This window comes from Thalassophryne amazonica, chromosome 2 (assembly GCF_902500255.1).
Source record: "Thalassophryne amazonica chromosome 2, fThaAma1.1, whole genome shotgun sequence".
In the NCBI taxonomy this organism is placed as follows: Eukaryota; Metazoa; Chordata; class Actinopteri; order Batrachoidiformes; family Batrachoididae; genus Thalassophryne; species Thalassophryne amazonica.
Genome location: NC_047104.1, coordinates 88,150,078 through 88,404,031, shown reverse-complemented (window position 1 = coordinate 88,404,031; position 253,954 = coordinate 88,150,078). Strand labels below are relative to the sequence as shown.

At 42.7% G+C, this 253,954-nt stretch overlaps 1 protein-coding gene across 1 annotated transcript; it reads right to left on the bottom strand.

Annotated features, from left to right (window-relative positions):
• Positions 1 to 71,927: 71,927 nt before the first annotated feature.
• On the bottom strand, positions 71,928 to 216,772 carry syt9a (synaptotagmin IXa). Its single transcript, XM_034188863.1, has 7 exons — positions 216,494 to 216,772; positions 143,874 to 144,366; positions 142,512 to 143,067; positions 109,371 to 109,491; positions 108,215 to 108,386; positions 107,888 to 108,017; positions 71,928 to 72,530 (listed from the first exon to the last, which is right to left on the bottom strand). The coding sequence occupies exons 1-7, from the start codon at positions 216,639 to 216,641 to the stop codon at positions 72,465 to 72,467; spliced, it is 1,686 nt and encodes a 561-aa protein (XP_034044754.1). The 5' UTR covers positions 216,642 to 216,772; the 3' UTR covers positions 71,928 to 72,464.
• Between the last annotated feature and the right edge of the window lie 37,182 nt (positions 216,773 to 253,954).

The window sequence follows — 253,954 nt, the reverse complement described above, 5'->3', positions numbered from 1 at the left end:
GGTGTGTTCAAGTTGCTGTATCATGATGTGGATAGGAAGAGAAAGGGTGTTGGATAAAGGTTTAAAGGAAGAGTATGTTGAGTGTGGTAAGATAAGATAAAATAAACTTTATTTATCCCAAGGAAACTATTTTGAAAGAGTACCGAAACAGTAAACGGTGAACAATGTTTTATTTTTTTATTTTATTTGCATTAAGTACAACAAATTTCTGCAAAATGACTGGAAGGCACTTGCATAAAATGTTTGACAATATTGCACATAACTCTGAGTAACTCAAGCACTGACACCTCCACCACAGATGCCAGCTGTGACTTGTGACAACACAGGTCTCAACAACGACTGCTTGCAGCCGACACACCTACCTCAGCGAACAAACTCATAGTTCACAGAAAAAATGTCTCACTCTCTGTTCCTTTGTTCTGTGATTATATATTTAATGTATTTCTTATGAAAATTTGAATGTAGTTATTGCTGTCTTTATTGCTGGCTGGCGATCAGCTGAGAGGTGATGTGTGTCCACAGCGCTACGAGCAAACCGATCACACATGAATGAGTTCACGCGTTTCCCCATGTTTTATTTATGTTCCACTCTTTCTGTCTGTCATGTGGACAACAATATAAGTGGTGGAACAATCATTTGGCTGGCCAGCTGGCTGACAACAAAGTGCACACCATGCTGTGCGCACTCAGACACTGCTGGCCAGTCCCCATGTGATCTTATAGGGGAGGTGATGGTCTAGTGTTTAAACGCTGGGCTTCAGACCAGAGGATCCTTGGTTCAAAACCCAGTCAGACCGGAAAATCACTAAGGGTCCTTATGCAAAGCGCTTTGAGCTTCTGATGCTGATGGAAAAGCTCTATATAAATGCAGTCCATTTATTTATTATCTTGTCCTTACATAATTATCAACATGTCATGAGAGCCTGCCCACACATGTGCATTGCCTACAGTGTTGTTCATGTTCTTCATGGTACGACATATGTTTTCCAGCTGAGTTGTGAGTACACAGCGGTCAGCTGTTCCAACTGGACATGACAGCCATCCAGATGTACGCTGTGCTGGACAGCAATCGCACTCTGGCGACTTCAGCAGCACCTGACAATGTTGAATCATGGTGTGGGGGATGACGATGACACACTCCTCACGCCACATGTGTTATGGGGAGCACTTGCATGACATATGTGTTGCTTGGTAACAGCATACTCTTGGGGCACTTGTGGGGCCATTCGCACAACCAGCTCGAATGTGGTCGCCTGCTCTCTACTCTCGTGTCGGCTATGCAAAGAGCCCCAACTTTTCTAAACATCCCGCGAGTGGTGTTGGATGTTCGTGGGTGGCATCTGGACTTTGGCCGATTTGGGCTGAGAGTGGGTCGACTGGCCAGTTGTCCTGGATTTGCTGACATTTGGCCACGGGTATGAAAGTTGACACGATTGCACCATTCGGCCAAGGTTCGACATGGCTGATGATTTCGTTCAGGTCTTTGGCCGGAGCACGATATGTCCAACCTGTGTTTGACATGCCATGCGAATGCTGCAAACACAATCAGATGGCAGTATGACCTCATCGAGCAGACCGTTAGAATGGGTTTCTGCCATGAGCGGCATGTGCATGTTGAGAGCATGTGCCATGCACGAATGATTGTGGCGACTGCTGTATGAGGTGTTCAAGGCAGCTCCGATTTTTCACGAGTGGCATACGATTCCTCCTTCACGCGACAGTTGGTTTCAATCATGTTATGTGTGAAGGGGCCCTTAGTTTTTACTTTCAAAGTATTTGCCACAATTTCAAAAGCACTTTTTTCATGTTGTTATTATGGGGTGTTATGAGTAGAATTTTGAGGGAAAAATGAATTTACTCCATTTAGGATCAAGGCTGTAACATAAAAAAAAAAAAAAGAAAAAAAATGAAGCACTGTGAATACTTTCTCAATGCACTGTATGGTGAGTACTCAAATGAGAGAGATGACAGGCAGAATGTGACCATTACACTGTCTGTGGGAGAGTGACAAAATGGATCTACATTTGGAGCAAATGTTTCTCAGTATCACTTTGTGAAATGGCCAATGCTTTCTCAAAAATGGGAACAAATATAATAACGCGTTCTGTTGACTGAGGGTAAATAATGAATGACTGAGGTCTGATTCAGTCACACACACCTCTGCCTTACAAACATGCTGGGCTGTGATGGTTCATCAAAGACAGAATAAACTTAAAATAATTCTTTTTGGCTCATACATTGGTAAAGATCTGAATGACTGTCACTGCTACTGGCCCCTGCCTTCAGTCCATGGCAGTGTGCCACTTCCGGGCACACTCTCTGACCTCCGATACATTGAACGTGCGTGCCGAGGTCATGTCACCCACATGGAAAGCTGGAGACAGGTGGAGTGTGCTGGGCTGGTGATACCCAGCGGCACACTGTGTTGTCTGTTATTTATTATTATTATTGTAAATCACACATTGTCAGCTTTGACATTTTGACAATGTGGTGAGTTTCTCTGTGCATGAGCCTACACTCAGGTGGAACTCCAGTGGCTGGAGAAGGCCACAGGGATGCTTACGTTTCACCTGGCTGCAGCAGATATTTTAAGAGATGTGGGAATGGACTGGTTGTCTGCTTGGGGGGCTGCCATCTAGGACCCAAGGTGGTTCCATAGTGTCGTTGATGCAGCAAAGCGCAGCACCAGCGCAGTATCAGTGCATGCTGCCAGACTATAAATCATGTCAGTTCCATTTTAAATAAGCAGGACAAACATGCTTTTTCAACTGATTAGGTAAAGCTGATGTATGGATTGCGTTGTGATCACTTTCATTGTTTTTGACTAAGCATGGCACCAAACTAGAGGAGATGGACACATTTATGTATATATTCACTCTCAGCAATTTATAGGGCACATAATGAAAAAGCAAAGAATATTTTATATAGCAGATTTGCTGGATATTTAATATTTTGTTCAGTCCTTTATTTTATTGATGTAGATGGCTCTTAGTATATTTTTTAAACACTCACCTCACCTTTGTCCAACCACTTTAATATAACTTGTGCTGTGTCAATGGAGACCTGTCTTTTCAGGAAGTGTTGTTTGTCCTCACTGTCTTGGCACTCCAGAGCTGTTTTGAGGGCCTCGGCCAGCTGAACCACCTTAAGGGAGTGGCCTGGGGCTGTGGGAAGGGTAAAGTGTTTGAAAGTCTCTGGGGGCTTGTAATGGCAGTCACTCAATCCCATAAAAGCAGTGAAGATGCCTTTACTGCTTTTTGAGCCTAGAAGGAAGAAGTGGAAAAAAGACAGTCTGTAAGGCTTAAAGATGTTTAGTACACCAAGAACGCATCAGAAACTAATGTAATTCTTAGTTTAATTCATTATTAGCACTATCCCTGAGTTAAGCTAAGATTGAAAACTGTTATAGTTCAATATTAGTAATAGCATCTCATTCTAAAAACAATCTGTCGCTCTCTCTGACTACATATATATATATATATATATATATATATATATATATATACACGAGGTCTATTAGAAAAGTATCCGACCTTATTATTTTTTTCAAAAACCATATGGATTTGAATCACGTGTGATTACATCAGACATGCTTGAACCCTCGTGGGCATGCGAGAGTTTTTTTCACGCCTGTCGGTTACGTCATTCGCCTGTGGGCAGTCTTTGAGTGAGGAGTGGCCCACCCTCTCATCGATTTTTTTCATTGTTTAGGAATGGCTCAGAGACTGCTGCTTTGTTTGATCAAAATTTTTTCAAAACTGTAAGGCACAACTGAGTGGACACCATTCGATAAATTCAGCTGGTTTTCGGTAAAAATTTTAATGGCTGATGAGAGATTTTGGTCTGTAAGTGTCGCTTTAAGGACGGCCCACGGCGCCTGACGGCGATCTGTGCTCTGAGGCAGCGTCGTCTCCCTGTTTCAAGCTGAAAACTTCCACATTTCAGGCTCTGTTCACCCAGGTCGTCGTCAGAGAACAGAGAAGTTTCAGAAGAGGTCGGCATGAGGATTTTATGCAGACATTCCACTGTTAAAGGAGATTTTGTAATGAAAGAACGTGCGGGCAGATTCGCATGTCGGGCCGGACCCGACCACGGGGGATCGCGACAGGAAAAACACCTCCATTGGAAACCTTAACGGACAAGTCATTTGAGAGTTGTTTAGAGGCTCCCATGTTGCCACTCATTAGAAGAGATGCAAAGAGGGGAAAACATTTGCACATGGCCACCTTAAATACGCTTTCTCATGATTGGATTCACCTGTGTAAGGAGGTCAAGGGTCAATGAGCTTACCAAACCAATTTTGTGTCCCAATAATTAGTGCTAAATGTATACGAATCAAGAAAATGACAATGGTGCCCAAATTTATGCACCTGCCTAATTTTGTTTAAATAATTATTGCACACTTTCTGTAAATACTTCATTTCACTTCTCAAATATCAGTGTGTTTGTCTGCTGTATGATTTTTGAATTTCTGATGAATGAATGAATTTCTGATCTAAACAACCAATGCTTTTTAAAGGAAAATAATGAAAATTATCAGGGGTGCCCAAATGTTTGCATACAACTGTACATACACACACACACACACACACACACACACACACACACACACACACACACACACACACACATATATCAATAGATCAATGTGCCTCTACTGGTGGTTGGCTCTCACTGCAGTATTGTATCACTTCCTGTTCCGGAGCACAGCGGTGTTTTGCTGTATCTGTTAGCTGTCTAATCTGCGCAATTAGATTGATCTAGTTAACTAGATAACAATTTGTTTCACAGTGTAATCGTCACGTGCCTTAACTAAAGCACTCCCTCTGCTGAATCACCTCTAAATTATTTACACATTATTCACTTTGTATGTTTTTAGGAATCTGCTAGCTTAGCGCAGCTACTAGCTCTTAGCCGGTTTAGCATGGTGGCTTCTCCTGTCTCTCCCGCACTTTTCTGCTCTGGGTGTGAAATGTTTAGTTATTCCTCGGCCTCCTTTAGCAGTAATGGTACTTGTAATAAGTGTAGCTTATTTGTAGCTTTGGAGGCCAGGCTGCTGGGCGAATTGGAGACTCGGCTCCGCACCTTGGAAAATCCTACAGCTAGCCAGGCCCTTGTAGTCGGTGCGGACCAAGGTAGCTTAGCCGCCATTAGTTCACCTCCGGCAGATCCCGAGCAGCCGGGAAAGCAGGCCGACTGGGTGACTGTGAGGAACACGCGTAGCCCTAAACAGAAGCCCCGTGTACACCGCCAACCCGTTCACATTTCTAACCGTTTTTATCCACTCAGCGACACACCCGCCGAGGAACAAACTCTGGTTATTGGCGACTCTGTTTTGAGAAATGTGAAGTTAACGACACCAGCAACCATATTCAATTGTCTTCCGGGGACCAGAGCAGGCGACATTGAAGGAAATTTGAAACTGCTGGCTAAGGCTAATCGTAAATTTGGTAAGATTGTAATTCACGTCGGCAGTAATGACACCCGGTTACGCCAATCGGAGGTCACTAAAATTAACATTGAATCGGTGTGTAACTTTGAAAAAACAATGTCGGACTCTGTAGTTTTCTCTGCGCCCCTCCCCAATCGGACCGGGAGTGACATGTTTAGCCGCATGTTCTCCCTGAATTGCTGGCTGTCTGAGTGGTGTCCAAAAAATGAGGTGGGCTTCATAGATAATTGGCAAACCTTCTGGGGAAAACCTGGTCTTGTTAGGAGAGACGGCATCCATCCCACTTTGGATGGAGCAGCTCTCATTTCTAGAAATCTGGCCAATTTTCTTAAATCCTCCAAACCGTGACTATCCAGGGTTGGGACCAGGAAGCAGAGTTGTAGTCTTACACATCTCTCTGCAGCTTCTCTCCCCCTGCCATCCCCTCATTACCCCATCCCCGTAGAGACGGTGCCTGCTCCCAGACCACCAATAACCAGCAAAAATCTATTTAAGCATAAAAATTCAAAAATAAAAAATAATATAGCAACTGCACCACAGACTAAAACAGTTAAATGTGGTATATTAAACATTAGATCTCTCTCTTCTAAGTCCCTGTTAGTAAATGATATAATAATTGATCAACATATTGATTTATTCTGCCTTACAGAAACCTGGTTACAGCAGGATGAATATGTTAGTTTAAATGAGTCAACACCCCCGAGTCACAATAACTCGGGGGACTTGTCCGTTGTCCATCCAAATTGGAAGTCCCAAAAACCAGTTTTATTTGTTGTTATCTATCGTCCACCTGGTCATTACTGTGAGTTTCTCTGTGAATTTTCGGACCTTTTGTCTGACTTAGTGCTTAGCTCAGATAAGATAATTATAGTGGGCGATTTTAACATCCACACAGATGCTGAGAATGACAGCCTCAACACTGCATTTAATCTACTGTTAGACTCGATTGGCTTTGCTCAAAATGTGAATGAGTCCACCCACCACTTTAATCATACCTTAGATCTTGTTCTGACTTATGGTATGGAAATTGAAGACTTAACAGTATTCCCTGAAAACTCCCTTCTGTCTGATCATTTCTTAATAACATTTACTTTTACTCTGATGGACTACCCAGCAGTGGGGAATAAGTTTCATTACAGTAGAAGTCTTTCAGAAAGCGCTATAACTAGGTTTAAGGATATGATTCCTTCTTTATGTTCTCCAATGCCATATACCAACACAGTGCAGAGTAGCTACCTAAACTCTGTGAGTGAGATAGATTATCTCGTCAATAGTTTTATATCCTCTTTGAGGACAACTTTGGATGCTGTAGCTCCTCTGAAAAAGAGAACCTTAAATCAGAAGTGCCTGACTCCATGGTATAACTCACAAACTCGCAGCTTAAAGCAGATAACCCGTAAGTTGGAGAGGAAATGGCGTCTCACTAATTTAGAAGATCTTCACTTAGCCTGGAAAAAGAGTCTGTTGCTCTATAAAAAAGCCCTCCGTAAAGCTAGGACATCTTACTACTCATCACTAATTGAAGAAAATAAGAACAACCCCAGGTTTCTTTTCAGCACTGTAGCCAGGCTGACAAAGAGTCAGAGCTCTATTGAGCCGAGTATTCCTTTAACTTTAACTAGTAATGACTTCATGACTTTCTTTGCTAATAAAATTTTAACTATTAGAGAAAAAATTACTCATAACCATCCCAAAGACATATCGTTCTCTTTGGCTGCTTTCAGTGATGCCGGTATTTGGTTAGACTCTTTCTCTCCGATTGTTCTGTCTGAGTTATTTTCATTAGTTACTTCCTCCAAACCATCAACATGTCTATTAGACCCCATTCCTACCAGGCTGCTCAAGGAAGCCCTACCATTAATTAATGCTTAGGTCTTAAATATGATCAATCTATCTTTATTAGTTGGCTATGTACCACAGGCTTTTAAGGTGGCAGTAATTAAACCATTGCTTAAAAAGCCATCACTTGACCCAGCTATCTTAGCTAATTATAGGCCAATCTCCGACCTTCCTTTTCTCTCAAAAATTCTTGAAAGGGTAGTTGTAAAACAGCTAACTGATCATCTGCAGAGGATTGGTCTATTTGAAGAGTTTCAGTCAGGGTTTAGAATTCATCATAATACAGAAACAGCATTAGTGAAGGTTACAAATGATCTTCTTATGGTCTCAGACAGTGGACTCATCTCTGTACTTGTTCTGTTGGACCAGGGGTGGGCATCGAGGGCCGAGACACTGCAGGTTTTCCGTGCAACCAATCACCTCACCAGGTGGGTTGCTGATGAGCTTCTCCTCTGAACATAAACACCTGGTTGTCAATGAAATCACCTGCTGAGACACCTGATTATTAATGAAATCACCTGCTGAGGTGACTCATTGCACGGAAAACCTACAGTGTCTCGGCCCTATATGGCACATGATTGCCCATCCCTGTGTTAGACCTTAGTGCTGCTTTTGATACTGTTGACCATAAAATTTTATTACAGAGATTAGAGCATGCTATAGGTATTAAAGGCACTGCGCTGCAGTGGTTTGAATCATATTTATCCAATAGATTACAATTTGTTCATGTAAATGGGGAATCTTCTTCACAGACTAAGGTTAATTATGGAGTTCCACAAGGTTCTGTGCTAGGACCAATTTTATTCACTTTATACATGCTTCCCTTAGGCAGTATTATTAGACAGCATTGTGTAAATTTTCATTGTTACGCAGACGATACCCAGCTTTATCTATCCATGAAGCCAGAGGACACACACCAGTTAGCTAAACTGCAGGATTGTCTTACAGACATAAAGACATGGATGACCTCTAATTTCCTGCTTTTAAACTCAGATAAAACTGAAGTTATTGTACTTTGCACCACAAATCTTAGAAACATGGTGTCTAACCAGATCCCTACTCTGGATGGCATTACCCTGACCTCTAGTAATACTGTGAGAAATCTTGGAGTCATTTTTGATCAGGATATGTCATTCAATGCTCATATTAAACAAATATGAAGGACTGCTTTTTTGCATTTGCACAATATCTCTAAAATTAGAAAGGTCTTGTCTCAGAGTGATGCTGAAAAACTAATTCATGCATTTATTTCCTCTAGGCTGGACTACTGTAATTCATTATTATCAGGTTGTCCTAAAAGTTCCCTGAAAAGCCTTCAGTTAATTCAAAATGCTGCAGCTAGAGTACTGACAGGGACTAGAAGGAGAGAGCATATTTCACCCATATTGGCTTCTCTTCATTGGCTTCCTGTTAATTCTAGAAAAGAATTTAAAATTCTTCTTCTTACTTATAAGGTTTTGAATAATCAGGTCCCATCTTATCTTAGGGACCTCATAGTACCATATCACCCCAATAGAGCTCTTCGCTTTCAGATTGCAGGCTTACTTGTAGTTCCTAGGGTTTTTAAGAGTAGAATGGGAGGCAGAGCCTTCAGCTTTCAGGCTCCTCTCCTCTGGAACCAGCTCCCAATTCGGATCAGGGAGACAGACACCCTCTCCACTTTTAAGATTAGGCTTAAAACTTTCCTTTTTGCTAAAGCTTATAGTTAGGGCTGGATCAGGTGACCCTGAACCATCCCTTAGTTATGCTGCTATAGACTTAGACTGCCGGGGGGTTCACCATGATGCAAGGTGTGTTTCTTTCTCTTTTTGCTCTGTATGCACCACTCTGCATTTAATCATTAGTGATTGATCTCTGCTCCCCTCCACAGCATGTCTTTTTCCTGATTCTCTCCCTCAGCCCCAACCAGTCCCAGCAGAAGACTGCCCCTCCCTGAGCCTGGTTCTGCTGGAGGTTTCTTCCTGTTAAAAGGGAGTTTTTCCTTCCCACTTTTGCCAAGTGCTTGCTCACAGGGGGTCGTTTTGACCATTGGGGTTTTTCCGTAATTACTGTATGGCTTTGCCTTGCAATATAAAGCGCCTTGGGACAACTGTTTGTTGTGATTTGGCGCTATATAAATAAAATTGATTTGATATATATATATATATATATATATATAGCAGCGACAGGTTGCTATGTAATCCCTATGTAAGGACGCGTTTTGGTGCCAAGCCACACAGTGCAATGCGAAGGATGGGAATGAAGTGACACGAGTGAAGCGATTTTGAGTGATTGGCGCATTTGTGGTGCGATATTGCGGCCCTTCACGTTGCGTTGTCCTCCTCCCCAAGTTGAAAAATCGGAACTTTTCATCTTGTCGCACCGCAATGACCAATCAGGGACTGATGTGGAGATGTCTGGAGTTTGACTTAGTTGGATGTGAACATGTCCTGTCTCTGGTAGCCAGCCTGTGAGCAGGACTTATGTCCCTTTTGTCCTTTATTTCTCAATTATGACAGAGTTTTTGGAGTGAGCAGCAGCCCCACAGCAGGGGAGCGGAGTTTCTTTTTTTGTTGTTTTTTACGTGCACGCGTAAGCAAATCGTCCGTGAAGATTATTTGATTAATTAACTACACAGATGTATAATAAAACAAATGGTGACTGGTTTCTAAACACAATTATGACAGAGTTTTTGGGGGAAGAGCGAGGAGCAGCCCCACAGCAGGGGGAGCGGACTTTCTTTTTTTTTTTTTTACATGCACTCGCGAGCAAATCATCCCTGAAGATTATTTTATTAATTAACCACACAGATGTAGAATAAAACAAATGGTGACTGGTTTCTAAACACAAGAAGAGTGAGGAGCAGCCCCACAGCAAGCAGCAGAGGTTTTTTTTTTATTGTTTATATGTGTGTGTGTGAATGGAACAGGAGGTCCTCAAACTGGGTCCTGCAGAGGCGGAAGGACCACTGAAAGCAGCCGTCATCCAGGCGCAGCTCCTGCAGCAAATAATGATACTCTCTGAACTGGGAACGTCTCATGACGTTTGTCAGCTTTCCACAACAGCTCGCTCCGTGTGATCAAGGTCCGTCATGTTAACTTGACTGACAACCGGAGCTGGCGAGCGAATGGAAGCTCCTCCTATTTGATGACGCACTGGGGCGAATTTTCGCAGCGAAAGCAGAGCGACACACCACGTGATGGTGGCACGTCCATGAACCAATGTGAATTTGTGGCATCTGGTCACGCCCGGTGTGAACGTGTCATAATACTTTATTGACCCCTACCTGGCTGCCATATTGGATTTTCAAGTGGCCAGCACTTTTTCTTTTTTCTCAAACGCTGAATGCACCACTCTGCATTTAATCATTAGTGATTGATCTCTGCTCCCCTCCACAGCATGTCTTTTTCCTGGTTCTCTCCCTCAGCCCCAACCAGTCCCAGCAGAAGACTGCCCCTCACTGAGCCTGGTTCTGCTGGAGGTTTCTTCCTGTTAAAAGGGAGTTTTTCCTTCCCACTGTCGCCAAGTGCTTGCTCACAGGGGGTCGTTTTGACCGTTGGGGTTTTTACGTAATTATTGTATGGCCTTGCCTTACAATATAAAGCGCCTTGGGGCAACTGTTTGTTGTGATTTGGCGCTATATAAATAAAATTGATTGATTGATTTTCTGATGTCAATGTTGTGGATCGAGTGGCCCATGGTGGCGGTGGGGTTATGGTATGGGCAGGCATCTGTTATGGATGAAGAACACAGGTGCATTTTATTGATGGCATTTTGAATGCACAGAGATACTGTGACGAGATCCTGAGGCCCATTGTTGTGCCATACATCCAAGAACATCACCTCATGTTGCAGCAGGATAATGCACGGCCCCATGTTGCAAGGATCTGTACACAATTCTTGGAAGCTGAAAATGTCCCAGTTCTTGCATGGCCGGCATACTCACCGGACATGTCACCCATGTTTGGGATGCTCTGGACCGGCGTATACGACAGCGTGTACCAGTTCCTGCCAATATCCAGCAACTTCGCACAGCCATTGAAGAGGAGTGGACCAACATTCCACAGGCCACAATTGACAACCTGATCAACTCTATGCAAAGGAGATGTGTTGCACTGCATGAGGCAAATGGTGGTCACACCAGATACTGACTGGTATCCCCCCCAATAAAACAAAACTGCACCTTTCAGAGTGGCCTTTTATTGTGGACAGTCTAAGGCACACCTGTGCAGTAATCATGGTGTCTAATCAGCATCTTGATATGGCACACCTGTGAGGTGGGATGGATTATCTCAGCAAAGGAGAAGTGCTCACTATCACAGATTTAGACTGGTTTGTGAACAATATTTGAGGGAAATAGTGATATTGTGTACGAGGGCTGTCCATAAAGTATAGGTCCTTTTTATTTTTTTCAAAAACTATATGGATTTCATTCATATGTTTTTATGTCAGACATGCTTGAACCCTCGTGCGCATGCATATTCCACTGTTAAAGGAGATTTTTTTAATGAAAGACGTGCAGATGGATTGCAGCCTCGGCTCGCAGCCGCCGCGACGCTCCGCCACAGGAAAAACACCTCTGTTGGAAGCCTTAAGGACAAGTTGGAACATGTCCAGCTGTTAAACAATTTCTCATATACTCACTCCACTGAAAGCCATCAAAAGCCGCCTGGATTTTACAAATGGTTATCAACACGGAGGTGTTTTCCTGTGCCGCCGTACCGCATCGGCTGCGTCCCGACGCGCGGACCCGTCCGCATGTCTTTCATTAAAAAAATCTCCTTTAACAGTGGAATATCCGGATAAAATGCTGAAACCGACTTCTTCTGAAACTTCTCTGTTCTCTCACGACGTCCTGGATCAATAGAGCCTGAAATGTGGAGGTTTTGAGCTTGAAACAGGCTGACAACGGCGCCTGAGAGCGTTGCGCGACGTCTCGCACCATGGGAAGTCCTTAAAGCGACAGTATCACCTCAAAATCTGTCATCAGCTGTTAAAATTTTTACCGAAAACCAGCTTAATTTTTCGAACCGTGTCCACTTCGATGTGTCTCACAGGTTTAGAAAAAATTTTGATCAAACAAAGCGCCAGTCTCTCAGCAACTTCTCAGACAAAGGAATTCCGACGAGGGGCTGGACGACTCCTCCCACAAGGAGTGCTCACAGGCGAATGACGTCACCGACAGGCGTGGAAAAACTCACGCATATGCACGAGGGTTCAAGCATGTCTGACGTAAAAACATATGAATGAAATCCATATAGTTTTTGAAAAAAATAAAAAGGACCTATACTTTATGGACAGACCTCGTATGTGGAAAAAGTTTTAGATCTTTGAGTTCATCTCGTACAAAATGGGAGCAAAACCAAAAGTGTTGCATTTATATTTTTGTTGAGTGTATAATATCTAAGCTTAAAAAATAAATGTTCTAAGTGCATATAAACTCACCAGCTGCAATGTTCATACACTGAAGAGCAGTCACATGACTGGCATGTGTCATGTGGGAATTTCACTACTGTAGTGACTGATGTGGATTAGACAGCAGATAAAGACTGTAATTCTGACACAGAAATTAGATCTGGTCATCACTTGCTGTATACTATATAATGTGGACTTTGAATCAGATATGCTTTAAATCTAATTTGAACTGGCAGTCTGAACAAAGGCATACTTAGCTTATATTGTAGGCAAAAACCATATGAAAATCCATAAGTGTAGCCAAATACACAGTAGGCATTTTGTAGTAATCAACCAGTACCCAGATGATCTGCTACCTTCATAGCATGCAAACAGACTACACTACACTGTCCATTTATCTGTGTCTTTGCCATTTGTGGTTAAAAATGTCAATTTGCTTTTGAGGCACAGGGTGACAAATATTAGCTTCCTGAATAATTGAATATTTTGATGCACTTTCCTTGTAATTAGCAGTGCATGACATCACATTAATGGAGTCAGTCCATGAGTGAGTGGATCCACAACATTTCTGCCAGTTACTCCTATGCCACAGCTATGCCATATTCAACTCTGAATTATTTAAATTCTGATATATACAAATGACATGTATATTATTGGCAAAGGACAAAAAAGCAGGAAAATATATGGCACACCTACCGTGACTCGGTGACCCCCCCCCCCCCCCCCACACACACACACACACACACATGACATTACTTAAATACATTTAATAAAACAGTACCTCCAGCTTGAGAGTTTGACATTCCTTACTAGTGATGGGTTGATGGGGCTGTCCTTTGACAGTCTACAGTGGTGGCCAATTGTTGAGACCTGCCTGGCCTTCAAGCCGTTCTTTAGACCTTCATAGGCCTCATAGGTATCCACACCCAGGCTTGATGTTTTGGCCTGCATGATGTTGGCCAAAAGACCCTACTGCAGGAAGACTCCACTTCAGAGCCATGAAAAGGGCACGAAGCAGAGAGTGCCAGCTTGGCAAGTGCTGGATACCTCAACGTTTTATCACTGTATTCCAGCACAGGTCAACTCTGTTGTCATCCATCATAGGATGCAACATCATGTCACTTGCATATCTAAGATGAAAAACAACATGGTAATTTTTCATTTTCCACACAGAAAGTAAACATTTTATAGCACTCTGCAGTCAGTAAAATATCTTTTCAACTTAGTCTTACTGTGATATCCTATTTATTAATAACATGAGTCAATGCTAAGATGATAATTATACAGCACAATGGCTTAATATGTGCAGTGACTGTTTAAGTAAAATTTACATGTGTCCAGTAGATGGCACTCCTACACTTTGAATAGTATTTAGTTCTACAATAAGCTAATGCAGAAGTGTGAGTGATCCAGCCAGATATTCCAAGTAGGAGGTACCAACACGTGTCAGTGTGCAATGAATATGCTGTTCATCTGTGAAGTAAAGTTTATATTCAAACTGCATGGACTACAAAATCAACAAAATCTCTTAGTTTTTAACTATTCTCTAAATTATTCCTTCTGCTTTTAATTACAATGTAATATTCACAGTAGAGCAATATTATTTTTGTAAATGAATTTAAGAACATTCCAAACAAGAACTTGCATAGTGGTGACATAAATTCAGTTCCTGAAATAACTGTAAATATTGTTCTATTCCATTTAAAGCTGATTTGTTAAGAAAAATAGGGAAGGTGATGGTCTAGTCGGTTAAAGTGTGACCGGAACATGACTGGAAAATCACTAAGGGCCCTTGGGAAAGGTCAAGAAACAGTATTGTGCTATTTTCTTTAAGGTCTAATTACTAGATAGTTTAAACAAAATCAAAGAGATCAAACAGTTTACAAATATAAAGTGTTCACTCAGCTCAACTGAGTGATTCTGCAGCTAAAGGCTAAGCGAACGTTTGGTGATAAAAGTTCAGTGGTGCGCTACATCACGTTTTACTTTCAGATTATTCACTCACCTCAGACAAATTCGCAGAACCTCCATTGCTCAAACTGGGTGTGTGTTTATGTCCAAAAATGAAGAATTTCAGATTGAGTGTGTCCATTCGATCACACCACCTGCCGTGTCTCTCGCTGACAGATTCTGTGGGTGTCTAGCTGGGCCGGCCACTTCAGCTATGCACAGCTGCTTCAGCTCCGCCCGGCCACTTTAGCTCACTCCGAAAAGTCGCTGAAAAAAGCTTCTCTCAGCAGTGTGATGGCTGTCACTCATTCTTCTGCTTTTGCTCCTAATTTTGTGGTTATGACTCTCAAACTGAGCATTTCACTTTTTCCTGTCGCAAATCCATGATGGCGATTGTCGGTGTGTGTGCTTGGTGTGAAAGGCCCTCTTGGTGGAGCTCTGCTTTCATCGTGACAAATGGATGGACTAGTTGCAGAGTGACACAAAGACATGAATCGGGGTCACAAAAAACCTAGTGGTGAGCGGTCATCATGCCTACTAACACCCAACTCTTATGCACAAAACGGGTTTGCATGATTCAGGAGAGGCTCATGTTCAGGTTGAAAAACCCAGATTTCCAGATTTATCTGGAATAATCACACCCAAGATGAGAACCACTGAACCTCCAACCAGATCTCATGTAAAATTCATGATAGTTAAATTAGATTAAAGGATTATTAACCGAGTGAGAGGTCTGTACAGGGAAATATACGACCGAGGTGTAAGTACAGGCTGAACGTCAGCGAGGTCCGTGCAAAAACATTAGGTCTGATATTCCCATTCAGACCGAGCAAGCGAGGTTAATAATTTGTTTATTATATGGCTATTATCTATATATATAAACATGCAAATTTACAGTATAACCCGAATATGCTGCCGACGATGTTGGGCTTGTTCGCTTTCTTCACCCCCATGAAGAGCTTGCTAATAGATGGTCCGGTCGTTAGCTGGTAAGCTTTCAATCTGTGTGTTTTTCCAATGCTGTTTAGATATTTATGGAGTACATTCATATAGCTTGGGACTCTGGTGAGGGCGGTTGCATCATCTCCTCTCTCCTCTATCTCTGCTCCAACTTTCAAAGTACCTACTTCACCAGGCTGTGAATTCCTCAAACTATATTGGGTTAATCATGGAATTGATCAGCTGGTGTCTGAACGCTATTGACACCATTTTTTCTACAAGAAGATCAGGGCCGGGGGACCCTGCGTGCCCGGATGGAACTTAACCTGCGGGCTATGTTTTCGACGCCTGGGAGAGGTGGCGGGTCGCATGCTTTGCATCATTCTCTGTGGAGGACATCAAGGATTTATTCATATTTGGTTTCATAGTAGGAGGGCTGGTACTTATTGGCTTATGTGCTGCCCTGACCTACCGGAAGATTGGCAAGACGGCTGCTGCCAAAACCACGACCCCCTTACTTGTCCATCATGATTAATGAGTTGGGCAAGGCGATGCATTCTCAGACTGCATTAACCCTTGAACTCAGACGCAAATTGGATGGCATCTCGGAGCAAATGCGCAGCTTGTCAGGAGAAGGTGAAGATTTCAGAGGCCGAGGAATTTTCATAATTGGGATCTGGTTTGTTCATGTGAAGCTAGAAAAGTGTTTTTCACTGCTCAACCACAAACATGGCAGGCTCATCAGCCTCTCAAGGATAAAATGCCCCATTGTTTTTCCTCCAGAAGAATCTCTACGGCCTTGGGAATATTGGCTGCCTCCTTATCTCTCTAACTCCAGTACAAGGACAGTAACTGACAGACTCACACATGGACAAAGACTGAAGCATGCTCCACTTTCCCTCCTACCTCCCCTTCTGCCCCCCATCACACACCCCATCCCGGCCACCACTCACGCCACCCCTTCTCCCCTCCGAGGGCTGCGTGTTTTTAGCTGTGGCAGGTCCCCATTCCCCCCAAGCTAGCGGCGGCGCAACTCCTGTTGCAGCGGCTACCAGACACTCACATCGCCTCATTTCAGAAAACAGACTGTTTCAACTTTAGTGCACATAAACAATGTCAAATGTATATGTGTTGTCTTAATTCTGATGTGTGCCATTATTACGGTAAACAAGTAATAATTGTGGATTAATTGCTGTATCTTGTCTGTGGAAATGTGAGTGTGGACGTAATCTCATTGTTGTTGCACTTGTAATGACAATGACAATAAATCCCATCCTTCCATCTATCCATGTCCATGGAAATTGAGGTTTCAGCAGCATTATATAGCAGCACACAGGGTAAGAAGCACACAGAGTATAAAAAGTAAAAATACAAAACCATCTGCAAAATGTAAATACAAATATAAATACCAGAAATACAGCCCAATACTGGTTTACTGGCTAATACTGTTCCTCTCCTTCCCATCCTCTGTCTTTCTGTTACTCCTCCTCCCACCGAGTGAGGATTTGTACAGTCTGATGGCCCGAGGGACAAAGAAGTTTTTCATTTGGTTAGTCCTCCACTTGGGAAGGAGCAGTCTGTGGCTGAAGATGCTCCTCTGGTTCCTGATGACGGTGTGCAGATGGTTTCTGGCATCATCAAAAATTCCCAGCAGTTTGTCAGGTGTTCTCTTCTCTGCCACTGTCACCAGAGAGTCCAGCTTCATGCCAACCATGGAGCCAGCCTGCCTGATCAGTTTCTGCAGCCTGGATGTGTCCTTCTTGGAAGTGCTGCCCACTGGCACATCATGGTGTAAAAGAAGATGCTGGCTACCATGGACTGGTAGAATCCACAGGAGTTTCCTGGAGATGTTAAATGACCACAGCCTCCTTTGGAAGTACAGCCTGCTCTGTTCCTTCCTGTACACGTGGTTGGTATGGGTTGTCCAGTCCAGTTTGCTGTCCAGCCACAGCCTGAGATAGTAGCAGGAATCTACAGCCTCCACTTCAACTCCCTTGATCAGAACTGGACTTGGTCTGGACTTCCCAACGTTAATGACCAACTTCTTTGTCTTTGAGGTGATGAGCTGTTGAGTCCTTCACTAGGCTCCTGTACTCCTCCTCTCTGTCATATCTGATGCATCCAGCGATGGCTGTGTCATCTGCAAACTTCTGGATGTGCCACAGCTCAGAGTTGTAGCAGAATTCCAAGGTATATAGGGTGAAGAGAAAAGGGGCCAGCACTGTGCCCTGGAGTGCTCCGGTGCTGCTGATCACAGTGTAAGATGTGGTGTCCCTCAGCTTGACAAACTGCGGCCTATCAACGAGGCAGCTGGAGATCCAAGTGACCAGGCAGGGGTCCACTCACATCTTGTTCAGTTTGTCGTGAAGCACAAGGGGCTGGATGGTGCTGAAGGCACTCGAGAAGTCCAGAAAGAGAATCCTCACTGTGCTGTTTCCCTTATCCAGGTGCAAGTAGTCTCGGTAGAGCATGGCATCGTCCACACCAACATCTGCCTGATATGCAAACTGCAGACAGTCCTGGGCGTGTTGCAAATGTAGTTTGAGGAAGCTGAGGAAGAGCCGCTCCAAAGTCTTCATCAGGTGTGAAGTGAGTGCCACTGGTCGAAGTTATTCAGCTCACTGGGCCGGTGTCCCGACAAGATGACTTACCCGTCGAGAGGATCTCCACTGTGCAACTGCGCATGCATGCCTCTACCCCAGACTTTAACACTTTTCTTCAGTGGGTGACCTCAACTCGACGGGTGAGGTCTACATGTGTATTTGCATGGTGGAGCTCATCTCGACAGGACACGGTCACCCATTGAGACGAACGGCACTACCGAAGAAAACCCACGTAAGTTTTGACTTTACATAAAAATACAGTAATCGTTTTTTTCAATTTAAAAAAGTGACATTTTTTTTCAAGCCGTGCTCACCATAGCCTGATGCGCACCTGTTAAATCAGATACAACAAAAGGCTGTAATTTGACACCTTTCTGTTTTCATCCATCTGCCATCATATTTTAATAGTTTTTGCAGTTTAAATGATAAAAAAAAATGTTGAACACATAAAAGATTCATTCAGTAGTCCAGCACAGTTGGACCCAAAAAGTTGACGCTACTCTCTAAATTAAGGGACTCTAGCACTGACTGGTTAAACCGGTTGAAGAAGTTAAGTTTGTTCGCCCTCTCCATTGTCTGCCCCTATACCTCTGGTCTTTGTTTTATGGCATGTGACGGTTAGGGTTACATTCCCAGACCTCCCTCATGTTATTTTCTTTCAGCTTCTGCTCCACCTTTCTCCTGTAGCTGTCCTTTGGTGTTATGAAAAGTGATTTAGTTATCAGTTTTCATGATAGTGTCACAAACAAATTTCATGATAATATCACAAAATTTGGGGTGACATGGGGGTTGAGTAGTGTGGGGGGACATTAAGGTTAGGATGAAAATTAGTGAGCGAAGGGTGACTGCATCACGAAAATGTCATTCATTTCAGGTCAGGGTATGACAAAAAAAAATAAAAAATGTGAACCTGGGCTGGAAACTCCTAATCTCTGGCAAGCTGTCTTGTAACATGCTAAATGAAATAAATACAGAGTCTATCATGTTGCTTGAGAAGCCTTGTTTCTAATCGCATCACTTTTTCTTGTAACAAACAAATAACTGGATAGTAAAATAATTGGACAATAAAAGGATGGTACTTTCTGTCATTAGCATGCACATTATTTGAGACTGGAAGAAATACTGAAGTACAAAAAGACACAGTGGAATAAGTGACCTATGTTGATGAAAATTAATTCAAATAAAATATAATTAAAACATTCAAAATCTGCTGTCTTTTGGTTGTAGGTGGAGTAAATCCTCGAAGACAAAAGTAAACACAGTCCTCCAGACTTTAATAGTGCCGTTTCTAGCTCTTCTTGTTTCATCCATCCATTTTCTTCCACTTATCATAGGTCGGGTCGCAGGGGCAGCAGCTCAAGCAAAGCCGCCCAGACCTCCCGCTCCACACACACCTCCCCCGGCTCCTCCAGGGGAACCCTGAGGCATTCCAGCAGGATGAATATGTTAGTTTAAATGAGTCAACACCCCCGAGTCACACTAACTGTCAAAATGCTCGAAGTACAGGTCGGGGAGGAGGAGTAGCAGCAATCTTCCACTCCAGCTTATTAATTAATCAAAGACCCAGACAGAGCTTTAATTCATTTGAAAGCTTGACTCTTAGTCTTGTCCATCCAAATTGGAAGTCCCAAAAACCAGTTTTATTTGTTATTATCTATCGTCCACCTGGTCGTTACTGGGAGATTCCTTGTGATTTTTCAGACCTTTTGTCTGACTTAGTGCTTAGCTCAGATAAGATAATTATAGTGGGTGATTTTAACATCCACATAGATGCTGAGAATGACAGCCTCAACACTGCATTTAATCTATTATTAGACTAAGTTGGCTTGGCTCAAAATGTAAAAGAGCCCACCCACCACCTTAGCCACACTTTAGATCTTGTTCAGACATATGGCATAGAAATTGAAGACTTAACAGTATTTCCTGAAAACCCCTTTTTGTCTGATCATTTCTTAATAACATTTACATTTACTTTAATGGACTACCCAGCAGTGGGGAATAAGTTTCATTACAGCAGAAGTCTTTCTGAAAGCGCTGTAACTAGGTTTAAGGATATGATTCCTTCTTTGTTATGTTCTTCAATGCCATATACCAACACAGTGCAGAGTAGCTACCTAAACTCTGTGAGTGAGATAGATTATCTCGTCAATAGCTTTATATCCTCATTGAGCACAACTTTGGATGCTGTAGCTCCTCTGAAAAAGAGAGCCTTAAATCAGAAATGCTTGACTCTGTGGTATAACCCACAAACTCGCATCTTAAAGCAGATAACCCGTAAGCTGGAGAGGAAATGGCATCTCACTAATTTAGAAGATCTTCATTTAGCCTGGAAAAAGAGTCTGTTGCTCTATAAAAAAGCTCTCCATATAGCTGACTCTTCTGTCTGACTCTTCAAGAGCATGAATTTTAGCTGAGGAAGCTTCTGCGATTTGAAGCGAAACGTCCTCGTGTCAAGCAACCCAGTCCAGTCGAAGATTCAAGCTTCTCTACGATGGAAACCACCTGGACAACTGAGAGCCTACACAGAAACATATTCATCACTAGTTGAAGAAAATAAGAACAACCCCAGGTTTCTTTTCAGCCTTTTTCCGGTCGAGAACCATGGCCTCGGATTTGGAGGTGCTGATTTTCATCCCGGACGCTTCACACTTGGCTGCAAACTGCCCCAGTGTACGCTGAAGGTCCTGGTTTGACGATGCCAACAGGACCACATCATCCGCAAACAGCAGAGATGAGATTCTGTGGTTCTCAAACCGGACCCCCTCTACACCCTGGTAGCACCTAGAAATTCTGTCCATAAAAGTAATGAACAAAGGGCAGCCCTGGCGGAGGCCAACGTGCACTTGAAACAGGTTTGACTTACTACCAGCAATGCGAACCAAGTTCCTACTGCGGTCGTACAGGGACCGGATAGCCCTTAGCAAAGAACCCCGGACCCCGTACTCCCGGAGCACCCCCCACAGGGTACCTCGAGGGACACGGTCAAACACCTTCTCCAGATCCACAAAGCACATGTGGACTGGTTGGGCGAACTCCCATGAACCCTCGAGCACCCAATGGAGGGTGTAGAGCTGGTCCAGTGTGTTGTGACCAGGAAGAAAACCACACTGTTCCTCCTGAATCCGAGGTTCGACCATCGGTCAAATTCTCCTCTCCAGCACCCTGGAATAGACCTTACCGGGGAGGCTGAGTAGTGTGATCCCCCTGTAGTTGGAACACACCCTCCGGTCCCCCTTCTTAAACAGAGGGACCACCACCCCGTTCTGCCAATCCAGGGGTAATGTCCCCAACCGCCACACGATTTTGCAGAGACGTGTCAACCAGGACAGTCCCACAACATAGAGACTTAAGGTACTCAGGACGGATTTCGTCCACCCCAGGAGCCATGCCACCAAGGAGCTTTCTGACCACCTCAGTGATTTCGGCCTGGGTGATGGATGAGTCTGCCTCTGAGTCCCCAGTCTCTGCTTCATCTTTGGAAGACGTGACGATGGGATTGAGGAGATCCTTGAAGTATTCCTTCCACCGCCCAACAACATCCCCAGTCAGGGTCAACAGCTCCCCACCCGCACTATAGACAGTGTTGGCGGAGAGCTGCTTACGCCTCCTGAGGCGTTGGACAGTTTGCTAGAATTTCTTTGAGGCCGACTGATAATCCCCCTCCATGGCCTCTCCGAACTCCTCCCAGACCCGTGTTTTTGCCTCTGTGACCACACAGGCTGCAGCACACTTGGCCTGCCGGTACGTGTCAGCTGCCTCCGGGGTCCCACCTACCAACAAAGTCAAGTAGGACTCCTTCTTCAGCTTGACGGCATCCCTTACTTCCGGCGTCCACCACCAGGTTCGGGGATTGCCGCCGTGACAAGCACCAGAGAACTTGTGACCACAGCTGCAGGCGGCCACATCAACAATGGAGGTGGAGAACATGGTCCACTCCATGTCTCCAACCTCCCCCGGGATCTGGGAGAAGCTCTCCTGGAGGTGGGAGTTGAAGACCTCACTAACAGAGGGTTAGCAGACCCTCACGATACATTTGGGGCTGCCAGGTCTGACCGGCTTCCTCCTCTCCCAGCAGATCCAACTCGCCACCAAGTGGTGATCAGTTGACAGCTCAGCCCCTCTCTTTACCCGAGTGTCCAAGACACGTGGCCAAAGGTCAGATGATACAACTACAAAGTCGATCATCGACCTCCGGCTCAGGGTGTACTGGTGCCATGTGCACTTATGGACACCCCTGTGCTCAAACATGGTGTTCATGATGGACAAACTGTGACTAGCACAGAAGTCCAACAACTGAACACCACTCAGGTTCAGATCGGGGAGGCCGTGCTTCCCAATCACACCCCTCCAGGTCTCACTGTCGACGCCCATGTGGGTGTTGAAGTCCCACAGGAGAACAATGGAGTCCCGAGTCAGAGCACTATCTAATAGCCCTCCCAGAGACTCCAAGAAAGTTGGGTACTCTGCACTGCTGCTTGGCACATAGGCCGAGACAACAGTGAGAGACCTGACCCCAACCCGAAGGTGTAGGGACACCACCCTCTCGTTCACGGGGTGAACTCCAACACATGGCAACTGAGCTGGGGAGCAATAAGTAATGCTACCCCAGCTCGCCGCCTCTCCCCGTGAGGAACGCCAGAAAAGTGGAGCATCCAGCCCCTCTCCAGGAGTTGGGTACCAGAGCCCAAGCTGTGCGTGGAGGTGAGCCAGACTATTTCTAGTCAGTATCTCTCAACCTCCCGCACAAGCTCAGGCTCCTTCCCCCCCAGCGAGGTGACGTTCCACATCCCAACAGCCAGAGGCTGTGAGCGCGGACCAGGCCGCCGGGCCACCCGCCCTCGACTGCCACCCAGTCCTCTCTGCACCCAACCCCCATGACCCCCTCTGCAGGTGGTGAACCCACAGGAGGGCGGGCCCACATCGCTCTTTCAGGCTGAGCCCGGCCTGGCCCCATGGGCTAAGGCCCAACCGCCAGGCGCTTGCACGCAAGCCCCAACCCCAGGCCCGGCTCCAGGGTGGGGCCCCGGCCTCTGCCATACCAGGCAACGTCTCTGTCCTTGATTTTGTGTTGGTCATGGGAGCTTTTGAACTGCCCTTAGTCAGGCCTATCACCTAGGACCTGTTTGCCATGGGAGACCCTACCAGGGGCACGAAGCCCCCGACAACGTAGCTCCTAGGATCATCCGGGAACGCAAACTCCCCCACCATGATAAGGTGGCAGTTCGAGGGGGAGCTTCTTGTTTCACATAATAATTAAAATGGTAAACATCCTGTTACAAGCCAGATATCAAATGTAATCTTTTATCATTGTAATATCTCAAATGGCTAACACAGATGGCATATATTATGAATATGAACAAGGAGAATGTAGACTCAGGCATTTATGAATAGTTGATTAAAAACTTCCATGAAAGAGCTTTTTCTGTTCAAACAGTAAATATTTGACTGGCTGATGGATGTTAGATGATATGTCAAATATCTGAGAGATAATCACAGCTCCAGCAGAATGGCATCTGAGAGTGAGTCTGACACATTTCTATTCTATCCTTATAAAACTACTGCATATTCAGTGTTTAATTTTTTTGCTTTCTGACAGATGCAGGTGAGCATCAGAGATAACAGGAGGTGGTAAAATATGCTTCCATCCACTTCAGAGATTGTGCATTGTGTAATTTAGGAGATATTTCATATCGGAAGTGGGTGTCTACCATGACAAAAAACCCCACCCCATGCAAAAAAGAAAACTGGATCAAAATGGCGGCAGGAGTAGCAGTGCGTGCTGGAGGAGCTGGCAGCCCTCAAGCAAAATCTGAGATTTTTGTGTATGAAACTGCAGATGGGAGAGTGATTATAGAGGATGAACTTTTAAATTTTATTGTAATTAAAATGAGAACTTTGACGCAGGACGAAATTGTATTGCTAGTCTCAAGCAATTTTTCTTCTGAGTGGATTGAAGAGTCTAAACGTCTGCTGTTTGAAATGTGCGCGTCTTCAGTACGCTACATCAGGCATAAAGGCCCCCAAAAGGACGCAAATAACATCAAAGACTGCCTAAAGGTGCTTAACGAATGTGGAGAGGATATTCCTAGGTTCGTTTCTCATTTTTTGGATGAGTTACCCCCTGTCGGATTCGACAGTTTGGATGCTTCCGCTCTGCTCAGTCGAGTGGAGCGGTTGAGCAGGGAATTGTCGAGTTTGAGAACGGCTATGGAGACTCAAGCCAATGTTAATGAGAACCTTGGCGCGAGCACAGTGGCTTTGAATCGCCGGCTGGCGGCTGTCGAGAGTATCTGCGGTTTGCCCGAGTGGTCGGACGGAGCGTCGGCGGAGGCAGAAATACCGTCTCTTGCACCTGAGCCATCGGGAGAAAGTGAGGACGCGCTGCTGGCGTCGCAAACATGGAGCACAGTGGTGAAGAAAGCGCCCCGCAAGCGCACAAGGTCTCCAATTGCAGTGACGCTGTGTAATGGTGTGAGAGTGGACGCACGCCCTAAGAAGGAGCAGCGCAGGAATATTGGTATAATTGGTACAGGAGCCGAGGACGACATCCCAGTGATTAGAACTAAACTGGTGAGTGTGTTTGCCACTCGGTTTTCTCCTGAGCTGGAAGCTGACACCCTATCTTCTTATTTGTCTGGGAAGCTGGGGAAGTGTGTTACGTGTCGGAAGATTGTCTCCAGTCGCAATCGATTTAGCTCATTTCAGGTCACGGCAGAGTGTAATGAAGTGTCTGAACTTTACAATCCACAACTTTGGCCAGCGGGGACCTATGTACGTCGATACTTTGAGCCACGCAAACCCAGAGTGAATGCTGGGAGCATGGCACTTGGATCAGGAAGTGAGGCGGAATTGCAGCGCCCTGTATCTGTGATCGGACCTGGCGTTTCAGGAGAGCAGCCGTGTCCCGGCACGGGAAAAAAAGGAGAAGAAAAAAAAAAAACTACCCTCAAATAAATGATTGTTAATATTGTGTCATATAATGTGCGTGGACTGCGCATGGGACATACTGAGACTGACAAATCACGCCGTCTTGTGGTGGACAAATTGTTAGAAAAGTGTGATGTACTGTGCGTTCAGGAGACGTTTTTGGCAAAGCAGGACTTAGAAGGACTTAACTCTATGCATGCAGATTTTTATGGAGCAGGGGAATCTACCACTGACTGCAGCACCAAGTTGGTGCGGGGTAGAATCTCTGGAGGTGTTGCAGTGTTGTGGCATAAGAGATTGGACCGGCTGATTAAAGTGATAAGATTGGATGTTGACTGGGCCATAGGAATTGAGTTCAGTTGTGGAAATAAAAAGTTCATTATACTGAATATATATACACCCTATGAAAGCCCTTATAATGAGGATGAATACCTTAATAGGTTAGCCTGCATTGTGTCATTTATTCAAGACAATCCTTCTACTTGTGTTTATATCTTGGGAGATATGAATGCTGATGTGAGTGACTGTAAATCCTTATTTGGTAACCACTTAAGGCAGTTCTGCTCCAATAATGATTTGATTCTTTCTAGTGAAATGCTGTTGCCAGTGGACAGCTATACTTATATCAGTGAAATGTGGCACACAACATCATGGCTAGATCACTGTATCTGCTCTGAGGATGCACATGACTCTTTAGAGGCTATGAGGATAAATTATGAATTTGCTATATCAGATCATGTCCCTTTCTCCTTGTCTATAAATGTGGGCAATTTACCCACTTATTTGCCCATGAATAATGAGACGCAAGAAGGAAAAATTTATTGGGACAAGCTGAACGCGCAGGATTTAAACTTGTGTCACATCCAGTCTGATTTAGGGTTAAGTAATATTGAGTTACCAAAAAGCGCAGTGGTTTGTTCTGACATGAATTGTAAAAATGCACAACATGGTGCAGAACTGTGCATACTGTATGAGAAAATTATAGATTCTCTTCTTATTTCTAGTAGGTCCTTGTATAAAACTAAAAAGTTCCAAGCCAAGCCAGGGTGGAATGTGTATGCAGAAGAGCTTCATGCTGAAGCTAGAAGGGCTTTTAAATCATGGGTTAAATTTGGCAAACCTAAACATGGTCCTGTGTTTGAACATAAGAAACGGGCAAATGCTCATTTTAAATATGCCTTGCATTTTATTAAGAGAAATGAAAACCTCTTGAAATCTGAGTCGCTTGCAAGGAAACTTCTGCAGAATAGTCCCACTGAATTCTGGAAAGAAATAAAAACAATGAACAATTTAAAAACATCCTTGCCAACTAATATAGATTGTGCAAATGGTCCTGACGAAATTATTCAATTATGGCGGAATCATTATTATGAATTGTTTAATTGTATTAAAAGTAATTCATTTGTGATGAACAGTATAGATAAACATGAAGAAGTGGTTATTTCTACACAAGAAATTAGTGATATTGTTATGAATTTGAGTAATAATAAGTCATGCGGTGTGGATAAAATATCGGCTGAGCATTTAAAATTTGCAAGCAGGAAATTGTTTTCCTTGTTGGCTATCTGTTTCACTGGGTTTTTAATTCATGGTATTTTACCTAATTCTATACTCTCTGTATTCTTAGTGCCTATTGTTAAGGATAAGTGTGGTAAAATAAATAATAAAGATAACTATCGGCCTATTGCTTTAGCCAGTACTGTATCCAAAGTCTTGGAAAGGGCTATACTTAATAGAATGGAGAAGTATTTGGTGACATCTGATAATCAATTTGGTTTTAAGTCAAAACTTGGCACTGATATGTGCATTTTTGCTCTTAAGGAGATTTTAGACTTTTATAATCGGTGCAATACTACTATTTTTATGTGTTTTATTGATGCCTCAAAAGCGTTTGATCATGTATATCATGATAAATTGTTTTATAAATTGTATAATAGAGGAGTTCCGAAGTATTTATTGAGAATTTTAGTGTATTGGTATGCTCACCAGTCTATGTATGTGAAATGGGGAAATTATGTATCTTCCCCCTTTCATGTGAGGAATGGGGTAAGACAAGGTAGTATTCTTTCACCTTGCCTTTTTAATGTGTATATGGATGATCTATCTAATCTGCTGAATCAGTGTAGGACGGGCTGTGGGGTTGGCCATACAACCATAAACCACCTAATGTACGCTGATGATCTTGTAATTTTCTCCCAGTGTAGTGCTGGGCTGCAGCAGTTGTTGAAGGTTTGCTCACAGTATGGTTTGGATTTTGACATTAAATATAATGCAAAAAAGAGCAACATCATGATTGTCAGAAGTAAGGAGGACTCGAAATTGTGTTTTCCTGCTTTCTTTCTGTCAGGCAGCATTCTCCAAGTGTGTGATGAAGTAAAATACTTGGGACATTACATAACTGCTGACCTGTCTGATGATAGAGATATGTACAGGCAGCGATGTATTCAATATGCACAAGCAAATATGCTTGCTCGTAAGTTCTCTATGTGCTCTGTATCTGTTAAAATTTCACTCTTTAAAGCATATTGCACTTCAATGTACACTGCCCATTTGTGGCGGCATTTCAAACAAAGCAGTATGCACAAACTTCAGGTTGCATACAATGATGGCATGAGAATACTGCTTAAGGTGCCGAGATGGAGTAGTGCCAGTCAAATGTTTGTAAAAGTTAGTGTTCCAACTTGTGTCTGCTGTGCTCAGAAACTTCATGTACAGATGTATGTGCAGATTTACAGATTGTGTAAACAGTATCATTCATATCCTGACCAGTCCTGTACAGAGCTCGGTCAGGTTTTCTTCTAGGCTGTGGAAACATTGGCGTATCAGTTTATATGGCCATGGATGAAATTGGTCTTTTTTATTGTTGTTGTTTGTTTGTTTTTTGTATGTTCTTTTGTGTTATTATGGACCTTGTGTCTGAAATAAAGTTTGATGATGATACTGTAATTTTAACATCTTTCAAAATATTAGAATGTAATTCTTTTGACTTCATGATTAGTTTTGATGAACCCTGCATTGAACACAACATTAAAGTTTATGATATACGAGGTCTGTTAGAAAAGTATCCGACCTTATTATTTTTTTCAAAAACCATATGGATTTGAATCACGTGTGATTACATCAGACATGCTTGAACCCTCGTGGGCATGCGAGAGTTTTTTCACGCCTGTCGGTTACGTCATTCGCCTGTGGGCAGTCTTTGAGTCAGGAGTCGCCCACCCTCTCGTCGATTTTTTCATTGTTTAGGAAGGGCTCAGAGACTGCTGCTTTGTTTGATCAAAATTTTTTCAAAAACTGTAAGGCACAACTGAGTGGACACCATTCGATAAATTCAGCTGGTTTTTGGTAAACATTTTAACGGCTGATGAGAGATTTTGGTCTGGTAGTGTTGTCGCCTTAAGGACGGCCCACGGCGCCTGACGGCGATCTGCGCTCCAAGGCGGCAGCATCTCGCCGTTTCAAGTTGAAAACTTCCACATTTCAGGCTCTGTTGACCCAGTAAGTCGTCAGAGAACAGAGAACTTTCAGAAGAAGTCGGCATGAGGAGTTTATTCAGACATTCCATTGTTAACGGACATTTTGTAATGAAAGAATGTGCAGGCAGAGTCACATGTCGGGCCGGACCCGACCGCAGGGGGTCGCGACAGGAAAAACACCACCGTTGGAAACCTTAACGGGCAAGTTGGAACATGCCCAAGCTGTTAAACAATTTCTCAGTTACTCACTTGTTGAAAGCCATCAAAAGCCGCCTGAATTTTACAAATGGTTTTCAACACGGAGGTGTTTTTCCTGTTGCGGCGCACACAGATTGGCCGAGTCGTCACGGAAACGACTCGGCAAATTTGCGTGCACGTCTTTCATTAAAAAATGTCCTTAAACAGTTTTTATGTCCGCATAAAGTCCTCATGCCGGCCTCTTCTGAATCTTCTCTGTTCTCTCACGACATCCTGGGGGAATTAAGCCTTAAATTAGGATGTTTTCAGGTTGAAACAGGCCGACGACGGCACCTGGAAGCGCTGCGCGACGTCCCCCTCCGTGGGAAGTCCTTACAGCAACAGAAACACCCCATAATCTCTCATCAGCCATTAAACTTTTCACCAAAAACCAGCTACATTTCTCCAATAGTGTCCGCTGGGATATTCCTCACAGGTCCAGAAAAAATTTTGATAAAGCAACGCGTGCCGTCTCGAGCAGCGTGTGAAACAAAGGAATTCAGCCGAGAGGGCTGAACCACATCTCACTCAAGGCCTGCCCACAGGGAAATGACGTCACCGACACGCGTGAAAAAACTCACGCATGCACACGAGGGTTCAAGCATGATTGGTGTAATCGCACGTCATTCAAATCCATATAGTTAAAAAAAAATAAAAGTGTCGGTTTCTTATCTAATAGACCTCGTATAATGCTCCTGACTTGGTAGTACTTGTTTTAGAGAAGTCACAAAAGCTACATAAGTACTGATATTATTACAGTGATCATGCAATTACACATGTAATTTCAAGTCACAACATGGCAAGTTGTAGTAAATCTAGTGTCATGGCCAAGCCAAAAAGAAGATCTCAGGCTAAAGAATTTGATAAAACCTTTGCCAATGGTTTATGTTTTTAAAGTTTTTGAAGAGCATGGCCTCCTCCTAAGTTCTGTTATTCACACAGTGTGACTGAAATAAAACCTTTGTGAAAGAATTGTGTTTATAAAGTTTTAGAAGAGCGTGGGCAGACTTTACACATAGCGGAATAGCCAGATAATTGAAAATAGACCATACTTTGTTACATTCAAGGAGTGGGGGGTTATTTTCAAGATATAGGATTAATTTTAATGCCAAAATGCTGGTATTAATATTGTGAATCATTTCCCAAGTGGATGTATTGAAATTCTGACTTGTGGTGTTACCACCTCCTGCTATCAGAGATCTTGTTATTTTAGGCGATGTTGGTGTCTTTAAGCATAATTATTTGCATAATAAGTATTTGAATGTAGTGGAACATGTCTGGGCCTTTTCAGGTGGGTACATGAAAAGTCAGCTTTTTGTTTGCATGCAAATCATCCACGCAGCATAGAAGGTGATCGACTGCAATCTGCCATCCCTGCAGGACCTGTACACCTCCAGGGCCCTAAGGTGAGCAAGGAAGATTGTAGCCAATCCCTCTCACCCTGGACACAAACCTTTTGTCACCCCCCCCCTCTTGGCAGACAGCTGAGGTCCATCAGGACTAAAACCTCAAGACACAAAAACAGCTTCTTTCCGTCCACAGCCAGACACCATTACTTACCATGTCCAACCCCCCACATTCACAAAGTACAAACTGGAAGGTCCTGTATATCTGCATGCCTGCACAGCCCCATCCCACTGTATTTATTTGACAGTAAACATAGTTTTGCCCATTTGTCTAATAGACTCCTTTACTTCTTACAGAAGTAGTATTTTACTTTTCTTTTCTTTAGGCACCATTTCCTTCTTACAGACATATTTTTTTTGTTTTATTTTTCCTTTTCCTTTCATTTTAATGGTGTTTATGCACCAATGACACCAGATTTAATTCCTTGTATGAGAACGTATTTGGCAATCATTTAAATTCTGATCAATACTCGTTAAATGCAGGGTCTTGGTGTCCCCTAAGGCTGCTTGCTTGCATGGAGACATAAGTGAGTGACTGCCCCAAGGCCAAACAAGGGAATTTCATTGCAACAAATAAACACATTTACAAAGTATCCTGTCTAATAAGGGACTGAAAATGAGATATAAACTCTTACCAGAGATAATATCATCCATTTGCTCCAAAGCGACCTCTAACACATGGCTAGCATTTGACTCCATCACAGCACACGGCGATCTGAAGCAACACAAGTAGATCCTCACTCTCACAGAAACATAACTCATCTGTACAGAGTACAGATGACTCCACATCACTGGTGCTTTCAGATCTATTTACAGCAAAGCTACAGCAGCTGTAGTGACATCTGTGTAAATAGCGTCCATAGTGTGGCTTTTGGCTTTAAACCCTCCTCTCATTTAGTGGTCGAGTCCCATCCCGTTGTCAGATCTGTCGTCCATGTGACACCAAAGCTCACATCCAGAATAGTTAACATCTGTTTAATATCAGTGCCAACTACATTTACAAATTAATTCTTATGCATTACAGCAAGAAGAAGCAGAAAACAGTAAGTAGAGTTTGAACATACTATTTTTAAGATAAAATGCTGGGCAGTGCCAAAGGTCACAGCACCACATGTGACCATAGAAAATAAATGATTGACACTGATGACAGAGAACAGAGTACACAATGATACACAAGGATGCTGAAAACAGTAACAGCTGACTGAAGTGTCACAGAAGATGGGCCTGAGGTTTTGCCTTTTTTGTTGTTGTCTAATTAAGAAAAAAGGAACAGATGGTGAGAAACTGAAAATTGATGTTAGTGTTTTGACTGCCTGAACATAAAAGAGTTGTGAAACACAGAAGTCACTAAAGTTTACCACAAAAGAAAACACACCAAAGAGAAAATTAAGTTCTATTTCTTTTTGTGATGATGAAGTTAACAACAAGACAACTACCAAAGTCACTGTCTAGAACATTTATTTTTATTCTTTAGTCACAACATACACTTTAAAACATACTTGCAACAACAACTAATAGGAATGCAATATTTTCAATTTAAAAATGTAGGGTTTCCTCAAATAATCACAACAAATCAAACCTGAACAATCCAAATATTCCAATTTTCCAACAAAAATCAAATGTGAGACTTTACTTTATATTTCATTTTTTGCAAAGCTAAAGCTGCAAGGCCTTTCAAATTTCACAAAACTGACAAAATTTAGGGCCCGTTCACACATAATATGAATAAGTACAAATCAGGGCAAATCACGACGAAACAGCTCGTTTGAGCAAATCATGAAAACATCGAGCTGATGTCAGGAGGGACATGTGGTCGGGCAGGCATGAGCGATCCCGCTGCGATGGTTTTGTGCATGCTCATGCACGAAACCGTCACAGCGGGAACACAGTGTGAGCAGTTGGAGAATGTGTAACCCAATTGCGCAGGGGCTGTGAAAAAAAATTAAAAATACATTCCACCCACAGGATTCGAACCTGCAATTTCCAAAAGCTCTGATTGCCAGCCAGAAACTTTACCACTGCACTACCATCACTGTCCTATAAAATGTGTGAAAAAATGCCTGAAATCAACAATGAGACGTATTTTAAAAAAAATAAAACCACACACCATAAAAACAACACCTCATTTTATTGAATTCCTCTTATCGAGTGAACAATACCAGTATGTAACGTCTGTTCCTCTGTAGATGACTCATGGTCACAGACGTACAGTCATGTAATAACATGAATGAAGCAATTCACTCTTATGTCGACATCCACTGGCCTGGCCTGTCCAGCTGGCCTCGCGCGTGCCCGGGCCGCCACGTGTGTGGAAGGCATGCCACAGGACAGTCACCGCATCATGTGGAACAGAGCTCACGTGGGTGACATGACATTCAGATCGCCTGCTGCGTGTTATGATCTGACGGTCTGTTTCACCTGGGGCAGCCTGTCAATGTGCGCGCCATGCGCGCACTCTGTGTAGTCTGTTGCAACAGTCAATCAATCAATTTTTTTTTTTTATATAGCGCCAAATCACAACAAACAGTTGCCCCAAGGCGCCTTATACTGCAAGGCAAGGCCATACAATAATTATGTAAAACCCCAACGGTCAAAACGACCCCCTGTGAGCAAGCACTTGGCTACAGTGGGAAGGAAAAACTCCCTTTTAACAGGAAGAAACCTCCAGCAGAACCAGGCTCAGGGAGGGGCAGTCTTCTGCTGGGACTGGTTGGGGCTGAGGGAGAGAACCAGGAAAAAGACATGCTGTGGAGGGGAGCAGAGATCGATCACTAATGATTAAATGCAGAGTGGTGCATACAGAGCAAAAGAGAAAGAAACAGTGCATCGTGGGAACCCCCCAGCAGTCTACATCTATAGCAGCATAACTAAGGGATGGTTCAGGGTCACCTGATCCAGCCCTAACTATAAGCTTTAGCAAAAAGGAAAGTTTTAAGCCTAATCTTAAAAGTAGAGAGGGTGTCTGTCTCCCTGATCTGAATTGGGAGCTGGTTCCACAGGAGAGGAGCCTGAAAGCTGAAGGCTCTGCCTCCCATTCTACTCTTACAAACCCTAGGAACTACAAGTAAGCCTGCAGGCTGAGAGCGAAGCGCTCTATTGGGGTGATATGGTACTACGAGGTCCCTAAGATAAGATGGGACCTGATTATTCAAAACCTTATAAGTAAGAAGAAGAATTTTAAATTCTATTCTAGAGTTAACAGGAAGCCAATGAAGAGAGGCCAATATGGGTGAGATATGCTCTCTCCTAGTCCCCGTTAGTACTCTAGCTGCAGCATTTTGAATTAACTGAAGGCTTTTGTTGTATGGCTGGGGGGCCTGGCTGCCTTTTTGTTGCTGTCTTTTGTTTTTCCTTCCAGGTGGCTTGCATTTGGGACTGAATGGCTGTGTTGCTGAGGTTATCAGGACCTCACCCTGATCACCTGCGGCTCGTCAGGACTCACAGCTGTGGTGCATCTATATGGATTGGAACATGGTGGCATTTAAGACTGGAGTATACAGTGTGTATTTGCCAGAGACTCGACCTTGTGACCAGACGGGTGAGATCGTCGTCTCGGGAGCCATCTCATCATCAGTGGATGCAGAGAACGTCCAGGGTTTGATGCACGGTCTGTGAAAGAGGAGGGGGTGAGGTCTCACGCTCGTCAGCACACTTCCTGAGGTACGTTAGATTTTGTGACTAACGTTTATACAGTCAGTAAATGTGGTGTCCCTCACACCTTATTATATTGAGCTGTACGTTAGTCATGTATCGGCTTCCACTGCAGTGGAGTTTTGTGAACTGGATGTTCCATGCCTGCAGGTTGGGAAGCTGATTAGTAATTAAGCCAGGAAGTGTTTGCTGTTTATGTACACCTTTGAGTGGTCTCTCTGTGTGTAGAGTGTGGACTCAGATAATGGTTCCTTCTTTCACAGACTCGGTTTGTTGCGGCCACCTGGGGGGTGTCGGCGGGGTCCTTGTGTCCGAACGGCTTCTGGCTCCGGACCGTTAGCGCTGCTGGGAGCGCACCGTATCACCACCATGCCAGACTGCACACTCTTTTGTTGTTTTTGTATCACATCACTGTTATGTATTAAATTCAGTTAGCCTTTGTACCGTGCTCTGCTTATTTCATACTGGGTCCTTCAAACGCTGGTCGGTTCTCCGAGCTGCGTCCGACACATAACAGCTTTTTAGGGAACTTTTAGGACAACCTGATAATAATGAATTACAATAGTCCAGCCTAGAGGACATAAATGCATGAATTAGTTTTTCAGCATCACTCTGAGACAAGACCTTTCTAATTTTAGAGATATTGCGTAAATGCAAAAAAGCAGTCCTACATATTTGTTTAATATGCGCTTTGAATGACATATCCTGATCAAAAATGACTCCAAGATTTCTCACAGTATTACTAGAGGTCAGGGTAATGCCATCCAGAGTAAGGATCTGATTAGACACCATGTTTCTAAGATTTGTGGGGCCAAGTACAATAACTTCAGTTTTATCTGAGTTTAAAAGCAGGAAATTAGAGGTCATCCATGTCTTTATGTCTGTAAGACAATCCTGCAGTTTAGCTAATTGAGTATCATCTGCGTAACAATGAAAATTTAAACAATACCGTCTAATAATACTGCCTAAGGGAAGCATGTATAAAGTGAATAAAATTGGTCCTAGCACAGAACCTTGTGGAACTCCATAATTAACTTTAGTCTGTGAAGAAGATTCCCCATTTACATGAACAAATTGTAATCTATTAGACAAATATGATTCAACCACCGCAGCGCAGTGCCTTTAATACCTATGGCATGCTCTAATCTCTGTAATAAAATTTTATGGTCAACAGTATCAAAAGCAGCACTGAGGTCTAACAGAACAAGCACAGAGATGAGTCCACTGTCCGAGGCCATAAGAAGATCATTTGTAACCTTCACTAATGCTCTTTCTGTACTATGATGAATTCTAAAACCTGACTGAAACTCTTCAAATAGACCATTCCTCTGCAGATGATCAGTTAGCTGTTTTACAACTACCCTTTCAAGAATTTTTGAGAGAAAAGGAAGGTTGGAGATTGGCCTATAATTAGCTAAGATAGCTGGGTCAAGTGATGGCTTTTTAAGTAATGGTTTAATTACTGCCACCTTAAAAGCCTGTGGTACATAGCCAACTAACAAAGATAGATTGATCATATTTAAGATCGAAGCATTAAATAATGGTAGGGCTTCCTTGAGCAGCCTGGTAGGAATGGGGTCTAATAAACATGTTGATGGTTTGGATGAAGTAACTAATGAAAATAACTCAGACAGAACAATCGAAGAAAACCAAATACCGGCATCACTGAAAGCAGCCAAAGATAACGATACATCTTTGGGATGGTTATGAGTAATTTTTTCTCTAATAGTTAAAATTTTGTTAGCAAAGAAAGTCATGAAGTCATTACTAGTTAAAGTTAATGGAATACTCAGCTCAATAGAGCTCTGACTCTGTCAGCCTGGCTACAGTGCTGAAAAGAAACCTGGGGTTGTTCTTATTTTCTTCAATTAGTGATGAGTAGAAAGATGTCCTAGCTTTACGGAGGGCTTTTTTATAGAGCAACAAACTATTTTTCCAGGCTAAGTGAAGATCATCTAAATTAGTGAGACGCCATTTCCTCTCCAACTTACGGGTTATCTGCTTTAAGCTACGAGTTTGTGAGTTATACCACGGAGTCAGGCACTTCTGATTTAAAGCTCTCTTTTTCAGAGGAGCTACAGCATCCAAAGTTGTCTTCAATGAGGATGTAAAACTATTGACGAGATACTCTATCTCACTTACAGAGTTTAGGTAGCTACTCTGCACTGTGTTGTTATATGGCATTAGAGAACATAAAGAAGGAATCATATCCTTAAACCTAGTTACAGCGCTTTCTGAAAGACTTCTAGTGTAATGAAACTTATTCCCCACTGCTGGGTAGTCCATCAGAGTAAATGTAAATGTTATTAAGAAATGATCAGACAGAAGGGAGTTTTCAGGGAATACTGTTAAGTCTTCAATTTCCATACCATAAGTCAGAACAAGATCTAAGATATGATTAAAGTGGTGGGTGGACTCATTTACATTTTGAGCAAAGCCAATAGAGTCTAATAATAGATTAAATGCAGTGTTGAGGCTGTCATTCTCAGCATCTGTGTGGATGTTAAAATCGCCCACTATAATTATCTTATCTGAGCTAAGCACTAAGTCAGACAAAAGGTCTGAAAATTCACAGAGAAACTCACAGTAACGACCAGGTGGACGATAGATGATAACAAATAAAACTGGTTTTTGGGACTTCCAATTTGGATGGACAAGACTAAGAGTCAAGCTTTCAAATGAATTAAAGCTCTGTCTGGGTTTTTGATTAATTAATAAGCTGGAATGGAAGATTGCTGCTAATCCTCCGCCCCGGCCCGTGCTACGAGCATTCTGACAGTTAGTGTGACTCGGGGGTGTTGACTCATTTAAACTAACATATTCATCCTGCTGTAACCAGGTTTCTGTAAGGCAGAATAAATCAATATGTTGATCAATTATTATATCATTTACCAACAGGGACTTAGAAGAGAGAGACCTAATGTTTAATAGACCACATTTAACTGTTTTAGTCTGTGGTGCAGTTGAAGGTGCTATATTATTTTTTTCTTTTTGAATTTTTATGCTTAAATAGATTTTTGCTGGTTGTTGGTGGTCTGGGAGCAGGCACCGTCTCTACAGGGATGGGGTAATGAGGGGATGGCAGGGGGAGAGAAGCTGCAGAGAGGTGTGTAAGACTACAACTCTGTAGTCTTGACATATATTTTTATGTATGTCCACATGAGGACAGCAAGCAGACACACACGCGTCACAGTGGGCAGTTGTAAGTTCATGTCCATCCAAACACGGTACGTGTTCCGCCGCCGTGACGTCAAGAACCACAGATCTCAACAGCTGCGGCTGTCAGTGGACACACCCTCTGTCAGTTCATCGCACACACCAATGTGTCGCTCTGTGTCTGTGTTATGTGATCATTTCTTTTGAGTTATTTTTACTGCTATTTAGTTATCCTCCCCAGCACCCCAAGCTGGAACACATCCGCCACATGTGTTGCGGATTGGGGTGGGGGGTTCACACGCACAGCATATGTGTTGCGGTGGGGCCGACACTGTCACGCCACATGCGTTGCTGTTTTGCAAAGCCACACTCATGGGGGCACTTAGACAAATTTCACAGCCAGCTCAAAAGTGATACCTGTTCACTATTTTCGCACTAATAGCGCAAATAGCTACACATTTTCTAAGTGCCAAGTGAGCGGTGTTAGATGTTCGTGTGTGTCACCTGGAATTTGGCCGACACCTGCCGCAAGAGGGATGAAATGGGCTTTCACAGGCCACACTCTGTCTTTCAGCTGCTGGTGTGCACAAATAGTTGTAGCAACAGGTGTATGAGGCATTGAAGGCAGGTACGATTTTACACGTATTGCACAGGATTCCTGCTTTGTGTGCAATTCAGCCACATTTGTAAGTGTGAAGGGGCCCTTAGTTTCAACTGAAATCCAAGCATTATAATGTCAGTTCATTTTTGAAACGTTGCAAAATTACATCTGATTTTAATGAAGAGAACAAATTTACCTGGTAGGAATTCTATAATTAATATTTTATTTTCCTTTTAACACTACACAGTAAAAACACCAGTGTTAAATGAACACTGCCAGTGTTCATTTAACACTGCCAGTGTTAGTTTTAGACTGGTGATGTTACTGTGTGTCTTCACGAGGTGCGTGTGGTCATTCAAGAGGTTTTGAATTGACCAAAAATTACCCCCTCAACCCACACCCTTTTTTGAAGAAAGTTGTTTAAATGCCCACCCAAAATTACTTTTATTATTATTATTTATTAAATGGCCACCTACAATAAATTAATTTAATTAATTAACTGTGATGCAGTGTGCGCTGGTAGTGGTCGTGTGACAATGACGTCAATTTGAATGTTTGCAATCCGAGAGCTATGACACATACTCTGACAGATTGACTAAATTGAGCAGAAGGGATTTAATTAATAATTTGTTGCAAAATCAACTAATGCAACAGTTTTCAGTGGATTTCAGCCTGTGATGGAATGAGGGGACAAACACTGGCTGCTGGAGTGCAGCACTTCTGAACGTGAACATAAGATAAACAGATAACACAGATAAAACATCCTTCACACCTTCACAAATGTCCTTCACACCAAAACAGAACAAATATAGGCTTGCATCTCAAATGTACCTTCTGGGAATTTGTAGCTAAACTTTCAGGTCTTCTTTTTGAGAAAATCATCCTCGATACCACTTCATCATGAAGCTGTATAACTGGTGATACAAAATGCAAATTGCACTGTGCACAGTTTCTCCAATCACAGCCACATAAGCCTAACTTCTCTCTGTGTGTCTTGGTGGCTTTCCTCACTCTTCTCCTTCTTGCACAGTCACTCAGTTTTTGAGAACTATCTACTCCATGCAGATTTACCATAGAGTGCCATATTGTTTGTATTTTTTAATAACTGATGTAAATAAAGTCCAAGACATATTCAGTGGCAGCTTTACCATCAGAGAGCCTCATCCACAACTACCACAAAAGACTCCTAAGCTGTCACTGATGTTAAGGTACGTTTACACATAAGCAAGACGCGTTACGAATGTCATTTTTCTGTCATTCGTGACACATTCCTGACATTCTTAATGTGACTTAACGTATCTGAATAGGTTTCTTAATAGTGCGTGATGTTCTTGATATTCGTGGAGCATGTTTTTGCCTGTCAAAAAATCTGCCACGAATGTCACACACCTCCCTCATTTCGTCTCACGTCGTGGAGGTCGCAACTGAGCGTATTGATCCGTCTTGATGAGTATTGATCCTTAATAGAACGTGACAACGTAGTGGTTCCTGTGATGGTTCTGGGAGCCCAAACTGTCACGCGTTATTACGAAGTGACACGGAAACTGTCAAGTTTTGACACGACTTGTAACGCGGCGTCACATTTCACTGCAGGCCACGACGGATCAGTTTTCTGTCATGTGCGCACAATTAAACTCGGCTCCAAATGTCGGTCCACAGTTCCTGCTGAAGTGCGTCAGGACGTTCCTGCAGGAGTTCCACCTGCTGTAACCGATGAGCGGGAGAACGAGTCTGAACCAGAGGAGCAAGAGGAGACTCACGTGCAGCCAGACATCTCTGCACCTCTTCCAGTCCAGCGGAGGAAGAAGCATGCGCACAATTAAACCCTGCTGCACCGCAATCAGTTTGATTGCTGACATCAAGTCGGCTAAAAGTCAAATTTCAGTGCTCTTCAGCGCGCTCATGCAGGTGTTCCACCTGCTGCATGTGCCTGATGTTTGGGGAAATGCGCCAGACGAGAGCCGCATGAAGCCACACATCTGGCTCTGTCCTACTCCTCCTCTCCGCGCCACTCCATGGCACAGAGCCCAACTACGCATGCAGTCACAAAGTTCTTCTGAAAAACTGGAGCGATCTGAATTCGGTTGGATGAATATGGGTGTGTGTGGAGACAATTCACCACGTTCACAACGTGGAAGAACTTAACGATGCGCTGTTACGCGCAATAGCGCGCGATAGCGCGTAACACTATTCTTGACCGTGCGTAATGGTTCCTGATAATTCTCCGGCAACATGTGCCATTAATCGTAACGTGTGGTAACACGTTGCAGTAGTTCCTGGGGACACCTGACACCTCTGCCCCGAATCATCACATTCATGATCAGCGGCCAAGAATGTGGACTTCGTGGCATTCGTGACTTGTCATCCTTATGTGTAAACGTACCATTAAAGGGGGCAAAACACGATATTACAACCCCAATTCCAATGAAGTTGGGACATTGTGTGAAATGTAAATAAAAACAGAATACAATGATTTGCAAATCCTCGTCAACCTATATTCAGTTGAATACACCACAAAGACAAGATATTTAATGTTCAAACTGATAATCTTTATTGTTTTTGTGCAAATATTTGCTCATTTTGAAATGGATGCCTGCAACACATTTCAAAAAAGCTGGGACAGTGGTATGTTTACCACTGTGTTACATCACTTTTCCTTCTAACAACACTCAATAAGCATTTGAGAACTGAGGACACTAATTGTGAGTGTCATGATTTGGTATAAAAGGAGCATCTCCAAAAGGCTCAGCTGTTCACAAGCAAAGATGGGGTGAGGATCACCACTTTGTGAATAGCTGCATGATAAAATAGTCCAACAGTTTAAGAACAATGTTTCTCAATGCTCAATTGCAAGGAATTTAGGGATTCTATCATCTACAGTCCATAATATAATCAGAAGATTCAGAAAATCTGGATAACTTTCTACACGTAAGCGGCAAGGCTGAAAACCAGCACTAAATGCCCATGACCTTCGATCCCTCAGGCAGCAATGCATTAAAAACTGACATCATTGTGTAAAGGATCTTACAGCGTGGGCTCAGGAACACTTCAGAAAACCATTGTCAATTAACACAGTTCGCCGCTACAAGTGCAAGTTAAAACTCTACCATGCAAAGCGAAAGCCATACATCAACAACATCCAGAAATGCCGCCACCTTTTCTGTGCCTGAGCTTATTTGAAATGGACAGACGCAAAGTGGAAAAGTGTGCTGTCTTCTGATGAGTCCACATTTCAAATTGTTTTTGGAAATCATCGATGTTGTGACAAAAGAGGAAAAAGACCATCCAGATTGTTACCAGGGCAAAGTTCAAAATCCAGCATCTGTGATGGTATGGGGGTGTGTTAGTGGCATGGGCAACTTACACATCTGTGATGGCACCATCACTGCTGAAATGTACATCCAGGTTTTGGAGCAAGACATGCTGCCATCCAAGCAACATCTTTTTCCAGGATCATCCCTGCTTATTTCAGCAAGACAATGCCAAGCCACATTCTGCACATATTACAACAGTGTGGCTTCATCATAAAAGAGTGCAGGTAATAGACTGGCCTGCCTGCAGTCCAGACCTGTCACCCATTGAAAATGTGTGGCGCATTATGAAGCACAAAATACATATGACAATGGAGACCCTGGACTGTTGAACAACTGAAGTCGTACATCAAGCAAGAATGGGAAAGAATTCCACCTACAAAGTTTCAACAATTAATGTCCTCAGTTCCCAAACGCTTATTGAGTGTTGTTAGAAGGAAAGGTGATGTAACACAGTGGTAAACATACCACTGTCCCAGCTTTTTTGAAACGTGTTGCAGGCATCCATTTCAAAATGAGCAAATATTTGCACATAAACAATAAATGTATCAGTTTTAACATTAAATATCTTGTCTTTGTGGTGTATTCAATTGAATATAGGTTGACGAGGATTTGCAAATCATTGTATTCTGTTTTTATTTACATTTTACACAACGTCCCAACTGCATTGGAACTGGGGTTGTAAGAACAAAGGTATGTAAACTTTTGATCAGGGTCAGTTGGGTAGTTTATGCTGTCATTATGATTTAAAAAGAGTAAACACCTTTGTTTGACAATAAATGGCATCACCCAACAACTTTCCATGAGTTTTTGTGTTATCATTCATATTGTCTTAGAAATGCCCGCCCCTGAAAAAAAAAAAAAAGTTGCCATGGTATGTAAACGTTTGAGCACAACTGTACCTTTGATCTGCTGTCGTGACCCCGATTGAAAACAAGGGAGCGGCTGAAGGGACTTTTACACAAGACAGGAACATGTATGTGATACTGCCACCTGGATGTTGAAGCAGGAACCGCACAAAAATGAGTTTCAAACAAAAAGGTATCAAATTTTCTATTTTTAGATATAAGTTACAGATCTTACAGACTTGTTGAAATTAAAATAAATAAATAAATGTCCCTGCATTTAGTTGATTGCATATAAAAGTGTCACATGCAAAACTTTGAATTCCATATTTAAGTCAAAACATGCTCATTCCAATTTTTTAAAGGATTTCGATTTATTGTGTATCTTTACAATACCTCCAAACCACATGACCACAAACCATAAATTGCAACATTTTTGTTTTGTTTCACCATAGAGCCAATTTCAAAAGTAATTGGACAGGGGCTTTTGTGAAAGGGGCGGGGGAGCTCTGTACACCAGCGCAATTAATTTGGCATGAAACATTTTATTGAAACAATGTATTATAGACTGTCAGCTTTAATTCAAGGGGGTTTAAGTGAATATCACTTGCCTGTTGCACCCACATTCACAGCTGCATTGGAGTGGAGCTGAGAAGGATTATAAAACAGAAAAACAAATGAAATCTAGGCTCATGTTTCACATGTACCTTCTGGAAAACTACAGCTGAAATTTTGCATGTTCTTTTTATGAAAACCCTCTTCATATAGAAGAGGACTTCAACATAACTGTAACTGCTGATGCAGTAGACAAAAGTTGTATGATGCACAGTTTCTGTAACCACAACCATAGAAGTCAAAGTCCTTCAAAGCTGTCTGGAGCTGTCTGTCTTATAATGAATTGCCCCACCCCTTGTTTTTCTTTGAATGTGATGCAGGTATTACATGCAGACATGGATTTATATTTAAAAAATTAAATTAAGTTGACCACACAAAGCATGAAATGTCTTTGGCTCATACGGTCTGCAGTGAAATAGAAGTCAAAGTAAAGTCACAAGGATCACAGTTTTTTGTTGTTATTTGCGTATTCTATATCGTCCCAACTTTCTTTTGATTTGGGGTTGTACAAATATTGAATCACTGTCCAAATACCTATGTGCAGTGACTAAATACATGGCAGTCTCTGCATTTTATAGTCATTGAATTACCTGCACTGTATGCTTTCTTTAATCACTATCCAAAGTTAAGATAACATCACTGCCCATGAACATCACACAAAATATTAACTACAGGACAATATGGACCTCCCCAATTAAAAAGAAAGTGTTAGAAAAGTTAATGTTGTCAATGCTCTGTAAAATATATTGACCATTATAATTGTCTTAGTAATTGATTGAACAATGCCATAGAATAGAAAGTGTACAAAGGGCACAGATAAGATTGATGAGGCATTCATCAGTGCATGATGAGCAAGAAGGAAAGGACTGAGTGTATGATGAACGACCAAAGAATGGACTTTTGAGACTGACTGTCTTATACTATCAAATGATTTAATTGAATGGACTTTGTAACACAATGGGACTGTATATAAGTGGCATGAAAACTCAATGTACTCATATTTGTCTTTCAGACTTTACACTCTGTATGACATCTACCGTTAAAGGTTTAAATGAAGAAAGATCTTAGAAACTGAAACCCGTTTCCCCTGGTGTCTCATTTGTTGTCTGTGTCAGTGTTTTTAGGTAATTTTCCTAACAGAAAGAAAGTGTAACAGTAAACGGCTAAATTAAGTACTTGAGAAGTTCCTTCAGGGTGGAAAATCGATCGCCGTGAAGATCAGCTACAGACATGGTCACTTTATGGATTTCTCTGAGCAGGTTTTCCCAACAGACAAGAGCAATTATTGCACCAAGAGTGAGGCAAAGCGTCCAGCCCCTCTCCAGGAGTTGGGTACCTGGCAGGCCCAAACGTATCGTGAGGGTCTGCTGGGAATGACTGGTGGAACCTTCTGTCAGCGAGGTCTTCAACTCCCACCTCCGGGAGAGCTTCTCCCAGATCCCGGGGGAGATTGGAGACGTGGAGTCCGAGTGGACCATGTTCTCCACCTCCACTGTCGATGCGGCCGCTCGTAGCTGTGGTAACAAGGTCTCTGGTGCCTGTCGCGGCGGCAATCCCCGAACCCGGTGGTGGACGCCGGAAGTAAGGGATGCCATCGAGCTGAAGAAGGAGTCCTACTTATCTTTGTAGGTAGGTGGGACCCCGGAGGCAGCTGACAGGTACCGGCAGGCCAAGCATGCTGCAGCCCGTGCGGTCGCAGAGGCAAAAACACAGGTCTGGGAGGAGTTCGGGGAGGCCATGGAGGAAGACTATCGGTCGGCCTCGAAGAGATTCTGGCAAACCGTCCGATGCCTCAGGTGGCGGAAGCAGCTCTCCACCAGCACTGTTTACGGTGTGGGTGGGGAGCTGTTGACCCTGACTGGGGATGTTGTCAGGCGGTGGAAGGAATACTTCGAGGATCTCCTCAATCCCATCGTCACATCTTCCGAAGAGGAAGCAGAGACTGGGGACTCAGAGGCGGACTCATCCCTTACCCAGGCTGAAGTCACTGAGGTGGTTAGAAAGCTCCTCGGTGGCAAGGCTCCTGGGGTGGATGAAATCCGTCCTGAGTACCTTAAGTCTCTGGATGTTGTGGGACTGTCTTGGCTGACATGCCTCTGCAACATCGCGTGGCGATTGGGGAGAGTGCCTCTGGATTGGCAGACCGGGGTGGTGGTCCCTCTGTTTAAGAAGGGGGACCGGAGGGTGTGTTCCAACTATAGGGGGATCACACTCCTCAGCCTCCCCGGTAAGGTCTATTCCAGAGTACTGGAGAGGAGAATTTGACCGATGGTCGAACTTCGGATTCAGGAGGAGCAGTGTGGTTTTTGTCCTGGTCGCGGCACACTGGACCAGCTCTACACGCTCCATCGGGTGCTTGAGGGTTCATGGGAGTTCACCCAACCAGTCCACATGTGTTTTGTGGATCTGGAGAAGGCATTCGACCGTGTCCCTCGGGGCACCCTGTGGGGGGTGCTCCGGGAGTACGGGGTCCGAGGTCCTTTGCTAAGGGCTATCCAGTCCTTGTACGACCGCAGCAGGAGCTTGGTTCGCATTGCCGGTAGTAAGTCAAACCTGTTTTCAGTGCACGTTGGCCTCCGCCAGGGCTGCCCTTTGTCACCGGTTCTGTTCATTATTTTTATGGACAGAATTTCTAGGTGCAGCCAGGGTGTAGAGGGGGTCTGGTTTGGGAACCACAGAATCTCGTCTCTGCTGTTTGCGGACGATGTGGTTCTGTTGGCTTCGTCAAATCAGGACCTTCAGCGTGCACTGGGGCGGTTTGCAGCTGAGTGTGAAGCGTCCGGAATGAGGATCAGCACCTCCAAATCTGAGGCCATGGTTCTCGACCGGAAAAAGGTGCTTTGCCCTCTTCAGGTCGGTGGAGTGTCCTTGCCTCTAGTGGAGGAGTTTAAGTATCTCGGGGTCTTGTTCATGAGTGAGGGACGGATGGAGCGTGAAATCGATAGACGGATTGGTGCAGCATCTGCAGTGATGCGGTCGCTGTATCGGACTGTCGTGGTGAAGAGAGAGCTGAGTAGGGGGGCAAAGCTCTCGATTTACCCATCGATCTACGTTCCGATCCTCACCTATGGTCATGAGATTTGGCTCATGACCGAAAGAATGAGATCGCGAGTACAATCGGCGGAGATGAGTCTCCTCTGTAGGGTGGCTGGGCGCTCCCTTAGAGATAGGGTGAGGAGCTCGGTCACTCGGGAGGAGCTCGGAGTCGAGCCGCTGCTCCTCCACGTCGAAAGGAGTCAGTTGAGGTGGCTCGGGCATCTTTTCCAGATGCCCCCTGGATGCCTCGCTGGAGAGGTGTTCCGAGCACGTCCCATTGGGAGGAGGCCCCGGGGAAGACCCAGGACACGCTGGAGGGACTACATCTCTCAGCTGGCTTGGGAACGCCTTGGGGTTCCCCCGGAGGAGCTGGGGGAGGTGTGTGTGGATCGGGAGGTCTGGGCAGCTTTGCTTGAGGTGCTGCCCCAGCAACCCGACTCCGGATAAAGCGGAAGAAAATGGATGGATGGATGGATGGATGGATGGATGGATGGAGTGAGACAAAGCCATGACAGGTTCTCCTCGACCTTTGTTAAAAACAACCATCATCTGATGCTCACAAAACACCACCATTAATACAAGATGACAGAAAATGAAAAGGAGCCTCTGAGGATGTGATCAGGGCATTCTCTCAGTCTCCGCGCTCTCTCATGTTGAACTTTTTTTTTTCTCCACTGTTTGGTCTCTGCTTTTGCTCTCTACGCTAATTGTTTAGTGGTGATAGCATTATGAATGCTGATTTAAAAGCACTGGAAAGAAAACGGTGATGGATTGTTTTGTTTTGTTTTTTTCCCCCTCACTAGACGTTTTAAGTATCAAAAATAAACCAAAAAAAAAAAAAAAAAACAGTGGACTGGGTCAGTTTTATGAATTCAAATAATTTCCAGGCTTTATCTACTTGTGGAGTCTCATTAAAACAACAATGAGAATATCTTGTGACAGTTTAATGTTCGTATATGGGTCATAATGTGGTATAGAAATAAAAAATGGAAAACTCTATATTTTTATTAAAACTTTATTTAACTAGGTCAATCCCATTGAGACACAAAGATCTCTTTTCCAAGGGAAGCCTGGGCACGAAAGTAGCTTAAAAACATTAAATTTCAAGAGGAGAACATAGAATCAGACAACAATAAAACAGACAAATACAATCTGGTCACATCATAGAATTAATACGGGGCTTTCATAAGCAAGAACAAGAATGATATGAGGCAGATACTATGTCCCTCATAATGTTTTTAAATGTTCTAAGAGAAGCTAGTTCCCTCAAGTTCAAAGTTGTCTGTAGTGAGTTCCAGGCAGCAGGTGTGAAGTACATGAAGGATTGCTTACCTAACTCAGTGCGAATTTTGGGGACATTGAGCAAATAGCAATCATTAGAATGCAAGGAGTAAGTGCTCTGGGTTCTTGAAATGTAGCCACATAGATATTGGGGGAGTAGACCTAAGATCGCTTTGTAAATAAAAATGTGGCAGTGTGAGAGACGACGTGCAGCCATTGAGGGCCACTCAACTCTGCTATATAAAGTGCAATGGTGAGTGAAGGTTTTGCAACATGTAACAAACCTCAGGGCGCCGCAACACGAGGTCTGTTAGAAAAATATCTGACCTTTTTATTGTTTTCAAAAAACTGATGGATTTGAATCATGTGTGCTTGCATGAGCCAACCTTGAACCTTCGTGCACATGCGTGATTTTTTCACGCCTGTCGGTTACGTCATTTGCTTGTAAGCAGCCTTTGTGTGAGGATGGGTGGAGTCTCTCATCGTTTTACCTTTGCAAGGAAAAGGCGGAACGACTGGAGCAGCGCGACTGCATCAAATTTTGCCACAAACTGGGCAATAGCTAGGCGGAAACCATTCCAACTGGTTTAAAGATGTCCACACAACGGTGGAGGGCGCACCGTGCTCCGATCGGCATCAACACACTGAAACAACTGGATCATTTCCAAAGTGAACGCTGTGATGATGTGGGACCGTCGTGTGATTATCCGAGAAATTGCGTAAGAGGTGGACATCAGCACGTTTTCGGCACATTCCACTGTGAAAGAAGATTTTGCCATGAAAAGAGTGGCGGTGAAATTCATCGGCACGAAGCTGATGGCACAGCAACAGCGCCTCTAACTTTTCTAACAGACCTCGTACATGGAGTCGAGAGATTAGAGATAATTTGCAGGGGTATGCATATAAAGATGGTTGCCGTAATCCAATAAAAGAAGAAAGGTGGCAGCTACTAAATTCTTCCTAGCGGCAAAGGTAAAACAAGTCCTGTTACAATAAAAGAACCTCAGTTTTAGCTTTAGTTTTTTGATCAGGTTCTCTATATGAGTAGAGAAGCTTGAATTTTCGACTGGACTGGGTTGCTTGACGCGAGGACGTTTCGCTTCAAATCGCAGAAGCTTCCTCAGCTAAAATTGTTGCTCTGGACGTCTGACTTCTGTCTGACTCTTGTAGAGAAGAATAAAACAGAAGCCAACAAAAGCTGGAGTTTAAAACCTAACCAGACCCCTCCTTCTGAGAGGCAGACTGCTATAGGCTAGTGACTAAACAATAGCTCTAATTAGCAACTATTGTGCTCTAGTTAGCACACCTAATGACAGGACAGCTGTCCCTCTAATGATGGGATGGATGCCTTTCTGATGGCTCCCTTGATGACGTGAATGACTCATTACCATGAACAAAAGACTGAAACTCCTTTGACCTGAGTACCCCATTGTAAACAGGAGATAAAGTGTGTCTCAGACTCCCTCCCCGGTTAAGGCTGGGTTTCAAACGTTTCACAAAGAACGCCTCCTGGACCCCTGTCTCAAACCACTTCTTCTCTCTGGCTAATATTTTAACTTCCTTGTCCTAAAATGTGTGGTTAGTGTCTTTAAGGTGGAGATGAACCGCAGACTGAGGTCCACTGGCGCCCTCTCTGCAGTGCTGGTATAGCCTTTTGTGTAAAGGTTGCTTCGTTTCACCTATGTAGTGTTCATTACAGTTTTCCTGACATCTGATAGAATACACTACATTGCTCTGTTTGTAACTAGGGATCATGTCCTTAGGGTGAACTAATTTCTGTCTCAAGGTGTTAACGTAAACTGGGATTTTGTGCTGTCTGAAGATCCTCTGTAGTTTTTCCCCTACTCCTGCTAAATAAGGGAGAGACACGCCTCTTTTTCTTGTCTCCGTCGCCTGTCTATTTGGTCTCTTTGTTCCACTTTGTCTCTATATGAGACTTAAAAGAAAGCCTGTCATCAATCAGAAAACTCAGATACTTGACGTTCCATAAGGTTAAAGGCGGTATGTAAAAAGCCAGTGGCCTCGGCAAGGGTGGAGCCACAACAGTAAATAACAGTGTCATCAGCATAAAAATGGAATTTAGCATCAGGGACATTTCTGCCAAGTAAATCCACAAAAATGCTAAACAAAACTGGAACTCAAACAGAGCCCTGGGGCATACCAGAGGAGAATTACCATTGTGGAGAAACTACCACCGAAGTGTGTACAGTAGTGTTCAGAATAATAGTAGTGCTATGTGACTAAAAAGATTAATCCAGGTTTTGAGTATATTTCTTATTGTTACATGGGAAACAAGGTACCAGTAGATTCAGTAGATTCTCACAAATCCAACAAGACCAAGCATTCATGATATGCACACTGTTAAGGCTATGAAACTGGGCTATTAGTAAAAAAAAAAGGTAGAAAAGGGGGTGTTCACAATAATAGTAGTGTGGCATTCAGTCAGTGAGTTCGTCAATTTTGTGGAACAAACTGATGTGAATCAGGTGTCCCCTATTCAAGGATGAAGCCAGCACCTGTTGAACAAGCTTTACTCTTTGAAAGCCTGAGGAAAATGGGACGTTCAAGACATTGCTCAGAAGAACAGCGTAGTTTGAGTAAAAAGTTGATTGGAGAGAGGAAAACTTATACGCATGCAAAAAATTATAGGCTGTTCATCTACAATGATCTCCAATGCTATAAAATGGACCAAAAAAAAAAAAAAACAGAGACGCGTGGAAAAAAAAAAAGAAAAAAACATCAAAATGGATAGAAGAATAACCACAATGGCAAAGGCTCACCCACTGATCAGCTCCAGGATGATCAAAGACAGTCTGGAGTTACCTGTAAGTGCTGTAACAGTTAGAAGATGCCTGCATGAAGCTAATTTATTTGCAAGAATCCCCCGCAACATCCCTCTGTTAAATAAAAGACGTGCAGAAGAGGTTACAATTTGACAAAGAACACATCAACTGGCCTAAAGAGAAATGGAGGAATATTTTGTGGACAGATGAGAGTAAAATTGTTCTTTTGGGTCCAAGGGCCGCAGACAGTTTGTGAGACGACCCCCAAACTCTGAATTCAAGCCACAGTTCACAGTGAAGACAATGAAGCATGGTGGTGCAAGCATCATGATATGGGCATGTTTCTCCTACTATGGTGTTGGGACTATATATTGCATACCAGGTATCATGAATCAGTTTGGATATGTCAAAATACTTGAAGAGGTCATATGCTGAAGAGGTCTTATGCAGAAGAGGACATGCCCTTGAAATGGGTGCTTCAACAATACAATGACCCCAAGCACACTAGTAAATGAGCAAAATCTTGGTTCCAAACCAACAAAATTAATGCCTCGCAGATGTGAAGAAATCATGAAAAACTGTGGTTATACAACTAAATACTAGTTTAGTGATTCACAGGATTGCTAAAAAAGCAGTTTGAACATAATAGTTTTGAGTTTGTAGCGTCAACAGCAGATGCTACTACAACCCCTGGCAATAATTATGGAATCACCAGCCTCGGAGGATGTTCATTCAGTTGTTTAATTTTGTAGAAAAAAGCAGATCACAGACATGACACAAAACTCAAGCAATTTCAAATGGCAACTTTCTGGCTTTAAGAAACACTATAAGAAATCAGGAAAAAAAAAATTGTGGCAGTCAGTAACGGTTAGTTTTTTAGACCAAGCAGAGGCAAAAAAATATGGACTCACTCAATTCTGAGGAATAAATTATGGAATCACCCTGTAAATTTTCATCCCCAAAACTAACACCTGCATCAAATCAGATCTGCTCGTTAGTCTGCATCTAAAAAAGAGTGATCACACCTTGGAGAGCTGTTGCACCAAGTGGACTGACATGAATCATGGCTCAAACACGACAGATATCAATTGAAACAAAGGAGAGGATTATCAAACTCTTAAAAGAGGGTAAATCATCACGCAATGTTGCAAAAGATGTTGGTTGTTCACAGTCAGCTGTGTCTAAACTCTGGACCAAATACAAACAACATGGGATGGTTGTTAAAGGCAAACATACTGGTAGACCAAGGAAGACATCAAAGCGTCAAGACAGAAAACTTAAAGCAATACGTCTCGAAAATCAAAGCTAAACGAAAGCCATCATTAACACCTAAACAGAAAAAAACAAGGTTACAATGGGCTAAGGAAAAGCAATCGTGGACTGTGGATGACTGGATGAAAGTCATATTCAGTGATGAATCTTGAATCTGCATTGGGCAAGGTGATGATGCTGGAACTTTTGTTTGGTGCCGTTCCAATGAGATTTATAAAGATGACTGCTTGAAGAGAACATGTAAATTTCCACAGTCATTGATGATATGGGGCTGCATGTCAGGTAAAGGCACTGGGGAGATGGTTGTCATTACATCATCAATAAATGCACAAGTTTACGTTGATATTTTGGACACTTTTCTTATCGCATCAATTGAAAGGATGTTTGGGGATGATCTCAATGATTTCCCATGTAACAATAAGAAATATAACCAAAACCTGAATTAATATTTTTAGTCACATAGCACTTCTAATTTTCTGAACACTACTGTACATTGCATTCTGTCAGACAGATCGCAAACCAACCCACTGCATGTTGACAGACCAATATTCACCAATCGCTGTTTCAAGATGGAATAATCAACAGTGTCAAAGGCCTTAGAGAGGTCAACAAAGTGCTGTACAAAATTGTTCCTTGTCCAATGATTCTATAATGTCGTTTGTGACTTTTAGGGAGGCTGTGATGGTACTGTGTTGCTTCCTGAAACTGGATTGATATGGAGAGAGAATGTGTTTTTTGGAGAAAGTCCTTCAGCTGATCAGTTATCAACCTCTCAAGGACCTTTGACAAAAGGCACAACTTGGAAATAGGTCGACAGTTATTCAAACAGGTGGGTTCACCCCCTTTTAAAAGAGGAAGAACATGAGCAACCTTCTAAATTGCAGGGATACAATTATTGGTGATTGTGAGATTGAAAATACATTGGATAGGATTAGCAATTAAATCAGCAGCTAACTTTAAAAACCGAGGTTTAAACCATCTGGGCCAGCAGATTTTGTAATATCCAGAGAAAGAAAAGCTCTATGGACTATATATATATATATATATATATATATATATATATATATATACACACACACAAGGTCTGTCAGTAAAGTATAGGTCCTTTTTATTTTTTTCAAAAACTATATGGATTTCATTCATATGTTTTTACGTCAGACATGCTTGAACCCTCGTGCGCATGCGTGAGTTTTTCCACGCCTGTCGGTGACGTCATTCGCCTGTGAGCACTCCTTGTGGGAGGAGTCGTCCAGCCCCTCGTCGGAATTCCTTTGTCTGAGAAGTTGCTGAGAGACTGGCGCTTTGTTTGATCAAAATTTTTTCTAAACCTGTGAGACACATCGAAGTGGACATGGTTCGAAAAATTAAGCTGGTTTTCAGTGAAAATTTTAACAGCTGATGAGAGATTTTGAGGTGATTCTGTCGCTTTAAGGACTTTTCACGGTGCGAGACGTCGCGCAGCGCTGTCAGGCAGCGTCATCAGCCTGTTTCAAGCTTAAAACCTCCACATTTCAGGCTCTGTTGATCCAGGACATCGTGAGAGAACAGAGAAGTTTCAGAAGAAGTCGGTTTCAGCATTTTATCCGGATATTCCACTGTTAAAGGAGATTTTTTTAATGAAAGACGTGCGGGCGGATTGCAGCGTCGGCTCGCAGCCGCCGCGATGCTCCGTCACAGGAAAAACACCTCTGGTGGAAGCCTTAAGGACAAGTTGGAACATCTCCAGCTGATAAACAATTTCTCATATACTCACTCCACTGAAAGCCATCAAAAGCCGCCTGGATTTTACAAATGGTTATCAACACGGAGGTGTTTTTCCTGTGCCGCCGGTCCGCGCCGGCTGCGTCCCGACGCGCGGACCCGTCCGCACGTCTTCTGAAACTTCTTCTGAAACTTCTCTGTTCTCTCACGACGTCCTGGATCAATAGAGCCTGAAATGTGGAGGTTTTCAGCTTGAAACAGGCTGATGACGCTGCCTGAGAGCGCAGCGCGACGTCTCGCACCGTGGGAAGTCCTTAAAGCGACAGTGTCACCTCAAAATCTCTCATCAGCCGTTAAAATTTTCACTGAAAACCAGCTTAATTTTTCTAACCATGTCCACTTCGATGTGTCTCACAGGTTTAGAAAAAATTTTGATCAAACAAAGCGCCAGTCTCTCAGCAACTTCTCAGACAAAGGAATTCCGATGAGGGGCTGGACGACTCCTCCCACAAGGAGTGCTCACAGGCGAATGACGTCACCGACAGGCGTGGAAAACCTCACGCATGCGCACGAGGGTTCATGCATGTCTGACGTAAAAACATATGAATGAAATCCATATAGTTTTTGAAAAAATAAAAAGGACCTATACTTTATGGACAGCCCTCGTATATATATATATATATATGTGTGTGTGTGTGTGTGTGTGTGTGTGTGTGTGTGTGTGTGTGTGTGTACTGTATGTATTTGAAAATCAGTTTTTTAAGTGATATCATGAGTGCATTCTGCAAGAGCTGATTCACAATGCAAAATTATGATAAGCATCAGCACAGCATATCAAGCAATGATACGTTTAAGTTTAAGTCCAGACTGAAAACCCATCTCTTTTCCTGGCTTTCAACACTGGCTAAGTGGTATATGCTTTGCTCTGCTATTTTGCTCTGTATTTTTAGATGTGTTATTGTTTTGCTTTGTTAATATTTTACAGTTATTGTTTTGCTATTATTGTGAGCACTTTGGTCAGCTGCAGCTGTGTTTAAATGTGCTATATAAATAAACTTGAATTGAATTTAATAAATTGCTACATTTAGCAAAAATGTGCAAACTGCATCACAAGATTTGTAGAGTGGAGAAAACAAAACATTTAAGGCAACCAACTGCACAGATGTGTTGAGTTTACCAAACCTAAGGGCCCCTTCACACATAGCGTGAATTAGGTCGCACTGCGCATGAAGTGAGCATGAAACAGGAATCTTATGCAATGTGTGTAAAATCGTAGCTGCCTCTAAAGCCTCGTACACATCTTGTTACAATTATTTGCACACACAAGCCACCAGAAAGACAGAGTGTGCGCTGTGAGAGCCCATCAAACCCCCTTGCGGCAGCTGTCGGCCAAATTCCAGGTGACACGCACCAACATCTAACACCACTCACATTGCAACTTAGAAAATGTGTGGCCATTCGCACTGTTACAGTCAGTTGTCTAAGTGTTCCATGAGAGTGGCTTCGCAAACAGACACAGTGACACATTGGTGTGTGCGCTGAACTAACAAGGGGTGTGGCCACCAACAGGAGCGGCTGTGGACATCTGTGGATCTGGACATCATGGTTGGGAAACACGTACCGTGTGTGGAACATGAACTAACAACTGTCCACTGTGACGCACGTGTGTCTGCTTACTGTCATCACCTGGACATACATAAAAAACAGTGTATATCGCTGTTGCAATGGGATGCAGCGAGCACGCGCACACTGTGCACATTGACAGGCTATCCCATGTGATCCGGACCGTCAGATCATAACACAGAGCAGGCGATCTGAATGTCACGCCACCCATGTGACCTGTGTTTCACATGACGCGGTGTCTGTCCTGTGGCGCACCGTCCACAAGACACACGTATCAGGCAGGACACGCGTGGAGCCGGCTGGACACATCGCCAGCAGATGTGGACATGATTCATGCTTCTCATTCATGTCATTTCATGACTGTACATTTGTGACCATGGGTCATCTACAGCAGAACAGACAGATCATACTTGTATTGCCCGCTTGATAAGAGGGATTCAATGAAATGCAGTCTTTTTATATGGTGTGTGGTTTTATTTATTTATTTTTTTAATACGTCCATGTCCTTGTTGATATCAGGCATTTTCCTGCATCTTACACGGGACAGAAACGGTAGTTCAGTGGTAAAGTTTCTGACTGGCAATCAGAGCTTTTGGAAAGTGCGGGTTTGAATCCCATAGGTGGCCTGTATTTTTTATTTCTTTTTATTTTCACAGCAGCTGCGCACTGCGTTCACGCATGCACGAACCATCACAGCAGCATCTTGCATACCTGCCCATCAGCTTGATGTTTTCATGGTTTCCTCATATGAGATGTTCCGCCGTGAGTCGCCCTGAATTGTACTTATTCGTACTATGTGTGAAGGGGCCCCAACCCCTTGATCACACTGCCTCCGGTGTTACCATTGCGGGGTACGGATGTGGGACCCGTAGAGAATCCAAGTAATTAAAAATATACACACCTCTCTCAGTGGCCACGGAGCTCTGCAGCTGTGGTTACCAAAACCCTGCAGCACAGAAGTCTATCCTTGTGGGCTGCCGGAGTGCTGCGCATCAAAACAGCAAGCGTAGTCTCTGGACCTGTTGCCGGAGTTGGCTGCAGCTCTGCACAGTAGACAGGGGGGCGGTGTGAGTAGCTCGTTGCGGCATTTACCAAGCCCGCAGACTCAGTAAGCGCATCGGAGGCAGTTCAGCAAGGCTTAAAGGCCTTATTGGGGTCAGCTTCGATTAGCAATATTAAAATTGAATGTAATCTTTTTTTTTTAAATTCACACATTGCCTCATTTTTATCTAATGGGGAAGAGGTTCAGTGCTTCAGTGCTTTTAGGATCACACAGTACAGGGATGATCCATCAACCTCCCAGCTAACACGGAACGTCCTTGCAACGTTGCTGGGAGGTTACATTTTCGTTGCACAATTGGGAATGTTCTGTCCACCTCCTGGCAACTTCCATCAGGCACGTTTACTTGTTACAGTTTTTGGACGTTTCTTTGGAACGTTGTACTTACGTTGAGGGGACGTTCTGTTAACTACTATATATAATTCACCAGCCTTATCAATCTTATCAATCTATATATTGATTGATAAGGCTGGTGAATTGGTATTGTTGTAAATTTAAATAAAGTGATTCCTGTATTTTCTTTCTTAACACTTATATTTTATAACTTAATTTTCCGAAAGTTTTCATTCTCAGGGATACTTTAGTAGGCCTACCGTCCCGAAGATAGTCTAGTCCGGATTGACCGGTCGATCGCATTGGGGGGGGGAACTCCCGCGGTTCATTCTATCTGCGCATGCGCAGGGTCAAGAGGTCGTGAGGAGCTACAGTGGAGAGTGACGCGAGCGTATAATGGCGGAGGAAAAAGATCCCAAACTTATCATTTTCATCCAGAGTGGGAGGAAGATTATTTTTTCGTTTATTCAAATGGCAAATCCATCTGCCTTATCTGCAATGCAAACGTGGCATTACCAAAGAAAGGGAATTTGGAGCGGCATTTTAAGATGATCCACAAGAGCTATGATGCTAGCTTCCCGGCTAAAAGCTGGCTTGCAGTACAACAGGCCGTTTTCCCCCGGACAAATACCACCAGTAAGGCTGCAACCACAGCTTCTTATCGTGCCAGCCGTGTTCTGGCCAAAAGAAAGAAATCATTCAAGGATGGTGAAATTGTGAAAGAAGCTTTCATGGAAGCTGCAGATGTGCTCTTTGCCGATTTTAAAAATCAGCAGGAGATTGTGTCTGCAGGATGTGCAGCTCTCAAGAAAGTCTGTTGCACGACGATGCGAGTTAATGGCAGAGGATATTGATCGGCAACTGAGGAATGATACTGAGGTATGTGAGTGTTTTTCTCTGCAATTCGATGAATCCACTGATACTGTGGACGTGGCTCAGCTATGTGTATTTATTAGAATGTTTTTTGACAACATGAATGTAAAAGAAGAACTGCTGAGCATTTTACCTTTGAAAGGCCACACGAGAGGCACAGATATGTTTCAGGTTTTTATGGAATTTGTTAATAAGAGCCAGCTGCCCCTCTACAAACTCATTTCTATAACCGAGCTGCCAGCTCGATGCCATCTTAATAATGTATTTATACAAACAACCATGTCAACAAATTTCATTGCATGAGAGGCCTATTAACTGATCGAGTAGTTCTGTTGTGTTTATATACGTGTTCCTGCTTTCAGCAGCATTGTAGCTGTTTCATGTATACTAAACTTGAAGCAACTTTGTAATAGATGGTACGCAGCAACGACTCGACAGACTGGAGTCAAAGGTGGACCTCATACTACAACTACTGTGGAGGAATCAGGCTGCTGAAGAAGCTGACTGCATTGGAGATAATGCAGGCCAGACTTAAAACAACGGAGGAGCTGGACCAATTCAGCAAAACGCTGGAGGACCAGGAGTTTAGGAGGACAGTGGTAAATTATTGTTCCTAACACTTTTGCAGAAGTGGTTATTTTCATAAAAGTTGCATATTGCCATTGCACACATACTTCTTTTTACTCTGTCATAGGTGAATCTGCTGAAACAGCTATCTGGATCAATGCTGAACTCCTTTGCCAGGACGATGCTCAGCGAAATTGGGATGTGGCGGTTGTGGGCTGGCGTCAGCCTCAAAGGATGGAAAGGGAAGAAAGCCCTGCAGCCTCTCACTCTCTAGAGTTTTGAGTTATCAAGGTGTCTCACTGCATCATTTAATTTTAGTTAGCAATTAAAAAGAATTTTATCGTTTCTCCAGTTAAAAAAGAGGAAAATACAAGACCGTTTTTTTATTTTGTTTTTGTGACAGAAGCCTTCAGCAACAAGATGGAAATTTTACCAGATGCTATCGATGATGTGTTAACTGAAACACTGTGCCATGCAGCAAAGACGGTAAGTAGTTAAACTTTTATGGGATCAGCAACTCACAGGTGACTTGTACTAGCACCATGGCTACACCTAGTCATTCCCTTCAATCAAATCCCAGTCCATTGTTGACTGTTTCAAGAGTGAAGACCGTGACCGGCTCACATGCACCCCAGCTCTTTGGAGCAATCTCTCTCTCTCTCCATCCGTTCCTCACATTCTGTACGAGGATGTGCCACCATCCACAACAACACGCTGCTGTCTGTTCGAAAGATAGGATTGAAACCATTGAATAGTATCCTCTGAAAAATTAAAATATGAATTGTAAAAATTGAGATATTGAATTAAGGATTTTGCATATTAATACAAGGACTGGTTGAGCACCCTTGAACTTCACTGTGCTGAGGGGACTGGCACTATAGAAGTTATTGTATAGTATTTTTATGAATGGTTTTCTTTGTTTTTTAGGCAAAGAAGGAGGATGAAAGAATTGGTACTGGTGTTAATGCTGACTCAGATGCTGGGGTGGATGAAGCCATGGGCGACGATGTGGATGCCGATGCCATGGACCATTGTGTAGTGAATGATGACGCCATGGATGGCAGTGCCATGAGTGATGATGCCACAATTAGTCATGGGTCAGATGAGAAGTGTTTCATTTTATACTGAGAACTTATGTCTCCGCCTCTGTAAGGTGCGGGGGAGACATGAAATAAGTGCCCAATTTTCCTTGCACAACAACTTTTTTTCCTGGATGCCATGATCATCAACTCGACTGGACTGACGCTATGTTTGTTTTGATCCACCTTTGTGATCCACCCATCATTGTGGGAACAAATCAAAAGCTGTGTTCACCACGGGGACACTTTTGGCACTATTCAGGATTATTTGAGGTTTTTTTTTTTTGGTTTTTTTTTACCGATGACGAACAATGCGTAAAAAAAAAATCTGACCGATACAACTACATCGGTCCAAACCGGTCTGGATCCGGGACTGATGTTGCTGCTTTAAAGGGTGGGCGGTGGAGACATCTTCAGTTTTTGTTTAATGTTGACCCTTCTAGTTCATTTTATACTGAGAACTTATCCATGGCTTAATGCTATTGTAACTGTAATAATACTGGATGATGTCACCTGGCTTAGTACCTGAGAGATTGGAGTGTATTTTACCTGTTTCTATGACTGTATTATTTTATGTGTTTATTTATTTATGTAAGTTAAATTATTCTATTGAAGTTTTATTGCACTGAAGTCACTGATTGAGAAAATAAATTTCGTTTTCTAGTGTATACAATTGCACAGTGAAAATAACAAAATCTTTGAACCTTAGTCATGGGTCACACATCACGGATGAGAACTGATCCCTGGCTTAATGCTATTGTAATTGTAATAATACTGGAGGGCAGATGAGAACTAATCAAGTTACTGAGAACTTGTCCATGGCTTAATGCATTGCTATTGTAATAATACTTCTAAAATAATAAATTTGCAATTTACAGACTCATGCAATGTTCACAGTGTTCCTTCGTGTTGGGGGACATTGCAACAATGTTGCAGCAATGTTGTGTCACAACCTCCTGAGAACTTTCTAGGTTGGTTGGTTGGCAACGTTCTTGGCAACATCCCAGGAACGTTCTGGAGAGTCTACAAATGAACGTTCCTACAACGTTGTGATGCAACGTTACTGCCACTTTGATGTAACGTTCAGGCAACGTTCCATTGTTAGCTGGGCTTTTAGTTAACTTTAATAGAAATTTGTAGTTAATCAACATATAATTTTTGGTCAGTTAGATAATTTGTCCAAAGACCACTGCTGGACTGATAGTACTGCACACCGGGCATTTGCCCGCTGGCCTGATGGCCTACGGATTTTTTATTTTATTTTATTTTTTTTTACGAAATAAAGTGAGCTGTGAGCTTTTCATCCGCGTTTTTTTTTTTTTTTTTTTGTAGCAGCTACTACTCGTCGTCACCTCTTAAAGTGCGGTCATAACAGCACACCTGCACTGAGCTTTACAAAGACATTTTTATGCTTTTTTTCCTCCTTTATTTAGAGCTGAGCTGAGCCGCTCCGTATCTGCACGTTAAAACAGCTGATCCTCCGTGACGCGTCAACAACTAACTATTTTCTACTCAAATGCACCTAAACTCTCTTTCTGAGGACCACATGATGTGAAAACACAATGAAACTTTCTTACCTGTAAATCTGGTCATGTTTTCTGCATAAATAAATGTTATCCATTCTTTGTGCTCAAACGCCAAAGCAGGGGCGAATCTAGATGGAATGGGGGCGTGGGGCAAGGATGTCACCCCCTCACAACACCCCTAGATTAAAGGTCCAGTTTTGAAGCCTTTCTACAACTACTAATACTACTTAAAATAATAATAATTGCGACAAGTAAAATGTTTAGAGAAAATTTAAATGTTAGAAAAATGTTAGAAAGAATTTAATAGTTACATTTATTAACAATGTAGGTTTAAGTTTTAAGGTGTAAGTTTTACTGTTACAGTGCTGTTAATAGTTAAATATGAGGTCAAGAAAGAGGTCTTTATTTTACTTTTTATAAAACAAGTATATATTTTCATTGAAGTCAAGAAAGGGTTACTTTTTCAAGGAGTAATCAGTAATTGGATTACTTTTTCAAAGTAACTGTAGCAACACTGGATACCGGTATATAAACCCTCCTATTGGTGCATAAACTGGTAGATCGGCCCTTTAGTCATGATTGATTGTGGCCTGGACCAATGAGGTGAGGGGCAGGCCAATTACCCCGCCATCTCGGGCCTCGGTTGGGCTACACAGTGTGCCAGTGCCGGACAGAGCGATAACGAGCGATATGGATGGTGGCAAGAAGAGGAAAGGTGGCGCTGAAAGAGCCAGGGATCAGAAGAGAGTAGCCCTTCAGGCAGATGCTGCAAAATGTCTTAAAATAACAGACATGTTTGATTCACGTGGATGCGGAGCATCCACATCTGTGGCAGGCAGCCTCAGCAAGTGGCAGAGAAGAAGTTCAACAGGTGGACGAGGCGGGGACCACTACGGCCATGACGGTAAGTGAAGGTTAACTTCAGCTATTAATTGATGAACAGCAACCTAATTTGTTCATAAATCAGACATCTGCGTGTGAGAGAGACATTCTGATCTTGTCCGAAGTAAAGTGCTGTCTAACTGGGTCACTCAGATATGAATTAAGGTTGGATATTATTTCCATTTTTGCTAACTCTGCCAGTCACGTAACCTAGCCTAGCAATGTAATCTGTGCAAATGGTGTGCATGGCTAGCTACCATGCTGCCGCCGCCAGGTTGTTTCTTTATTCTTTATTCTATTTGTGTGACGGTCGTGCGTCGGTCATACGAAGTATGCTGTTTTGCACAGTCTGCGGTGCGGTGGTGTGGTATAACGGCGTCCCTGTCTAAAATGTATTTTCCCGAGTCCTGGCATAATTTCACATACCTAACATTTTACTTTAAATTGAGAGTCATTCTCTAAGTTGATTAGCAACACAAATTGGTAATAAAAGAAATCCTTGATGTTACTTGTAGCTTGTAGTGAGATAGACAACAGTCTCCATCTTGTGGCCTTTTTGTGTATTGCAGTTTCAAAAGTTCAACCTTTGTATCCAGTCATTGGTTCAGTCATCCAGTCATTTCTTGCTTTATATGATGAATTGTATCACACAAGTAATGATATATTATTTATAGTATAGCCTACAGTATTTCTATAACAAATGTTTCTATATAATTTCTATTTCTAAATTTAAGTAACAAGGCTGAATGAAATGACGGCTTATTATGTCTAAAAAGTAATGTGACCTACTGTCAATAGATCGTACTTTTGATAAGCCTATGATAACTGTATTTCGGGAGAACTTTTCATAATGCTTCTTATAGTGTTAAAATGTATGTGTCTCCTGGTGCACATTGATTGGTTAAGGGATCAAAAAAAAAAAACACACTGTCACAGCAGGCTTAATTTTTTTCCCCTTCGATACCTGGTGGTGGCCTGGTCCTGGTTAAAAATGCCCGGCCTGAAAAATTTCCCCAGTCCAGCCCTGCCAAAGACTAACATGAGTTATTTAAAAAAGGTTGTGTTGCTATTATCTTAAACGTTCAGGTTTTTTGAACTTCATCAATAAATTATTTTTTTTTAAATTGTGTTTTCTTTTTTAATCTCAGATCTGAAAGGGTGTTGCAGTATTTTTAAGTATTGGTACTTGTTTTGCAGTGTCTTCATACTTGCCTTAATTTTGGGAACTGGAACGTGCAGCACTTGCACTCACATTAATCATTTCAAGAGATGACATCTGTTAATTATGCCAAAAGAGTTTGAGTGAAAATTGCTTGTAACCTACATGTACCTGGATGGATCACAGTATCGCAGTCCACCAGCAGTGTGTCATACACAACACCCACTTACACATTATTAACAAGCAACCCACATAGCTCTTCTGCTGCAGTGACAACCCACACCCATGCTGTCTCTCTTTCAGATGTTATTTCAGTGATACACAGACAGGCACAGTGGGTATGGATGTGGTTATTCAACAAATGGTAATACTCGAGCATGACCTGTCATGAAGGTGTCTGAACATGTATAACAGTGAGTCATGAGTATTATCTGTCCAGACGTACAACGTCAAATCTTTATGATTAGACTTGCCAGATGGATGAGGTAAAGGGCATAGGTCATTTAAACTATATGTGTCAGAGTGCTCCATGATGCATATCACAAAATGGCTGATGCACATCCAAAATCTCCTTGTACCTATCTGATCTCTAACTGCTTTTCAAAATGGTTGACGTACAAAATGTCCTTGTCTTTGGCACAACTATCTGATCTTCTTATAGCTGTCTAACTGATAAAACCATCTGATATTTTTAAAGCTGTCTAACTGATAAAACTAAAGTATTCGCATCTTTTTGGACAGCATGATGGAACACTCTGATTTATTGTTTGGCATCAGCATACACATACACTATAACATTTTTACATACTGACCTTGAAGGCACTACATCCACTAATACCCGCTTACTTCACTTTGCAGCCAATCATATAGCCGCTGATTCACGACAGCCTGAGGACCGCCCACATGGGGCTGGCTGGAGGAACAAAAGTTAGTGTAGAAAGAAAATCTGGGCTCTTTGTTCCAGATGTACAACCCCTGGCAATAATTATGCAATCACCGGCCTCGGAGGATGTTCATTCAGTTGTTTAATTTTGTAGAAAAAAAGCAGATCACAGACATGACACAAAACTAATGTCATTTCAAATGGCAACTTTCTGGCTTTAAGAAACACTATAAGAAATCAAGAAAAATCAATTGAAACAAAGGAGAGGATTATCAAACTCTTAAAAGAGGGTAAATCATCACGCAATGTTGCAAAAGATGTTGGTTGTTCACAGTCAGCTGTGTCTAAACTCTGGACCAAATACAAACAACATGGGAAGGTTGTTAAAGGCAAACATACTGGTAGACCAAGGAAGACATCAAAGCGTCAAGACAGAAAACTTAAAGTAATATGTCTCAAAAATTGAAAATGCACAACAAAACAAATGAGGAACGAATGGGAGGAAACTGGAGTCAACATCTGTGACCGAACTGTAAGAAACCACCTAAAGGAAATGGGATTTACATACAGAAAAGCTAAACGAAAGCCATCATTAACACCTAAACAGAAAAAAACAAGGTTACAATGGGCTAAGGAAAAGCAATCATGGACTGTGGATGACTGGATGAAAGTCATATTCAGTGATGAATCTCGAATCTGCATTGGGCAAGGTGATGACGCTGGAACTTTTGTTTGGTGCCGTTCCAATGAGATTTATAAAGATGACTGCCTGAAGAGAACATGTCATTGATGATATGGGGCTGCATGTCAGGTAAAGGCACTGGGGAGATGGCTGTCATTATATCATCAATAAATGCACAAGTTTACGTTGATATTTTGGACACTTTTTATCCCATCAATTGAAAGGATGTTTGGGGATGATCTCAAGATGATAATGCATCTTGCCATAGAGCAAAAACTGAAAACATTCCTTGCAAAAAGACACATAGGGTCAATGTCATGGCCTGCAAATAGTCCGGATCTTAATCCAATTGAAAATATTTGGTGGAAGTTGAAGAAAATGGTCCATGACAAGGCTCCAACCTGCAAAGCTGATCTGGCAACAGCAATCAGAGAAAGTTGAAGCCAGATCGATGAAGAGTACTGTTTGTCACTCATTAAGTCCATGCCTCAGAGACTGCAAGCTGTTATAAAAGCCAGAGGTGGTGCAACAAAATACTAGTGATGTGTTGGAGCGTTTTGTTTTTCATGATTCCATAATTTTTTTCCTCAGAATTGAGTGATTCCATATTTTTTCCCTCTGCTTGGTCTAAAAAAGTAACCGTTACTGACTACCACAATTTTTTTTCTTGATTTCTTATAGTGTTTCTTAAAGCCAGAAAGTTGCCATTTGAAATGACTTTAGTTTTGTGTCATGTCTGTGATCTGCTTTTTTTCCTACAAACTCCATAAGAAACTCCACAATCTGTAGCCGAGAGCCGGAGAGTTCCACAGTGACGTGGTGCAGATAGTCCTGGAGCCAGGAGCATATGCGACATGGAAGCCACACAGGAGAGTGTCTGGAAGCACCAGAGAAATCAACAAGCTCTAATACGGGAATTAGAGTTCGCCAGGTTACCTTGATACAAGCTACGGAAAGCTCCAACGTCTGAGCACATGGAAGCGGCAGGAAAGACGAGGTCAAGGTCGTGGAATCTCATGAAGGATGTGACGCAAGAATCTGGCTTCATGGCATGGAAAACCAAGAATCTGGCAGTGAATAATCTGAAAGCCTGGGTTTAAGTAACCCGGTGTTGATGAGCTGCTCATGCACGTCAGGTGTGTGTCAGTGATGAGCAGCAGGTGTTCCTCAGCTCTGCAGCGCGCCATCTGGTGGAAAAACACAAACTACACACAAGGTTAAAAAAAGGAAAAGAGAGGGGCAGACAGAGGCAGAACATGACAAAAATAAATAAAATAAGGAAATTAACTTAATAGATAAAGTACAAATAACATAACATAAAAAGTAAAATAAATCATCAAAGACAGGAGAGGGGAGGGGACCACAGCGCTCCCTCTGACACTTGCTCATTCATGTGAGCTTGTCGGTGATATCCGTATTGACATGATCACACCCACGACAGTGTTACGGGTTTGTCAGGGGACCATGGTTGACATCTAATTATGGGTTGGGTGTCATTTGAAATCAAGCAGGGAGGGAGCTGATCATGGCCCACAGCCAGTGAATGCGTTCCTTGGCTGTTTGCGCCACTCCAGCTGACCGCCACGTCAGCACAGCACAATGCTGGGGAACACATATTGTCACGTGTTCCAACCACAGCACAGCGGCATATGAGTGTGCGCAAATGATGACCAAATGGGAAAAATAAATCCAATCTAATCCACTTTATTTATATAGCACATTTAACAACAAAAATGTTCCAAAGTGCTGCACATACAATAGAATCATGATAGATAAATTCCCAATAGTCAAGAAATAAATTAAAAATAAGAAAATTAACAATAAAAATAACTAAAAGGTGCAAGATAAATAAATAAATACATACAGCATACAAAACAGAGAATAAAAGTGGGTCTTCAGAAGAGACTTAAAACACTCCACTGTGGGGGCTGTTCGGACATGGAGGAGCAGAGCGTTCCAAAGTCTGGGGCCAGCCACAGAGAAAGCCCATTCCCCCATGGTTTTAAGTCTCGTCTTGGGTACCACGAGGTGGAAATGGCCCTCAGACCTCAGAGCATGCGCTGGAGAGTAAATTTGTAGGAGGTCAGTGATATATTGAGGGGGCCATTCCATTCAAAGCTTTAAAGACAAACAATACAATCTTAAAATCAATTCTAAAATTAATAGGAAACCAGTGCAAAGATGCAAGAATTGGGGTTATGTGCTCACGCTTCCAGGCTCCTGTTAAAAGTCGCGCTGCAGCGTTCTGGACTAACTGCAACCGGGAAAGAGCCTGTTGGCTAATGCTGAAATAAAGTGCATTACAGTAGTCCAGACAACTTGAAATAAAAGAGTGCACAACTTGTTCAAAAAGGTTGAAAGATAAAAACAGTTTTACCTTTGATAAAATACGAAGATGATAAAAGCATGATTTCAAAACACCATTGATTTGTTTATCAAATTTAAAATCGCTGTCTATCGTGACGCCAAGGCTGGTGACCTTGGGACGTACAAAATCCTTAAGAGGTCCCAAGTCAACGAGGGCACTTCCAAACAACATAACCTCTGTCTTGCCCTCTTTGTGATCAGCACCATGCGGACCCTCAGCGGCTGTGAACTTTGCTGGACTGAGCACTGGTCAATATGCACACGAGAGAGGGGGGAGGATGGGGGGTGATTATATTTCATTTTATTTCATACATGTAGTTCTGTTAAAGTCCTTGCTTACATCTATGGGCACGAATGAAGAGGAACACACAGACAATATTTCCTGTATTCTCTGCTCTTTTTATATCAGGAATTAAATATTCCTTGCTTCCCTGCTGCTTGGACGGCTCCTCACTGCTGTGACGTATGGTCTCACAACTGTCTCTGTGTGTTCATTCACATGCACACGAGCGTGCATGAAACTGTTGCCGCGGGATCGTACATGACTGTCCCACCATCTGTCCCTCCCCACAGCGGCTGAAATTTTTTTGCAGTTCGCCAATTTGTTTTTTTTTTTTTCTCATCCTATTTCAGCCGGTTTCTGCTTCTTTTGCCCAACTTTGTGCTATGTGTGAAGGGGCCATTAGAGATGCTGGTCCATAAGCATCACTCAGTTGTCCATTCAACCAGTCTGGCAATTATCCTCTGACCTCTGACATCAACAAGGCATTCTCTTCCACACAACTACCACTCACTCAATATTTTCTCTTTTTTTGGACCATTCTCTGTCAATCCTTGAGATAGTTCTGCATTAAAATCCCAGTAGATCAGGAGTTTCTGAAATACTCAGACAGGATGTGGAATATTTTGAAACAAAAATGCAATGACAATCACCTTGTACTGTTGCCAAAATATCTTTTCAGTGTTTCAGACTGTACTATCTCAGCTGGAAACTGTTTGACCAAATTAGTGCAAGATAAGAAAAAAAAAAGCTCTGTAACCTGCTGACCTTTTTTAACCTTTGGAACACAATCGTCTTTGATCCACAAAAATCACAGGATGTGCACATAAGGGGTTCCCAAATCAACCAAGTGTGATGGCACTAGACCATGATGAAATTTAGATGTTCATAACGCTACTTTAATATCAGACCTCACATGAACAGGAAGCCACTGAAGGGAGACCAGGGCTGAAATAATATGGTCAAACAATCTTATTTAGTAACAAATTAAATTAAGTTGACCAACCAAAGCATGAAATATCTTTCGTTCATGTTGTGTAATGAAAGAGTAGTCAAAATAAATGTAATGATAAATGTGTTTTTGTTTTTGTTTGTTTTTTTGGATTTTCCATATTGCCCCAATTTGAATATGTCCCAGTTTTCCTGTTTGTAAAGTTGCTATGTGAATGTGAGTTTAATATATTCCAGCGAGCACATTGGAAACTTCCCATCTTGTCTGTGGCTGATGCAGAGACTCTGATCCATGTATTTGTCTCTTCTAGACGGGCTTACCACATTCCAGCATTAGGGTCCCTTCACACATAACATGAAGTTGGGTGAAAGAAGCAGAAACTGTCTGAAAAAGATAAAAAAAACAACAACCCTGAATTGGCGAACTACGAAAAATTCCATGCAGTCGGACAGAAGATCCCACAGTGAATGGTTTCATGCACACTCGTGTGCGTGTGCACGAACACGCTGCGTGTACATACATCACACTCTCACAGCAGCAGCAGCAATTACATGCTGAACATATATGCATAAATCAATGAAAATGTGGACAAAAAGGACAAAATAACGAAAGAGCACAGAACATTATAAGAACAATGAATGATTCTTTTCTCACTGTAAAAATAAACAAAACAAAACAAAACAAAAAAAAACAGTTATATAAAAAACACATAGAAAAGCAATGTTTACTATTACTGTTTCGGCACTCTGGTGAAATAATTTCCTTTGGGATTAATAAAATTCTTGTTATTCTTCGTATGATGTGTAATTGATGCCTGATGACCTGACGGTCTGAGTTCAAAATTTTTTACATTTGATCTTCCACAAGTTTTGGAAGCCACCGGAGCATTTTTGACATCAACCACCAAAACTTTCATCCTGGGTCGGTTAATGAACCAAACTATGATGTTCAGTCCTGCTGGGAAAAGGAGAAGGATCCATGCCTGTAGTCATCTGGGAGATTCAGTCGGTTTACCTCAATGCAGGTCAATTTAAATAAGGCTAGCAAATGGTCGAACAGGACTGGCCTTGTCAATCCACATGATTCAAAGGACCCAGATAAGTAAAACTTCAAGTGTTACGATGGTTGTTGTTGTAAGCCAGGGGTCTCAAACCGGGTCCAGAAAGGGTCGAGAGGGTGCAGGCTTTCAGTGCAACCACCCACTCCAGCAGGTGATTTCACTGATTAACTGATTTCACCTGGTCTAAGTGATGTTAATCAGTAAAATCACCTGCTGGAGTGGGTGGTTGCACAGAGAACCTGCACCCTCTTGGCCCTTTCTGGAACCGGTTTGAGACTTCTGCTGTAAGCGATGCAAAGTGGCTGCCTTTGTTAATTTTTTTAATAATAATAACAATAACTTGTGAACCCAAACTTCACTGCTAAATTCCAACCAGGTTTATTCCTATAAATTTATATATTTAGTGCTATATTTCATTTTTTCATTTCTCATTTTTCACATCTCATCATCAACATATCGTCTCAGTAATAAACCTGTGAATCATTACCCATATTGTCAAAATCTCAGTTACGTTTGTTTGTACCTGTACATTTGTAAATTTGTAAATATGTCAGTTGTTTGTTTGTGTCCAGTTGAAGATGGATTTTTATTCAGTCACATCCAGAACTTACTACTTTCAGAACAAATACCAATATCAATCATAACACCTGTGTAGGTGGTGCCCCTTTTGAGATGGTTCTTTCAATTTCATATATAATTAAATATTGTTTTAACTTATATTTGCTACATTTGGTTTCTGGAGTACCTTGGATCTCAATTCCCATGGCTAAACACATATTTTCAGGACTACAGAATTCAACAGTGCAAAGTCACATTTGTGAGTGGCCATCTTAGATTTGTGTATGTGACTTTGCCCACATATATATTTTCACATAGCACCAATGGATTCCTTGCACTGAAAATATGTTTATATTTAGCCACTGGACACAAGATACTACGATATGTACAGTGGTGGGCACAGTTCTGCTAATATGATAGCAGATAATTATTGAAACTAATGTTTTTGCTAGCGGATTATCTTTTCAGATAAGTTTTAAAACCATCATCGAACCAATTATCTTCCGATAAATTTAGTTCTGATAACTTTCAGTCCAATAATATTTTTTTTTTTTTTGCTGGTAAAGTGAGCAAAGTTTAACAGTCAAAAACATTTGTAAACCCTAAAATCAAACATGTTAGTCCGTCTGTTTGTGTTTATTTATGGCAGACTGGCTCCCACCTGCTGATGACATCATCATTAAGCGCAAAACGTGATTGGCCGGTCAACGCAGGGAGCATTGTGGGTAGTGTAGTTCAGGTTCACTTTGGACGTTACAGTGTTGTCCCTTGGAAACTGCTGCAAAACCCATCACACATTGTGCAAAAAGAATTATTTAAATATCTAAAGGGCACTGGATTACTTCATCGCATTTAAACTGCCAGGATTTAAGGTTTTGTAAAATCTCAGCAATCACTCACCAGACCGGTAGGTGGCGGTAAATGTACCTTAAGCTGGTGCCGTCTGACATTGGATCCAAAAGAAGAAGAAGAAGTCCGCTTGACCCAAAAAACAAAAACGGACTAATTTTAACATCATTTTATTTTATTTCTTTATGGCTGATGGTATCGCCAGGACTCTGTGGGAGAGAGGAGCTCTCACGGCGCAGCTGTGTACAGACTGGGATGTTTCTTCACCATTTAGACCGTTTTGGATAATCTCAGGAAGATTATTTTTTCAGATGAATCCTATTGAAACTAATAGGTAAGAATTATTTGCTACGAGTATTTTACTCTGCCAGTCAATGCATTACTAGACGTATTTCGGTTGTTTAAGCCGCAGGATTGAAAGCGTGTGAAAAAAGCAGCAGCTTTGTAGTTTGTAAATGACAGTGTATGTAATACCAAGATAAACTGTGACTGCTAATACTGTGTTTTACTGCTTTTGAAAGATGATGACAGTGTTTGGGGTTTTATTTTTTTATTCATTCATTTTTCGTGTGTTCTTGTGTATTTGTGATCGTCAGTGTTGCCAGATGTACGATAATTATCGTATTTGTACGATAGTTTTGCCCTCTGTACGATGTACGATCAATAATGGTAAAAAATCCAATATGTACGATAATTTCAGTTGGTTTCCCAAACACGCATCTCTCTCTGACACCCAAGAATCATTTTGCAGGCGTTGCACTCAGGCGGCATCAAAGACGCACCACACACAGGGCTGCTGCTGGCTTTGGCGGCCCGGGACAAAGTCATTTGAAAGCCCGCCCCCTCTCCATACAAAGTAATGAGGTCCCATCCAATCTCTGCCGTGACAGGAAGATTCCCCAACCAACAACATCTTTTTATTTTCGAAACTTTATTTCAACAAATGCAATAACAAAACAAACAAAACACAAGAGCAAAGAGATGTACAAGAAAAATAAAAAAAAGTTCAAGTTCCTTATGGAGGTGTCGACATTTTTCTGTGTTCAACAAAATCTGCACAAGTGACCATGGCATCAGATGACGACAGCGACCTCGAGGTTGAATTCGACTCTTTCTAGTCTGGTAATTAACACATTTGTGTCCCTTCACAGAAAAAAAAAATCTTTCTAGTCTGGTAGTGCATTTGCTTGTGCATTTGCCTTCTTTTTGTGCCATAGCTACGTTGTATGCGTTTTGTTTGTGTACGATAATTTCTCCAAAAATATGATAATTTTGAGGTTTTGATACGACAGTTTCATATTTCATATCTGGCAACACTGGTGATCGTTGAATTTACCCAGCAGTGAAACGCGCGGAATTCTTCCGCTCCTCTTTCCATGACAAAAACTCCTGTAACAGTGGAATGTGCCGTTCATTTCTAAACTGGACACTGTGTTTTATCCGGGACGTCCTCTGACTAGCACAGGAATTGCGGAAGACGTGGACATCTGCACTTTTTCGGCACATTGAGACAGACATGCGGAGGAATTCTGTGCGTCACGGCAGAGCCGCATGGCATAAAGCAACACCATGATGAAGCCTCACAGGACATGTTGGGGCATGTCCAGCTCATGCACAATTTCTCGGATAGTCACACGACTAAAAAGCCACCGACAGCTGTCTGAAATCCATCTGAAAGCCGTCCTGTGAGACCAACACGGAGGTGGTTTTGTCCTGCGCCATGAGCGGCACGGTGGCGCATCCCTCTGCTTCTTTTTCCATGAAAAAAACTCCTGTAACAGTGGAATGTGCCGAAAAAGTGCTGATGTCCATGCCTTATGCCTTTTTTGTGGATGTCAGACGACGTCCCGGATCAACAAAGCCTTCACGTTGGAAATGATCTGGTTGTTTCAGCAGGGTGTCAGCCTGTCGATCGGTGCTCAGAGTGCGCTGCGCTCTCAGACGCTGTGGGCAGTCTTTAAACCGGCTGGAGCACTCCTTAATCTGTGTAATCCCCATAAAATGGTCCCTGAAAGCCATCTGAATTTTCCGAATGGTGTCCACCTGGAGGTCTCTCACAGTTTCTGGAAAAAACTGATGCAGCAAAGCTCCAAATTGTTCAGACATTTATTCGCAATTAAAATCCGACGAGAGGAGTGGACCACTGCTCACACAAAGCCTGCTCACAGGCGAATGATGCAACCGACAGGCGTGAAAAAACTCACGCATGCGCACGAAGGTTCAAGCTTTGCTGATGCAATCACACGTGATTCAAATCCATATGGTTTTTGCAAAAAATAAAAAGGTCCGATACTTTTCTAACAGACCTCGTAGTTATCGGTTATCTGTAATAAAGATTTTTTTTTTTTTTATCAATTTATTGGTTTATCACCATAAAAGATAGCTTTTCAGATATGTGATGAATGGTTATTAAAGCTAACTTTTTAGTTAGCTGTGCCCACCACTGGATATATATATATACACACACACTTCATTTTGAAGATGACATTTTTACAAATCCAAGATGGCTGTCATGGTGGCTTCAAAGAAAATTAATAACCTCTTTTTTTGATTGGTTATTGTATCCACTTTTCAAACTTGTATAGTTTTGCAAATCTCCACAAAATCCACATGAAAGGTCGAACCTGAACATTGTGAACCTGACAATAATCTGAAAAAAAAAAATATGAAATAAAAATAAACTTTTTATTTCACACCATTGCTGTGGCTGTTTTTTTAAATTACATATTTATTGTTAACATTTAACATATGTTTACACACAGATACCTTGTACATAACTAAACTATCACTGCACATCATCATCAGCTGACAGAACAACACTTTTTGCCCATAATAACAGAAACAAAGACAAAGAGAATATCTCACTGAACCAAGACCTCATGCACCAATTCACCACCAATTAAAAAAAAGTATGGCAGTTCATCTGGTTGTAAGAACATTGTTTAAATACAGACTCACCTCTTGAAAACAAGTAACACGACTACAGCATGTAAAAACAGTAATAAATCCAGGAATAGGACAGACTTAAAATGTCTGCATATACCTGTTGTTTCACTTATGGACATTTTAGAAAAGCAAGCACTCATTTTCACCATTTCTCAACATGCAACTGATGCAAGGCAGCACAGTTCAATATAGTGCATGTCCCTCCTTTCCATAGTAGCTTGTCTGTATTCATCTGTGAGGACTGCATATCTGCAATGCTGTCAACACATACAGCTGAGACTGATGATCCTGTGGGATGAGATGATCATAGCTACGGAGAAGGAGGTGCCTTCAGAGAATTACAGGAGCCTCCTTGGCTACCTGTTGTGCTCTGGTACTGTAAGAAACAGTTCAAGCAGAAACAGTGTTAGTGTATAATTTCCAACCATGACTATGAAAATGCTTTGATTGTTGTAAGAAAAGGTGTCATGTCAGGTGTGGGGACATGTGCTGGTGCTGTGTATCACCACATCATCACATCACATCCATCACACTATGGAACCACCTCCAGCCCTCATTGGCAAACACGAAGGTAGACGGCCAGTCGATCCCTCTGAATGCAGCCGTTGCTTTGCCAAATTCAGGGGACACATAGGCTACCCCTTGTTCTTGTTTCACTTTCTGCAATCCATATTACTGGAAAATGTTTAAGGGAAAGTGCCATGTGTCCGTATTGGCATAAATAATGTATCCTCCCAATAAAGCACAGCCCACCTGGGTGTCCCTGATGCCCCAGTTACACTAGAGTAAAGTTGTTGAAGCTGGGATGGTGGTCACTGATGATTGCAGTGAATCATGTCACTGCCAGTGAATGGTTGCAAGCCATTGCGGCAACCAGGTGGTCATGTAGAGGTTGAGTGTTGTAGCGTTTTTAATGATAATAATTTATTACTGAATCGTGCCACACGGGGCTCCAAAAGATGTAGCAATTTATAGTGAATGAGTCGTTAAACTCCCAAATTGAATTAGATTGGACTAGTTCCAATATAACGGGTCACCAAAATAATTAAAGGTTTAATACTTATTATTTAATCAGTAATTGGGGCACCACCCTTTCTTATTTTCTATAGCATAGGTACTATAATTTAAACATTAATTTATCAGTCTCAAATGAATTAACCAGTCCCGATTTAATTTAATCAATCTCTAATCTGAAGTCTGAATTCTCAGGATCCGGTTGATCAAGAGTTTCCTTCTGAGCACAAAATAAACCACAGCAGGAAATATTTACAATTTATTTACAATTTCTACAAGAAATGAACATTTTACCAGCATTTTCTCGACAGTGATTGAAAATAAGTTCATTCATAGAAACAATTTTCTTACTCGCTTATGAGACGTTGGAAGGAAGAGGGAAAGCTTAAAACTTTAAAGAGATAAATCTGATTGGAATTTAGTGATGAATTTTGAAGTCAATTATGAAGAAAAATATTAAATATGAACATGTTTAAAGAAAGGAGATCCACCTGTATCCATTGACAACAAACCTCTTTCATGGAGCTTGGACTGGGTCAATTAGCTGCTGTTGGTTCCGTCTGTCCGTCGTCGATATTTCTGCTCTGGGCAGCTTGAGCTCACCTGGGTTGGAGGGGTTAACTCAGAGGTGTCCCCGAGTGATCCCAGGGCTTGGGTCGGCTGGCTTTGCTGGCGGTTCACTGCTGGTTTGAAATCAGCTCCATTGTCAACTTGCAGGAACCCAGAGGTAGAAGGTGTTTGTTGAAAATGGTGTCTGGTAGCTTAAAAATTGTTGGAGCCAAATTAAAGTCTTTGTGAATTTAGAAAAAGTAAAACTCTAAGAGCGTTGAAAATTGTGTAAAATGTAAATAAAAACAGAGTACAATGATTTGCAAATCCTCCTCAACCTATATTCAATTGGATACACCACAAAGACAAGATATTTAAGGCACTTTTCTACTACAAAGCTCCAGCACTACTCGGCTCTACTCTACTCAGCTCTACTCGGTTTGGTTCCAAGCGCATCCTTTTCTACTGCAAATAGTACCTCTTCAACATGGGTGGGGTCAGCAGAGCAAACTGCGGTGACGTCGTTTTATACACGACACAAACATAAACAATGGTGGACTCCGTGTGTTTACTGCTATGAGTTTTTAAGAGAAAGTTGCCCGCGGTGAGACAAAACACGCTTGAGAAGTACAGAAGACTTCGGGAATTCATACAACAATATGAAGATGAAGACGAGAAGATACAAGCTGCTAAAGAGATGAAGAGACAAAGCATGACAGTAAGCTAATCGTTAGCTTCCTAAGTAGCTCGTAAATTATTAATAACTGCAGGCTGTCGCTATTAACTATTAAAATTGTGGGTGTCAAAATAAAGCGTTAATTTAGATTAATTACAATACCTATCAGGCCTTCAGTCACACTTTGCTCCATTTTGTTTTGACGTCAGTGACTTGATCTGTGAATAAAGACGCGTTTCTGAGAGCAATAAACCTGTTAATGTCAATACTTTTTTTACCAAAGTAACTTGCTTTGATAACTTATTGTTAAATCTCAAATGTCGGAGTTTGTGCGTTTACTGACGTTCACGCACAAATTGTTGATTCGGTTTTAATGACTGTTAATTAACGTCGTCACTGAAGTCGAACAGGCTTAAAACACATTAAAAACGTTTGTTTTTCATCCAGATTTTAATGTTCAATGGACACATTTAAAATATGAAATCTAATAAGATAATTATTAAAGGAGTCATATTGTGCAGAAAGAATCAGCCTCCAAACTCCCACAATTCTGTTTTTATAGACATTCTTTATAATATAGCCTTTTTACACATACAATGAAATTTGCCTGCATTTAACCTATCCAAATTACACTTAGACAATTCTCCCAATTTAAGATCAATTTACAGCTTGTTTAATACCTCCTTGATATGTAACAAAAATAACCCTGATCCTTTACCTGATTATTAAATGCCCCAAGCACACAGATCTGAGTTTTTTTTAATATACCTGCAATTAAATCAATCAATCAATCAATCAATCAATCAATCAATCAATCAATCAATCAATCAATCAATTTTTTTTATATAGCGCCAAATCACAACAAACAGTTGCCCCAAGGCGCTTTATATTGTAAGGCAAGGCCATACAATAATTATGTAAAACCCCAACGGTCAAAACGACCCCCTGTGAGCAAGCACTTGGCTACAGTGGGAAGGAAAAACTCCCTTTTAACAGGAAGAAACCTCCAGCAGAACCAGGCTCAGGGAGGGGCAGTCTTCTGCTGGGACTGGTTGGGGCTGAGGGAGAGAACCAGGAAAAAGACATGCTGTGGAGGGGAGCAGAGATCGATCACTAATGATTAAATGCAGAGTGGTGCATACAGAGCAAAAAGAGAAAGAAACAGTGCATCATGGGAACTCCCCAGCAGTCTACGTCTATAGCAGCATAACTAAGGGATGGTTCAGGGTCACCTGATCCAGCCCTAACTATAAGCTTTAGCAAAAAGGAAAGTTTTAAGCCTAATCTTAAAAGTAGAGAGGGTGTCTGTCTCCCTGATCTGAATTGGGAGCTGGTTCCACAGGAGAGGAGCCTGAAAGCTGAAGGCTCTGCCTCCCATTCTACTCTTACAAACCCTAGGAACTACAAGTAAGCCTGCAGTCTGAGAGCGAAGTGCTCTATTGGGGTGATATGGTACTACGAGGTCCCTAAGATAAGATGGGACCTGATTATTCAAAACCTTATAAGTAAGAAGAAGAATTTTAAATTCTATTCTAGAATTAACAGGAAGCCAATGAAGAGAGGCCAATATGGGTGAGATATGCTCTCTCCTTCTAGTCCCCGTCAGTACTCTAGCTGCAGCATTTTGAATTAACTGAAGGCTTTTTAGGGAACTTTTAGGACAACCTGATAATAATGAATTACAATAGTCCAGACAAGACTTTTCTGATTTTAGAGATATTGCGTAAATGCAAAAAAGCAGTCCTACATATTTGTTTAATATGCGCTTTGAATGACATATCCTGATCAAAAATGACTCCAAGATTTCTCACAGTATTACTAGAGGTCAGGGTAATGCCATCCAGAGTAAGGATCTGGTTAGACACCATGTTTCTAAGATTTGTGGGGCCAAGTACAATAACTTCAGTTTTATCTGAGTTTAAAAGCAGGAAATTAGAGGTCATCCATGTCTTTATGTCTGTAAGACAATCCTGCAGTTTAGCTAATTGGTGTGTGTCCTCTGGCTTCATGGATAGATAAAGCTGGGTATCATCTGCGTAACAATGAAAATTTAAGCAATACCGTCTAATAATACTGCCTAAGGGAAGCATGTATAAAGTGAATAAAATTGGTCCTAGCACAGAACCTTGTGGAACTCCATAATTAACTTTAGTCTGTGAAGAGGATTCCCCATTTACATGAACAAATTGTAATCTATTAGACAAATATGATTCAAACCACCGCAGCGCAGTGCCTTTAATACCTATGGCATGCTCTAATCTCTGTAATAAAATTTTATGGTCAACAGTATCAAAAGCAGCACTGAGGTCTAACAGAACAAGCACAGAGATGAGTCCACTGTCCGAGGCCATAAGAAGATCATTTGTAACCTTCACTAATGCTGTTTCTGTACTATGATGAATTCTAAAACCTGACTGAAACTCTTCAAATAGACCATTCCTCTGCAGATGATCAGTTAGCTGTTTTACAACTACCCTTTCAAGAATTTTTGAGAGAAAAGGAAGGTTGGAGATTGGCCTATAATTAGCTAAGATAGCTGGGTCAAGTGATGGCTTTTTAAGTAATGGTTTAATTACTGCCACCTTAAAAGCCTGTGGTACATAGCCAACTAACAAAGATAGATTGATCATATTTAAGATCGAAGCATTAAATAATGGTAGGGCTTCCTTGAGCAGCCTGGTAGGAATGGGGTCTAATAAACATGTTGATGGTTTGGATGAAGTAACTAATGAAAATAACTCAGACAGAACAATCGGAGAGAAAGAGTCTAACCAAATACCGGCATCACTGAAAGCAGCCAAAGATAACGATACGTCTTTGGGATGGTTATGAGTAATTTTTTCTCTAATAGTTAAAATTTTGTTAGCAAAGAAAGTCATGAAGTCATTACTAGTTAAAGTTAATGGAATACTCAGCTCAATAGAGCTCTGACTCTTTGTCAGCCTGGCTACAGTGCTGAAAAGAAACCTGGGGTTGTTCTTATTTTCTTCAATTAGTGATGAGTAGAAAGATGTCCTAGCTTTACAGAGGGCTTTTTTTATAGAGCAACAGACTCTTTTTCCAGGCTAAGTGAAGATCTTCTAAATTAGTGAGACGCCATTTCCTCTCCAACTTACGGGTTATCTGCTTTAAGCTACGAGTTTGCGAGTTATACCACAGAGTCAGACACTTCTGATTTAAAGCTCTCTTTTTCAGAGGAGCTACAGCATCCAAAGTTGTCTTCAATGAGGATGTAAAACTATTGACGAGATACTCTATCTCCCTTACAGAGTTTAGGTAGCTACTCTGCACTGTGTTGGTATATGGCATTAGAGAACATAAAGAAGGAATCATATCCTTAAACCTAGTTACAGCGCTTTCTGAAAGACTTCTAGTGTAATGAAACTTATTCCCTACTGCTGGGTAGTCCATCAGAGTAAATGTAAATGTTATTAAGAAATGATCAGACAGAAGGGAGTTTTCAGGGAATACTTTTAAGTCTTCTATTTCCATACCATAAGTCAGAACAAGATCTAAGATATGATTAAAGTGGTGGGTGGACTCATTTACTTTTTGAGCAAAGCCAATAGAGTCTAATAATAGATTAAATGCAGTGTTGAGGCTGTCATTCTCAGCATCTGTGTGGATGTTAAAATCGCCCACTATAATTATCTCATCTGAGCTAAGCACTAAGTCAGACAAAAGGTCTGAAAATTCACAGAGAAACTCACAGTAACGACCAGGTGGACGATAGATAATAACAAATAAAACTGGGTTTTGGGACTTCCAATTTGGATGGACAAGACTAAGAGTCAAGCTTTCAAATGAATTAAAGCTCTGTCTGGGTTTTTGATTAATTAATAAGCTGGAATGGAAGATTGCTGCTAATCCTCCGCCCCGGCCCGTGCTACGAGCATTCTGACAGTTAGTGTGACTCGGGGGTGTTGACTCATTTAAACTAACATATTCATCCTGCTGTAACCAGGTTGCTGTTAGGCAGAATAAATCAATATGTTGATCAATTATTATATCATTTACCAACAGGGACTTAGAAGAGAGAGACCTAATGTTTAATAGACCACATTTAACTGTTTTAGTCTGTGGTGCAGTTGAAGGTGCTATATTATTTTTTCTTTTTTAATTTTTATGCTTAAATAGATTTTTGCTGGTTATTGGTAGTCTGGGAGCAGGCACCGTCTCTACGGGGATGGGGTAATGAGGGGATGGCAGGGGGAGAGAAGCTGCAGAGAGGTGTGTAAGACTACAACTCTGCTTCCTGGTCCCAACCCTGGATAGTCACGGTTTGGAGGATTTAAGAAAATTGGCCAGATTTCTAGAAATGAGAGCTGCTCCATCCAAAGTGGGATGGATGCCGTCTCTCCTAACAAGACCAGGTTTTCCCCAGAAGCTTTGCCAATTATCTATGAAGCCCACCTCATTTTTTGGACACCACTCAGACAGCCAGCAATTCAAGGAGAACATGCGGCTAAACATGTCACTCCCGGTCCGATTGGGGAGGGGCCCAGAGAAAACTACAGAGTCCGACATTGTTTTTGCAAAGTTACACACCGATTTAATGTTAATTTTAGTGACCTCCGATTGGCGTAACCGGGTGTCATTACTGCCGACGTGAATTACAATCTTACCAAATTTACGCTTAGCCTTAGCCAGCAGTTTCAAATTTCCTTCAATGTCGCCTGCTCTGGCCCCCGGAAGACAATTGACTATGGTTGCTGGTGTCGCTAACTTCACATTTCTCAAAACAGAGTCGCCAATAACCAGAGTTTGATCCTCGGCGGGTGTGTCGTCGAGTGGGGAAAAACGGTTAGAGATGTGAACGGGTTGGCGGTGTACATGGGGCTTCTGTTTAGGGCTATGCTTCCTCCTCACAGTCACCCAGTCAGCCTGCTTTCCCGGCTGCTCGGAATCTGCCAGGGGGGAACTAACGGCGGCTAAGCTACCTTGGTCCGCACCAACTACAGGGGCCTGGCTAGCTGTAGAATTTTCCACGGTGCGGAGCCGAGTCTCCAATTCGCCCAGTCTGGCCTCCAAAGCTACGAATAAGCTACACTTATTACAAGTACCGTTACTGCTAAAGGAGGCCGAGGAATAACTAAACATTTCACACCCAGAGCAGAAAAGTGCGGGAGAGACAGGAGAAGCCGCCATGCTAAATCGGCTAAGAGCTAGTAGCTACGCTAAGCTAGCGGATTCCTAAAAACACCCAAAGTGAATAATGTGTAAATAATTTAGAGGTGATTCAGCAGAAGGAGTGCTTTAGTTAAGGCACGTAAAGATTACACTGGGAAACAAATCGTAATCTAGATAACTAGATCAATCTAACTGCGCAGATTAAACAGCTAACAGATACAGAAAAACACCGCTGTGCTCCGGAACAGGAAGTGATACAATACCGCAGTGAGAGCCAACCACCAGTAGAGGCAAGCAAGAGGGCAAGTCTTGAAGGCTCATGATTCATTTAGATTAACTAATCACAAACCCTGTAATCAATTACATTATTTTTTTAATAACCTGACAGCACTAATTAAAATATGTATGCTGTGTGTGTGTTTCAGATGGTTTTCTCAGAGTCACCGCTGCAAAGGTTCATGCCATGGAATGGGACACCTTTGTCATCATCATCATGTTATGTTTCACTATGAATTTTGAATAAATTTGTACTTTTTGCTAAAATGTCTCCATGTGTAACATCAGTTTGATTTGTAAAAGTTACCAAGGCTTACTGATTTAAAGGCTAACAGTTTGAAAAGCTGTTTAAGCATAATCCAGTAGTAAAATAAGTTTTACATTTAATGGGGTCATAAATGTAAATGTAACAGACAGTAAACCTGGTTGTTCAAAATTCCTTGATGTAATGTTGCCTTCACTGAAGTGACTAAACCTTTTTGTTTATGTTAAATACCATTTGGTAAAATCTCAGTTTAGACATGGTTATTCCAGCATCTGGGTAAAGATTCAGCCAGGTGTAGTGTGCAGTGTCTTCTGGAGCGGCAAAACCCAAATTAAAAATTCTTCGAAATGAACCATCAGTGCACCAAAACATCAATGACAAAATGTTTTTTTACTGTTGACTCAGCATGAAATGACAAATTATGATACAGTCACATGAGTCAAATTGTTTACTGCAACAAAAAAGAGCTGATACCAAAAAAAAAAGAAGCAACACAAACTATACAAAAGTTTCATGTGTCTGTAGTCTGGGTTGGGGGGTGCAGGTCACATGCCCCGGTCACGCATCGCGTGCACAAGGTCGCCCAACACGCCAAGATATGCCTGATTAAATGCAGCTTCCACCACCATTGCTTCCTGAAGGATCAGTCGGATGTGTTGATCACACTGGGCCCAGTTCAGCTTCAGCCTCAACATCACTCAAGATGTTGAGATTCACTTGCTGGAACAGGCTCCCTTTTCTCTTGCCTAGGGCAATAATGAAGGTAGAAATGGGAAAGCAAATTAAAAAAAAAACCAAAAAAAAAACACAACAACAAAACCTTCAGTCTCTGTATGATCATTCCCCAGAGTTTTAGTTATCTTGGTCACTTTGCATAAAAATTATGTTTTTTCAAAATGATCCTCCAACAAATCAGACCATTTGGAGCATAATTTTGAAAGAACATGACTTTTTTGCAAAGCAACCAAGATAACTGAATCTTTGGGAAGGTCCGGCAAAATTTGCAGGACCTTTGTGGGATTTATTACAATATTTATGGGTTCTGGGTTTTTGTTTTTTGTGAAGGGGGGGGGGGGTGTCACCCTGTATATATTGTATTTGGGAAAGTTAAGGTGATGTGAGACACGTAATTCTTACCTGTGATGGCATGTTGCTGTGTGGTGCTGGACATTGATACAGATGTTGAAGCTGGTGGTCGAACCCTCCTCGCTTATGGAACTGGATTCTTCAACAAAAACACAAAATGGCAGCTGTCAAAAAAAACCACACACACATCACAGTAATAGCACTAAATGAGTCAAATGTACGTTTGTTGTCTTGCTGACTTTAGGTGTGTTTCTGTCAGAAGTTAATACTTTAAAGCGGAGCACGGAGTTAGCTAGCTCGCTAGTTAGCAGTCAGCTAGCTCACTGTGTCCGCGTACATGAGACGATGTTACTTTAACACAAGTTTAGACTCACAATCTTAGTTTGTTAAAGTGTGGTGCTTCCCACCAATGGGATAAGTAACATTAAACAGTGCTTTCAAGCAGACTACAGTCACAAAAACACTTACCAGCCGTCGCTTCTAACAAAGCTGAGTTACGGTCATCCTGCCTCCCGTTGCTCGCCGGTCGGTGTCTGTAAACAGTGTTCCTGCGGTCGAACCGTTTCCAGCCCTTATGGTCCGATCTACTCCGGTCATTGTGGTCCTGTAATCACTTTTAAGCTTTTTCAGCTGTTCTCTGAGTTGCTGTAATGTCCGGTGAGCCGAGTGCGGCCAAAGACTGGGAGATTTTCTCATTTCGGATCGCTTCATCCACCAAACACAAACGTCCGCAACTCATCCACAGACCACAGTGTGGTTTTGTGCGAGTAAAAAAAAAAAAAAAAAAAAAAGCCGTGAAACGAAAGAAAACGATGGCCGCTGTAACGCCGCTGTGACTATTTAAAAATGGAGGGTTTTGATTTTCGTCTTGGACGGCGCACTCATGACTCGTCCAGTGACGACATTCTCTGACCAATCAGTGGCCAACAGCCTATTGACGTCACATTTTAGTATCGGCTCAGCTCGCTTGGAACCGCTCCTGAGCAGGTACTAAAAAAAGCACCTGGTACCAGGTACTAACCCTAGTGGAAAAGCAAAAAAAACAAGTAGAGTCGAGCCGAGTAGTGCCGAGTAGTGCTACTTTTGTGAAGTAGAAAAGCGCCATTAATGTTCAAACTGATATACTTTATTGTTTTTGTCTAAATATTTGCTCATTTTGAAATGGATGCCTGCAACACATTTCAAAAAAGCTGGGACAGTGGTATGATTACCATTGTGTTACACAGTGTTGCCACAGTTACTTTGAAAAAGTAATCCAATTACTGATTACTGATTACTCCTTGAAAAAGTAACTTAGTTACTTTACTGATTACTCAGTTGTAAAAGTAACTAAGTTAGATTACTAGTTACTTTTTTAGTTACTTTCCCCAGCTGTTGACAACAACCCTCTGCCACCTCAACATGACAATGATACTTGTTTAGCCAATAACTCGCTTTATAGTCACCCTTTCTTGACTTCAATGAAAATAAATACTTGTTTTACAAAAGTAAAATAAAGACCTCTTTCTTGATCTCATATTTAACTGTTGACAGCACTGTAACAGTAAAACTTGCAATTTCTAGCCTACATTGTTTATAAATGTAACTATTAAATTCTTTCTAACATTTTTCTAACATTTAAATTCTCTCTAAACATTTTACTTGTCGAAATTATTATTATTATAAGTAGTATTAGTAGTTGTAGTAAAAAAAGGCTTCAAAACTGGACCTTTAATCTAGGGGTGTTGTGGGGGGGGCACATCCTTGCCCCACACCCCCATTCCATTTGGATTCGCCCCTGTTTTGGTGGTTGAGCACAAAGAATGGATAACATTTATTTATGCAGAAAACATGACCAGATTTACAGGTAAGAAAGTTTTATTGTGTTTTCACATCATGTGGTCCTCAGAAAGAGAGTTTAGGTGCATTTGAGTGGAAAATAGTGTTAGTTGTTGACGCGTCGCGGAGGATCAGCTGTTTTTAACGACCAGATACGGAGCGTCTCAGCTCAGAATTCTAAATAAAGGAGGAAAAAACATAAAAATGTCTTTGTAAAGCTCAGTGCAGGTGTGCTGTTGTCACCATGCTTTAAGAGGTGCTCATTCATGTCTGCAACATATACATATTAAGCCATTTACTGTACTCCTCATGAAGAAAAGTGTGGTATGGGAGTGATGAAGCAAGTGCAGGGAGGGTGGAGTGGGTGGACAAGCATGGTAGGAGTGAGTTGTGATAGAAGGGTAGGTGTGATAATGAAGGGCGATGTTGTATGGCTTGGAGGTGGTGGTGCTGACACAAAGACAGGAGGCAGAGCTGGAGGAGGCAAAACTGAAGATGCTGTAATTTTACTCGAGAGTGAGATGGACAGACAGGATTCAGAATTAGTGCACCAGAGGAAGAAGTGAAGATGGTACAAAATAAGGGGTTTTATGGAGGAGAGACAGAAGAAAATGGAGAAAGATATAGAGATGTGATGTTCTCAAAAAGGAGCAGCAGAAATAAGATTGATGCTATTTTTTGGAGTAATTCTCCATCAAGTAATTGCTTTTAATTGTATCACAGTACCCACTTCAAAATATAATTTGATTCAGACTCCATGATACATTTATTACCTGCGCCAATGAAATTGTAGGAGGTTATGTTCTTGCCCATGTTTGTTTGTCTGTTTGTTTGTGAATATTCTGGAGCCCACAATTTTTCATATATCGTTATGAAATTTTTAACAAAGATTCATATCCCGATACGGTGAAGAAAATAAGTATTTGAACACCCTGCGATTCAGCATGTTCTCCCACTTAGAAATCATGGAGGGGTCTGAAATTTTCATCTTAGGTGCATGTCCACTGTGAGAGACATAATCTAAAAAAAAAAACAAAAACAAAAAAAAAAAACTGGAAATCACAATGTATGATTTTTTGAAATCATTTATTTGTATGTTACTGCTGCAAATAAGTATTTCAACACCTGTGAAAATCAATGTTAATATTTGGTACAGTAGCCTTTGTTTGCAATTACAGAGGTCAAACGTTTCCTATAGTTTTTCACCAGGTTTTCACACACTGCAGCAGGGATTTTGGTCCACTCCTCCATACAGATCTTCTCTAGATCTTTCAGGTTTGGAGATTTTCTATTGAGTTCAGGTCTGGAGACTGGCCAGGCCACTCCAGGACCTTGAAATGCTTCTTACGGAGCCCCTCCTTAGTTGCCCTGGCTGTGTGTTTGGGGTCAATGTCATGCTGTCATGCTGGAAGACCCAGCCATGACCCATCTTCAATGCTCTTATTGAGGGAAGGAGGTTGTTTGCCAAAATCTCGCAATACATGACCCCATCATCCTCCCTTCAATACGGTGCAGTCGTCCTGTCACCTTTGCAAAAGAGCACCCCCAGAGTACGATGTTTCCACCCCCATGTTTCACAGTTGGGATGGTTTTCTTGGGGTTGTTCTCATCCTGTAAACATGGTAAGTGGAGTTGATTCCAAAAAGCTCTACGCTGTTCTCATCTGAGCACATGACATTCTCCCATGCCTCCTCTGGATCATCCAGATGGCCACTGGTGAACTTCAAACAGGCCTGGACATGTGCTGGCTTGAGCAGGAGGACCTTGCTGCCCTGCAGGATTTTAAACCATGACAGCATCATGTGTTACTAATGTGATCTTTGTGACTGTGGTCCCAGCTCTCTTCAGGTCATTGGCCAGGTCCTCCTGTGTAGTTCTGAGCTTTCTCAGAGTCATCCTTACCCCACAAAGTGAGATCTTGCATGGAATCCCAGACCGAGGGAGATTGACAGTCATCTTGTGTTTCTTCCACTTTCTAATAAATAATTGTAACAGTTGTTGTCTTCTACCAAGCTGCTTGCCTGTTGTCCTGTAGTCCACCCCAGCCTTGTGCAGGTCTACAGTTTTGTCCCTGGTGTACGTAGACAGTTCTGTGGTCTTGGCTATGGTGGACAGGTTGAAGTGTGATTGACTGAGTGTGTGAACAGGTGTGTTTTATACAGGTAAAACAAGTTCAAACAGGTGCAATTAATACAGGTAAAGAGTGCAGAATAAGAGGGCTTCTTAAAGAAAAATGAACAGGTCTGTGTGAGCCAGAATTCTTGCTGGTTGGTAAGAGGTCAAATACTTATTTGCAGCAGTAACATACAAATAAATGATAAAAAAAAAAAAAAAAATCATACATTGTTTCGTTTTTTTTTTTTTAAATCATACATTGTCTCCCCCTCTAGTTGCCACCTTATCGTGGTGGGCGAGTTTGCATACCCGGATGATCCTAGGAGCTATGTTGTCGGGGGCTTTGTGCTCCCTGTAGGGTCTCCCAAGGCAAACAGGTCCTAGGTGATGGGTCAGACTAAGGGCAGCTCAGAACCTCCATGACCAGTGAAAGCTCAAGGACCGAGACGTCACCCGGTATGGCGGAGCCGGGGTCCCACCCTGGAGCCAGGCCTGGGGTTGGGGCTCGCGCGTGAGCGCCTGATGGTCGGGCCTTAGCCCATGGGGCCCAGCCGGGCTCAGCCCGAAGGAGCAACGTGGGCCCGCCCTCCTGTGGGTTCACCACCTGCAGAGGGGGCCATGGGGGTCGGGTGCAGAGAGGATTGGGTGGCGGTCAAAGGCGGGTAGCCCGGCGGCCTGGTCCATGCTCACAGCCCCCGGCTGTTGGGACTTGGAATGTCACCTCGCTGGGGGGCAAGGAGCCTGAGCTTGTGCGGGAGGTTGAGAGATACCGACTAGAGATAGTTGGGCTCACCTCCACGCACAGCATGGGCTCTGGTACCCAACTCCTGGAGGGGGGCTGGATGCTTCATTTTTCTGGCGTTGCCCACGGGGAGAGGCGGAGAGCTGGGGTTGCATTGCTTATTGCTCCCCAGCTCAGTTGCCATGTGTTGGAGTTCACTCTGGTGAATGAGAGGGTCGCGTCCCTACGCCTTCGGGTCGCGGACAGATCTCTCACCGTTGTCTCGGCCTATGGGCCGAGCGGCAGTGCAGAGTACCCGACCTTCCTGGCGTCCCTGGGAGGGGTACTAGATAGCGCGCCGACTGGGGACTCCATTGTTCTCCTGGTTCTCTTGACAGTGAGACCTGGAGGGGGGTGATCGGGAAGCATGGCCTCCCCGATCTGAACCCGAGTGGTGTTCAGTTGTTGGACTTCTGTGCTAGTCACAGTTTGTCCATCACGAACACCATGTTAAAGCACAAGGGTGTCCATAAGTGCACGTGGCATCAGGACACCCTGAGCCGGAGGTCGATGATTGACTTTGTAGTCGTATCATTTGACCTTCAGCCACGTGTCTCAGACACTCAAGTAAAGACAGGGGCAGAGCTGTCGACCGATCACCACCTGGTGGTGAGTTGGATACACTGGGAGGGGAGGAAGTCGTCAGACCTGGCAGGCCCAAACGTATTGTGAGGGTCTGCTGGGAACGACTGGCGGAACCCTCTGTCAGGGAGGTCTTCAACTCCCACCTCCGGGAGAGCTTCTCCCAGATCCCGGGGGAGGTTGGAGACATGGAGTCCGAGTGGACCATGTTCTCCACCTCCATTGTTGATGCGGCCACTCGTAACTGTGGTCGCAAGGTCTCTGGTGCCTGTCGCGGTGGCAATCCCCGAACCCGGTGGTGGACACCGGAAGTAAGGGATGCCATCAAACTGAAGAAGGAGTCCTACTTATCTTTGTTGGTAGGTGGGACCCCAGAGACAGCTGACAGGTACCGGCAGGCCAAGCGTGCCGCAGCCCAGAGCAGAGGCAAAAACTCGGGTCTGGGAGGAGTTCGGGGAGGCTATGGAGGAGGACTATCGGTCGGCCTCGAAGAGACTCTGGCAAACCGTCCGAGGCGGAAGCAGCTCTCCACCGGCACTGTTTACAGTGCGGGTGGGGAGCTGTTGACCCTGACTGGGGATGTTGTTGGGCGGTGGAAGGAGTACTTCGAGGATCTCCTCAATCCCATTGTCACGTCTTCCAAAGAGGAAACAGAGACTGGGGATCCAGAGGCGGACTCATCCATTACCCAGGCAGAAGTCACCGAGGTGGTCAGAAAGCTCCTCGGTGGCAAGGCTCCTGGGGTGGATGAAATCTGTCCTGAGTACCTTAAGTCTCTGGATGTTGTGGGACTGTCTTGGCTGACACACCTCTGCAACACTGCGTGGCAATCGGGGACAGTGCCTCTGGATTGGCAGACCGGGGTGGTGGTCCCTCTGTTTAAGAAGGGGGACTGGAGGGTGTGTTCCAACTATAGGGGGATCACACTCCTCAGCCTCCCCGGTAAGGTCTATTCCAGAGTACTGGAGAGGAGAATTCGACCGATGGTTGAATCTCGGATTCAGGAGGAGCAGTGTGGTTTTCGTCCTGGTCACAGCACACTGGACCAGCTCTACATGCTCCATCGGGTGCTTGAGGTTTCATGGGAGTACGCTCAACCAGTCCACATGAGTTTTGTGGATCTGGAGAAGGCGTTCGACTGTGTCCCTTGGGGCACCCTGTGGGGAGTGCTCCGGGAGTACGGGGTCCGGGGTCCTTTGCTAAGGGCTATCCGGTCCCTGTACGACCGCAGCAGGAGCTTGGTTTGCATTGCCGGTAGTAAGTCAAACGTGTTTCCAGTGCACGTTGGCCTCCACCAGGGCTGCCCTTTGTCACCGGTTCTGTTCATTATTTTTATGGACAGAATTTCTAGGCGCAGCCAGGGTGTAGAGGGGGTCTGGTTTGGGAACCACAGAATCTCATCTCTGCTGTTTGCGGACGATGTGGTTCTGTTGGCTTCGTCAAATCAGGACCTTCAGCATACACTGGGGCGGTTTGCAGCCGAGTGTGAGGTGTCCGGGATGAAGATCAGCACCTCCGAGGCCATGGTTCTCGACCGGAAAAAGGTGCTTTGCCCTCTTCAGGTCGGTGGAGTGTCCTTGCCTCAAGTGGAGGAGTTTAAGTATCTCTGGGTCTTGTTCACGAGTGAGGGATGGATGGAGCGTGAGATCGATAGACGGATCGGTGCAGCGTCTGCAGTGATGCGGTCGCTGTATCGGACCATCGTGGTGAAGAGAGAGCTGAGTAGGGGGGCAAAGCGCTCGATTTACCGATCGATCTACGTTCCGATCCTCACCTATGGTCAAGAGATTTGGCTCATGACCGAAAGAACAAGATCGCGGATACAAGCGGCCGAGATGAGTTTCCTCCGCAGGGTGGCTGGGCGCTCCCTTAGAGATAGGGTGAAGAGCTTGGTCACTCAGGAGGAGCTCGGAGTCGAGCCGCTGTTCCTCCATGTCGAAAGGAGTCAGTTGAGGTGGCTCGGGCATCTTTTCCGGATGCCCCCTGGACGCCTCGCTGGAGAGGTGTTCCGGGCACGTCCCATTGGGAGGAGGCCCCGGGGAAGACCCAAGACACACTGGAAGGATTACATCTCTCGGCTGGCTTCAGAATGCCTTGGGGTTCCCTCGGAGGAGCTGGGGGAGGTGTGTGTGGATCGGGAGGTCTGGGCGGCTTTGCTTGAGCTGCAGGATAAAGCGGAAGAAAATGGATGGATGGATGGATCATACATTGTGATTTTCGGGGGGGGGGGGTTAGATTATGTCTCTCACAGTGGACATGCACCTAAGATGAAAATTTCAGACCCCTCCATGATTTCTAAGTGGGAGAACTTGCAAAATCGCAGGGTGTTCAAATATTTATTTTAGTCACTGTAGGTAATAAGTGATTCAATTATCAAGGTCATAGGTCAAAGGTCAACGTCAGGAACAATCTCTGTTAAAAAAGATCAAATTCCTTTCATATTTGAAAGCATTATGTAGGATGGTATCCTTTATACACCCGTCACACACAGCCAGAATCACGCAGAGTGGCGTCGAACTTATGAATAGGCACACATCCGAAAAGTGTCGGATTTCAGTTCCAAAACGTGCTGACAGTCATCTGTGAAAGTCAACACAGTTTGTCAAAATTGGTCGGTGGCCCCAACTGTGATGCACATGTTCAAACTGTCCGGGCGCCGTCAAGATGGGACACCTATCCAACGGTGGTCCATGTGTAATCTGATGACCATCTGACTGCAATTTGCATATTATGATGGCATTAAAACAGCATCTGAAATGACCTGATCTCTCTCTGGATGGACAGCTCCTGTGCTCGCGTGCGCATGTGCGCATGCACGCACGTGGAGTGACTGGTACAGCATTTATGAACAAATACACACAGCTGAGCAAACGTTTCGGCCACACACTTGCACACTGCTATGATTAGGTTGATAAGATTTTATTGATATCAATACCATTATTGATTCCGCTTATTTTACTTTCAGTTCAATTAATTTATATAGCGCCAAATCACAACAGAGTTGCCTCAAGGTGCTTCACACAAGTAAGGTCTAACCTTACTAACCCCCAGAGAAACTTCAAGTAGACTAGACTCAAAGGGGTGACCCTCTGCTTGGGCCATGCTACAGACACAATTTACAAAACAATTCACAAAACGAACATACAAGAAATGTTGTTGGTGCACAGGACAGGAGGGCCTCCAGCACAAATACCACACCCATCTCTGGATGGAGCTGCACCTTAAATAGAGAGAAAAAACAGAATCAGGCATCAGAAAGACAAGAAATACAGTATAATTTGTCAGCATTAAACAACAAGAAAAACAGGAAATACTAAGGTAATCGCCGGCCACTAGCCCTAAGCTTCACTAATAGACCCAGAATTTAGGTAAAGTTGAGGCAGCTGCACACTCCATTTCCTAATAAAATGAATTAAAAGAGTAAAAAGCATAGAACTATACTATGCCAGTATGCTAGCCATACGAAAGGGAAAATAGTGCGTCTTAAGTCTGGACTTGAAAGTCTCCACAGAAACTGACTGTTTTATTGATGCAGGGAGATCATTCCACAGAATAGGGGCACGATAAGAGAAAGCTCTATGACCCGCAGACTTCTTATTCACCCTAGGTACACAAAGTAGTCCTGCACCCTGAGAATGCAAAGCCCGGGCCAGCACCTAAGGTTTAATTAGATCAGCTAGGTAGGGAGGTGCCAGTATCTGAACAATTTTATAGACTAGTTGCAGAACCTTAAAATCTGATTTCACTGGGACAGGAAGCCAGTGAAGGGATGCCAAAATGGGTGTAATGTGGTCGAACTTTCTGCTTCATGTCAAAAGTCTGGCTGCAGCATTTTGAACCAATTGGAGAGCCCTAATGCTGGACTGCGGCAAACCAGAAAATAGAACATTGAAGTCATCCAATCTAGAAGAGATAAATGCATGGATCATGGTCTCAGCATCAGCCATAGACAGGATGGGACGAATCTTCGCTATATTTCGTAGGTGGAAGAAAGCAGTCCTTGTAATATTTCTAATGTGGAGGTCAAAGGACAATGTAGGATCAAAAATGACCCCAAGGTTCCTCACTTTGTGTGATGTATGACACACGATGTATGACACACGAGCCTAGGCTAAGTGTTAACTGGTCAAATTGATGCCGATGTCTCACTGGACAAAGAACCATCATTTCAGTCTTATCAGAGTTTAAACGTAGGAAGTTTCTAGACATCCAACTTCTCACTGATGCAAGGCAATCTTCTAAGGATGTTATGTGGATGAGATTACCAGCAGTTATCGGTATGTATAACTGAGTATCATCAGCATAGCAGTGAAAGGTAATCCCAAAACCTTGGAATATGTGCCCAAGGTGTGCGATATAAAGGGAGAAAAGCAGGGGGCCTAAGACGGACCCCTGTGGAACCCCAAATTTCATGTCACTAAGGTTAGAGGTAGTCTTACTCTACAAAACACAGTGAGAATGACTGGTCAAGTATGACGTCAACATGCAAGGACACTCCCAGTAATCCCAAAATGATTTTCCAGCCTATCAAGTGGAACATGATGATCCACCGTATCAAATGCAGCACTGAGATCTAACAGCACAAGAACCATAGTGGTGTCCAAATCCATTGCAAGCAGAGGATCATTCACCACTTTAGTGAGAGCCGTCTCTGTGGAATGATATTTTCTAAAAGCAGATTTGAAGCATTTAGGAACAGATCCAGAAGTTAAACAAGGATTAATAATTTCCAGCACAGTCAGCCCAAGAGTGGGCCACAGGCCCTTAACAGTTTTGTTGGTATAGGATCAAATAAAGAGGTTGTGCTTTTTGTTGACGTTACGAGTTTTGTCAGCATGCCTAGAGAGATACTCTCAAATTCTGTAAATCCATACAGTCTTGGGCTGCACATCAGCCAGAAAGTCTCATTTTGGGAGGAAAAAAAAACATTTTGATCAATTGCAGTTTATTGTTTGTATTACGTCTGGAAAGAGGTGTCATTTGATTTAAATGGCGATTCACTTTAAAGTTATTAATTCTGAGCGGACTCTGTCTTTCTAACTTGACTCGGCAGCGCAGTGTTTGGAGTAACCGAATGGAGGATGATTTCGCCCCGTTTTGTTCTTACATCCACCAACAAAGTTGGAGGAGGTTATGTTTTCGCCCCGTTTGGTTCTTACATCCACCAACAAAGTTGGAGGAGGTTATGTTTTCGCCCCGTTTGGTTCTTACATCCACCAACAAAGTTGGAGGAGGTTATGTTTTCATTATGTAGAATGGTATCCTTTATCAGTTGACAAAGTTTGAGCTGGATCTGATCCAGATTACAGATTTTGTGGACATTTAAATTTAACATTGAAACCCTGATTTAATGTATATTTTGCATTATATCTTAATCCAACATGGCCCAATCACTCTAATATTTGAAAGTGAGCTGCAGACTGGCACTCACTATCACCTGACAAAGTTTGATCTGGATCTGATTCAGAGTGTGGATTTTGTGAATATTTGAATTTAATATTGAAAAGCCTATTTGGTGTACGTTTTGCATTATATCAAATCAAAAGTTCCTCAATCACTGTCATTTCTGACAATGAGGTGCAAACTGGCACTCTCAGTGAAGAGACTAAGTTTGATTCGCATCTGATCCATATTGCGGATTTAGTGGATATTTGATTCTTTTTGACATTGAAAAGCCCTTTTCATCTATATTTTTTGTATTATATTTTGGCTTATGAAAAGCCACTAAGAACAGGACATTGACAATGAATTTTTTTACCAAGGTAAAAATTTGTGGAATTGGAAACCAGTGTTCGCGGAGTTCAGTTATGGATTTACCTACACCACCAAAATTGGATGGATGTTCCAATTTTATGCCTGTTTGTCTAATTTCCAATTGTCATTTGGAAACCAAGTACCAAAAAGCAATGACAAATTGTGCATGGCAGAGATAACCAATGTTCTGTGAAAATTATCTGAAAAAGAATTCCAAAACTGAAAAATTAAAAAAAACAAAACAAAACTGACAACACCACAAAAATATAAAAAATGTTTATTCAACTGCATGAATTAAATACATAGTCCTGACATTTGATCACATCTAATTTAGCTCATGACAAGCCGCTTCTAACAGAACTTAGGTAAAATTTTGTAGAATTGGAAACTACTGATGTTTGTGCTTTAGTTACGAGTTGCAATGTATCATTTCCCACCTATTAACCAGGTATTTATAATTTTAGAAACTGATTTCAGCTGTTTGTACTTTTGCTTGATTTATTTATGCCTATGTTTTTTTTATTTGACTGACTGGTTTATTGATAGATTTTTTTTTTTTTTTTTTTTGCAATTTAGTGTCTTATGTTGAATTTATGACATGCGTACAGCATTTTTAAATGGCTACACAGTTACTGTTGTTGTTCGACACATACCAAATACTGCCAGTGCCAACCAGCTACAGAGAGCTTCACAGCAAATGTGTTGTTGGCCAACATTCATCATATAAAAGCATGCACACAAAAATATATTTTTACAAACAACTACAGAAGCAGCCAAATCTGACCCCATAATCTTTCTAAATTGGCCTTTATGGCACATGTGTGAATCTTAAAAAGCATTATAACCTTAAGTGAAAGAATATGGATCCAAGTACATAATACAGTTGCTCGAAACTCATGTTTAAAAGCAGCATATACGAGGTCTGTTAGAAAAGTATTCGACCTTATTATTTTTTTTAAAAAACCATATGGATTTGAATCATGTGTGATTGCGTCAGACAAGCTTGAACCCTCGTGCGCATGCGTAAGTTTTTTCATGGCTGTCGGTTGCATCATTCGCCTGTGAGCAGGCTTTGAGTGAGGTGTGGTCCACCCCTCTCGTCTATTTTTTATTGCAAATAAATGTCTGAACGATTTGGAGCTTTGCTGCATCAGTTTTTTTCCAGAAACTGTGAGAGACCTCCAGGTGGACACCGTTCAAACAATTAATATGGCTTTCAGGGACGGTTTTATGGGGATTAAACAGATTACGGGGTGTTACTGCCGCTTTAAGGATGTCCCACAACGGCTGAGAGCGCGGTGCGCTCCCAGCCCCCATCGACAGGCTGACACCCCACTGGAACAACCAGATAATTTCCAACGTGAAAGCTTTGTTGAACCGTGACCTCGTCTGACTTTCACAAAAAGGCAGAAGATGTGGACATCAGCACTTTTTCTGGCACATTCCACCATTACAGGAGTTTTTTTCATGGAAAGAAAAGTGGAGGGACGCGCCACGGCTCCGTTCATTACGCGGGACAAAACCACCTCAGTGTTGGTCTCTCAGGACAGCTTTCAGGTGGATTTCAGACGGATTCCGGTTGCTTTCCAGTCGTGTGAATATCCGATTGTGATTGTGCATGAGCTGAACATGCCAGAACGTGTCCTGAGAGGCTTCATCACGGCGTTGCTTTGCGCCAAGTGGCTGCACCACGACGCGCGGTGGAGCAGCTTCTCTTTCCATGACAAAAACTCCTGTAACAGTGAAATGTGCCATTCATTTTTAAACTGGACGCTGTCTTGATCCGGTATGTCATCTGACTAGCACAGGAATTGTGAAAAGACGTGGACATCAGCACTTTTTCCGGCACATTCCACCGTTACAGGAGTTTTTTCATGGAAAGAAAAGCGGGGGGACGCGCCACGGAGCCGTTCATTACGCGGGACAAAACCACCTCGGTGTTGGTCTCTCAGGACGGCTTTCAGGTGGATTTCAGACGGATTCCGGTTGCTTTCCAGTCGTGTGAATATCCGATTGTGATTGTGCATGAGCTGGACATGCCAGAACATGTCCCGTGAGGCTTCATCATGGCGTTGCTTTGCGCCGAGTGGCTGCACCGCGATGCACGGAACTCCTCCGCACGTCTGTCTTAATGTGCTGGAAAAAGTGCTGATGTCCACGTATTTTCACAATTCCTGTGCTAGTCAGATGACATACCGGATCAAGACAGCGTCCAGTTTAAAAATGAACGGCACATTTCACTGTTACAGGAGTTTTTGTCATGGAAAGTGAAGCTGCTCCACTGCGTGTCGCGGTGCAGCCGCTCAGCGCAAAGCAACGCCGTGATGAAGCCTCATGGGACATGTTCTGGCATGTCCAGCTCATGCACAATCACAATCGGATATTCACACAACTGGAAAGCAACCGGAATCCATTTGAAATCCACCTGAAAGCTGTCCTGAGAGACCAACACCGAGGTGGTTTTGTCCCACGTAATGAACGGAGCCGTGGTGCGTCCCTCCGTTTTTCTTTCCATGAAAAAAACTCCTGACATCCAGCGGGATGTCAGCCTGTCGATGGGGGCTGGGAGCGCGCCGCGCTCTCAGCAGTTGTGGGCCGTCCTTAAAGCGGCAGTAACACCCCGTAATCTGTTTAATCCCCATAAATTGTCCCTGAAAGCCATATTAATTTTTCAAACGGTGTCCACCTGGAGGTCTCTCACAGTTTCTGGAAAAAAAAATTGATGCAGCAAAGCTCCAAATCGTTCAGACATTTATTCGCAATAAAAAATAGACGAGAGGGGTGGACCACACCTCACTCAAAGCCTGCTCACAGGCGAATGATGCAACCGACAGGCATGAAAAAACTCACGCATGCGCACGAGGGTTCAAGCTTGTCTGACGCAATCACACGTGATTCAAATCCATATGTTTTTTTTTTTTTTAATAATAAGGTCGGATACTTTTCTAACAGACCTCATACTTGAATAGCCCTAAAATGAAATTCAAAAAGCACATTTTACTCATTATTTCTCTTCATTTTTTATGTGGGCTCACAAACACATAGGGAATAAGATTTTTTTTTTTTTTTTTTTCCATCTGGAAAAAAAATCCAAAATCCTGCAAAATATAGCACCTGCAGTTCCCATGTGTTTGAGCATCACATTATCAGCTCAAGACTTTCTCCATCACACAGCTTGAGTCTAACATGCTATTGCTAAGACATGTCTGGATTTGTCCTTTCTGAGGCATTAGTGCATTTTCCTTTCATTACTTTCATCAACTTAACCAGTTGTAGCTTCATGGTGGAGTAGCACAGCAACAATGTTTCTAAAACATGTCAGCTGTGATTTACATTAATGCAAACGGGAGACTCCAGCCTACATTTGATGTCTTCTTTTGTATGAAATTCCTCCTCTATTCCACTCCACATTAAAGCTGTGAATATTGGTTCAAAAGACAAACATTACATTATGTAGCGTTTCTCCAGTCACAGAGAAGCCTATGACTACTTCAGAGTTGTCTCGGATGTCTTGCGGACTTCCATCACTAGTCTCCTTATTGCATGTGAGTGAGTCATGTGAGTGACTGTGCAAGAGAGACAGATTTAGAGCCACAATGTTTGTATTTCTTCATGATTGATGTAAAATGAAGTTCAAAACATTTTCAATGACTTGGAAATATTCATGTATCCACTAACCTGTCTGAAGAGACCTGGCTGTAAAAATGCTGATTTTTGGACTCCTTGCATAAAGTGAAGGAAAGTTTAGAACTCCTCCTGGATAGGATGCCAGTCTGATGCAGGTTACTTCCTGAAGTCTATATATTTAAGGCCAACTCCTTATCACTTATACTCGCATCACACATACGCCAATTGAGGCTGAACTGCATCAGAATGACACATCCAGTCACAATTGGGAAATATTGAGGTGCGATCTGAAGACTTACGGATATTTCGTCCCATTCCCCCAGCTGTCCCGAGTGTGTTGCACATGTTAAAAACATGATCCAAGCTTAAGTTTATCAGTTTGAACATTAAATATTCTGTCTCTGTGGTGTATTCAATTGAATATAGGTTGAAGAGGATTTGCAAATCATTGTATGCTGTTTTATTTACATTTTACACGTCCCAAATTCATTGGAATCAGGGTTGTACTTGTATATACAGTAGTTTCTGGAGTATAAGTTGCACCTCTTAAAAAAATTCCTCTTGAAGAGGAAAAAAAACATCTAGAAGTCAGTAAGGTTTTCTGTAATATCAGCTCTTTAATTTGGGATTTTTGTGAATTCTTGTCATTTATTGGCATTTATTATTTTTTTATTATTGCAGTTTATTTTGTTTAGTGCATTGATTCCTGTGAAGGTCCTATATAAAGACTCATTACAATTATTATTCATAACAAATACATAATTTCTGTTATGAATAAGTGGCACTGGAGTGTAAGTCACAGGACTTTCCAAACTAGTTAAAAAACACAACTTATACTCTTGAAAAAAAGGTTGTCAGCAACAAGCAGTATTTCACAATCCATAGGGTATGCAAGCACTCAATAGGAATTTAGTTGTAGCCGAACGGCACCCAGATGATCTACTAAAACAGCAGTCTGCATAAGGACTACACTACGCTATCCCGTGAGGCAGCTGGAGCCTGGTGACTGAAGAAAAACTTTCTGGGAAATTTCAAAGCAGATATCATGTTTCCCTGGTCTTTTAACCAGTGTCATGTGTTAGTTTCTCCACCAGATGGCGCCCTCAGTTAGTTTTCACACCTGGATTAGATGAGTGATTGATTATTGACAGACTATTTAAAACCTGAGTTTCTGTTCAGTAGTTGCCAGATACTTGTGAGCATTGCATTGGCTACCTGCACAGCAACACTACTTTGGAACTCTACGGCTCTGCTACATGTCAGTTAAGTTCCTTCTCGTCTCAGTGGGATCCCATTCTCACTCATTCCTATCTGTGACTGCTAAGATAAAGAACTGTTCCAATAACTCTTCCTAAGAACTGCATGATCTCTTATATCAAACTGTTAAGTCTTGCTTAATTGGAACTGCATCACAACATGCAGCACTTGACCTGTAACCTCTGGATAGAATTTATGAACTGTCAACAATTCCTGAACAGTAAACCTTATTTCTTAAGAAGAGAACGCTATTTCCTCACCTCTGAAGCAACCTGTATTAAGCCTTTTGTGAACTGTGACTGTTTTGAGTGCATTTACTTACCCTGTGTGTCTTTATTCCCCATAGGTTTGGAGGTGAGCATTCCACTTGGTCCTGGTCCTTTAACCTTAGTAATTATTCTCCTTCAAGACTGGCTCAGGATACTGCAGCTCCGAATTTTCACCACCAGGAGGCAGGACATCTCTCCATACTGCAGGCACCCCAGCGCAGCACCTTTTATTTATTGTTTCGCCAACACAGCTTCAGTAGATTCCTCCGCACCACAAATAGTTCCTTCGTCTGCGAGTGTAGCTTCAGCTCCCGAATCATTCATTTGTCATCCGGAACCATTCGCGGGCTGTGTTGAAACCTGTGCCACCTTTATGATGCAGTATTCTCTAGTGTTTTCCCAGTGACCCTTGCAGTACACCTTCGACAGGAGCCGAATCGCTTACGTGATGAATTTGCTGCACGGTGACGCTCGTGCTTGGGCCAATATGCTCTGTGGAGCAGCAAATCTCCAGTTTTTGAAAATTTCTCTGATTTCTCTCGTGATCTCAGTCTCGCATTCGACCATCCCACCAAAGCTTACACCACAGCTCAGCGTCTGTTATCTCTTTGTCAGGAATGCCGGAGTGTGGCTGAGTTTGCAGTCGACTTCCACATCCTTGCTGTGGAGGTGGACTGGGACTCGGCTGCTCTTTGGAGTATTTTTTTTAGGGGTCTCTCGGATCCTCTCAAGGATGAATTAGCCATCTGAGATGATCAGTGAGGAGCTCAACAAATTAATTTCCTTGGTTATCCATTTAGATACCCTGTTGAGAGAGAGACGCTGAGAAAAAAAGTTGTGGGTCAGATAGGTCCGGTTCCACTCGGACTTCGGCACGTATTCGTCCAGGGCCATCTGCCCCACGCTCCGCTGAGTCTCCCCACTCTGGCTCACCAGCTCCCCCTGCCGATGAGCCTATGGAGCTTGGCAGGGCGAAACTAAACCCTGATCAGCAAGCTGGTCACACCCAACTCCCTGCGATGATCCTCTTCGGGACCTCGTCAGTCTCTTTTCCAGCACTGGTGGACACCGAGGCTGAGGGTAACTTCTTTAGTGATAAGGCCCCGCATTCCTACACTTCCACTGGCCGAACCTTTATCTGTCTCATCTCTAGATGGAACCCCGCTTCCTTCCATCCCGCATCAGACTGAAGCGGTCACATTTATCGTATCAGGTAATCATTGAGACATAATCCAGTTCTTTGTAATTCCTTCCACCTCACCTGTGGGTCTGGGACACCCCTGGATAGTTGAGCACAATCCCCAAATTGATTAGCCGTCTGGGTCAGTTACTCAGTGGAGCGAAGCGTGCTACCACGGGCATCTACACTCCTTGGTTCTGCCCAGCGTTTCAACCAGTGGGGTGGTCCTTTCTCCTCAATACCTTTCTTTGGTTCTGCCTGAGTACCACGATCTAGCTGAAGTGTTCAGCAAAGATCGTGCTCTCTGGCTTCCTTCTCACTGTCCATATGACTGTGCCATAGATCTCCTTCCAGGCACTGAAATATCTTCTGGTCGGCTGTATAATCTCTCACACCTGGAATGAGAGGCTATGGAGATGTATATCCGGGACTCACTGGTCGCTGGGTTTATCTGGACCTCATCAACACCCGCGGGCGCTGGCTTCTTTTTTGTGGGGAAAAAAGATGGCACTTTGTGCCTCTGCATTGATTTTCGGGGACTGAATGAAATCACGGTCCGTAATTGTTATCTGCTACCCCTCCTTGATTCGGCGTTCAGTTCCTTGCATGGGGCCATTAAATTCACCAAACTGGATTTACGGAATGTCTACCATCTGGTCCGAGTGTGGGAGGGGGATGAGTGGAAAACGGCATTCAATACTCCTATCACCCATTTTGAATACCTTGTTATGCCATTCGGTTTGACAAACACCCCTGCTATATTCCAGGCCCTCGTCAGTGATGTCATTCGGGATTTCTTAAACTGGTTCCTGTTCATCTACCTAGATGACATACCAATCTTCTCGCCTGATTCCAAGTCACATGTCCACCATGTATGGCTAGTCCTCCAGCGACTCCTTGAGAACCGCCTTTTTGTGAAGGCCGAAAAATGTGAATTCAGTTGGGAAACCATTTCCTTCCTCAGGTTTATCATCTCACCAAACTGCATTGAACTAGACCTGGCCAAGTTAACCACTGTCACTGAGTGGCTCGTGCCGTCAACCCGCCAGCAGTTGCTGCAATTTTTGTGGTTTGCCAATTTTTATCAACAGTTTATCCACAGGTATAGCCAGGTCACAGCTCCACTCACCACCTTAACCTCCCCAAAAGTTTCTTTCCACTGGACATCTGCAGCAGCCAGTGCATTCCATACACTCAAACACCACTTCTCCACAGCACCAATACTCACTCAACCTGACCCTGAGAAACAGTTGAAGTTAATTCCTCAGAGCTAGAGGTGGGTGCAGTCTTGTCCGAAAGGAGTGTGGAGGACCACTGGATGCACCCATGTGCCTTTCTCTCCAATCCCCTAACACCAGCCGAGGAAAATTACAATGTAGGCAATCGGGAACTGTTTGCTGTTAAAGCCCTGTCAGTATGGAGACACTGGCTGGAGGGAGCTGAAGTCCCATTCATTGTATGGACGGATCATAAGAACCTGGAATATATCAAAACAGCAAAACGCTTAAACCCCAGACAGGCCAGGTGGGTGCTGGTCTTCACCGGGTTTCAGTTCACAATTACCTTCCGTCCAGGCAAAAAGAACGGCAAACCAGACACCCTGTTCCAGATTTACCTGCCCACGACCTCCACAACTTCAGAAACTCCAGGCTCCATTGTCCCGCAATATACGGTTGTGGGGGCCCTGGCGTGGGAGGTGGACAAGCGGTCCAAGAGGCTCTGTCTCATCATCCTGACCCCGGGGGACCTCCTCCGGGGGACCTCACATCTTCATGCCCCCTGAGGCCCACTCAGCTGTAATCCAGTTCTTTCACACCTCCAAGTTGGCATGCCACCTAGGGATTCACAAGACTGTAAACCTTATCCACTGCCGCTATTGGTGGCCATCCTGTCAAGCCAATGTATGGAGTTTTGTTTAAGCCTGTACAGTCTGTGCCCATGGGAAGATACTCCACCGCCCCCCCCCCCCCCCCCCCCCCGCCGGCATGCTCCAACCTCTCCCGCTTCCAGGCCACCCTTGGTCCCACATAGGACTAGATTTCATAACTGGACTCCTGGCCTCCCAAGGGAAAACTGTGGTTCTTGCAGTCGTAGACCAGTTTTCCAAAGCCATGCACTTTATTGCCCTGGAGAAATTGCCTTCAGTCCAGGAGACTACTGACCTCCTGGTTCACCATGCCCTCCGGCTGCAAGGGATAGCACAGGACATAGTGTCCGACAGAGGTCCTCAGTTTATCTTGCAGGTGTGGAGGTGCTTCTGTGATGCCCTGGTGGCCTCGGTCAGCTTATTTTCCAGGTTCCACCCTGAGACAAATGGACAGATGGAAAGAACCAACCAGGACCTTGAGACCCTCCTCTGGTGCGTCTGCTGACCATCCCTCTGACTGGAGCTTGTACCTTCTCTGGATTGAGTATGCCCATAATTGCCAAGTGTTCTCTGTCACCCGTCTGTCACCTTTTGAGGCCTCGATTGGTTATCAACCCTCGCTCTTTCCAGAGCAAGAAGAGGAATTCTCTGTCCCTTCAGGTCAGGACCACCTTCAATGTTGCCGCCAAATATGGAAATGAGCTCAGTCAGTGCTCAAGGAAACACAGGTTTGGCCCCGCCGTTATGCAGACCAGAGCACAACCCCAGCCCCTGACTACCAACCTGGGCAGAAGGTGTGGTTATCTTCCCGTAACATTCTGTTGCAAACTGAGTGTCCTGAACTGTCTCCCACGTATATTGGCCCATTCATCATTGACAAGATAGTAAATCCCACTGACATGCGGCTCCATCTACCTCCATCCCTACGCATTCATCCAGTATTTCATGTTTCACGACTCAAGCCTGTCCATTCCAGTGACCTCTGTCCTCCCGGACCTACTCCTCCTCCTGCCCGAATCATTGATGGCCATCCTGCCTGGTCTGTCACTAAAATCCTGGATGTCCGACGCAAGGGTCGGGGCTATATCTGGTGGACTGGGAGGGTTATGGACCAGAGGAGCGCTCCTGGGTGAAGAGGAACCTTATCCTGAACCGTTCTCTCCTGAGGGACTTCTACCGGCATCACCCGGATAAGCCGAGGAAGGCACCAGAGGGCTCCCGTTGGGGGGGCGAAGTAATCAATCAATCAATTCAATCAATCAATTTTATTTATATAGCACCAAATCACAACAAACAGTTGCCCCAAGGCGCCTTATATTGTAAGGCAAGGCCATACAATAATTATGTAAAAACCCCAACGGTCAAAACGACCCCCTGTGAGCAAGCACTTGGCGACAGTGGGAAGGAAAACTCCCTTTTAACAGGAAGAAACCTCCAGCAGAACCAGGCTCAGGGAGGGGCAGTCTCCTGCTGGGACTGGTTGGGGTTGAGGGAGAGAACCAGGAAAAAGACATGCTGTGGAGGGGAGCAGAGATCAATCACTAATGATTAAATGCAGAGTGGTGCATACAGGAGCAAAAAGAGAAAGAAACACTCAGTGCATCATGGGAACCCCCCAGCAGTCTAAGTCTATAGCAGCATAACTAAGGGATGGTTCAGGGTCACCTGATCCAGCCCTAACTATAAGCTTTAGCAAAAAGGAAAGTTTTAAGCCTAATCTTAAAAGTAGAGAGGGTGTCTGTCTCCCTGATCTGAATTGGGAGCTGGTTCCACAGGAGAGGAGCCTGAAAGCTGAAGGCTCTGCCTCCCATTCTACTCTTACAAACCCTAGGAACTACAAGTAAGCCTGCAGTCTGAGAGCGAAGCGCTCTATTGGGGTGATATGGTACTATGAGGTCCCTAAGATAAGATGGGACCTGATTAGTCAAAACCTTATAAGTAAGAAGAAGAATTTTAAATTCTATTCTAGAATTAACAGGAAGCCAATAAAGAGAGGCCAATATGGGTGAGATATGCTCTCTCCTTCTAGTCCCCGTTAGTACTCTAGCTGCAGCATTTTGAATTAACTGAAGGCTTTTCAGGGAACTTTTAGGACAACCTGATAATAATGAATTACAATAGTCCAGCCTAGAGGAAATAAATGCATGAATTAGTTTTTCAGCATCACTCTGAGACAAGACCTTTCTAATTTTAGAGATATTGCGTAAATGCAAAAAAGCAGTCCTACATATTTATTTAATATGCGCTTTGAATGTCATATCCTGATCAAAAATGACTCCAAGATTTCTCACAGTATTACTAGAGGTCAGGGTAATGCCATCCAGAGTAAGGATCTGGTTAGACACCATGTTTCTAAGATTTGTGGGGCCAAGTACAATAACTTCAGTTTTATCTGAGTTTAAAAGTAGGAAATTAGAGGTCGTCCATGTCTTTATGTCTGTAAGACAATCCTGCAGTTTAGCTTACTCTGTTCCGAGTGGGACCATATGTTCACTGTCAGTGTTAATTTAACGCTGGTGATTTTACTGTGTACCAGTGGCCAGTGTACCAGTAGGTTTGCTTACCTTGACCTGGTTGACGATGCTGTGATCTTTGCAGAATCTATGGATACCCTGATTGCCACACTTGATAAGCTGAGGAACAAATTGGAATGTGTAGCTTTGTGATTACCCTGAATCAAAATGAAGATCCAGGTTTTTAGTAACATCCTAGCCTCGGCCAATAGAAGTGTATTTATGCCGTGAAAGTGTCAAAGTTGTAGCAACATTCCATGATCTCAGCAGTAACATTCATCTAGGTCCTTCACCTGTGGAAGTGAGAGATGCCTTGGAAGCATCTATGGAGTCATAATCTTGCTGGACAGAGGGCTTCAGCGATGCCAACACCTTTGTAGAATAATGAAGATCCAAGACTTTCAAGACATTGTGCTTCCTGTCTAACTGTATAATTGTGAGATTTGGACATTAATCAATGACTTACTTCGATGACTCGATGTCTTTGGTATTGTATATCTTTGGAATATCTTTCAGTACCACTGGAATGACTTTGTGTCAAATGAACACTTGCGCAGGGAGAGTCAGATGAAGCATACCAGTTAGACAGTGAGTGAACATCAGCTACGACATTTTGGCCATGTGACACATTTCTCTGGGCATGATCCAGAATGCAGATGTCTCAATGCTGAAGACCCCAGCAGCTGCAAAAGGGCAAGGGGACTCAAACATTTCACCTGACTGTAGCAGATATACTACCCATTAATGATTTGGTCCAAACCTTTGACTGGTACTGTAGATGGCTACTTTCAAGAGTAGGGCATTGGGACAGGTTGGCTGCCTGAGTAGTTGTCTTCCAGGACACAAGGCAGTTAAATAGTGTGGACATGGCAATGTCATACAAGTGAATGCTCATATACTGTACCCGCCCTAACCTTTGCATTTTCAGGTATTGCTTTTAATTTACTTTTTCAAGATAAATTAAAAAAAAAAAATACAGGACCTAGGGCAGTCCCATAGTTTGGTGGATGTTGAAAATGTAGAGTTGTAGCACGTGTTCCTGGACCTGGCCTTTCTTTTACAGTTAAATGTGGAAGGCTTTCATGTTGCATGCTTCATGATACACACCCTCAAACTCTCACAGTTCAGCCTGTGGAAACTACTCTGTAACAAGCAGAAGTTCAGTCTTTTCTTGATCTGCACTCCTGGTTAAAAGGAGCTTGCACACAACATGGAGTTGTTTTGACTGACAATTTTAATATCTTTGGGGACTGTGATGATTTTTCTCATGAATATTAAATTTACCTCATCATTTACAGCACACAAGCCATGATTTGCCATGAAAACTCTCTAGACTATCATCACCACTGCCTATTTTGGACTAGAGCCTGACAAATATGGATTTTTGTGGGCAGATACTGATATTAGGGAGTAAAAAATGCATGAAACCAACATAATGATAATGATTTGATTCCTAATATTTACCTATCAAACCTTTATGACAAATAAATATAATTGAGGCTTGATGTTTTTAAACATGAACATTATTATACAACTCCAATTCCAATGAATTTGGGATGTTGTGTAAAATGTAAATAAAAACAGAATACAATGATTTGCAAATCCTCTTCAACCTATAGTCAATTGAATACACCACAAAGACAAGATATTTCATGTTCAAATTGATAAACTTCATTGTTTTGTGCAAATATTTGCTCATTTTGAAATGGATGCCTGCAACATGTTTCAAAAAAGCTGGGACAGTGGTATGTTTACCACTGTGTTACATCACCGTTCCTTCTAACATCACTCAATAAGCGTTTGGGAACTGAGGACACTAATTGTTGAAGCTTTGTAGGTGGAATTCTTTCCCATTCTTGTTTGATGTACGACTTCAGTTGTTCAAAAGTCCGGGGTCTCCGTTGTCGTATTTTGTGCTTCATAATGCACCACACATTTTCAATGGGTGACAGGTCTGGACTGCAGGCAGGCCAGTCTAGTACCCGCTACGAATCCACGCTGTTGTAACACGTGCAGAATGTGGCTTGGCATTGTCTTGCTGAAATAAGCAGGGACGTCCCTGAAAAAGATGTTGCTTGGATGGCAGCATGTGTTGCTCCAAAACCTGGATGTACCTTTCAGCATTGATGGTGCCATCACAGATGTGTAAGTTGCCCATGCCATGGCCACTAACACACCCCCATACCATCACAGATGCTGGCTTTTGAACTTAGCGCTGGTAAGAATCTGGGTGGTCTTTTTCCTCTTTTGTCATTTGAAATGTGGACTCATCAGACCACAGCACACTTTTCCACTTTGCGTCAGTCAATTTCAAATGAGCTCGGGCCCAGAGAAGGCGGCGGCATTTCTGGATGTTGTTGATCTATGGCTTTTGCTTTACATGATAGAGTTTTAACTTGCACTTATAGATGTAGCGACAAACTGTGTTAACTGACAATGGTTTTCTGAAGTGTTCCTGAGCCTTTACACAATGATGTCTCTCTCTCTCAGCACAGGATCTCCACAGGGCTGTGTCCTTTCCCCTCTGCTCTTCTCCCTCTACACTAACTGTTGCACCTCCAGCCACGACTCTGTAAAGCTCATCAAGTTTGCGGACGACACCACCCTCATCGGACTCATTTCAGATTGGGATGAGTCTGTCTACAGGAGGGAGGTGGACCGGCTGGTGACCTGGTGCAGCAGCAACAACTTGGAGCTCAACGTCCAGAAAACAGTGGAGATGATCGTGGACTTCAGGAAAGCCACAGCCCCCCCGCCCTCCCTCGCCCTCACCAACAGCGCCATCACCACTGTGGTCTGTCACCGCTTCCTCGTCACCACCATCATCCAGGACCTCAAGCGGGAGTCAACCATCAGCTCCCTCATCAAGAAGGCCCAGCAGAGGATGTACTTCCTGCGGCAGCTGAAGAAGGCCAAGCTGCCTGTCCAGCTGATGGTGCAGTTCTACACGGCCATCATCGAGTCCATCCTCTGCTCCTCCATCACGGTGTGGTATGCCGGGGCCACAGCTAGGGACAGACACAGACTGCAGCGCATTGTGGCCTCTGCTGAGAAGGTGATCAGCTGTAGCCTTCCATCTCTCCACGACCTACACGTCTCCAGGACTCTGGGCCGAGCAGGTCGGATCACAGCTGACCCTTCTCACCCTGCACACGGTCTATTCAAACCACTCCCCTCGGGCAGGAGGTTATGGTCCATCCGGACCAGAACCTCCCGCCATAAGAACAGTTTCTTCCCCTCTGCTGTTAGACTCATGAACACCTCATAACTCAGTCACCTTAAGCTTAACTCTGTCACTTTATCATTTTATCATGGGTCACTTTAGACAATGTACTTTGGTTTTTAATTGCACTCCTCCCACTGCACTGTTTTTTTCTGTTTCTCTGTTTTTCTGTTGCACACAGCCTTTCATATTTCATATTTCTTTTTTTATCTTATTTTGACACATATGTTATATTTTATCCTAGCATTTTATCTCTTCTTAATGTTGCACCATTGTACCGAAGCAAATTCCTAGTCTGTGAATCCTGTTCACCGGCAATGGCAATAAACTTCTTCTGATTCTGATTCTGATGTCGGTTTTTAATGCAGTACCGCCTGAGGGATCGAAGGTCACGGGCATTTAATGTTGATTTTCGCCTTGCCATTTACATGTAGAAAGTTCTAGAGATTCTCTGAATTTTCTGACTATATTATGGACTGTAGATGATGGAATCCCTAAATTCCTTGCAACTGAATATTGAGAAAAGTTGTTCTTAAACTGTTGTACTATTTTTTTTTCATGCAGTTCTTCACAAAGTGGTGATCCTTGCCCCATCTTTGCTTGTGAAAGGCTGAGACTTTTGGGGATGCTCCTTTTATACCCACTGATGAGTGTCCTCAGTTCCCAAACACAGTATTGTTAGAAGGAAAGGTGATGTAACACAGTGGTAAACATACCACTGTACCAGCTTTTTTGAAACGTGTTGCAGGCATACATTTCAAAATGAGCAAATATTTGCTCATTTTGCTCATTACGTTTATCAGTTTGAACATTACATATCTTGTCTTTGTGGTGTATTCAATTCAATATAGGTTGAAGAGGATTTGCAAATCATTGTATGCTGTTTTTATTTACATTTTACACAACGTCCCAAATTAGTTGGAATTGGGGTTTTATATAACTAACATATATACGTATATAACCAACAACCAACCAGTGTACATCATGCTCTCATTGGGCTGCCTTCACTGAGGTTGGCAGTCACCCTGTTGGATTTCTATCAGTATTTGCATAAATAGACTTCTTGTCTATTTTGGCCCCACCTAGCTGGCAGCATAATGGCCACTTGTCTCTTGTTGCAGTAAAATGCCCAGTCTGATTGAAAAAGAATAGCAGCTTTTTTTTTTTTGCCTCCGTCTCTTGTAGCTAATGAGACCAAGGGGTGATGTGGGTCTGAGCCATGCTTGACAGCATTATAAAAAATGCTACTGGCCCACCCTCTGCTGGGCAAACAGTGTAATAACACCATTCCCAAAACACATTCTGCAGTCTTTATTCTGTAAAAGAAAGGTTATATCAGCAAAAACAACACCTACATGATATGGTCATGAAAGGCTCATATTGGCCAATATTATTGATCAACCGATATAATGGTCGGGCTCTAGTCAGTTAATTAAATTTAAATTTATTTTATTCATACAGCACCAAATCACACCAAAGCTGCCTCAAGGTGCTTCACAAAAAGTAAGGTCTAACCTTACCAAACCGTTTGGGCAACCACAAAGGCGACAGTGGCAAGAAAAGGGAAAAGGTAGTCATGACTACCTAACCTGCATCAGGATTTGGAATGACTGTGTGTGGAGGTTCTGAATGTGTGGTGTGGTTGAGGTTTGGACCACAGATCAGCATAATATATAATGTGAAGTATAACATTTTTTCAGTTTAAATCTTTGTCACTGAACCTGCATGCTTCAAATAAGTAAAGATTTCACCTCGGCAAGAGGATGCCAGTGGGCGACAGGTTTTCGGGGATATGTTAGCATTTCATTCCAGTGGTCTCGTCCAAGGCAGTCGGCATCATTTCCAACCCGACACACACCAATAACCTCATTGTGACCCACGCTGTATGTGCAGGAAAGAGACACAAAACATCTCTTCTGAAGATATGTCAGGGAAAGCCAGAGACAAAACAAAATAAAATAAATGATTAACAGAGATTTATGTATTTAACAAAACAAAACAACAACCTTTATATCTGTCATCATTCATCTCAATTCTCATTGTCTTGCAAATATAAGTGCAAAATGACAGATGCTCACCGGTCATAATCCATCACTGCAATCAAAAGGCTGATCTGCTCTATGTTTTCTGGAGGGACATCAAAGACAATAGCTTCATTATAGACTGGATTCAGCGTGTTCCTCTTAGTCGATGTCTTCCTCTTCTTTAGTCTGCGACCATCACACATGAGCGAAACCTTCACATATGGATCTATAGAAACAAGAGAAACATTTTATTTTCCTTTAGAATACCAGTAATAGCGTAGGGGCCAGACCCACTAAATTTGGCTAGCAACTACCACTTTTTTGTGCTTACTATACTATGGTTACTATATTTTTTTTCTGAAAGCTATGAATCCCTCGAGTTCAGCACTCAATACCATATAGATTCTTACAGCGTTTTTTTAAAGTGACTATCAATCAAAATTTTATGTTTCTGAAATAACATTTTAAGCACATATACATGCTGAACAGAATAGTAAATATAATTCAGATCACATATTAAATATTATATTTGAAGTTCAATTTTACACACAGACAGACAATTAAATCCAATATGGCCACCAATATCCAATATAGTAACTAAAAATATACCAAATTCATCCATCATCGCATCGCATGTTTTTTCATGAAGATGCTGTTTCCAGTGTTAAATGCCATGAAATGGTGAGTGCTTATATTTTTTTTGTTTCAACAAAATGCAAATCAGACAAATGACATGAGAAAATCATTAATTTTTAAATATTTTTTCTATTATGAAAATGTTTGAAATAAAATAATAGTTCTTCAGAACATAGTTTTTTGAGGTTTTTTTTCTTCATACATGGCCACATGTAACATGAGCTGAATAATTTAAAACAATTTCACTTATGCATATACACGTTTGTATATTGGCCATAATATTAAGAAAGATTCTAATACTATTTTATATTTTATTTGACATTAGTATTGTGTTTCCACATGAAAAAAAGGATGTTTCAAAAATTAGAAATGTTGGTCAATAGGGGATTGCTTGGAAAAAGAAGGGGCTAAAAAAATATGATAGCTATCATGCTAAAAAAAAACCTCTAGAGATATATAGTTTTCGAAAAAAATATAGTTAGCATTTGCCCCCCATGTTGTAATTATGACCCTTGCTGGCCCAGATACTATAAATATAAAACTGTGGTTACTCAACAGTATAGTTTGGAATTACCAGATGCGCCAGTGATATCCATGGCCTTTAGATTGCGGGCCTTTATCATGGTAATGGTCAATCTGCCTGCAGTAGGCAGGTAACAGAGAGAAAACATCAGGTCTCCGAGGTCCACATTATCCTGAAAGAAACCACATTGACCATGGTGTTGTTACTTTTCGATGCTGTATGAAACAAGTAAGTAATGATTTGCCAGTCAATCACTGCAACATTTACAGCGATATGTTCACACTAACAAATGCAGTGCAGGTCCTTTCATTACTGTACAGCTGCTGAGGGTGTGAAACAATGATTTGGCCACCCATGCATTTTCCTACAGAGCTGTACTATGTTTCTGTAAAAAAAAAATAAATAAATAAAATAAAAAAATAATTTCTGTCACATTGTGCTAATAAAAACCACCCACATTTCACCTGCAGATGCAGAATTCTGTTAAGCTACAGAAAGACTGTAGGCTCACTTATCACTTGTTCTGGAAATAACTGCACTAAAAGAACAGCAGCAGCTCAGAAAGCAAACCAGTACATTGAGAAAGAATGGCCTCTTACAGTGGAATTTATTGCTGATCTACTGATATCACACATCAGCATTGTTATCTTTGTCAATAATGGTGTGCTTTAACCAGTGTGGAGTAGGTTGGTTGATTGGTTGTTGGTTGTTGTTACCTGTCTAGGATTAGTCAAAAATCTATGGAATGGTTTTCACACAACTGGGTGAAGGGGTGGGAATAGGCTAAAGTAGAATGCAGTGAACATCTAGTGTGTATTATATATGCATTTTGGCAGAAATTACAAAAAATAAATATTGTTTCATTCTCAAACAACTTCATCCAGAAACCAGAACCTGATACAGTTGAGAAATGAAAGAATTCAATTTCAATTCAATTTCTTTCATTTATATAGTGCCTAATCACAACAAAGCTGCCTCAAGATGCTTCAAATAAGTAAGGTCTAAGCTTAATCCAGAATCCCATTCACACAAGTAAAAACACACAGGTCCAGAGACTACAGTACGCTCGCTGTTTTGAAGCGGAACGCTCCGGCAGCCCGCAAGGATAGACTTCTTGCGGAAAAATCCACAGCGCCGCAGGGTCTCGGTAACTGCAGCCACAGAGCTCCGTGGCCACTGAGAGAGGTTTGTATCTTTTTAATGACTTGGATTCTCTGCGGGTCCCACAACTGTAACACCGGAAGCAGTGTGAGCGAGGGGTAAGGCACTGCACAAGGCATTTCCAGGGGCATGGTACTCCGCTTCATGCCCTTTGGCTGATGGGATAGTCTCCAGCCGCCCGTGACCCTTAACTGGAATAAGTGGGTATAGAAAATGGATGGATTTATTTTGTCTTCTAATCACAGGGAGTGCCATTGTAAATTTTTGTTTTGATTTTGTACAGTAGTACAAGACAATAAATTTTCACTTCTAAACAAGGTTAGAATGTTGGAGCTGATGTTTCTAACAACACACATCACAAGTGGTATTCCTCATCTGAGTCTCACAAATGATCTACTCATATGACATAAAGTTATTGCAGTGGTATCCAAAGATTCTCTCAGGGGATCTTGTGTCAAAGACATCCAGGCATTGCCTTAGGTTACTGGTTAGCATTTCAAAATCACACATGACAGTTTTTTTTCAATTACTAACAAGCATTGGTCAAAACTGAAGTCACATGTTCAAAACTCTTTGGGCCCCTTCACACATGACATGATTTAAGTCGACTAGCACACGAAGGAGGAATTGCATGCCAATTGTGAAAAATCTGAGCTGCCTCCCATGCTTCGTACACCTGTTGCTACAACTATTTGCATACACCAGTGGCTGAAAGACAGAGTGTGCCCTGTGAGAGCCCATTCGATCCCTCTCGGCCAAATTCCTAACACTGGTGGCTTGGCATTTAGAAAATGTGTGGCCATTTGCACTATTAGCATAAAAACAGTCAGCAAATGATCACTTTTGAGCTGGATGTGAAATTTGTCTAAGTGCCCCCACGAGTGTACCGTTGGAAAAAGCAACACACATGTGGCCTGCATGTGTACTGCACCCCAAAGACAGGGCTGGAAATTTGAATCTGCCTGGTCATGCCCACAGCCTCAGCCTAAGCATGTTGTTGTTTTGCTGAGTGTGCTGTGGCTGTGCTGTGTTGAGTGTGCTGTAGAAAGGGATTAAATAAACAGAGATGGCCAACACATATACAGGGGTGGAAATTTGAATCTGCCTGGTCATACCAGCAGCCGGCTATTTTGGGGGTAATTTTCAGTTCAACTTTTAAAAAAATGGTACCAGTTTGTTCCCCATGTCATGAGGATTCAGAATATATATAGCTTTTAGGGCTACATATTATAGTTTGGGAGTTTATCCCAGACAGACAGACGTAGCCCTTTATGTATTGTATATAGATTAAAAGATATGTGTTATATTTTAACTTTGCACAAATCACAAAATTGACAATAATGGAGTTATTCTATCTGGATTATTTTTTTAATCAAAACCATAAGTCAAAACTGCTTTATTTTCCAAGACCTCTGCAGCATGGCAACACTGCTATATTCTGTTAAGGAATAATGACGTATTTTTTTGTGTGTGTAGAGTTGAGCTTCGCTGCTCCTCTCAGCTGCTTCACTGCTGCAAGCTATGTAGTAAACAGGAGCTTCCAGCAGTGGGCAGGGCACACAAAGACAGAAGTGGGTCAGGAGTGTGCCTGTCAACCTTGACCAGAGCCATGCCAGCTGTGTGGGATGGAATCATCTGAATGTCATCCAGGTACATTCCATTCCCAAGTTTGGGTCTCACTAACATCAGATCACTGTCCTCAAAATCTCTGTTGATTAATGATAACTGTGGATCACCGCTTAGATATGATTGGGTTATGTGAAACCTGGCTTAAATCTACAGCTGTCCTTCCCTTAAATGATGCCTGCCCACTGGCATACACATTTAGTCACATTTCTCACTGTTGGGGGTCATAAATATAATTTGTTTGAGGATCTGATTCTCCGCTCTGACTATGATGCTACGTATTGTCAGGGTCAGAAGAATGGAAATCATTCATGTTATTTTGTCACTGTTTATAGGCCCCCTGGCCCATACTCTGAATTCTTAGATGAATTTAGTGTGTTCATCTCTAACTTGTCAACTAGGGCAGACAACATTTTGATTATTGGTGACTTTAACACTCATACAAATAAGCCCTCTGGTCCCCTTTGCAAATCATTTATGGAAATTGTGGATGCATTAGGATTTCAGCAATGCATTCAGGGCTCGACACATTAGTAGAAATAGCTTGGATTTGGTTCTCGCACGTGGTTTTGCTGTCACGAATGTCGACATCTTGCCTGTTGCATTGGTGTCTCTGACCACTCACTAATTAGGTTTGGTTTACGCTGCCGCATTTAGTGGAGCAACAACTTTGTCTATTACTGCAGCGACGCATTAAACCCTCAACTATGACTGAAATCGAGGAAGGATTGCCTGATATTTTAGCTTCAAGTTTGGAGAATACTCAATCAGTAGACAGTCTTGTGGATAGTTTAAATTCAGTGCTCAAAACTACACTTGATAAGATTGCACCACCTCTATTAAGGCCACACCTTCCCAAGGACCAGTCGTCTTGGTTCAATGGTTACTTGCATGACCTCAGGCAGAAGGCTAACGGTTTGGAATGGAAATGGTGTAGCTCCAAATTAGAGGTGTTCCACCTTGCGTGGCGTGATGCTATCTTAGATTATAAGCACGCACTACTGGCTACAAAGCGGGACTATTATGATGTGATCAATAAAAACAACCATAACTCAAAGTTTATGTTTGACATGGTTGCATTACTCATTCATGGACAGCCACCTGTTAGTCACTCTGCCTTTACAGCACAGGACTTCTTGGATTATTTCGAGAAGAAAATAGAAGACATTAGGTTGAGCATATCCCAGCATGCCTTGACCCAACCACTGCAACCTGCTATGGAGGTGGGTGCTACCACTGAGGTGTTACCTAGATTTGCAAAATTTGATAGTATCTTGCTGGGCACACTGACAAAGCTTGTGACGTCTATAATGAGCACAACCTGCTTATTTGATCCCATACCAACAAAACTGATTAAGGACCTATGGCCCATTCTTGGGCTGATTGTGCTGGAAATTGTTAATCTCTCACTAACTTCTGGATCTGTTCCTAAATGTTTCAAACCTGCAATGATTAAACCATTACTTAACAAATCTAATTTTGACCCTAGGGCATTGAAATTTTATAGGCCAATATCAAATTTATCATTTTTGCTCTAAGATTCTGGAAAAGTGGTTTCATGGCAGCTCGTGGACCACCTTACTGAGAATAATTGTTTTGAGCCATTGCAGTCTGCTTTTAGAAAATAACACTCCACAGAGACAACGCTCACTAAAGTAGTGAATGACCTTCTGCGAGCAATGGACGCTGATACCACTACGGTTTTGGTGCTGTTAGATCTTAGTGCTGAGTTTGATACCGTGGATCATCATACGAGGTCTGTTAGAAAAGTATCCGACCTTATTATTTTTTTTAAAAAACCATATGGATTTGAATCACGTGTGATTGCGTCAGACAAGCTTGAACCCTCGTGCGCATGCGTGAGTTTTTTCATGCCTGTCGGTTGCATCATTCACCTGTGAGCAGGCTTTGAGTGAGGTGTGGTCCACCCCTCTCGTCTATTTTTTATTGCGAATAAATGTCTGAATGATTTGGAGCTTTGCTGCATCAATTTTTTTCCAGAAACTGTGAGAGACCTCCAGGTGGACACCGTTCGAAAAATTAATATGGCTTTCAGGGAAAAGTGCTGATGTCCACGTCTTTTCACAATTCCTGTGCTAATCAGATGACATACTGGATCAAGACAGCGTCCAGTTTAAAAATGAACGTCACATTTCACTGTTACAGGAGTTTTTGTCATGGAAAGAGAAGCTGTTCCACCGCGCGTTGCGGTGCAGCCGCTCGGCGCAAAGCAACGCCGTGATGAAGCCTCACGGGACATGTTCTGGCATGTCCAGCTCATGCATAATCACAATCGGATATTCACACGACTGGAAAGCAACCGGAATCCGTCTGAAATCCACCTGAAAGCTGTCCTGAGAGACCAACACCGAGGTGGCTTTGTCCCGCGTAATGAACGGAGCCGTGGCGCGTCCCTCCGCTTTTCTTTCCATGAAAAAAACTCCAGTGGAATGTGCCAGAAAAAGTGCTGATGTCCACATCTTCTGCCTTTTTGTGAAAGTCAGACGAGGTCCCAGATCAACAAATTTCACATTGGAAATGATCTGGTTGTTCCAGCGGGGTGTCAGCCTGTCGATGGGGGCTGGGAGCGCGCCGCACTCTCAGCAGTTGTGGGCCGTCCTTAAAGCAGCAGTAACACCCCGTAATCTGTTTAATCCCCATAAAATTGTCCCTGAAAGCCATATTAATTTTTCGAACGGTGTCCACCTGGAGGTCTCTCACAGTTTCTGTAAAAATTTGATGAAGCAAAGCTCCAAATTGTTCAGACATTTATTCGCAATAACAAATAGATGAGAGGGGTGGACCACACCTCACTCAAAGCCTGCTCACAGGCGAATGACACAACCGACAGGCATGAAAAAACTCACGCATGCGCACGAGGGTTCAAGCTTGTCTGACGCAATCACACATGATTCAAATCCATATGGTTTTTTAAAAAAATAATAAGGTCGGATACTTTTCTAACAGACCTCGTATTTTACTTGATAGGCTGGAGAATCATTTTGGGATTACTGGAAGTGCCCTTGCGTGGTTGACATTACACCTGTCCAGTCGTTCTTACTGTGTTTTGTACAATAGCCATACCACTAACCTTAGTAACATGAAGTTTGGGGTTCCACAAGGAGCCGTCTTTGCTACATAAAGGGAGAAGAGCTTCTCCCTTTATGTAGCACCCCTTGGGCATATACTGCAGCATTTTGGGATTGCCTTTCATTGCTATGCTGGTGATAATTGTACATGCTGATAACTGCTGTTAATCTCATTCACATAAAATCCTTAGAAGATTGCCTTGCATCAGTATGTCTAGTAATATCCTACTTTTAAACTCTGTTAAGACTGAAATGATGGTTCTTGGTCCAGCGAGGCATTGACATCAATTTGACCAGCTCGCGCTTAGCTTAGGTTCGTGTGTTATACATCATACGGACAAAGTAAGGAACATTGGGGTAATTGTTTATCCTATGTTGTCCTTTGACCTCCACATTAGGAGGACTGCTTTCTTCCATCTGTGAAATATAGCGAAGATTCATCCCATCCTATCTATGGCTGATGCTGAGACTCTGATACATGCATTTATCTCTTCTAGATTGGACTATTGTAATTCTCTATTTTCTGGTTTACAGCAGTCCAGCATTAGGGGTATTCAGTTGGTTCAAAATGCTGCTGCCAGACTCTTGAAGCAGAAATTTTGATCACATTACGTCCACTTTTGGCTTGCTGTCTCTGCAAGATCGGATTTTAACGTTCTGTTATTGGCCTAAAACTGTTCACAAACTGGCATCTCCCTACCTGGCTGACCTGGTTAAGCCCTACGTACCGGCTGGGGCCCTGCATTTGCAGGGTGCAGGACCTCTCTGTGTTCCTAGGGTGAACAAAAGGTCTGCAGAGCTGTCTCTTATCATGCCCCTGCTCTGTGGAAAGATCTCCCTGTGCACATAAGGCAGTTGGATTCTGTGGAGACTTTTAAATCTACACATAAGACCCATTTGTTTTCCCTGTTTTATCGTTAATATATCATTATGTGTTTTTTAATTCTTTTTACTCTTTTATGTTTTGCTCTTTCATTATGTTTTTCATCTTTTAATTCATTTTGTTGTTTTTCCGAGTTATGTAGCATGAAACACCTTGAGGCGACATTATTGTGAGTTGGCGCTATATAAATTAATAAATTTGATTTTGATTTATTTTAATTATTATTTAATTTCTTTTTACTGCAATTTACTCAGGTGTGACATGTGCCTTCTTGCAAACTGCTTCTGAAATTTCAGGTCTACTAGTTTCGCTATTGCACATACCTATATACTCATATATAAAAAAACTAGCGTGTTGTCCGTGGGGATTCGCAGGCTCTAGATTGGGTAGTGTTTATAAAACATGTAGCTGACATGTTTCAAGGGTGGTAATAAATTACATAAAGTTTGTAGAACCTTGGACCTTAGACATCAACAGTTTTTAGAAGAACAACTCAACCCTTTTATTTCCTTTTAATGTTATTTTTTATGTTAATTTACTGTCTTAATGCATGTATAAAATTTTTAGGTTATTGTTATCATATACACACTATATTATTATTATTATTATTATTATTATTATTATATTTTATTATTACTTACAATTTGTCATTCGATTTTTAAATGGACCACAATGGAAATACATGTTTTCACTTTCTTGTGTCATCCAAGATTTTTTAACGTGCTTACAATTACTGTATATTATGTACTTACATTGAACTTACTAAATAAAATCATGCAGGCACGCACACACACATCAAAGCACTATAGTTTTCATTCATGGTCAGGGCAACATGGCACTTAACTAAACTGACTAAACCAATTGAACTACAAAAACGCAATAAATCAATAACACTGACAACACTGTTAAACTAACATGAACCATAATAACAACATTTAAAACCCCAAAACCCCAAACTTCCATGGTGTATTGCAACACATCATCAATTGCTCCACGGTTGAGCTAATATTCATTTTAACAAAAATATTATCAAGTCTCCATTTTCGCAGTGTTCAATAATGCATAAGCATACCAAAAACCAAATGTCAGCTCTCTTCATTTTCTCTGTAATTGAAGCCATACACAATGTACGAATACACAGACACAAAGGGCACTTGGCTATTATAATACAGATGTGGTAAATCCCAAGTGTATGATGACTTTCTGTAGCCACTCTGGTTGTCATTCAAAATGTATATGAATTTTCTGTCTTGGCAGATATCGCCATTCTCCGAGTGCTGTCATTTACATTTTTATATATTTAATATTCAGGATACTTCCTGGAGCTGTCTCACCAATGTTGATGTTCCACTGGCAAGTCAGCTGGATTTACAAAGTTTATAGAACAGTGTTATCACTTTTGCAGTGTAACCATAGCTCCTCCACATTGTTTAGAAGGTAGCATAACATGTACCATATACTGTTTTTCTTTTCACCATCCACTACATACCCAAATGTAACACCTCCAGTTCTGTGTGTGCATGTGAAAAAAATAATGGAGTGGTTCACACAGAGTGTATTTTTAGATGGCACAGATAAGAATCTGTTCATGGCCTTCATGCACCCATGGTTGTATTATTTTATTTATTTATTTATTTATTTATTTGAATTGACCTGTCTACATGGCCACATTTAGAAAGAATACAGTAAAGACAGATTGAACAGATTACTGCATTTTAACACCATTCTGTGCAATTACCGAATTACTGCAATTACTGAATTGTAAATAAGAATAAAAAAATAAACTATGATCAACAATGTTGTGTCAATTTAGTTTCTACCATACATTCAGGTCTATACATACATGAAAGTTACAAGGTCCGTTGAGGTTATTTCCTGTAATCTGAAAAACACCTGAGGGAGTTTTTCCTTACCACTATTACCAATGTGCTTGCTCAGGGGGTTGGTTAAGTTTGATCTTATTCTTGTGAAGTGCCTTAGGGTGACTTACAGTATTATGTGAGTTGCTGGTGTAAAATTTAATTCAGTTGAGTTGACAGAATTTTTACAATTTTGCCTGTGTACAAAACCAAATGTGTTGAAACAAAGCAATCAAGATGTGTTTGTAGTGTAGACTTTAAACTGTAGTTCAGGGCAGTTAACAAAATAAAAAAATTATTAAATAAACAAAATAAACTACATGTAATATTTAAGAACTACAGCTATTTTTATTCAAATTCCCTCCATGTTCAGAGAACATTACCTGGACAAAGGATTATTGTTGAGGGGAACTCAGGGATTGTTCAACATGGGATTTATTGTTATTATTTTATTTATTATTATGAGTAGTAGTAGTAGTAGGATGGATGGATGTATGGATGAGATTTATTGTCATTGTCATTACAAGTGCAACAACAACGAGATTACGTCCACACTCACATTTCCACAGACAAGATACAGTAATTAATCCACAATTATTACTTGTTTGCCGTAATAATGGCACACATCAGAATTAACCCTTGTGTGCTGTTCATATTTTTGTTATTCTGCTAGTGTTCATGGGTCTGCTGGACCCGCTGCATTTTTAGGTAGGTAATTCAATACAATCAAAACATTCTTTGTTAAAATCCTCAACAGAGGTTTAATTCATTTAATTTACAACAACATAAACATAACATATGGTTAATTTGCCCATTACTTTTGTTAGTTTACATTCATAAATAAGTGCCAGTCGTTTTGTGGTTGATTTGTGATGTAATTAAAAACAAAAATCAAAAACAATTGTGATCAAGATTTGAGTGGTTTCCCTAGAACAAATTTACAAAGGGTCTAAGAATTGTCATAACGTTTCTGTGAAGGCTCTCAGTTGTCCAGGTGGTTTTCATAGTAGAGGAGCTTGAATCTTCGACTGGACTGGGTTGCTTGACGGGAGGACGTTTCGCTTAAAATCGCAGAAGCTTTCTCAGCTAAAATTCTTGCTCTGGTAGTCATACTTCTGTCTTGACTCTTGACAAGAGTCAAGACAGAAGTCAGACTACCAGACTTTCAGAAATATGGTCTTCATATTCTGAAGCCTCTTCCTCTGTATCATCATCAAAATCTTCACTCTCTTCAAAAACTAACTCTAAGGCCCTCTGAGTAGAAAATCGTTTCGCCATATTCATCAGTTGTGATAGTGACCCACACTAGCAAAGTTATTTATATCGTGTCCCACCCCTAATTTGTGACTCGCAGCTGGAGAAAAAAATATTGGTTCCCCCAAGAAAGGAGGTAAGGTGTGCGGGAATGTGAAAGCAGACAGCTGTGGGTGCTTGAATTTTCAATACACAATGTTGCAACCTTGTGCAGGAACGGCATTGGCAGAAACACACATGTGCGCACCCCCTTTCACACACACACACACACACACACACACACACACACACACACACACACACACACACACACACACACACACACACACACACACACACACACACACACAGAAGGCCTAGTGAGATTATGGAATAAAGCTACACAGGTCCTCTGGTTTATGCACTTTTATGAATTCCAGGTCCAGGGGACCCGAACATGTTGTATGTAATATAAATGTGTACGGGGGGTGTTGGGTGTGCGTCATAGAAAGTGTGTTTTGATTTATGTTTTTCAAAGAAAATGACCCAAAGCCAATGATTCTGAGCTTGAAAAAATAATTCATTGTACTGTTTTTCTTTTGAACAAAAGTGAAAACGGGTCCCACAGACCCGAACAGCACACATAGGTTAAGACAACACATATACATTTGGCATTGTTTATGTGCACTAAACTTGAAACAGTCTGTTGTCCAAATTGAGGCGATGTGAGTGTGTGGTAGCCGCTGCAACAGGAGTCGCACCACCGCTAGCTTGGGGGGAACAGGGACCTGCTGCAGTGAAAACCACGCAGCCCCCGGAGGGGAGAAGGTGTGGCGTGAGCGGTGGCCGGGATGGCGTGTGATGGGGGGCAGGAGGGGAGGTAGGAGGGAAAGTGGAGCATGCTTCAGTCTTTGTCCATGTGTGAGTCTTTCTGTCCTTGTGTACTGGAGTAAGAGAGATAAGGAGGCAGCCAATCTTCCCAAGGCCGTAGATATTTTTCTGATGGAAAAACAATGGGCATTTTATCCTTGAGAGGCTGATAAGCCTGCTGTGTTTGTGGTTGAGCAGTGAAAAACACTTTTCCAGCTTCACATGAACAAACCAAATCCCCAATTATGAAAAATCTTCACCTTCTCCTGCAAGGTGCGCATTTGCTCTGAGATGTTATCCAATTTGTGTCTGAGTTCAAGGGTTAATGCAGTCTGAGAATGCATCGCCTTGCCCAAATCATTCATCATGACGGACAAGCAAGGGGTCGTGGTTTTGGCGGCAGCCGTCTTGCCAGTCTTCCGGTAGGTCAGGGCAGCACATAAGCCAATAAGTACCAGCCCTTCTACTATGAAACCAAATATGAATAAATCCTCGACGTCCTCCACAGAAAAAGGCGGAAAGCATGCAACCTGCCACCTCTCCCAGGCATTGAGAACATAGCCCGCAGGGTAAGTTCCATCCGGACACTCAGGATCCCAAGCAGAGACACCCTTTTTTAAAGACTTCAACTATAATGTCTTTGTTGTTTTTCATGCCCTTTAAGACAAAAAGAGTTTCTTCAAGAGTTGGGGTTCAACTGAGTTCAATTAAATCTTGTCTTGGTAAATGACTGAGCTCTTCCTCCTCCATGATTGGGTTAGTGTTCAAGAGATCTTCAAAGTGTTCTTTCCACCAAGCACTGACACCATCTCTGGTCTTCAGCAGGCTCAAGTCATCCTTGCTTTGAAGAGTTGGTTGTGCTTAGGTGGAGGGCCTGTAGATTGCTTTGTTGGCACTAACAAAGCTTGCCCTTGAAACCCAAACAAGGGCTTGGATTTCAGCAGCCTTGATGATCCACCACTGATTTTTCAGTTTGCAAGTTTCACTTTGCACAGTTGCTTTGCTTTACTGGAAATGAGATACTTTCCCTTGTGAGGTCAGCTCTTTCTTGAGGTCAAGGAAAGTTTTGCTTTTGTTAGAAGTAAGAAGTTGAATAGCAAGGAAGGAGAAAAGGACTTGTGCCAATTATCCAGACAAAGGGACAGAGCTGGAAAGGGTGTGCAGCAGGTTAGGGTGGTAAAATATGCCAATGGTAATGTACTGACAGGCGAAGAGAGTGTATTGAGAAGGTGGAGGGAATATTTTGAGGTGCTCACAAATGAAGAAAATGAGAGCGAGAGAAGAGTGGGTGATGTGGAGAGAGTAAATTAGAAAGTGCAAGGGATTAGTAAGAATGAAGTTAGGGCCACTACAAAGAGGATGAAGATTGAAAAGGCACTTGGTCCAGATGAAATTCCATTGGAGGCATGGAAATGTGTTGGAGCAATGGCAGTGGAGTTTCAAACCATGCTGTTTTACAAAAAAATCTTGAAAATGAGAGTATGGTGGAGGAGTGGAGACTAAGTAAATGGTAAATGGACTGCATTTATAAAGCGCTTTTCCATCTGCATCAACGCTCAAAGCGCTTTACAATTATGCCTCACATTCACCCCGATGTTAGGGTGCTGCCATACAAGGCGCACCTAAGTGTGCTGATTCCTATTTTTAAGAACAAAGGTGTTGAGCAGAGCTGCAGTAACTACAGAGGCATTGAGCTGAACAGCTACAGCATGAAGTTATGGGAATGAGTAGTAGAAGGTAGGCTTAGAAACAGGTGAAGGTATGCAAGCAGCAACATGGTTTCATGCCGAAAAAGAGCACCATGATGCATTGTTTGCTCTGAGAATACTGATGGAGAAGTATAGAGAAGGCCAGAAGGAGTTAATTGAGTGTTTGTGGATTTAGAAAAAGCTTATGACAGGAAGCCAAGCGAAGAATTGTAGTATTGTATGCGGAAGTCAGGAGTGGCAAAGAAGTATGTAAGGGTAGTGCAGGACATGTACAAAGACAGGATAAAGAGTTGGCTCACTGAACTTTAGTCGTCTGCTGGTGCGCGCGCTGCTCTCCAAATTTGGCAGTGTGTCCTCATCAAGCTGGCTGCTTTAGCTGCTGTTCATTGTCATACTATCCATGAGAAAATCATCCGGAATATCCATATTGGGACCAAAACACACTTCTTGTCTTTTCATCTTTTCCTCTGCGGATAGTTTTTTTTTTTCCCCTCTTCGGACAGTTCTTGGGCTGCGTGCGCTATGACGTCATTTGTTTACGTACAGCGGGCGGGTATAGCCAGGTATCGTCAATGTAAATCTACGATACCAGCCTAGCAACGCCCCGGTAAACTGATAATAATGAACGATCTTTGTGTAAAAAGATCGATACTCAAGCTTTTTTTCTCTCCCGCACACACTGACTGCTGCGCACGCAGATTCATCAAAGTCTACTCTCTGTGTGTAAGAGCAGTGCTGCGCTGTGTCACACAACACGGAGCAACGCACCCTTCTATTGTGGTTTGTTAGGCCTCTACCTCAGGAGATTTTGTTTTAAGTTGTGTTGAGTGATATTTTTTCAACAAATCAACACAAATCACAATCAACAAAAATGTTGATTGTGATAATAAAGCATTTTGTTGTCACGTACAATGTTTGGCGAAATTCTGTCCTAGGTCTTTTGGATCCTTTGGATCTATGAAGCTTAAATATGAAAAAGTATCGGTATCGATATTGGCGATACTGGGCCTGTATTTACTTGATATCGGATCAATACCAAAATTCCTGCTATCACCCACCTCTAATATCCGCAAAAGTGAACTGGAATGTTTGCAAGACAGTATTGAAACAAGCTATGTTGTATGGCTTAGAGACAGTGGCACTAACAAAAAGACAGGAGGCAGAGCTACAGGACTAACCACTAATCCACTGTGTTTTCTTCTACAACCCATTAAAATTTTAACAAGGCCAAAGTGTCATTTGAAAACTCACAATCTGTTGTACATATAACCAGGTGGGTAAATGTTGATCTTCTCATTGCTTTTTATTAATATTTAATCAGTAATAGAAAACAGCAGGTGCCAAATGAGCAAAAATGACTCATGTAGCTCAGAGGCAGATGAATGACTAACAGAGGGAATAAATATTTTTTAAACACCAAAAATTAATTTTTCAAGTGCTATATTTAATTTCTGATAATTATGAGGCAGGGTAGACATGATTATTTGGCACCCACTGATTCCAAAATATGTAGAAAAGCATTAATTTATGCATTCATTCATTCATTCATAACCCCTTATCTGACATATAAAAATAGCATCATATTTTCTCCTTGAATGTGTTATAATCAAACGCAGATACCGAATACAAAGTAAGCTCGTCAAGTTATTTGCATGTCTGTATAAAAAAAGCATTGTCATATAAATAATTGGCTTGTGCATTAGTGTTCAAAAATCTGTTTTTCATACAATAATGTAATACGAGGTATCTTATAAAACTAACCGGCAGTTTTATAAAAAAAAAAAAAAATATATGGATTTGATTGACATGCGATTACACCAATCATGCTTGAACCCTCGTGCGCATGCGTGAGTTTTTTCACGCGTGTCGGTGATGTCATTTCCCTGTGGGCAGGCCTTGAGTGAGATGTGGTCCCGCCCTCTCGGCTGAATTCCTTTGTTTCACACGCTGCTCGAGACGACGCGCGTTGCTTTATCAAACTTTTTTCTGGACCTGTGAGGAATATCCGAGTGGACACTATTCGAGAAATTCAGCTGGTTTTCGGTGAAAAGTTTAATGGCTGATGAGAGATTATGGGGTGTTTCTGTCACTGTAAGGACTTCCCACAGAGCGGGACGTCCTGCAGCGCTTCCAGGCGCCGTCGTCGGCCTGTTTCAAGCTGAAATCATCCTAATTTAAGGCTCTGTTGACCCAGGACGTCGTGAGAGAACAGAGAAGATTCAAAGAGGCCAGCATGAGGAGTTTATGCGGACATTCCATTGTTTAAGGACATTTTGTAATGAAAGACGTGAGCGCAAATTCGCCGAGTCGTTTCCGTGACGACTCGGTGAATCTGTGTGCGCCGCGACAGGAAAAACACCTCCGTGTTGAAAACCATTTGTAAAATTTAGGCGGCTTTTGATGGCTTTCAACAAGTGAGTAACTGAGAAATTGTTTAACAGCTTGGGCATGTTCCAACTTGCCCGTTAAGGTTTCCAACGGAGGTGTTGTTCCTGTCGCGACCCCCCGCGGTCGGGTCCGGCCCGACATGCGACTCTGCCCGCACGTTCTTTCATTACAAAATGTCCGTTAACAATGGAATGTCCGAATAAACTCATGCCGACTTCTTCTGAAAGTTCTCTGTTCTCTGACGACTTACTGGGTCAACAGAGCCTGAAATGTGAAAGTTTTCAACTTGAAATGGCAAGACGCTGCCGCCTCGAAGCGCAGATCGCCGTCAGGCGCCATGGGCCGTCCTTACGGTGACACTACCAGACCAAAATCTCTCATCAGCCGTTAAAATTTTTACCATGTCTGATGTAATCACACGTGATTCAAATCCATATGGTTTTTGAAAAAAATAATAAGGTCGGATACTTTTCTAATAGACCTCGTACGTGTACTCTGAGAGACTGCTTTACAGATTTTCTTTGAAGCCTGCAGTGACAAGTGGAGCCATAAGATGCACACGTTTATGTTAATCACTAAATACATTGTGATGCATGCAGTGTGGGCAGCACCGTGGCTGAGTAGTTGGCATTGTTGCCTCACTGCAAGAAGGTGATGGGATCGCTTCCCATATGGTACTTTCTGTGTGTGGTTTGTATGCTGTCCCAGTGTATGAGTGGGTTCCCTCCAGGTGCTTCCTCCCACTTCCAAACAAATGCAGGTTAGGTGAATTGGTGAGTATAACTGACAACTGACCATAGTGTGTGTGTGTGTGTGTGAGAGAGTGAGTTTGCCTGTCTCTATGGGCTACCCTGCCTCACACCTTATAACTGCTTGGATTGGCTCTAGCACCCTTGTGACTCTTGATATGAATAAAGGGGTGTATAATAAAATGCATGCTGTGCACAAAAAATAAATGAATAAAAATTTTATATATATATATATATATATATATATATATATATATATATATATATACACTGAGGGAAAACAATTTTATGTCATTTAAAAGAAAAGTGTGTGCATTTTAGCCTTTGTGTCACATGAGTCACAAGTTCATAAAAGTTGCTCTGAAAAATGGAAAAAAAAAAAATCAATAAATACATAAATAAATAAGTAAAAACACATTATTCATAGTTGTTTTTTTGAAAGAAAGAAAGAATGAAACAAAAGAAAATTGTCAGGGCAGTCCAAAAGTTGCTAAATCTAGCATCTATATTGACAAATTTTGGCCCAGATTGATGTCCGGAGTCCAAATACAAGGTAATCGGCCTTGACTGCCCACAACCACTGGCAACAGTTCTTTGTCATCTGAGTGAAACTAACTACCACCAATTACAAGATGTATTTAACTCAGGACCATGTGCTCACAGTGTGTATAATGTCTGTATTATAACAACACGCTACAAATCTGAAAATATGTTCTCCTGAAGAGTGTGGCATGATGTTTATGGGATTAGGGTTTTATATTTTATTTCCTGAGGACATACACAGAGGTCAGCGAATAGTTAGTCTTTGAATTGCGCACACACTCTGACCACTGTGCTCACTGCAAATATCATCTGCATTGTATTTTGATGTATTAGACTGTAGCCTGGCATCATCAAAATAACTGAGTTGCCCAATCCATATTCAAGTGGACATTATTTATTACAAGAGGCACTGACAAACATGTCAACCTATATGGATTGTCTGTAAATTATACAGATTTTTCAGAGTTTCAGAGTCATACGGATGTACAAATAAAATCTTATGGATATTCAGGGTTTTGTCTGCAGTGGCTCTGTAACCAACCGTTTCTGCAGCGCGACTCCACTTTGATGCGTGAACCAAATGAAGCAATGCTTCGATCCACTAGCTCATTGGTTCTTTGATTCGCTGCTCTTCAGAAACGGCAAGTCCGCTTCTTAACTCCTCTCAAAGCCATTAAAATATTTTGAGTCTCTTTTGTGTGGATTAAAGTCACTAACTGGGACTCCTGTTGTAGTCAAGAAGCGAAAATCATCCTCCGTTCCGTTGTCTGCTGACACAGAGTCTGGTCGGAATTAATAACTTCAAAACGGATTGCCGGGATGGCAGATTTTTTTTTTTTCCTTAACCACTGTAGTAAAATATAGGTTTCCAAAAATGAGCAGTGAGAGATCACCTTAAGTTGCTCAGTTGGAACACAGCTTCCACGTTGGTATCTGTGGCTGTCTAACAGCTCCATCTATCATTTTATAAACCCACTTATAACAATTAAGGAGGAGCTGGAGCCTATCCCAGCATTCATTCAATGAGAGGCAGGGTACACCCTGGATAGGCCACTAGTGTATCACAGGGTCAGCGCATATAGCCAAACACATTCACACACTCACTCCCACCTACTGTCAATTTAGAGTGACCAGTTCAATTAAGCTGCATGCCTTTGGAAAAGGGAGGAAGTCAGAGCAGCCAGAGGGAACCGATGCATGCCAAACTCCACAAGGAAGTACAAGGTCAGGACATTCTCACTGTGAGGCAACAGTACTTACCACAATTCCACCGTATTTTCTTCTACGGAGTGGCTATTCACCCAACCGTTGGTTCAAAAAAGTAAATACGTGAGCATATACACCCAACCACCACTGACCAATGAGCACACTTGTAAGTTCACTTCTAGTTTCAACGCAAGAGGGAAAAAAAGCAGATTTTTTTTCTCACTGGCTGCGGGAGGGTTCGCAGCCCGCGGAGGGGCTGTGATCTAAAGCGGTTCTGTTTGGCTCATCACACCCAGGAAACTGTTTCAAACTAACACCATCTTACAGACAACAAGCAGCATTTTGTTCAAAAACCGTTTTGTCGTCATTAACGGGCTTCCATTCAAAATACTTCTGAAGTTTGTCTGCTTTCATCCATTGCGGTGTTTTCGCAGTAATTAAAGACACCATTGTTAAATGTGCCAAACATATGCCACAACAGAGCCTTAAAAAGTGGTGTAAAAGACATAGTTTAGATGCACAAAACGTGTCAAATACATGATCATGGTTGGGCAAATAAGGTAAGACATCATATTTATCTACCCAACGGTTGTGCGTGTAATGTTCAATGTATGACTTATCTGCCCAACGGTTGGGCGAAAAAGGTAAGACATTACATTAATCTCCCCAATGGTTGGGTGTGTAATGTTCAATGTATGACTTATCTGCCCAACGGTTGGGCAAACAGCCTTTGCCTTTCTTCTATGATCCATCACAAATTGAACAAAGTGCAACTGTCACAAAATGAAGAGGATCAGGAAGAACAGGTGCATTTTATAGTAGGTATGATATATAAACATTAATAAGTGTTGAGGAATTTAAAACATTTTCGCAGATAGTGCTGTACATCTGACAGTGTCATCACAATTGGAAAGCACATCAGCAAAAAAAGAATACACATTCGGTTTGGAAAAATATAGATGGATTTTTCTGCAAAACAAATGACAAATAAATGAAACTTTACAGTGGAGTCTGCATACTGGTAGAATTACTTTTATTCCTGTTGACTTTGAACAGTCAGTTGTACAGTCAAATACTGACCTCCTAATTGCATTTTATTAATTATTATCAGTGGGAGAAAACAACAATGTGCCAAAATAGTTTGCTAAAGAGCTGGCTGGCTGATGAGCTATCTAAAAAACAGGAAACAGTATGTACAAATCGGTGAGCACAAATCACATTATGGATATCACTTGTGGGGTACCACAATGGTCAATATTAGGACCTAAGGTGTTAATTTTATATATAAATGATATGTGTAATGTTTTGAAGTTATTGATATTTATATTGTTTGCAGATGATACAAATTTTTTTTTTCTTCTGGGGAGAGTTTGCAGCAGATTTTGGTTTGAAACTAATTATCAAAAGAAATTAGCAATTCATTTAGAGGGGAAAAAAGATGATGTTGGTTGGAAGAAATTCCACAAATGTTCAAGTAGCCCTGATTATAAATAATACACACATAGAAAGAGTATACCAAAACATTTGTTGGAGTGATCATAGACAACAAAATCAGCTGGAAACCTCATGTTGTGTGTTGGGGGGGTGTGGCTGGACATTTTGGTGTTCTTTTCTTTTCTTTGCTCTCCAGGTGGCATGAGAACTGATTTGTCTGTGGAGAAGGTGCTGGCTGAAGAGTCCTTCATCCTCATCAACATCATGTGTAGCACCTGTGAATGGTGCTCACGTGCAGCCTTAAAGACTTTCAGCTGAAGCAGATAATTGGATGGCGTTCTGCATTTAAGTCATGTGTGATTCAAGCAGAACTGCCGGGAACTCGACCTTGTGATGTTCGTTTGTGAGACGCTGAGGACCGCGCCTGGGTTTGACACATCGAGCCCGTGAAGGAGGAAGGGTGAGGGACACATGCTGTCAGCACACATCAGAGGTGATTAAGTGTTTAACTAATTGTTGATAGTAACTTGGTATTTTGTTACGCAATATATTTGAATTGTGATGAGAATTGTGCAGCTTGCTTCTCACTGCTGTGGCGTGCGGACAAGTGATCCTCCACCTGTTGTGAGAAGCTGCTCATTTGCATAAAGCTTAAAATACAGACCTGAATGTGTTGCTGATAGTATGTGTCTTTTGAAGGATATTAGTTGTAACTGCTGACTTACCTCACCTCTTCTATCCTTCGCAGAGAGTCGGTTTGTCATGTCCTCCTGGGGGGTGTTTGGCGGTGATAGTGAGTCCGGGAGCGCCGGGCTTCGATCCTTTTGGGCGCTGGAGAGCGTGCCAGCCTTCACTCCACCAGAAGGACGCTATTTTAGTTTTTGCACTTTATTATGCACTAGCAGGTGATATAAATAAATTGTTTTTGTTATTGGAACCGCTTTCTGGTTATTTTTAGCGCTGGGTTCTGTCTGACGCAGGTCCGCTCCTCAACCCGCGTCGACACATAACACCTCATGTAAGCCACATCAGATCAAAACTGGCAAAATGTACTGCAATTCTGGGGGAGACAAAATACATACTGGACTATAAAGCCTTACACATACTCTGCTGTTCATTATTTTTTACCATATCTGTCTCACTGTGTGGAAGTATGGGGAAACAACTACAAAAGCACCCTGCAGCCACTATGCATACTACAGAAAAGAGTAATAAGGATATGAATAAAGTGGGATACAGAGAACATTACGGTAACACTTTACTTGAAGGTACCTTCATAATAGTGACATGACACTGTCATAACTGTTACATGACAGTCATGAATGTGTCATAAACATTATGTCAATGTCATGGGCATTTATGAATGCTGTCATTAAGTGTCATTCGGTATTTGTCATGACAAGTTAACATTTATTGGGTTGTCTTGATTATGATAACTTGACATTAATCAAAGGGACATGATCAGAAGTTGTCTTTGTCATGACATCTTGACATTGAATTTGTTTCTGATGTCCTTATTATGACAACTTGACATTAATCAAAGTGACATTTCCAGAAAATGTCTTTGTCATGACAATTTGACATTAATCAATGTGACATTACCAGAAAATGTCTTTGTCATGACAACTTGACTTCTTAAAAAGTACTCAGTGGTAATTAGTCATTTATAATCAAATTTGTGAATTAGGCATAAACAGTGGTGAGCACAGTTCCGATAAGCCAATAACAGATAATTATCGAAGATAAATGGACTGCATTTATATAGCGCTTTTCCATCTGCATCAGATGCTGAAAGCGCTTTACAATTATGCCTCACATTCACCCCGATGTCAGGGTGCTGCCATGCAAGCCGCTCACTACACACCGGGAGTAATAGGGGATTAAAGGCCTTGCCCAAGGGCCCTTAGTAATTTTCCAGTCAGGCGGGAATTTGAACCCATGATCTTCTGGACTCAAGCCCAACACCTTAACCACTATACCATCACCTCCCTTTGTTTTCATTATCGGATTATCTTTTCACATAACTTTAAAAACCATTAGCGGACTAATTATCTTCCGATAATTTTTTGTCGGACAACTTTTAGACCGATAACGTAGTAAACAAAGCTGAACAGCGGCAAACATTTTTAAAATTTAAAATCAGTTGAACACCTACTTGTTAAAAGTTTCGTAACAGATGTATAGTTTTACCCTCTGACAACAGAAGAGAGCTGCTTCCTGGAGAAACTGCTCTATCCTCCGTAGGCAAAGGAGAACTGGTCACAAAAAAACATTTCCTTTAACACCATACTGATATGCCGGCAATATCACCCAAGTCATCCAGAGGCATACATTTTTAACTTATGGTTCAAATTTTAACCAAACTAATTTTGGACAAGTTATTTAAAATTACTGTCATGTCTGAAGTTTTATAAAGTGAAAATATCAGATATATGTTTTTGTTTTAAAGTAATGTGCTAATTTTTTAGGTTTTAGTGAGCACATGCTGTGCCCAGCAGTGCATTAAGGGTAGGATAGGGTAATCTCAGTACGTTCACGACAGGACAAATGCATTTCAGACATTGTGTTCAGGCTCCACGGACAACAGCATTAAACTCTAGTGCCAAAGACTCTTGTGAATATATTCTCTGGGTTTATAGACGTTGTTATCGTATCTGCATTTATTAAATTCCATGCATCTTAAATGTAGCAGACACAGATTATCTGGAATTTCGTTTTAGCAAGTTTTCAAGGCCTCTACTGCCATCTTCTGGCCAGTAGTGTTCACGGCAGTTCATGGCAGTATTCGTCCTGATGCTGAGCAGACACTGTATGACATTTTTAATCACTGTACTCGGATTCAGTTCAAACTGTACAACAGAACCGCATGGTGTAAAAGTTCAGAGCACCTGATTTATGTTCTCTCACACATTGTACATTCAAAAACCACAAGTCAAACTTGTGTTTCCAGAAGCAAAACGTAAGCTTTTTTTCAAACGTAATTTACAACAACTCTCGATGGGAGACATCAAAGTTTAAAAACAAAACAACAACAACAAAAAAACATTACAAGACATCTCTGCGGTGTTTGCACATGCACAGTGCGAGAGGTTGGATGCTTGTAGCTCTTCAGCAGCAGGATACCATCACGACGGCCGACCAGAATAATATCAAACAGGTTTGATTTTCATTCGACTATACCAGGGGTGGCCAAGTTCGGTCCTCGAGAGCCACATTCCTGACACTCTTAGTTGTCTCCCTGCTCCAACACACCTGAATCCAATGAAAGGCTCATTAAAAGTCTGCTAACGAGTCTTTCATTGGATTCAGGTGTGTTGGAGCAGGGAGACAACTAAGAGTGTCAGGAATGTGGCTCTCGAGGACCGAACTTGGCCACCCCTGGACTATACGATCGGCGATTAGGAGGTGGTCATGAGATGTTAAATGCAGCTTGTTACTCCATGTACACTACACGATGCAGGACGCGCGATTAACCTGATACTCGGTCCAAAAAATTCTTGCACGAATGAAAAATCATCTGAAAAAGGGCCAAAACTCGCACAGTATAAAGCCAACATTTATGTGTCAAGACAAAATTGAGTGCACGTTTTACATCATAAAACATGCGAACATCATAAAACGTGCACACCGCACTAATAAAATGAGCCCACATTCTCTCCACATGCAAAACATTTTGCAATGACACTTCCAGGGCTCCGTAAAAATGCCTGTTTTTACAAATAAAAAAATTGAATATTTTACAAAAGCACATTTATCTGTAAACACCAACAGACGACACACGTCACATTAATGTGTTGGTTTACATAATGAATCAATCAATCAATCAATCAATCAATTTTTTTTATATAGCGCCAAATAACAACAAACAGTTGCCCCAAGGCGCTTTATATTGTAAGGCAAGGCCATACAATAATTATGTAAAACCCCAACGGTCAAAACGACCCCCTGTGAGCAAGCACTTGGCTACAGTGGGAAGGAAAAACTCCCTTTTAACAGGAAGAAACCTCCAGCAGAACCAGGCTCAGGGAGGGGCAGTCTTCTGCTGGGACTGGTTGGGGCTGGGGGAGAGAACCAGGAAAAAGACATGCTGTGGAGGGAAGCAGAGATCAATCACTAATGATTAAATGCAGAGTGGTGCATACAGAGCAAAAAGAGAAAGAAACACTCAGTGCATCATGGGAACCCCCCAGCAGTCTACGTCTATAGCAGCATAACTAAGGGATGGTTCAGGGTCACCTGATCCAGCCCTAACTATAAGCTTTAGCAAAAAGGAAAGTTTTAAGCCGAATCTTAAAAGTAGAGAGGGTGTCTGTCTCCCTGATCTGAATTGGGAGCTGGTTCCACAGGAGAGGAGCCTGAAAGCTGAAGGCTCTGCCTCCCATTCTACTCTTGCAAACCCTAGGAACTACAAGTAAGCCCGCAGTCTGAGAGCGAAGCGCTCTATTGGGGTGATATGGTACTATGAGGTCCCTAAGATAAGATGGGACCTGATTATTCAAAACCTTATAAGTAAGAAGAAGAATTTTAAATTCTATTCTAGAATTAACAGGAAGCCAATGAAGAGAGGCCAATATGGGTGAGATATGCTCTCTCCTTCTAGTCCCCGTCAGTACTCTAGCTGCAGCATTTTGAATTAACTGAAGGCTTTTTAGGGAACTTTTAGGACAACCTGATAATAATGAATTACAATAGTCCAGCCTAGAGGAAATAAATGCATGAATTAGTTTTTCAGCATCACTCTGAGACAAGACCTTTCTGATTTTAGAGATATTGCGTAAATGCAAAAAAGCAGTCCTACATATTTGTTTAATATGCGCTTTGAATGACATATCCTGATCAAAAATGACTCCAAGATTTCTCACAGTATTACTAGAGGTCAGGGTAATGCCATCCAGAGTAAGGATCTGGTTAGACACCATGTTTCTAAGATTTGTGGGGCCAAGTACAATAACTTCAGTTTTATCTGAGTTTAAAAGCAGGAAATTAGAGGTCAACCATGTCTTTATGTCTGTAAGACAATCCTGCAGTTTAGCTAATTGGTGTGTGTCCTCTGGCTTCATGGATAGATAAAGCTGGGTATCATCTGCGTAACAATGAAAATTTAAGCAATACCGTCTAATAATACTGCCTAAGGGAAGCATGTATAAAGTGAATAAAATTGGTCCTAGCACAGAACCTTGTGGAACTCCATAATTAACTTTAGTCTGTGAAGAAGATTCCCCATTTACATGAACAACTTGTAATCTATTAGACAAATATGATTCAAACCACCGCAGCGCAGTGCCTTTAATACCTATGGCATGCTCTAATCTCTGTAATAAAATTTTATGGTCAACAGTATCAAAAGCAGCACTGAGGTCTAACAGAACAAGCACAGAGATGAGTCCACTGTCCGAGGCCATAAGAAGATCATTTGTAACCTTCACTAATGCTGTTTCTGTACTATGATGAATTCTAAAACCTGACTGAAACTCTTCAAATAGACCATTCCTCTGCAGATGATCAGTTAGCTGTTTTACAACTACCCTTTCAAGAATTTTTGAGAGAAAAGGAAGGTTGGAGATTGGCCTATAATTAGCTAAGATAGCTGGGTCAAGTGATGGCTTTTTAAGTAATGGTTTAATTACTGCCACCTTAAAAGCCTGTGGTACATAGCCAACTAACAAAGATAGATTGATCATATTTAAGATCGAAGCATTAAATAATGGTAGTCAATTTCATCAATTTACTGATGAAAAATATACAAAATCTATTTATGGAAAGAGAAGGTGGCTATAATTTGAGAGGAGAATTGAACTGCAAAAGGATTAGAAGTCAACCTAGTAAGAAAAGGATGTGCATATCAATCTGTGGGATGGATTTGTGGAACAGTTTCAAGCTGGATCTCAAATAGAGCACCAATATAATTCATAAAAAAAATGTACAAAAAATCGATCTTAAGTAATTACATTTTTTTCACTGAAGTATTCAAAATGGTAAAATAAATTGAAAAGTACCAGTACTGGTGATTAATTGCGATTGTTTTCGTATTACTATTTGAAGTCTGCTCAGCTACACAGATAAAACATTATAACATGAACTTTATGCAGTAAAGTTCTCTTTTGATTAATACTGCACTAAAATTAACAGGCTTTTGGTTGACTAAAACATGACTAATTAAAAATAATATGTGACTAACTAAATATGTCTAAAACTAAAAAGGACATTTGAAATTCACTTATTTGGTGTTATCTGGTTTCAAAAACAGCATTTTTAGATTTAGAAGTACTTATTTCTTGCTAACCTTTAAAAAATATATGAGAAACAAATTAGAGTTTTACAGAGATAAACTGTTTCAACTGTTTTTCATATTAGTTTATTTTGTTTTGGAGGGCAGCCAGCTGACATCATGCTACCTTTCTTTACTCTGATTGGCAGTCGACGTATCTTTCCCAGCATGTTCATGCATATCGGGGGAAGCCCCCATATGATCTATGATGTCACGACCAAATGTAGATCATGTTGTCTGATTACTTGAAATTCTAAATTTCTTCTCAACAGTGCAAATTTTGATCATGTTTGCAATATCATATTGTGAATCCCTTATTTAAATGCTAAGGAAAAAATATAGTGGCGCTAAATAAATTTAGTTGATGAATTAAATCTTATAAAAACCAAAAGCCCTACAGCTTTAAGATTAGGTCTGAGAGCATTCACCTTTTCCATGTACAATGCACACATCATTCATATTTCCAATTAATATTAGCAATTAATACATGGAGCCCCACAGAAGAGGTAAAAACAGCTTTTTTAAAGGGGAGGGGTAACAAAACTTTTGCATGTTCTTCATACTTTTTCTTTAAATGCCAATATGCCTGGAGAAAGCTTGCAATTGTAAAACTTGACTGTTGCTACATCCATGACACCATGGAACCACCCTCAGTCTGAGCTAGCAACAATCCAGGCAGACAACTCATCCATCCTAACCCCTCCACCCAGCATGTCAAATTTGCTTGCAGTCAACCATCCTCAAAAGCTGAGTTATTGTGCATGAAGTTGCCTGGTGGTGGAAGCCATCAAGACTCTAATGACAAGAGTCATCAGGACATGATATATCCTCCCGGTCACCACAAATCAGTAATACAAAGTGTCAGGGGATCATTCAAGTACACCCTTATGCGAAATATGAATGAAATTGGTCATACATTGAGATGACTTGTGAGATTCTTGAGATATCACTGTAACAAGGGTGGCGATGACAATATCTTGAATATCTCACTGTGACCTTGAAATTGACCCCAAGGTCACCATAATTGACTGGTGTTGAGGGATCAACCAAGTACATCCTTACTAAATATGAATGAAATTGGTCAACTGGTTCTTGAGATATTGCGAAAAAAGCAAAATTGATGGACGGACAGACTGATATGCTGATCACTATATCCCCCCATGTTTCATACGAGATGGATAAAAAGTTATAATCTCCAATAGCTGTGACTGGAGTTTGTGCATACCCCATCCCATGCAAAATAAATAAAGTTGCCACCAATCACAGACTCATGGTAAGCAGTGCAGGAAAGAAGAGTGTTAAAAATAAGACATCTGAAATTTCAGCTTGAGTCACTTACATGTCTTCTGACTAATCTCAATGTAGATTATGTACTAAACCCCAAAATTAATTATCAATTCCACAATATAACCAATAAACACAAATGTTATTCATAAATGCAATAACTACAATTGTATTATTTGTAGTAAAGTAGTTTCATAATCGTAATAAAGATGTGCGCATATATTCAGACAATCAAACCAAATCTATTGGATGCCTTTTACTGGACCAGCCCTGCTGACAGGGAGCTGCAAAGCACATCATTAAAAGCCATAATGTGTATAGATGTTGACAAGATGCAAGAGGGCTGTTTGTTAAAGCATACTAATACTGACATGGGTGACCTCATGACATGGTCCTAATGCCTACTTCGCACAAGCTAGTTTGAATATAATATTTACACAGATCTCAGATATAACCAACTGTCAACAACTCATATGCAGCATGTAATAGGGGTTGACGTCCTGTTGACCTCAGGCAGGTTCTGCACTGATTTAATTCATGTGGCTTAACAAATATGAGGTTTATTAGAAAACTAACCGGCAGTTTTATAAAAAAAAAACAAAAAAAAAACAACCTATATGGATTTGAATCATGTGCGATTACACTAGACATGCTTGAACCCTCGTGCGCATGCGTGAGTTTTTTCACGGGGGACGTCATCCGCCTGTGGGCAGGCTTTGAGTGAGCACTGGTCCAGCTCTCTTGGCTGAAATCCTTTGTCTGAGACGCTGCTGGAGACGGCGCGCGTTGCTTTATCAAAATTTTTTTCAGGACACGTGAGGGATATCCGAGTGGACACTATTCGAGAAATTCAGCTGGTTCTCGGTGAAAGGTTTAACGGCTGATGAGAGATTGTGGAGTTTCTTTTGCTTTAAGGACAGCTCACAAAGCGGATCGGCGCGGCGCGGTCGGAGGTGGCGTCTGTCTGGCTGTTTTGAGCTGAAAACATCCTAATTTAAGGCTCTGTTCACCCAGGTCATCGTCAGAGAACAGAGAAGTTTCAGAAGAAGTCGGCATGAGGAGTTTATGCAGACATTCCACTGTTAAAGGAGATTTTGTAATGAAAGAACGTGCGGGCAAATTCGCTGAGTCGGTTCCGTGACGACGCCGCAAATCCATCTGTGCCGCGACAGGAAAAACACCTCCGTGTTGAAAACCATTTGTAAAATTCAGGCGGCTTTTGATGGCTTTCAACAAGTGAGTATCTGAGAAATTGTTCAACAGCTGGGCATGTTCCAACTTGTCCGTTAAGGTTTCCAATGGAGGTGTTTTTCCTGTCGCGACCCCCCGCGGTCGGGTCCGGCCCGACATGCGAATCTGCCCACACATTCTTTCATTACAAAATCTCCTTTAACAGTGGAATGTCCGCATAAACTCATCACGCCGACCTCTTCTGAAACTTCTCTGTTCTCTGACGACGACCTGGGTGAACAGAGCCTGAAATGTGGAAGTTTTTAGCTTGAAACAGCGAGACGCCGCCGCCTCGGAGCACAGATCGCCGTCAGGCGCCGTGGGCCGTCCTTATAGTGACACTTACAGATGAAAATCTCTCATCAGCCGTTAAAATTTTTACCGAAAACCAGCTGAATTTATCGAATGGTGTCCACTCAGTTGTGCCTTACAGTTTTTGAAAAAATTTTGATCAAACAAAGCAGCAGTCTCTGAGCCATTCCTAAACAATGAAAAAATCGACAAGAGGGTGGGCCACTCCTCACTCAAAGACTGCCCACAGGCGAATGACGTAACCGACAGGCGTGAAAAAACTCTCGCATGCCAACGAGGGTTCAAGCATGTCTGATGTAATCACACATGATTCAAATCTATATGGTTTTTGAAAAAATAAGGTCGGATACTTTTCTAATAGACCTCGTAGATGAACGGCAGAAAAACTATCTGTAAATGCAGTGACTTTAGTTTGGGCTGAAAATAGCCATCTGTCTTGTGTCTTTTACCTTTATCATCTGAATCTAGCATGTGCAGTCATAACACTCATTACTAAAAGGAGGAATGAAACGATACACTGTGTATTGTGATAATCATATCATGAGGTCTTTATCGACTCGTGTCATGATTAATATGAGTACTGTGACATCATGAAAAGTCAACTATTGCATCAAAGAAATGATGATCACTTCTAGAAAAAGCATAAATGATTTATAAAATATAGAAATAGGAAATGTATAACGTCAAGGATTACAATTAATACGTCAGAATAGTTTGTTTAAAGATGAACATTCGCCTCAGATTGCTCAGAGCAATGTAATTATGTATGAGATGTACTGAATTACAATTGTGGAGCTAGTGTATCATTACACTCTAAAACCTAGGTAAGTGAGTTTGTTTCACCCACAATGTTTTGTGGATTAACAAACACACATATTCCTGAGATTTGCCATGAGGGTGTTATGTAAAATGAGATCAAAATAGCCATAAAAGCACAAAAGAATGAAAATAACCAAAAAAGTGATTTAAAGGGCTGTGTGTGAAATACCTCAAGATGTACAATGGGGCAAAAAAGTATTTAGTCAGTCCCTGATTGCAATTTCTCCTACTTAGAAAGATGAGAGAGGTCTGTAATTTTCAACATAGGTACACTTCAATTGTGAGAGACAAAATGAGAAAAAAAAAATCTAGGAAATCACATTGTAGGATTTTTAAAGAATTTATTTGGAAATTATGATGGAAAATAAGTATTTGGTCAATAATAAAAGTTCAACTCAATACTTTGTAACATAATCTTTGTTAGCAATGACAGAGGTCAAACGTTTCCTGTAAGTCTTCACCAGGTTTGCACACAGTGTAGCTGGTATTTTGGCCTCCAAGCAGATCTCCTCCAGAGCAGTGATGTTTTAGGGCTGTCGCTGGGCAGCACGGACTTTCAACTCCCTCAACAAATTTTCTATGGGGTTGAGGTCTGGAGACTGGCTCGGCCACTCCAGAACCTTGAAATGCTTTTTACAGAGCCACTCTTTTGTTGTCGCGGTGTGTTTGGGATCATTGTCATGCTGGAAGACCCAGCCACATTGTATCTTCAATGCTCTCACTGATGGAAGGAGGTTTTGGCTTAAAATCTCACGATACATGGCCCTGTTTATTCTTCCCTTAACACGGATCAGTCGTACTGTCCCCTTTGCAGAAAAACAGATGTTTCCACCCCCATGCTTCACAGTAGGTGTGTTGTTCGTGGAATGCAACTCAGCATTCTTCTTCCTCCAAACATGACGAGTTGAGTTTTTACCAAAAAGTTCTATTTTGGTTTCATCTGATGACATGATATTGTCCCAATCCTCTTCTGGATCATCCATATGCTCTCTGGCAAACTTTAGACAGGCATGGACACGTACTGGCTTAAGCTTGGGACACGCCTGGCACTGCAGGATTAGAGGCCCTCTCAAAGTCTGGGATTTTTGTTCACCGTTCTCATGATCATTTTGACCCCACGGGATGACATCTTGAGTGGAGCCCCAGATTGAGGGAGATTATCAATGGTCTTGTACGTCTTCCATTTTCTTACAATTACTCCCACAGTTGATTTATTCACACCAACCTGCTTGACTATTGTAGAGTCACTCTTCCCAGCCTGGTGCACATCTACAATTTTCTTCCTGGTGTTCTTCGACAGCTCTTTGGTCTTGGCCATGGTTGAGTTTGGAGTCTGACTGTTTGAGGCTGTGGATAGGTGTCTTTTATATAGATAACGAGTTCCAACAGATGCCATTAATACAGGTAGGTGGAGGACACAAGAGCTTCTTAAAGAAGAAGTTACATGTCTGTGAGAGCCAGAAATCTTGCTTGTTTGTGGGTGACCAAATGCTTATTTTCCACTATAATTTACAAATAAATTCTTTAAAAATCCTACAGTGTGATTTTCTGGATTTTTTTTTTCTCATTTTGTCTCTCATAGTTGAAGTGTACCTATGTTGAAAATTACAGACCTCTCTCATATTTCTAAGTAGGAGAACTTGCATAGTCAGTGGCTGACTAAATACTTTTTTACCACACTGTATGTCATATTGATCAAATAAATACTTTAGTTACAGCAACAAACTCATAAATCTCACCAAAAAGAGTTAAGCAGAAAAAAGTATTATTGTTTATAAAATGAGACCTATTCCCGTTTCACAAGCCTAATTCTTGTCTTCATTATGTAGCGGCTGCACTCTGCGTTGTGTTGTTATGACTCCGCCCATTCGCTCCCCTTGGGACGCGAACTCGCAATCTCCGGCATGGGAGTCGGACTCTCTAACCAGAAGGCTAAAACCCAGGGCTCTGGCCTTGTGACCAGAGAATCCTTTTGAGCTGTTGGGAGTGAGGTTTACTAACTACATCTGCACAGCGACACCTGCTGGCCTCCGTTACAATTATACTGACAACAAAAACACGTCACTCTGAGACACCTTGTCCAAAAGTAATGTGTCCTGGTACATGTACAAAGCCTTCCATGAAGTTGATCAATGCTCAAAGTGAAAATGATAAATTTTGTCAATGAAGAGTCTCAGGCATCCACGTGGGAGAAGATAAGCCAAAAGCAACTGGACCTCCGGTTTCTACCTCATGACATTTCACCACTCCAAGTGTCTTCTTTATTCCTCCGTCACACATTGCCACATCCGATTATTGTTGAGATGCAGTTCGAAAATGTTCTGACAGCCATCTGTGAGAGTCCACGCAGTTGGTCCCATTTGGCCAGCGGCCATGAGTGTGTTGCACATGTTCAAAACCCTCCGGGTGCCATCAAGATGGAACACCTATCCGACAGTGGGCCATGTGCAGTCTGACCACAATTTACATATTCTGATGGTGGCAAGAGAGGATCCGAAATGATTTGAGCACATACGAGGGAACCTCAAGATGGATCTGGCATGGCAAAACATGGCAGTATGACCTGCCTCCAATGCCCCCCTCCCCCCAAAGAGCGCAAAGGAACTGATATGTATGTGGCACACATTCATCATGTACAGTGAATGTGAACAGTGCGCTATGAAACCAGAAGCACCATGCGCTATTGCGCGCCTGCCACCACAATTCTGAACAGGCTGTTATATCCACAATAGCCCTTACAGTACAGATATTTGTCCATTCCTTCCCGTGGACAACGTAAATAATAATGTGAACTATTGTATCCATCATATCTGCACATACCAGAGGCAGCAGTGCCTCTCCATGGTCTCATGCGCAGTAACGTGTCATTGCATGCATCAGACTCAGAGCTGAATGGATCTCGCCGCTGTAATATATATATATTATTACTTGATCACCTTCTAACTCTGTAGGAGATATGGCATGGAACTGTTGTGCCTTGACAACATTAATAAACATGAATCTCACCTCCAACAATGGTCCAGGAATGTTTCACAGCCCAGGGTGGATGTGGAGCCGGGACTGCAGCCTGCAATTAAAATCCTCTCACCTGGCTGCTGTGGGCTGTAATCAACCAAGTAAAAACAAATCCTATGTGATAATCCAACCATTGCGGTGTACAGAGTTGTGTTGTGCTGCTGAAGTGAGCCAAAATACAAAAAAAAATAAATAAAATTACAGTTCCCTGGAAAGGCTGTCCCATGCACCTGACACATGGGACAGCATGGCCCACTGGCAGCAGTGTCCAGTAGATGGCGACGACACGGACATGCACTCCCGGTGCCACACACACGTGCGCACGCATAGCTGCTCATTCAGCCACTATGACCACACACACACACACACACACACACACACACCCAGCGATTATGTCATCAGTCCAGCACCTACTCTATGCACACACGCACATGCACATGAGGTCAGTAACGCTGGGACGAGGAGGACGAGCGCAGATGTGATTGCATGTCTGAGTGAGTGACCGCACCATGCCTTGACACATATGGCATGAGTCCGGTCCATACTTTGGTTTTACTCCAGTATCCAGTACCGGCAGGGACTGTGCAAAGGGAGGAACACAGTGCTCCTTCCCACTCTGGTTCTGTGTTTGCCATCCAGACATTTGGACATAGGGCAGTCTTTAGCTCCTTTTATGGACGTCTGACGGCAGCCTGTGTCATCTGCCTGTTGTCTATATACGCTTTGGATACCATCGTGCAGGTGTGGAGGAGGTAATCTGGATGCGTTCTGACACTGCTGACCATGCCTCTTTCTCTCCCGATTGCATCCAATCATGGCAGTATTTTCCATGTCGGGCTGGTTCCTGCACATTCTTGCTATGTGTAATGGGGGCTTTAGTCTAAAGTAACTTGATGTTTTGGCCCCAGCTAAACAATACAGAATAAGCATGTTCTTCATGAAAACCAAATGATAGCCTTCATGTCAACAATGGAGCCAATCATAATGTTGCCCCAGAGAGTTGCTAAGGTCAGCTGTGCCATGCAAGTGTCATCTTGCAGAGTTGCTCAGGTCAGATCTACTTCAAGATGTATTTTTTTTAATGTACAGCTTTGTGACTTTTTACACCATGTTTAACTTTAATCCTTCCTCAGGAAACAAAAGGATAGTTTATTCATTCATCAAGGGCAACACAACCAATGACCCTCTTGGAAGCAATCTGACTTTAATAATTAGCAAATGCAACAATAACAGCCATGGCACTGTTTTCAACACATGCATTCTGTACTGTATATAATTGGTGTGATGCCATCAGTTTACACAGGACTGAAGAAGCCATGGATGAGCAGGTAAAGATGCTGAAGACAAAACAGAAAGTCATTTTGTTTTCAAACTGATGAATGGACAGCAGATGGTGTTAGTTTGCAGTTAATCTGTTAAAATCCACTGGTGTATACAAGGTTAATTATTGAGCTGACATACTGTATCTAAATGAACAGAATAGTTTTACTCTTGCAGCAGAATCACTGACTCACCAAAGAAACGTACTGGATGTCTCGGCACAGCTTTGTCTCTCTGGGGAAGTCTGCCAGATCCAGGAAGTTGTCGACCACTACTTGGCCAATGATGTCATGACGTGAAAATCGGTCAAAGTCATAGACACTAAAATGCAGCTTACGTGTTGGAAGCTCAGAATATGCCACGGGAAACAGAAATACCTCATCGAACACAGGGTTGAGTGTTTTGCGGTGCACCTTGGTCTGATGCTTGGTTTTACGGTCAGGCAGCAGGTAGATTTTAACATAGGGGTCTGAGGTTCCAGAAAAGTCCTTGGCTGGAAGGTTTTCTGCTTTGTGGATCTTAACTATTAATTGTTCCAGGTCACAGTCAAATTTAAGGATGAAGTGGAGGCATCCACAACCCTCGCCTCTGCGACCACCTTCCTCCCCTTCAAGGGAGCGCTGTTTGTAGAGCTCTGGTTTGAGGCGGCCAAGACCAAGTCCCATTCCTGTGAGTGAATCTTGCCTTTGGAACTGAGCCACATTGAAGTCTGGGTTAGACAGGTTCATATGTCTGTGAATGGACCCCTGTCTGTGCACAGGGACATACACCATCAGTACTTTAATCAGAAACACCAAGCAGTAATCAGTAAATAAATCATATATGACTAAAATACAGCAATCAATGAAAAGCAATTAGCAGGGCAAGGACAGGATTAATTTTTGTTTGTAGCTAAATAAATTCTCCTTTAACTAGTTTTAACTCTGACATTTCGGTTCCTGATAGATATAAGTGACCGCCAGTGAACCAACTGTTTTTGAGTCATGCTGGCCTCATTTAACATGCATAATTACTCCTTCTGGGTCATCTGCATATCTTGCAGTTACTCAGTTTTTAAGAACTGCCTACACTTGACAGATTTATCATAAAGGACTATACTGTTTGCCATTCTTGAAGATGAATCTAAATGAAACCCATGACACATTCACTGACTTGCAAATCTTCATGTGTCCATCCTCTAACTTGTCTAAAGAAAACTGGCTGTTAAAGTGATGGTTTGCAATCAAAACAACAACAACAACAAATCCTGATATTTAGGTTGTCCATTTACTTATAGGCTCTCTGACTATGGAGGGATTGTGTGTAAAATGACTAATTCCAAAACAGTTAATAGAATATGTTTGTTAAGCAGCTTGAATTAAAGTGAAAGTCTCACGTCCATACCTTGATCATTTCATTTCAGCTCTATTGTTGCCATGTACAGAGGTAAAATTGCAAAAGTTGTATCACTGTCCAACTCATTGCTTACGTGACTGTAACTATTAGGATTCTGGTGGCCACTAAGCCCACTCTTGCTTTTCTTAAGTGAAATAAATTTAAAAGTGTGTTAAACTTACCCAATTTCAGACATTGATCGAACAGAAGGAGATGGTTCAGTGGTCTGCCTTTGCATCCGAGGATTAGTGTGAACACCATTCTCCCGATTTTTACTCTGGGCATCCAGCGGAATATCTGGAGATGTATGGCTGATCTTCATAGCTGCCTCTGGTGTGGCCATGATGGGTGGTGGTGACATGGGAGTCACTGGAGCTTCCACAGATACCACAGATGCCACAGGAGTGGGCTCTCTGGCCATTGTGCAGTGTGATGATTCACGGCGATTGTGCACTGGGGGGTCCACAGCTGTATAAACTGGCTGCTTGGGTGGGGGCTGCGAGGGTAAAGGGCTCATGGTAGGGCTGACATGACATTGGGCATCCTTGGTGGTGGGGGAAAGCCCACGGTCCCTCCATGGTATCCAGCAGAGCTTCCAGGATACAAAGAGGGAGACGCCAAACAGAGCCAGGCCACAGGCGGTCACAACCAGAGACAGCAAACTCACGGACACATCTAGCAACATTACCAAAACACAAGAGAAAAGAAATCAGGATCAAATATTTATGTTTATGTTATGTTGTTTCCTCAGTTGCAGAATTGTATTACAAATATGTCTTGACCATGGAGGCTTTTAGGAATTATGTTTGAGGTCTTACACACTTTATTACGAGCAAAGCATTGCACAGCAGCGTGAAGCTTGCTCATGGTACAGGGAGTCCAAACAAGAAGTGACAAATTTTCAGTCACAGTGAAACAGGAAATGTCAAATGTTGAACACTTCCTGGCATGTGTGGAGCTAGAGCAGAGGCCGGCATTTCACTGGACTCCCCTGAAATGTGATTGGACACAGATGATTGACATGTCACAGCACCGCACATCTGGTTGAAAGAGCTGCATTTTGAAATTAGTGAGTCACATTGACTGCTAGGTTCCTCCTGTCCAGTAGTTGGTGCTGTGTACCACAAAAAGTTCTAATCCGCCTTAGTAGAAGAAGAAAAATGTTTGCCTCAGATTTGAACTGAACATGTCATTTGAACTATGGAGTTCTAATCACAATAAACTGATACTGGTGAGTAAACAACCATGTTTTATGCCAGAAATGAGGTCCAGGTTGTTAAAAGCAGCAATTCTCTTTTAATTCGGGTTGCCTTATATACACATTTAAGCTAACAGACAGCAGTTCATGCTCTATGGGTTTATTAGTGCAGCAGATAACTGAAACAATCCTTCAAATGGAGCACAAATACAGCTTAGCTTAGCTTACACTTTAAAAAAAATACAACTGGCCACTTGAATTTTCAAACGGCGGCCAGGTAGGAGTCAACTGAAGAATTACACAGGGGTCAAAATTTAAAAATGCTCCAATCAAATTGAAAACTACATCATGGTACTTGTCTGATTATAAAGATTCCAAAAAGAAATAGTTTAGAGTATCTATGACTAGGGATGGGTATTGATAAGATTTTATCGATATCGATGCCGTTATCAATTCCATTTATTGATCCGATTCCTTATCAATTCCTGATTGACTCCTTATCGATACCTCTTTTGAATTTTCTGTGTACTAAAAGTAGGCTTTACAGGTTTTCTATGTCAACAACATTTTAAATTGGTCACTGGATCCTTGATCTCTGGACATAAATAAAAATAAATAAAATCTGTAGATTTTGTCAAAAAGCATTTCCTTTCAGACATTTTGGCATGAATGTCTCTCCATACCTCTGAGCTGAGCTCAGCCAGCTGCTGCACGTCAGCACAGGACGTCTTGTTTTGGGAGGAAAAAACGTTCTGATCGATTGCAGTTTGTTTGTATTACAATGTTTGGAAAGAGTTGTCATTTGATTTAAACGGCATTTCGCTTTGAATTTATTAATTCCAACTGGACTCTATCATTCTAACTTGACTCGGCAGAGAGCCGCGCAGCGTTTGGAAATGTGTGAACAGAATGGAAGACGATTCTCATTTCTTTCTCACAACAAGACAGGAGTCCCAGTTAGTGACTTTAATCCTCACAAAAGTGACTCACGATTGACATTTTCAGGGATGAAAGTGGATAAAAAACAAAAAATCTGAAACCCAAAATTACCCCCCAACACCACCCGCACGAAAATGTTCGAATTCTAGAAGCTCTGAAATGCAATCTGGGACTATTCCAGACAATAAACTGCAATTTTGGTGAGGAAAAAAAAAAAACAACTTTCCTTATTCAAATTCATTCCAGCAGTATTCTGCTCTTACTAGGATGCAGCAGTTTTCTAGTTTGGCAGATAGTTCTGGAGGAAATCACTGAAGAAATGAACAAATTGAAAATATGGTTTGACCGAAACAAATTGTCAGTAAACTTAAATAAAACAGGGATGAAGTGGAGATGTAAGAGTCACTAGGTGTTCACAGGAAACAGTTATTTATTTCTGTATGTATTTATTTGTTTTCATTGTTTGTTGTTTTGTGTTATTTTGTTTCATCAGGTTCTTTTTGTCTCTTTCTCTAAAATTGTATTGTAGCATTATTAGTTATTATGAGTTATTACTATTATTGTTGTTGTTGCTATTATTAATATATGAATACAATTAAAAAACAATTTGACTCTTTTACGACAACAAACGCTGAGCCATTATTATACAGAAAACAAATGCACACAAACGTGCTGAGATGTGAACAGCTTAATGCTAACTTTAACATTGAAAACGCCATAGACATGCTAAAGCATTGGCATCTATCCCGTGTTTAAGTTATAAAACACATCTATCAACTGTTTCAGACGACCATAACAGGTCGGTTTAACATAAAAAAGGTAAATATTACTCACAGACATATGCTCTTTAGGGTTTTAGCGGAGAAAATTAAGATAAAGCAAAATAAAACTATGAATCAACGAAGCACAGATCAAAGCACTGCTTTGATCTGTGAATCACTGCTTTGATTGGTTCAAGGTTCAAAACAAAGCTGCGCTGCAGAAAAGTTGATTACAGACCCGCTACAGGGTCTGTAATCAATGTACAGAAATGATAATTTTCCTGACAAACACCCCCAAAAACAATGGCCACTCTGAAGGACCGATAAGGGAATTGTTAAGCAAAAAGGTTATTGATGCCGGTGGATCAAATCATTTTTTAACGATACCCAAAAGGAACCGGTTCTCGATAACCATCCCTATCTATGACTGAATGTTATGGAGTTTTGGGGTAAAAACGGCAAGAATGGTGACAAAGGTCAATTTCAGTTTGTACAGGGGTCAAAAGGTAAAGAGTTGCTCTAATTTTGGTAAAAAGTGATGCAAATTATTGGTTGAGTTAATAGGATTACTAAATGGAATAGTTGTGATAGTACTGAATGCTTGGTTTCCAAAGTAAAGGTCAAACAAGGTCAATGTGCACTGGATTCTATGACTTGTGACATATGTTATCCTGTAACATGAACTAAGCATGACACATGATGCAAACTGTTGGAGCAACTTTAACTTTTGACCCCTGTACAAACTGAAACTGACCTTTGTCACCATTCTTGCTACTTTTACCTCATAACTACATAACATTCAGTCACAAATTGTCCAAACTATACCTTTTTGGATCTTTATGATCAGGCAAATAATGTGGTGTAGTTTTCTATATGATTGGAGCATCTTTTAATTTTGATCCCTGGTTAATTCTTCAACTGACCCCTACCTGGCTTCCTATCGAAAATTCAAGTGGCCAATCAGTTTTTTCAAAAGAGTTCATGTCTATGGATTATTTGTGCTGAATTTGATGCTTGTATCACCATTTGCAGGATTCCACTCTAAATATTCTCTTATCTGCTGCACCAAGTTTTCCAATAATTTGGAGGGCATAGTATCCTAACCTTATGATGAGTGCAAAATAATATTCACTGTTGCTGCTCTTTGTGTCAAATCATAGTGATATCGTGTATCATATTGATATGACAACGTTGAGATACAATAATTTGGCCATATTGTACAGCCCTACTGTCAACGAGCTGAAAACTTGGAATATTAATTTACATCTGTTGTGAAAGTGTCGTGACACGGACCCACAACAGGGGGCGGTAATGAACGGACAATGGATAAGCCAAAAAGTAACAATTTAATGTTGTGAATTGCACAATGAAGTACAGACAATAACAATATGGTGGAATGTCAATTATACACAAGGTGACGTGGGGCAGGCTCGACGATAGAAGACGTCTGGCGAGGAGAAGAGCCGGATCCCACACAGCTTCCACCACCAACGGATCTGAAGAACACTGAGCCGCCAAGCCCTGCGCCCCAGGTGGCCACTGTCTTCAGCAGTCAGACCCGGTACTGCTGGCAGAGAACAGAAACAGTATTGATGAGTGTGAGTTCGCCACTCAGTAATCCCACAGTCTGTGTTTAGTTAGGAGGGAGCACCTCCACCTCCAATCACACACTTGTGCAGCTCTGTTTAACCACTTATCTGGTTTGGGGTGTGAGGCGAAGCCGTCGCAGTCCACACCAAACGCCAATCCCACAGATAAGGACACACCACAGGAAAACGGCTGCAAAGAAGTTCAGATTATTACTCAATGTAAGTCAGCAGAGAAGTTACCTGAATGGTAGCTGATTTCTCGGCGGGGAGGTGGAGTTGCAGTCCGGCCTTTATGGTGATGGTGTTGAGTAGTGGATGAGTGACAGCTGGTACGGATGATGAGTGACAGCTGTCACTCCCGGTCGCTCAGACGCCCTCTCGTGCTTGAAGCCCGCACTTCAAGCAGGGCGCCATCTTGTGGTGGTGGGCCAGCAGTACCTCCTCTCCAGCGGCCCACACAACAGGACCCCCCCCTCAACGGGCGCCTCCGGTGTAGAAGTCGGCCAGGAGGGCCGGGTCCAGGATGAAGCTCCTCTTCACCCAGGAGCGCTCTTCGGGTCCATAACCCTCCCAGTCCACCAGATACTGGAACCCCCGTCCCTTTCGACGGACGTCCAGGAGCCGGCGTACTGTCCATGCGGGCTCCCCGTAGATGATCCGGGCAGGAGGCGGCGCCGGTCCAGGGGCACACAGTGGTGAGGTATGGCAGGGCTTGAGTCTTGACACATGAAAAACGGGGTGTATCCGCAGTGAAGCCGGCAGCTTCAGCTTCACTGCGGCCGGACTGAGGACTTTGAGTATGGAAAAGGGTCCTATGTACCTGTCCTTCAGCTTCTGGGATTCCACCTGCAGGGGGATGTCCTTTGTGGATAGCCAAACCCTCCTGCCCGGGCTGGTATGCAGGGGCGGGAACGCCGGCGGTCTGCATGGGCCTTAGCCCTCGTCCGGGCTCTGAGCAGGGCAGAGCGGGCGGTACGCCACACCCGACGGCACTTCCTCAGATTGGCCTGGACCGAGGGCACCCTGACCTCTCCCTCCACTAGCGGAAACAATGGGGGCTGGTACCCCAAACACACCTCAACGGGAGACGAGGCCAGTGGCAGATGAAACTTGGCAATTATGAGCGTACTCGATCCAGGCCAGATGGTCACTCCAGGCCGTCGGGTGCGCAGAGGTCACGCAGCGGAGGGTCTGCTCCAGTTCCTGGTTCGTCCGCTCTGCCTGCCCGTTCGTCTGGGGGTGGTACCCAGACGAGAGACTGACGGTGGCCCCCAGTTCCCTGCAGAGGGAGGAGAACTGAGGACCACGATCCGAGACAATGTCCGATGGAATCCCATGCAAACGCACGACATGGTGGACTAGGAGGTCTGCAGTCTCCTGGGCCGTCGGGAGCTTCGGGAGGGCCACGAAGTGGGCCGCCTTGGAGAACCGGTCCACTATCGTGAGGATGTAAGACATGCCCTGGGATGGCGGGAGGCCCGTGACAAAGTCCAGGCCAATGTGAGACCAGGGGCAATGAGGCACGGGCAGAGGCTGGAGGAGGCCTTGGGCTTTGTGGTGGTCGGCTTTGCCCCTGGCAGAGGTGGTGCAGGCCTGGACATACTCCCAGACGTCAGCTTCCATAGACGCCCACCAGAAGCGCTGCCGGACCACTGCCATGGTCCTTCGCACCCCTGGATGACAGGAGAGCTTGGAACCGTGACAGAAGTCGAGGACCGCAGCCCTGGCCTCTGGTGGGACATACGATTTGTTCTTCGGACCTGTCCCCGGGTCCGGGCTCCATGTCAGGGCCTCCCGGACGGTCATCTCCATGTCCCAGGTAAGGGTGGCCACGACAGTGGACTCGGGGATGATGGTTTCAGGGGGGTCTGACAGCTCGGTCTTGACCTCCTCTTCATGCACCCGGGACAGGGCGTCAGATCGTTGTTTTTTTGTCCCAGGGCGGTAGGTGATCCGGAAGTCAAAACGCCCGAAGAACAGCGACCAGCGGGCTTGCCTGGGGTTCAGACGCCTGGCGGTCCGAATGTATTCCAGGTTCCGATGGTCCGTGAAAACTGTAAATGGTACCGATGCTCCCACCAACAGGTGTCTCCACTCCTCAAGAGCCTCCTTCACCGCAAGAAGTTCCCAATTGCCGACGTCATAGTTCCTTTCAGCCGGGGTCAACCTGCGGGAAAAGTAGGCACATGGATGGAGAACCTTGCCGGACTCCCCGCTCTGGGATAGCACGGCTCCTATCCCTGAGCCAGAGGCGTCCACTTCAACTACAAACTGGCGATTAGGATCGGGCTGCACCAGAACCGGTGCAGTCCAGAACCGGCGTTTCAACTCCCTAAACGCGGCTTCGCACCGATCCGACCAGGTGAAGGGGACTTTTGTGGAGGTCAGGGCTGTCAGGGGGCTAATTACCTGACTGTAGCCCTTGATGAACCTCCGGTAGAAATTTGCAAAACCAAGGAACTGTTGTAGTTTCCTACGGTTTGTTGGTTGGGGCCAATCTCTCACCGCCGCAACCTTGGCCAGATCAGGGGCGACGGAGTTGGAGGAGATTATGAACCCCAGGAAGGACAAAGAAGTGCAGTGGAACTCGCACTTCTCGCCCTTCACAAACAGCCGGTTCTCCAACAACCGCTGTAGGACCTGACGTACATGCTTGACATGGGTCTCAGGATCCGGAGAAAAGATGAGTATATCGTCTAGATATACGAAGACAAACCGATGCAGGAAGTCCCGCAAGACGTCATTAACCAACGCTTGGAACGTCGCGGGCGCATTGGTGAGGCCGAACGGTATGACCAGGTACTCAAAGTGACCTAACGGGGTGTTAAATGCCCTCTTCCACTCGTCTCTCTCCCGGATCCGAACCAGGTGATAAGCATTCCTAAGATCCAATTTTGGGAATATTTGGGCTCCATGCAGGGGCGTGAACACTGAATCCAACAGGGGTAACGGGTATCGGTTGCGAACCGTGATCTCGTTCAGCCCTCTGTAATCAATGCATGGACGGAGTCCGCCGTCCTTCTTGCCCACAAAAAAGAAACCAGCACCCATCGGGGAGGTGGAGTTCCGGATCAACCCGGCAGCTAACGAGTCCCGGATGTAGGTCTCCATTGATTCACGTTCCGGACGTGAGAGGTTGTACAGCCTGCTGGACAGGTACTCAGCGCCCGGTATCAAATCAATGGCACAATCGTACGGACGGTGTGGGGGCAGCGTGAGTGCCAGATCCTTGCTGAAGACGTGAGCGAGGTCATGGTACTCGGCTGGCACCGCCGCCAGATTGGGGGGGACTAAAACCTCCTCCTTAGCTGTCACACCGGGTGGAACCGAGGATCCTAAACACTCCCGGTGGCAGGATTCGCTCCACTGAACCACAACCCCAGACGGCCAATCAATCTGGGGATTGTGTTTCAACACCCATGGAAAACCCAAAATCACTCGGGAGGTAGAAGGTGTTACATAAAACACAATCTCCTCCCTGTGATTCCCAGACACCACCAATGTCACTGGCTGTGTCTGGTGTGTGATTAGTGGAAGAAGGGTGCCATCTAGTGCCCGCACCAACAATGGTGACGGTAAGGCCACTAGAGGGAGCCCAACCCCCTTTGCCCATCTGCTATCCAGCAGATTCCCCTCCGACCCCGTGTCCACCAGTGCTGGGGCGTGAAGGGTTAGATCCCCGCTCAGGATCGTGACTGGGATTCGTGCAGATCTTCGGGGTTTCCCCGCGTGGGTGTTGTGACCCACCCTTAGCCCAGTCTCTAAGGACGAGTGCTGCTGTTTTGACCATTTGGGGCATTATCTCTGTGTGTGCTCGGCTGAGCTGCAGAGAAAACACTCTCCACGGATCAGCCTCCTTTGTCTCTGGTCTGATCGCTTTTTGGCCCTGCTCGTTTCCATAGCAACGTCAGCAGGGGGAGCTGTCGTCACGTGGAGAGCCCTGGCTGTGGAGCAAGGGGAAGTCGGCTCCCTTTCGGACCCGGGAGGAAGAGGGACGGCTTGTGCCTGACCACGTCCCTCGTCTCGCTCCCGTCGGTGTTCTGTTAATCGGTTGTCTAACCGTATAACCAGGTCGATAAGCCCATCTAAATCCCGCGGCTCGTCCATCGCCACCAGGTGCTCCTTAAGAACCAGAGACAGTCCGTTTATAAAGGCGGCGCGGAGCGCAACAGCATTCCAGCCGGCTCGCGCTGCCGCGATGCGAAAGTCGACTGCATACTTCGCTGTGCTCCGACGCCCCTGCCGTATCGACAGCAGCACGCTTGAAGCGGTCTCGCCTCTATGAGGGTGGTTGAACACCTGTTGGTACTCCCTCACAAACTCAGTGTAAATTGTTAGGAGCCGTGAATTCTGCTCCCAGAGCGCCATAGCCCAGGTGCGTGCCTCTCCTCGAAGCAGATTTATAACGTAAGCCACCCGGCTAGCGTCTGACGCGTACATGACGGGACGCTGTGAAAAGACGAGCGAGCACTGCATCAAGAAGTCCGCGCACGTCTTCACACAGCCTCCGTACGGCTCCGGAGGGCTTATGTATGCTTCAGGGGAAGGTGGGGGGGTTCGTTGAACGACCAGTGGAATGTCTGTCTCTGGCATTCGGTCAGCAGGAGGAGGTGCTGCAGCCGCGCCCTGAGCATGCGCTTCCACCTGGGCGGTGAGAGCCTCCATCCTACAATTGAGAACAATGCTCTGCTCGGTGACTAAGTCCAACCGAGCAGTAAAAGCGGTTAAGATGTGTTGCAGCTCACCTAACACGCCTCCTGCTGGCGCCTGTGCACCTCGCTCTTCCATTGGCTGTTCAAGCGATGGTTGACGCCCCTCGGGATCCATGACGCTGGCCGAGAAATCCTGTTGTGAAAGTGTCGTGACACGGACCCACAACAGGGGGCGGTAATGAACGGACAATGGATAAGCCAAAAAAGTAGCAATTTAATGTTGTGAATCGCACAACGAAGTACAGACAATAACAATATGGTGGAATGTCAATTATACACAAGGTGACGTGTGGGCAGGCTCGACGATAGAAGACGTCTGGCGAGAGAAGAGCCGGATCCCACACAGCTTCCACCACCAACGGATCTGAAGAACACTGGAGCCGCCAAGCCCTGCGCCCCAGGTGGCCACTGTCTTCAGCAGTCAGACCCGGTACTGCTGGCAGAGAACAGAAACAGTATTGATGAGTGTGAGTTCGCACACTCAGTAATCCCACAGTCTGTGTTTAGTTAGGAGGGAGCACCTCCACCTCCAATCACACACTTGTGCAGCTCCTGTTTAACCACTTATCTGGTTTGGGGTGTGAGGCGAAGCCGCCGCAGTCCACACCAAACGCCAATCCCACAGATAAGGACACACCACAGGAAAACGGCTGCAAAGAAGTTCAGATTATTACTCAATGTAAGTCAGCAGAGAAGTTACCTGAATGGTAGCTGATTTCTCGGCGGGGAGGTGGAGTTGCAGTCCGGCCTTTATGGTGATGGTGTTGAGTAGTGGATGAGTGACAGCTGGTACGGATGATGAGTGACAGCTGTCACTCCCGGTCGCTCAGACGCCCTCTCGTGCTTGAAGCCCGCACTTCAAGCAGGGCGCCATCTTGTGGTGGTGGGCCAGCAGTACCTCCTCTTCAGCGGCCCACACAACAACATCTACATTAAAAATTGCTTAAAGTGGCAGGGGGTTAAGAGGGCTGTAATTAGGGGGGGTCAGCTGAAAGGCAAAAAAGAAAAATGCTTAAAAAGGTGGGGGGGGTATGGGTAGAGCCCCCCCAAGAACCATTTTACTGAAAACGTCTGAAGGACCTAAAAGACATGGTTAGATGGTGAGAAGCTTCTCCAGGCATGTGAGAGGCAAATAAAGAAAAATGCTTAAAAAGTCGGGGGTCTGGGGGGCTCGCTGAAAGGTTTCAGCCATGCTAATGCTCCCCTGAAGCATTTACTGAAAATAGTCTGAAGGACCTAAATGACATGGTGAGATGCTGGCGAGCTTCTCATTCATGTCTGTAACATATGTACGAGGTCTCTTAGATAATAAACCGACCCTTTTATTTTTTTTTTTAACTATATGGATTTGAATGACATGCGATTACACCAATCATGCTTGAACCCTCGTGCGCATGCATGAGTTTTTTCACGCGTGTCGGTGACGTCATTTCCCTGTGGGCAGGCCTTGAGTGAGATGTGGTCCCGCCCTCTCAGCTGAATTCCTTTGTTTCACACGCTGCTCGAGACGGCGCGCGTTGCTTTATCAAAATGTTTTCTGGACCTGTGAGGAATATCCGAGTGGACACTATTCGAGAAATTAAGCTGGTTTTCTGTGAAAAGTTTAACGGCTGATGAGAGATTATGGGGTGTTTCTGTCGGTGTAAGGACTTCCCACGGAGCGGGACGTCCTGCAGCGCTTCCAGGCGCTGTCGTTGGCCTGTTTCGAGCTGAAAACATCCTAATTTAAGGCTTAATTCACCCAGGACATCGTGAGAGAACAGAGAAGATTCAGAAGAGGCCGGCATGAGGAATTTATGCAGACATTCCACTGTTTAAGGACATTTTTTTAATGAAAGACGTGCGCGCAAATTCGCCGAGTCGTTTCCGTGACGACTCGGCAAATCTGTGTGCGCCGCGACCGGAAAAACACCTCCGTGTTGAAAACCATTTGTAGAATTCAGGCGGCTTTTAATGGCTTTCAACAAGTGAGTAACTGAGAAATTGTTTAACAGCTTGGGCATGTTCCAACTTGCCCGTTAAGATTTACAACGGAGGTGTTTTTCCTGCCGCGACCCCCCGCGGTCGGGTCCAGCCCGACATGCGACTCTGCCCGCATGTTCTTTCATTACAAAATGACCGTTAACAATGGAATGTCCGAATAAACTCCTCATGCTGACTTCTTCTGAAAGTTCTCTGTTCTCTGACGACTTACTGCGTCAACAGAGCCTGAAATGTGGAAGTTTTCAACTTGAAACGGCGAGACGCTGCCGCCTCGAAGCGCAGATCACCGTCAGGCGCCGTGGACCGTCCTTAAAGCGACACTACCAGACCAAAATCTCTCATCAGCCATTAAAATTTTTACCGAAAACCAGCTGAATTTATTGAATGGTGTCCACTCAGTTGTGCCTTACAGTTTTGAAAAAATTTTTATCAAACAAAGCAACAGTCTCTGAGCCATTCCTAAACAATGAAAAAAATCGACGAGCGGGTGGACGACTCCTCACTCAAAGACTGCCCACAGGCGAATGACGTAACCGACAGGCGTGAAAAAACTCTCGCATGCCCACGAGGGTTCAAGCATGTCTGATGTAATCACACGTGATTCAAATCCATATGGTTTTTGAAAAAATAATAAGGTCGGATACTTTTCTAATAGACCTCGTATATTAGATTATGTAAATATGAAGACAACTCCCGTTACAGCAGCGAAAGTTACCTTTCTAAAGGTCCTTATCAGAATTTCAGTTAAAATTTTGCACAAACCTGGAACCCCATTTTAGGGTTATATCTGCTAAAAGATAAGCCTAAACAAATGAAAAAAAAAAAAATCTTATTTTTAATTTTAAGATACAGCACGCCTAATATAGAGAAATAAAATCTAAATAAAATCATGCATGCACGTACTCACGCTTTTAATATATAAATGATTTACCTCCCCTGCTGGATTGGCATGTGAATCCAGAATGTAAATATCAATGTCCATTGTTCAGTGTTGTTAGCTAATATATGTAGCTTCTTTAAAATCATCAGTCCTGTCAATGTTCGGTGTTGGCACCATTCATCCTTGACCCACATGCATGTGTCATTTCAGAGCATCAGCAGCAATTTACTAATTATCACCTAATTTCTGCTTAAAACTACACTCCACTGATCATCTAGCTCAGCGACAGATATCTGAAGCTTTTGTACAACAATAATTTCCACATAAATTCAGCACCATTTGATAATAAAGATGGGGGAGTGATCAGAGTGCCACAGCAGCATGTTTGAGTCTGACTCTCCACACCCAAAGTGATCAAAGGGAATAATGTGATTATTAACCATCAGATGACAAAGTAAAACCTTGTCAATCATTCTAAAGTCAGTTTTAAGCAGAAATGATTCATACCCATGCTGATGCACATTTGGCAACAATTACAGGTTCAATTACAGCACAGTGGATTAGTGATTAGCAATGGTGCCTCACAGCAAAAAGGTCATGGGATCGCTTTCTGCTTTGTCAAGTCTGCATGTTCTCACCATGTCTACATGGGTTTCCTCCAGGTACTCCAGTTTCCTCCCACAATCAAAAAAAAAAAAATGCTTATTTAGGGTCTGCTCCTTTCTCTGCCCCTGACCAAGACAGCGTCTCTACAGGTGGAGTTGGTCCCCAGGCACCGGACAGTGGCTGGCCACTCCTAGTGGTTTGATTGTGTCTAACTATAATTAGGATGGCTTAAATGCAGAGGACAAATTTAATTCTATGTATATATGTACAATGACAATAAACACCTCTATTCTATTCTATTACATCCTCTTGAATATAATCTCAGAAACTTAGTGCACCTATCTTTGGGCGGTTTTGCCCATTCCTCTTTGCAGCCAGTTTCAAGCTCCATCAGGTTGGAGCATCAGTGCACACATATTTTCAGATCTCTCCAGCGATGTTCAGTGGGATTCAGGTCTGGGCTCTGGCTGGGCCACTCAAGGACATTCACAGATTTGTCCTGAAGGCACTCCTTTGATATCTTGGCTGTGTGCTTAGGGTCATTGTCCTGCTGAAAGATGAACCATCACCCTAGTCTGAGGTCAAGAACGTTCTGGTGCATGCTTTTCTCAAGGATGTCTCTGTACATTTCTACATCTTTCCCTCAATCCTGACTAGTCTCACAGTTCCTGCTGCTGATAAACACCCCCACAGAATGATGTTGCCACCACCATGCTTCACTGTAGGGATGCCGCCTGGTTTCCTCCAAACATGATGCCTGGCATTCACGCCTTCAGGTGCATTTTGGCAAACTCCAGCCGGGCTGCCATGTGCCTTTTACTAAGGAGTGGCTTCCATCTGGTCACTCTACCATACAGGCCTGATTGGTGGACTGCTGCAGAGATGGTTGTCCTTCTGGAAGGTTGGTCTGTCTCCACATAGGAATGCTGGAGCTTTGACAGAGTGACCATTGGCTTCTTGGTCACCTCCCGGAATAAGACCCTTCTCCCCCAATCGCTCAGTTTAGACAGACGGCAAGCCCTGTGAAGGAGTCCTGGTGGATCTGATCTTCTTTCATTTATGGATGATGGAGGCCACTGTGCTCATTGGGACCTTCAAAGCAGCAGAAATGTTTCTGTACCCTTCCCCAGATTTGTACTTCTAGACAATCCTCTCTCTGAGGTCTACAGACAATTCCTTTGACTTCATGCTGTGTTTGTGCTCTGACATGCAGTGTCAACTGTGGGTCCTTATATGTCGACAGATATGTGTCTTTCCAACTGAGCTTGAGCTCAACTTTGAGCTTCATGACAACAGCTGTGAATACTTATGCACCAGGTCTGTTAGAAAAGATGACCTGGACATGCCAGAACATGTCCTGTGGGGCTTCATCACAGCATTGCTTTGCGCCATGCGGAAATGTCCCGACGCGCGGAATTCCTCCGCACGTCTGTCTCAATGTGCCGAAAAAAGTGCTGATGTCCACGTCTTCTGCAATTTCTGTGTTAGTCAGACGACGTCCCAGATCAACACCGTGTCCAGTTTGGAAATGAACGGCACATTCCACTGGGAGTTTTTGTCATGGAAAGAGGAGCGGAGGAATTCCGCGCGTCGCGGCGGAGCCGCATGGCGCAAAGCAACGCCGTGATGAAGCCTCACAGGACATGTTCTGGCATGTCCAGGTCATCCACAATTTCTCGGATAGTCACACGACTGAAAAGCCACCGAAAGCCGTCTGAAAGCCATCTGAAAGCCGTCCTGTGAGATCAACACGGAGGCGGTTTTGTGCCGCACCATGAGCGGCACGGTGTCGCATTCCTCCACTCCTCTTTCCATGAAAAAAAATCCTGTAACAGTGGAATGTGCCAAAAAAGTGCTGATGTCCACGCCTTCTGCCTTTTTTGTGGAAGTCAGACGACGTCCCGGATCAACAAAGCTTCACGTTGGAAATGATCTGGTTGTTTCAGCAGGGTTTCAGCCTGTCGATCGGCGCTCGGAGTGCGCCGCGCTCTCAGCCGCTGTGGGCGGTCTTTAAACCGGCTGGAGCACTCCTTAATCTGTGTAATCCCCATAAAATCATCGCTGAAAGCCATCTGAATTTTCCAAATGGTGTCCACCTGGAGGTCTCTCACAGTTTCTGGAAAAATTTGATGCAGCGAAGCTCCAAATCGTTCAGACATTTTAGTCGCAATAAAAATCCGACGAGAGGGGTGGACCACTGCTCACACAAAGCCTGCTCACAGGCGAATGATGCAACCGACAGACGTGAAAAAACTCACGCATGCGCACGAAGGTTCAAGCTTGGCTGATGCAATCACACGTGATTTAAATCCATATGGTTTTTGCAAAAAATAAAAAGGTCCGATACTTTTCTAACAGACCTCGTACATGTGATTTCTTTGTTTTTAATCATGATTATTATTATTATTTTAAATAAATTTACAAAAATCTCAAAAAACTTTTTTCACATTGTCAATATGGAGTATTGTGTGTTGAATTTTGAGGGGAAAAAAATGAATTTCATCCATTTTGAAATAAGTCTGTAACAATAAAATGTGGAACAAGTGAAGTGCTGTGAATACTTTCCAGGTGCACTGTATGTGCAGCACAGAACCCAAAAGCAGTCACATTAACACAATATTTACTCAAGGGGTTAAGAAGCTTTGGTAAATCACTTGAGTGAGTTAATATATTTCAGGACAGATGCCACGTATGTCTGCATCCACCACACAAAGGAACCACCTCTGGTCCTGGATATCAACCATCCATGCTTGCAATACATTAATAATATATCATGTTTCGTTATAATGACTTGTCTTTTGCATCATGCATTTGGGTCTCACTCTCCTATGTTCCTCTCAACTAAACAAAGTTATACAAATATAGCTCAATTCAGCACAGGCACCTTTCTAAATCTTCCTCTTAGCTGTGAACAAATAGAAGTGAAAGACACATTTTCATGTTCTCTAGTCAATAAAAGGGAAGGAATTGAATGAAATATGTATTTTCTGAGACTGAATCATTCTCCCCAGAGGCAAAGTCAGTCTTTTGGCATCTGTTGTACTGATGCGCTACATATTGGTGAATATATTTGTTGACTACTCGAGGTGTGCAGTGGTGACTGAGTTGAAATGGCAACACTATAATAGAGCTTTTGTTCTAATTAGTGTTGACCTTTAGCCATTTTATTGACATCCTTTCTACCCATCTGTGCCTTTGTGTGATTACAGTGCTGCACTACTGGAGAATACTTCCCTGTCACCTCCACCTGAATGAGTGTGAATAGAATGTAAAATGTGAAGCTGATATTTTACATTCTATTCACACTCATTCAGCTACGACATAGCTGATTCAGATGAGGCATTTGACCACAAAATAGCACATACACAATAACCTGCCAAATCATAATATGAGGGGTGATTGAAAAGTTTTGATCCTGCCCCTGAAAAAGTAGGATGTGGTTATCCATCCTTTGCATTCTGAGAAACCAACATTTCTCTAACAATGAGTGAAATTTTGACTCATGGGGTGCAATGATGCAGACACAATATTTCAGTGAAGTGAGTAGGCATGTGTCAGATTTGTAAAATGGACAAAGCTGGTGGGCATGCTGTGATTCAGTATCTCACAAAAAAGGGAATGTCTCCAAAGAAGATCCATGAAGACATGGTAATGACATTAGGGGAGGATGCTTCATCTTATGCTATAGTTAAATGCGGGGCAGCCATATTCAAGATGGAAAGAACAAGTGACAAAGTTGGATATAGATCAGGAAGACCCAGAACTGCCACCTTGACTGATGTGATCTCAAAGATCCATGATATGGTCCTCACTGACAGAAGAGTATGTGAGCATCACAAAGCCAGTATTATATAATGGCTAAGTGGATCCTTGTCAGTGAGCAAGGGGGCAGCAGGTGTCGACATGAGAGGCCTGATGGTAGACTGCAAGGCAACCTTGCATATTGTGTTTGGATCTTGCCAAGTTCAAGAGGTTCAATGAGGGGTTCCAGGCCAAGACTCACTGTATAGAGCTGGCTGATGATATGAGAGCCAAAGGAGAAGCAGTGCGCCACGGAGATGCAGAGGTCTGCCTGATCAACAGCAGTGGCAGGCATCTGATCACCACGCTGAGGCAGGCCCTGTACATCCCCTCGTATCCACAGGACGTTTTCTCGATAAAAACCACCACTTCCAGCGGAGCCACGGTGATCTTCAAGAAGGGGAAGGATGTTCTGATTCACAAAGACGGTATGAAATTCCACATTCATGAACATGACAATATTATTTACACACGGTTGGTAAAAACCATGATGAATGTGATGATCAATGCATGGGATGTTTTGATATGCAAACATGACATGAGATTCTGGGGCAGTGTAACTATGATGATATTCAAAGGTTACAGAGTGTCGTCGATGGTATGACAATTAAAGGGTCGGCAAACAAACACCCACAGTGTGAAGTGTGCACTCAGGGGAAATGTATCCAAACTAGAAATAGACGGCCTGATGTAAGAGCTAAAACACCACTGGAGCTAGTGCACACTGATTTGGCAGGGCCAGTGCTTAATTTGTAAAGTGGGTGGTCCTGGAGCGCAGAGGATGGGTGGCTCCGGTGCAGAAAAAAAAGAAGGGCGGGGGGGGGGGCTTCCGAACAACGCTGTGCGCCACACTGAAAATAAACTGGACATGTATTGTAGGCCTAATAACACTAGTCACACCAAATCCAGATAGAGTACAAATTCCTGTTTAATGATGTACAGTGGTCCCTCATTTGTCGCGGGAGTTACATTCTCCGCGATCACACCGGGCGCGACGCGAGCGACTGCAGCCACAGGTTGCCATGTAATCCCTATGTAAGGACGCGTTTTGGCGCCAAACCGCGCAGCGCGACGCGAGTGAAGCGATTTTGAGCGTTTTGCGTGTTTGTGGCGCGATATTGCGACGCATCACGTCGTGTTGCCCTCCTCCCCAAGTTGAAAAATCTGAACTTTTTCGTCTCTTCGCGCCGTGATGACCAATCAGGGACTGAATATGTAGTGACGTGGAGATGTCTGGAGTTTGACTGAGGATGTGAACATGTCCTGTATCTGGTAGCAGCCTGTAAGCAGGACTTATGTCTCTTTTGTCCTTTATTTCACAATTATGAGAGAGTTTTTGGAGCGAGCAGCAGCACCACAGTTTTTCTTTTTATTTTATGTGGGCGCGCGAGGGACTCACCCATGGAGATTATTTTACTTATTAACTACACAGATGTATAATAAAGCAAATGGTGACTGGTTTCTAAAGACAATTATGACAGAGTTTTTTTTTTTTTTTTTGGAAAGAGCGAGGAGCAGCCTCACAGCAAGCCGGAGTTTCGTTCTTTCTTTTTTTTTTTTTTAAGTGCGCGCGCGAGCGAATCGTCTGTGTGGAGAATATTTTATTAATTAACTACACAGATGTATAATAAAACAAATGGTGACTGGTTTCTAAACACAATTATGACAGAGTTTTTTGGGGGAGGAGCGAGCTGCAGCAAGCAGCGGAGTTTCTTTTTTTTTTTTTTAATTGTGTACATGTGCGCGCGTGAACGGGACAGTTGGTCCTCAAACTGGGTCCCGCAGAGGTGGAAGGACCGCTGAAAGCGGCAGTCATCCAGATGCAGCTCCTGCAGCAAATAATGATACTCTCTGTATTGGGAGCTTTTCACAACAACTCGCTCCGTGTGATCAAGGTCCGTCATGAAGACTTCACGCCGAGCGGAATGGAAGCTCCTCCTATTTGATGACGCACCGGGGTGAATTTTCGCAGCGAAAGTCCACCCAAGCAGAGCGACACACCGGGCGAAGGAGGCGCGTCCGTCGCCACGCGACCCCCGCTAATTTGTAGCGTCTGATCGCGCCCGATGTGAACTCGGCATTAAATCCACGAAGTAGTGCTATTTTTTACACTTATTATAGATGCTTTAAGGCTGTAAAACCCCTCACTACACACTTTTCTCAAACAGGCATTAACATTTTCTCACTTTTCTCTCTTGTGTAAACACTCTCTTTTTTCTTCTGTGCGAGAAGATTATAAACAGACACACGCAGAACAATGCGTGGCTCTCCCTTCACTCACTGCCTCTGGGGGTATGGATGCGGGACCCACAAAGAATCCAAGTCCTCTCTCGGTGGCCACGGAGCTCTGCGGCTACGGTCAACATCCGGATCAAAACAGTGAGCGTAGCCTCTGGACCTGTTGCCAGATTTGAAGCAATTCCGCACAGCAGAAAGGAGGGTGGCTGTGTGATTGGCAGTGAGAGCAATCGCGGTGATTTTTTTTTTTTTTTTTTTTTATTTTGTTAGTCAAGAGAGGTGGCGGATCATGGATCCAGTATAAATAGCTGGCGGAGTCAACGTCAGAGGTTCGGGAGCGCGCTCCGGCTTGCTCCCCCTCAAATTAAGCCCTGGGCAGGGCCAATTCAACCGCAGTCTAAAGATGGTCACAGATATGCTCTCTCCTTCACTGATGACTTTTCCAGTGCAGTCTTTGTGTATTTCTTAAAGAATAAAAGTGACACAGTCCAGGCTACTGAAAGTTTTCTAGCTGATACAGCCCCATATGGAAAAGTTAAGTGCTTCAGGTCTGATAATGGTACTGAATATACAGAAAAAGGTTTCCAGGCTCTACTCATTAAACACCAGATAAGACATGAAACATCAGTGCCCTACTCACCTCACCAGAATGGCACTGCCAAGCGCAATTGGCGCACACTTTTTGATATGGCACAATGTATGTTAATTGAAAGTGGTCTGCCAAAGCAACTGTGGACTTATGCGGTACAGACAGCCGCAATTGTGAGAAACAGATACTTTAATAAACGCACAAATCAGACACTAATCAAGGCGCTTACAGGCCGACGGCCTAACCTGTCAAAAATGTAGAGGTTTGGGTCAGAATGTTTTGTTTACAAACAAGGCACAAGGAAATTGTGACAACTGTGTCTTTATCGGGTATGATTAAAAACAGCCCTGCATACATTGTTTACTTTCCTGACACCATGAAAGTGCAGAGGCACAGGTTGGTTAAATTTGTGGCTAAAACAGGTGTAGAGCAGTAGACACAGACTAACTTAACTCCAGATGACTTCGTGCAGTATAAGTCCAGAAGTCCAGATCACTGCGTTCCAATGGGACTTAAATCTGATTTGAGCCCCCAATCAGAAGTAAACCACCATCAACTACAGCCAGCAGAGGTCAAGAGTGAGCCCGAGTCTAGATATCACCCTCTTAGAGAGAGGAGGATGCCAGACAGATATACAGATTACAAAGCATCTGACTATGTGTCTGATGATGAGACAGATCAAGTACAGAGTAACATAGATTACTGTTATCGGATCATGTGTGACATACCTGTTTCATTTACAGAAGCTGTAGCCTCAGATAAATCAAGAGAGTGGATCCATGCAATGGATGAGGAAATGCAGTCACTTAGAGAGAACAATACATTCACCCTAACCAGTTTGCCTGAGAGCAAGAAAGCAGTGGGGGGTAGATGGGTATTTGCTATTAAAAATTATATTAATGGAGCTGTGAGGTATAAGGCCAGGCTTGTAGCAAAGGGATACAGCCAGAAGATAGGTGTTGATTACAAAAAGACTTTTTCTCCTCCAGCCAACCTAACAAGTATCAGAGTGCTGATGCAAGAAGCAGCCCAGGAAAATTTGATTTTGCACCAAATGGACGTAAAAACAGCTTACCTGAATGCACCGATAGACTGTGAGATCTACAGTGTTCCTCCTATTTGAACACCCTGCAATTTTGCAAGTTCTCCCAATTAGAAGTCATGGAGGGGTCTGAAATTTTCATCTTAGGTGCATGTCCACTGTGAGAGACATAAATAATAAAAATAATAATATATATATATATATATATATATATATATATATATATATATATATATATATATATATATATATATATATATATATATATATGGAAATCACAATGTATGATTTTTGAATCATTTATTTGCATGTCACTGCAGCAAATAAGTATTTAAACACCTGCCAATTAGCAAAAATTCTGGCCCTCAAAAACCTGTTAGTCCACCTCTAAAAGGTCCACCTCCACTCCACTTATTATTCCAAATTAGAAGCACCTATTTGAGGTCATTAGCTGCATAAAGACACCTGTCCACCCCACACAATCAGTAAGACTCCAACTACTAACATGGCTAAGACCAAAGAGCTGTCCAAAGACACCAGAGACAAAACTGTAGACCTCCATAAGGCCGGAAAGGGCTACGGGGCAATTGCCAAGCAGCTTGGTGAAAAAAGATCAACTTGCTGGAGCAAATATTAGAAAATGGAAGAAGCTAAACATGATTGTCAATCTCCCTTGGAGCGGGGCTCCATGCAAGATCCTACCTCGTGGGGTATCAATGATCCTAAGAAAGGTAAGGAATCAGCCCAGAACTGCACGGGAGGAGCTGGTCAATGACCTGAAGAGAGCTGGCACCACTGTTTCCAAGGTTACTGTGGGTAATAGACTAAGACGTCATGGGTTTAAATCATGCATGGCACGGAAGGTTCCCCTGCTTAAATCAACACACGTCCAGGCCCATCTTAAGTTTGCCCATGACCATTTGGATGATCCAGACGAGTCACGGGAGAAAGTTATGTGATCAGATGAGACCAAAATAGAACTTTTTGGTCTTAATTCCATTCACCGTGTTTGGAGGAAGAAGACTGCTGAGTAACATCCCAAAAACACCGTCCCTACTGTGAATCATGGGGGTGGAAGCATCATGCTTTGGGGGTGTTTTTCTGCACATAGGACAGGAAGACTGCACTGTATTAAGGAGAGGATGACCGGGGCCATGTATTGCGAGATTTTGAGGAACAACATCCTTCTCTCAGTTAGAGCATTGAAAATGGGTCGTGGATGGGTCTTCCAACATGACAATGACCCGAAGCACACAGCCAGGATAACCAAGGAGTGGCTCCCTAAGAAGCATATCAAGGTTTTGGAGTGGCCTCACCAGTCTCCAGACCTAGACCCAATAGAAAAACTTTGGAGGGAGCTCAAACTCTGTGTTTCTCAGTGACAGCCCAGTAACCTGGCTGATCTAGAGAAGATCTGTGTGGAGGAATGGGCCAAAATCCCTGCAGCAGTGTGTGCAAACCTGGTGAGAAATTACAGGAAACGTTTGACCTCTGTAATTGCAAACAAAGGCTACTGTATCAAATATTAACATTGGTTTTCACAGGTGTTGAAATACTTATTTGCTGCAGTAACATACAAATAAATTATTTTAAAAAAAAATCATACATTGTGATTTCTGGATTTTTTTTTTTTTTTTAGATTATGTCTCTCACAGTGGACATGCACCTAAGATGAAAATTTCAGACCCCTCCATGACTTCTAATTGGGAGAACTTGCAAAATCACAGGGCGTTCAAGTACTTATTTTCCTCACTGTATATGGAACAGCCAGAGGGGTATGAGGTGAAATCTCACACACATGACAAGTTGTTATGTAGGTTAGAGAAGTCACTGTATGGGCTAAAACAATCAGTCAGGAATTGTAACAAGGTTTTACATGAAGTATTTGATCCAGAACAACTTCGTACAGAACCAGGCCGACCACTGTGTCTACAAAAAAGAAACAAAATATGATAAGTTGATGATGGTTATTTGGATCGATGACTTAATCATTACAGCAAGTGATAAAAACACGTTTAAGATGAAGGATTTGGGAAAAATTGGAAATATTCTTGGAATCAATTTTAACCAGAGTGACAATTGTATAACGATGACATAGGCAAAGTATGTGGAGAAGATTCTGGAGCGGTTCAACATGCAGGACCGTAAGCCCAGGTCCACATCCTGTAAACAGAAATTAAATCAAACAGACAATGCAACTGATGGTTGATGTAAAAAGATACAGAGAGGCAGTGGGAAGCCTCATCTATTTGACAGCATACAGTGATGCAGATTGGGCTGCTGATGTCCATGACAGATGCAGTACATCTGGTTATTGTATAAGCCTAACCAAGGGAGGCACCCTAGTATCGTGGAAAACTAAAAAGCAGCCAACTGTAGCACTCTCCACTTGTGAGTTGGAGTATATTACACTTGCTGCCATCAACCAAGAGTGTTTATACCTCACGCAACTTCGAGGAGGCATGGATAAAATTCAATATTCATTACCCAAGGTGTATGAGGATAACCAAGGTACTATGGCCTTAGCTAAAAATCCTGTCAGTAGACAGAGACGTAAACATGTGGACTTAAAGTACCATTTCATACGGTCCACTTTGATGATGATGATGATGATGGGAAATTTTTCTTGGAGTATTATCCTACTGACCAGATGATTGCAGATTTGATAACCAAACCTGCAACAAAATATAAGTTAAATAAGTTTGCCAAATTTATGTTTGGAAATAACTAATGTATTTTTGTTGTTACATGTAATAATGTGAGAGCAAGTGGCGGTGTTGACTTTCTGCTCTCAATTATTAAATGTTTTATGTTTATTTATGATGGGCAAATCTAATGTGTTTTTGTTTACTGTTTGATTGTGTTAGTGATTATTGTTTGACAGGCCTGGTGTGTGTTGTGTGCATGTTTTCAATAAAAAGCCTGACATCGCAGCTGATAGAGATTGCGGGGTGATTATGGCATGAACAAGCACAAAGCGCTTCTCCTTTCTTCTTTTTTCAGTGCTTATTTAACTAATTTCAGTCTCACAGCATTGCACCGCTGCCTGAGTGAACTCTGACAACAGTATGTCACATGGGATGGATTATTTGTACCATTTCCCATTTTGTTTCATTGACTGTGCAATTGCTCTTTTTAGAATGCAATTTTGGTGCTATATGAAATGGGCTATTGCACACTCTGACCACCACGCATGCTCACACTACTGGGGGTAACGTTTAGCTAAACATGGCAGAGTTTGTTTTGCTGACGGACAATGATATGAACAAGCTAATTGGGTCTGTTAATTCTTCTAACACAAAAACAAACCAAACAAAACAAAACAAAACAAATCCACCACGCCGGAAGCCTTCTGGAGGCATGAAGAGCAGTTATGGATGAAGTTAGGATGAAAAGCTGGACAAATTTCTCATGCAGCTTTTCACTGGAGTGAGGAAAGTAGACAGCAGCAGTCTGTACACAATGTCAGTGGAAAGCATCACAGACTACTGAGAACAATTTTGGACTCCTATTTAATGTTCGTGCTGGACTAAGCACCAGTGACACACACCAAAATGTAAGTCCCTTTACTGTTATTTATAACTTAATAAAATATCAAATGACAAGAATCTATTTTCGCCGTTATATAAAACAAATAATGAATGCTTTTTCCATTTGTTCAATGGTACGAATATTTAATGTGGCGAAAGGTGGAACGTATGTTCCACCTTTCACCTATTCATACCACTGAACTCAAACATTCACTATTTGTATTATTTGTATGCTGTAGGCATTTCCCAGGAGAGAGGTCATTCAGTTGTGACGGAAGAACTGGGAATGATGAAACGTTCACCAACGATGGGTCCCAAGGCTACTCACAGCCAATCAGAAACACAAGTTTCCAGATATCCAGGCAGGATATTTGGCTTTTTGAGGCAGATCTGGATAAGTTCTTGAAAAGTTTCATGGCCATGCATGAGACCTGAGTCCATCACATCGAATCACAGTTCAAACAACAGTTGAAGCAATGGAAATATGTGTTTTTCCCCAATGAAGTAAGCCAAAGCTGAGGGAATCATAATAGTGGACTATCTCCAGAAAGGACAGACCATCAATAGGGCCTATTATGCTTCCCTTTTGTGACAACTGTGACAGAAAATAAAGCAGAAGTGCTCCAAAATAAGACCTTCTATGAGAATCGTCTTTTAAAATCAATTTCATACGGTAAAATGTATGACACTGGAAACCGTGTGTGCACCTACATGGGGATTATGTTGACTTAAAAAGTTTCTAGCAGCCCTTGTAAATACTGCACTTACTGGAACTGGTATGATTCTACCACAAAAGAAAGTGCTGACATACTGTCATATTGTTAAATTGCTTTAATTTTACTTATACTTAAGTACAAATTAAAGTAAGCAATCTATTCTGCCACATTTAAAATCGCTATTTACTATTGAGTACACCTAGTCACTTTCTTGCAGAAACTCATTTTATTATGAGAACCTATATTATTCATTCAATTTCATCTTATACTGATCTCTACTTTTAAGATTAGGCTTAAAACTTTCCTTTTTGCTAAAGCTTATAGTTAGGGCTGGATCAGGTGACCCTGAACCATCCCTTAGTTATGCTGCTATAGATTTAGACTGCTGGGGGGTTCCCATGATGCACTGAGTGTTTCTTTCTCTTTTTGCTCTGTATGCACCACTCTGCATTTAATCATTAGTGATTGATCTCTGCTCTCTTCCACAGCATGTCTTTTTCCTGATTCTCTCCCCTCAGCCCCAACCAGTCCCAGCAGAAGACTGCCCCTCCCTGAGCCTGGTTCTGCTGGAGGTTTCTTCCTGTTAAAAGGGAGTTTTACCTTCCCACTGTCGCCAAGTGCTTGCTCACAGGGGGTCGTTTTGACCGTTGGGGTTTTTACGTAATTATTGTATGGCTTTTTGCCTTACAATATAAAGCACCTTGGGGCAACTGTTTTCTGTGATTTGGCGCTATATAAATAAAATTGATTTGATTTGATAGTGAAATGTCACATGGACAATTGGTGGCAAATATTCTCTTGAAACAATCGAACATTGGGAAGTATCAGCTTTGGCAGAATTTGTGTGCTTATGTGTTTATTTGTTTCTTGTTTAACCCCTTAATGCCTGAATTTATATAGCTGTATATAAAAAAAATGTTTTGTGTGTGTTTTTGCCTTTAATTAGATGGTAAATAATGTTGAGATTATTAATTTCACTTTTGCACAAAAAATAAATAGTAAGTTTGGTATTTTGGTAATGACTTTATGTTATAATGTTAGAATAATAATAATGGTATGTTGCAAATTTGTGACAACAGGCATACTGGTCAGTTTGGTATGTTGCATATTTGAGTCAAATATTGTAGCATATATGCGACAATAGGCATTAAGGGGTTAAAATAATTTTTGTTCAGAACATAAATGCCTGAGTTTAGCGTGCAAATTTGGTGCTATATGAAATGGGCTATTGCACGCTCCATGGTGGCCAAGTGGTTAATGCGCTTGGTTTCAGTGCAGAAGGTTCAGGATTCAAATCCACCCCTGCCACATTTCTCCATGTAATGTGGAGTTGCCTCAGGAAGGGCATCTGGCATAAAATCTGTGCCAATTCAACATGCAGATCCACCTTGGATTTGCTGTGGCGACCCCGAGTGCAAACAAGGGAGCAGCCGAAGGGACTTGCTATAAATGCCTGAGTTTGACTCATTTATATACTTCATCAATAAGGCATGAATGTGTTTTTTGAAAGGAACAATTTTCGACACAGATGGCCAATTTCAGTGGTTAGTTATAACTGAATTGAAGAAGATTTATTTCGAACATAACAAAAGAAAAAATAAAACAACAGACAACTTAAAATTAAAGTTAGTTCAAAAAGGAGTGACAAGAAGTAGAAACTGATGGAATCCCACCGATATTCGCCCTCGTCTAACTTGGGAGAATATCGGTCATTTTGGGTGATGGACAGAGGGACTCAGAAAATGCATACCGCATGACAACTGCATGTTATTTGCATTATTATCACTTACTGAGATACACAACACGTGGCATAACAATATTTAATGTCATTTCAAAATGTGCAACACCCAGCAAACGCATACATAAAAAGTTGGCTCACTTTAACTTTTGTCGTGTTGGCTGGTACCGCGCTGCTCTCCAAATTTGCCAGGGCGTCCTCATCAAGCTGACTGCTTTGGCTGCTGTTCATTGTCATACTATCCATGATAAAATCATCCGGAATATCCATATTGGGACCAACACACACTTCTCACCTTTTCATGTTATCATCTGCAGACAGTTCTTGGGCTGCGCGCTATGACGTCATCACTTTATGCCTTTATGCACAGCGGGCGGGTATTGGTATACCCGCCCGTTACTGCGTGCAGGTATAGCCAGGTAGCGTGAATGTAAATCTATGCTACCGGCCCAGCAACACCTCAGTAAGTGATAATAATGATTTATATATCAATCCCTGTTTCTTTAAAAAATACTACTGTTGACAATCATGATAACAGCAACAACAGCAACAACAATAATAATAGTAACAATAGTAATGATACAAAACAATTTTAGAAAAAGACAAAGACAAGAAGAACCAGACAAAACAAAACAACAGAAAAGATAGACCCAACTAACAAAGAACATAAATAAATCCATAAACAAATATAGAAATAATAATCAATAAACAGTTTCCTGTGAACACCTAGTGATTGTCGCACCCCCACTTCACTGCTGTATATTGTTTTAAACTGTTGACTGCTTGGACATTGCTTTAACTTCTCATTCATACTATTCCACATTATCACCTCACAGAATGAAATGCAGACTCATTTCTTGTTTGTGTGGATTTTGTTAATTTTGAAGTTGTATTTCCCTCTTAATTGATGCCCCCCCCCCCCCCCCCCCCCAATCCTTCAACAATTTCTGTATGTTATTTGGTAAAAGGTAATTTTTTTGCCATGTACAAGATCTGTGCTGTTTGGAATTTTACTATGTAAATTAATTTTAATAGTTTTGAATTTAAGAAGAGCGAGTGAGTATGATCTTCATAGCCAACATTATGAATGACCCATATTTCCCTTTTTGGAAGAATAATTAGTGACTTCATTGAACTCATATAGTTATTGTTCCAGATCTCTACACAGTAATTGAAATACAGTAAAGCCCTCGTCACACATAGCAAGAATTTGCCAGAAGCATGCCTGACATGGCAAATATTGCCATAATCTGAAGCAGTCGAGAGGAAAAGAGGCGTGGCCAGCAGTGTCGGAGTGCAGACAGACTGCCTAGTCCACATCTGTCAGATCGCATCCAGAGCGTATGTAGACCACACAGACTGCTGTCAGATGGCCATAAAAGGCACTGCAGACTGCCCGATCTCCAAATGTCTGGATGGCAAACACAGGATGGGAGCGCTGTGTTCCTCACACGTACGTGTGCAGCGTGTGTGTGTGCATGGCCACGTGCACTCCGCACACATGAGTGGGGCTGCAATTATCACTCAGCCGTGTGTGTTTGTGTGTGTGTGTGTATATATGCACAATGCTGCATGGGCCACTAAGCGCGTGCACCACTAGACAGCTTCTGTCTATGCATGACACGTCGGCGCCGTGAAACACTCCTGGATTCTGGAGTGTTCTGGAGTGAAACTGAAGTTATTGTACTTGGCCCCACAAATCTTAGAAGCATGGTGTCTAACCAGATCGTTACTCTGGATGGCATTTCCCTGATCTCTAGTAATACTGTGAGAAATCTTGGAGTTATTTTTGATCAGGATATGTCATTCAAAGCGCATATTAAACAAATATGTAGGACTGCCTTTTTGCATTTACGCAATATCTCTAAAATCAGAAAGGTCTTGTCTCAGAGTGATGCTGAAAAACTAATTCATGCATTTGTTTCCTCTAGGCTGGACTATTGTAATTCATTATTATCAGGTTGTCCTAAAAGTTCCCTAAAAAGCCTTCAGTTGGTTCAGAATGCTGCAGCTAGAGTACTGACGGGGACTAGCAGGAGAGAGCATATCTCACCCGTGTTGGCCTCCCTTCATTGGCTTCCTGTTAATGCTAGAATAGAATTTAAAATTCTTCTTCTTACTTATAAGGTTTTGAATAATCAGGTCCCATCTTATCTTAGGGACCTCGTAGTACCATATTACCCCATTAGAGCGCTTCGCTCTCAGACTGCGGGCTTACTTGTAGTTCCTAGGGTTTGTAAGAGTAGAATGGGAGGCAGAGCCTTCAGCTTTCAGGCTCCTCTCATGTGGAACCAGCTCCCAATTCAGATCAGGGAGACAGATACCCTCTCTACTTTTAAGATTAGGCTTAAAACTTTCCTTTTCGCTAAGGCTTATAGTTAGGGCTGGATCGGGTGACCCTGGACCATCCCTTGGTTATGTTGCTTTAGACGTAGACTGTGTTTCATAATTATTGTATGGCCTTGCCTTGCAATGTGGAGCGCCTTGGGGCAACTGTTTGTTGTGATTTGGCGCTATACAAGAAAAAAGTTGATTGATTGATTGATTCATGTTGGAGGTACGACTCATGAAAATTCAGTAAGGTATGTCTTTATAATACATTCCAATTCTAAGGTAGATCTCTTCTAGAGTGATATATTTAAATATCTAAAAAAAAGAAGAGTAGAATAGAAGAGTAGAATAGAGTAGAGTAGAGTCACTTAGGTGCCTGGGCTTGAGAACCAGGGATGGTAGGTTGAAAAGCTTTTTTTATGCCATGGGAACTCTCCATACCCACCCAAGCGCCACAAGAAAATGGACATCATGTATATAAGTGATATTTACACAATAAGGGTAATAAACAACATATACAAGAAATACAGTTACTATATAATATTATAGGAGTCAGCTTCTAAAACCTAAATATTCATACAGGCGAAGATTGTAGTATATGTATACCTAGTCTGTAGACTAGTAGTAAAATTAAATTATAGCTAGTAGGCTAAGCTATAAATATGGTTATTTTATTATAGAAACAGAAGCTATGATGTAAAATGTTTTAGGTATCTATCTAAAGTTCACCCTGCTACCTTACTATAGAAAGACAAAATACATATTCTATATGCTATCTAATGGAAACCCCAAACTTAGATACTGTATGTTGATATTTATTAACGAACCCATAAACTGAAGAATCATTAAAAATCTACACCATGCAAAATAAAAATGTAAATCACGAAAATAAGCTAACTATAGTTAGATGAGCTACCGTTAAATTAGCTGTTAATAAGCCAACCGTACCTTGCTAGCCAACAAGGTTAAACAAAGCCGGTAACTAGCATATAAAGTACAATAGCATAATTTAACCCTACAATAATGGTATTAACAAATACATATAACAACAAATGTAAACAAAAGTGTGTAATAATGTTGGCTTCTCAAACAGAACATAACCGACTATATTGTTAGCTATGATAAACGGTGCTGCAGCTGCCTAGATAAGCTAACGTTAGCAGTTAGGTTTAACTAATTGTACCCCACTCCTTCATTTTTATCACTAATATAGTAAGTCCCTTCACCTGCTCCCTTGTTTGCACTAAGGGTCACCACAACAAATCAAAGGTGAATCTGCATGTTGAATTGGCACAGGTTTTAAGCCGGATGCCCTTCCTGATGCAACTCAATCAATAAATCAATTTTTTTATATAGCGCCAAATCACAACAAACAGTTGCCCCAAGGCGCTTTATATTGTAAGGCAAGGCCATACAATAATTATGTAAAACCCCAACGGTCAAAACGACCCCCTGTGAGCAAGCACTTGGCTACAGTGGGAAGGAAAAACTCCCTTTTAACAGGAAGAAACCTCCAGCAGAACCAGGCTCAGGGAGGGGCAGTCTTCTGCTGGGACTGGTTGGGGCTGAGGGAGAGAACCAGGAAAAAGACATGCTGTGGAGGGGAGCAGAGATCGATCACTAAGGATTAAATGCAGAGTGGTGCATACAGAGCAAAAAGAGAAAGAAACAGTGCATCATGGGAACCCCCCAGCAGTCTACGTCTATAGCAGCATAACTAACCCTACCACATGGAGAAATGTGGTAGGGGTGGGATTTGAACCCGGAACCGTCTGCACTGAAACCAAGCGCATTAACCACTTGGCCACCACACTGCCCCCATTTTATCACTAATATAATTATAATAAAAACGAACAAGAAAAAGTTCAAGCATGCTGAAATGTATATGGAGACATGATATAAGTACCTTAGTGAAAGGATATAGAGGTGGAACTGCTCCTGACTAAAAAGAGCTCAGGGCTCGTGGCTGCAGCGACATGTAGGCCAGGTTAGCCTTTAAATAGCTCGATAGAGAGGGATAAATTACAGGTAAGCTAATGTTGACAGTAGTAGGCCTAGTTACCACTTAGGTAGCAAACTCATCATAAGAAAATAAAATATAAAAAGAAAGCAATACTATATATACAAGGTCTGTCCGTAAAGTATAGGTCCTTTTTATTTTTTTTCAAAAACTATATGGATTTCATTCATATGTTTTTACGTCAGACATGCTTGAACCCTCGTGCGCATGCGTGAGTTTTTCCACGCCTGTCGGTGACATCATTCGCCTGTGAGCACTCCTTGTGGGAGGAGTCGTCCAGCCCCTCGTCAGAATTCCTTTGTCTGAGAAGTTGCTGAGAGACTGGCGCTTTGTTTGATCAAAAATTTTTCTAAACCTGTGAGACACATCGAAGTGGACATGGTTCGAAAAATTAAGCTGGTCTTCAGTGAAAATTTTAACAGCTGATGAGAGATTTTGAGGTGATTCTGTCGCTTTAAGGACTTTTCACGGTGCGAGACGTCGCGCAGCGCTCTCAGGCAGCGTCATCAGCCTGTTTCAAGCTTAAAACCTCCACATTTCAGGCTCTGTTGATCCAGGACGTCGTGAGAGAACAGAGAAGTTTCAGAAGAAGTCGGTTTCAGCATTTTATCCGGATATTCCACTGTTAAAGGAGATTTTTTTAATGAAAGACGTGCGGGCGGATTGCAGCGTCGGCTCGCAGCCGCCGCGACGCTCCGCCACAGGAAAAACACCTCTGTTGGAAGCCTTGAGGACAAGTTGGAACATCTCCAGCTGATAAACAATTTCTCATATACTCACTCCACTGAAAGCCATCAAAAGCCAACTGGATTTTAACAAATGGTTATCAACACGGAGGTGTTTTTCCTGTGCCGCCGCGCCGCGTCGGCTGCGTCCCGACGCGCGGACCCGTCCGCACGTCTTTCATTAAAAAAATCTCCTTTAACAGTGGAATATCCGGATAAAATGCTGAAACCAACTTCTGAAACGTCTCTGTTCTCTCACGACGTCCTGGATCAATAGAGCCTGAAATGTGGAGGTTTTAAGCTTGAAACAGGCTGATGACGCTGCCTGAGAGCGCAGCGCGACGTCTCGCACCATGAAAAGTCCTTAAAGCGACAGAATCACCTCAAAATCTCTCATCAGCTGTTAAAATTTTCACTGAAAACCTGCTTAATTTTTCGAACCATGTCCACTTCGATGTGTCTCACAGGTTTAGAAAAAATTTTGATCAAACAAAGCGCCAGTCTCTCAGCAACTTCTCAGACAAAGGAATTCCGACGAGGGGCTGGACGACTCCTCCCACAAGGAGTGCTCACAGGCGAATGACGTCACCGACAGGCATGGAAAAACTCACGCATGCGCACGAGGGTTCAAGCATGTCTGACGTAAAAACATATGAATGAAATCCATATAGTTTTTGAAAAAATAAAAAGGACCTATACTTTATGGACAGCCCTCGTATATATATATATATATATATATATATATATATATATATATATATATATATATATATATATATATATATATAGTGAATGGGGCCTAGGCAGGTTATTTGATAATTAATAGCTAGTAGGCTAAGCTGTAACTGTAGCTGTGTTACTATATAAACAGAAGCTTAGATATAATATGTTTTAGGATTTTAATCTAAAGTTTATCCTAATTGTTAGGTTATGGCTAGCTACTATAGGTAGAAAAAAATTCCATCTTCTACATGCTTTCTAATGGGAACCCCAAACTTAGATATTATCTCTTGATATCTATGAAAAAAATATTTTAAACTGAAGAACCAATGTGTCATACAGAAATCCGTGTTTAACTAATCTACTAGTCACTTTATGGTGTCTAATGGAAAAACGTTTGGTAATTATCACAGATTCGACCAATTCTGAGTAGTTGGGAGGTGTAAACACCATATGTAGGTTTACTCAGTATGTTACAACTCATGTAAAGAAATTTTACAATATGAAAGTTAAAATCATCCTGTTTGTCAAAAACCGCTGTTCTAAACTGTCTATCTATAATGCTCAACTCTGTATCTTAGTATGAGAGTTTATTATTGTTTTCTTTAGTCTTTTTAAGCTCTAATTCTGATGGATAAATGTTTTTAATTTCATTCTCAAAATTAGGGTTATTTAAAGTAAATAGGTCATCAATGTAACAGAAGGTATTACTAAACTTTTTTGCTCATTGGCTATTTGTTTTAAGTTTATCTTTCATAAATTTATATTCATAATAAAAAAAGGAAAAGGTTAGTGTACCCCTATTGTTTGTTTGAAAATTCTGTTGCCAACCTCTATATAGATATTGTCGACAAGGAATTCTATATGCTCAATCATGTTTTCTTCAGTTACATTATGATAAGGTGTCGATGTTGTGTTAGACCAATATGTAGTGCCATCATTTCGATGTATTTAGAGCCTCTAATCCTAAAAGCTTCCCTGGCGAGTTCACTGATACTATATATAAGTTGGTCATGTCGGATGTTTGTGAACAGGGTGGAAAAATCAAAACTATCAAAATTTGTAGCTACTTTTGTTTTGTTTAACTTTTTTAGTTTATTTAAAACCTCTGTGGCATTATCGATAATCCAAAAACAGCTAACTCCAGTGTTCTGAGCTATACCTTCGCAGTATTGTTTGAAATTTTTGTAACTAATTTAAGGCTAGAGGTTAGCAGTTGGGATAATGGTTTAGTTGTACATGCACTCGAGGGTGCTATAAATCTACCTATCAGATTTTTGTGCATTTTTGGAAGCCAGTAGAAGGATGGTAATTGTTTCATATCAGTAATAATTTTAATGTTATATTTAGTCATAAATTATTGGTGTTTTGTTACAATATCTTCTATGTGACTATTATAAGACATATATGTTTGGGGGCTAGTCCCATCACTAATGCTAAGTTCCTTTAAAACTACATCTAATATTTTTTGCAAATTATTACGATATTGTTGCTGGCTTTATCTGCTGGTACTAAAACAAAATGTCTTTGACAGTTTAGGTATTCTAGGCAAACCTTATCTGACAATACATGTTTTTTGTATGGATTTTTCCTTTTTTCCTAAGTCTATCTATCTTAATTTGAACTTTCTCTAAAACTCTACCTCCGCATCCATCCACTGTTCTAGTATCTACTTTTTCTTTTTTAGCCCAATGTTTTTTTGTAATCCTTAATGACTTTTTTAACTATTATGAGGTTTGTGTCCCAGTTAATATTATTTTGTTCTCTAAATGATGGTCTTTACTAAGCAATTTTCTAAGCTTCCTGTTCTCAATTATTCTAAGATTGCCAGTTATTATATGTCCGGTTGGCTCGTATTTGAAATTTGATGAGTGGCAGTCGCAACTAAGGTTTGTAGTTCCTAATTCAAAGTCTAAATGTTTTATGCTTGGTTTGAAATTCTAAACTTTACCAGCTATAGTTTTAGTATATGAATAGCTAATAACAGGGGGGTTATCACTGATAAAATTTGGTATCATTTTTTGGATTGGTTTGCTATGTAGAATCTGTGATAGTTTGATCATTTCAATGCCTTTGTTGTGAAAAGGAATTTTCAGTAAAGATTTATTATTATCTTTGGTTATTATAGTTTTTCCATTTTATGTAAACCTAACCTAAAGCTAGCTAAATCTTTTATTACGAGAGGAATATGAATAGGTAATTTTTGTTCTAAAAGTATCGTATTTGCTAAAGCTATTAGGATGCCAAGTTTTCATTGTAAAACCGAAAAAAATAAATAAATAATGTGATAAGTTCATGTACGAACTCAGGTCTATTGTGACTGTTAACAAGTTCTCTTAATCTAACTTCAAAATCTGTCTTTGTAGTTGCATGTTGTCTATTGCGCTTACCTGATTGTGTTGGAACTTATGTTGTTTTTGTTAAAGTATGTCCACATTACAATATTTTCATTATCTTTTTAAGAAACATTATCTATTTTTTGACATTGTCATTAAGCCCGTATGGATTAAGTTGGGCTAGATCTTTGTACCACTATTCCTCTCTTTGTAATTATTTTGAGACTAAGCTCAGGCATTCACCCTCTTCCTCTATAGGCATTACATCTATGTCATCTACACCAGTGATTCTCAACCGGGGTGCCGCGGCACCCTAGGGTGCCGTGATCGATCGTCAGGGGTGCCGTGGGTATTTTTCATATTCGCGATTATTTTTCATATTCGCGATTACCGTGAATTATTTATTTTATCCATAAAGCATAAAACGACTCAGAATCTGACGTCATTGTTCTGCAGCCTCGCTCTCGTCTTAAGGCGGGACAATAACAAGGAGGCTGACGGCCGATTAAAACAGTGTCGTCTCCTTCAAAAGCCGTCTAAAATGCGGAGCTGTCGGTGTGTGTGTCTGTGCCTGTGTGTGCACGCGCGCGGAGTTAACAGGCTGCAGACTGCGAGGGAGGGGGTGGGTCAGGGAGGGGAGGGGAGGGGGTGAGGGAGATTCCTGAATGCAGGCGCGACACGTTCAGTGCGCAGCGAGCGCGGAGCAGAGAGAGGATTTTAAATGGAGTGAACATGTTAACAAAACGAAAACGTGAAGCTTTTACTTCTCTCTGAACTTTCTCTAAAGGTGTGACTCTGCCGTTACCGTCCTGTTCACACCATGTGCGCGTCGTATGCTGAATTTATGAGATCATGAGATGAAATAAACGGTCAAATATCTTTAAAAACATATTTAAAAAATGAGAATATATGAATGAACTGAGATACACAAAAAAAAAAAAATGTTCAGACGCACAGATCACAAAAAGCAGGTGAGAACTCTGAACTTTAACAGCTGTTATTTTCCAAAGGTATTTATTTGTTCAGTCTTGAGCTTAATGTAGTGTTTAAGCACAAAACGTGACTGATGAGGAGAAACAATTTCAGAAATGCAACAGAAACAACCACAAATCAGAAAAAGTTGGGACTGTATGTAAAATGAAGATAAAAATAAAAATGTTGCACCATTCCCAGTTTCACAGAAGCCAAACGTTCTTCCAGAGTTGTGTAATTATACTACAATAGTAGAATATAAAGAAGGGGAAAAAAAGAAAGAAAAATAGACAATATATTCGTCAATCGCAATTATTTGTCTGACAATTAATCGTCTCCAGAAATGTCTAATCGTGACAGCCCTACTTGAGATCAGAGCGCAAAATGCTTGAGGATTTTCGAAATGCGATGTTTTCTGTATCGATTTTCTATTGCGATAATTGGGTTTTGCGCAAAACCAGAGGTAATAGCATTATAATATTATTTTAGTTGGTGGTGTGCCGCAGGATTTTGTATATATAAAAAGGGTGCCGCGACTCAAAAAAGGTTGAGAAACACTGATCTACACTATGACCATATGAGCAAAAGTGTTGGTATAAAAATAAATCACACATTTTAAGCCTCTGTTTATGGTTGTTCATACTACTCCTAAGGATTTGGCTAGTTTCGCCTACGTATTGGATAACACATTTTTTTGCAGCTAACCAAGTAAATTATACTATTTGTAGTGCATGTCATTTCCGTTTCATGTGAGCTAACCTTGTACTGTATTTGTAGTGTACTGTAACCTTGTGCTGTATCATGTTTATTAATGGTGTAATGGCGTGACAAGTTCCATGTCATATCTCCTAAAGAGTTAGAAGGTGATTATTTATTACAGTGTGAGATGTGTTCAGCTTCGAGCCTGACATGGACAATGATGCATTACTGTGCACCACGGAGAGGTGCAGCTGCCCGTGTTACAATCCCAACTCCAATGAAGTTGGGTGAAATGTAACTAAAAACAGAATACGATTTGCAAATCCTCTTCAACCTGTACTCCGTTGGATACACCACAAAGACAAGATATTTAATGTTTGAACTGATAGACTTTTTTGTTTTCGTGCAAATATTTGCTCATTTTGAAATGGATGCCTGCAACATATTTCAAAAAAGCTGGGACAGGGGCAACAAAACACTGGGAAAGTTGATGAATGCTCAAAGAACACCTGTTTGGAACATGCCACAGGTGAACAGGTTAATTGGAAACAGGTGATTGTCATGATTGGGTATAAAAGGAGCATCCCCAAAAGGCTCAGCCATTCACGAGCAAAGATGGGCTGAGGATCACCACTTTGTGAACAACTGCATGAAAAAAATAGTCCAACAGGGATTCCATCATCTACAGTTTATAATAATACAGATTCAGAGAATCTGGAGAACCTTCTACACATAAGTGGCAAGGCTGAAAACCAACACTGAATGCCCGTGACCTTAGATCCCTCAGGCGGCACCACATTAAAAACTGACATCGTGCAAAAGATCAGGAACACTTCAGAAAACCATTGTGAGTTGACACAGTTTGTCGCTACATCTACAAGTGGAAGTTAAAACTCTACCATCAAAGCGAAAGCCATACATCAACAACATCCAGAAACGCTGCCACCTTCTTGGGCCCGTGCTCATTTGAAATGGAGATACGCAAAATGGAAAAGTGTGTTGTGTTTTGATGAGTCCACATTTCAAATTGTTTTTGGAAATCATGGACGTCATGCCCTCCAGACAAAAGAGAAAACAACCATCTAGATTGTTACCAGCGCAAAGTTCAAAAGCCGGCATCTGTGATGGTATGGTGGTGTGTTAGTGCCCACAGCATGGGTGACTTACACATCTGTGATGGCACCATCAATGCTGAAAGGTACATCCAGGTTTTGGAGCAACACATGCTGCCATCCAACCAACATCTTTTTCAGGGATGTCCCTGCTTATTTCAGCAAGACAATGCCAAGCCACATTCTGCACGTGTTACAACAGCGTAGCTTCGTAGTAAAAGAGTACGGGTACTAGACTGGCCTGCCTGAAGTCCAGACCTGTCGCCCATTGAAAATGTGTCTTATGAAGTGTAAAATATAACCAGTGGTGGGCACAGATAACCAAAAAATTAACTTTGATAACAGATAATCAGATAACTGAAAAGTTATCTTTGATAAAGATAAAACGATAAACCCCCCAAAAATGTATCGGACGTTACAGATAACTGATAAATTCCAGTATTGTCTCTGGTACATTTGCAACTACTAATAAACTGAATTTGAGTTTATCACCACGATCGCTTCTGGTAACAACAAAAGTGACAACAAACCCAAACAATGAGCCCACACTTCTGTCTTTGAACATCTTGCCTCCTGCTGGAAGCTCTTGTTTACCACATGGGTTCCAGCACAGTCACAAGCTGAGAGCAGCCACAAAGCCCAGTTCTCCTTTGTCTACAGAGGATGGAGTGGTTTCTTCTTAAAGCAGCTCTTCTCTGTTTTGCAGAGGGTAGAACTACACATCAGCTATGAAACATTTAACAGGTAGGTGCTCAAGTGATTTTAAGTTTTATAAATATTTGTAGCTGTTCAATTTTATTTAATTCTGAGACCATTCTGCATGATTCTGTCTATGTGTCACAGGGGGTATAAGACAGTGGAACAGTATAACAAGCAAAATGATTTATGATCCAGAACATGTTTCGCTTTGTTCAACACTGAAATGCTTCTTAATAATTTGGTTTGTATATATTTGATGTGTGGTTTCCACCTGATTTTCTCATCTATTGTTACTCCAAGGAATTTATTGTCATTAACCCTTTCATTCTGCTCCCTATCTATCTACGTGTATTTGTACTTGCTCATTGGTTCTGCAGTTCCCAAATAAGTTTTATGGCAATTTGTTTCGGTCAATCCATATTTTCAATTCATTCTTTTCTTCAGTGATTTCCTCTACCATTTCTTTTAAATTCTCCCCAGAACAGAAAATATTCGTGTCATCAGCAAACAACACCAGTTTGAGTATCTGTGACACCTTACAAATACCATTAATATACAGTATAAATAGTTTGGGCCCCAACAGTGACCCCTGTGGGACCCCACAAACAATGTCAAAACATTTAGAATTGACATCACCCATCTTAAACTGCTGTCTCTGCTGTAAACAGCTTATAACACAGTCTGACACAATACCTGATACCGTATCATTCCAGTTTTTTAATTAATATTTCATGGTTGATTGTGTGAAAGGCTTTCTTAACCCTCTGGGGTCCGAGGGCATTTTTTGGACAGTTCACTCGCCTGCCATAAATGTTTTATTTTTGCTGTTAACAGCTCTCCCTGCATCCTACAATCAAGTTTTATGTCTCTTTTTTTTCAGGACAACCTGTGCTTTCAGAATATATACGCTTTTGTTGTGTTGTATAAGTGTAATAAAGGTTTACAAACAAAAATAAGAAAGAAAAAAGCAAAGCCGAAAATAATTTTCCACACACATTTATTCAAAACACACAGCAAACTATAATAAACAACTGTTTTGACACTTTATAAAGGTAATTTGAGGTCTTGTGTGAAAGACTGTACAACAAAAAGGTTCAAACAATAAACACAAATGCACATTTTGAACAATATATATAAAATGGTCTATGCGTTTTGTTATCCAGTTATCCAGTAACATTTACATGCAAACTTGTGGAGTAATCTTCACAGTTTACACACCCTTTGTTTGAGCACGTGAGATTGTCATCAGAGGCTCTCCGTCTGCTCCATGTGCTTTCACTTATCGCTGTGCATAATGGCACAGGGCACATTTGGAGCCCAATAGTATGTACTCATTGGAGCACCCAGGATATTCAAAGGGGCCTACTAGTAACATATCACTCCTGAAAACGATCTTTGGCTTTTCACGTGAGGTGAATCTGCCCTACGATTGGAGTTTGGAAAAGCATGAGACGGTGAACCAATTCCGATTGGACACTCACATTGCGCACATCATGACACAGCTTCTATGAGGAGTACAAAGATGGCCGACGGCTTGCTCGAAAGTCCGCGGAGTTAACTTTTCAGCAAAAAAATGTATGTTTCTATCTCATATCATTAAAAAGTTATTTATAATTTAGTAAAGCTTGGTCTTAGCCATTGTATACAACGGCATCGGCCCCAGAGGATTAATGTCAATAAAGTTTACACCTGCATATTTCTTTTGTTCAATGGCATTTGTGATTTTTTAAATTGCTTGTTGTTAATGATGTTGTACTGTTTAATCTAAAACCGTATTGGTTATCGGAGAGTAATTTTTGCTTTTCAGTGAATATATCCAATCTATTATTAAAGAGTTTTTCTAGTGTTTTGGAAAATTGTGGAAGTAAAGACACAGGTCTGTAGTTGTTGAAATGATGCTTGTTACCAGTTTTGTACAGTGCAATGACTTTGGCTATTTTCATCTTGTTTGGGAATGAACCAGTTTGAAATGATAAATTACAGATCAGCTCTGCTGTGGAGATCGTCAAGAACACCAAGTTTCTTGGAGTTCACCTGGCAGAGGATCTCACCTGGTCCCTCAACACCAGCACCATAACCAAGAAAGCCCAGCAGCGCCTCTACTTCCTGCGAAGGCTGAAGAAGGCACATCTCCAACCTCCCATCCTCACCACATTCTACATAGGAACCATTGAGAGCATCCTGAGCAGCTGTATCACTGCCTGGTTTGGGAACTGCACCGTATCGGATCGCAAGTCCCTGCAGCGAGTAGTGAGGACGGCTGAGAAGATCATCGGTGTCTCTCTTCCCACCATCACAGACATTTACACCACACACTGCATCCGCAAAGCAACCACTATTGTGGATGATCACACACACCCCTCACACTCACTCTTCACCCTCCTCCCGTCTGGAAAATGGTACCAAAGCATCCGGGCACTCACGTCCAGACTGTGCAACAGCTTCTTCCCCCAAATAATCAGACTCCTTAACAACCAGAGTCTGGTCTGAACAGTCACACATATTTCAGTGACTGGACTGAACACACACACACACACACACACAATCTCATCTTTTAAGAGTGCAATGTTTATGGTCAATAACTGCTGCTATGCTTTCACTTTATAAAAAAATGGTCACAACCGCACTTTACTGCCTACCTGTATTTATTATTGTTTATCATGATAAATCTTAATAATATTCTTTGTAGCACCTTTGGTCCTGGAGGAACGTTGTTTCGTTTCACTGTGTATATGGTTGAAATGACAATAAAACTACTTGAACTTGAACTTTTATGGCCTCTTCATACATAGTGCAAATCTGGTCAAATTGCGCATGAAGAGTGCATGAAGCAGGAAGCGTATGCAAAACATATCAGGGTGGAGGTTGCTCTGCTTTGCTTTGATTTGTTTTTATCTGTTTGGTTGCTCTCCTGTTTGTCTATTTCTCTGTTAGATCTTTTCCTGCATTGGTTTCTCTGTCGCTCTTGGTGGTGGGCATGGCTCTCTTTCCCTGACCACAGCCTCATTCTGGGCCCTTCCACGTGCACCTGCTGTCAATTTGCTGCTAATCACTGGGATGTATATATACTACTTATTTTGATCTGTTTCTTCAACAGATTGATGCACCCTGTGCCTTCTTTCCAGCTCTCGGTATTGCATTCTCTTGTCCTGCCTGTCTCAACGTGTTCTCAATCTCCAGCCTGTTTATTCCGACCTTGTCTAAGCCTGATGTTTTTTGTACTGCTGCTGTGTTTTTGGGACTGCCTTCCCGTGTACCAACCTTTGCTGTCCTCATCACTCAAGTCTTTCAACCACCAGAGCTGCCTGTGTGAGCCTTCCATTTGTGTCCAAATCAAACAGCCTGTCACATCAATCTGGCCGATAATGGACACAGCAGGCTCAGATCCCTTTCAGCTGGTGGTACGTCACCAGTCAGCAGCTTGCGCAGCAAGAAGATCAGCTTGCGCACCAAGAAGATCAGCTTGCTATGCTCAGCTCCGGGTTTAGCAAACTCGCTAAACACCACGAAGCATTTACGTCATCAAGCAACGTGCAAATGAGTCAGTTACTGACGCGACTCAGCCGTCAGGCTTCATCGGATGCGGCCACAGGTGTTTCCAGCCCACCTCCACCAGTACTGACAGCCGCTTCACCGGCTTCTGTATCAGCACCAGTGGTGTGTAACAAGCTCTCGCAACCTGAACGCTTCTCAGGTGAAATCGGAGATGTCAGACCTTTCATTACGCAGTGTGAGCTCCACTTCGAGATGATGTCAGCATGTCAGCAATGTTTCCGACTGGCAGAGCAAAAATTGCTTATATGATCACTCACCTGTCCCGTTGAGTGGCAGTCTGGGCCACCGCTGAGTAGGGTTATCAGTCACCCACCTGAGCTTCTCTCCCAGTGTTCACCATCGCTCTTGAACAAGTTTTCCAGCGCACGGCTCCAGGGCGCAAGGCAGCGTGCTCGCTCATGAGGCTGAAGCAGGGTAACCATCAGGTCACTGATTACGCCATAGACTTCCGCATTCTTGCAGCTAAAAGTGAGTGGAACCTGGCAGTTCTTCTTGATGTCTTCTTCCAGGGTCTATCCGCCAACATTCAGGACCAATTCATAGCCGTCGACTTGCCAGATAATTTGGATGGTCTGATCGCGCTGGCCATCCACACAGATTGTTGCCCGCAGGACTGACCTCGCCATGGGAGTTGCTATCCAGATCAGCGAACCGCACTCAGTTGTTTAAAATGATAATCTCCCAAATACACTCAGAATCCATCATTTTTCATGTAATGGATAATATGACTCACCCGATTATACTGGGGCACCACTGGTTACAACGTCATGGGCCCAACTTCAGCTGGGTTAAGTGTGAGATCATTTCTTGGAGCCCGGCATGTAATAATGTGTGTCTGCATAAATCCATCTGCACTCCACAGGGTTCCAATCCGGATCTCACAGGAGTCCCTGAATGTTACCACAACCTGGCAGTCATCTTCAGTAAAGCCAAAGCTAAATTGTTACCTCTGCATCGCAAGTATGATTGCGCTATCGAGCACCTCCCCGGGGCATCTCCACCACGGGGAAAGCTCGTTTCTCTTTCAGCTCCTGAACATCACGCTATGAATGAGTCTATTCAGGAGTCTTTGGCAGCAGGTTTGATTCATCCTTTGTCGTTGCCCACAGAGGCAGGTTTCTTTTTTGTCTAAAAGAAAGATAAGACACTCCTCCTCTGCATCGATTACCGTGGCATAAATAACATCACAGTAAAGAACCGCTACCCGCTCCTGCTAATCTCCTCCGCATTTGAGTTGCTGGAAGGAGCCACGATTTTTACCAAACTTGATCTGCGGAATGCGTAACACTTGGTCAGAAAAAATGTCAGGGAGGCTGCACAAACAGCAACCCATAAATCCATATTCTATGTTCCCAAAGCTTGTCACCAGTTCAGTGGAAACGTACATTACACAGAATGAATGGAAGTTCTGAAACTCAAATGTAGTATCTATTTCTAGGAATTTGCTGCTCAGTTCTCTGTTGACCTTGATTTTATATTTTCCATAAAGTAGGTTTACTGGTCGAACACCCAAAGGAATACGAATAATTCCAATACTCATGTATGCATCAGGATTGGAATGTCAGATGGGAAATGTTTATGTACTTCATGTATTTGCTACAAATAAGCTGATACACAAATTTCTAATGATGATGCCTATTGTCTGCTCGGAAGGTTGAAGTTTTGTTCTAGAAGTAGTAGGTAAGATTACCAGAACCTGTTGTTCTTTTGGTATTGTTTGTTGATAATAGTCAATAAGTCTGATTTGCCCAAACTAACCTAGGACATGTACATGTATATACGTTTGTACTGATTGTAGTTTAAGAAGTTTTTTATTTAAATATTTATCCAAGAGAAGTTGAAAAGTGACCTTGCCTCATCACAATGACAGTGGAGCTTCTAGTTTACACCGTGCAGCTGCTGAGAGTCAAACTTGGCTAAGATTCCAAAAGTCACATATATAGCCAAAGAATGTCGAAAAGACATTTCTCTCACTCCAAAATGCTTAATACTGTGAATTACAAATTAATTTGGAACAAAAACAACCAAGACATGATCTCACACTCATATTTGACTATGCCAAGGTAATAAAAATAAGAAATATGGCTGAAATTTTTAGTTTAGCTTTATATAAACACTAGAAACGTACTTGGCATCCCCAAAAATGTTGAAAAAGAGGTATTACACTTTAAATTGTATCAAGTAGTTATGACGTTTTTCCTATTTTGAGGTGGCCATCTTGGATTTTGTGCACACCAGACACCAGGGGGCAGTGCCACTTTGTATGCACTGGTTTTTGAAATGTACTGAGTCAGATCTACCACCATGCCAAATTATAAAAACTTGTCACCAAGTGAACAATTTTTACAGGTTCCCTCCCAGCTAAGCAGCAAAAGAGTATATTCCAATGTTTTACGAGGTCTGTTAGAAAAGTATCCGACCTTTTTATTTTTCTCAAAAACCATATGGATTTGAATCACGTGTGATTGCATCAGCCAAGCTTGAACCTTCGTGCACATGCGTGAGTTTTTTTCATGCCTGTCGGTTGCATCATTTGCCTGTGAGCAGGCTTTGTGTGAGCAGTGGTCCACCCCTCTCGTTGGATTTTTATTGCGAATAAATGTCTGAACGATTTGGAGCTTTGCTGCATCAATTTTTTCCAGAAAGTGTGAGAGACCTCCAGGTGGACACCATTCGGAAAATTCAAATGGCTTTGAGGGACGATTTTATAGGAATTACACAGATTAAGGAGTGCTCCAGCCGGATTAAAGACCGCCCACAGCTGTTGGAATTCCTCCTCTCCTCTTTCCATGACAAAAACTCCTGTAACAGTGGAATGTGCCGTTCATTTCCAAACTGGACGCTGTGTTTTATCCGGGACGTCCTCTGACTAGCACAGGAATTGCAGAAGACGTGGACATCAGCACTTTTTCGGCACATTGAGACAGACGTGCGGAGGAATTCCGCGCATCGCAGTGGAGCCGCATGGCACAAAGCAACGTCGTGATGAAGCATCACAGGACATGTTCTGGATGTCCAGGCTCATCCACAATTTCTCGAAAACCCACCGACAGCCGTCTGAAAGCCATCTCAAAGCCGTCCTGTGAGACCAACACGGAGGTGGTTTTGTGCCGTGCCATGAGCGGCACAGTGGTGCATCCGTCCGCTTTTCTTTCCATGAAAAAAACTCCTGTAACAGTGGAATGTGCTGAAAAAGTGCTGATGTCCACGTCTCCTGCTATTTTTGTGTAAGTCAGACGACGTCCCGGATCAACAAAGCCTTCACGTTGGAAATGATCTGGTTGTTTAAGCGGGGTGTCAGCCTGTCGATTGGCGCTCGGAGCGCGGCGGGCTCTCAGCAGCTGTGGGTGGTCTTTAAACCGGCTGGAGCACGCCTTAATCTGTGTAATCCCCATAAAATCGTCCCTCAAAGCCATTTGAATTTTCCGAATGGTGTCCACCTGGAGGTCTCTCACAGTTTCTGGAAACAATTGATGCAGCAAAGCTCCAAATTGTTCAGACATTTATTCGCAATAAAAATCCGACGAGAGGGGTGGACCACTGCTCACACAAAGCCTGCTCACGGGCGAATGATGCAACCGACAGGCGTGAAAAAAACTCACGCATGCGCACGAAGGTTCAAGCTTGGCTGATACAATCACACGTGATTCAAATCCATATGGTTTTGAAAAAAATTAAAAGGTCGGATACTTTTCTAACAGATCTCGTATGCGATATTCTGGCGCCGTAGTCCAGCAACAAACTTTTTTAACAGGGATAAGTCATTAAATATCAACAGCTAAAAAGTAACTAGTCCTCTGAATAGTTGTTGAGAAGACTACACTGTTTAAAGCAGTTCTACTTGTACTTGTAACTGTTATTTCAGCAGTGTAGCTGTACTTGTTCTTAAGTATAAATTTTCAGTAAGCTTTCCACATCTGGGCATCAATAGTGACTAGCTGCAATTAAACAATAAATAAATAAATAATGTCCAGGTTTTCAGATTATTAAACAAGACAACAATTTAACAATGGCACAAACTCTGTTTTGCTCTAAAAGCGTGTCTAAAAATGTTTGTGAGATATTGTAAAATTTTATTTTCTAATGTTGTACTCTTGCAGCATTGAAGATTGTTTCTTAGTTTTTCATTTATTTCACAGGAAATGATTGGGAAATAATCATCACACCCCTGTGGCTCAACTAATGGGATTCATCAGTGGAGGTTAATTTGGTTTAAAGATTATATTAACTGATGGAGTATTGTGCTTTGTTTTTTTCTTCTATGAAGACTATCTCTATGTGTCGTTATTATCAGCATAACTTTTAATATGCAAAACGCTCTCCTTCTTTGAACTTTAGGACCTGATGAAATGTTAAGGATGTGTTTAAACAAAGATTACTCTCATCACTCAGGACCATGGTAACAGTGGAACAGAATGTGATTTGCAACACGACTGTTATCTTTGTCAAAACAAAGTCTGGCCATACGTGATATGGACTCTAACAAATGCTTGCTCAAAACATCTTATTTAATTCTTCCACATGCGAAGGTTTGCAATTAGCATGAGGTGATGCAACAATGGTGCTTCACAACCTGGTCTCACAGCAAGTTATGATTCAGCAGCACGAAATATAAATTAATCTCTTGGTTCGTGATATTGTGATGAAAAGCACCTCATTTTTGTCACAGCAGGACAAATTCATTCTAATTCATTCTGTGACGGCTGCATGAAATTAAATGTGAAGGGTGGGGGGGTCAGGGTGGTTAAGAAGGAGTAAGATTAGGTTATGGTTAAGGTTAGGGTTGGGGGTAGGAGTAGGGTTAGTGAGTTAAAAAAAAAACCCCTGTTATGAAAATTTGACTCATTTCGTCACAGGAGCACAAAAAAAAAAAAAAAAAAAAAAAAAAAAAACGTGAGACTGGGCTGTGCTTCAACATTAACTACATAACTGAACTTGATGAATTTTAAAGGTACTACACTGAAACAGCACTGCAGTTTAAACCTGTGATTTGAAGTTTTTGATGCTTCCATGTACAATTTCAGTCAACACAGTGTTATTTATATTTAGAATTATTTTTTTAAGACTGAACCTGTTTACATGAATTTTCACATATGATTCATGATGATGTCATATTATTCGCTTTAAACAGCTGTATAGTCGAGTAAGATATTTAATTTTTGGCCACCGCAAAAGTTACTCGTTGGTGCACAACTGTGGTTGGTGCATTGTTGGAGGCATTATCAGTGGCAAAACCTCAGCTGCAGAGCACATGAGGTTGGAAAATGTGATATCTGGCTGAGTAGATGTTTTTGGAATGCTAATCTCTCCATCAAGCACCGCAGCCATGCCACTCTGAGCACACATGACACTGTCAGGTCTCAGAAGTAAAGCAAAGCAGCAGGGTCCAACACCAGCAGATCTGAATGTGTTTCTCCATGTATAAGTGGTGCTGCATCAGGCCATCTGAAGTAAAATCTGTCATATCCCAAAATAGCTCTAAATAAAACAAATAAATAAATAAATGAAAGTAATAATAAAAAAAATCTTACCATCAAGCCTAGTGTTAGATATCCACTATTTTCATACCCAAAATTTAACATTGAGATATGACAGAGGAATTATGGACCCTATTTTCCACCCAGTGCAAAGCAGCAGTAAGTCCTGTACAGGGCCTGAGATCCACTGTTGCCAGTGCTTAGCTTCAGTTTCTGTACCATCAAGCAAATGCAATCTCCTGTTTAACTCCTATTTAAAAAGGATGACCAATAACACTTATTGGTTTACTTCATGTTCTGCCCAAAACACAACCATTAGTACATAAGGATAAATATAAAGATAAGATAGGTGGAGCCCTGCATCCAATTCTCTATATTGCACACAGATTACTCACCCTGCAAATGACTAAAAGAGTTGGACATGCACCAAATCCACTTCTGCCATGTGTAATACAGTGGTCCCTCATTTATCGCGGTAGTTATATTCTCAAAATAACCCGCGATTAGCGAAATCTTAGAAGTAGTCAGCTTTATTTTTTACAATTATTATAGACGTTTTAAGGCTGTAAAAACCCTTACTACACACTTTATACACTTTTCTCAAACAGGCATTAACATTTTCTCACTTTTCTCTCGTGTGTAAACACTCTCAAAGTTCAAACCTTAGTAGAAAAATAAGACCAACCTGTTTTCAGGCCCAAACATTTGTTTGAGAAAGAAAAATAGAATGTTTTCCTATAAATAATTATGATGGCTTTTAGAACTAACAAATTTAATTTTAACGATCAACCTATGAGGTTGGACACATAAGAAATTATTAATAGTGACTGACCAGTATTTCACAGTTCCTCTGATCGTGCCTCTGCCTCCTGGCGCCGCTCCGCTGTCACGTCTTTTTCCACTGAGTGACACCTCGGTGCAGGTGTCTTTTTCCGAGTGACGAACACAGTTATGGGTAGTGGTTGGTGCTCTTTTTTCTTCTGGGCAAGAAGATTCTTATAAACAGACACGCAGAACACAATGCGCGTGCTCTGCCTTTGCAGTGCCACGACTGGACTGCTTGATGAGGATGCAGAACACAGTGCGCTGTAAAAAAAAAAAGCATGCAAAATTGGACTAAAAAACTGCGAGGCCGCGAAAGGTGAACCGCGTTATAGTGAGGGACCACTGTACACTGAAAAATGGTGTTGAATGTGCACAAATTAAATCAAATCAAATCAATTTTATTTATATAGCGCCAAATCATAACAAACAGTTGCCCCAAGGCGCTTTATATTGTAAAGCAAAAGCCATACAATAATTACAGAAAACCGCCAACGGTCAAAACGACCCCCTGTGAGCAAGCGCTTGGCGACAGTGGGAAGGAAAAACTCCCTTTGAACAGGAAGAAACCTCCAGCAGAACCAGGCTCAGGGAGGGGCAGTCTTCTGCTGGGACTGGTTGGGGCTGAGGGGAGAGAATCAGGAAAAAGACATGTTGTGGAAGAGAGTAGAGATCAATCACTAATGATTAAATGCAGAGTGGCGCATACAGAGCAAAAAGAGAAAGAAACACTCAGTGCATCATGAGAACCCCCCAGCAGTCTAAGTGTATAGCAGCATAACTAAGGGATGGTTCAGGGTCACCTGATCCAGCCCTAACTGTAAGCTTTAGCAAAAAGGAAAGTTTTAAGCCTAATCTTAAAAGTAGAGAGGGTGTCTGTCTCCCTGATCTGAATTGGGAGCTGGTTCCACAGGAGAGGAGCCTGAAAGCTGAAGGCTCTGCCTCCCATTCTACTCTTACAAACCCTAGGAACTACAAGTAAGCCTGCAGTCTGAGAGCGAAGCGCTCTATTGGGGTGGTATGGTACTATAAGGTCCCTAACATAAGATGGGATATGATTCAAACTACCGCAGCGCAGTGCCTTTAATACCTATGGCATGCTCTAATCTCTGTAATAAAATTTGATGGTCAACAGTATCAAAAGCAGCACTGAGGTCTAACAGAACAAGCACAGAGATGAGTCCACTGTCTGAGGCCATAAGAAGGTCATTTGTAACCTTCACTAATGCTGTTTCTGTACTATGATGAATTCTAATCCACTGCGCTGCAGTGGTTTGAATCATATTTATCTAATAGATTACAATTTGTTCATGTAAACGGGGAGTCTTCTTCACAGATTAAGGTTAATTATGGAGTTCCACAAGGTTCTGTGCTAGGACCAATTTTATTCACTTTATACATGCTTCCCTTAGGCAGTATTATTAGAAAGCATTGCTTAAATTTTCATTGTTATGCAGATGATACCCAGCTTTATCTATCCATGAAGCCAAAGGACACACACCAATTAGTTAAACTGCAGGAATGTCTTACAGACATAAAGACATGGATGACCTCTAATTTCCTGCTTTTAAATTCAGATAAAACTGAAGTTATTGTACTTGGCCCCACAAATCTTAGAAACATGGTGTCTAACCAGATCCTTACTCTGGATGGCATTACCCTGACCTCTAGTAATACTGTGAGAAATCTTGGAGTCATTTTTGATCAGGATATGTCCTTCAATGCGCATATTAATCAAATATGTAGGACTGCTTTTTTGCATTTGCGCAATATCTCTAAAATTAGAAAGGTCTTGTCTCAGAGTGATGCTGAAAAACTAATTCATGCATTTATTTCCTCTAGGCTGGACTGTTGTAATTCATTATTATCAGGTTGTCCTAACAGTTCCCTGAAAAGCCTTCAGTTAATTCAAAATGCTGCAGCTAGAGTACTGACAGGGACTAGAAGGAGAGAGCATATCTCACCCATATTGGCCTCTCTTCATTGGCTTCCTGTTAATTCTAGAACAGAATTTAAAATTCTTCTTCTTACTTATAAGGTTTTGAATAATCAGGTCCCATCTTATCTTAGGGACCTCATAGTACCATATCACCCCAATAGAGCGCTTCGCTCTCAGACTGCAGGCTTACTTGTAGTTCCTAGGGTTTGTAAGAGTAGAATGGGAGGCAGAGCCTTCAGCTTTCAGGCTCCTCTCCTCTGGAACCAGCTCCCAATTCAGATCAGGGACACAGACACCCTCTGTACTTTTAAGATTAGGCTTAAGACTTTCCTTTTTGCTAAAGCTTATACAACCCCTGGCAAAAATTATGGAATCACTGGCCTCGGAGGATGTTCATTCAGTTGTTTAATTTTGTAGAAAAAAAGCAGATCACAGACATGACACAAAACTAAAGTCATTTCAAATGGCAACTTTCTGGCTTTAAGAAACACTATAAGAAATCAAGAAAAAAATATTGTGGCAGTCAGTAACGGTTACTTGTTTAGACCAATCAAAGGAAAAAAATATGGACTCACTCAATTCTGAGGAATAAATTATGGAATCACCCTGTAAATTTTCATCCCCAAAACTAACACTTGCATCAAATCACATCTGCTTGTTAGTCTGCATCTAAAAAGGAGTGATCACACCTTGGAGAGCTGTTGCACCAAGTGGACTGACATGAATCATGGCTCCAACACGAGAGATGTCAGTTGAAACAAAGGAGAGGATTATCAAACTCTTAAAAGAGGGTAAATCATCACGCAATGTTGCAAAAGATGTTGGTTGTTCACAGTCAGCTGTGTCTAAACTCTGGACCAAATACAAACAACATGGGAAGGTTGTTAAAGGCAAACATACTGGTAGACCAAGGAAGACATAAAAGCGTCAAGACAGAAAACTTAAAGCAATATGTCTCAAAAATCGAAAATGCACAACAAAACAAATGAGGAACGAATGTGAGGAAACTGGAGTCAACGTCTGTGACCGAACTGTAAGAAACCGCCTAAAGGAAATGGGATTTACATACAGAAAAGCTAAACGAAAGCCATCATTAACACCTAAACAGAAAAAAACAAGGTTACAATGGGCTAAAGAAAAGCAATCGTGGACTGTGGATGACTGGATGAAAGTCATATTCAGTGATGAATCTCGAATCTGCATTGGGCAAGGTGATGACGCTGGAACTTTTGTTTGGTGCCGTTCCAATGACATTTATAAAGATGACTGCCTGAAGAGAACATGTAAATGTCCACAGTCATTGATGATATGGGGCTGCATGTCATGTAAAGGCACTGGGGAGATGGCTGTCATTACATCATCAATAAATGCACAAGTTTACGTTGATATTTTGGACACTTTTCTGATGTTTAAGGATGATGAAATCATTTTTCAAGAAGATAATGCATCTTGCCGTAGAGAAAAAACTGTGAAAACATTCCTTGCAAAAAGGTGTTGATGCAGGTGTTAGTTTTGGGGATGGAAATTTACAGGGTGATTCCATAATTTATTCCTCAGAATTGAGTGAGTCCATATTTTTTTCCTCTGCTTGGTCTAAAAAAGTAACCGTTACTGACTGCCACAATCTTTTTTTCTTGATTTCTTATAGTGATTCTTAAAGCCAGAAAGTTGCCATTTGAAATGACTTTAGTTTTGTGTCATGTCTGTGATCTGCTTTTTTCTACAAAATTAAACAACAGAATGAACATCCTCCGAGGCCGGTGATTCCATCATTTTTGCCAGGGGTTGTAGTTAGGGCTGGATCAGGTGACCCTGAACCATCCCTTAGTTATGCTGCTATAGACTTAGACTGCTGGGGGGTTCCCATGATGCACTGAGTGTTTCTTTCTCTTTTTGCTCTGTATGCACCACTCTGCATTTAATCATTAGTGATTGATCTCTGCTCCCCTCCACAGCATGTCTTTTTCCTGGTTCTCTCCCTCAGCCCCAACCAGTCCCAGCAGAAGACTGCCCCTCCCTGAGCCTGGTTCTGCTGTAGGTTTCTTCCTGTTAAAAGGGAGTTTTTCCTTCCCACTGTTGCCAAGTGCTTGCTCACAGGGGGTCGTTTTGACTGTTGGAGTTTTTCCGTAATTATTGTATGGCCTTGCCTTACAATATAAAGTGCCTCGGGCCAAGTGTTTGTTGTGATTTGGCGCTATATAAATAAAATTGATTTGATTTTTTTTTAAACTTTGATGTCTCCCATCGAGAGTTTTTGTAAATGAAGTTTGAAAAAAAAGCTTCTGTTTACGTCTTGCTTCTGGAAACATGAGTCCAATGTGTGGTTTTTGAACGTACAATGCGTGTGAGAACATAAATCATGCACTCTGAACTTTTACATCGTACGGTTCTGTCGTACAGTTTGAGCTGGAACCGAGTACAGTGACTGAAAATATCAGCCCAGCTTCAGGACGAATACTGCCATGAACACTACTGGCCTGTAGATGGCAGCAGAGACCTTGAAAACTTGCCAAAACAAAATTCCAGATAATCTATGTCTCCTACATTTAAGATGCGTGGAATTTAATAAACACAAACACAATAACAACATCTATACACCCAGAGAATGTATTCACGAGAGTTTTAGGCACTAGAGTTTAATGCTGTTGTCCGTGGAGCCTGATCAGAGTGTCTCAAATGCATTTCTCATGTCATGAACATACTGAGATTACCCTATCCTACCCATAATGTGCCTGGACACAGCATGCCCACACTAAAACCTTAAAAATTAGTGCATTACTTTAAAACTAAAACATATATCTGATATTTTCACTTTATAAAACTTGAACGTGAGGGGGGTTAAAAGGAATTAGTTTTTTTTTGGTGACTAGTTCTCCTTTGCCTACAAAGGATAGAGCGGTTTCTTCTAGAAGTAGCTCTCCTCTGTTTGCAGAGGGTAGAACTACACATCTGCTACAAAACATTTAACAGGTAGGTGCTTCACTGATTTTAAATTTTATAAGTGTTTGTAGCTGTTCAGCTTTGTTTACCACGTTAACGGTCTAAAAATTATCTGACAAAAATTTATCAGAAGATAAATAGTCCGATAACATTTTTCAAAGTTATCTGAAAAGATAATCCGATAATGAAAACATTATCTTTGATAATTATCGGTTATCGGATTATCAGAACTGTGCCCACCACTGGTGGAAAGTCACGCACACAGCAGTGGAGCAACAAATTAATAAAACCACAATTCATAATACTTCATTCCTCTTATAAAGAGCGGCCTTAGCCTCCGCCAAGATGTACACCAGGAAGTAATGAAATTATGTGGATTACTGTCCTCCCTTTTATGTTTTACATGAATGACCTGATACACTCATCTCATGAAGAGCCGGCCGGCTCTCATGTCATGAAGAGTCGGCTCCCGTCTCATGAAAACCCAGGCTCTTGCATTGTGAACACATCAGCCCAATATGTGTTTTAATTATTATAATGTGGGGAAATCCCTTAGTGACATGCGCCTTGCAGGGGCATTCCATGGGGTGATTTCCTGCATGGCACAATATTCACCAGCATTGCGGACATACTGTCCACGTGAGGACAGCATGCCGACATCCGTGCCTCACAAATACAGTTATGTGAGGTCATATCCTACAAGCCACTACAGATGTTCCCCAGCTATCACTTGCGAGCACAGGTATCTGAACAGCTGCATGTTGCTGGGGGACACATCCACCTCTGTCAGATGACCTCGGTAGCTCAGAGAAAAAAGCTCACTCTCTGTACCTTCATTCTGTGATGTTTAGTCTATATATGTATTATTATGTGTTTGTTCTGCATCTGTCTAATGTCTGTGTTTGTAATGTAACACGTCGCGTGCACTGATTCATGCAGTCATTTCCAGCTGTCAGTGAGTCACTGGCCGGCAAGGCGAGGCGCTTTGCCGTACTGTGTGCGCACAGACATGGCTGGCCAGTCTCCATGTGATCATATCTGTACATGCATATCAGCATTTCATGCTAGTGTGCTACCCCCACGTGCCATGCGTTGCGGACACGCACGCCACATGTATTGGGGGGAGGATGCAACAGACAGAGGGGAGAGCTGACACTCCACATGTGTGTTGCTTGGCTACGCCACAATCGTGGGGCAGTTTGACAATTTTCACAGACAGCTCGAATGTGGTCAGCTGCTGTCTACTCTCGTACCAAGAGCGCAAACAGCCCTGCCTTTTCAAGTGTCCAGCAAGCAGTGTTAGATGTTCATGTGTGACACCTGGAATTTGGCCGACACTTGTCAAGAGGGGGATGGGAGGGGGATTTTTTGCCAGCTTGCACTCGACCGAGACGGACACACTTTTCTCCTCTCCCTCCCTCCTTATCTTTCCTGCTTTTGTGGCGTGTTGTCTGTGAGGCTGCAGCTTTGCTCTTCTGGAAACGACAAAAATGGATCTGTTAAAGTGGTCTCTGAACGCAATTGACACTATTTTTTCTACAAGACATTCGAGAGCGGAGGACCCGACCTGTCCTGCTGGGATGCATGTGATGGGTTACGTGATGGACTCGTGGAGGAGATGGCAGGTCATGTGCCTTTACATGCTTTCTGTGGAGGACGTCGAAGATGTGTACATATTCGGCTTGGTGGTGACCAGCTTTCTGATGTGTGGTGCGGGCACTCTGCTGGTTTACCGGAAAATCAAGAAAGTGGAAGCAGCTCTGACTGGTCGTTCCAAGCTGCCCTATATGATTGATTCGATTGGGAAGGCAGTGGCTGCGCAGTCGGCGGGGGTTAACCGCGCGTTGGAAGACATCTCGAGGAAGATCGCAGCCCTGGAAACCCGCTATGACCGTCTGTGAAGACCACATTCTACATTCAGAAGCATTGAGAGCCACTCTGTTCTCAGAACTGTGGAATCTTTCAGGCGTCGGTTAATCTGGCTATTCATTTGGCTTCCCCAAATACAGCTGCACTTCAAGGTCGCTGTGATAAGAACCTCCTCAGAAGATCAACACTTAAGCCTCGCTCCCTGTTCTTCCCCCCTCCCCTCAGCTTCTCCAGCTCTGACGTGAACTGTGTTAGGACTGTCCAGGACTTTCTCAGACTGCGCAGGGCTGTTCCCTTCCCCCTCCAGACTGTCGGACAAGGCCGTTGACGGCGCCGAACTGGCTGCCTTTTGGAGTGTTCTGATAAACTGGTCCTTTCAAATCTTGGTTGTCGTCCTGTGTCCTTGTTTTGTCTCTGTGATTATTGTTTTTTGTGCTGATGGGATTTTTTTTTCCTCATTGCCGCTGTGTAATGCAGCAGCTATGAGGGGTTTTTTTTCTTCTCCTTTTCCCTCGTGTTTTGCTTTCATATATATGTTTTATGTACCGGGCCGGCCTATGTGTTGTGTGTTGTGTGTGTTGTTTGTTATGGGTCGGTGTTGGTTTGCTCAGCCCTGCTGTTGACCAAGGCAGGGATGTACATCTGGAGCTGGTCCCCGGGCGCCTAATGGCGACCTCTGCTCCTACTGGCAAATAGGATGGGTTAAATGCAATAGCCACATTTCATTGTGCAGGGAAGATGCTCTTCTGTTCTGTGCATATGACAATAAATTTCCTTGATTCCTTGATTCCTTGATGAAATAAGCACTTGCAGGGCACTCACTGTTTTTCAGCTGCTGATGTGCGCAAATGGTTGTGGTGACAGGTGTACGAGGTGTTTGAGGTGGCTCAGATTTTTCACAAATGGCATGCAGTTCCTACTTCATGCGCTAGTCAGCTTCAATCGTGTTATGTCTGAAGGGGCTCTTAGACATAATCTGAATGTATCCAAATAACATAATTTTCTTATGTTTCTCAGTTAGAAAATTAGACTTTAATATTTTGATCTAGTAATCTTGCTGCACTGTTATGAGATGTTTAGTGTGCACTCAACACAAAGGCAGGTATAACTGAGAAAATACCTGCCTCTTTGATTGAAGAGTGCTTTACTCACTGAGCTGTGACCTGCTCTAAGTGAATAGAAATGTTTGCTGTAATTAATATATTTGTGTAAAATAATAGTGTTTCCATAATATGAATGCACAGGTGCATTACCCAGAAATAAGTGTTGGATACCTGAGAGAGGAGTTTTTGCATATGGTGGTTTTTATTATTTAGAAAATCAGTTCTCATGCTTTTTGCATTCTTGCGCTCATCCACCTGCATTATTTTGCTTTGTGTTATTTACTTAGGTAGTTTATTATGTACATGTTAGTTTTGTTTCTTATGAGCTCCCACATCCCATCCTGTGACACTGATGCAGTAACACTAGTAGTTAGTACTGATGAAACTCTCAACCCATCCATGTTTGCTGCAGAGCATATCTGCACTCATTCATGCATGAAAACTGTATCCACCTGCTTTTTTTTTGTATCATCTGAGGTTGTTCATGTGAACTATATATCACTTGCAGAGAAAACAGTGAACATGGCTGTTCTTGATATACATTGACTTTGTAACAACTGCTAATTGCCAAATATATCAATAGATGAGATTTAGTCTTCATCCATGTAGTATTTTCATAGAAATCGAGATGTGATCAACACGTTTGTGCTCCAGATCATAAACAAACCGCAACACGTCCACTTTCCTACCGCATCGTCACTTTTTCTTTGCATTTTCACTTTGCATGTAATTTGCTCAAAACCCCATTGAAAATGCTGTGGTTTGTACCCGGTAAGTAGTGAAATTACATGATATGCTTCATGTTTTACCCCTTTAGCCATTTTACTCCCAAACGAGACTGTGCTGTCCTATTTGAGCTGCTCTGTAACACAGACACTTGACAGATTCACTCATTACAACAAAACACACCCTTTCCACTTGGGCACTCATTTTAAGCTCTCCCTCTGCCTGGCAACACCACAGCTGCCCAACATCAGCAATGCCACCTGATCACAGCTGCACCTCCACCTGCAGGCTCCAAACAGGGAAAATATATGTATTTTACTCATGATTTCCCAATGTGACAAGTAATCATCTGCAGGGAGTGATGAGGCCAGAACCTAGATGCCAAAACTCTACATTGTACTGTGCCAGCAAACATTCTCAAACATGAGCTGTCAGAGTGAAATGCAAAATTTTGCAAATATCCTCTGTAGAAAAATGTGAGTCATATTAATGTGAGAGACCTAACCTTAACCGTATTTGCATCTGTATCTGTATCTGTCACACATATGAAAAGAGATACATTTGTCATGTTTGTTTGAATAGTAAACAAGATTACATCAAGATGTGAACTCATAGCACGATATTCAAAATTCAGAGCATTAATCTTAGGGTTTACTGCAACTACGTACAAGGCTGAAATATTACATTTCAGGCAATCTTCATAATATGACTGCATATTACTTTGTCTCATTGTTCTCACTGTTCACACAAACACACACACACACACACACAGACACACATTGTCTTACTTTGACTGCTCTTGTTTTTTGTATTTCTTTTTTTTTTTCAGGATGCCACAGAGCAAATGTGGACCCAGTATGGATCCACATGCTGATATGGCACAGTTTTTATGCCATATGTCCTTCCTGTTGCAACTTGTGTGTTGTGTGTTGGGGGGTGTGGCTGGATGTTTTGGTGTTCTTTTCTTTTCTTTGCTCTTCAGGTGGCATGGAAACTGATTCTTCTGTGGAGAAGGTGCTGGCTGAAGAGTCCTCACCCTCATCAACATCATGTGAAGCACCTGTGACTGGTGCTCACATGCAACCTTAAAGACTTTCAGCTGAAGCAGATAATTGGATGGCGTTCTGCATTTAAGGCATGTGTGATTCAAGCAGAACTGCCGGGAACTCGACCTTGTGATGTTCGTTTGTGAGACGCTGAGGACCGCGCCTGGGTTTGACACATCGAGCCCGTGAAGCAGGGAAGGGTGAGGACACATGCTGTCAGCACACATCAAAGGTGATTAAGTGTTTGACTAATTGTTGATAGTAACTTGGTGTTTTGTTACACAGTATACTTGAATTGTGATGAGAATTGTGCAGCTTGCTTCTCACTGCTGTGGCATGCGGATAAGTGATCCTCCACCTGTTGTGAGAAGCTGCTCATTTGCATAAAGTTAAAAAGATACAGACCTGAATGTGTTGCTGATAGCGTGTCTTTTTAAAGATATTGTTGTAACTGCTGACTTACCTCACCTCTTCTTTGCTTCACAGAGAGTCAGTTTGTCGTGTCCACCTGCGGAGTGTTTGGTGGTGGTAGTGGGTCCAGGAGCGCCGGGCTTTGATCCTTGCGGGCGCTGGAGAGCGTACCAACAGTCACTCCACCAGAGGGACGCTATTTTTGTTTTTACACCTTTTAAGCACAGCGGGTGAAATAAATATATTGTTTTTGGAACCGCTTTTCTGGTTATTTGTAGCGCTGGGTTCCGTCTGACGCAGGTCCGCTCCTCAACCCGCGTCGACACATAACAGTAGTTCCCGGCCATTCCATAATGGACCCAGCGGCAGAGGCGGTTCCTTTTGCCGAAAAAGTTCAAGAACACTTGGAGAAAATATGGGAGCAATTACAGCATCTCGCAAACCAAATTAAACAAACAGACGCCCGTGTTACGGAGCTTGCAGCGCAAGCCGTTCCGCTTCCTGCTGCGGCATCATCGATACTAGTGCAGATAACTCCGTCACCCAGAGATTCGGCGTCCGAACCGATTGTTTGTCGTCCGGAGCCTTGTGCGGTGATGCAATGTTCTCTGGTTTCTGCTCAGTCAGGTTGGAGTGCCGCAGCTTTACGAGGAATGTTTGTAGATGGGATAAATGAGTCATTAAAAGAGGAGCCGGCAGTCCGTGACGAGCCAAACGATTTAGATGAGCTAATATCGTTGGTGATTCGTCTAGATGATCCGATGAAGGAGCGTGGACGCGAGAGAGGACGCCCATCAGAGCGGGTTTTTTCGTCTCGGGGCTTTCCCCGACACAAATCTGGGCCGCCTCTTCTTCGCCCCACTGAGGCTCCTCCGACGGGACCTCTGGCTCCTCCTGTTGACGAGCCCATGCAGCTCGGACGAGCAGAGATTCCTGTATTGCCCAGACACGTAAGCGTCAAGAGAAATAATGGTGACGTATCTCCAAGTGTTCTGGGACAGGCAAAATAACACACATTAAAAAAAAAAAAAAAAAAAAATCTAGCAGGAGTAAATGTTTTGTTTTCTTTAAATAGGGGTTATAATTGTACGGGGAGTCAGAGGCGTATCTGGTGGAGTGATTGTTATGCGGTTAGAAGTATGCCTGGGCTCACTTAATCGTTAACTTTTTATGTGTTTTTAGGTATTTTCTGTTTGGGTTGTTGGGTCGTTTTTATTTTGTTTTTTTTATTTCTCTACATCCCTAACCCCAACCTCACTTGCCCCAAGACCGTTTGTCTTGTGGGTTGTGGGGTGGTGCAGGTTGGTCACGCTGAGCATTCTCAGAAGACCTCTGCAGCTGGGGGGGGGGGTGTTGGAGGCCTTTTTTTTTGGTTTGGTTAGGGCCCGGTTCCACTCCAGCCTCGGTGAGCCTTTGTACCGTTCGTCATTGGTGTTGCCGGGGTGTGGTGCAGCGGAGACTTACCTCGGTCAGAGGGGTGGGCCGATCTGTTGCCGATCGCCATTTCGGTAGTTCCACCCCTCCCGAGAGGCTGGGGTATGGTCGAGTTGGGGCACCGGACGCATTTCCGGTTCTCTGCTGCGCCTTGGGGTTGGAGCTGGGTTAGTTTTTTCCTGTTCCCTTCTCTGGCTTAATATTTTGAGCCGTTCGCCAAAATTGAGCCGCCGAAGGGCTCTGGGAGGGACCTGGGGTCTTTCGGGGTGCCGGGGAGAGTAACAGGGTTTATGGTCGTTTTATATCCCCCCGGGGTTGTTTTTGGTAGTCCTCCGGGGGTTGATTTTTGATTTTGTTCTGTTTCCTTCCGGGTTCCACCTCCAGGGTTGATGGGACGGCTCTCTGGGGGGGAATTGGCTTGGGGCCAACTAGCCAAGTGTGACCGGTTCTGGGGTTGTGGGGAGGGTACCTCCTGGGGTTGATGGTACGGTCCTCTGGGGGGGCGCCGTTTTCTCCATGTACACCTGGGGACCTTTGTGGGATTATGGTTCTGGCTGTTCCTTCCTGGAACTGGCGATGAAGGCCTTCTGGGGGGGTTGTTTGTTGTTTTTCTTTTATGCATTTACGTTTGTATTGTTTGTGGGGCTGTGTTGGGTTTTTGCGTTTGGGAGTTTTTCTTTTCTTCCCGGGGTTTGATGGGACGGTCCCCTGGGGAGGTTTTGGGTGGGTTTTATGTTTTTTTTCTGTGTTGAATTATACTGGGGAATGTTTTGGGGCTTTTGTTGATGCCAGCCGGCCTTCCAGCTGCGGTGCCTGTCCTGCTGTCTGTGGTGGACCTTAGGAGCGTGGTGCTGTCTGCTTCCTGACGTGGACCCCGGAGGGAGGTGCTGTTCTCGGGCCTGGTCTGTTCGGTCGCCGGGAGGCTTCCCGTTGATGGGGGGGGGGGGGGTACTGTTGTGTGTTGGGGGGGTGTGGCTGGATGTTTTGGTGTTCTTTTCTTTTCTTTGCTCTTCAGGTGGCATGGAAACTGATTCTTCTGTGGAGAAGGTACTGGCTGAAGAGTCCTCACCCTCATCATCATGTGAAGCACCTGTGACTGGTGCTCACATGCAACCTTAAAGACTTTCAGCTGAAGCAGATAATTGGATGGCGTTCTGCATTTAAGGCATGTGTGATTCAAGCAGAACTGCCGGGAACTCGACCTTGTGATGTTCGTTTGTGAGACACTGAGGACCGCGCCTGGGTTTGACACATCGAGCCCGTGAAGCAAGGAAGGGTGAGGACACTTGCTGTCAGCACACATCAAAGGTGATTAAGTGTTTGACTAATTGTTGATAGTAACTTGGTGTTTTGTTACACAGTATACTTGAATTGTGATGAGAATTGTGCAGCTTGCTTCTCACTGCTGTGGCATGCGGATAAGTGATCCTCCACCTGTTGTGAGAAGCTGCTCATTTGCATAAAGTTAAAAAGATACAGACCTGAATGTGTTGCTGATAGCGTGTGTCTTTTGAAAGTTATTGTTGTAACTGCTGAGTTACCTCACCTCTTCTTTGCTTCACAGAGAGTCAGTTTGTCGTGTCCACCTGGGGAGTGTTTGGTGGTGGTAGTGGGTCCAGGAGCGCCGGGCTTTGATCCTTGCGGGCGCTGGAGAGTGTACCAACAGTCACTCCACCAGAAGGACGCTATTTTTGTTTGTACACCTTTTAAGCACAGCGGGTGAAATATATTGTTTTTGGAACCGCTTTTCTGGTTATTTGTAGCGTTGGGTTCCGTCTGACGCAGGTCCGCTCCTCAACCCGCGTCGACACATAACATTATGTTTGGAAAGAAATGCGCACAAACTGATTGCTCCACCATGGTGCACTATAACGGTATAAGAATACCAAAAAGGCAAAATTTGGTGAGCACATGTTCTGTATTGGAACATCTCTCTTATACAGAAGAACACCCCTGGCCTCACACCTGTGGCTCAGTATGTACTTTGATACTAACTTGTGTGTATCTCACTTTTATACATTTTCACAAAATGAGCTGCAGCATGGAGTTTTCCTTTTCATTATACAGTATTCCATGTGATTTATGACACGTTTTCTCACCAAAGTAAAAACAGATGAAAATCAGATCTATAATGCAAACAGGAAAAGTAGCATCACACAAACAATATCATCCACTAATGCTTAAAATGTTGATATACAGTACTAATGTAAATGTAAGAAATGTCATCACAAAATTATATAGTACATGTGCAGTAAACTGTGACTCCAAAGGCAACGGCATCATAGGACATGAGATGTGTGGGTGCTGTGATGCAGCCACACAGACTTTCAGTTCTGAATGCTGACACTCGGTGAATACCGGAATATGGGAGATTTGGGACGATAATATGCACAGGGTGAAGCACTTGCTATCTGAAGATGTGGAGCCAATAGCAAGCTTGGCAAATAGCCTCATGCTGCCTGACATCTAGAATCTATAGATATCTGGGAGGATTCAGAGATTCTGTCACAGTAAAAAGGGTGAACCAGTTTTAGAGCACTTCACCATCAGAGGTGCAGCAGTGTAGGAGGTTACCCAGTAGTTGAAAAGTTTTATGGGACTTGAACAACACTCCCCCCTCCACCCCCAATCCTACAAAAGCATCTAGGGGATACTGAGGCATTCCCAGGCCACTGTGGAGATATACTCTCTCCACCTAGTCGTGGGTCTTCCCGGTTTCTCCTCCCAGGTGGGCGTGCCTGGAACACTTCACTTGGGGAAAGACTCGTTCCCGACCCGGAGTAGGCAATCCATCGGTTTCCTGCTGAGAACCATGGCCTCAGATTTAGAGGTGCTGATCCTGGTCCCAGCCACTTCACACTCAACTGCGAACCAATCCAGTGAGAGTTCGAGGTCACAGGCCATTGAAGCCAAGAGGACCACATCATCTGCAAAAAGCAGTGACGAGACCTTGAGCCCATCAAACAGGAAACCCTCCTCTCCCTGGCTACGCCTCGATATCCTACCCATGAGTATCACAAACAAGATTGGTGACAAGGCACAGCCCTGGTGGAGGCCAACCCCTATCGGAAACAAATCTGACTTACTGCGAAGAACCCAAACACAGCTCTGGCTTTGTGAGTACAGGGATTGGATGGCCCTGAGAAGGGACCCCCTCACTCCATACTCCTGCAGCACCTCCCACAGTATCTCCCGGGGTATACGATCATACGCCTTCTCCAAGTCCACCAAACACATGTAGACTGGATGGGCATACTCCCAAGCACCCTCCAGGACCCTTGTGAGAGTGAAGAGCTGGTTGGTTGTTCCACGACCAGGACAGAACCCGCACTGTTCCTCTTCAATTCGAGGATCGACTATCGGCTGAACCCTCCTTTCCAGCACCCTGGAGAAGACTTTACCAGGGAGGTTGAGTAGTGTGATGCCCCTGTAATTGGCACATACTCTCTGGTCCCCCTTTTTAAATATGGGTGCCACCACCCCAGTTTGCAATGCCTTAGGCACTGTCCCAGACCTCAACACAATGTTTAAGAGACATCTCAGGAGACATTGCCATTTCTTATGCTGTCTCATCACTGCATTAACTTTAGGACATTACGGATTTTAAAGTAATTTTTAAGCATCATTCAAGATGTCATAAACAATAATTTTTTTATTGTAACTGTTTTTATTATTTTCACATAATAAAAACAAGAAATAGGCCAAGAAGTCTCTCACTGCAGCCTGTGTTGAACATCCAACCCAGCCCACATCCAAGTGTTATGTCAGAAGCCACTCCTACGTCTAACAATTACCTTCTCTCGCTAACTCTGAAACAGGAAGAAGCAACAGTAGAAGTTAGCAGCTCAGCATTTTTGTCCAGCTTAAACAATGTCTGTTATGACCCGGTCACACAGCACTTAATGAAGGGCAACGAAGCCCAAACGAAACAAGAAATCTTGACTTTCGTTGACGGTGGCATTGTTTAACCTACGTGCAGTTTTGTTCCTGCAGCTGACGCTTCCTCAGGATTTTTAAACTCTTGAAAAATTTGAAGGAATGCCACCCAAAACCTCAATTTGTATTTCATTTTGCTGTAGTTCCTGATGGTCAGACAGAAGTCAGACTACCAGAGCAAGAATTTTAAGTGAGGAAGCTTCTGCGATTTGAAGCGAAACGTCCTTGCATCAAGCAAACCCAGTCCAGTCGAAGATTCAAACTTCTCTAATATGGAAACCACCTGGACAACTGAGAGCCTACACAGAAACTTCATTCAACCAGCTGAATGTTTTCACACAGTACAGAAGTGCTTTTGTGGAGGAGCTGCAGCTCCTTTACGGTGGTACTGGTGTGTGTGTGGTGTAGAGTTTCTGCCACTGTGTGTAATGTGGCGAGTGCTACTGGTCATGCTGTGGTGCTGGCCGGCCAGGAAGAATTTGCTGGCCTCTCTGCCAGCGCACAGTAGCCCGTGATTAGGTGTTGGCCAGTGATGCGCGCATATGAGAAGGGAGTTGCTGCACAAAAAGTCCACCCAGAGCTGCAGCATTCTGTCATTGAGCTCTGAAGGGCTTGTAGTCCTCCATCCTCTGCAGACAGAAGAGCCTGCTGCCCCTTTCAGTGTTTGACAGTTCAAAAGTTTTGAGAAAGTGATCCTTGATCACTGCGTATTTGTTTGTTTCCGTGAAGCTGACGGCTGACATGACCTAATAATATTTTGTGTCGTCTGCTCTGATCTCTCAGAGTGAACTGTACCTTGGTTTGTGCAAACCAGGCAGCGGATTACAGAAGCATGACATTGAGCCATCAAGTGTGGGAAAAGTTCCATCAGCAGTGGACATTCACGTGTGAACAGCTTTGGTCCACAGAGGTGTGACATATGAAAACAGAAAACCCAGTGTGATTTCAAATGGCTGCATTCTTTTTTGAACATTTTAGTCGCTAAATCAAGTACAAGGCAGTCCTTCTGTGTAGGCGTGTACATGTGCTACAACACAACTGAACCATGAACACAGCGCCTGTGTGTGTGATCAGATCTGGTAATACGTGTGACTGAAACACAGCCACAGCGCCGGTGATCAGAAACACCAGGCATCTCTCTCTCTCTCTCTCTCTCTCTCTCTCTCTCTCTCATATGTGCGCATTTCAGGTATACAGACAGCAATTAGAGTTTTGGTATTTGAGAGATTTGAGAAATATTTGGCGTGTTTGCAGTATGTATAATTTTGGTGGTCTATTTAGTGTGTGTGTGTGTGTGTGTTTTGTCAAAATGAGGCGTCTCATGAAAGTTGAACAAGTGCTTCAGTTTTTTTTTTTTTTTTTTTTTTTTTATTGGAGCAAGCGGAGCGCACAGCATGTTCTCAGAGTCTGAACCAGACAGTGAGGATTCTGACAATGAAAGAGATGATCCTTCTTTTGTTCTGGACGAGGAACCAGAGTAGGTGGATCCACCAACATGTGTACAGATCTCCACAGTGGTTCGGATCACGTGCTTCTGTTTGCAGCTGAGCTCCGGCCCAGCACTGAGTCCTGGAATGCAGAGTTGCACACACACACTGCTCCAGCAGTGGCTTCAGCCATGTTTTGTTTAAAGTGTGGAGATCAGCATCAGCTTAGGTTTTGTTCCTCTTTCATCCCTTTTGCACTCTTAATTCACAGGCTATTTAGTGATGGGAAAAGTTAAAAGTTCATTGTGATTTTTTATTTTTTTTTACTTTTTCCCTTCATTCATGAATCATTGTATGCCGTGTGACCGGGCCTTTAGTGGTAGCTTAGTGTTTTTGCCCCCCCAAAAAACAGCTTCTCTTAAAAGCAAGTCTGATGTTTTGTCACTGCCAAAATAGCATCATAGCATAATTGGTGTAAATAAAATCCAAGACATAATCAGTTACATGGAAATGTTCATATATATCCACCCCCTGACCTGCCTGAAGAAAACCAGCTGTAAAACGGATGATTTACTGTAAATTCATTAAACGATGCCAGTAGCTGTGTCCAGCATACATTTTATGTTAGTAAGTTAGTTGTTTTGTTCTTGTTGCAAAATAGCTCTGAACATTTCTAAAAATTTTCTGATGAAACAAAATTGCTTTGTTTGTATTTATTTCTGACCAAATATTGAAATGTGTACATAAATTATAGGGTAGCAACAGTTTTGTCCAACCCTGATGGGTTGCTGGAGTTCGTAGCTGACCTGTACACTGGTACTGTGTGAGTACAGTACAGGTGGCAGCAGAGACCTCTCATGTCATTCTCGTGAAATTCTGTGTTTGTAAGGCATGTGTTATGCTCCTATTCTATTCAATGGGACCTTATATCAGAGATGGGACGAAGTCAACATCAAGTGACTCTCAAGTCATGAATCAGCAAGTCCCAAGTCAAGTCTCAAGTCATAATGACCACCAATTGTTTGCAAGCTGACTTGAGACTTGACTTGGGACTTGCAGATTGATGACTTGAGAATGACTTGACAGTGACTTCGTCCCACCTCTGCCTTAGATGTAGACAGGTATATGCCTTTCCAAAGCATATCCAATCAACTGAATTTCACCCATGTGGACTCCAATTAAGTTGTTGAAACATCTCAAGGATGACCAGTGGAAACAGGATACAGGATACTCTTTGAGACACTTGAGCTCAGTATGGGCTTCATGGCAAAGAATGTAAATGCTTATGTACATGTGATTTCTGAGGTTTTTTTTAATTATTATTTTATTGGTAAATGCTAAATGAACTGCATTTATATAGAGCTTTTCCATCTGCATCAGATGCTCAAAGCGCTTTACAATAATGCCTCACATTCACCCCGATGTCAGGGTGCTGCCATACAAAGTACTCAGTACACATATGGGACCAATGGATGGCAGTCTGTGAGCATCTACATATTTGGTCCCATTCGCTCAGCTTTCCCAAGTGTGTTGCACGCGTTCAAAACACTCTTGGCACCATCGAGATGCGATGCACATCTGACAGCAGTCTATATGCAGTTTCTGCATCATCTGAACACAGTCTCCATAATCTGATGGCATCAAAACAGCATAAGAAATTATCTGATCACAACTGATTGATTGAGCTCTGAGATTGATCAGTCACAGTAAAGCGTGCCGACATGTGCTACGTTTGTCCACCTCCACTGGACCCAGGCCAGGGAGGGCAAAGGAAATGTTGATATGTAATAACACGTATGTGCCACTGTGTGCACGTCAGAGGCTTGGTGCAGCACCCCACAACACAGCTGAACGGGATGTCACCGCTGTAATACATGTATTATTACATGTTCACCTCCTACATCTGTAGCAGGTATGATATGGAAATGTTTCCCCAGCCCATCACAGCATAAATTCACATGCAGCTCACCTCCAGTATCCCACGTTCCACAGCGCAGCACAGACAGCAAGTGAAGTTTCTTTCACCCAGCTGCTCTGTGTGCTGGCAACATCCATCGGCTCACAAATGCATAATCCACTTCTTGTACAAATAAATCCCATGTGAAGTGCCATCCCACACCAATAATCCAACTACAATTGTGTTAAGATGCATATCAAGTCAAATGGCCACAAAAAAGAGCTAAAAAAAAGACAGAAGAAAAAGTTCACTGGCTGCATCTGAAGAATGCTGCGCACGTGGGAAGTTGGTGCACTGCCAGCACAGTTCAGCAGCAGTTATGGAGTCCAGCTGCATGAATAAAATCTAGCGTTGCAAGTATATACTGATCAAACACCTAGAGGGATTTTTCACCAGACTGTACAGCAGCAGGCGATCACTGACAGTTGTCAGTCTTTTTGTGCGCTCTCTGGATGGACAGCTCCTGTGCCCGAGTGCGCACGGGCACCCCACATGTGCACGTGAAGTGGGTGGCACAGCCATTATGAACACACATACATGCACCTGAGCGAACATTTCGGCCACACATTCGCAGGCTGCTTTGATCACATGTTCTATGCACGCAGGCACATGTTCTCGCACACACACGTAGTGGCTCATTCAGCCATTATGAACACGTGTGCAGCTGAGTGAACATTTTGTCTTACCACACACTCGCATGCTGTTTGGATCCCTTGTTCTATGCAAGTACATGCGTGCACTCCGTCATGTGAGAGACACACGCTCCTGCCAGCGCACCCTCCCCCTGATGAGCGGTCAGTTTAGTGCTGAAAATGTGAGGATGAGCAGAGATTTGACGGTGTGGGTGAGCGAGTGGGTGAGTGACAGCTCCAATGTGGGTGGCGTCTGACAGCAGTCTGTGTCGTCTCACTGTTGTCTGACATATGTTTGGGCGGCATCCTGCAGGTGTGTCCGAGGCAGTCCGGATGTGTTCTGACATGACTGACCACACCTCTTTTCCTCCCATTTGCATCCGGATTATGACCATATTTGCTGTGTCAGCCTGGTTCCTGCACATTCTTCCTATGTGTGACGGAGCTTAAAGTGTAGGTGGCATGATATGTAATGTTCTTTTGAGTATTTAAGACTAAAATTAAACAACAGTTTGAAACTGAACTTTTCCTGGTGCGCAGTTACTGAAGAGATAAATACTCAGATTTTGAACTGCGGGCCACTAAAAACCAGGAACTTCCTGGCTGGCCCCGACATTGGAGAAGAAGGAGGAATTGGCATCGCAACCGGAACCAGTATTTTAATAGCCCCATTAATTTATGGATTTTTACAGGCTACTGACAGCCCCATTTCCACGGAGTGGCTCGGGTCGGAGCTGCACCATGTTTTCGGTTTCAGAACAGTTCATTTTCGCCCGCAGAATCCTTTTGATTGGCAGATAGAACACTTTTATATTGATGAGGGCACACGCACGGTGTCGTGCGGATTCTCCACTCCACACTGAGGTAAAACTGAGTATTTTCAGATTATTTAATTTTATTTTTTAATGGGATAATTTCATCGCGTGCAGACTGAGACATTATGAGCAGATGAGGAACTGGGAGTCTTTCAACTTGCAGCGCAAAGCCGCTCGTTAACAGCAGAGACTTGATCCATCAGCCGGAGTAATGGATTACAGCCAACGCTATAACCTGGCACCAAACTGTGTGACAAATGGACTTTTCTTCAACCAGGACAGAAGGAATTAAATTATTTTCAGATGTTGTTTTGTAAAGGTAGATAAGTTTTCAGATGATCTCACTGAAACTGACAGGTAAGCCATTATTTACTCCAGGTTTTCCTCCAATGTTTAGTCTCTCTCATTGTCATTTAAATAAGGCTCAAAACCATTATCCTGTGTCCTCCACTGCTTCTTAAAAACACCTTCAGAAAAAAAATTCCACAAAAGAAAAAAAAAAAACATCTGAAAACAGCTCAACCTCCACCATGCTTACAATTGATTTTGGCTTGAATCAGCAGGTGCTGTTCTTGTGATGATGTAGCAACAATATGGCCGCGGCTGAGGGCTGAAATAGAGCAGACAGCTGTTGTTTATCCTTCACCTGCACACTGATCGACTTTTATTGTTCACGATTTTTTAAAATATCAACATTTCATCATTTTTAGTGATTATTTGTGCACATTTTTTGGTGTCCCCTACACTCTAAAAGTCGGTTGTTCCCCTGAACATAGAGGTTTCAGTTATATGATACTTGTACCTCATGATTACAATTAAATTAAAGTGTACATCGAACAAAAGTAAGTCCCTTTAGCTACTCCTTTGTTTTTTCTCTCAGCGTCACCACAGCAGATCGGAGGTGGATCCTCATGTTGATCTTCAAGTTCCACGCTGGATGCCCTTCCTGACTCAACTCCACATTACATGGAGAATTCTGGCAGGGGTGGGGTTTAAACTGGGAACCTTCTTCACCAAAACCAAGCACACTAACCACTTGGCCACCAACCCTGCTAAAGTGTTCATTAAGTAAACTAAAATATTTTCATATATATAATTACTTAATCTTTTAAGTTGCACATAAGTTATGATTTGAAGTTTTGCTTATTTAATATACAATTAGTTCAAGTCAATCAGAAATTCGGAGTTTAATTTATTCAAAAAGCAAGACCATGTTACACAAACATGAAATATTTAAGTAAATAGAATGTTGTCTTAAACCTTTGAGTTTACACTACTTAATCTTTTTAATTAATTTCAACATTTGAGTTCACAGTGTGTGACAGTGCCCTTAGGGGCACAATGAGAGGTTTAACTTGCATTGTGAGGGAATATCAGATAAGAAACGATGGCAATGTGGCACACTTACCTGAGCACTATCCAGTGCACAGGTGCCTCAGTGCTAATAGATAACTGCTTTCAGAAAGTGAGGAAAATCAGCCTGGGTATCATGTTGTCCAGGATATATGTCCCACCAGTGTATAAGTCACATTTTTTTTGTGTATTATCTGCTGTTTAATTTGGGATTAGTGTACTTTATATTATTGGTATTTTTTATTATTATTATGGTTTATTTTGTTTGGTGTTTTAATTCTTGGGAAAGCCTTAAATGAATAGTTCTTATAATAATAATAATAATAATAATAATAATTATTATTATTACTACTACTGCTACTACTAAATGGGTGATTTTCATAATGCAAATCACACCTATAAATATAGGTCACAGGACCTAACAAATTAGTTAAAAATTGTGACTTGTAGTTAGAAAAGTATGGTAGTTGCAAACCATGAGCCAGGACGCTTCCATCCTGCGATGATGCAGCAGCGCATGGCACCACCACATTCTCCCTGACAATGATAATATTCTTTCACTGCATGTGACTATTCGTGTTGGCTTCTATCTGTTGTCATCTTTTTGTCATTAAAATATTGACAGATTTTTTTTATGTCCTACATCTTCTGTGAGACTTTTTTTAATAAAACATACTTAACATACTTAACGGTGTGTGGATTGCTTGCCTCTACTGGTGGTTGGCTCTCACTGCAGTATTGTATCACTTCCTGTTCCGGAGCACAGTGGTGTTTTGCTGTATCTGTTAGCTGTTTAATCTGTGCAATTAGATTGATCTAGTTAACTAGATAACGATTTGTTTCATAGTGTAATCTTCACGTGCCTTAACTAAAGCACTCCTTCTGCTGAATCACCTCTAAATTATTTACACATTATTCACTTTGTGTGTTTTTAGGAATCCGCTAGCTTAGCGCAGCTACTAGCTCTTAGCCGGTTTAGCATGACGGCTTCTCCTGTCTCTCCTGCACTTTTCTGCTTTGGGTGTGAAATGTTTATTCCTCGGCCTCCTTTAGCAGTAATGGTACTTGTAATAAGTGTAGTTTATTTGTAGCTTTGGAGGCCAGGCTGGGCGAATTGGAGACTCAGCTCCGCACCGTGGAAAATTCTACAGCTAGCCAGGCCCCTGTAGTCGGTGAGGACCAAGGTAGCTTAGCTGCCGTTAGTTTCCCTCTGGCAGATCCCGAGCAGCCGGGAAAGCAGGCCGACTGGGTGACTGTGAGGAGGAAGCGTAGTTCTAAACAGAAGCCCTGTGTACACCGCCAACCCGTTCACATTTCTAACCATTTTTCCCCACTCGACGACATACCCGCCGAGGATCAAACTCTGGTTATTGGCGACTCTGTTTTGAGAAATGTGAACTTAGCGACACCAGCAACCATAGTCAATTGTCTTCCGGGGGCCAGAGCAGGCGACATTGAAGGAAATTTAAAACTGCTGGCTAAGGCTAAGCGTAAATTTGGTAAGATTGTAATTCACGTCGGCAGTAATGACACCCGGTTACGCCAATCGGAGGTCACTAAAATTAACATTGAATCGGTGTGTAACTTTGCAAAAACAATGTTGGACTCTGTAGTTTTCTCTGGGCCCCTCCCCAGTCGGACCGGGAGTGACATGTTTAGCCGCATGTTCTCCTTGAATTGCTGGCTGTCTGAGTGGTGTCCAAAAAATGAGGTGGGCTTCATAGATAATTGGCAAAGCTTCTGGGGAAAACCTGGTCTTGTTAGGAGAGACGGCATCCATCCCACTTTGGATGGAGCAGCTCTCATTTCTAGAAATCTGGCCAATTTTCTTAAATCCTCCAAACCGTGACTATCCAGGGTTGGGACCAGGAAGCAGAGTTGTAGTCTTACACACCTCTCTGCAGCTTCTCTCCCCCTGCCATCCCCTCATTACCCCATCCCCGTAGAGACGGTGCCTGCTCCCAGACCACCAATAACCAGCAAAAATCTATTTAAGCATAAAAATTCAAAAAGAAAAAATAATATAGCACCTTCAACTGCACCACAGACTAAAACAGTTAAATGTGGTCTATTAAACATTAGGTCTCTCTCTTCTAAGTCCCTGTTAGTAAATGATATAATAATTGATCAACATATTGATTTATTCTGCCTTACAGAAACCTGGTTACAGCAGGATGAATATGTTAGTTTAAATGAGTCGACACCCCCGAGTCACACTAACTGCCAGAATGCTCGTAGCACGGGCGAGGCGGAGGATTAGCAGCAATCTTCCATTCCAGCTTATTAATTAATCAAAAACCCAGACAGAGCTTTAATTCATTTGAAAGCTTGACTCTTAGTCTTGTCCATCCAAATTGGAAGTCCCAAAAACCAGTTTTATTTGTTATTATCCTCAGCCTCAGGTTCTCTCCCTCAGCCCCAACCAGTCCCAGCAGAAGACTGCCCCTCCCTGAGCCTGGTTCTGCTGGAGGTTTCTTCCTGTTAAAAGGGAGTTTTTCCTTCCCACTGTCGCCAAGTGCTTGCTCACAGGGGTCGTTTTGACCGTTGGGGTTTTTACGTAATTATTGTATGGCCTTGCCTTACAATATAAAGCGCCTTGGGGCAACTGTTTGTTGTGATTTGGCGCTATATAAATAAAATTGATTGATTGATTGATTGATTGATTGATTGATTGATTGATTGATTGATTGATTGATTGATTGATTGATTGAACAAAGGAAACAGAGCCACCACTTGATTACTGGGCAACACACACACCTCCCCACATGTGCGCAGAAACACATGCCTGTGAGGTCACATTAATTATTCTGCATGCTGGTTTTACTTCACAACCCTTCCGCTCTGTTGTGCACTTACAATTTCAGGAAGCTACATGACCACATCATCATGAAACAATGCCTGTAAGCTTTGGGTTATATGAAATATTCACTCTGAAGCAAAGTTTTGCAGGATTAACAGGCTTCAATAGTAACAGCCAGTAGCTCATTAAAGTGCAAGCTCAACCGTTCCAAAAAGGAGAATGCACATCCAGTTTTCTAGGATGTGCTATTTTTACCATTCTGTAGCCACACATTCTTTTTTTTTTTTTTTTTTTTTTTTTTTTTTTGCAGGGCGCTGCAGGCATCTGCTGGCATGCACTGCTATGAAAAATTTCGAAAATTTAGAAATTTAATAAAATGTTCTGTTGATGCACATTTAGTCTATTGCATGGAATAAGAACATACATTTTACACCACATATTTGCCAAAAAGAGCATGCTGCAACCGTGATAAGTGTATTTTCAATTAAACAGCCAGTGCGTAAAAAAGCAAATAAGGTCATTAAATTCACATACCAAAAAGCAATAATTTCCCATTTATTGCGTGGCACAAATTCGAGTGTGCCGGTTGATTTGTCATGCATTTTTCAGTGTGTAATGCCTTACCTGAATCGGAGTACCGTGGCCTGGCGAGGTCTCGGAAATAGTAGATGAAATCCAGACAGTTTTCGTTTTGCACTTCTCCTTTGGAACAAAGATCCGACAGGAGTTCCAGTGCCTTTTGACAAATCTCGTCATCTGTGTCTCCAGGCATTTCCCACCAGCATCCTTATGAGCGGAGGATCTCTGGAGCACCACAGCGCCGCTCAAACCGACTCTGGACGCAGACGGTCCTCCAGAGGCACGCCTACAGGATCACTGGGGATCACCAAGAAGGAAAATCAGAATTCTCTCCCCAACACGTGGAAACAAAGACTTTTTTTCTGCAGCATCCCGCTCCTTAAAATCCACCGGTTGAATCCGGCAGCGCGGTGCGCTGTCCAAGGTGCTGAAACGGCAGTGCGCGCTCCAAACGACCTGCTGACATCTGATGCTTCCCACCAACCGGTGGCACCGTCAGGTAAAGTTCATCAAAATTCCACCGGCTGGAGAATTAAGTCTCTATTAAAGCTCTGGTTGTAGAAATCATTTCTCCACTACACAAGAAGCCTGGTATGGTTTTTATGTGCAGCGCACACGACCAATCAGAGAGCGAGGCATTTCTCTCTCTCTCTCTCTCGCTCTCTCGTCATCTGATGTCCATCACGCACGTCACATACACTCAACAAAAATATAAACGCAACACTTTTGGTTTTGCTCCCATTTTGTATGAGATGAACTCAAAGATCTAAAACGTTTTCCACATACACAATATCACCATTTCCCTCAAATATTGTTCACAAACCAGTCTAAATCTGTGATAGTGAGCACTTCTCCTTTGCTGAGATAATCCATCCCACCTCACAGGTGTGCCATACCAAGATGCTGATTAGACACCATGATTAGTGCACAGGTGTGCCTTAGACTGTCCACAATAAAAGGCCACTCTGAAAGGTGCAGTTTTGTTTTATTGGGGGGGATACCAGTCAGTATCTGGTGTGACCACCATCTGCCTCATGCAGTGCAACACATCTCCTTCGCATAGAGTTGATCAGGTTGTCAATTGTGGCCTGTGGAATGTTGGTCCACTCCTCTTCAATGGCTGTGCGAAGTTGCTGGATATTGGCAGGAACTGGTACACGCTGTCATATATGCCGGTCCAGAGCATCCCAAACATGCTCAATGGGTGACATGTCCGGTGAGTATGCCGGCCATGCAAGAACTGGGACATTTTCAGCTTCCAAGAATTGTGTACAGATCCTTGCAACATGGGGCCGTGCATTATCCTGCTGCAACATGAGGTGATGTTCTTGGATGTATGGCACAACAATGGGCCTCAGGATCTCGTCACGGTATCTCTGTGCATTCAAAATGTCATCAATAAAATGCACCTGTGTTCTTCATCCATAACAGATGCCTGCCCATACCATAACCCCACCGCCACCATGGGCCACTCGATCCACAACATTGACATCAGAAAACCGCTCATCCACACGATGCCACACACGCTGTCTGCAATCTGCCCTGGACAATGTGAAAAGGGATTCATCCGTGAACAGAACACCTCTCCAACATGCCAAATGCCAGCGAATGTGAGCATTTGCCCACTCAACTCGGTTGCGACGACGAACTGGAGTCAGGTCGAGATCCCGATGAGGATGACGAGCATGCAGATGAGCTTCCCTGAGATGGTTTCTGACAGTTTGTGCAGAAATTCTTTGGTTATGCAAACCGATTGTTTCAGCAGCTGTCCGAGTGGCTGGTCTGAGACGATCTTGGAGGTGAACATGCTGGATGTGGAGGTCCTGGGCTGGTGTGGTTACACGTGGTCTGCGGTTGTGAGGCTGGTTGAATGTACTGCCAAATTCTCTGAAACGCCTTTGGAGATGGCTTATGTTAGAGAAATGAACATTCAATACACGAGCAACAGCTCTGGTTGACATTCCTGCTGTCAGCATGCCAATTGCACGCTCCCTCAAATCTTGCGACATCTGTGGCATTGTGCTGTGTGATAAAACTGCACCTTTCAGAGTGGCCTTTTATTGTGGGCAGTCTAAGGCACACCTGTGCACTAATCATGGTGTCTAATCAAATCAAATCAAATCAAATCAATTTTATTTATATAGCACTAATCATGGTGTCTAATCAAATCAAATCAAATCAATTTTATTTATATAGCACCAAATCACAACAAATAGTTGCCCCAAGGCACTTTATATTGTAAGGCAAGGCTATACAATAATTACGGAAAAACCCCAACGGTCAAAACGATCCCCTGTGAGCAAGCACTTGGCGACAATGGGAAGGAAAAACTCCCTTTTAACAGGAAGAAACCTCCAGCAGAACCAGGCTCAGGGAGGGGCAGTCTTCTGCTGGGACTGGTTGGGGCTGAGGGAGAGAACCAGGAAAAAGACATGCTGTGGAGGGGAGCAGAGATCAATCACTAATGATTAAATGCAGAGTGGTGTATACAGAGCAAAAAGAGAAAGAAACAGTGCATCATGGGAACCCCCCAGCAGTCTAAGTCTATAGCAGCATAACTAAGGGATGGTTCAGGGTCACCTGATCCAGCCCTAACTATAAGCTTTAACAAAAAGGAAAGTTTTAAGCCTAATCTTAAAAGTAGAGAGGGTGTCTGTCTCCCTGATCTGAATTGGGAGCTGGTTCCACAGGAGAGGAGAATGAAAGCTGAAGGCTCTGCCTCCCATTCTACTCTTACAAACCCTAGGAACTACAAGTAAGCCTGCAGTCTGAGAGCGAAGTGCTCTATTGGGGTGGTATGGTACTATGAGGTCCCTAAGATAAGATGGGATCTGATTACTCAAAACCTTATAAGTAAGAAGAAGAATTTTAAATTCTATTCTACAATTAACAGGAAGCCAATAAAGAGAGGCCAATATGGGTGAGATATGCTCTCTCCTTCTAGTCCCTGTCAGTACTCTAGCTGCAGCATTTTGAATTAACTGAAGGCTTTTCAGGGAACTTTTAGGACAACCTGATAATAATGAATTACAATAGTCCAGCCTAGAGGAAATAAATGCATGAATTAGTTTTTCAGCATCACTCTGAGACAAGACCTTTCTAATTTTAGAGATATTGCGCAAATGCAAAAGAGCAGTCCTACATATTTGTTTAATATGCGCATTGAATGACATATCCTGATCAAAAATGACTCCAAGATTTCTCACAGTATTACTAGAGGTCAGGGTAATGCCATCCAGAGTAAGGATCTGGTTAGACACTATGTTTCTAAGATTTGTGGGGCCAAGTACAATATCTTCAGTTTTATCTGAGTTTAAAAGCAAGAAATTAGAGGTCATCCATGTCTTTATGTCTGTAAGACAATCCTGCAGTTTAGCTAATTGGTGTGTGTCCTCTGGCTTCATGGATAGATAAAGCTGGGTATCATCTGCGTAACAATGAAAATTTAAGCAATGCTGTCTAATAATACTGCCTAAGGGAAACATGTATAAAGTGAATAAAATTGGTCCTAGCACAGAACCTTGTGGAACTCCATAATTAACCTTAGTCTGTGAAGAAGATTCCCCATTTACATGAACAAATTGTAATCTATTAGATAAATATGATTCAAACCACCGCAGCACAGTGCCTTTAACACCTATGGCATGCTCTAATCTCTGTAATAAAACTTTATGGTCAACAATATCAAAAGCAGCACTGAGGTCTAACAGAACAAGCACAGAGATGAGTCCACTGTCTGAGGCCATAAGAAGATCATTTGTAACGTTCACTAATGCTGTTTCTGTACTATGATGAATTCTAAAACCTGACTGAAACTCTTCAAATAGACCATTCCTCTGCAGAAGATCAGTTAGCTGTTTTACAACTACCCTTTCAAGATTTTTTGAGAGAAAAGGAAGGTTGGAGATTGGCCTATAATTAGCTAAGATAGCTGGGTCAAGTGATGGCTTTTTAAGTAATGGTTTAATTACTGCCACCTTAAAAGCCTGTGGTACATAGCCAACTAATAAAGATAGATTGATCATATTTAAGATCGAAGCATTAATTAATGGTAGGGCTTCCTTGAGCAGCCTGGTAGGAATGGGGTCTAATAGACATGTTGATGGTTTGGAGGAAGTAACTAATGAAAATAACTCAGAACAATCAGCATCTTGATATGGCACACCTGTGAGGTGGGATGGATTATCTCAGCAAAGGAGAAGTGCTCACTATCACAGATTTAGACTGGTTTGTGAACAATATTTGAGGGAAATGGTGATATTGTGTATGTGGAAAAAGTTTTAGATCTTTGAGTTCATCTCATACAAAATGGGAGCAAAACCAAAAGTGTTGCGTTTATATTTTTGTTGAGTGTATGTACAGAATACAGCCAAATTATTGTTTATTAGCTGAAATGGAAGAGAAAATTCATATCACCTGTTCATTAGTGTATAATAAGCTGTATGGTTCCCAAAGTGTGGGCCCCGGCCTCCTATTGGACCGCAAAGGCAGATTTGCCACAGGCCCTGGTGGGCTATGAAGGTACTACAGGTGGGCCTACAGGTGGATTGGAAGACCTGGGAAGAACAAGCCAGAGCTGAGCCAGCATGCAAGCAATGATCCTCACAGGAGTTGTTTTTCAAAAAATGCAGATGAACAACACAGGTAGTCTAGGGCCTAGATTATACATGTATGTACATTGTTTGGAAAAGAATAACTCAACTGTTCTACACTAATATGACCCCCGTGTACAACTGGTATATGTACCAAAATCTCTTTCTGGGACTAACAGCCTGAAAATGACCACGCCCTTTTACGTCTTGAGTGTTAATTCAAATACAGCTGTATTTTCTAAACTGCAGCAGCTACAGATTTACCAAGGCATTCAAAATATTCAGAATGACCAGGGTGATAGCAGAGTGTAAAACTGTCATATTTCTGTAAAGTTGTCATGTTTTTCCAAAACAGTTGTTATCCTCTCCTAAACGATGTGCATACATGTCTCAGCTAGGTCTTCTACTAAGAGATGAAGAGGAGAAAGAGGAAGGAGAGCAAGATTGTAACCAGCAGAAGCTGCCCGTAGGAACCACATGTAGGGGTTCTCAAAAACAGTGCACATGAAGACTGGGCCTGTTCAGTCATCCACCATCCCATCTGGGATGGGAATCAATCAAGAGGCAATCTTCTTCATCAGCAAGGGATTGCCACAACAATGACAGTTGTGCCATCAAAAACAAAACCATAGGATTTAAATAATGTTTTTCTTTTTTTTTTTTTTTTTTCAACAGAGGTTGACATCAAGAACAGGAAAGCACTTACCCAGAGAAGAGTGAATAAGCACCTGGAAGAAACATACAGTAAGTCTCTGGAATCCAAGTATCTTGGACACAAACCCCATCTTTGGAAAGGTCATTTAATGGCTATTACACAAGAATGCTAAGGACAGTGCTTAACATCAGATGGAAGGAACAGATATCCATCACCATGCTGTTTGGGAATCTTCCCACACTTGGGGACAAACTGGCAAGCAGATGCAGCTACCTGTTCACTGTTACCATCAACCAGAGCTGGCTGCCAGTGGACTCATTCTGTGGGAGCCACCTCATGGCCAGTGGTCACGTGGAGCTCAGAGGAGGACATACAGTAGTGTTCAGAATTATAGTAGTGCTATGTGACTAAAAAGATTAATCCAGGTTTTAAATATATTTCTTATTGTTACATGGGAAACAAGGTACCAGTAGATTCAGTAGATTCTCACAAATCCAACAAGACCAAGCATTCATGATATGCACACTCTTAAGGCTATGAAATTGGGCTATTAGTAAAAAAAAAAGTAGAAAAGGGGGTGTTCACAATAATAGTAGTGTGGCATTCAGTCAGTGAGTTCATGGAACAAACAGGTGTGAATCAGGTGTCCCCTATTTCAGGATGAAGAACATGCTTTTCTCTTTGAAAGCCTGAGGAAAATGGGACGTTCAAGACATTGTTCAGAAGAACAGCGTAGTCTGATTAAAAGTTGATTGGAGAGGGGAAAACTTATACGCAGGTGCAAAAAAAAATTATAGGCTGTTCATCTACAATGATCTCCAATGCTTTAAAATGGACAAAAACACCAGAGATGCGTGGAAGAAAATGGAAAACAACCATCAAAATGGATAGAAGAATAACCAGAATGGCAAAGGCTCACCCATTGATCAGCTCCAGGATGATCAAAGACAGTCTGGAGTTACCTGTAAGTGCTGTGACAGTTAGAAGACACCTGTGTGAAGCTAATTTATTTGCAAGAATGCCCCGCAAAGTCCCTCTGTTAAATAAAAGACGTGCAGAAGAGGTTACAATTTGCCAAAGAAGACATCAACTGGCCTAAAGAGAAATGGAGGAATATTTTGTGGACTGATGAAAGTAAAATTGTTCTTTTTGGGTCCAAGGACCGCAGACAGTTTGTGAGATGACCCCCAAACTCTGAATTCAAGCCACAGTTCACAGTGAAGACAGTGAAGCATGGTGGTGCAAGCATCATGATATGGGCATGTTTCTCCTACTATGGTGTTGGGCCTATATATTGCATACCAGGTATCATGGATCAGTTTGGAAATGTCACAATACTTGAAGAGGTCATGTTGCCTTATGCTGAAGAGGACCTGCCCTTGAAATGGGTGTTTCAACAAGACAATGACCCCAAGCACACTAGTAAACAAGCAAAATCTTGGTTCCAAACCAACAAAATTAATGCCTTGCAGATGTGAAGAAATCAGGAAAAACTGTGGTTATACAACTAAATACTAGTTTAGTGATTCACAGGATTGCTAAAAAAGCAGTTTGAACATAATAGTTCTGAGTTTGTAGCATCAACAGCAGATCCTACTATTACTGTGAACACCCCCTTTTCTACTTTTTTTTTTTTTTTTACTAATAGCCCAATTTCATAGCCTTAAGAGTGTGCATATCATTAATGCTTGGTCTTGTTGGATTTGTGAGAATCTACTGAATCTACTGGTACCTTGTTTCCCATGTAACAATAAGAAATATACTCAAAACCTGGATTAATCTTTTTAGTCACATAGCACTACTATTATTCTGAACACTACTGTAGATAGTTATCCTGAAGAGAGATGCAGGGGTGGAAGACACCAGTGAACTGGCAGCTTGCATAAAGGAACGTATCACATATTACAACAAAAATCTGCCCTAGACTCATAAACCAGCCCTCATGACATATAAGAAAAAAATAAATAATACACTTGTCCTATCAATTTCACTGCCCTGGAAACTGTGGCAATAGGGCGATACAAATCTTAAAACAGGCAATACAAAAAAAGACATTGAAAATACCAGGCTTGTATCGCCCCACTTTTCATCCAATCAGTAGCCCCCATTTCTCAGCCCCACCAATGCAATGACACACCCCCATTTTATGTTACCCTGGTGACAAGTGCATGATCCTGATAGTGGATCCAGATCATTTAATTCAACCAAGATGTCTGATCAAGGTGAGAGCGTTTTAGCCTCACTAGCAGGGAGAAATATACAACGTGAATCTCATACTGAAGTTGTGAAACACCATGAAGAGGACACTCATGACTTAATAGAGAGACAAAATCATCACCATCATTGTTCCCCGTGGCATCGGAGATTGCCTTGGGGTGCTCCTGCTGGAATCATATATTCAGCAGTCGCAGGAAGTCGGTCTTCACCATCATCATTTTCCTTGCCTGTTGTATGTCGACAGCAAGTAGTTTCTGCATTCGATTCTACACTTTCCTTGGAGCCATAACATCAAATAGCACCTGTTTCTGGAGGTTGTCATTATCTAGTCTACACATATGTGCAAGGTATTTCATATGCTGTATCACACAAACATCACGGATGGAAGGAGTGTTTGTAAGGGTATGTAATTTCTCATTTGATATTCTGAAGCTCCAATCAACTTCCATTCCTTCACATTCTGCCTGATCTGGTGCATTTTTCGTTTATATCCTCCCCGAACCATTTTTCTTAAGAAACTATGCCAAATGACTTCAACCTTGTTCAGTTCACTCTCTGTCAATTCCCATGCTTGTACGCTGTACAAAAGCCTTGATCGTATACAGGTGGTTAGGAATTTCACTCTAGTTGCAAGTCGTATCCTTCTGTCACTCAGTACATGTTTTAGTTCATTCCATTTCTGGTATGCTGCACTGATTCTAGTATGTAAAGATTGCATGGTACATTCAGAGTTGGTAATGGTGTACTGTAAGTACTTAAAACTCCTGAAGTTCTTTAGTTTGTTTGAGACAATGCTCACCAGACTCAGGAACTCCATCAGATGTTCGTCCACATTGAAGACCATTGTTTCAGTCTTTGTATATGAGATCTGCATCGCAAACTGTCTAAAGGTGTTATCATAGATGGTGAGCATGTTCTGTTTCTTCTTGTGAATTGGCAAACAGCATACAGTAGCTGTGTGACTTGTAGATGTCCATTTGCTGGAGTTTTCTTTCTGAGCTCTCGAGGAGACACTTGTATGCTTTAGTACCAGTGTATAAGGTATGTAAAATTGCTATAAGGTGTAGACATCTTAGTCAAATGTCGAGGCATTGGAATAATGCATTCCTTGGGATCCAATCAGAGGCAGCCTTTAGATCAGTGAAGGCAACATAGACAGGGTGTGTGGACTTCTTTGGTGTCTTGAGAATGCAGAGGAGGATAAAGATGGCATTGCATGTTGATTTATTTGTCCGGAAACTGAAGTCTTTCAACTATGATCCCTGACAGCACCTTTGAGAGGGTTGCTATTATGCTCAGTATCGCTGTAATTTCCTGGTAGCGATTTCAAACCTTTCTTATACAAACAGGTGATAGACACTGTCAGCCACTTTGTAGGACCTTTAAGGCAAGACCATATCATCCCAACCAATAGCACAATGCATTCCAGAAGTGTAGCAGATAGTGAGTATTTAAGTTGTTCTGATTAGTTTATTGGTGACTTGACATTTACTGTTCTTTAATCTTTTCATGCTGTTTTCAACTTCTCTGGGGCTGGGAGAGGACATATAGATTGTAGGTAAGTCATGGGTATTCTTCAGGGTGTTCTAGTTCTATATGAGGAGTATATGGTCGACAAGCAAAGTGCTCTGATAAATGAATAGTTTCTTTTGCTGAATCAGTAATCTGTTGTTGTGCATCACTGATGTGTGACACTTCATCAGCCTGAATTCTTCTTCTGCATCCTGTTGCTCGCTAGCAAAATTTAACTGGCAAGCTTTAGCATTTTTGAGCTTAATGCGTAGTTGTTTCAAATTACTAGCCAATGCATTTTACTTCAGTGGGTCTTTCTCATTGTGGTATTCTACTAAACTTTCTTGATACTCAGGATTAACCCATGGTTTGTTAGTCTCACTTCTCCTTTGTTGAGGGATAATCTCTGTGGATGCTTCTTGTATGGCTTTCGTTACTAGCTCTTCTATTTGATCAACTGTCAGAGCATTACTTAATTGTGGATAACTTTTTAGTAGTGTATCAAGCTTATCACTGTACAAAGCTTGGATGGACGGATCATCTCTTAAGTGACGTAGATCCAGAAATATAGTTGGGGACTATTTCCTACAGAAGATTTATTTCAACATCCTTTTTGTTGGAAAAAGAGTGTCCATGACTACAATACGGTGGTCTGACTCAAAAGGTTGACTCTGCATAGGGTAAACTCTACAGTTCTTGGTCATACATTTAATAAACCATTCAGTTATTATGTAATCTAATCTTTTATATCCTAAGTTAGATTTAAAGGACCATCTGTGTTCATTTGATTTCACTGCGAACATGGTGTTTAAAATGTACAAGGATGGATCTTCTGCAGTTTCAATGAGCTTCATCCCATTAAAGCTTTAATGGGATTTAATAAAAGAACAAGAACACCACCAGGAAAACGGAGAGTGATGTGAACTTGTTCACTGAATGGCTGAGTGGAACCAAGAAGGAGAAGAGAGGGCTCCTTGTTCTTTCTCTGGTGGAACTTGACAAATGGAGTTGACCATAATTATGGTTCTTGTTCTTTACTTTTGTTGTAATATGTGATAAATATCTTGTATGTATGTATTTTTCTGTATCACACCCTGTATCATGCCCCGATGTATCTGTATCAGCCCAAGTCCGAAAGACGGCATGATACAGGGTATGATACAGAAACAGACGTGATAAGGTATACATATCGCCTGGATGATCTGGAGCTACTTCATTTTTGTGACCTCATTCAACATCTTGTATGTAAGGAAATACTTCATCTTAGTCTCTTGGCTTAACCAAATTTGTGATTAAAGATTTTAGGTGAGCCCAAGATGATTTTCAGATTTCAAAATAGTGCCACAATGTTCTTATATTTGGGAATGGCTGAACTATAACAATTACTTGATGTGTCTTCATAAGCTGAGAATGAGCCTTTCATATCTACATTGAAGCGAGTCTCCTCATGGAGGTTGCCATTTTTCATCACCATTGTTATTATTATTATTATTATTATTATTATTATTATTAAGGGGAGGTGATGGTCTAGTTGTTAAGCATTGGGCTTGAGATCAGAGTATCCTTGGTTCAAATCCCAGCCTGACCAGAAAATCACTAAGGGCCCTTGGGCAACGTCCTTAATCCTCAAGTTGCTCCCAGTGTGTAGTGAGCGCCTTGTGTATGGCAGCACCCTGACATCGGGGTGAATGTGAGGCATTATTGTAAAGCACTTTGGTTATCACAGATCTGGCAAGGTTATCACAGATCTGGCAACTTACTTCTGACGGATTGTTTGCTGTTGTGACGCTCTACCAATCTTTACACGGTTGTATACGTTTCTTTTATTTCTGTTTAACACTTTTTTTGGTTTTGAAGTGTATCTACCCTGAATGTTATTTAACCACAGTCCTGTTGTGAATCGCTAGCAGTTAGCTTTCGCTATCAGTTAGCTTTCACTAGCAGTTAGTTTTTGCTAGCAGTTAGCTTTCGCTAGAGGTTAGCTTGCAGTAACTAGGTCCCCCCGCAGCCGTTACTTTATTACTGTTTTTACCAGTCTAATACTTCTGTTAGTTTTTCAGTGTAACTGCTGTGAATCTTAGGTCATTAAGAACATCCGATGTGACAAAATCCAAAATGTAACAAGCGTTTTGGTGAACTAACAAATGGTGAAGAAACTAAAGGCTGTTGGAGTTATTCTGTAGATACACTGTTTTATTTTATCATGCATGTTTTGTGTTCTCTGCTCTGGTAGAATGTAGTTCTCTCTGCTCTGATAAAGTGTACTGTACTGATGTTATGGGTGAAGGTTACTTAAGATATGTGACATGACGTGCTTCTGCAAGTTGTGGTATCTCTGTGTGCACGCTAAGCTCTTTTTCAGGACATGTGAAGATGACCCAGGCAGAATGCAGCCATAAGCGGAGCAGTGAGATAAAGAATAGAGAATTGAATGTTCCAACCACAGTGTGATTATGATACATTAGTCCTTGTGTCAGAAGAAGTGTGATTAATCATTAGATGTCTTAAACACATCTTAATCGAGCCCAAGATTAAAAAGGTTCTGAAAGTCCTGAATGTATTGTGCAATCAGCGGTTCTGCGGCAACAGCTCACGCGCTATCACTCCTCCCCTTAGGAGCTGTACCGCCCATGTATGTAGGGAAGTCCTAAATAAAAGAGCAGGAGCGCAGGCCAGACTTTAGTGTAGCTTTGGTGTACAGCCTGACTGCACTCCGCGCGAGATAAATTTGACTTTCTGTCTCACTGGTGGTTCTTGACTCTGTTTGTCTTATCAAGGTTTTAAGAATGTTTGGAGGCGAAAATACCCAACATTGACTGGGGGCTACGTCCGGGATCTCAACAATACCGGAGGTGTCCGGCGGGGGTCGCCAAGTCCAGACGTAAATCCTTGGCCAAGGTCCGATCGATTGATCGTGTCTGCAATTGTCGACCACCGTTGGCATCGTCTGGTTAACGAGATTTTCCCGAAGAAGACAGACAGGAAGTCGAGTCAGTGAGTAGAATTTCTTTGTAACAGTACTGAGTGAATGGTGATCAGATCACATAAACAGTTAAATTCCGCAAGCGATGATACAGAATCGTCTGTTAATGAAACACAGTTAAACTCTGTAAGGAGGTCGGACTCCTCTACGATGGTGAGGAACGCACGTAGTTAAATTCCGAAGGAGGGTGCAGACTCCTCTGTTTATATACACGTACCGGTAGGGAATAAAAGTGTGATCACATAAACAGTTAAACTCCGTAAGCGATGGCGTGGAATCGTCTGTTAATGTAAAGCAGTTAAACTCCGCGAGGAGGGCGGACTCCTCTACGGTTGCGAGGGACGCACGTAGTTAAATTCCGAAGGAGGGTACGGACTCCTCTGTTTTAATACGAAGTAATACCGGTTTTTGAGAATAAAAGTGTGAAAGTGTAATACTTTGGACAACGTAAGTGACAACCGTGTGTGGAAGCAGAGGCAAGTGATTCCGCTTCCTACGGGGAGGTGAAAGGAATCAACCACACGACGGCAAATTAATTGTCACGTCCAAAGAAAGTGAAAACTTCAGATTTAGAACACCCTAGGTGTGCCCCCGTCTGAAGTCCAAATTATAACAAGGAATAATAAAAATGGGGGGAAAGACGTCTAAAAATAAGGAAAATTTATCAACTGACGACTGGAAATTTATGGAAGCAAAAAATCCAAAAGCAACAAAGAAATTGGAGACCTGGATAAATAAACATGACTTTGACGGACGACTAAACCTGACTAGTATTCAAAAACTGAAGGAAAGGTTGGAAAAGGAACATAAAGGTGATAAAAAAAAGAAGCAGAAAGTAGGGGCAGATTTAGTGGCATTTTGGGAGGAGGAAGCAGAGAACAGACGGAAGGGAGCAGAGAAGTGACGATTAGAGAAAGCAAGGAAAAAGAAAGCTGTAGGTAAGGCAGAAGAAGATGTGATAATTCAGCACAGAGAACCTGAACAACCTCAGAAACCACCGCCGGCTGGACCGCCGGCAACAACGCATTTGTACCCTCCTCTACCAGAGGATGATGATGTGCCGCCACTGCAGTATGATATGGCGGTGCGACCTAAAGTAAAAAGTGAAAAACAAGAAAAGCCACAAACACGCAGTCAAACAAAAGTGCCTACAGCTCCTCCCATGGAGGAACACAGTGACCAGGAAGGTACCTATCCTTTGATAGAAGTACCAAATCCTCGTGCAGGAACTCCAGGGCACCGATCAACCATGCTCGTATATCGAACATGGAATGCTGATGATATCAAAGCAGCAGTTGACATGATACCATCACCTCATGTTGACATTGAGGGATTCATGCAAGACATAGAAAACATTAGAAAGTCGTATCACCTAGATGGAACTGTGGAAGGTGTAACTCCTCCACGAGAAGATGTAGCCCAGTACATTATTGACGTAACCGCTTTGGTTAAATCCTACAATCTTAGAGGGGATGAAGTTCAACAAGTCATAATGGCAACTGTGACAAAGGATTGGGCTGATGTAAAAGGAGATTGGGATCCTGCAGAGGCAGACCACACTCCATTAGCCCATGATAGTCAGGAATTGGAAGATCGATTGGCCGCACTATTGCTGAGAATTAAGCAGAAATACCAGCATAAGTCAAATTACACAGAAATAAATCGCACAAAACAGAAAGATGATGAACCATTCGAAGACTATCGACATCAAATGGAAAAAGTTTTTAAAGTGCACAGTGGTCTTCTACCACTGAAAAATGATAGCGTGTATGAACAACAATTGAAAAATGCACTCCATGCCAACTCCAGATCAGATATCCAAGCATGGGTAGACAAACACATGATAACGTTCCCAACAGCTGGGTTACAAGAGTATGTAGACCACGCCATACACGCAGAAAGAAATCTGAAAACAAAAAAGGCAGCCCGCTACTGTATATACAAATTTGGCCCAGGCCTGGCAGTGCTCTTTGGATCTGTCGGAATTGAGACAAACTGAACAATTATTGGAGGAAGGTCTGATGACCTATGAAAACAGAGAACATGTAGTAATGATGTCACCTAAAGATCTACACATAACTATACTATTCACTCCACGAAAGGATGAAAGGTATGGAGCAGGATTTCTGAAAATTCCATCAGAATTACAGACAGTAGCACACCTATACACAGACAGAAAAACCACCTCTGTGTGTAGTGTAGTGCTGACCCAAAGTGCAGACAAATGGTACAGAGGAAAACCTGAGGCTGTGCCGCATATTTCACTGATAAGGGCAGACACTCAGTCCTGGAAGGACCTTGGAGGAATTGTTAAGATAGCTGAGGAAGCAACTGATTGGCATGAAGCAGATGCAATGTCGGTGTGGGATTTCAGTCCATCCACAGGCTTGTATCGGAAATACAAGTTTGTAAGTGCTTGAACGACACCGGTGATACATGAAGTAGATCTGGATGATTGAAATTTAACAACATCTGTGTTGTTGACACAGGAAGATGAGACTTTATTGGCCAAACTGCCTCCTCATCTCTGGGTGAAAGCACCCACAGATGTAGGACTGTTGAAAAATATTCCGCCAGTCAAAATTAAGCCACGATCTGATTGGAGACCACGGATCAAACAATATCCATTAAAACCTGAAGCAGAAAAAGGAAATGATGACTTTTCTAGGTATCTGTAATTATTGCAGAGCCTGGATTCCATGTTATGCAGAGATGGTGCAGAAATTGCAGGATTTAATACACTCTATACCAATGGATATGACTGACAAAATACAGTGGAATAAAGAAGCTGAAGAACAGTTTACAGCTCTTAAACAAGAACTTGTGAGTTCCACAGTATTATCTCTGCCCAATTATGCCAAGCCATTCACTCTCATGGTGGACACAAAACGGGGATTCATGTGTGCAGTCTTGCTACAACAACATGGTAATAAAAATAAACCAGTTGGCTATTATTCCAAACGTTTGGATACATTCTTATCGCCTGTCAGACAGACAATGAACCATTAATAGATTCTGACCTTTTATTGTATATGCAAAAACAGGCACCAGCGCAGGAACGACATTTGTGGTTGAAAAATGGGGCAACCCCAAACCCCAAAGGACTTTATTGTATACATAACAAACCCATCCTACCCAAAAGCTTATTCAAAGCAGCTGCAATTGCGACATATGGGTGTGTCGACAGGGGGGATGGTATATATGGTAGACCAATACTTTACTACCTATGAATTTAATTTATACTCAAAAAATTTTTTTGTAAAGCCTGTGTTACCTGATTGAAACACAACCCACAGGGAAGTATAAGACCCCGGAGAGGGCAATTCCCAAAACCACAGTATCCTTTTCAAATTGTCCATATGGACTTTATTGAACTAAATCGATGTGGACCTTATCAATACAGTCTAGTATTATGGAATACCAGAGACATTGTACAGTGATAATGGAACACATTTTGTAAATGAAGTTGTACAAAGAGTAGCAGAACACATGAAAATTAAGTTAAAACATCATTGTGCTTACCACCCACACAGTGCAGGATTAGTGGAAAGGACAAAGGGCACAATAAAAATAAGATAAAGGAAATGTATAGAAGAGACAAAACGAACCTGGATTGAATGTTTGGACCTAGTAAAATTGTATATGAGAATAACACCAACACCATCAGGGTTAACACCATTTGAGATACTTTATGGACGACCATATCGTCTACCAATTTTGACATGGATACTAAAACAGCAGATGAGGAACAAACATTAGCAAATTTTATGAAAAAGACATTAACACAGAAAGAGATAACTTAAACACATTTACTGCCGAATAATTTTGATCTTCCACAGGATGGCCTTCCAGTAGTCCAGCCAGGAGACTGGGTGTTCATCAGAGTGATTAAGAGGAAGAACTGGTCCAGTCCTCGTTGGGAAGGTCCATACCAAGTGCTGTTAACAACACCAACTGCAGTAAAGATAGCGGAGAGATCAACGTGGATACATCACTGTAAGATACAGCGTGTGTTGGCTGCCTCCACAGTGTAAGGGGAAGTCTGGCTACAAAGGGAGTCTATTTAATTAGTAATAGATTGTCTCAATGCCAGTGAAGCAGGGAGATCCTTGCACTATTAGGTGAGGTTGGTTAACAACACTGTATCCTAGCAATCATGACTGAACTACAGCAGACCCTGGAGCGGCGTGCTCAGCGCCGCCGCTGCTGGACTGTTGGTAGGGCAGCCGGTTGCGTTGTGATCTTAGTGTGTTTCGTGCTCCTCGGATTCCTGGCCTGGTGGTTGACCCAAGAATTGCAGCTCACTGTGGACCGAGCCAGAGAACAACGCAAGCAACGTCAGAAGAGGTTTATTCATAATGTGAATGAGACAGATGGACACCCTCATATATACCATACTAATATGTGGTACAGATATGTTCATTTATTGGCTATGGAATTATGTTACTAATTGTTATGTTTGTTCGCAAATACCTATATCCTCAACACACCCAGCTCTGACGGCTAAACCGTACCCTGCTAGGGTGACAGAATGTCTTATCATACGGATGCATAATCAAACTGTATTTCGGGGGCAGCAGTTCTCAGCAAATCTGATAAGATGTAACACCACTTGCCTCAGTGCAACCACTTATATGATAGGGATTTCAACAGAGGACGTACAAGCGTGCCCAAGTGCTGCTCCATTGACTAGACTGAAGGGAAACGCAAAAATATCATCACGTTAAATTGTCATCACAACGGCCATTCCCAATTTGCTTTTACGGGACAGGGAATAAAACTGTAGGTAAAATTAAGAAACGTCTGTGTACCCAAACGTATGTTTTATCAAATAATTTAAGCCTAACCAAAACATAATATGTGGATGGTTCTTATCTTCATCACATTGGACGGGGATGTAATTATACAGGCTCCTGTCCATGGGGAACGGATGAATCATGTGCTTATGTTAGTAAGTTTTTGCTACCACCTGTAAATGGTACTCCGGTGTATGATGACATCTATTGGCTTTGTGGTTCCAGACTGTACATGAGTCTCCCACCAAATTGGGGTGGTGTGTGTGCACCTACCCAGGTGACTGACCATACATATGTGGTAGTGCCAAGGACCTCCACAGAGAAGAATGGCAGCACCAGACGGAGGAGATTGATATACCCAGATGTGTTACCACATGATCACATGTGGGGCTCGGATGTACCAAAGGACCAAAAATTGTGGTCTGTAGGAGATAAAATAGCACATTCATTGTTCCCCTGGATAGGAGTGGGAAAAAATTCATTAATGATTGAAACTCTGAATTATCGATTGGGTCTGTTCATGAATGTAACTGAAAAAATAGTAGCAGCTCAAAACACTGAAATAGATGCTTTACGTACCATGGTGATGCAAAATCGCATGGTTTTAGACTTGCTTACTGGTTCACAGGGAGGAGTTTGTGTTCTGCTGAACACAACATGCTGTACTTTCATCCCAGACTCCATTCATTCAGTGGATATGCAGGACGCATTGGAAGAGCTGAATAAACTTCGTGATGCAATGCATAAAGACACCCTAGCCGTGAACCGGTGGAATCCCTGGTCCTGGTTGACTTCAGGACCATGTTGGCAGTTACTATTGAAAATGGTGACACCAGTTATTATAGTCCTAATTCTGATTGGACTTTGCATGTGTTGTGTGATCCCTTATATCAAAACAATGGTTGGCAAAATGGTGTCAAATACATTTGTACAGTGTAATCTGGCCTTCCAACAAACTATGCCAAGATATCAAGCATTGAAACAGTCAGACCTTAGTGGAGAAAACTATAATGACTGTACTGAGAATTATGATGATATTGAAAAGCTCACAACTCCAGTTCAAGCTTGAACTGTTGACGTGATGAGTTAACACACTCTTAGCCTATGAAGCTTTAGCTGAAAATGTAGTAAGACAAGTGGTGTAGTCGAATAATACAGATAAACGGTTCATTTATACCAGTCAGCCGAAGTGGCGTGTGGTGGTGGTGTGGAGATAATAGAATTTTTGACAGATTGCCTAGGAATGTGTCAGGCTACTGTGCTTTAGTGTCCCTACTCCTCCCAGTAAAAGCCATTCCCATTTTAGCCAAGGACTTGTTGACGCACCTAAAGTCTGTGGTGCCTGAAAATTGCAGCTGAAAATCTGAATAAGAAGTGGTTGCTTAGTAACAATTGTTTACTTTTAGGTGAAGCTGTAATACCGTTGGAATGCATGAAAAACAGAGGGGAATGTTGGAGTTATTCTGTAGATACACTGTTTTATTTTATCATGCATGTTTTGTGTTCTCTGCTCTGGTAGAATGTAGTTCTCTCTGCTCTGATAAAGTGTACTGTACTGATGTGATGGGTGAAGGTTACTTAAGATATGTGACATGACGTGCTTCTGCAAGTTGTGGTATCTCTGTGTGCACGCTAAGCTCTTTTTCAGGACATGTGAAGATGACCCAGGCAGAATGCAGCCATAAGCGGAGCAGTGAGATAAAGAATAGAGAATTGAATGTTCCAACCACAGTGTGATTATGATACATTAGTCCTTGTGTCAGAAGAAGTGTGATTAATCGTTAGATGTCTTAAACACATCTTAATCGAGCCCAAGATTAAAAAGGTTCTGAAAGTCCTGAATGTATTGTGCAATCAGCGGTTCTGCGGCAACAGCTCACGCGCTATCACTCCTCCCCTTAGGAGCTGTACCGCCCATGTATGTAGGGAAGTCCTAAATAAAAGAGCAGGAGCGCAGGCCAGACTTTAGTGTAGCTTTGGTGTACAGCCTGACTGCACTCCGCGCGAGATAAATTTGACTTTCTGTCTCACTGGTGGTTCTTGACTCTGTTTGTCTTATCAAGGTTTTAAGAATGTTTGGAGGCGAAAATACCCAACAAAGGCGACTGTCAAAAGCCACCAGTGAGAGGTAACTTACAAACAGGTGAAGTTCTGGTGCAGACGGCACAGGGTGAGAGGCAGGAACTAAGAGCTGAGCGAACGTGAATACACGAGGGGTTCAGAATAATTGACTAGCAATCAATTTGCCAATCAAGGTGTGACTAAGATACAAACTATCCGATTTCAAACAGATGTGAAGACTGCATAAAGGAGGGGAAGCACAGGTGGAAAGAAAGTAACACGAGGAGATAACAAGGGCCTACCGATCATAATGAAAATAAAACCAAATCCAAAAACGTGAGCTCAAACCCAAGTGACAGAACACATATGACATAAGCCCTTAAGACATCAGATGACCAAAGCAGGACTAAGATAAACAAAGCAGGACTAAGACATTAACAGAAACTGACATTGGTGAACAACAGGAAACAACTGAACTACACAACTCCCAAGGGGTGGGACCCTCGCAACATGGAACTGAAAAATGCCACGTGCACCTATCAAGCATACATCCATACATCCATCCATTTTCTTCTGCTTTATCCGGAGTCGGGTCGCGGGGCAGCAGCTCAAGCAAAGTTGCCCAGACCTCCCGATCCACACACACCTCCCTCAGCTCCTCCGGGGGAACCCCAAGGCATTCCCAAGCCAGCTGAGAGATGTAGTCCCTCCAGCATGTCCTGGGTCTTCCCCGGGGCCTCCCCAATGGGACGTGCCTGGAACACCTCTCCAGCGAGGCGTCCAGGGGGCATCCGGAAAAGATGCCCGAGCCACCTCAACTGACTCCTTTCGACATGGAGGAGCAGCGGCTCAACTCCGAGCAACTCCCGAATGACTGAGCTCCTCACCCTATCTCTAAGGGAGCGCCCAGCCACCCTGCGGAGGAAACTCATCTCGGCCGCTTGTACTCGCGATCTCGTTCTTTTGGTCATGAGCCAAATCTCATGACCATAGGTGAGGATCAGAACGTAGATCGATCGGTAAATCGAGAGCTTTGCCCCCCTACTCAGCTCTCTCTTCACCACGACGGTCCGATACAGCAACCGCATCACTGCAGATGCTGCACCGATCCGTCTATCGATCACACGCTCCATCCGTCCCTCACTCGTGAACAAGACCCCGAGATACTTAAACTCCTCCACTTGAGGCAAGGACACTCCACCAACCTGAAGAGGGCAAAGCACCTTTTTCCGGTCGAGAACCATGGCCTCGGATCTGGAGGTGCTGATTTTCACCTCCAACTCCCAACTCCTGGAGAGGGGCTGGACACTTCAAGCATACAGTGGGGCAAAAAAGTATTTAGTCAGTCCCTGATTGTGCAAGTTCTCCAACTTAGAAAGATGAGAGAGGTCTGTAATTTTCAACATAGGTACACTTCAACTATGAGAGACAAAATGAGAAAAAAAAAAATCCAGGAAATCACATTGTAGGATTTTTAAAGAATTTATTTGTAAATTATCGTGGAAAATAAGTATTTGGTCAATAATAAAAGTTCAACTCAATACTTTGTAACATAATCTTTGTTGGCAATGACAGAGGTCAAACGTTTCCTGTAAGTCTTCACCAGGTTTGCACACACTGTAGCTGGTGTTTTGGCCCATTCCTCCATGCTGATCTCCTCTAGAGCAGTGATGTTTTTGGGCTGTCGCTGGGCAACATGGACTTTCAACTCCCTCCACAAATTTTCTATGGGGTTGAAGTCTGGAGACTGGCTTGGCCACTCCAGGACCTTGAAATGCTTTTTACGGAGCCACTCCTTCGTTGCCCAAGCGGTGTGTTTGGGATCATTGTCATGCTGGAAGGCCCAGCCATGTTGCATCTTCAATGCTCTCACTGATGGAAGGAGGTTTTGGCTTGAAATCTCACAACACATGGCCACATTCATTCCTCCCTTAACAGAGATCAGTCGTCATGTCCCCTTTGCAGTAAAACAGCCCCAAAGCATTATGTTTCCACCCCCATGCTTCACAGTAGATATGGTGTTCTTGGAATGCAACTCAGCATTCTTCATCCTCCAAACACGATGAGTTGAGTTTTTACCAAAATGTTCTATTTTTGTTTCATCTGACCACATGATATTCTCCCAATCCTCGATCATCCATATGCTTTCTGGCAAACTTTAGACAGGCCTGGACATGTACTGGCTTAAGCAGGGGGACATGCCTGGCACTGCAGGATTTGAGTCCCTCTCTGCATAGTGTGTAGCCTTTGTCACTTTGGTCCCATCTCTCTGCAGGTCATTCATCAGGTCCCTTCGTGTAGTTCTGGGATTTTTGTTCACCGTTTTCATGATCATATTGACCCCACGGGATGATATCTTGCATGGATCCCCAGATCGAGGGAGATTATCAATGGTCTTGTTTGTCTTCCATTTTCTTACAATTGCTCCCACAGTTGATTTATTCACAACGACCTGCTTGCCTATTGTTAATTCACTCTTCCCAGCCTGGTGAATATTTACAATTTTCTTCCTGGTGTCCTTCGACAGCTCTTTGGTCTTGGCCATGGTTGAGTTTGGAGTCTGACTGAGGCTGTGGACAGGTGTCTTTTATACATATAACAAGTTCCAACAGATGCCATTAATTCAGGTAACAGGTGGAGGACAGAAGAGCTTCTTAAAGAAGAAGTTACAGGTCTGTGAGAGCCAGGGTGCCCACACACACTCACACATGATAGACAGATAAGAAGGACAAATGAGACCCACACACACACTTATACAGACATGAGTCAGAAGGGACCGACATGTTCGTACACTCATTCCCACATTCACCCACGACAGACTAAACCACACATACCTTCACACACGTACTCTCACGCTGACCATGAGGGACAGACACATACTCACAGACCACGGGGGGACAGGACAGGGGACCCGAGACATAAAAGGACACGGGGACAGGAACCACATAAAAAGAATACCAAGACAATGTTTCTGTGTAGGCTCTCAGTTGTCCAGGTGGTTTCCATAGTAGAGAAGCTTGACTGATAAGTCGAAGATTCAAGCTTCTCTACTATGGAAACCACCTGGACAACTGAGAGCCTACACAGAAACTCAACACTGAACCCTCAGTAGAAGAGCTGAGCAAAGCCACTGACGCAATGCCTTGTGGGCAGGAAGCTGGAGAGGTTAGCATACCACCAGAGATCATCAGAAGTGGGAAGCAGGCCCTGCTTGGACCTGGATACCCTTCCTCACACAAGTCCAGAGGAACATGGATGTCCTTGAATCAGGGACCTTCTTTCACCACTGTGTAAACATGGTAAATGCTGATGATCAGTTAATATAGAAAGTTTATCTCTAATGAGGTTTGTAGAAAGTAGAAAGTGCAAATGCCATGAGACTGTTCAGGAGTTTTCTCTACTAATTTTTAATAATGTTAGACTATCACAATGTTTCAGTCATTTGTCATTTTCAAGAGCAGGTACAAAGAGCTTTAAACAGACAGAGGGAAAGAGTGAAAAAATGTCAGCTAAATGGAGTCACTGTGTTACTGTTTTTCAGTAACACAGTAACTCCAAAGCCCAGTAGACATCTAGCATCAAAGACAAACACAAATCTTAATAAGTTCTGTGAATTCACCTGGTTGCTGTGCTGCCGAATGTGTTTGTGTTCCATCTTAAAAGAGTTTATGATTGCTAAGCAGAACATGAATGTGTTTAGTCTGTGGTTCGTCTTGAATAGGTTGAGGATACTGCAGCGATAATTATGTGACTGAAGATGAGAACAGGCGAATGTGGTTGTGACAACTGAGATGTGTTAAAAATGTGTGTGTGCGTGTGTGTGTGTGTGTGTGTGAGCGCACGCGCGAGATGCTCATTCAAACATTTTTCCAGCAATAAATCAGCTTTCTCGGTGTCCATGGCAACTGTTTAAGTCAGAGGGGACTCATCCTTTTCTTCTCTAACTCTCCGCCCGCCTCTCGCCTCTCTTCTTCACACAATCCATTAATGCTCAGGCATTTTCTCTGCACACACACCTCTTCTTCTTCTTCTTTGTCTTTCGGCTGTTCCTGTTAGGGGTCGCCACAGCAGATCAATCGTTTCCATCTCACCCTGTCCTCTGTATCTTCCTCTGTCACACCAACAACCTGCATGTCCTCTCTCAGCACATCCATGAACCTCCTCTTTGGTCTCCCTCTTCTCCTCCTGCCTGGTGGCTCCATCCTCAGCATCCTTCTCCCTATATACCCTGGGTCCCTCCTCTGCACATGTCCAAACCATCTCAATCTCACCTCTCTGACTTTGTCTCTAAACCGTCCCACCTGAGCTGTCCCTCTGATATGTTCATTCCTAATCTTGTCCATTCTTGTCACTCCCAAAGAGAATCTCAACATCTTCAGCTCTGCCACCTCCAGCTCTGCCTCTTGTCTTTTTGTTAGTGCCACCGTCTCTAAATCGTACAACATAGCTGGTCTCACTACTGTTTTGTAAACTTTCCCCTTCACTCTTGCTGATATTCTTCGGTCACAAATCACTCCTGCCACCTTTCTCCACCCACTCCACCCTGCCTGCACTCTCTTCTTCACCTCTCTACCACACTCTCAATTACTTTGAACAGTTGACCCCAAATATTTAAACTCATCTACTTTCACCACTTCTACTCCTTGTAACTGCACTATTCCACTGGGCTCCCTCTCATTTACACACATGTACTCAGTCTTGTTTCTACTGACTTTCATTCCCCTTCTCTCCAAAACATATCTCCACTTCTCCAGACTAGACTCAACTTGCTCTCTACTCTCACTACAGATCACAATGTCATCTGCAAACATCATAGTCCATGGGGACTCCTGTCTGATCTCATCTGTCAACCTGTCCATCACCACTGCAAACAAGAAAGGACTCAGAGCTGATCCTTGGTGTAATCCCACCTCCACCTTGAATGAGTCTGTCATTCCGACTGCGCATCTCACCGCTGTCACAATATTCTTGTACATGTCCTGCACTACCCTAACATACTTCTCTGCCACTCCAGACTTCCTCATACAATGCCACAACTCTTCTCTTGGCACCCTATCATAAGCTTTTTCTAAGTCCACAAACACACAATGTAACTCTTTCTGTCCTTCTCTGTACTTTTCCAACAGTATTCTCAGGACAAACATTGCATCTGTAGTGCTCTTTCTCTGCATGAAACCATATTGCTGCTCACAGATCTTCACCTGTTTTCTAAGCCTAGCTTCTACTACTCTTTCCCATAACTTCATGCTGTGGCTGATCAGCTTTATGCCTCTGTAGTTACAGCAGATCTGCACATCACCCTTGTTCTTGAAAATAGGAACCAGCACACTTCGTCTCCACTCCTCAGGCATCCTCTCGCTTTCCAAGATTTTATTAAACAATCTGGTTAGAAACTCTACTGCCATCTCTCCTAGACATTTCCATGCCTCCATTGGAATGTCATCTGGACCAACTGCCTTTCCACTCTTCATCCTCTGCATAGCAGCCCTCACTTCTTCCTTGCTAATCTCTTTTACTTCCTGGTTTACTCTCACCACATCATCCAGCCTTTTCTCTCGCTCATTTTCTTTATTCATCAACTCTTCAAAATATTCCCTCCACCTTCTCAGCACACACTCCTCACTTGTCAGCACATTACCATGTGCATCTTTTACCACCCTAACCTGATGCACATCCTTTCCAGCTCTGTCCCTTTGTCTGGCCAATCAGTACAAGTCCTTTTCTCCTTCCTTACTATTCAACTTCTTGTACAGCTCGCAATATGCCTTTTCCTTTGCTTTTGCCACTTCTCGCCTTACGCCGCATTTCCTTGTACTCCTGTCTACTTTCGTCATCTCTCCGACTATCCCTTCTTTATGTTCTCTAATGCCATATAATAACACAGTGCAGAGTAGCTACCTAAACTCTGTAAGTGAGATAGAGTATCTCGTCAATAGTTTTACATCCTCATTGAAGACAACTTTGGATGCTGTAGCTCCTCTGAAAAAGAGAGCTTTAAATCAGAAGTGCCTGACTCTGTGGTATAACTCACAAACACGTAGCTTAAAGCAGATAACCCATAAGTTGGAGAGGAAATGGCGTCTCACTAATTTAGAAGATCTTCACTTAGCCTGGAAAAAGAGTCTGTTGCTCTATAAAAAAAAGCCCTCCGTAAAGCTAGGACATCTTTCTACTCATCACTAATTGAAGAAAATAAGAACAACCCCAGGTTTCTTTTCAGCACTGTAGCCAGGCTGACAAAGAGTCAGAGCTCTACTGAGCTGAGTATTCCATTAACTTTAACTAGTAATGACTTCATGACTTTCTTTGCTAACAAAATTTTAACTATTAGAGAAAAAATTACTCATAACCATCCCAAAGACGTATCGTTATCTTTGGCTGCTTTCAGTGATGCCGGTATTTGGTTAGACTCTTTCTCTCCGATTGTTCTGTCTGAGTTATTTTCATTAGTTACTTCATCCAAAACATCAACATGTTTATTAGACCCCATTCCTACCAGGCTGCTCAAGGAAGCCCTACCATTATTTAATGCTTCGATCTTAAATATGATCAATCTATCTTTGTTAGTTGGCTATGTACCACAGGCTTTTAAGGTGGCAGTAATTAAACCATTACTTAAAAAGCCATCACTTGACCCAGCTATCTTAGCTAATTATAGGCCAATCTCCAACCTTCCTTTTCTCTCAAAAATTCTTGAAAGGGTAGTTGTAAAACAGCTAACTGATCATCTGCAGAGGAATGGTCTATTTGAAGAGTTTCAGTCAGGTTTTAGAATTCATCATAGTACAGAAACAGCATTAGTGAAGGTTACAAATGATCTTCTTATGGCCTCGGACAGTGGACTCATCTCTGTGCTTGTTCTGTTAGACCTCAGTGCTGCTTTTGATACTGTTGACCATAAAATTTTATTACAGAGATTAGAGCATGCCATAGGTATTAAAGGCACTGCGCTGCGGTGGTTTGAATCATATTTGTCTAATAGATTACAATTTGTTCATGTAAATGGGGAATCTTCTTCACAGACTAAAGTTAATTATGGAGTTCCACAAGGTTCTGTGCTAGGACCAATTTTATTCACTTTATACATGCTTCCCTTAGGCAGTATTATTAGACGGTATTGCTTAAATTTTCATTGTTACGCAGATGATACCCAGCTTTATCTATCCATGAAGCCAGAGGACACACCAATTAGCTAAACTGCAGGATTGTCTTACAGACATAAAGACATGGATGACCTCTAATTTCCTGCTTTTAAACTCAGATAAAACTGAAGTTATTGTACTTGGCCCCACAAATCTTAGAAACATGGTGTCTAACCAGATCCTTACTCTGGATGGCATTACCCTGACCTCTAGTAATACTGTGAGAAATCTTGCAGTCATTTTTGATCAGGATATGTCATTCAAAGCGCATATTAAACAAATATGTAGGACTGCTTTTTTGCATTTACGCAATATCTCTAAAATTAGAAAGGTCTTGTCTCAGAGTGATGCTGAAAAACTAATTCATGCGTTTATTTCCTCTAGGCTGGACTATTGTAATTCATTATTATCAGGTTGTCCTAAAAGTTCCCTAAAAAGCCTTCAGTTAATTCAAAATGCTGCAGCTAGAGTACTAACGGGGACTAGAAGGAGAGAGCATACCTCACCCATATTGGCCTCGCTTCATTGGCTTCCTGTTAATTCTAGAATAGAATTTAAAATTCTTCTTCTTACTTATAAGGTTTTGAATAATCAAGTCCCATCTTATCTTAGGGACCTCGTAGTACCATATCACCCCAATAGAGCGCTTCACTCTCAGACTGCAGGCTTACTTGTAGTTCCTAGGGTTTGTAAGAGTAGAATGGGAGGCAGAGCCTTCAGCTTTCAGGCTCCTCTCCTGTGGAACCAGCTCCCAATTCAGATCAGGGAGACAGACACCCTCTCTACTTTTAAGATTAGGCTTAAAACTTTCCTTTTTGCTAAAGCTTGTAGTTAGGGCTGGATCAGGTGACCCTGAACCATCCCTTAGTTATGCTGCTATAGACGTAGACTGCTGGGGGGTTCCCATGATGCACTGTTTCTTTCTCTTTTTGCTCTGTATGCACCACTCTGCATTTAATCATTAGTGATCGATCTCTGCTCCCCTCCACAGCATGTCTTTTTCCTGGTTCTCTCCCTCAGCCCCAACCAGTCCCAGCAGAAGACTGCCCCTCCCTGAGCCTGGTTCTGCTGGAGGTTTCTTCCTGTTAAAAGGGAGTTTTTCCTTCCCACTGTAGCCAAGTGCTTGCTCACAGGGGGTCGTTTTGACTGTTGGGGTTTTACATAATTATTGTATGGCCTTGCCTTACAATATAAGGCGCCTTGGGGCAACTGTTTGTTGTGATTTGGCGCTATATAAAAAAAAATTGATTGATTGATTGATCCCAAAACTTTTTCGCCAACCTCTTTCTCCTTATGCTTTCCTGGACCTCTTCATTCCACCACCAAGTCTCCTTGTCTTCCTTCCACTGTCCAGATGTCATACCCAGTACTGCCCTAGCTGTCTCCTTCACCACATCTGCAGTACGTTTCCAGTTGTCCAAAATTGCTTCCCCTCCAACTAGTGCTTCTCTCACCTGCTCACTAAATTTCACACAACAGTCTTCCTCCTTCAGCTTCCACCATCTGATCCTTTGTTGAGCTCTCACTCTCTTCTTCTTCTTTACCTCTAAAGTCATCCTACAAACAACCATCCTATGCTGTCTAGTGACACTCTCTCCTGCTACCACCTTACAGTCTGTGATTTCTTTTAGTTTGCATCTCCTATAAAGAATGTAGTCCACCTGTGTGCACCTTCCTCCACTCTTATATGTTACCCTGTGCGCCTCCCTTTTCTTAAAGTAGGTATTCACCACAGCCATTTCCATCCTTTTTGCAAAATCAATTACCATCTGTCCTTCCCCATTCCTATCCTTGATACCATATCTACCCATTACTTCCTCATCACCTCTGTTCCCTTCACCAACATGCCCATTGAAGTCTGCTCCTATCACCACTCTTTCATACTTGGGCACACTCTCCACCAACTCATCTAACACACTCCAGAAATCTTCTTTCTCCTTCATCTCACAACCTACCTGTGGGGCATATGCACTGATGATATTCATCATCACCCCTTCAATTTCCAACTTCACACTCATCACCCTGTCAGACACTCTCTTAACCTCCAACACACTTTTAACATACTCTTCCTTTAAAATGACCCCAACACCATTTCTCTTCCTGTCCTCACCATGGTACAACAACTTGTACCCACCGCTGATGCTCCTGCTCTTACTTCCCTTCCACTTGGTCTCTTGCACACACAATATGTCTACTTTTCTCACTTTTATACCTCTGTCAATGCATCCCTTAGCTTTTTATTTTCTGCACAAAGTTTTTTTTCATTTCTACATTTTACAGAGGGTGGATCTGAGGGTGGATCTGATCAAAAGCACACCAGCAGTGTTAACAGAATGATGAAAGGCACATATTAAGAATGTCTGCAGTAATTACTGTCACAGTCAGTACCTTCCTCCCATGATTCTGTTTCCAACTGCATCCATGAGTAACCATTCTCTATAATATACACAGAAACATCCTCTGTTAATTCAAGTCACATAAAATTAAAATGAACAGTACAAGGTAACACTGCATTTTCTGGAGTACAAGTCACCTTTTTTTATTTTTTCATACATTGGGCCTCCTGTATCAACGTTGCGTACGATGATATTTGAGCGTATATGGGGTGTACGCCAAAACGGCTGCGCTACTTGGCATTTATCAATGTGGTCGTTGGCGTACGCTGCGCTGAAAATATACACCAGGTCGAGAGGTGGTGTAAATTATACACTAAAATGAACCAGCGCTGGAATCCACATAAAAATGAAGATGATCAACATGATAAACAGTGCCATTATACAAATCAATGCATATGTTACATAAATAACACTTTCCTGATTATACTACATAATAATCAATACAAGTCTCGCTTTTGCGGGATTGTTATGGAGCACGATCCGTGACTACAACGCTGACTGCAAAGACAGCGCTGCACGCCCTGAGCAGCACTGAGCTTAACTTCATGTGGTGTGATCGTTTTAGACTATGACATTGATAATAACAACTGTAGTTTCGTCATTCCCTTAATTCGCCCGTGCTGCAATCAGGTTTTGTTGTCTCCATTCGGTTGTCACAATAAAATAAATACAGAAATACATTTAAAAAATAAAGAAATCTGACAGATTAGGCGTGTCTTATTAACTGAGCGAGCAAATATCCACATGTCAAGAATTATTGACGTGAAAAGAGAATACAGTGGTCCCTCGCTATAACGAGGTTCACCTGTTGTGGCCTCGGAGTCTGGCGGAGTATTTAGTCCAATTTTGCATGCCTTTTTTTTTTTTTACAGTGTTCGGTGTTCTGCATATCTGTTTATAAGAATCTTGTCGCCCAGAAGAAAAAAGAGCATCAACAACTACTCATAACTGTGTTTGTCACTTGGAAACAAACACCTGCAGCCAGGTGTGAGTGGAAAAAGACGTGGCGTCAGGACGCAGAGGAGCGATCTGTGACATACTGGTCAGTCACTATTAATAATTTCTTATGTGTCTGACCTCGTTCGTTGATCGTTAAAATTAATTTGTTAGTTATAAATGCCATCATAATTATTTATAGGAAAACTTTCTATTTTTATTTCTCAAACAAATGTTTGGGCCTGAAACAGTTTGGTATTATTTTCCTACTAAGGTTTGACCTTTGAGAGTGTTTACACACGAGAGAAAAGTGAGAAAATGTTCATGCCTGATTGAGAAAGTGTATAAACTGTGTAGTGAGGGGTTTTACAGCTTTAAACGTCTATAATAATTGTAAAAATTAACGCTGCCTAACATTGCGGTTTTGCGTATTTTGGGCTATTTTTTAGAACGTAACTCCAGCGATTAATGAGGGACCACTGTAACACTTTATTGATTATATACTACAAAACAATTGATACGACAACCACTTTTGAGGCTCTATTGCAGGGGTAGGCAACCTGTTCCAGAAAGAGCCATGAGGGTGCAGGTTTTCTTTGCAGCCACTGACTCTACCAGGTGATTTCACTGATTAACTGATTCCATCTGCTCAAAGTGATATTAATCAGTAAAATCACCTGGTGGAGTCAGTGGCTGCAAAGAAAACCTGCACCCTCATGGCTCTTTCTGGAACAGGTTGTCTACCCCTGCTCTATTGGCACGCGTCGTGATTGGTGAAGTTCTTTTTCATTGCCGTCTTCCTGGCTTCCATGTCGTAAAATGAGGGTGTGTCTGAAGCGGAGTCTGAATATTTATGGGCGTGTTTATTATAATTACGGTCGTTTCCACCCGCCGCGTTTATCAAGATCACGTCAGGCGTACGCCAGAAATGGGCAGGTGCGCACTGCTTGATACATGTCACGGCGACTTTGGTGTATTTCAAGTTTACGCCGTAAATTTACGCCACAAGTGCGCAACTTTGATACATGAGGCCCATTGAGAGGTCCTGTGACTTATAGTCCAGTGCACCTTATAAACCAAAACCACATGATTTTGTATTTTCATTACGGTATTTGAAATAAATGAGAGAAAGACTGCAATATGGCTGAATTACTTTCAACAAGTGTTTTAAACCATGTTGGGTCACATTTGAAGTGTTGGTTTTACAATAGCATGACTGAGCTTTTCCTCATATCTTTGGTGATTGTCGTGCTCCAGAGAGGAATACTACACTTTTGTATTCAATTCTACAATAAATTATTTTCTTTAACCCATTGGGTCTTCTGGTAGAAATGTTCCACATACAATGAACCAAACCACAGTATTTGGAACAGCAGAGTCAGAGCTGTGATAATGGGTTCAAATTGTTGGGAAAGTGTAGTGACACGGACCCACAACAGGGGGCGCAAATGAACGGACAATGGAGGAAGTCAAATAACAACACTTTACTGTTGTGAATAAGCACAACAAACACAGCAGATTACAATAATAGTCAATGAAGTCAATTCACAAAAATGTGTCGTGTGGGCAGGCTCGAAGATAAGAGACGTCTGTCCAAAGCAGAACCGGAACCACACGATTTCCTCCGCCACCAAACCCCGGGAATACTGGAGCCGCCAAGTCCCGAACTCCCAGGTGGCCACTGCCTCCGCTTGTCGGATCTGGTACTGCTGGCGAGGAACAAAAACAGTTAGATGTGGGTGCGTCTGCACCCAGCAACACGTATGGTGGAAAACCACCTCCACCCCTCGTCGGAAAAAAGGAAACAAAATATCTGCTATCCAACACACAAAGTAACAGGTATTCCTGTCAGGAAGACAACAAAGTCGGCTGAGTACGTTACCTCCTCAGTAGAGCGATATCTCGGCAAAGAGGTGGAGATGTCGTCCTGCTGATATACCACTGCTGATTGGATGATTGGTGACAGCTGTTGTAGGCGATAAGTGACAGCTGTCACCCCGGCTGCTCCTGTGAGGTGGCAGCGCCCTCTGGTGCCTGGAGCCCGCACTCCAGACAGGGCGCCCTCTGGTGGTGGTGGGCCAGCAGTACCTCCTCTTCAGCGGCCCACACAACAGGACCCCCCCCTCAACGGGCGCCTCCTGGTGCCCGACCAGGCTTGTCCGGGTGGCGGCGGTAGAAATCGGCCAGGAGGGCCGGGTCCAGGATGAAGCTCCTCTTCACCCAGGAGCGTTCTTCGGGTCCGTACCCCTCCCAGTCCACCAAATACTGGAAGCCCCGGCCCATCCTACGGACATCCAAGAGCCGGCTCGCCATCGATGATCCGGGCAGGAGGCGGCGCCGGACCCGGAGCACAGAGGGGTAAGGTGTGATGCGGCTTTATCCGGGACACATGGAAAACAGGATGGATCCGCAGTGAGGCCGGAAGCTGAAGCCTCACTGCGGCTGGACTGATGACCTTAAGGATTTTGAAGGGGCCGATGTAACGGTCCTGTAGTTTGGGGGAGTCCACTCTTAGGGGAATGTCCTTTGTGGACAACCACACCTCCTGCCCTGGCCGATACGCAGGGGCCGGGGTCCGCCGACGGTCTGCATGGGCTTTGGCCCTTGTCCGGGCCTTTAGCAAAGCAGAACGGGCGGCGCGCCACACCCGACGGCACTTCCGCAGGTGGGCCTGGACCGAGGGCACACCGACCTCTCCCTCAACCACCAGAAACAACGAGGGCTGATACCCCAGACACACCTCAAAAGGGGAGAGGCCGGTGGCTGAAGACACCTGGCTGTTATGGGCATACACGATCCAGGCCAAATGGGTACTCCAGGCCGCCGGGTGCGCGGCCGTCATGCAGCACAGGGCCTGTTCCACCTCCTGATTCACCCGTTCTGCTTGCCCGTTGGTCTGAGGATGATACCCGGACGAGAGACTCACCGTGGCCCCCAGTTCCCGGCAGAAGCTCCTCCAGACTTGCGAGGAGAACTGGGGACCGCGATCGGAGATGATGTCTGTTGGAATCCCATGCAGCCGGACGACGTGGTGGACCAGGAGGTCCGCTGTCTCCTGGGCAGTCGGGAGCTTCGGGAGGGCCACGAAGTGGGCCGCCATGGAGAATCGGTCCACTATCGTGAGGATGGTGGTGTTGCCCTGGGACGGCGGGAGGCCCGTGACAAAATCCAGGCCGATGTGGGACCAGGGGCGATGAGGCACAGGCAGCGGCTGGAGCAGTCCCGATGCCCTGCGGTGGTCAGCCTTGCCCCTGGCGCAGGTGGTGCAGGCCTGGATATAATCCCGGACGTCGGCCTCCAGGGACGCCCACCAGAAGCGCTGCCGGACAACTGCCACGGTCCTACGCACCCCTGGATGACAGGAGAACTTGGAGCCGTGACAGAAGTCCAGGACTGCAGCCCTGGCCTCTGGTGGGACGTAAAGTTTGTTCTTCCGCCCAGTTCCAGGATCCGGGCTCTGTGCCAGGGCCTCCCGGACGGTTTTCTCTATGTCCCAGGTGAGGATGGCCACGATAGCGGACTCCGGGATGATAGGTTCCGGTGGATCCGACAACTCCGTTTTGACTTCGTCTTCATGCACCCGGGACAAGGCATCTGATCTCTGGTTTTTGGTCCCGGAGCGGTAGGTGATCCGTAAGTCAAAACGGCCGAAGAACAGTGACCAGCGGGCTTGCCTGGGGTTCAGCCGCTTGGCGGTCCTGATATACTCCAGGTTCCGGTGGTCAGTGAAAACCGTGAATGGCACGGACGTTCCCTCCAACAGATGTCTCCACTCTTCAAGAGCCTCTTTCACCGCAAGGAGTTCTCGATTGCCGACGTCATAGTTCCGTTCAGCCGGGGTCAACCTGCGTGAAAAGTAGGCACACGGGTGAAGTACCTTATCGGTCTCTCCGCTCTGGGACAGCACGGCTCCTATCCCTGAGTCAGAGGCGTCCACCTCAACCTTGAACTGGCGGCTAGGGTCGGGCTGCACCAAAACTGGCGCAGTAGAGAACCGTCGTTTCAACTCCTTGAACGCGGCTTCGCACCGATCCGACCAGGTGAAGGGGACTTTTGGAGAGGTCAGGGCTGTCAGGGGGCTAACTACCTGACTGTAGCCCTTAATGAACCTCCTATAGAAATTAGCGAAGCCGAGGAACTGTTGCAGCTTCCTACGGCTTGTTGGTTGGGGCCAATCTCTCACCGCCGCAACCTTGGCCGGATCAGGGGCGACGGAGTTAGAGAAGATGATAAACCCCAGGAAGGACAAAGACGTGCGGTGAAACTCGCACTTCTCGCCCTTCACAAACAGTCGGTTCTCTAACAACCGCTGCAGGACCTGACGTACATGCTGGACATGGGTCTCAGGATCCGGAGAAAAGATGAGAATATCGTCCAGATATACGAAGACGAATCGGTGCAGGAAGTCCCGCAAGACGTCATTAACCAAGGCTTGGAACGTCGCGGGGGCGTTGGTGAGGCCGAACGGCATGACCAGGTACTCAAAGTGACCTAATGGGGTGTTAAATGCCGTCTTCCATTCGTCTCCCTTCCGGATCCGAACCAGGTGATACGCATTTCTAAGATCCAGCTTAGTAAAGATTTTGGCTCCATGCAGGGGGGTGAACACGGAATCTAACAATCAATCAATCAATCAATCAATTTTTTTATATAGCGCCAAATCACAACAAACAGTTGCCCCAAGGCGCTTTATATTGTAAGGCAAGGCCATACAATAATTATGTAAAACCCCAACGGTCAAAACGACCCCCTGTGAGCAAGCACTTGGCTACAGTGGGAAGGAAAAACTCCCTTTTAACAGGAAGAAACCTCCAGCAGAACCAGGCTCAGGGAGGGGCAGTCTTCTGCTGGGACTGGTTGGGGCTGAGGGAGAGAACCAGGAAAAAGACATGCTGTGGAGGGGAGCAGAGATCGATCACTAATGATTAAATGCAGAGTGGTGCATACAGAGCAAAAAGAGAAAGAAACAGTGCATCATGGGAACCCCCCAGCAGTCTACGTCTATAGCAGCATAACTAAGGGATGGTTCAGGGTCACCTGATCCAGCCCTAACTATAAGCTTTAGCAAAAAGGAAAGTTTTAAGCCTAATCTTAAAAGTAGAGAGGGTGTCTGTCTCCCTGATCTGAATTGGGAGCTGGTTCCACAGGAGAGGAGCCTGAAAGCTGAAGGCTCTGCCTCCCATTCTACTCTTACAAACCCTAGGAACTACAAGTAAGCCTGCAGTCTGAGAGCGAAGCGCTCTATTGGGGTGATATGGTACTACGAGGTCCCTAAGATAAGATGGAACCTGATTATTCAAAACCTTATAAGTAAGAAGAAGAATTTTAAATTCTATTCTAGAATTAACAGGAAGCCAATGAAGAGAGGCCAATATGGGTGAGATATGCTCTCTCCTTCTAGTCCCCGTCAGTACTCTAGCTGCAGCATTTTGAATTAACTGAAGGCTTTTTAGGGAACTTTTAGGACAACCTGATAATAATGAATTGCAATAGTCCAGCCTAGAGGAAATAAATGCATGAATTAGTTTTTCAGCATCACTCTGAGACAAGACCTTTCTGATTTTAGAGATATTGCGTAAATGCAAAAAAGCAGTCCTACATATTTGTTTAATATGCGCTTTGAATGACATATCCTGATCAAAAATGACTCCAAGATTTCTCACAGTATTACTAGAGGTCAGGGTAATGCCATCCAGAGTAAGGATCTGGTTAGACACCATGTTTCTAAGATTTGTGGGGCCAAGTACAATAACTTCAGTTTTATCTGAGTTTAAAAGCAGGAAATTAGAGGTCATCCATGTCTTTATGTCTGTAAGACAATCCTGCAGTTTAGCTAATTGGTGTGTGTCCTCTGGCTTCATGGATAGATAAAGCTGGGTATCATCTGCGTAACAATGAAAATTTAAGCAATACCGTCTAATAATACTGCCTAAGGGAAGCATGTATAAAGTGAATAAAATTGGTCCTAGCACAGAACCTTGTGGAACTCCATAATTAACTTTAGTCTGTGAAGAAGATTCCCCATTTACATGAACAAATTGTAATCTATTAGACAAATATGATTCAAACCACCGCAGTGCAGTACCTTTAATACCTATGGCATGCTCTAATCTCTGTAATAAAATTTTATGGTCAACAGTATCAAAAGCAGCACTGAGGTCTAACAGAACAAGCACAGAGATGAGTCCACTGTCCGAGGCCATAAGAAGATCATTTGTAACCTTCACTAATGCTGTTTCTGTACTATGATGAATTCTAAAACCTGACTGAAACTCTTCAAATAGACCATTCCTCTGCAGATGATCAGTTAGCTGTTTTACAACTACCCTTTCAAGAATTTTTGAGAGAAAAGGAAGGTTGGAGATTGGCCTATAATTAGCTAAGATAGCTGGGTCAAGTGATGGCTTTTTAAGTAATGGTTTAATTACTGCCACCTTAAAAGCCTGTGGTACATAGCCAACTAACAAAGATAGATTGATCATATTTAAGATCGAAGCATTAAATAATGGTAGGGCTTCCTTGAGCAGCCTGGTAGGAATGGGGTCTAATAAACATGTTGATGGTTTGGATGAAGTAACTAATGAAAATAACTCAGACAGAACAATCGGAGAGAAAGAGTCTAACCAAATACCGGCATCACTGAAAGCAGCCAAAGATAACGATACGTCTTTGGGATGGTTATGAGTAATTTTTTCTCTAATAGTTAAAATTTTGTTAGCAAAGAAAGTCATGAAGTCATTACTAGTTAAAGTTAATGGAATACTCAGCTCAACAGAGCTCTGACTCTTTGTCAGCCTGGCTACAGTGCTGAAAAGAAACCTGGGGTTGTTCTTATTTTCTTCAATTAGTGATGAGTAGAAAGATGTCCTAGCTTTACGGAGGGCTTTTTTATAGAGCAACAGACTCTTTTTCCAGGCTAAGTGAAGATCTTCTAAATTAGTGAGACGCCATTTCCTCTCCAACTTACGGGTTATCTGCTTTAAGCTACGAGATTGTGAGTTATACCACGGAGTCAGACACTTCTGATTTAAACCTCTCTTTTTCAGAGGAGCTACAGCATCCAAAGTTGTCTTCAATGAGGATGTAAAACTATTGACGAGATACTCTATCTCCCTTACAGAGTTTAGGTAGCTACTCTGCACTGTGTTGGTATATGGCATTAGAGAACATAAAGAAGGAATCATATCCTTAAACCTACTTACAGCGCTTTCTGAAAGACTTCTAGTGTAATGAAACTTATTCCCCACTGCTGGGTAGTCCATCAGAGTAAATGTAAATGTTATTAAGAAATGATCAGACAGAAGAGAGTTTTCAGGGAATACTGTTAAGTCTTCTATTTCCATACCATAAGTCAGAACAAGATCTAAGATATGATTAAAGTGGTGGGTGGACTCATTTACTTTTTGAGCAAAGCCAATAGAGTCTAATAATAGATTAAATGCAGTGTTGAGGCTGTCATTCTCAGCATCTGTGTGGATGTTAAAATCGCCCACTATAATTATCTTATCTGAGCTAAGCACTAAGTCAGACAAAAGGTCTGAAAATTCACAGAGAAACTCACAGTAACGACCAGGTGGACGATAGATAATAACAAATAAAACTGGTTTTTGGGACTTCCAATTTGGATGGACAAGACTAAGAGACAAGCTTTCAAATGAATTAAAGCTCTGTCTGGGTTTTTGATTAATTAATAAGCTGGAATGGAAGATTGCTGCTAATCCTCCGCCCCGGCCCGTGCTACGAGCATTCTGACAGTTAGTGTGACTCGGGGGTGTCGACTCATTTAAACTAACATATTCATCCTGCTGTAACCAGGTTTCTATAAGGCAGAATAAATCAATATGTTGATCAATTATTATATAATTTACTAACAGGGACTTAGAAGAGAGAGACCTAATGTTTAACAGACCACATTTAACTGTTTTAGTCTGTGGTGCAGTTGAAGGTGCTATATTATTTTTTCTTTTTGAATTTTTATGCTTAAATAGATTTTTGCTGGTTATTGGTAGTCTGGGAGTAGGCACCGTCTCTATGGGGATGGGGTAATGAGGGGATGGCAGGGGGAGAGAAGCTGCAGAGAGGTGTGTAAGACTACAACTCTGCTTCCTGGTCCCAACCCTGGATAGTCACGGTTTGGAGGATTTAAGAAAATTGGCCAGATTTCTAGAAATGAGAGCTGCTCCATCCAAAGTGGGATGGATGCCGTCTCTCCTAAC

Excerpts from the sequence above, each read along its gene's own strand:
- syt9a (XM_034188863.1), bottom strand. The coding sequence starts at position 216,641 with ATGCCTGGAGACACAGATGACGAGATTTGTCAAAAGGCACTGGAACTC. Across the intron at positions 143,068-143,873 it reads CGATCAATGTCTGAAATTGG|ACAGGGGTCCATTCACAGAC; the intron begins GTAAGTTTAACA and ends CCCTGTGCACAG. Across the intron at positions 109,492-142,511 it reads ACATCCAGTACGTTTCTTTG|GATAATGTGGACCTCGGAGA; the intron begins GTGAGTCAGTGA and ends GGTTTCTTTCAG.